Genomic DNA, 278,704 nt, shown 5'->3' on the forward strand with positions numbered 1-278,704 from the left:
TAGGTCAATGTAGTGTCTGACTCTTGAGCTGGTGAGTCAAATCTGCTGCCGTGCTCGCCATTTGCTTCTGTGGTGGATGACCTCCAGTCAGCCGGGCAGTGATTGTGTCGCATCAGGGAGAGCATGTAAAGTCAGTTTGAGTGGGGTGGATTGAATCCGCTTACGCCCCGATGCGTTACGCAATAAAATTAATTAATTATGCCGCCAATGAGAAATTACTGGTCAGTCGATGAAGCCTACAGATGAAAGCTTACAGAACGTGGGTTAGGCCTCTGAAGCCAGCCTCTATTCGAAACTTCTTTGGTATTATTTCCTGGAATGCCATTATTGTGTGATGATTTAATAATAATTAAATAATTTAAATTGAGTAAGTAAAAGTAATTTTCGATAGTAGTTAGTTGACAGTTTAGGCTTGGAAATGCTTATAATTTGTCAGTTGCTATCACCATTCCAGCTATCATATTTGACATGAACCAGTTGTATGGTTGTCTTTACCGCAAATGCAAATTTTACAACGATGACCATATTCGGGTTGCCCAAACGTATTGAAGCAAACACCATGCAACATTGTTTAAAAAACTAAAACAAAAAAAAAAAACACCATATTACTTCCTCAGTGGCACATGCATATTACCATTGGCTAGTGTGACCTTATCACATCTTCGCAATGTGATACGGAGCGAGCGAAGCGAGCGTAGTTTTTCCTTAGATTAACGGAAATTTCTGAGTATGAGCGGCCGGCCGGCCGGCCGGCCGTATACGGACGCTTTTGCGAGGCTTATATCTCAGCAACCACTTGACCGATTTACATGCGGTAATTTTTGTAGGGTAGCTTCTTTCCTTCTACCAAGTATTGGACTATTCCCGTCGTCCCGATGCATGTGGGTGACCCCTTATGCACGTGCCACGTGCAAAACGAAGAGGTGTCAGTTTCCTACTTGTTGCAATATCTCGGTAACTACTTGGCCGACTGCGCTAAAATTTGGCATGTAGGTAGGCACCCACTAGCCACTGCATATCCATGTGCCAGAGTTGGGCTACTGCTGCACGTGCGCACGTGCAGGGGTCGTTTCCAGATCTCGAGAACGGCTCGACCGATTGCGCTCAAATTTGGTACACAGTTGGGGACCGGTTAGTAGGGTGCCGTGCAAAAGTCAGTCGGGAGCCATTTTGCACGTGCGCACGTGCAGGGTGCCGCTTCCAGATCTCGAGAACGGCTGGGCCGATTGTGCTCAAATTTGGCACATCGCTAGAGACCGGTTAGTAGGGTGCCGTGCACAAGTCAGTTGGAGGTACCCCCTCGCAAGTTCGCACGTGCAAGGCCCGTCCTCTCGCTCGCTCCGTTAGTCGCCCCAAAAGGCGTTATACTGGTATACGTGTCGGACGTGAGCACATATTTGTGCGCGCGTGCCTCCACTAACCTCCACCTCCACTAACATGAATCACATTTGGCTCGGTGATCTGCTTTTGTCACGTCGCAGAAATGCTATCGTCATGTGAACCTTTACTAATGTTCTTGTGTGGTGTTCACTAAGGTCAAGGAAACCTTTTTTCGTCAATCTGTTTGACTTTATACGCATTTGCAGGTTTGTATGCCTTTATTTTGAGACAGTAAAATCAGCGCAGTGCGTAGTGCTCATTGGGCATATCTGTGTCTTTATTCCTCAATCGGCACAAATGAACGCATTTTCCTTGCAAGAACATGGGGACGCCAAACGAGTCAAGATATAACCTTTCTTCAGGCTATAATAGTAATAATGATGAAATGAATGGAATGGTTCGAGTTTCTGCTTCTGCTGTTTTCTTTCTGGTATAAATATTCCATGTAGCTTTGTAGGTTTCAGAACTTAGTTACAGAAAACCCAGCAAATCACGTCGGTTACATAACGGCCCCCAACGGTCACTGCACCCGAATACCCATCAAAAGAAAAATGATCGTGTACCAAATATATTACAGTATATCCTCTACCCTTTCAGCTTTCACGTGCAAGCAGCATGGTAGCTTTCACTTATGCGATAACTGGAACTTGACTACGACGCTAGCCTATAGGCCAACATGCTCTTATGCAGTTACGTATGCCTAGGTAAGTACTTGCCTTTCAAAGCGTGCATGATGTCCTCTTAATGGCTGCGAAAACATCATTTACGTCGGTATGATGCGTGACGTGTTTTTCCATGCCATACAGACTGGACTGAACACAACTAAAATATGGGGCACCGCAAAATCCGCGAGCTAATAGCTTATGTCACATGCCTCACCGGGATCCATACCGGCAAGGCATGCCTCTACAGACTATATGTAATAACTTTTTTAAACCAACTATATTGCCCCACAGTCACTGCCGGATGCAGGCAGATGGTAGATGCAGCCACCGTAGCACCTTCTTTAGGTTGCTTACTAGTTACTAGGGTGTCTTCACTGGTTCAGATGGCTTTGACGTCAATACACAGTGTAATGTAATAAATCTGAACGCTTTCATCTGCCATTTTCTGCTATGATGGAATTTAGTTCAAATACTTTTATTCATTAAAATAACTGTTATAGCAGAATGTTTCGCCCGAGTCCTCGACTATATACACCCTGTCCAAAATATGCATGAATTCAGTTATAACCTCTGGTAAGAATGCAATAACGGGTCTTGTTTCAGCGGAAGGTGAACTCAGATGGGGGAACACGGTGCTGGATAATCTAATAAACGGCTGCCTGCTGAAAGGAATTTCTTAGATGCGCTCAACATATGATCCAATTAAATTTCCCAGGACCGTCGTGTCCAGAAGTCCAACTATTTGTAAATATCGTGCATACTTTAGGCTTGCATATAGTTCACGCTCCCTATGGCATTAGCTTTTGCTCATTGTTCAATAGCATGAATAACCCAGACTATTCCCCAAATGCGCTCATCAGTCTTTTTTTTAGGTAGATACGCAAAAGCCATTTTACGACAGCCATCTTTTTAAATTGACTTAATTATCTAATTTAGTTGACCTTGTGTATTTCATCAAATGTTAGGTACTGGTGTGGCTCAGCATTGTACCTATTGCCGGGACTCTGGGGCATTAACTCAAAAAAAAAAAAAATGAAAGCATGTCGTTGTAACAGATGTGTGAGCTACCGTTTGAACAGTTTGGGATTTTGCCCGGTTTCCGCAGTTTGTCGCTAATGAATACGGATGGTGTGATGTCTGGGGCCCACTTGGCAGCCGGGGGGTCCCCATCAGTAACGCTCCGCTGACTTGTGGGTGGTTCGCGGAGATCGACTTCTTCGCAGCACCGGAAGAGTTCTCCAACTGACCAGGTCACTGCTGAGTGCTGGTCACACCCACGGTCACTGTTTACCAGCGTCACTGTCACCAGTGATTGTGATATGTCACTTGATTGTCACTGAGAGACATTAGTGAAAGAGTTCAGCGGTCACTGGAATTAAGAATATACGCTGTTGTGCTGACCGGCCCCAACGCGCCGGGTCGGCCGCCGCCGCGCCAGCCGGCTCGGCAGTTCGCGGCGAAACGACGACGACGGCGCCGGCGTCGCACGATTCGATTGACGTGCATTGTGTGACGAATAATCAAGAAATAGACATTCATCAAAGAACTCTTTTGGTCCTCCGATTCATGAAACGATTGGATTAGATACGCAGACTCCGAGGGGATGACCACGAATCACACGAACATTTTGGTCCTCCGGGTGACGAGTTGGAATAAGTGCAACCGCTATATGTGACGTAATGCAATGAGCTATAGGCATCGGTGATTGTTGAAATTCACTTAGTCAATAGTGACGACTAGCAGTCACTGGCCATTGTTGAGGATTTGGTCTCCGGTGCACGAACTCAGCATTGCTGTATCGATGATCAGTCGGCTCGCAGTCGTAGCGGGGGCCAGCTCTGGGCTAGTGCTCGCTTGGGACAGGAAGACAGACCTTTATGTTGACCTACAAATGCATGTCACACTGGACTGCTTAGTGGATGTCAAATTGTTCAATTCCAGCTGATTTGATGGCGCTGACGGCTCAACTTAACTCATTCAGCCGCAACTGCTCTATTCTTGGAAGTCCAAAGAGCACTATTAAGCTCAGTCCATCATCTGAAATGCAAATTAATAGGAGGACGGATTCTTGGAACGTTTCCTGAAACTGTTCCATTGTGCAAAGCGGCTTTAATGGTTTGCGCGGCTACGAATTCCTGAAAACAGTTTCTCAACAGCGCGGCGATAGAGCTAATGCATAGAACTATGCCGATTCCCCTTCCATGTGTTTGACGGCTGAAATACTGTTTCTTACAGTGGATGAATGCTGTGTATTTAGCCCACCAGACTTCGAAATGTGCTTAATGTTCTCCGACTCACGGCGTTCGATAGAACATAGACTTTTGGGGTAGTTCTGAGCTTTGAAGTTCTGTAACTGAATCTCGATAACCCAGATTTGTGAGTCTGAACTGATCAGTATGCATGACCCAGCCTTTCGATTCTCCCGGAGTGTTCCCGAACGTCTGGAACTCGCTCGTGATGCACCCGATTATAGACTCGATGACTTCCGGCGCATCGGAACAGCCGGAAACACATACGTTAGTATCTGATCTCTCATTCTCATCATTATCTAGCGTGCGAGAAAAGATTGTTTGATACGCAGAGCCGGTGCGGTACAGTAAACCGAGAAACAGTGTGTTGTGTTTGTTCCTATCAAAATGGAATCTTTTACGTGCCTTGCATGCTTGAAAAAAAACAACATGGTTAAATCAGTCGACGGCCCATATCCAGTTACGATATGCTACTATGCGTCCGATGTGAATTATTGTTTGTGTAACTCAGATAAGCTTGTTCTGCGCTTGATTTTACACTTGGTGAGTTTTGTTACGCCTCGGATTATGAAATACATGCTATTCGGACCAGTTGCGGGTGATTTAACTGTGAATTCAACACTGATGCACTTAATAAAACAAATAAATTAGACTATAGAAGGAAAGATAACGGTTCAAGTGCACTCAGCTTCAAAGGTCTCTGCTGTAATCGCCTTTGGCAATCAAATTGGTGATCAATGGGTTGATGCGCTTGCGCCATCCGCCACGATTCTTGCCTGGCATCCGCTCGTGACACTGCTGACTGCCTTTCTTATCATCTCTCTATTCCGTACCGACCGTGCTTCACTGACGGTCGCTGACGGGGTTCGATGAGCGCAGTGGGGCGAACAATGTGCTGCAAAGTTCTTGAACCGGAAGAAGAAACTTTTGCTGATTGCCTCGACGCTGCAACAGGTGTTAGCCATTGCATGCAGTTTTATCAGAGTTGAGATAGAGGGTTGCATGTTTTCGGGACTATCGTTGACTTGGATAGGTGTCGAGAAGTTGTGGCCCAATAGAGCAGTCAGTTAACATTTAAAGCTGACTGGTTAGATTCTTTTCGCCAGCACATTTCGCCTTTTTGCACCTGACCTGTATATTCTGGTTGGTTTAAAAGAGAACCTTAGGCTGGAAGAATTACAAACGAAATGACATTTTGTTCTTGTTTCACTTAGCCTGTGGTCGAAGGTTTCCTGAGCTGACAAAGTAACTCGCAGCACACTCGTGCGCAATAGATGCTACTCGTTATTTTTCGCAAATGGTGTTGATATCTTAGTTACAGCTGTGCTCAGATTAGGTGCGCAGCTGATCTCTTTTGACTTTTTCAACTGATGAACATTTGTTTCTCTAAAACTCAAAACATGTATGTCTCCCCTCTCCTAGGTGTAATTGAATTACATAATTGCTTATTCGCTGCCTTTTCACAATTTTAATCATGCCTTTCTGGCCTCTTGCAGCAAATATAACTTGATATTCAAAACAGAATACCCAGAATCACTTTCATGAGTCGGATTTTCGTTTTTGCGGGCCTCTGCGCCGTAAACAGAACGTCAATCACACACACACACACACACACACACACAAAACGTTTATTAAGGAACAAAAGATACACGAAAAATAAAGCATGATCAATGAAACATATGGCACAATGTAGCAACATAAAAGTGATAGCAGAGTGGTGCAAAAGCGCAATCGCTTAACTCGAGGCACCACTCTAGAACAAAAATAAAACATGTGAACCAACCGCCGCCGCCGCTGACCAGTCGCTCATGAGCGGTAAATTTTGGTGTTCCATCAGCCGCTCAGCTCTCGGGATTGCAAATTTTGAAAACCTTGAATGAATTTATTTGTTACTACGAAAATATATTTGTTTTTGTCAAAAACTTTTGAAAGGCGTAAGCCATTTCTCGACTGCCCTCGCCACTCAAGCGATCTCCGTGGATAAGAATGTTCAATTTTTGGTCGGGTGAGTAATTTGCAAAATTTTCTCCCAGTATACGAGAAGCGTTATCAAATAGTGTTTTCCTTTGGGCATCATAATTTCGACAGAATATTACGTAGTGGCGGACATCTTCCTTGAAGTGGCCGCAAGAACATTCAGGCGAATCTGCTTTGTTGATTTGAAAACGATGAGAATTTAGACAAAACATTTCAGTTCTTAGTCGGGTATGTAGAATATTTCCAGTTTTTGAGCCAATTTTGTAGTAGTCTGGGGGTTTGGGCATCCCTAGTCGCTGGTTAATTTCTTTTTTGAAGGATGTATGGGGCAAGGATCTTAATGATTCTGGGAGGTGGTTCCATAGTTTGGCAGTTGATAGGAAAGGTAAACAGAACCATGAGCCCATTGTACTCCATTGCTCCATACATCCCCCGAGAAATTTTAGATCAAATTTACAAAACATACACGAGACCACATTTTGACTTTTACGACACAGTTTATGACGGACATATTACGCTCCAGGACACACAGAGACTTGAAGTTTTACAAAACAGAGCGGCTCGGCTTGTGACTGGCACTTTATTTAGAACACCAACTGACAAATTGTTAAAAGACCTAGGATGGAACAAGTTAAAAACAAGAAGAGAGATGCACAAAATAACACTATATCATACAATCAATAGCCACATGCAAAAAACTCCCAACTACATCAAATCAATCATACCGGACACCCGCTCACAAAGAACAGGAAGGACCCTGCGAAATCACAGGAACCATACACTCCAACCACATCGCACCACATCCTATCAGTCATCGTTTTTCCTATCAACTGCCAAACTATGGAACCACCTCCCAGAATCATTAAGATCCTTGCCCCATACGCCAAAATATCTCTCCTTTCGCGACAATTGTGTGACAGTGTTTATGCATTTGCCGCCTTTTATCGATGACACAATATGGAGGTAGCCAGTGGGATTTTCTCGCTGGGTCCAGAGATGTATGGTCCGGACGGAGAGTCGGCGTATTATGTGCGCCATCGACCCAGCGGAGCAGCCGGAAGACGGGCAGGAAGACCGCCAGCTGCTAGGTGTCGGCTCCAAACAACAGACTGCGTCGTCAACAGGGCGGGAGAAAAGGCCCGGATAACCAGCGCGCCGGCCTCGCAGACGCTCCATTACGCGGGTTGGCCGGCGCAGTGGAGGTTATGGGAGAGATTCAATGCATTTTAGCGGTGATAATTGACTTGCATACATTTTCTGATGTGTTTCCATAAATGCAACCGTTGATCGTGATAATTTAGGTGTAGTTTCTTTTTCCAGCCTAAACGTATTTTATGACCCTTTATATATCATTTGGTTATTTAGACAGTATTTTTCTTTCTGTATAGAAATGTTCCACTAACGGTCTGGAGATAACAATTAATCCCAACTGATCCCTTATTTATCTGGTTTTAATGTCGCGTCCTCCGGTAATACCAGGCCGTTTTATCATCCGGCCAGTGAAAGATTACGGCGCAATGTCACATTGTTCCGTCGTTCTCGCAGCGGCGGCCAATAGCGCGGCGCCTGCGGGCCACATTTCAGCGGCCGTCGAATACGGCGGCCGCCTCCGTGGCCCGCGGTGATCGGCGCGTCGGTCCCGACGACAGACGAGCGCCGGCCGCGCCGAGGGCAGGTCGACTCCCGGCGGCGGCGGCGGCGGCGGAGCTATGTTAGTGTCGACCCACCACCAGGGGCACCACGCCACCAACGGCACCATGACCGGAGAGGAGGCGCTCGGCCTGGCCATCGTGCTGGGCAGCAGCTTCAGTATCGTGGGCGTCGTGTTCAGCTTCATCACCTACAGGTGGGTCAGGCCGCCGCGCCGGTCTGTCGCTGGTTCTGGGGGCATGGTGTTGTGGCTGGGTGATGTGAGTTGGTCTATGTGTCTGTCCATGGACCTCGGGCTGAGAGGGCTAGATTCAGTCTGGTTTGAAGGCTTTAGGTATGATGACTGACAGATCTATTGAGACTGGCCTTTTGTTCGGTGTTACAAATGTGAATGCTTCGATTTGACTGCTTTTCATAATCGACTTGGTGCAGTTGTTTTCAGCTCGACACCACTATCTCTGCTTCTCGTGTCATTTTTAATGTTGTCAGATTCTGAATATTTCAATTTAGAACTGAGTTTCCAGCTCTGGAAAGCCAAGTTTATCATAGCTTGGTGAGCACTGCAGCTGGCTCAAGTTCTTAAAAATAATTGCTTAACTTCTGCTAACAGAACCGCGATAGTGCCACGTTCGCAATAAGAAATTCATGGGATTTTCTAAGCGAGATCCCCGCGAGCTGGTTGAGCAGTTCCCATGGGGAGGTGCGAGCCTAAAAGTTGAGACTCTGACTTGAGCGACTGGTGCAACTTTGGCACCAGCTGTCGCCACTCAGCCAAACCGCCTGTGATCAGATGGCAGCCGTCACTACTTGTGCAGTAACACTGAACGAGCGGGCCTGCCGGGGGAATTATGTAGAGAGGCCGAGAAAGTTAAGCTGATTCCACAGCAGTCCGTTACTTCTGGGGTCGTGCCTTCGCATCCGGGAGGGTGGGTATGTTACAGACTATAGTGACTATAGTGTATACTATAGTGTATAACATGTCTTGGTATTGGTGTATATAATTCTTAGCCGGAATTTTTAGGGACCATCGATTGCTGACATTGCATTGACCCTCTCTATTTACCTCTCGTTGTCTCCTCTTTGCTTGAGACCGGGCACCCACCGGCGTCTGAATGTGAAGACTGAGACGTGGGTGAAGTGTGAATCGTCTCGCTAATATTAACCATTTTGTGAGCCTTCCTTCGGGGTAAAACTCCCATGAAATTGAGGTGATTAATGAACTGGGGATGGTCTGGGCTTAGCTCATCATCGCGTTCCTTACAAATGTCACAAGCCGGTCCGTTTTCATTTTTCAAGCCATTCGCCGCAACACGTCACTTGCGACTGTGGCGGTTCTCTACTGGAAGGGTAGACTGACCCGCAGCGCAGCGGTGTATTGCGGCACAGCCTATACGTTCCTTGCGCAGCAATCAGCATACACTCTGAAGGCGTGCCACGCACAGCTCAAGCTACTGTCGGAAGTCGCTGAAACTTTTTGCCGCGGCCTAAACACAAATAAAAGATGACGCGTTTCTATATCATCTGACAATCATCTTTAACCCTAGAACGCCTAGGGGGGTTGTATCAACCCCCCCCCCCTGAGGTTTTTCGAAGTGCACGCTAAACGGCTTGTCGTAGCGGGCTGAAATTTTCAATAGCCTCTGGGGCAACCTTTGCGCATCTTTTGCCGAAAAAAATTGATCGGGTCATGTCAGGTCACGGAGTTATGACGTCATAAGAGGTACAGCCTCCGGCCGACAGTTACCAAACGTGTGCGCCGAATCCCTAGGTTTTCTGCCGGTGATACCCACATTGTTTGATGGATCATGATGAAACTTCCCATGCATGCTGGGGCAAGCATTGGCTATCGTGTGGTGCAAGAAAATTGACCGGGTCAGGTCAGGTCACGGAGCTATGACGTCACAAGAGGAACAGCGTCCGGTACTATTTTTGAAAAGCGCCCGAACCACTATTTTGCTAATTCTTGTCACCTCAATGGGAATATGCAGCAATATTAGCTTCTATAGGGAGCAAATGGACCTCCCAAATCCAAAAATACAATCAGATTTCAAAAATTTAAATTTTGATTTTTCGAATTTCTGCCGCCGACTGTGACCTTGCCGACTTCCGGCGCTTCCAACGCGCCATTTTTAGAGCTAGGGAAACGAAATACATACCAAACGATAGAGAATTGATCAAGGAACACGATAGTGAAGGTTTCAAGTCGATATCTCCCACCGTTTTGCCGCAATCGCCGCGGAAAGTTGAAAAAGTTTGATTTTTTCGGAAAATTTGACCTTTGACCGGTCATAAGTAGGTCAAATGTTGACCTAGGACCAAAAAAATATACCACCAATCGCGAGATCTCGTTGAGAGCAATCCGTTGGTTTTTCCGCTAAGCTCTACGACCTTCCGTTTCGAAACGCCAGGGGGGGGGGGTCGTAACAACCCCCCCCCCCCTGGTCGTTCGTGTTATGAGAAATGGCCTGGTCGTGCGAGGGTTAAAGTGGCTCTCGAAAGCCGAAATTCAAACGAGGCTGTGACTTTAGGTTATTGAAGAGGTGAAGATGCAAGCATGTATTCCAAAGGGAGTATTGCATATGATCGTCATATATCCTCAGTCATTATGAAAGTAGGCACATAAAGGTAAATCGTTGTCTGCGTGCTCATTACCTATATAATCACTCTTCCTAGATTTTTGACAACTTCATCAAAGCGGATGTAAATGAGGCATGCACATATCAGATTATTCAATCACTCGCTGTCCACTGTACCCGCCCATGTTCCAATTAGTCTCTCATTTCTAACCCACTGGACTGACTTCTTATAGCATCCATGCTACAGCAACGCTTTTCATTCATCTCCGATAAGGACGGCGGTACCGGTGCCGGCCAAATTGGAGACCTCTCCGGGGTGATGCTTTTGTCGGTGGCTCCGAGTGCTCGCCCATGCCGCCGGTCGTTCCTGACAGACCGTGCCGGCAGCGAACTACCTCGGAGCTCCGCAGTTGCCCACTTTGGCTCGACTCGCAGCACTAACGAACCGGCCGCCATTGACCAAGTACAAAAGTTGTTCGGTGGTCGGCAGCTGTCGCCCGTCGTCACGTCGTCGTCACGTTATCAGCAGAGCGGCGCCTCTGGAGTGGTCGCCGGTCGCTGATCAATGGGCCAGCGCTGCATTAAACATGTCCGAGAGTTGAGGCACTGCCACTGAGGCCGAGGGGCCGCGCCGCCGCGCCGCCTGTCTATCCGTCATGGGTTGACGCCTTTGGAGGTCGCAGGCCCGCCACTCCGTATAGAGACGCGACGGGTCGGAGCGGGGTAAAGTGCAGGTGGCTATTCCATGGTGGCAGGGAGATTGGTAAATGGAAGCCGTGATCAGCAACTCAAAGGTAAGCCAGGTAAAAGCAGGAATGTGGTGATATTAGAGGGGATCCAACCAACAGTAGCATCGGCAAATCGTTCATGTCGAGAGATTAACACCCACGGGTAGACACAGATAGAAAGACTAGAATTGATTTGAACATATACCTAAACGCAGTCTTACACCTGTGCCGCATTGCGAATCAATTTGAGTAATGAGCGCAACCTTCGATTAGGTATGTAAGCTAACCCCTCATTCAATAGCACAGCTGCGAACGACGAATAGCATCAATTAACTTATCTTACGTGCTGTCATACGAACTTTGCTCACCGGACCGATCCGATTTAGGCCGTCTTGACATGTAAATGAGACACGATTCCCAGTCAGCGAGAGTGTCCCTGACCTTTGGCGAAATGCCAGTGGCCAAAGTGCGGGCGGGCACCGGAGCGCCCAGCCAGGTATTGGGAAGGTCGTCATATATCCCGGGCTACGAAATTTCCGGCAAACTGCGGCCATTCGCTAAAGAAATTGGCGCGGTCTGTTGCAAATCATGCCATACTGTTCGCTTGAACTTTATATCTGCCGTAAAACTTCGGTATTGGGATCGGTATTGAGCTGCAGGTCCTCAGAGTTTTGTTGGCACCGGTATCATCAATATTGATTGATGGATAATACCGGCCGCTGAATAGCCTCACACCGCCAAATATTATTGTTAGTGGATGTGGTCTAATTAACGTGTTGGTTTTGGTGGCAGTAAAACATATAAAATGTTATTAGACACTAGAACAGTTGTGATACTTCACTGGCAAAAAATAACTGTCTCTTTGGTACAATATGTTCACCCTGGTGCTGTTTTTATTCAAATTATTACTCATGGAAACACGAAATCCAAAGATGAACAACAGGTATTACTCGGCATAAAGCTACTGTAGATATTACGTAATGTTTGTGCGTATCCTTTTCTAAAAATAATTGCTCACTCCATCATTCATAGTGTATTTGGTATCTAGCGCAAATTATAGCGTAAAGGGCTATTGCCTACGATTTTACCGCATTTCAGAGGTGAATAAAACTCAAAAGCTGTCACCTACGCGATGTCTAGCTGTCACCAATTTTTTACAAGTAATCTTGAAATAGAAGGTACTTTTTTGGCGTTTTGTCATCACCTTTTAGGCCTAAAAAAATGAAAATGAGACTAGAATGGGAAAAACTGACCTTTCAAATTTTGGACTCTGGGGCCTTTCAAACTTCAGACCTTTCAGATTTTGGACAACGCATCACCACATTTCAGTGACACAACACACCAAAAATAAATCACTACCACCCAACTTACCTTATAGGTCTGATCGACGTCCTAGCTCATCCTGGCTTCCTGATCCAGTTCGATCAGAATTCAGAACTCACGAAAGGATTGCCAGTTGTCACTGATTCACTTGCCTTTGCTTCAGTAGTCAGAGCCAATTATCAAAGCTCCTACCAACACCAAGTTTCTGGGACCGATGGTCATGGACCTCACCCCAGTTGTGGCCCAGATGTGACTTCCCCCGTCCCAGTCGCCCGGTCCTTCCCTACTCCGGCGGCGGCCAAGGCCGCGCCGGCCGCCCCGGTCCCCGCCACCGTTCAACCGGCGACGAGCGGGGACGAGCTGTCGCGCTGTCGCCGTTTTTCCTGCGTTGTCTATGGCGCTTCACAACGCACCGGCTGTCACACCGCCGGGATTTTTCAGCCCCAGCTGTCTACAAAGAGACGACGCTGTTAAATTTTTGTGCCGTGGTCCATAGTGGCCGTCTATGGGAAAACAGCTCTGATTTTAGCGGAAACGGACTAGTAATCTATTTTAAATGCATCAACTGAGATGCTCGAATCTGTCTCGTTATGCCTATTGGCTGTCACCTACGCACGCAGGCGAGTAGCATGGTTTTTTCACCTCTGCCGCATTTATTTATACAAATGACATCCACCTGGCTTGCCATCACGGAAAAATCACCATTAACTGCGCCAATCCCTGTGTCATCGCTGCAGCCTTGCCCTGACACACAGCTTTTGCTGCTTTGAGGGGGTTGGTATGATGACTTCATTAATCATTCACCGCTCCACGCGCCGGGCGGGCGTGCCTCCGTCCCGTGGGGTTGAGACCCTCACCGCCTCCGCCGCGGCTGTCAGCGGCTCGTACCGCAGTCACCTGTGGTAGTGAGGCCCGGTTCAGACGACCCTCCCTCCGCCTCTACCCCAGACTGTGGCACACTCCGCCGGTGCTGAGGTTGCGGTCAGGTCACGTGATAACGGATAACCACCGCCATATGTCATGTGATTTGATTGTAGTTTACGTGACATAAGGTGTCATTTAATCAATTATCTCAGTTTATGTTCGTTTTTTTCGGACTTTGGAGAGCAAGTCTTGCTTGTGATTTATTTTACGTTTCACATGCGTGTCTTGCAGATGAAGAGTACCAGTAAATCACAGTATCTATTGGCATGCCGATACCCACTTATGCATCATGGCCTATCACGGCTACCTATGTATCAGATTTCGAGCTGAAGTCGCCAATTTTATCTATTTGTATCCTAACACACCGGAAAACTGTTATTTCCTTGAGCCATAATTGACCATCGATGATTCCGAAAACCTCTTCCCAGAAGTTATGGGAACAATTTAACTGCTGCTGCTGGATCTGGTGCCATCGTTTATTGGTAATTGGCTTTAACAGCGGCCACCAGCCAGCCAGATGTGCAGGCGTTTGAGATTTCTACCGCAATAGATAAATATTTTCGTCATATTGCTGTGTGGAGCGGTAGTTCGACTTTTACAGCCCAGTCGGTGGTCAGATTCAATTTCCAGAAGTAGTGGAAATATTGGCTATCGGCGGCTTTACATATTTGTGATCGGCGTGGCGGACTGGACGGAGCTGCAAACCAAATTTCATTCCATCATGTTGTTGGCTTATCATAGTTAAGCTTCAAACCAGTTTGGTATATCGATAGTATTATCCGGTAGCAAAACAACACCCATTTTTATACGTTTGTTACACAGATACATTTACCTAACAGCAGACTTTGTTTAAGTTGCTCAAATCAAATAGTAAGCTAATGCATTTTTGGTAGCGTGATAACGACCTGACATGAAGGCATTAATGTTTCACCGGGATATTCCACTAATGGGGCAATAACAGTCTCAATCTGTAAAATGGCCAGCACGATCCAGCTATTAACTATACGAGTACATACGTACAGCAGAAAGCCGTCCGTTTACATTCAGTTAAGATTGCAGCTGAATCACCGTTTTACACAACACACAATGGCTGAAGTCATGTTCGGCGTTAAGACTTGCTCTTTCCCTCTCTTCAACGTCACATACTTCTTGTCATCATTAACTCTGTATGACACTTTTAATGCATTTCGTACCAATTATCCATAGCAAATTGCTATGGTTTTGACACTTCTTCGTGCTAATGTTCGGCCGGCAATATTGATTCCTGTCTCCATTCTCTCTCTCTCTCTCTCTCTCTCTCTCTCTCTCTCTCTCTCTCTCTCTCTCTCTCTCTCTCTCTCTCTCTCTCTCTCTCTCTCTCTCTCTCTCTCTCTCTCTCTCTCTCTCTCTCTCTCTCTCTCTCTCTCTCTCTCTCTCTCTCTCTCTCTCTCTCTCTCTCTCTCTCTCTCTCTCTCTCTCTCTCTCTCTCTCTCTCTCTCTCTCTCTCTCTCTCTCTCTCTCTCTCTCTCTCTCTCTCTCTCTCTCTCTCTCTCTCTCTCTCTCTCTCTCTCTCTCTCTCTCTCTCTCTCTCCATGCTGTTGCCTGTTCCTCATCCCACATCTGATGTGATAACACCGTCAAATATTAAAATGCATCAGCATGCGAGAACCATTTATCTTGCCCAACGTATGCGGTGTCTAAGATTGATCGTTGAGCAACAATGTTCTTGTGAGACAGTAAACGGTGCTTTGAAGAAAAAGAAGATCGGTCTGACGTGCATCACAGTGCCAGAGGCGAGGCGACACGTCGAGACGTTATACACTTATCGAACCGGTCCGTAAAATAGGTGATAGCTTTGTGTACGAGTGTTTGTGTGACAACCTCATTAGGGCCTACATAATACAGACTATTGAGTTTTCATTATTCCACTTTGGAATGATAATTAGGACTAATTCAACATCAATGTGCTAACACTCGTGCTAACTTATGTTTGGCTTTGAATGGGTGCGCGAAGTTTGCTCAGGCTGTGTTAATCAGCGTGATACAATGGAACAACGAGCAAACCTAATTTGTCAAACTTCCGAAATGAGCAAGTCATTATTCGAAGGCAGTCTCTCGGCAACTATTCGAGCATCGCAGAAATTCAGCTGTCCGGATTGCATCCACCTTGTTTGTAACGTTGCAGTCGTCAATCAGAATACACGACGGATTTTGTCCAGCTGGGTCCAATATCGCATAAAAGTAAACACGTTTCAGAACTTCGAGTGAAAGCCATCGTCCAATTTCACAAAACTACAGCAATTTCTTTTCTTTTGCTAGTGTTTTACCGGTCCTTATTGACATAAACATACACTGCGATCGAAATCACATACTTTTTCATTTACCAAATGTATGTCTTTTGATATCTCAGTCTGTTAACCAACGGAAAACTTTTGCTTCGACTGGGAATCGATCATGCAGCAGCGTTTGTAACTAACTGGAAAACTTGACCCACACGGGTATTTTCTGATCAGCATGATGCGCTCACGACCGTCGTGGAATGTGGATTATTGTGGAGTATTCATGACTATGGGAGAGAAGACCAAGCTTGCGGTATAGTTACTACCACTGGACCCCCGGCTCTCTCAGCCATCTTGTCTTCTCGTCTTCTTCCAACTTTCTCCTTCGTCCCAAACGACTGCTACTCATCACCACGGCTCTCCAAATCCCACCTCAGTCCTCCAACACTCCACGCCCATCCACCTCAGCGTACTATGACTGACACCTGCACCACGGGGGACCGACCGAGCCGGTGTGCGACAGAAAACTCCACTCACACCTCCCTGTCCTCGAAAATCGGCCGGTTCCCAGCGCCGTCCAGTGCTGATCGTTCCAATGGTCGGCAGTTGAGCCTGACGAGACGGCGACCGCCAGCGGTCAGCGCGCCACTAAAGAGACCATCTAAATCCCGCTCGCGTGCTCCCTCCCATTCAGAGAGAAGGGCTCCGCGCCCAGGATTCTCTTGTCTGGCTAACGTATGTGCTTAGGCACGATTCATCTTGATGCGGTTCAAAGGACTGGCGTTGGGCAAACGCCCTCCCGCATTTCTTTAGTAATTAGATATAAACGGGTTCCCTGGCTTAATAAAAATAACAGATTTGACATTCTTTTGCTTACGTAACTAAGCTTGGGGTAAGATCAGGCGATAATGGGCAGAATGTATAGACATTTCTTGCTTCTTCTTCCTGCGTTAATCGAGTTGGTTTGTAGGTATTATTTTTTACGAAAGCGCTTTGTATGGTGCGTTGTTAGCACGCGGCGATAGCCGACGAAAGGTGTCAACCTCGAGCCCTCGGAACGGTGCATACGTATGTGGCGGCGTCACCATTGACCGCAGCCCCTCGCCGCCCCCGCCCCGCCCCGCCCGTCCGTGGAGGTCGCCGGTACCGGTGGGTATCGACGAATGCCGTGACGGGCCCGTCCCCAGCCACAGCGCCGCGGCCGCCACTGGCTGGGGACGGTGCTCGCCGGGCAGCAAGTAACGAGCTCGTCGAGCCGCGTCGAACAGCGAGAGGCGCCGCCAATCGTCTGGGCCGACGCGGTCCAACGAGCTAATGAGTGCCGGAGCGCCGCGCCGCGAGCCGCACCTGAACGATGTCGGCCTTTCAGAGAGGGCCCCTCCACCACCGGCCTCCGCTGTAAGCACCACTGGGCGGGCTGTTAATTAAAACGCAGCATTACACGGGCTGATGAGCGGCCTTCTTCCTCAGCGAGCACTGGGAAGACACGTGACACCCCACAGCAGTGCCTCTGTCCCGAATGTGATCTGCGGGAACGCTATAGTAGCCTTCCATTCCTTTTTTTACAATGCATGTTGTTCAAGCTTCCGATTCTTACGAAGGAAGTGACTAATCACTGCGTAACTTGTAACCTGCAAGTCTAGCTGTATGAAAAGAATCGCATAGGCACTAACGTGCGAAGAACATGTCGCAATCAATCCACGTCCCGTTTTCGTGCTTCCTCTCTGGTGTCACATAGCACACGCGACCTTTATGACCCTCCATTGTGGTACCGAAGTGCGCGAGCATGCGACCCTACTGCCGCCTTCATAGTGAGGACAGGACTTTTTATCCTGTCAGAGTGCAGGGTATAAATGTAAAAATATGAAATTGATGGTGCTGTTTGCACGATTATTGGGGAGGCGTCGCCCATTTGTCGCGGGCTGTTTACGGAGGATCGATGTTCTATATCGTCGCCGCCGCTGTCTGCACTCGACTGAAGCAGGGGCTCAACTCAATAGAACACCGACGCCAGGTTGTGAAAGGGACTGGAGCGCAAGCTGGCGGCATTGTCTAGCGGACTGTGCGATTGGACAAGTCCTTGGCGGATGCTTACAAGTGTCTTCTCGCGTATTAGCGGCTGCCAGGATGATGATGGTTGGACATGGATAACGCCCTAAATGGTAAACAAAAACATTTTTGGTCTAAAATTTATATTTTTTCCTATATCAAGCGGCATCAATTCGTCATTTACTCAAAAGCGGTGTCCTTTTCAGAGAACCTTTTCCACTTTTGTTTAAAAGTTATGAACTTCTCTTTTTGTTTCAATGTCATGAACTTGCAGCAAAGCCATGATATTAGGTCGTTGTAAATATCAAGCTATATCATGGCGATGTTAGATGTACCCGTATTGAAGCTTATACGTTCTTGTGTATGCGCCGCCCCGTAATCGATTCTGAAATTATGGATGCGAATGCTGATGACAGAACTGGAGCTTGTCTGGCAGATGAAATGCATGTTATCCAATTACTTTTTCCATTTCCGCCGATATAATCGCCACTGATCTAAGGGCTTGGATCTTCATTGGCTCCAGTTCACCAATATGAAAACGTTTACGTGATATGACGCACCTCAGACTGCAGATCTGTGTGCGGCTGACGGGCCGCGTCCAGAGCGGCGCTGCTGCTGACTGAACACAGGAACCTGTCCGACCGTGGGATGGAGCTGCCATCGGCACACACGGGCCTGTCTCGGCCGAGTCCGGCTGACAGTGGCAGTCGCTGCACCGGTTCGGTGCAGGGCCGGGGTCCGTTGAGGTCCGTAAAACACCGGGTCATACCAGGGCAGTTATATCTAATTATGTAGGTTCAGCCGCAGCGGGCAGGGGATTATGGGCCTCCCGATGTTCAGTGGGTCTGATACAGCCCCTGTTGAGGTTAGTAGCTGAGCGGACAGCCATCGTTCGATCTCATCCCAAGATTCAGCAAGGGCCTGAACAGGGCTCGACTGTCTTCTGGATAAGGACAGGAACAGAAGTTCAGTGGATTCAGGACAGTCCGCAGTCAGATCTAGGGAAAAGAGAGCAGTCACAACATGAGATAATGTTGACGGTGAGATAGCTCCAAAAATGGAACATCCAGGAGGTCAGCTTACGAAGTCGCTCCCTGCCAAGCTTGTAACTACAAGCAAGTAACCACTACTAGCTGCTAACTAGCAGTATTTCAGTATCAACAATAGTAAACACTAGCAACATCTCATAATCCTTAGCTAGTAGGCGCATAGCAGTAACTCAGTCTCCGGAGGCTGATCCGCGCAGTAGTTCGGTCTCCCGGAACTCGCCCCTCCAGCTCCGCAGTCCCGCGGCTGATCCTAGGCCGTAGCTCAGCAGCTCTCGAGCGACGCCCTCAGTGTTTGCTGTGCCGCCGCCGGCCGCGATCCTTTGTTATTATTGCCGGCAGCGGGCGCGGCGCGGAGCCGCACCCGTGCCGTGTGCCGGTGGATTGGCCAGAAAGCCACATGATCAGTCAGCAGGCAGTGGCGCGGCGCGCGCCGCTGGGTGCCGGGTGCTCGCGCACGCCGCTGATGTATTATTGAGCAGTGGTGATTGCCGGTGGTGCCGGGGGAGGGTCGACCAGTGTCGCCAGGTTGGACACAGTAATGTGGACGGGCCCGCAGTCACATCGAGGACCGCCGACGGAGTCACGCCGCCACTGCGTGCTGCACCGCCCCAGGGCGCTGTCAGTGGCAGTGTCAGTGACACACGGTCTCACAAGGGTCTCACAAGAATTTAGGAGCAGGCATAAAGCAGCGGCAACACATTAACATCTTAATTCGTATATAATGCAAGACCAGGCCTAACAGGAAGCACTAATAATTCAAATAAACAATTATCATTATTATCTGCCTGAACTGCCTGAAAATGGAAATTGAAAAAAGTTTCAGGTCAGAGTACAAATAAATTACATTTACTTGTTTCTCATATTTAACGAAATTTATTTCGCAGTGTTTCCTCAAGTCTGGTGCCTTTGGCTGCTCATGTGGTTCCACTTTATTCTATCATTAGTGTCGACTATTCGTCTGGCGCTAGATGCCGACCGATCACTCCAACCCCGACCCCTCGAATCACCAGAGTGGACTGACCGCTATTGGCTACGACATATGCTGCCGCCGAGAAGCTCCAATGAATATTCTGCCGTCTCTCCGCCGCGGATACAGCCAATCTCGCTCGGTCTCCGATGACTTTCCTGTGCTCTCTCATGACTCGGGCAATTCTGTGGTCCCTATGGCGCAGCAACCGCGGTGGTCCCAGTGGTCTCGGTGGTCCCCAGTGGTCCCCAGTGGTCCCGGCGCTCTTCCACGGTCCTCGAAGCTGCATGACGTTCAATCTAGGACCAACCAAGGGAGAGCGAGCCACTAGTAGGGCGAGACCGACGAAAAATCGACGGGAAATGAGGGGGCACGGGACCGATGCCGGAGCAAGTACTTTTCCTTGGCAGCTGGGATGGCAGACCCACCAGACCGACTGGCACACCATACGGCATGACAAGAAAAAATGGCACCGATGTAGTACTGCTGGGAAGCTGTTCTTGTTTCATGGCTACGAAAATCGGTGTTACGTATTATTTGCGTCGCTTTTGTCAAACCTTTTAGAAAAGCCCAATTCATGGGCGACAGATGGATATTTTTTCTATATCCATTGCAGTTTCTGAAGGCTAGGGGAAGTTGGGGGAACGCCGAATACTTTTTTCTGACGCCCGTAGCACGCAAGGTAGACAACATAAGCTATTCTTGTTGGCGTCATTCGAGAGGCCAGTCTTTTGCCTTTCAAACATACCAGGCGCATTTGATGAATTCGCATACCGTTAAGCGCACAAACTAAAAATATCAAAGAAGTGATTTTTTCGGCGTTGCCCCGGACTGCGGGGAAAGCCGAAAATGGGAGAAATGATCTACGGGGAATGCCGACATTGATGTTTTGCCACTTTATCTCAAACTTTATCCAGAATTTATCAAAGCTGACACGCGTTTTAAGAGCTTGAGGACGTTTGGTGCACACTGGAAGTTATAATTGTGTGATATAGTAAGAAAATGCCAGGTTAATAATTCCTTATAGGTAACAGGCCGTTGTGTCGGTTGAAAGTGTAATTTGTGTGACTAAAAATTCGCGTTGCTATTCTACAGCAGTAAAGTCCACGTAGCGTGCTTTAGCGTGCGTAATTGCACGTTTTCGGCATCACCCCAGCCAGCCATACTTTCATTTGCAAGCCCATAACTTTTCAACGTGCCGTATAAATTTCAAATAGGCAGCACACTTATGCAAAGACATGCTGAAGATTACTTGCCCGAATTGGCCAGACAAACGGTAGCATAATGAGTAAGAAATGCAGCTTCAAAGGCGCATGTAGTACAAGGAACGCGTACCTTGAAAACGCTCTTGGCGCCCTCACAGCCGAAGTATTCCGAATGACGACTCGTAACAAACATGCGATAATTGTAGTCACTTAAGCTTCAGAGCATCACTGACAGGTGGCATCCATGTCTTACGGTTTTCGAAATATCTCGAATTTCGGCTTTGCCCCAACTCCGGCATTGCCCCAACTTCCCCTATATCATAGTTCGAGCTTAACCTCTTGATGGGAGGAGAGTAGTTGCACAGGTTTCTTTTAACTTCACTCGTCAATCATATTGCCGTGAAGCTGCCAGCTTCAAAATGACCAAAGTCCATGTCATCAATCTCAACGGGAGTCTAGAGTTTCAAACTTCTATAATCACTTCTGACCTCAGTGAGTTAGGCTCCATGGTCGGCCAGCCATTAACAGTAGAGTCACGCCCGCTGAAATCTCTGCCCCAGGCACACTTCTCGATCCATCACCATCAGTGTAAAGTGCGAGCCCATGGCTGCGGGGCGGCCGATATTGCAACGGTATACGCCTCCCCCCACCCCCCGCTGCCGTCCGAGAGGCGGCTGACTGCTCTCTGATGCTGCTCTCTTTCCATGGGCGTTGCTCTCCTTTCCTCTCCTATTTTCTTTCTGTCTTACTTTCTCTTTTTGTCGTCCTCCCTTTCTCTTTCCCTTGATCTCTTGGTCTCTCTCTCTCTCTCTCACTCTCTCTCTCTCTCTGTCTCTCTCTCCCTCTCCCTCTCTCTCTGACTCTCTCTCCTCATTGTGATGCGAGCCGACATCATTGCTGATCTGTGAAATGCCTAATCTCCACGACCTGCGACGGTGCCAAACCGTTCTTCGTCGAGTGGCAGGGGATGGTGTCAAATGTCAGTGATAAAAGGTTCGTGAGGACTGCTGGCGTAGGCATGCCTACCTACTGATGAGACCAGACATATTATGTAGTAATGTAACTGTGTCTTTTGTTTTACCCAGTTTCTCTTATATTAGCGCTGTTGCCATGTAGGCCTAGCATCTGGAAGCTAGAAAAAAATGTGCAATATGCATGTACTTACATTACACATTGCACAATGCACAATGCACATGCAGTGGGTTGCTACCATCAGTTTCAGTGTTTGCTGCGTTATGATATCCTTGCTCTGTTCAGCGTGGCTTGTGCGATCCCCCTGCTGAGCCCGGTCGCCCCGGCCCCGTCTGTTTCAATCTGCTCCTATCAACTGTCGGACGACGGGTCACGTGATTGCCCGAGGCCCCGGGCTGCCGGCCGGCTGAGTGACATGCCGATCGGGCGTACGAGTTGGGGTGCAATAGCTCAGGGGGCAATGCAATAGCTCAATTCGTCGCCAGGCGTAGGGCTGTTTATATTTAACACTCATTCGCGGACTAAATTTTCCATCCAACTGGGCGCAACATATGCACCTATGGCATTTAAAAAAAAGTTTCGATGCATGCTTTGATGAACGTCTTGATTCGACACTATCATACTATCACACAGCTTTGTAGCATTAAGCTCGATGTGATTCTCTAGATTTCAACTAACGAGAGCAGTCGTGTTCTAAGCCTCTCACAGATATGTCGCATCCATCTTCGAAAGTGGCTATCCGAAAGTCACTCTGACGTCACTCGAGCACAAAGACACGTCGCGATCCGAGGAATGTAACAAAAATATTCATGGGACAATGGTGTTGCGCGACCACAAAGTTCCGGTGGCGCCTTTTTATTAGCTGAAAATCTATTAGCAGGCATTAGTTGTTGCGAATGTAACATTGACTGTGGCTGTGCAATATGTGTAACATAACTTAACTTTGGTATATGTAACATTTACATTATTAGCATTTTGCAGTTTCTTACCTACGAGTAAATTATGTGATTCACTTGGCCTGTTGACGAGTGTCAAAAAGCTTCCACTAAAATAACTTCTTTCAAAACTCTATTTAAATTCAAATTAAAAATCGAGCAATATAAAACAATTTCAGTGTCTCTAAACATGGACATGACTAGGACGAGGAAGCTCTTATTTCTAACAATGCGAAACATTTTCAACGTTATTTGTTTGAAATCACTAGATTTATCTACCCTACGGCAGCCTGAAGCAAAACACAATGGTTCTAGTCAATTTCTCGTTTCTAAAAACAGCTTAACATTTCCTCAGCGATCAGCAGTTCAAATTTTGTCAATCAACGGATGTGAAACGATTTGTAAAACCACGCGTCCTAAAAGCCCATTTAGTGCTGCCATTAAGGTCGGTTTCTGAATCAGCCTTTCCTGCGCTCCTCCATCGTTCGCCGAAGAAAAGAGGTTCTCAATTTTCTCGTTCTCTCGTTCTCGTTCTCTCGTTCCTAGAAGCACTGACGGCCGTCTGTAGGAGAGCCCCAACACCTCAGAGAGAGAGCGGCCTAGCCGGTGAAGTGCCCTCTCAGCGCGCTTCTGCGGCCTGGCGCATCAGGAGCGCCGCGGGTAAACAGCGCCGTTTGGTGACCGCCGGCCCCGGAGAGGGATACGCGCCTGATTGCGATGGGTTTCTCCTGTCGGCAGCACCGCTTATACCGACATTGTTCGTGCCCGATTGAAAATATCTGTCAGCTGATGAGACTCATTTCGAGTTGGCAACAAGTTTGCAGAAAATACGATGCGTCGATGGAGGAAATTGTTTTCCACGCCCCGTTCCAGTGTTCGCCACGGGCCGGGCCAGCCCAACGGGCCACGGGCCGGGCTGGGCTACGGGCTGGGCCGGGCCCCCAAATATCATTAGTTAACGGGCTATGGATGGGCCGGGCCAAGAACTTTGTGCACTATGGGTTTTGCGACTAATGTCAATTTAAGAAAATTTGGAAACTGATGCAAACAAAACCCACTGGGAAAATACAAAAACTAAACCAAATTTAAGCAATGTGAAAGAAAACCTACTTGATATTGAATTTTGGGAATCTTGAGAATTATCCAATATCACATCATGTCACACATAGGAGGGTTTTCATAAAAATTCCGCAACCAAAAAGATCAGAGAATCTCTAGCATCATTAGTTTGTTAATAAAAGTTAAAATGTAGTCATCAGAACAACTTACTTAGCACTACAACTCCAAAAACTAAGAAGCCACTCAACAATGATGGGCTACAGGGCTACATTAAGTTAACACTTATATATGGCGATAGTGAGACAATTCCAACACAGTCTTTTTTCCTTCACCGACGGCTTTTTAACGAACAGAACCTTAAAAGGATACTCACAAAACACACTGTAAGTAACGAGGAACTCTACAGAGTATTTCGCGATGAAAGCTTCTTTAAATGTCCATAAATTTGTCAAAATAAATCACAACAAACCAGCCCCTTCTCAACAAAATGTGCAATCATGGCGGCGGCGCTATGTTTATGTGGCGGCATCTAGGTAGTATACACAACAGTATATCAAATAAATACGTTTTTTAAGTGAGTATCAAGGTGAAAACAAAATTAAACCAATGAAAAATAAAACCAAAATCACGAAGTCTGAAAACTCGAACGAAAAACAAAACAAAAACTTGATCATATATGTTTTATTATACAATTCGTCAGAATCGCTACCTGCCGCAGCTGCGACAATCAAGAAGTGTTCGCTCATTTTCGATTGATGATGATGATGCGTACAAGTCGCAAAAGTACCCAATGACATTTCAAGCTTACCATGTTTTCTGCTTACGCTGCTAGCGATATCCATATCTTGAAAAGAGCCTAACATAAAATAGCAAGGAAAGTAGCAGATAGTTGTCCACAGAGATTCGGTTGACACGTGGGCATGAATTGAAAATAGATTAAATCAGTTTTGCTGATAAATGGATGGATTTTCTCTTTTTTTGGAAGACAGTGCTAAAGTTAGTGTCACCTATTTTGTATGCTTTCTCAGGCTTTTGATATTGCAGCATCTATGGAGTGAATTTAACAGCAAGGTCAATCCCAGACAGATTCATCAATTCCCATAAGTCAAGCTTTTTTTCTGCTGGTAAGTGCTGGGAAGTATAGAGTATGTTGCAAATACTTCCTTCAAGTATGCATTAGAGTCACCAATTATTAATGATAATGTTCACACACATCAGCTTGCAAGATAACTTTACTCATAGAATGTAGTTAATATAATCATGTAAACTTTTTATAGGTGTGTAATCATGACCTAATTGACTGAGGTGCTTGCTGTTACTGTTAAAATTTGTGCCATAGGTGCTTGAAATGATTATATTCATTGAAAAGAAGGGAGTCATGATTGCCATGTTAATATTCATGCAATTTGAATTGTTCTCAAAATAGTGTAATCAATCATGCTTATTATAGCCATAGACTAAGACAATAACTAGATTGCTATTTTTGACGGGCCGGGCCGGGCTGGGCTTGGAATATTTGCCAAGAGCGGGCTACGGGCTGGGCCGGGCTCTGAACCCATGGGCCCGGGCCGGGCTGGGCTGGGGATTTTGGGGCCCGTGGCGAACACTGCCGTTGACCTGCCTGATGGCGGTTGCTGAGAGAGAACTTTGGCAACGACACTGTTTTTCTAGTAAATGTGGCATCAACAACAAACAGTCTCCAAAGTCCTGTCACTAAAGGAAGACCAAATTACCTCCGGGTTTCCAGTACTTCATTTCATTTGTCCCATTTCAACTGCATCTGTTAATAAACATCTGGCGTCAATTACGTAAATTCCCTCTCCCATTTCAGTTAATTGCCTCAGGGCGGCCGAAAATACCCGGCCCATTACCCTGAGAGCTCGGGCTGTGCCCTGAGGCGGTGCCGTGGACCGTCAGCCGGAGGCCGGCCGCTGCTCTGTCACTGCCAGACAGTCTCTGAAGGCACCGGTCCCTGTGAGCTGCTGGAGAGCCAGTCGGCAGACCGGCCAGTCCGGGGAGCCCGCCGCGCGCTCAGGGTTAATTGGCCAGGTCAGCAGAGGAGCAGAGGAGCTCACTGTCCATATAGAACGTGACCAAACGCTTGCACAGGCCAGTCTGGTCTCATGTGCCACCAACAGGGCCCAAACGATGCCAGGCCGGTCTAACCTGTCCCTTAGGTCGGCTGAGGTCAGCCGCAGGCTGCATTATTAAGTCGTCCCCCACTGGCGCTCCTCACTGGCCGCCACATAGCCACCGCGCTTTACACTTCATAAGTAGGTCGGACGGGCACGCAACGCCGCCCGGGGCCCTGATAAAGTCTGACAAACGATCCCCAGGCTGGGCCGAACGGCGGAGGCAGGCGCGATGAGACTGGCCCGAGGGTGGGCTCCGGGCAGGTCCGGCAGCGTGGGCGACGCTTTGGCGTGTAATCCGGATAAAACGAATCTAGGAGAGGTGACTTTGCGACGCAGTTAAGCGGCGGAGCGTCCAGCGAGGCATACATTAATTCGTCAGATGTGCGTAGATCAGACAGATCAGGCTACCACCTTGTAGGCGGTTTAATCAACCAAGAGGCTGCTCAGCCCAGAATGTCAGACCTAATTTCAGTTTTGCGAAATCTCAGACCATATCAAAACGGTTCACGCTAGTTTCAATCAAACGGTTTAGAGTACCTACATTAGCATCAAACATAGCACCGGCCACCGGAAACTTTTAACTCAACAGCAAAGACCTTTCACTTGCGAACTTTTCGCTCGGGACTTTTTACACGCAGAAGCCCACCATCAGCGGCAGCCGTCGATACCGTAGTTGACAACACACCGAGCGTCCCGCTCTGTACGGCGCCGCGACGGTCTATTGTCCGCTGTGCCGTCGCTGAGTCGGCAGCGGCCCTATGATGTATCGCATTATGATGTCGACCATGTCAGCGCTGTTCCTCGCTTCAGCTGCCGGTCGAACGGAGACGGAGACAGAGGCGGACGGGATCGGGCGGAAACGAACGGAGGACGGAGACGGAGACGGACGGGTGGAACCGAGACGGACACGGACGAAAACGGGTGCAGGAGACGGATACGGTCACAGGCGGAGACATACGAAAATGGAGGGGGTAAAGACTAAGAGATGGGATGAAGTGCAGAGGTCGGGAACGCCAACGGGAACTGACGGAGACGGAACCTTTAAAAGGCTCGGTTAGCCTAGCCAGATATCGTAGGTCAAACGAAAATATTACCTAAGCGCCGAACCGTTGCTTTGATAGGCGTCTAGCGATCTGCATAACTACTTTGGAATATTCTTGCAGCACAAACCTACTCTTGCTTGATGGATGAGTCAGATTGTTTTTGTTTCAAGCAGAAAAAGGATCTCCTAATCTCCGTATCCGCTTCATCTATTCGAGACCATACTCGGGATGGCGGTCATTTCCGGTCCGGTGCCACTCTCTGGACAGCGTCCAAATCCCGACGGTTTCCCCGCCTCTGACTGGTCTCTGCGTCACCCTTCAATCGTGCGCCGCGATCGTCTCCATATTTCAGCGTCCCTCCTGCTGCGTTCTCGCCGCACTGACAGCCGCGGCCGGCGGCAGTTTCGGCCAGTGGCCCCACAAATCGCCTGTCGGCCGGTCTCGGACGCAATTCACCCACCTCGGACCCAGTCCGACGACCTCGTCTCCTTCACCGCCCTCAAACGCGCGCTGACCGTCCGGCCCGGCGCCGATATACCAGCGCCAGCGGAGCGGAGGAGCCGGTCACTGCTGAGGGTGCCACGGGCAAACAGCGATCAAAGCATAGCGGCGGGCCAGCTCGGATGTCGGTCGTTTGCTGAGCGCCCTGTCACTAATGTGCTGGTGGATCGGGGAGGGATGGGAGACGCGTGTGCATTACCGAAATCAGCGATACCGCCTGTCGGTGGGACCGGCGGCGGCGGCGGTGGCGGCGGCGGCGGCGGCGGCGGCGGCCCAGGAATCGTTGGTGCGGCGGGTCGAGCGGGGAGGGAGGGGAGGTTTTCGTGACCGGTGATCGGTGCCGGCTGACATTTCCCTCACGACATGGCTCACGACACGACCCGGCGGCCCGGCGGTCCGTGTCTCGCGGTCTCCAGGGGTGGGTAGGTCGAGCAGTCCACCGTCGTCGCTCCGTTGTACGACGCGAGTGGGACGAACAACGTATCGCCGCTACTGGAGCCCGACAGACGGGCAATCAATGGCCAGTTGGGGCCGCCACGCCCTTTGGTGGACCCTGGGCGGACAGTGACTTTTCAGAACTAATTCAGCCTCGCTGGAATACGACTCCTGTGCGTGAGGTGGCCTCAAAGTCGCCATCGACGCGGTCATCAACAGGAATTAAGCTGTCCTAATGACCGAGTATTAGCGTCACGAATGGGTTATTTTCTTGGAGACCATGGTCATGCGGACTTAGCCCCCGTTCAGGTCACCATTGTTTGATCCAGCTCGACGCATATCACCATCCTTTGTCTATGTATTCTTTGAAGCAGCTGCGTGGACCGGTGAAAAGGTTCACAGGACTCTGGCCTGATCAGAACTTATTGGCGTAGATAACCGAAGAATTGACATATAAGCAAGATAAAGAACGAGAGAAATACAGACTAATGGTATTCTGCCATCCATGATCCATATTCAGTGGCGATGTCTATTAAAACATGACAGCGTAAGCTGTGCAGACGTGCAGACATCCTCTGCGAAATCCACGCAAGCCAATGTTAAAGCATCGTCAATCGGTATTTATTTTCCATTAGCTCAGTGACGTCAGTCATGACTCCCGGTTCTGCTTCCCGGATCCACACCAGCTTACAGCCATCTGAGCTACTATGTAACAATTTCTATCCTACCTAGTCAGCACAATTACAGTTCGCTCTCCCTTGACGAACATCGGCAGACGAAAACGTTCAACTGCGTCTCAGTCGAGTCTGTCCTTCAAAGACGGCCTGAAGGCATGTGCAAATATTGGCTCATGCCAAACATGCGCCACGTGGTTTGAATGACCTTGTGCGACGTTAGTGTCAGGTCACACATCCTAATAACTTCATAAATTCTTAACTAGGAGGAACAGCGATGTTCGTTACTAATGGAGCTAGGGCCGGGAAGGAGAACGACTGCATGCACTTAGCGACATTTACAATGGTATGAATTTGCCATAAATTGCTTTAAAAAACAAAAATGAGAATTAATTACGATTATGGTACCTATGCACCTAAAGTAAGATATTTAACTTGCTATGTTCATGAAAAAATACGTACCTTTCTTAAATCTGGGCTACATTTTGGAGTTTGGTGTTAAGATGTTCTGCCTATACAGTTAGGAAGACTACGCATGTATGTACATCCTGTAGCAGTTCACGCGTAGATTTCCCCAACTGAAATATAGTCCACTTTACATTGCTGAAATGAAAGAACCGTAGTGCAATCAAACTTGAGCAAAGATGCATTATTCTGATGCTTCGCAAAGCCATACCCAGCATCCGTGTTCCCGTGCAAAAGGTTAGAACTTTTTACTTCTATGGCAGCTAGTTCAAACTTCACAGATGCTGAGTCACTCCAATCACAAACATTCAGAAAACAAGTTGCTTCAATCTCACCCAGGCAAAGCTCCGTAAAATACTCGGTGGTGAAACGTTCGTTAGCTCCTATTCAGGAGCCTGATGAAAATGTCCGCCTGTATGTCTATTTCGGTGTTAATTCACGTTCTGTCGAGCGTACTGATGACCTAAAGTCAACCTGATTGGACGGCCGAGGGACCGGCAAAATGGAAGAAGTGGAACAAAATGATACCCATGCACAATCCTTGCATATCTTGTCCTTTCACCAACATATCCCATAAAGTATTTTGGTTTGCTTTCATAACAATAAAGAACAGTACCTACCTCCCTATGTGTTCAGAGAAGTGGAAAAGATATTGAGATAATTGCCTTTTAGGAAAAAGCACCCGCCACCAATTTTCAAATGAGCCATTGCCGCTCATAAAATCCACCAATCCGCCATGCGAGGTTTATTTTTTATTAAATTCTTAACTAACTAAAAAGCTATTATTTCTCACCTTCCCTCATTGGACATTCATCCAGGAGGGCGCACTCTGCCTGAGAGGAGCATTTTTTTTTTAATTTTTATTAGACGGGGCGCGGTGCGAGTGCCTCTCAGGACTATTTTAGGATCCATCCGTCTGTCGAGATCAGCCGAACGAGCGGGAGCGGATGGCACACTGGTGTCTTATCTAAAAATGGCACTTCTTTGTTTGCTGAGGATTCCTATGCCGTACATAATTACCAGAGCAATGTGAAAAGGATTCCTCATAAATTCACAATTAGTTATTTTAGCTCATCCTTAGATCGATGTGCTTAAAAAATGCATTAGATTAGGTTTCGTGTGCCTAGTTATTCAAGTATTTTAGCGCACATTAGCTACCAGTATAACGCCTTATGGGGCGACTAACGGAGCGAGCGAGAGGGTGGGCCTTGCACGTGCGAAATTTCGAGGGGGTACCTCCAACTGACTTGTGCACGGCACCCTACTAACCGGTCTCTAGCGATGTGCCAAATTTGAGCACAATCGGCCCAACCGTTCTCGAGATCTGGAAGCGGCACCCTGCACGTGCGCACGTGCAAAATGGGTCCCAACTGACTTGTGCACGGCACCCTACTAACTGGTCCCTAACCGTGTACCAAATTTGAGCGCCATCGGTCCAGCCGTTCTCGAGATCTGGAAACGACCCCTGCACGTGCGCACGTGCAGCAGCACCCCAACCTTAACACATGCAGATGAATTATCTGATGGAGACCTAACTGTGTACCGAGTTTCAATTCAATCGGCCCAACCGTTGTGCCGTTATTGAGGTTGCAATTTTGGGGGTTCTTAAAAAATGTCCAACTTTACCACGCGCCACGTGCGGTGGTTGGCAAGAACACATGGTGGCCATCACACCACATAAATTTTACGTCCAAGTGACATTCAGTAAAGAAGACCGCTTGTCAATCGGATGTCCCGTTCCTAAGATATTAGCTTTTGAAGAGCGTCCCCACGGCCGGCCGGCCGGCCGGCCGGCCGGCCGGCCGCTCATACTCAGAAATTTCCGTTAATCTAAGGAAAGACTCCGCTCGCTTCGCTCGCTCCGTAATAAGGTAAGCTACCTAAGCTCACTCAGAAGCTAGTAAGTTTCAAGTCATGTATAAATGAAACGTTTCATCGCGCATTATATGTATAACACACCTTTCATTACATTTATTCAAGCCTTATCACTGCCTCGTGAACGTCTGAGAAAAAAAGATATCGACCAATATCTGTGGCGACTGGCTGCCTGTTAGGCTGATGCCGATCCTCGGGGAGGCCATCCCATCGATGGCTGGACGACCGGCGGCGGCGGCGACCGAGCCGTTAGCCGTCGTACACTGTAAAAAAAGTTTACCAACTAGTTAGTTATCCGGCCACTTTTCACTAACCATAGGCGTGTAAGCAAAACACGCATTTCATGACTAAGTGTGTTTTCAATTACACGCAAAAGGTTGAATAGCGTGTTTTGAAACACACCTCCTAGTTTTCGAATATTTGCCAGGTTACTAAGATAAGCCGTGTAAGCGTGTTTATTGACTATCATCGGTGTGTTTTGTTAATAACTACAGACGTGTTAGGTAACACATGTGTTTGTCACACGGCCACTTTTCACTAGCTATATGCGTGTACGCAAAACACACATATTGCGTGTTAGCTAACTAAGCTGTGCGTGTTAATAAACTAAATGCATTTTTGAGAACAGGCGTGTAACTTAACTAATGTGCGTGTTAGTCACCTCTTTTCACAGCCGCCCCCCCCCAAAAAAACGAATCGAATTAAACTCATCAAACATGTTTATTCAAAACTGCATTCAAGCTCCTTTCAGCAAGCTTACAACTGCATACAGTAATATTTCTCTTATTGTACTAAAAATGAACCTAAAAAAGTAATCTTCTGTAGGAAACTGCCGAGCGGCAAAGGCGCTCCGTTCTAAAGTTACGTTCTAAGCTATATATAGCCTGCAGGAATCCGCACCAGCCATGACACCATACAGGCTCCAAATACCTATTACGAAAACATTGAGAATGCTTCATTTCTGTCGATATGGGCAAACTAAATTGCAACAAAAGGGCAAAAATTCCCTGACCGAACAATGGTGGCTCATGTGTCTACAAAAAAAAAATTGACAACATGGCTACAGTGACAGGAATTGCATAAAACAGCACCTCACTGCGTTCACTGGTTGAGTGCCCAACCAAAAATTAGGTACATTTGATTTCTTGTTCAAAGCTTAATGCGGTTTTAGTGTGCAACATGCTCATTGTTCAGTCCGTCATATGTACTTATAGACGTCAATTTACATTCAACAAATGAACAGTGTCTCCAACCTGAGACCCTCTAAAGCCTGGTTGGAGCTTCATTTGAAAAGAAAATGAGTGACATACATAAACCACACTAAAACGCCAGCAATATCTCCACTGATCTTTCCCATAATCACTCACCATACCAGTAAGGATGAAAGCCATGTCCAACAATCCATATCATTTCACTGTTTGACTTCTTATTATTCTTATTCGGGTTATGTATCACCACAGTATCACCACTTCTGCATCCCACAGCAGCTCCTTATACTGCACACGCAACACTTATACGCCACAGCTCAGCTCCTTCACAACGCACGCGTCCTCTCCCATCTCTGACTTGGCACAGACTGAACAATGGCGGGCGCAGAGGGGCGCACAAAATGGCGATTTTTTCAATTAACTAAGGTCTTTGTAATGCTACAACAAAAAGAGTAGTAAGAAAACTAAGATTGTGAGTAACAACATGCGTTTGATTTGTTAGTTAACACGTTACCCAGAAAAAAAGGCAAAGGAAGCATAAACAAACATGTTTGTCAAATAACACGGCATGGTTTGCACGGATAATATTTGTCGGCTTACAATGATGTTAGCTTTTCTGCTTCGATGAAATGGATGTGGTGTTAGGTTGCAAACATATGTGTTACCTGACCCATTTTTTGCAACAACGTGTGTTTTAATACTAGATTTTGCTTGAAGAATTAACTAACTGGTTTGTTAGCATTTTTTACAGTGTAACGGCCCGAGGCAATCACTGAGCTGAGCATAAGTACCGTAGCGAGGCGGCGGCATTCATCCCACGGATGATCGGGCGACTGTTAGCGCGATGGTGCTCCTCAGGCGAGTTATCGTCGGCACGACCGTCCCGCCGACCGATCCGATTGGCGACGGCGTCCTATTGACCAGGGGTCGGGTTTAATTAGCCAACTGAGAGCTGCCTCTCGCGGCATGTCGGGCCCTCCCCCCCCCCCTCCCCAGCAGGGTGAGGGGTGAGGAGATAACCGCCCCAGGAAATGAGAGGGACCCTCGGCGGGCAGAGGGCGGGGTCGGGAGGAAGAGGACCGGAACAAACATCAGAGCGACGGGAATCGGTGTGGCGCTCGCCGGAGATCAGAAAGGGTTTGATTTGGTTTGGTTTCCAGAGAAATATTTGAGGTCAGTCTGCGGAGTATATCAAATTTATTCACCAGTGTCACTCGCAATGGCTCGGAAGCAATTTACTGTTTTATTACCCTGAGCGGGGCAAGTGGATGATGTGATATGCCCTTATTTTGACTCTAATCCTTGGTTTCAAATTGACTTCATATATATCAATGTAACGGGTGAGAGACACAAGACAGGAATTAATTCTATCAACTATTTTCAGCATCCCTCGGCTCCCACTACGCCAGGTAGCTTGCACGAAGTGTATTAATACATGAGTGCGACTTTGTCTGACTTGTTTGTTCCCTCCTCCCAGGGTGATATGATACCTACATATTTGAACTTCCAATGGTCCCAGGTGGCGGTCTGCTTATGCTATACTGAGGCTAAGTGTATGCGTTGGTCCTTTTGACATTCCATAATTAATTACGCCTCCCAGTCTTGTAGAACAGGCGTAAGGCATGTAAGAAGCGAGCAATTTCGGCGAACTGATTCTCCCAAAGGGATGTCAGTGAACAATTACCATGTTGGCATTTTCAACGCCGTGGAGATAAAAGTCCCTGGCCTGCACTGAGATCAAATGAATGTTACGTTTTGCATTTAAAAGGAAGGTATTCTAGGAAATAATCTCATTTGAAAATGGAAATGCCTCATATTCCAGAGACGGCAAGCAGTAAGAGGTTCTCAATAAAGGTATATGCAAATAGCTTTGACGCAATTTGTACGTGGTTATTTGCATTCGTTATTTGCATTTGCATAGTCGCCTCGGCCTTTTCATCCAGAATAAACAAAGAACGCTGCTTTTTGGAATCTGGCGTGTTGTTCTCGCCTGCCGCACTATTTCTATATTCTCGTGGTAGCGGTTTTCACATTAAACAGTTGCCGAATGCATAAAAACGTCACTTTTTTTAATCAAACACCGTTAATTGTCTCAACTGAAATACAAACACCGTTAAGTGCCTTCGCATTTCACCGCTCCCTATGAACGAGGATTATGAACGCAGAATAAAAATTTTCCGTTGCTCTCAATAATTTTCAAACAGTAACAAGTTATTGTGGACCTTATTCCACAAGAGCTCGTTTGGGTTGGAGCCTTCGAATTGTATTACAAAACGTCGTCAGCGTGTCGTAATCGGGTTCGGGGTTATCCCGAGCTCGATTACGACACACTGACGAAGTCTTGTAACACAATTCGAAAGCTCCGACCCGGACTGTGAAGTTCACTTAAACTTGCTACTCTACAAACCCCACCTCATGTCCTTGCGAAATTCTCAAAGATGTACCGCTTTACTTTCTGAACCAAGAGCTTAGTCCGTAAAAAGATCTATAATCAGATATTGAATAAGCTCTTAATGAGGACAAGAAGAGACATTTTATATGTTCATACTCTATCGTGCAGACTTGAAACCTTTAAACCCCTTGACCGTACACTAGGGTCGTTGAGCATTGAAAGTATAGGCAAATTATTGAAGCATGATTTTGACTTGACTCTGTCACCTGACTTATGAAACCAAACGTCAGCCTGCAAGAATTAGGCATTAGAAGTCAGCCTAACTAATTAAACCTTGCATTGTTGCATTGCTGTAAAGTTGTCTTACACGGTTACATACAAATGTGCCAACTTAAATGTGGCCCGAAGTCATTTTGTCTCTTTCAGGTAGTCGAGCAATATGTGCGTGTGCAGTGCGCAATGCATGTCTTAAAAAAATATGTTGGAATAATTGCTCCATCAAATATTCCCCCTATACATGCGTGCCTTTCCAAAATGTTTCAATATGATGCATTTTGAAGTATGCAATGAGCTTTGTGTATGGACAGTGGTGTTGTTTACTTAATGAGATGTAGCTATAGAACTACCCAGATATCAAAATATTTGGACACATGCATCATGCATCAGCGGTTTCATAGAAAGATATGGTCAAATCTAGTATGTTTCATTTTGGCGCCACTGAAATAAAGTCCTCTAATCAGCGATGAGATATTCCACCATATTCAAAGGAAGAGACATAACTTATACACGGCCCATTGATCCAAACATAACCAAAGATACCGAACTGAAGGACATTAGACATACTAATAGAATAAAAGAAAAATGAAGTAAACCATGGACAAGTTGGCAAAAAGCAGAGCTTTCGAGGATCATAGTGCTTTATCAGAAGAATACAAAGCTGACTTAAGCGTGTTACGGCTCCTCTTTTTTCGCTGTATCTGCCGTCTGTGACCCGGCCTCAGTTAACCGGTCGCTGTAGTTTACCGAACTGGTAGCTATTGTGCCGGGTTCGGCTCCGTTGCCTCCGTCTCCTCGGTCGCCAGGTTGCCGCGCACACGCAGCTCCAGCTCGTTGTCGCTGTCGTTACGGTCCATGAGCAGCGGTCCTCCGTCGGCGGAGCCGGAGCGTCGCACCGGCACCAGCTCAGCTGTCGACCCCTCCACGCGCGGCTCGGACGAGGTGCGCTCCAGCTCGCCGAATCCGAGCGCTGAGCTCTCCAGACGGCGCAGCTCCTCCTCTGGCTCTCCCTCTGCCTCATGGTCGATGCAGTGCATGCTGTGGCCGTGTAGGTCGACGCTCAGCTCGGCAGTGCTGGTGCGCAGCGATAGCCGCGGATCCGAGTCACAGGTGATCAGCATCCGCGAGGCGGTGACACTGTGTGTGGGCCGCACGGGCTCGGCGGCCACGCTAGGCGTGCGCCGGTACACGGGCAGACTGGGCGACATGCGCGGCGAGTGCTCAGAGCCGGCCGGCAGCTCGGTCAGCTGGTCCAGCGCCTCGCCGGGCGCGTCTGTGGAGACGACCAGTGCTGGCGGCAGGTGTGATTGCTCCTTCGGCGGGCCGAGCAGCTCCTCGTCCTCGCCGTCCGAGGTCGGCGGCGACTCGATCTGCACGGCACCGAACGCCGAGTGGTCGCGCAGCACCGCCTCCACCTGGCTGCGCGTCTTGTCGCGGAACTCGGCCACCGTCTGCAGGTCCGGCTTCACCAGAGACAGGAAGCTGTTCCGCCCGTGCATCTGCGTCGGGTCCATGCAGGTCGGCAGCGTGGCCGGCATCGAGTGCCGCTTCCGGTCCACGCGCACCAGTTTGGCGGTAGGTGGTGCCGCCAGCGAGGCGCGCTGCTTGAAGAACATGCGCAGGTGCGACACCGGGGGTCGGTGGCCGTGGTCCTCGTGACCCGTCTGGCCGGCGCTGTGTCTCACCGAGTAGGCTGCCAGGCTGCCGTCCACCACGTTAACGTCAACATGCAGCTCTTGGCTGCCGAACACCGGCTTGAAGTCCTGAGATATTCTCTTATTGGCTTGTGTTCCCTCGTCGTCTACGCCATCATCCTGTTTGCCACCATCGTCACCATCGGGCTTGCTGAGGTTCTCTCGAGTGGCCTGTATAGCGTCCTTCATGATGGTCTCGGCCTGTTTCATGGTTGTACCGATAATGTCAGACACCAGTTTGGCCATGTCTCCCACGAAACTCTCCCGACGAGTGTCGTCCATCCGCGGGATGAGCTCCATCGCCGACTCGGGAATCTGCGACATGTATTTGCCATCTTTCTTCACATGATGGCGCATCTCACTCAGCTTTTCCATCATGGTCGTCTTCAGTCTATCCCTGGTGTCTGTGAGTGAAGGAGTGAGCGGCATGTGCTTCGCCAAGTCCTTCGGGCTGCTAATGCGCTCCTCTTTCATCTTCTCGTGCAGGAACTTCTCCGACTGTATGGTGATTTCGTCGACAAGCTGCTGGTTCTCGGTGACAATGCGGAGGTGCTCCTCGGACGGGATCGGCGTCGGCGGACGGTTCGCCACCGTCTTCAGCTCGCTGAACTGCAGGTTCGATTCCAGGGGCCGTGGACACACGATGTTGCGCTCGCTGAAGTGCACGTGATCCAGGGAGACCTCGGATGTACCGCTGCGACGCCTCTTGAGCTGCTCTGACATCTTCTTCTCGAGTTTGTCCAGCGACCCGATGGTGAGGAGTGTGAGGTCGGCGCTGCTGCCCTCCATCAGCTGCGAGTACACGCTCTCGGCCTGGCGGAGCGTGCTGTTGATCACCCTCTCCGCCACCTCCCGGGCCCGGTCGCCGTCCAGCTTGGCTGCCGACCAGCTGATGGTGTAGCGGTCGATGAGCGGCTGTGAGGACACCTTCATCAGGCTGTAGGAGCCCGTCTTGCTGGCCTCCTGACGCCGGTGGTGCTCGATGATTCGGGATGGGCTCATTTTCTTCACTAATTCTGAAGACTCTTTGAAGAAGAATTGCTCTGTAATTTTGCCGGCAACAAGGTCGTTAAGTAGCTTCTGCATTTGTCGATGCGGTGGATAGTCCTGATAAACCTTTTTTGCTTTGACTTGTAGAATTGTTGGTGTAAATGCGAGCATGTCCTTGATATCGTCCAGCGATCTTTCCCCGAGCGCTCTAAACAGCTTCTCCTGACGATACCAAAGCTCTGTGTAGACCTTGTCCGGGCCGTCAGGGAGCTGCTCCTTATTTTTCAGCATTTTCTCTTCCATTTGACGGAGGTGGCCCACCACTTTATCATAGTAGGCATCGTCCTTTTGCTTTCGTAAGATATCACGGGCTTCGCCGAGTTTCCGTATTCTTGATTCATCTTCTCGCATAATTTTCACCATGATACCATGCTTCCAATCGGATTGAATCTGATCAACACTTCTTTTCCTTGCATGATTTACCTCTTGCTTCATTTTGTTTTTCGTTTGCCACTGTTGTTTCATTTTTTGTTGCTGCTCCTCTACCAATGCCCTTCGACTCTCTTCTCGACGCTGCTCCTGTACTATCCTTCGTTTTCGTAACATTTCCTGCTCTCTCAATTTCTTGCGTATTTCTCTGGTCTTTTCTTCTTTAGATGGAGTAAACGTCAAGATTTTCCCGGTATTTATTCTGTCTTCTTTATGGGACGATTTTGGAGGGCGGTTGGGAAAACGCTGTCCCTGACTGCTCGTATACGAAGTTCCTGTAGATTCTTCCCATAGTTCTTGAACATGTCTGTTTGCAATGGCGCTGGGATTCTCCACCAGTTCATATCCATTACGCATTTTGTTATTTTGCGAATTATGGCGTAGCCAATTTCTGCTGGACGAGTGTGCAGCCTGATACATCTTCTATAGAAATGAAGGGCGTTATGCTTTGTGTTAGTCGTCACTGACACAATTTCATAAGTTCATTTTTAATTTTAAAATTGATCAACTACTAAATCATTTACAATACCAATTTGCATATTTAGGCCTCACATTCTTTCACAAAAAAGCACTCAAGACCAAAAGTAGAGCTGAGAGCAGCAAGTGGATGCCCCCTACTAGCAAGAGCAGCTGCTTGCGTTTGATTTTAGAATCTGTATCAAAATTCCTCGTGCCTTGTTTGCAGAAGCCGAAAGTTTTCATTTGCAGGCTTTTTTTTAAAGCCGCGAGTTGCTGGGGGTGGTAGGTAAGTTAAAGGCCCCCACTTCTTGCCGCGCTACAGCTAAAAAAACGGCGCGCCGCAGGCGCGCCAAATTCTAGATACTGTAGGGAGTTGATTGAATTAGTTTTGTGACGAATTTTTAAAAGAATCCGTCTGGAAATTTTTGAGATATCAGTATGTTAATGACATCATGATTTCTGAGTTTTCGATAAAAACTGGGCATGTGCTTAAAAAAATCATGGAAAATCACAAAACAGACGTAGAGACTCGCCTAAACGCCATCAGACTACAAATACAATGAACAATCAAAAAGCTATCTTCGATTTGATCATAGTTCCATATGGTCTAAAATCTTGAGCTGAATCTTGGTAGGTAATTTCTCGTTACAGCTACATGAACAGGAGGCACGCATTTCTTAAATCGATATTTTTCGACACAACACGTACTCGTATGATAAAATAAATGCTACCGTCGTGTTCTTGGCCCAAAACTACCCATCAGGCATGTGTTTTATGCTGTGAATATCAGTTTTGATTTTCGGTGATATCTAATCTACATATATGCTTACCTAATTGCCCTGACCTTGACCCTGATCTATGCTTGACTGAACCCTGCATTGATATAACATTCGTTTGGCACTTCTATAAAAGATTGTACTCGGTTTTGACCGAGTTCATTACTAGAGACGCCCAGTACGAGGTTCTAAACTTCATGCCACTGAAAGCCCAATCTCGGATGTTTGACCTGACCCTAACCCAACCTGTGACCTCAAAATTCAACTTTCAAATACTCATCTGAAATGTCTCGTCGCGTTCTTTCGTTTGCCGCGCCTGCCTGTTGGCTCACGAGTTATCGGCTGGGGGCGTTTAACGCCCCTTCCCCCCTAGCAAACGGCGGGTGGCGGAATACCCCAGCAATTGCTGGGTTTTAATGCGTGCATGCGGGCCTCGTTCACAACAGTTGTAGAATTGTTTTCACTACAGGTGTAAAAAAAGTTCGTCCCGAATAGATCGCGTAAGATCCACTTTGGGAAGATGATTAGGTGCAAGCGAATAGGTTAATGTGACTACAGCCTGGCTTAATTGACTTTACCCAAGGCCTAAGCTGGCCGCTGGAACTGAAATCTGAATGATGGCAATAGAATCTATTAGTACATAAATGATTACCTTTTATGGCTTCATAACAGCAAGGTTATCACCTTTACCTTGTCATACCTTACCGATAGCGGAAATTTTGAAAGGCTTTCCCAAGCTGTATCCTATTAGAAATACTTCATTACCGCTTAGAAAATAAGTGGCAATTATTCAGATTTTAAAAATAGATATTCGTGTTGCTGCTATCACGCTGGTCATCATTCCACAACAGATTCGAGATCCCTCGGCTACGTATCAGGACGGCGCGGTGCCGCCGCCCGTCCCGTCCGCTCCTCCGTCCGTCGGCCTCTCCAGCTCGGTCGGTATATCAAATCTCGGCCTGTCAGCGACGCCAGCCGCTCTATTGGCTTCGTTCGGCTCGGAGCAGGCTCCGGTGCCAGCCGGCTCGTCGTTACTGGCGACATCAGCGGCTCCAGTCGGCCATCTCATCTGGCCCAGAGCCGCCGACGCCGCCGGCTAAGGTGTCTCATATGTCGAAACGTCACTCGCATGCCAAACGGGCTCTCTCAGCTCTGTTCCTCCCTGAGCTGAGACGGCTGCTGGCGCGAGGCGTGAATTCCTGGAAAGGTCTTACCTCGCTGCTACAGGGACATAGCCAAATGAACTGTATAAAACTCAATATTTGTTCATTATTAAAATTACCTGCCTTTTAGCACCTAAATTAAATGCCACCAATAAGCGTGAATCATGATAAAAAACATGATTCTTATAAAAGGGTATGCTAATCAAATGCAAAAGCATCACGACTTACTAATAAAAACCATGAATATGTTCACTAAGCTTGTATGCATATTCAACTTCCACACACAAAAAAATATTAACACCGAGCTGGTTTATTTTACACCAAAGTATTTCATGAATATTGTACAGAGACTACAATTACGCCGAATGCACTATTTAACGTCAGTGGTATTTTCAAAAGAATGATCGTACACTTCCATAACACATCCCTTCTTTTTTATCAAAGTAGAAATGAAGGTGGTTAGTTTATCAAACACCGTTGAGGTACAAAAAGTATATCTAGACTATAAAAAGATGGGATCAGTTTATGTACACCGAAGAAGGTATTAAAACGACAGCAAAAGCGGTACATTTACACCTTGAGGCCTATAATTACCTTGTAAATACTTTTAAAAGACGCCCGTTACTTCTTAAAGGTGTAAAATATCCGTGGAGGTGTTCTCAAAGTAGCTTACGGGGGTTTTCTTTCGCGCATGCGCAAAAGGACGAATGCGCGTCCGCGTTCGCCGCCATTTTTTTCTCAGTCTGGTCGGCTGAGGCGTGGAGCGCATTGGCAGTGCTCAGACCATGCAGAATCAGTGGTGTTTATCGAATTGTGCGGTACATATTGTGGAAAAGAAGTGGAGAACAGAAGTGGAATGGTGGCTGCAGACTGCAGATACAGCAGTAACAGGATGACTGAGGCGGAAACGTGGAGGAGGCTAGACTGTTTCGAAGCGTCCGGTTGCGGGAGCTTTTCCTGCGTGCGCCTGTCGCGAAGGTAAGTTATAACCCTATACTCCGGACGGGCTCTGAAAGGTTCGGAATCGGGCGGGGGCCTTTTCGACCCCCTTCAGATCTCGAAAACCACTAATCGGAGTGACAAATGCTAAACGGCGTTTCGCGGCGGTGGCCGGCGGGTGGTCCACCGGCCGGCCGACCGGTGAACGGCCACCGCCTGAGGCCGCCCACTGGTCACGTGACCGGGCGGTCGGGCGGACGGGGTGCGCCGCGCGGCGGCGAGTAGAATGAGCGGGAGCGCGGAGTCGGAGGAACGTGGTCTGCGGCCGGCTCGCTGCGTTAGGGCCCTTGGTTTTCTGTTTAGGGACTGTCTATTTGCTTTCGCTAAATTTCATTCTCGTTATTGTACATATATCTTGGTCTAGGTTCTTGCTTTCTTTCCCGGTGAGCACACGCTACACTTGCATGACCTTAATAGGTCAACTTCAAAATTTGTCCTAAGAAGGTCACGCTGATCGCTGGATACCAATCAACGCGTCATAACCAGGCAAACAGTTTGGTACATTTACAAGTCTTTAGCACCATTCATATCGTGATTTATTAGCTAAAAACCATTGATGACGTCGCATGACCTCGGATAACCCTTCCCAGTACCCTTGTCAGTAAATGGCATCTGAGTCATTACAGATCAGATAATCTGTCATAATCCTGAAAGAATCGGATGGTTTTGACTCGTTTACTCAAAGCAGGACGCATTTCAATATTTTGACATGGACTTGTAATGTAAAGATCACGACTCTGACCTTACCTCAGGTCACAGATATGCAATTTCTTATATATACAAATTACACATACTGGTACTGTGATGATGACCCGAAAAGGGGAAATCGCTCCGTGAAAAACTCTAGCTCTGACGTGATTGCAAACGTTTCTGAGGTGGGGTAAAAAAAAAACGCTCTGGTGACCTGACCTGACCTGAAACGGCATTTTTTGCTGAAATTTGCGTAATGAATATTTAGGAAAAGTCACCAAGTATGAGCTGAATACCCACGCCCGGAATAGGCTTAATACCTGTCAAGACCGTGTTTTTATTTTAATTTTCGGAGGATATGAAAGTCTATCAAGTAGTAAATTGGTAGTAAATTCAAAATTGTATATAGTATTGGTATGGTATAGTATTTATTTATTTTAGTATTTATTTATATATATTATTTATATATTTATTAGTATTTATTTATATATTTTATAGTAGTATTGGTAGTAAATAGTATTGGTAGTAAATTGCGAATCAAGTATCGAATAACCGATCAAACTACCTAAATAGGCATTACATGAAGGATCGTTAAATGAGCGCGGGTCTTCTGGCTTGTTTCAGAGTCAGCCAAAGATGTGGGACAACTTCGTGGACTTATGGGCTGTTGTGATCACGGCCAACCAAACAGTGGCGAACTCCAACGAGACGGCGTCGAAGTGATTGATACAGGATAAAAATCCCATAAGGGACAATAATGCGGACGCACTTGTTAGAGTTGTGTTTTTTTTCTGTTGAAAAAGCAAACCTGAATTTTCTGAAAACTTTCAAAAGCTGTGCCGCACTTCTTAAAGGCCGTTGTCATGATAACAAGATCTTTGTTTACGGTAGCACCATGGTGATTTCCTGTTTCGCATAGGTTGACTGCACCAGTGCCGCAGTGCTATGCGTCATTGCTAAGACGCGTCATTGCTATGACGCAAAGATGTGCCGCAGTGCTATGAGTCATTATGCGTAGGTAGGAAATTACTGTGGGATTATAGCGAGCTGCTGCTGCCAAGTTTTTGGTGTACTCTTTGTTTAAGGCATTCGAATACACATGTTCTGGGCCACTTGTTCTATGTTTTGCTCCAACTCCTACAGTAGGTGACAAATTGTTTTGTGTTTATTAGCGGATGTCTTCTTTGGCGAAATAATCAAACCTTGAGGTTGTGCATCGTCATCGCGAGATGCGAAAGTGCTAACTTAGCCGTAAATGGTGATTTTCGGTTTCGTTATACTTGGTTTACGACATCAGTGTTTGAAACATGCGAATAAACATGTTTTGTATTCGTTGAGGCACTTTGTTTGGACATTTGCAGGAATCTACGAATGTTATGTACCCTGAAATATTAAGATTAGTGAACGGTATTATTATAATATGCACGTGTTTTAATACCTATAATGTGGTTTATAAAAGCAAAAACGTTGTATTAATAGAATCGTAGAACTATATTTTTAGTAGATTAAGAGTGTTTTCGTAGATATACCATGGGGGTAAAAAAACCTCCTTCAACTGCTCAGATATGTACTATTTGCTGAAAAGGTCTTCCAGGCTGTTTTTTAACCGCGTACATGGGGTAGCTTAAGGATATTAGCATACTTTTAAAAAGAGCTTCAGTGTAATTTAACACCGTTAACGTTATATCATGGTGTAGTAAAACACCCAACCCTCCTAACAGTGTTCGATTACCTTCTTCTTGGTGTTCATTTAGAAGCTAATGCGTGTAATTTAAGCGGGGAAGGGACTAGATTAACCTTCCTCAAGTGCTCAGATATGTACTGTGCAATTACACCGCTAACGGTGTCAATATTTCTTTGTGTGCAGCAGGTCTGTTAATTAATAATCTACACCAGTATTCCATTTTCCCGAGCACTAGCGGGCGCAGTCCCCTGCGGCACTGGTGTTCCGTAGCGCCAGGCGCGGCCGGCGGCGATTCATAACGAGGCTCATCGTCCTGTCATTGTGCTGGGCCGCCGCTGGCCTCCAACAATGATTGTCCGCAGCGTCGAGCGGACCCCAGAGAGCCAGCGCACGAGAGTGATGGCCGCCACGACACGATAGATGGACGCTGCAGCTTTTGTGGCGCAAAGACTACCGTAAAAACTGCGTCAGAGCCATCCTTCTTTGTCCTTCAATCTGAGAAAATAAAAATAACAGACCGCAGAGTGCTTGCCAGAAGCTAGAGGAAGATAAATTATCGGAAGTGAATTTCCTACCGCGCATGTAAATAACGGCATATTTACTTGCCAATAGATATCCCAGCAAACAATAAGATCGGATGTGCTCGTCTATTGTTTCTCACTCATGCAAACAGCCTTACTGGACTGTGAAAGCTGATAAGATGCAGCCGGGGGTCTGCAACTGTTCCTTTAGCATACGCTTTATCCTGCCATGAATATAATCTATCGACAGTCTACTGTAAAAAAGAATATGATTTTGGAGTTCTGAAAGCATTGTAGCCGTTTTCACGACGGCCATCTGGTACACATTTGGTGCACATTTGGTGCAGATTAGGTGCAGATTTGGTCAAATAAGGTTCAGTGTGTCTCTTAGTAGCTATCAGCTAGTGTTGCACTAATTGCTTATATGCCTGCTTTGTCATATTATCAGAGAGTATCATCGATTTAAGCACTGAAATGAATTCATAAAATAAACATATTTGCTGTAAAAGAGATTAGGTGCAGATTTGGTCAAATTAGGTGCACTCACCGGATAGCCCGTCGTGAAAACGGCTATTGTATTAATTTCTGGACAAGCCAGTGCGGTATTTCACTCTATGTTGGATGACATGGCAGTGTGACGCTTTTTCTCCTGATCTGTAACGACGCCTTGGGTCATGCATGTGCTACTAGTCAGTCGAAGTTCTGGATGCATTGTCGAGAGACGATGAGTGAACCGATCATTTATCGTATCCAAACTAACGGAAAACTTTTAGGTTATCTTTAAGGCTTGGATGGAAGAATAAAGCATAGTGTGAGAGAAGGAGGGAGGAAGGGGGAAAAGAGGGTGAGAAAGAGTGAGTAAGTGAGTGAGAGAGAGAGAGGGAGAGAGAAAAAGAGAGAGAGGGAGAGAGAGAAAGAGAGAGAGAGAGGGAGAGAGATAGAGAGAGAGAGAGGGGGAGAGAGAGAGAGAGAGAGAGAGAGAGAGAGAGAGAGAGAGAGAGAGAGAGAGAGAGAGAGAGAGAGAGAGAGAGAGAGAGAGAGAGAGAGAGAGAGAGAGAGAGAGATGAGCAATAGCTAGGCTTGTTTTATCGTTGTCCAGCTGCAGCGTAATAACTTTTCGAGGGCGGATGTTGGGCCTGCGACGCGCTGTTGCCCAACAGTTCATACCAATATCGGACTAGAGAGCGCTGGCACAAGTAGGACAGTGGAAGCTGCTGCCCACTGCCTAGAGACCCACCCGGACCTTGGCGCCACTACATTGCTCACTGACATAAATGACGGTAGACGTAATCAAACGAGCTTATGTCGCCGAATTATATTGAGTAGAAAAAAGATACATGTAACTAATCATCCCTAAGATAGGGTCGTCGTCAAAGAGCTGTGTGCCCTGACATTACCTAACCGTTACGTGACTTGTGTTTCTTCTGGGTAAGAGACCACTGTCTCACGGAACTGACATTTTGCCGTGTTGCACCATATTCTGCTGGCATCGTCATTGTTGTGTCATGTTCTTGTGTCATGGTCCCGCAGTGATGCTATCAGTGATCTGGAAGGAACTCACGTCCCGTTATTGTGTTCCAGGGATCGTCCGTATGTGTCATCACTTCTACGCTCGAGCGATATTGGAAACTTTTTTTATTGACGGCTGTCTATTTTTCATTTCAGTCTGTTCTCCGACATGAGGAACCTTTCCGGGATAAACTTGGTCAACTTCTTGGCGGGACTCTTCCTCGCCCAGCTTCTCTTTGTCATCGGAGCCGACGGAGTCAAGGTCAGATTATGGCGGGAAAGCTGAGGTCGGTCACACTTAGCACAAAACAGATGGATGCTAATGGGAATTCTTAAGGGCTGTGAAGCTTATAGGTTAAAAATATGGACAATGATGGGTGAGTAAGCGGTCAGAGACCAATGCCTAAAAACTCACCATGTGATAAAGCATATATGACAAGTTGTTTATTCCATCACAATAACTATCAGCGATCCACATAGCATATTGCATGCACGTTAATTGAAGCCTGGAAGGCTCACTAACCTCAGTTATGAGGAAAATACTGGTTTTATGGCTCATAAACAGATGGCTAAGCTTTCTGAGTACCTATTAGCTAGTAGAATGCGTCGCGCTATTGGAGTTCAAGTGTCTTAGACTGCGTGCTATTTTCTGCGTCAGAAGATATCGCTGTAATAATACTGTCGCCACGTCTCTAGAAGTCAATATCTCCCCCATTGTTGACCATAACTTGGGAACATTGTGGCTTCTATAGCCTTGTTTTTGCTCCGAAGCTCCCGACCGGTCCAACTTTGATCAGAATTATGGGGCAATTTGAAAAATAAAGGGAGTTCACCGATAGCTCGCAAATAAACAATTCCACGCCCCATCAGAAACACTGGAGAAAAGCAGGAAAGATATCGGAATTGAAGTTATGGTGTTGATTTTAGGTGATATGCTTTGCATACACTCTGCGTTTTAGGAGTTTCCAATGCATCATATGATTATTTACAATAATCAAATAATAGTGCGGTAAGCTTGCGTTGTGCTGATGCAATATACTGCGTCATGCTGACAATGCTGATTCCACTGAACTGCGCTGACGACCGATATACATACTGCGTTCCTTTTCTGACACGTTGACATTGTTGTGCTGTAACTCCGCGCTGACGCTGCTGTTCTGATGGTGTGAACATGACGTTCACGAACATGTTGTTCTGATGATGTGATCTGACACTGAACTGGCGCTGAGACGGCGCCGTGCTGAAATTTTGCTGGCGCTAAAATCTTTTTTTGTGCTGTAGGTAGGTCTTTTTAATCGCATTGCCCCTTTGAAGACCTGTCAATAAAGGTCAAAATACAGGGCTAAAATAGTTTCTTTACACCCAGAGTCAGTCCGCTAAACGATTTATTATCATAAAATAATCCTATGCTGACGGTAAATTGACGCAGAACCGAGCTGTGTTGTGCCGTATTTCTCCGTTGGCTGTGCTGTGTTGTGACGCCGCTTCGCTCCCCGCAGACCCCGGAGATGTGCCGCGCCCTCTCGCTCGGCCTGCAGTATTGCCACCTGGCTGTGTTCACCTGGATGGCCGTCATGCTGCTGGACATGTACCGCCACTGTCGCAGCAGCGTCAACCTCGCCGCCAACAACAACACCAACATCAAGACCGACTTCTTCTGGTGAGCACGTGATATTGCCAGGCCTTGATGTGCCTATTACAATTCCCTCATGGCCATTTGGTTACAACAGGAAATTTGAAATGTTGAAATATATATTGTAGTTAGTTAGGTAGGTACAAAATGCAATGCATGCCTATTCGTGACATTCAATATATGCCAAGTGAAAAACTTCTCTTCTCGCCATCCTTTCAAAACGGTCAAAAATGGACCTCATGACGTGGCCTGCCCTATCAGAGATACGTGGGCGTGCTTTTGTAATCGTTTACATTATGAACATTGTAAATTTGTAAGAGGCGCCAGTTTCTTTACGAGCTTACATTCAGCTGATCTATTCATGATAATTGAAAGCCTTCGTCAGGCGTGTAACGATAAGAATGAGCTCATTTAACGGCTGCTGGTTTTCCATTCACCTAATCCCGATGGTCGCCGCCTTGAGCCTCGAGCCGCCATAGCCCATAGCCTTGAGCCGTTACCGATATCGACGCATCGGTCACAGACAACTGAAATGACCAGCGGTCAGTACTATTGGTCAGTGGGTCACTGGTAAGTACACACAAAACAAGTATCGCTCATCAGTTGCTTGGCCTGCCGGGCGGGCCGGCGGGCAAGTATTACGCTTCACTCGCTAGATGGCAGCAGGTGTAGGCGCCTGAAGTTATACTGTTCCGCATGGCACCGCGCGGAGAACTACCGTATTCATCGGATTGCGGGCCGATGCAGAATGATCAGATGAATGTTTTGTAGGGATTGTTACTTCCTGATTGTTATTTTTAAACAGGAACATGGCTAGGTTGTGATCCACTATCGGTTGAGCTTATGTTTTTACCCAGTAACTTAGTTTTGTTTGCCAACGTCCTTTCGGTGAGAGCAGTAAAGCCGGAACACCTTCAATTAACCCGCGCCCTGCTGGGGGGGTTTGAACACCCCCCTTGTGGTTGTTCGCGAATATCTCAAAAACGGCGGCGCGGAGCGCCGCCGTTTTTGGTACACCTTATCGTACATCAATTCTACACATGTTGTGAAAATTTCAGACCAAGGTCATTCAAGGTCAGGTCACCAGGTCACTTGAAGTGACCTCACCTCATAAAAAGTTTCAATGTCTGTCATAGCTACACCGAGTGACCCATCGCTTTGAAACTTTCAGCGATTGCTAAGAGCAATAGCATGTACAAAATGTATATCTCAGAATTTTGATATCGATGACCTAAGGTCAGGTCAATTTTGCGACCTCCCCATTATAAGTCAATGGGAGAAAATTGAAATGCGCCTCTTTTGGACAAAAGACATTATAAACACTCCCAAACACCGAATTACAAGTGGTTTAGACACACTGAACATGAAAATGGTGTCCGTGACCCTTGTTTATGCCCTGAGGTCATCTTAGGTCACGAATGGTATCTAACAGTTTTTCGCAAATACCTTTTGATAGAGGCATGCTAGAGCGATGAAAACGCCTTAGATGTGTTCAGCTCGACGATACGGATCGACTGATATGCAACATGACCCTTTCCGGTCAGGTCATGACCTTGACCTGAGGTCAAATTTTCAAGTTGACCTTTCAAGGTCAACTTATAGTTCATTCGATGCGTCTTGACGAGAGGAACACCATGCCGGTAAAAATAAGCTCGTACAAGGCTTGGGTCAAAAGTTATTGCAGAAAACTGCTTTCGAAAAAAAATCGGCTAGGTATTTTTTGCAATTTTTGCCCCCTGCAGGCAAAACCGTTGACATTAGGTCAAATCTGAGAGAATTACTCAGAAAGGGTGTTATTAGGGCTATCGAATGCGCTTTCCCGCGGCGCTGTAGCTCTATTGGTTCTCGAGTTATGCATTGGCTTCTTGGAAATTTTCGACATTCGACCTGGAAATCGGCGAAATTTTGCCTTCAATGACCTCTGGTGACCTGACCTTTGACCTGACCAAAAAATTGACCGAAGTGATTTCGTCATTATTTTTGACGCTCTTTCGAACGCCGCCTTCCGCGTATCGCTACGTGGACCAGGAGCCGAGTTACAAGGGGGGGGGGTGTTCAAACATCCCCCTCCCCAGCAGGGGGTGGAAATCCAGGACCCCCAGCCGGGCGCGGGTTAATGGGGGGAGGGGGCACTGCCGATTTTTCGTCCCATTCTTTCCATGCAACGCCCATAGGGCGAATGTTAAAATGGCAAAATCGAATGGGGGGGGGCACGGTGCCCCCCGTTCCACCGCCCATGATCGGTTTGCATGATAATCAAATAGCAAAGATGTTTTCCTCTAACTTCTAATCTTCCCCTCGGCGCAGGTTCTCGCTGGCCGGCTGGGGCACTCCGCTGGTTCTGGTCGGTATCCAGCTGGCGCTGCTGTCCAGCGACATCCCGGCGGTTCCCAGCGACTCTCCCGCCGCAGCTGCGGACACCAGCGGCTGCTGGTGGGGCCAGCAGCCGGCGCTGGTCTACACCTACACAGCGCCCGTCTTCCTGCTGGTGCTGGCCAGCCTCGTCTGCCTCCTCAAGGCCGCCGTCGTCGTCCGCTACGCCGTCTCCATGCAGATCGACCGCAAGGTGAAGGAGAAGATGCGCCGCAAACGCTGCCTGCAGCTGCTGCTGCACGGCAAGCTGCTGCTGCTGCTTACCCTGGTGGCCGTCATGGGAACTGTGAGTGCCGCCGGCGACTCACAGGTGGCGCGCGGCGCGTACGGCCTGCTGCACTCCCTGCTGGGGCTGGTGGTGACGCTCTGCCTGACCTGTAACTGCAAGGTGCTGCGTCTCTACACCAAGACCTGGCGCCAGAGTCGGCACGTCATCTCGGATTACGGCGCGTCCGGCTCGGGACGATCCGCCAGCATGGAGGCGCTGGCACTGGATGCGCCCGAGGTGGTCTAAGGCCGCCTCTGGACACTCCGAAGGCGAAACATGGACTAAGAAACTCTGAATGTCCTTGGTGTGGCATAAGGACGCTATCGGTTGTTATCGGCTGTTAAGATGGTTTTGTTTTTGGGCCCCCAAGTCAACGTTTAGAGCGCATATCGGCGCCAGGAATATGTTTCTGGGCGTTCGTGGGGCTCTTGTAGTTGCGATTAGCATAGACGTTTCTGAGTCCTATGCGCCATCAGATGCATGGTCTGTGGGCGCAAATAAACTCTCAAATATCTTGTATAGACGCTGTTAGTGCTGCACTTGGCTAAAATGGTCTTATAGTGCTTCTAGGTGATCCCCAAAACTATCAAGGGCCTCCAGTGAGTCGCAAGTAGTCCGAGGAACTCTCTCGTACCATGGCATAGTGGTGACTTGAGTTGAGTAGCCCTACGTTGTACAGCGCCAGTAGCTGGTGAGAAAGAACTGTATCAGCTCTAACTCTGTGCTGAGTACTGAGTGAGCTGATTGACCCGGTGACCCAGACTGTTTGATGGTGTATGACTGCATAGTACCTGTCTTGTGCTGATCATTATAGGTATAGTGTGCGTGCTAAAGTAGCTTAGTATCATACCTGTAAATGCTCGTGTGAGATGTTCATTCTGAGTGATTAGGATGTTCAAACAGACAAGAAACATAAGTGCTGAGCATTGAAGTGTCAGTCGATAGCTTGAATCGTACCCAAATCTATCAAAATATATGATACGTCGAATGATGAACGTGAGCGTAACTAGTGTATCGTATTTTCTTGTTATCAAACATATCAAGGCACGAAATTTCGTCTGTGTAATGTGTTTATTTAACCTATGTAACAAAATGTAGAATAGTGTAGCATGGATAAATGATAACGGATGAATGATAGTGTTTTATTCGTCAACAGTCAGAAAGTAGGTACTTGTTATTTATTCTGGGCAGGAATATATACGTGCATGCTCAGACGCATTCTGAGGATGGATGGACATTTTAATCAATACTTGTATGCATACTGTATGTACCTACAATTTACATATAAAGTAGTGATTTAACAGAACCAATATCACAGCCAGCCAGACATTTGCTTAACAGTCCGTAAGGATTTCCTGTTTAAATTAAAATAACTGCAACTGAATTGAAAAGATAAGAGGAATTTCATCTATTAAATTCAACCATTTGCAATACCCACTCTTTCAGGCGCTAAATTTATTACAGAAGACCTCAGTTTGACACATGAGTAGATACTTACCTACCTTTCTGTAAGGATTTTACTTCAGTTAGCATACAAGTTGTCCTTTGGGCATTGAATGGAGCGGCGACGAATACCTAAATATTGCAGATGCTGATAATTTCATCTCTTGGTTTTATTCGTGGACGAATACATAACTAACATGAACTTGCATTATAGTTAAAATGTCATCCATGCGAGCGAGAATGTGTTGTACATACATAGGCATCTTACATGTTAAAACATCATGTACCGAGTACCGAAGTTTGTATTTACCCCCGATGAAATGTTCAGGTATATCATGAAACATTTGCGACTATGTACACATATAAATACTACTCGTGTGCGACATGCGTATTGCAGATATGGCTACATATGTGACACATGCGCATTGTACAGTGAATGTATTGATAATTCCCGAAAAGGCGGACGCTGATTAAGTTTCTATCAGGTATGCGTTATGTAGTGCGACCGATATCAATAATAGGCGATATACGGTGATAAACCGTTAGAAACTCCATTAAGACATACACATTTTTGACGGAAGCATTACTGTCCTCGTTGCGACCAATACAAAACACTTAGCATCAGCTCTTAGCGTTCGTGAGTCATTCCGTTACCGTTTAATTACGGATTACGATTGCGGTTCGTGCCCTCCGAACTCTCGGGACATGAGACCGGCTCATTATTCAATTGTAACTCCAGCGTGGATGTGGCTGTGAGGAACTGTGTTGTTTTATTATTTAATCCTGTTGTGATGTGCGCGCATAAGCAATTTACCCCGGCGTTCGAAAGATTTCGCAGTGGTTGATTTCTGAGCGTGACCCATTCCATCGATCGACTTCCCCGCGCAGTCTCTATCAATATATAAGAAGCGGTGTGACGACAAATACCTACCTACTGATGTTTGTCTCATATTATCCCAATGTAGTCCTGGATTGTGTGCAAATAAACTGTTTGACTGTACAGGCTGTAGTTGTGACATTTTAGCACCGTGCATACTGCAAAGTCATACAACGTTATATGATACATGAGCCGAGGTCATAGTTCAGTGACCTGACCTGATCTGAAAATGTGGTTACTGTCACAAGATTCGACTTAAATAAAAACTCAGCCGTCAGGTATCTATGTCGCCTTTCATCTCTCCCCTCAGATGGTAAGGAATAAGCTCAGTAGTCAGTAGGAAGTACTACACAGTACATACACACAGAGAAATATTGAGCGATGTCAAGGTCAATATACTCATAAATAATCCAAATAGCTTCAAAGTTCTGCTTCACTTAGTAAAATGTCTATGGCTGAAGCACTTGGTAGTTAGCAGTTACCTACTACTGCTAGTTGCTACTACCTACTAATGTGTCGTTTCACTCGTTTCCCATGTGTCTATTAGTATTACCTTCTCCATGCACCTCATTTGCCAATGGCTCCGAGCCTCCGACGCTGCAGGGTATGCGTCAGATCACTGATTGAGCTAGAATCATGAAACAAAACAATCACGAAACAAAGCTAGGTCTAGCAAACGTTGAGACCCTTGACCGTGGGTATAGGGGAGACCCGGGAGGTATGGGCCAGTTTTGTGAAAATGTAATTTTCTTCCAGTGGGCAGTCGCTAGATTGCAGTCGCCTACAGTTTGTATATCTCGGATTTTTTTACATCTGTGACCTAAGGTCAGGTCAGTGGCGTGACCTTTACATTATAAATCAATGGAGAAAAACGAAAATGCCTCTAGATCCGTGTGTACGCATAGGAACAGTCCAATTATATTACAGAATCACAATGATTTGGACCACCCGTGATGACCAAGGTGTCTTTTTTGCTGATAGCCTCTTGAAAGGTCATCCGATGTCATTTGAGGCTACAAACAGATTTTTGCCAATAACTCTCGATTGGAAAGAGATAGAACGCTGGGGTTGGCCTCATTGTGTTTGTCTTGCCGAGACGCATCGACTGATATGCAACATGACCTTTTCCGGTCAGGTCATGAACTTGAGCTGAGGTCAAATTTTGAAGTTGACCTTTCAAGGTCAAATTATAGTTCATTCGACGCGTCTCGGCGAGAGGAACACGATTCTGGTAATAGAAATGTCGTGGCTGTTTTTAGTCAAAAGTTATTGTCGAAAAACACTTTTCGTAAAAACAGCTATTTTGGAGTTTTTGCCTTATGGAGGCTAAACCGTTGACCTGAGGTCATTTTTGATGATGACCTTATCAAAAGAAGAGTTCAAAAGCTATCGATTGCTTTTCCAAGCGTTTTTCTAGCTATCATAGCTCCTGAGATAATGGCATGTTTTCTGAAAAATATAATGACAATTCGCAAATTTTGACCTTTGATGACCTCTGGTGACCCCAATACTGCTCTAAGATGAAAAATGACCGATATACTTTCAAACGTACGCATCGAGAGCTATCGACTGCTTTTTACCGTGTCTTTCTAGCCCTCTTAGGCTGGGGGGATCCATGTGATCGCAAGGCACATCGCAGTTGCGATCAAACGTAAGTTGAATCGGAACAGATATTGGAGGGATCCATCACATCGTAGGCTAAGTAGATACGCAAGTTGTATCGCAAATGATGAAGATACGAACTAACTTTACGAATCTTCTCGGTCGATCGGAAGGCCGATCGTAGCGAAGCTTTACCTCTTTCTCAAGAGAAAAAATATAAGAAATTTTCAAAATTTTCACAAAACCGAAATATATGTTAAACAAATATGGTTGATGAACACGTGTGCAAAATTTGAAGTCGATTTCTTCAAAAATGGCTGCGCTAGAGCGTTTTAAATTTACATGTTGAAAACGGTCACTTTCACGTCATTTTTGTAATTATTTTTTTTCAATTTTGAAATTTAAAAAGAATTTTGGGCAATTTTCCGCGTTAATTGCGAAAATCTGACCAAAACATGTATCGCACCATCAATGATCCGATACGCCATCAGAGGCCGCGCCGCGGACAGGTGGGCGCGGCGATACCTAGGCCGCGTGGGGGTTACACTGGTGTTCGGGAAGGGCTATGTCAACGCGAGGCAGGCCGCGGGGAGCCGGTTGCGGCGCCGGTCCGTATTTGTCGGCGCAGTGCAGCGGTGCGTTTATGGCGGAGGGAGGGGAAGCGGTGTAGTGTCGGCAAGGCCGCACACAGGAGAGGGCACACGGGCCTCCCCCCCATTCGAGTTGGGGCCCCTAATCTTTAGACCGCCGAAGACCATGTAAAATGAACTGAAATAATGATTGAAAAGACCGGGAGGGCCCATCTCGTTCCCCAGCAGGCCCATACGAGTCCATAAATGCCCAGTAGGGCAGCCAGGGGTATTGTGGTGAAATTTCAATGGCCCTCAAAAGACCTCAAAGGGCCCACAGATGGGGTCACCGGGTCCTCGGATGGTCTCGAAGGGCCCTCGGTTAGCTTCAAATGGCCCTCATCTGGTGTCAAAGGGCCCTCATATGGCCAAATGAAGGGCCACAAGATGGCCTCAAAGGGCCCTCAGATGGGTTCAAAGGGCTCTCAGCCAACGTTAAACCTACCTCAGAAGACCTTAAAGGGCGTCAAAGGGCCCTAAACCTGCGTCAGAGGGCCCTGAGCTCGCGTCAAACGACCCTCCGAAGGCCTTAAAGAGTCCTTAGCTTGTGTCAGAGGGCCCCCAGCTGGTGTCAGTGAGCCCTCCTCAGCTGGCGCCAAAAGTCCATCTGAAGGCCTCAAACGGTCGTCAGCTGGAGTACAACGGTCCTCAGATGCCGTCACGCGGCCCTCAAAAGCCTCAAGGAGCCCTTATAAGGTCTCAAAGGGCCCTCATTTGGCCTCAAAAGGCCCTCCGCTAGCGTTAACCGGACTTCAAAAGGCCTTAAAGGGCCCTTATCTGGTGTCAGAGGGCCCCCAGCTAGTGTCAGAGGGCCCTCAGTTGGCGCAAAATGGTCATCAGAAGGCCTCAAACGGTCCGTAACTGGAGTCCAACCGCAACGGTCCTCAGGTGGCGTCAAGCGGCCCTCAAAAAGCCTTAAAGGCCGCTTAGAAGGCAGCAAAGGGCCCTCAGAAGGTCTCAAAGGGCGTCAAAGGGCCCTGTGCTCGTGTCAAATATAAAAGCGCCCTTAGCTGGTGTCAGGAGGCCCCCAGTTGGTGTCAGCGTGCCCTCAGCTGGTGTCAGAGAGCCCTCAGTTGGCATCTACTGGCCATCAGAAGGCCCGAACGGTCCTCAGATGGCGTCCAACGGTCCTCAGCTGACGTTAAGAGGCCCTCAAAAAGGCCTCAAAGACCCCTCGGCTGCTGAAGAGGCCCTTAGCCTCAAAGGAAACTCAAGAGACGTTAAACGGCCCTAAAAAGGCTTGAAAGGGCCCTCTGCTGGTGGCAAAGGGCTCGCATATGACATCAATAACAGCTTTGTCAAAAACGGACCTGAGAGACCTTGCCGGTCCCTGGTTATCAGGGACTCCTATCTCTTGCAGTAACCTGAGTGGCCCACGTTTACTGAGGGGCCCCTGGTTATTGAAGGAGTCCCTGGTTACTGGAAGGACCCCTGGTTATCAGAGGGTTCCCTGGTCACCTGGTGGGTCCCTGATCAATTGAAACCTCCCGATCATCTGAGCACCCCCTGATTGCCTTGGTCTTGGCGTTGGCGTACAGTTTAAAGTCGTCGGCACACTGCGGCCTCCTCTTTCTCAACAAGTCCCTCTATTTCTTCTGCAGCGAGGGCGATTTCGTCAAAATACTCCTCCATCGCGAAGCCTCGTGCGCAGACGCAGTCTTCGGGGCGCTCGCTGCGCCAACTCTTGACGCCAACTGACGGGCTCCAAATGGAACAGATAGACTCCGAAACGAACGTGGGAATGCCGACACATGATCCCTCCAAATTTACAGAGGAGGAGATGTCCCTGACAGCCCATTTGCAATAGGGGTCACTTTTACACTATAGACGTATGGGGAATTCGACCTTATCGACATGGTACTACGAGGTCAGCTGATCTGCTTGGCATTTAAATCGTAGTAAAACTGGCATTTAAACGCTGCGAAACAACTTACGTACAACGTAGCTCCGATTTGCCGCTCTTTCTTTTTCATCCCTCCGATTTTCTTCCGATCAAGAGAAGTTTCGTACCGAGAGAAGTTTCGCAGCCACGTCCGATATAACTTACGATAGCACGGATCCCCCCAGCCTTAGTATTTGAGTTAGAGGTGGGTGGTAACATGTGCCGCCCCCCCCCCCCCCACTAGGGCGAAGTTGGCTGAGACCGCCACTGGGGCGCGGGAAATGCTAAGTTCACCGAGTTGTATACCTACCCTATATCCAGGTTTTTCGAGTTCGGGTGACATTTGTGTTGTTTTATCTCCATTAACACGCGCAGTGGAAGGGTTGCGAGTACTACGCCCAGTGGAAGGGGGGCGGATGTCGCCCCCCCCCTAAGATCTCAGCTCCCACTGGAGCTAGAAAGACGAAATTTGGAGGGTAGGTGGGGGCCATGGGGAACTATGTTGTGTGTGAATTTCATGACCCTAGGTCAATATCTTCAAGGTCAAATGAGGTCAAATGTGGTCAAATCGGCCATATTAGCGACTTTTTTGCGTTTACACGCCGATAACTCAAAAAGTTACCGGCCGATTTTTTAAAATCTTTCACTATACGAAAGAGCAAACATTTGTGAGTATGTATGGTGAATTTCTAGATAATCCAACAATAAATATGGCAGTTAGAAGCCTGCTAAGGGTATGATGTCGCCGGCTGAACCGGCATCGGCCGACGCGGGAAACGCGGCAATCACAATTTTGTGTTTACACACTCATAACTCAAGTTGTTACCGGCCGATTTTCAAAATTCGTTGACCATATGATTGCGTGTACGTTTCTCAGTCTTCTCACCGAATTTGACGCGAATCTAATATAATCAGCGGTAAGGAGCGCGATGTAAAGACGGAACCGTCCCGCCCCGGCACAGTCTACAATTCAGGCGGCGCGTAACGGCTAGCGCCGGCCGCCGCGCCGCCGCACACTGGTCGGAAACGCTCCAGCGAGAGGCCAGCGGCCTTTCCGCAAAAGTTTTTTGCTTGTTATTCCACAACTAGTGAAGCAAACTTCATAAAACTTTGCATACCTTCTCTGTCATATGTAAGCTATCATTTGGATGTCAAGCACTAAATATATGACGTGAATCTGTTAAGTTATGACGTCATAATTGAGTATAATACAGGATCTAGCACCACTTTAAGTCAACAAGGGAAATTGGGAGCTGCTATTCGGGCACCGGGAATGGTTTCATGCACTCCTTACAAGGTCCAGTGCTTAACTTTAGCATTGTTGACTTTGCGTGACGTCATTTATGACGTCACTAAGGTCATGTAAGTTTTTCGTCAATAACTCCTGATCAGATGGAGCTAGAGAGTCGGGAAAGCCACCATTGGACTCAGGAAGACCTGCCGAATCGAATGATATGCGATATGACCTCCTTCAACCATTTTCGTGACCTGAGGGGCTCCGATATGACCTTGACCCGAGGTAACACCTTAACCCTCGCTGGCACAGGGGCCTTTTGATGCAACCCCCCTAAGGTTTTTCGCGAATAACTCGCGTAAAAAGCGGCCGATCGCAACGAAACTTTCAGTACCCTCGCATTGATCAATTTTACACCTACCCTGAAAATTTCATGACCTTGACCCCAATGACCTTTGACCTGTGACAATGTTCAAACATGTGATTTGATGTTGCTCCCATACATTAGGATGGGTGTCAAGGTCACCTGAAGGTCAGGTAAGGTCATTGACCTTTGGTGACCTCGGGTGACCTCGGTTCACTTTTTCGAGTTTTATATGTTTCTGGGCTAGTTTTTGGAGCTGAATTCTAATTTAGCAACCATTTGAACATTTACGAAGTAGTTTTGGCGCCTTCGTAACATGTTACGAAGCTGTCAGAGGCGGTTGACACGTATTACGAATACCCGTCACAACCCCTACCGGTTGACCTGACCTGACCTGACCCGACCTGGTCTAAATGCTTAAAGACATCATCTCTGATCAAAACTAATACGATATTCGTGATCAGCACCCCGGAAAACCACATAGCAGCCACAATTTACGACTTTCTAACAGGTCCCGATTTTCCCGGTTTTCGGGTCATTGACCTGACCTGGAAGGTCACCCGATGACCTAGGACCTTAAAATTGGGTATCAACGGCTTCCTCTTGAGACGGGCAACACGCTCGTTTTTTCCGCGAGGCTCTAGCTCGATCAGGGGCCAAACGCGAGGGGGGTCGTACCACCCCCCCCCCTTGTGCCGTCGAAGGACGCAAAATGGCCTGTGAAGTATAGCATTCAACGCGCCTGAGCTAGACAAACACGATTATGCCAAAATCGCGGCAGTGCGACCATTTTTGGCAAAGTAATTAACCTAAAACCGAGCCCGTGCCTTGTGGCACTTACCTGACCTAAGAGGTCACTGGCTGACCTAAGACCTTAAAATCGGTAGTACCTAATTTTTGCGTCTTATAACGGCACACAAGCTTGTTTTTTCCGCGAGGCTCTAGCTCAATTAGAGGCGAAACGGCGAGGGAGTTGTACCAACCCTCCCCGGTCAATGTAGAAAACCAATCGGTCCGGCCAGGGTTAACACGCGCACTGCAGCGGGTCTAAGCCGAACACGAACTGCAGGGGGGGGGGTTGAAAACAACCCCCCCTGAGATCTCGAAAACGGCGCAACGTAGCGACAAGCGGTAAACGGCGTTGGATAGGTTGAGATGAGATCTACAAGAAATACTAAGATCATTTTTGGGTCAGGTCAAAAACGAGGTCACCAGAGGTCACCGAAGACAAAATGTTACGATTTTCACAACATGAGGAATTTCGCGGTAGTTTTTCTTGAATAACTTGTCTTGCACACAAGACAGAGGATCGATTCGAACGCCATCGTTCTTAGCTCGTCAAGGCGCATCGAACGATATATGATATGACCTCGAAAGGTCAAGTTGAAAAATTGACCTCAGGTCAAGGTCATGACCTGACCGAAATAGGTCATGTTGCATATCATTCGATCCGCATTGACGAGAAAAACACGGTAAACGTCGAACGGAGTCTCTATCTCTATTCAATCTCAAGTTATTGAAGAAAAACCGCTGGTGACCTCAGGTGACCTAAGATGACCTGGAGATCACCTTCCAAAGGTCATAAGTGATATGTTTCGGTGAAATCACCAACAGGGACCTGTAATACTATGATCCTGAGCGTATTGAAGTCATAGGATGGCATTCAGAGTAAGTTGAAATTTCTCCCATTGACTTATAATGGGCCGGTCGCAAAAATGACCTGACCTTAGGTCATCGATATAAAAATTCCGAGATATACAAGTTGTAGCTCGTGATGACTTTACTATTTCCTGTGGGTTTCAAGATCATATCTCAACAACTGTGGGCTTGGTGGGATTGCAAACTTCGAAATTTACGTTTCGAGGTAGGGTCACTTGACCTGACCTGGTGACCTGACCATAGGTCACCTGGGGTCAAAATTTTTACTCAAGGTGTGCAAAAGTTGGGAAAACAGGTATGCAAAATTTGGCGGCGCTACGCGCCGCCGTTTTCTCGCGATTTGCGAAAAACCACAGGGGGGGGGGTTGAAAACAACCCCCCCCTGCAGTGCGCGTGTTAAATACCGGAATTGTGATCTAATGTTAAAAGACGGCCCAAGGTAACCCGACGTCAGTGACAGGTGTCCTATATTTGCAGCGTCATATATTCACGAAGGTTTCAATTTCCACTTTCTTCAGCCGAGTGATGGTTGTCAATAGCAAGGCTCTCTAAATGCAAGCCGTAATCGCCACGCAAAATGTGGAAGGCTTTTGATGTCAATACATACATAAATGCATACATAAAACGCGCTTTTCACAAAATTCATAAACTCAAGCGCATCTGTTTTTAATGTCCAGTCAACTACGCATGGATGCGTGCAGGCCACACACTGACACAGGTCAGCGTAAGCCGGGCGCGGCGGCCGAGCCGAAACTGGGGCGGGGCGGGCGGTAGTCGGGTAGGAATAGCGGCTCCTGCAAATTTTGCGCAAATATGCGCAGTTAGCTTTTATGTTGCCCTGGTGTAAATTTAAATCCTACTTCATCTCACAAAAAATCAGAGTGGAACTAGATGGGACTACCTGTTGTTTCCTTACCTAAACTTTGCAGTTATATTCCAGAATCACTGTAGGAGAGCCTTCATAAAAAAGCTATAGTACATCTTAGTTAGGGAAAAAGTATACCAAAAATTTTGCACTGACCAGTCGGCAACTTCATAACGAACATTTTGATGCATAATATGTGGGATTTCAATTTGGTGTCTATCAGCAATAAGACTTTGAATATCCGGTTCAAGAAACCTCTTGCTCCACGTCAGTTTCCGAGTTCTGGGATACCCCATCTTCGGGGGCTGATTACAGCTATTTTTGGTCACCCGGATTAGTTTTTTTTGGCCTAAGTATAATAATTTGATCATTTTCAAATCGATCTATATAAAAAATAATCCGAAACTCCGGAATCGCCCGTGGCCTCTCGTGAGGGCGTTTCCGACCAGTGTGCGCCGCGCCGCCGCGGCGGCAGGATGTTTGAATTTACACCGCTATTACTAGAAAAGTTGTGAACCGATTTTCTTACTTCTTGCACGAGAAGATCCGCAATTCAATTCTAGACAGGTAGCCAAAATTTCACATTGATATTATGCTTGCGGCGCGAGTTATTGGCGAAAAACAAGAGGGGTGGGCGAAATCCGCCCCCCCTTCCACTGCGCGTGTTAAAGATGAATTTTGTGTTCGGTTGCAGTGAAAAAACACTTGGTCAGGTCATCTGAGGTCAAATGAGGTCAACTACGTTTCTGCTAATAAATTCGCACACAAAGAGGCTAGAGCTTCAAAAATGGTGCCATTTTGTTCCTTGTGATCAGCCGAATCGAACGATTTGAGAATTGAGATATGATGCAATTTGGTTAAATTCAACCTAATTAATTTAAGTTCATACTTAAGAATTAGGACAATTTTAAGTTCACATGCCTAAACTTGTAACAAAGTATACTTCTTTACCATTCGATGCGCACGGACGCGCTGAGTTCACTGGTGCCTTTGGGTTTGCTCTATCTTAATCAGATCAAAACTCATAAGCCAAAAACTTTTTACCTGTTTCGGCGAAGTTTTTACATTTGTACCCCCCAAACCAGGGCTGCGGGGTCGATGGATTTTAGGGTGACTCCGACTCCGACTCCGACTCCAACTCCGACTCCAACTCCGGACGGTTCTATTAAAAATCCATATCATGGTATTGAAGTTCATTATGGGGATGTTTTTATCTTGCCCGAAACGATCCTTTGTGCGTTCCAAGACTCTGCGTTGCAAACGGTATTAAAAATAGCACGCATAATTAAAAAGCAGGTTCTGGGGTAGGTATTCACCTTCTTCTACTTCTTCCGCTGAAAACGTTCGTCCAATACAGCAAAATTGCCTTTTTTCGACTGTTCGACAAAATCTAATGTCGAGCCAAGTACCTATCGTCAACCAAATATGATGCAGTACATCACGTCGACCCATGCAGAAATAACTCCGACTCCGACCCGGGCAGAACTGTCGACTCCAACCGACTCCAACAGCCAACTGGCAACTCCGACTCCGACTCCGTGCAGCCCTGCCCCAAGGCCATGGGCGGCGCCACCGGGGGGGACGGGGGGGACAGGTCCCCCGCTATCGAAAGTTAGGGGGGTACAGTACCCCCCTATCGGCGAGGCCCGTTCAATAGTTGATAATAATGCATTGTAGAGTTATCCGTCGCATTTAATGCATCGTTGGTTAATCAAGGCAGGTTCTGAATAAAGATTGCTGTTGGGATGTATCGCAGGGGGTCCTGGCCATCTGCAAAAGGTGTGGAGCTGTGATGCCTGTAGTTAGAAGGTGATCGGCAGGGCCTCGGGGATCGTGCCCCCCCCCCTTTTTGGGGCGCCAGGCAGGGTAATTACCTCCCCACCCCACTGCCAGACCCCATTGCCGACAAAACCAAGTTTACTGAAATTCCATAGATTTCCGTTACTATATGGATATTTTCCATTCCTAATTAGTCAAATTCAAGCATGGCAGTTCTACCACAGGAACCATTTGAAATCTATGCCATTTAACCCCAGCAAATCTATGCCATTTAACCCTACGTGATACGTGAAAGGTTCTACATGAAAATTGAGATACACCAGCTTATCAAATTGAAATTGTGCTCACTGTGGTGCGCTCGGTTTTACCTTGACTAGTCTTTGCATTCTGGAGTGAAACAGACCAGTCAAGAAACCTGTTCCATAAGGAGAGCCACTAATGCTAAAGAGATGAGGGATGAGGTTTCCAGAGACCTTCATTACCTCCCAAAGGGGGTGCCCCGCCATTTGCCAATCCCTGCTGTAGTTGTTACGATTGGAGGGTGAATATGAGAACGATGCAGGTCGTGCCAGCTCGATCATGACGAACACAATGGTGCCGACATCACAGCTCTACTGCCATTTTCGACGAAGTTAATCAACAAGGACTGGAATCCTACCCTGGGGCATGTCACCTGCAGAGGTCGCCGGACCTGAGACCCTTTCACTCAATTTTTTCCACGGTGCATGCGCTCGTTTTTCCCGTGAAGCTCTTGGTAAGTAAAATCCATCAGAAAGTGTGATTAAATAACGGCTGGTGACCTTCCATGACCTAGCATGACCTTTTGAGTGACCACCGATGACATGACCACTGACGGCTAGCCATTACCTGCACCCTGCCCGTTGCATATGGATCAGGTGGTGATGTCATGATTCTGAAATTATGTTGCAGTTTTTGCGCACTTGTCAGAGCAGAAGACATTCCCACTTTTCCTCCATGACTACATATATGATGGTGAAGCGATGAAGCTGACCAGACGCAAGGTCGAAAATTTGAAAGTACGAAACGTAAGAATAGTTGGCACTGCTACTCATACCTAAGCAATAGGTACGCAGCTTGTAGGAAACCAGCTTTGAGTTGGCAAGACTGCAAATTTTGATTTAGAGGCAAGGATGCTTGAAAAGGTGATCGATCTTAGGTGTCCTAGGATAAGTTTGGAAACGGGATGCACCATTCGATGTGTTTTGGGCTTTGCGAAGTTTCGTGGCGTTACGTGCCTCGTTTTTTTTTGCATACACGATCAGTATTCAGTATCTACTTTTAGGATTTTCGGTCAGGGAAGCCCCCGTCCCCGTCCCCCCCTATCGAAAACCCGTGGCGCCGCTCCTGCCCAAGGCCCAAACCCACGTAAATATTGACCAAGGGCGACCAAATTTGCTTTGGGGCGATATCTCCTATGGGCCCACCTACCCTGTAAATTTGGCATTTCTAAGTGCCAAGGAGCCAATCGCCAGGAAAGGGGGGGGCGTGTAGGTACCAACCAACCCCCCTGGCCGTATGAAAAATACCCCAGTCTGGCGAGGATTAATTTGCAATTTGGGGTCCCGGTTTCGAATGCCATCGCTGCTTATTATTTACTCATAAATTGTGCATTTGGGAGCGGCCTGGATTTTACTCAACATACCGTGGGCCGTGGCCGATTGACCAAAAAGCTTTGACAACAATTCCTTGACACGGCCATCGCAGGTGAAAATATTTCCTTTATTTCTCATATGGTAGCTAATAGCCAAACAACAGTAATTGGCGCAGCAAAGACAAGCATTACTGTTTGAGAATTCAATATGCTGCATTTGTTATAGGTGTTGCCTAGCAATTTGTTACTAATTCACTTTCAGCCGGCAATTTCCGAGAACATAGCTGAAAGATTTGAACAGAAAATTATTGAAGGGGCGTGGAGTGAGATTGGTATCAAGATACCTATAAGAAACAGGTAGATCCGATGTTTGAAAGTAAAGCCCCAGTCACAAATTTGACGCACCTGTGACATTTCCTGACACCCACGTGACTATTGTATTAACTTTTGTGTTTTGCGATGTTTTGACCTTATTTAAAGTACTGAAAGCTCAAAATGAATGATTAATGTTGTTTAAAGCAGCATGTTAATAATTATGTTTGTAAATTATCGATAAGCTGCTTATAGCAGGTCACGTGATTGCTACCAGATTATGTGCTCAGAAAGCATCTTTTCAACTTCGATTTTGAACAATTTTTACCTCCTTTGAGGCCAAATGATGGACGGTTTGAGGCACACGATGAAATGCTGAATCTATTGATGCCAAAATTTGTTCGTTTTTTGCATTTTTAGACTAGTATATCCTGGCTCAAACTTTGACCAGTTTGTGTGTAAACCCTATGGTGAAGGGAAAACTTCACGCCCAGCAGACGTCTTTACAGTGCTGCCAAATCGTGTTTGGTGGGGGTCGATTGGTATCTGCCTGGTGAGAGATACGGGTTTAGGCCTATTTTTGGTTATTTTAAGCCCAGAAAACTGAAGTATGAAGATTTTTATGAATTTTCATGAATACTTTCCTATGGAATGGCATGCTCAAGATTCAAATAATCTGGGTTTTAAATGCATTTTTCGATTCGGACATTCTTCGTTGGAGCTGGGAACATTACGGACGACGGTGAAAACAGGGCGCCTGGGGCGATTTGATCAAGGTTCGTGAAATTTACACGTGACGTTTGGGATGTAGAAGGCCCACGGAGGGGGAAGAGTTCCAAATATCACGTGACTAATATGCCCTACGGCGCCCTGTTTTCACCGGCGTCCAACATTACTATCGCCTATCGGCCCCGTTTACATAGCAATAGGGATTATTGCAAGCTTATAGTTCCGCCCGTTGTGTTGCAAAAGATGCCAATGGTGCTTGGAATTTACGAAATTATCCCTTTAAACATACAAAGATCACTGCATCGAAATTATTGCAAAATAAATGAGCTAGAAGCTAGAGCCTCCTCAAAAATCCTACGTAAACGCAACTATTGATTTACCTCATGGTTTATTTTAATTTTGAATTGTGAATATTGGCCCTACATGGTAGTTGCTGGATAAATTTTAGTTCTTCTCATTTAGATCTTTGAAAAATAAATACCTACAAATTTAGAATATTGGTACCTATTAGGATGAAATCTGTTAAGTGTCTTTCATGATACTTACATTATTAAAAATTATCATGATAACCTATTTTGCCAAATAAATGCCTTGTGATATTATAGATGGTACGCTGACCTGAAATTGCTTTTAAAAAGGCATATGTTTTATCACCTATCTTGTGTCATCCTGTTTCTGGGTTTGTGCTATGTTTTCATTCATGTTTATATTGATCTAAGTTATAGGTTGGTACAAGTTGTAGTTAAGAAGGTAAGGTTAGGTCAGGTTAAATTATGTTTTTTATCCTCACCGTACTTTACACATTTACCAATCTTACAGATTTCCGTAGTACCTAACCATTTAGATTTGCCTAAGACACATGATAAAAGGAAGTAGAATTGGTGAGATCATAGGATGGACAATGAGTTCAGGTTTTGTCATTCAATAGACATCAATAATAGGAAGTAAAGACAAATATTTGGTCAGGCAAATATTTATGGACAAATTCAGGTAAATAATTGTATATTGCCATAGATGACAAATACACTTTCTCCTAAATGGAGTAATTATTTTGGCACACTTGATGCTTATTAACTATGCTTGCTATTAAAGTTGTTTGATCATCAAATGCAAGAAATTTGAATGGAGGCATTTTTTTTTTAACAGTTAACACATTCAGCACTCCCTTACACCAAATTAATGTTTTACCTTCTCCCAACTGCAGAGTCATCAGAGTAGGCACTCAAACATGCCTGCCAATCTTGAGGAAAAGATCAACATTGTGAAGGCTGCCATTACCTCTCATCCTGACTTTCCAAAGAAAGGTGTTATCTTCAGGTAAGTTGTAATTCTTTTTAGCAATTTTTGTTACCTACTCTGAAACTAAAATTTTGTGTATGCCATATGGTTTACCTAGATAATTGCTTAGTAATGATGTTTTATGGCCAATGTCCTGAAACAGATAGAATATGTTATCGATGATCAGATTTGGATGTAATGTAAAATATAGATGTAGTTTTTGTCCATTTGTATGGCTGGCCCTGACCTCTCATTTGGACTTGCTTTTAGACATTTATTTTCAAACATTGCATTGTTTTTGCTTTGTTTAACATTCGCTAAGTTATGAATATGATAGGTAATGCATAACCCATTTGCCTGCCCCCATTCAGGGACATATTCGGCGCGCTGCTGCAGCCGGCGGCGTTCGCGGCGCTGCGGGACGTGCTAGTGGCGCACGCGCGCCAGCTGAGTCCGCGCCCGGACGCGGTGGTGGCTCTGGACGCGCGCGGGTTCCTGTTCGGGCCGTTGATAGCGCTGGAGCTCGGCGTACCCCTGGTACCCGTCCGCAAACGGGGCAAACTGCCGGGCGCCGTGCGCAGCGTCCAGTACCAGCTCGAGTACGGACAGGTACGGTACCGCGAGGGAGAGTGACTGAGAGGGGAGGGAGGGGAGGTGTGGAGAGAAAGCTTGAGATATATTGTCAGAACCACATGCTTCAATGGCACGTTCAACACCGAACGATGTGAACGCTGCTTTAGGACGGTTTTCTTTCTCTAGTACTTTGTGCGCGGAAAAGCAGGCAGGTGCATAACACTTATCTTTGTAACTTGTTCACTGATAGACACGTTGCAGGGTCCTCTCAGTTCGTAGTTGGACTCAGCGTCTTACAGGCTGTTAGCCTCGGCTTCTGCGTGTTGATGGCCGCCCGTTAATATTTGGTTTGCTAGACCCTAACGAGCTTTTACAGCTTTTGCTCACTAACAGGTGCGATGTTTGACTGACGTATCTTCTGTGTCTGGCTACAGGACACCTTTGAGATGCAGGGTGGGAGCATCAGCAAAGGCCAGAACGTGCTAATTGTTGACGACCTGCTGGCGACCGGAGGTAGGTGAAGTCATTTGGTGGTGACTCTGGCCTGTCGACCTGATCCGACCTGTAACCTCAGACCTGACCTGGCCTGACCTGACTTGAGCTGAGCTGAGCTGAGCTGGTCTGACCTGAGGTGTTGAATGAGTTTCAATGTACCCTCCTGATGACCTTTCCCTCAAGGCTGCTCCAATGGATATCATTCTGTCATTTTCTCGGTTGTAATTTTATCGAAATAATAGATCATTAGTGCTAGTTCTGAAGTTATGGGTGTCATTAGTCCCTCAATATCGGCCAATAATGTTCTAATTACGTCCAAACGAGGGCCGCTGCCGCTGGTCAGAGAGGCGCCGACGTGATTTAGTCCGCATTTTAATACGGTCCGGCCGTCTATAATGATCGAGTTTGTGCGGTAGCACGACCGTCGGCCAGCCAAGCGCGGGTGTCTGTGTCGGCAGTTATTTCATACGTCTCCCGCTGGGTGACGGTGGCTGTAAAGCGGCTCTTACTGTCCGCTAACCGGTCCACTATTTATGTTCTGGCGGCGCCAGCTTCACATGTTGGGGCCCGCGCGGGCGGGGGCGGCATCTGGGGGTGGAATGGGTTGCGGTAGCTAGGCATGAAATCATAGAACGGACTGAGGAGACAAAAGAGAGTTGTGGAATGCAACTGGGTATGAATAGGGAGAGTTATGGAATGATATGGGTTCGGTAATTAGGCATAAATGATAAAGATGTCCAATGATTATGAACTTTGATCTCAGAAGTCCATGGCCGATACGGTTTTGCACCCAATCGCCGCAATCAATATCACAGAGCAGACCAACATCCTACAGAGGAACATCCGATTATAGAATATTCAATATTCACTGGCACTGTACACATATGCGTGTGGAATGCAACGGAGTAGACACAAACTTATCGGATAAGAAGTGAGAAGGGTCAGGTAGTTGTCCGTTGTTCCTTTCTTTTCCCATTCCTGGTTCTTCAAAAGTTTAAAATATTTTGACTAATGAATGGCGACGATTTTTTTTTCTCAATAAGTCATTCCTGCTTGGTTGAATACAAATGACTATTGCTTTTTTACTGTTGCCAATGCATCGTAGCATACTTTGGAATCGTGATCCATGTCAAGTGAGGACCTGTATCAGGGTAAGTAGCGGTGCTAAGTGTCTTACCAAATGAAATTATGCTAATCAATTTCCTTTGTCTTACCTGTTGAATTCGCTATCACGTAGCGTTCAAATAAGCCGACATTCAGTTCTTGGCATGACATGCTCACTCACTACAGTATTTATCGTCACATAGTGCGGTTCTATTACCGACTCTGCGATTCCTCTGCACTATGTCGTGTCCGCTCTCCATCCGTTCTGATCACCTCCCTCCCTTCTCAGGCACCATGTCGGCAGCCTGCCAGCTGGTCTCCGAGGCCGGCGGCACGGTTCTCGGCTGCCTGGTCATCATTGAACTGGCCGAGCTAGGTGGACGGCAGAAGGTGCCGGCGCCCGTCACTGCACTGCTCGAGTTCTGATCCCAGGCTCTGAGAGACGGTGGCAGAGGTGTCCTAGGTTTTGCCAGAGCCCTATGGGCCTTGGTGGGTGGCTGACGAGGACTGACCGCAGGGATCGAGCCAGGGATATCCGAGATGGACCCCTGCGGGGTGCGATGGGGCGATATTTTGACGGGTGCGGTCTGGGAATGATGTGATTTGCTCATGTTTTGGGCTCGTAGAGACGACAGTGTCGCTGTTCGTAGCATTACGGCCAATGGTATAATGTCGGTAGCAACAGTGCCATACGTCAAGGGTTTTTAGGTGCACTGCCATGATCTACGAAGTGCTAACGCATTATTGCATTGTTTGTAATGACTGAAGGTGCTTTATGCACAGCGAGTGCAATACTGACATTTCCAATCGCTAGGGGCGAATTCTTCCACTGATCGATGCATTCCACACAAATGCCTTGAATTTTATACACCCGTTTGTTTGATGTACTTGTATACCTGTTCGTTTGATACGTTTGGTATTGTATTTTGAAGTGAGCCTGGGTACAATACATAGCATGAACGAGTATGCCAAGCCAGTTTTTGCTTGCGTAAGGACTAAGGAACATGTTTACTGATGAGCGTAGAAAACCATTCGCTCCCGGAGAATTTGTTGTAGCCGCAAGTCTTGTCCCTCGAAATACTCGGTTGACTCCTATGGGGTGATCGCTGTTTTGAGTCCGAACTATGAATTAAGGCTCGCTCTACTCTACCGTCTACGCGTAGAAATCGTGTCCTTACCACGGGGGAAGACTCGCTGGTGGCGGGTGATGGCCGACAGCGTCACGGCCCTGCGCTCAGTGCCGCTGCAGGTGGCGCCACCGCTGAACTTAGACCATGGATGAAAGAACCCTTAGACTGTGAACCGTCAGCCAGTCGGTCGGTGGTGTTCACTGCGGGGTCGAAACTCGATAGGCTAACAGTGTGTATGAAAAAATGCGGCTACTCTATCTTTTGATATGATAATTACATGACCTGTGTAATTGTGTATGCAATTCTCTTTCAACAGTAATGCACTCAACGCAGTTCGCCTCTCCTTTTCATCATATATCTTTGTGAGTGAGACTCAACACACTGCCAATACCATGTCGCTCTTGCAGCTGCGTAGCACATTTTCCCACATCACATAGATACCTTGTGCTATCCATCAGAACTGATGGATATCTCTGAGAGCTCTCTCAGACCACTTGTCACTGCCCCTGCCCCTGCACCGCCCCCGTATTCTCCGCGCCGGCTCCACAGGTCACTGTCTGGCGTCTACCTCCCGTCGTCGGCACGGCTCGCACAGGTGGTCGGCTCCCGCCGGGCACCGCTCTTAACCGGCCGGCGAACGACGAGAACACATTAAATAACATAAGAACACATAAACCGGCCGTTGATGGCCTCCGGATTACGTACGGACGCCGTCGGAGAGCGATTCTCATTTGAAAATTGTCCCGTAAATCAGGTCTGGGAGCGGCGCGGCGCCGCCCGGCCCCCTGTGCCGGCGCGGACACCGGTACCGGTCGTAATGGCTCACCGGTGACCGGCCGGTGGCCCACGCGGGCTCGGCTGCGACTCTGCGGGTGCAGAGGAGGACGAGGATCGCTGTGCGGCTACTGGTGGTTACTGAGAGCTCGGGGTGGTGTCTCCATGGGTTACGGCCAGGCCACTTTGACTGAGTACACTATGGTTCACCATGAGTACATCGAGGGTCACCCTGAGAGCATCATTGGAACGATAAGCCATTGTGAACCGACTCAGTCACTGAATAGGTCTTTGGTCATTGTGACTTAAATCTTTGTAATTTCAAAGACGTTACTTCCCACAGATATCTAGTTCAATGCGGTGTTTCCAAGATAGCCTTGGGAGTTGCCTCAGCTAAGCTCTCACCCTCGCTCGCTGATTCTTCAGCACGCTTTTACCGCCTCTGATTCAGGAGCGGAAATGAAAGTCGTGATTGCCTGTCTGTGAACGAGCTCTCTGCCACATGCAATGTCACCTGGCCCCTGTGGGGTGGTTCGGAGGGGGGGGGGGAAGGGGGTCTGGTGGCTGCCCCGACACCCTCCACACATGTCGGCTGCCGCGGGCCGTAAAGAATGATTATAGCGCATTGTGTCGCATTCCGTGACGCATTTCGATCACCGCTCCGGCGAAATGACCATACTAACGTGTTTCCCAGCGCTAGATACAAATTGCTAACGTTCTAAACCGAGTTCAATTTCAGTTTCATTGAACTTGTTTGTTTATCGCCTTGTCGTTACAATTCGACTGAAAGTAGGAAAACTGATAATGCCGCAATTCACGCGGTATGACAATTTTTTTAGTGACTCATTGCTATTTTCTGACTGGTTTGCAGATGAGGGTTCAATATGTTCCGCTCGTGATGGTGCCTAACTGCCTACGCCATAGTTACGCTCGGGTCACTTAGCACGAGGTCACCACATCAGCCGTGAAATAAAATCAAGGACCAATTGGCCTCACCTTGGGCCTCATCTGAAAAGGGGCAATTCCCTGCTTGTGAGGTGGTGTTTTTAACATAGGATTCTCTGTCGCACTCACCGAGACGTGGAAAATCAAGACCCCGCGAGGTTATCGTTTCAGTTATCGAGAAAAGTATCGAAGACGTAACAGTGATCATGACAATCTTGCTCATTACAGTTTTCTGAAACATCTAGCTCCCTTCATCTGAAAAAGGACAAGCTACAAACTGACAGCACCGCGAAACAAAGTATTGCTTTTAGGAAAGGGACATGTAAGGGCGATGGGAATGGAAATGTTAACCCGCGCCCTGTAGGGCTATCGGCGGACCCGTAGGGGGGTGGGGGTGGGGGTGGGGTGGGGCGTTTCGGCCCCTCCTAAGATCTCGGAAATTTACCTGCCGATTTTCAAAATTCAAACGGCGTTCGATAGCCCCACCGGGGAACTACCTTGTAATCTAATTTCATTGACCTCGGTCCAACCGATGACGTCACAGGTCAGGTAAAAGGTCGCATTTTCACCGTTTACAGACATTTCAAGAAATGGGTTGTGAAATTGAGTAAATTGGTATGTTATTAAAAAGCATCGATGAAGGATTGCTCGTCCAACACATATCTTGCTATCTGATGTCATTGATACCAGGTCAGGTCACAGAGGACAGGTCATAGTGGGTCACAATATGGAAGTATCGTGTAATACATGTTTTATGGTCCATTTTACATAACAAATGCGATTATGTGGGTCAGGCAGCCTTTGGGGACAGTTTAAGTGACCCATGTTCTGGTGAAGGTCAGGTCAAAGTCAGGTCAAATTAGGTCAAATTGCAAAGTTGACATTTTTGCATAAAATCGGTACCGATTGTCACGGAGAGTCTAATGGTGGTCTTTGTTTTGCACTACGTGGTCTAGAATTGCAAAAAATTGAGTTTGAAAATTTGACGTCAGCTCATCCACGTCTTTATAACTTTGATCTGAGATGAAATATGGTTTAACCTTTACGAGAGGACGTATAATGTCCAACGCCACTCGTGACATCAAGCAATTTAAGTAGTTCCTATTGCATTGCACTCAGGCCCAGGTTTTCTGCTATTGGTTACTCACAAAGTCGTACATCACTAAATATTTAACCCTGCTCGATATGTCAGGCCTGTCTCCGATGCGTCGACCATGATTAATGACCCTTTTTAATGGATCACAAGTGTTCGCACGAACGCTCTAATGCACTTGTGTTGATCTTGCCAGCCGTGAATTGGTTACCGGTAGTGCGGGTCCGCTGGAAATGATGTACCTACTCCATTGATGTGCCATGTGGTTGGCGTCTTAAAGATGACTTGAAAGGCCGGTAAATGGTATTTGCTTGGCGATGTTATAGCCTTTTTACAGACTTGTTAACAGATTATCTATGGATGTATTCACCCTGAAGTTTGAAAGTCGCTTACAACTAACAGGGCTAGTCTGACTGACTTTTGAAATGCTTAAGCCACGAAACGGACGAATAACGATTGCTGACTCTGCTAAAAGGGACCAGAAACATTGCTGTTTTGTAGCTGCTCTCCTAAACTGTGCTCATGCTGTTACAAAAGCAGGGGGCGCCACTGATGGCAGGGGGACGGATTGGCTGACTGAAAACCCCAAAAGTAGATTCTGAAAAACGAAAAACAAACCCAAACCGTAACGAATGGTGCATTCCGTTTCCAAAATTTAATCCTATGGACATTGGACACCCAAGATCAAGTCACTCGGTCAAGCATTAGACCTCCTTTGAAGTGGCCACTGGCCACCATTGGGACCTACTCGCCATCGCCTCAGCTTTCCTGTAAACAGAAAATTCTCAGCACAAACAATTTGGCTTATGTCATAATGACAGTAAAAGCAACTATTTCATAGATGATTGACAGGATTAAGTAACTACCTATGGAATACCTACAATTACTGACTAATCTTAGAATAAACAATAATGCGAAACAAATGCCTACATTGGTTATTAGAATTTAGAGCTCCACTTACAATGCATGACAAAATGAAGCCAGCCTGCAATATGTGACCATGCTTGATGCAAGTTAAATTTTGATATTAAAGATTAGAGCTTATTTATATTTGCCATTTTACCACTAGCTTGTTTAGGTACATTACGTAATTGTTGTAACCATTTTGTGTGCTACATGTAGGGGAGAGTGGGGTAAGATACCCCGGGTGGGAAAGACGCTCCACCCCCTCTAACGGCGAAGCAAAGAATCAAACCTGGAAATTAATGTCCTTAGCGTAAAGCGGAAACCTTCCTCGTGAACTGAGGCCTCTTGCACCAAACTACCTAGCCAGGTAGAATCGACAAAATACCTACCTAGTAAAACTACCTACGACGGTAACTTCTCTTGCACCATCCTACCTAGCTACCTAGGTAAACTTGACAGCTCGCGTTTTTAGGATTTGTTTTGATTGGCTGTTCGGCGACGAATTATTCGTGGGCGCAAACAAATAGTAAGCAAAGAAAACTAATAAATGGATATTGTTTTTATAAATATATATTTTGGTATTATGAAATCATTTTTCATTTATGTAAATACCGATGAAAGTTGCCTAGATATCAAATTATTTGAACAAATAGGCTTCGTTTCCATGGCAACGGGTGAGTCTTTAACGATGCTGTTTTGTTACGGAGGTTTATCGCCTTGATACGGAGAAGCACCTCAGTGTACCCATGGAGCATGTGGTCAATTATATTATTATTCACTCATAAAGGATTGATTTATCATTGTCTAAACATTATATAATGCCTAATTTACATAAAAGTACCCGTGGATTATCATGTATTGTGCCTATTATTACTAATTGAATCATTTTACCTAAGGTTTTGCTAGTTATTTTGGAAGCCCGCGTTTACCGTCAAACCGTCAAAAAAATCTCCGCGAGTACTTCTTTCCGGCTTTCGGTGCAAGAGGAAAACAGCCGGTCGGAGTTTAACAACTGGTAAGTTCCGATGCCGCTCGGTAAAATTTCTAGGTAGATTTTCACGGTAGCGTTTTTTGGTGGGTAGTTTGGTGCAAGAGAATTTAGGTAAAATCGGAATTTACCTAGGTAAGTAGTTTGGTGCAAGAGGCCTCTGCACAAAAATTTGCCAAGCTCAGTTGGGCAACGGTGGACTGGTGGTTGCTCGTTTTATATGTGCTGCTTTCAAAGAATATTAAGTGTCAAAACATTGTGAATATCAAAGAAAATATATAATTTTTAAGTTCCTTACTATTGTCGTGATACAATTATATGCGTGCATTTTGTCCCAACGAGTTGTTTCAAGGTGTAGTTTTAGTGCTAACAAATTGTACTGATTAAATGTTAATTCGGTACCTGGGGGGAAAATGCCCCCTGACCTGTAGCCTTTCTCATAAACATTTTTTTAATATTACTGGTGTATAGTAGAATAGTAATTTCAAGTTTACTAATCACTGTTGCCCTCTGTCTCATAAACAATAGTGAAAAGTAATTAGTAAAAGAGTAATATTTCGGAGCTCAGTAACGCTTGAAAACGAGTCATGGGACCTCCGTGTGGAAGATATCTTTTTAATTTTATTTTGATCGTCGAAATGCGGTAGACACCGTTGCAGTTCTGGCTATATATCTTGGTAGGTAGACCAATGATCGGCACGGGACCAGCATCCACGTATCGATAATTGAACGAGCTATCAAATAACATCGATTTATGCCATGAAGGCACCGGCGAATGTTTGATGAATCATGCGATTTGGAGATAGCTGGCGCAACTAGATATTGTTTTCGATGGTAGGGGGTCAGTTTTTAAGCAGGGCCCCACGGCACCCCCACTTTTAAAATATTTCAGTATTTCAGTATTCAGCAAACGCATTAGCCCTAGAACGCCTAGGGGGGGGGTTGTATCAACCCCCCCCCCTGAGGTTTTTTCGAAGTGCACGCTAAACGGCTTGTCGTAGCGGGCTGAAATTTTCAATACCCTCTGGGGCAACCTTTGCGCATCTTTTGCCGAAAAAAATTGATCGGGTCATGTCAGGTCACGGAGTTATGACGTCATAAGAGGTACAGCCTCCGGCCGGATTTTCACAAACTGAGTGCCAACGCCCGAGGTTTCCTGCCGGTGGTACGGACATCGGTTGATGGATCGTGATGAAACTTCCCATGCATGTTGGGGCAAGTATTGGCTATCATATGGTATAAGAAATTTGACCGGGTCAGGTCAGGTCACGGAGCTATGACGTCACAAGAGGAACAGCGTCCGGTGCTATTTTTGAAAGGCGCCCGAACCACTATTTTGCTAATTCTTGTCACCTCAATGGGAATATGCAGCAATATTAGCTTCTATAGGGAGCAAATGGACCTCCCAAATCCAAAAATACAATCAGATTTCAAAAATTTAAATTTTGATTTTTCGAATTTCTGCCGCCGACTGTGACCTTGCCGACTTCCGGCGCTCCCAACGCGCCATTTTTAGAGCTAGGGAAACGAAATACATACCAAACGATAGAGAATTAATCAAGGAACACGATAGTGAAGGTTTCAAGTCGATATCTCCCACCGTTTTGCCGCAATCGCCGCCGAAAGTTGAAAAAATCTATTTTTCCGAAAATTTGACCTTTGACCGGTCAAAAGTAGGTCAAATGTTGACCTAGGACCAAAAAATATACCACCAATCGCGAGATCTCGTTGAGAGCAATCCGTTGGTTTTTTCCGCTAAGCTCTACGACCTTCCGTTTCGAAACGCCAGGGGGGGGGGGGTCGTAACAACCCCCCCCCCGGTCGTTCGTGTTATGAGAAATGGCCTGGTCGTGCGAGGGTTAAGTTAAGGATCCCTGCAAGCATGTTGGTTTTGACTTTTGACCTAAATTGGCTCGAGCTCAATTTTTAAGGTCGAGATTTATTTTCCTGAGACCTTTCGTCTGGTCACTAACATTTCATTTTCGGTAGCTGCTTCATTTACAGAGCAATGCAAAGGAAAGAGAAACACCCCTGGACCTGGGCACTGGATTGGACTAGACTTTCCCTGGGTTGGATTTCCCTAGCTCGGCTAGCCTAGTCCGTACCACATCGTACGTGGCTTTAAAAAATGCAAAAATGCAAAACAATGCATTACATTTCAGATGCATGTATTTCGTTGTAGTTACATATTCACATGGTTATATCAAAGATTACAAACGCACAACCGCACAGACACTTATATCTACAACACATGGGCGAGAAAAGAGATCTCCCACGTGCCGCCAGTACGGCCCAATATGAGCTCGAACGGGCGCTCCCGCGCCGCGGTCAAAGTTGCTATTTGCTCGTCGGCCTTCTCCTTCATACTGTGCAGTGTGCACGGTTGGTTATTTGAGCACATAACTTCGATAGCCGGCAGATCCTACTCGTCGTAGCTGACCTGTCACCTACAACGCTGCTTGTAGGTGGGCATACGAGAACGTCGCACACAATAGCCCCAGTGGATGGCATCACTGAACATATATGTAATGCATGACTCGGTCCGACCAACCGGTACAGTCATTAGAAGATCCAGAAGCTATTTGATATGCTGGGGGAGGCATGCTCCCCAATAATGTGCTTCATTTTTGCTTTTTTCAAAAATTTCTCGGATTGTGATATATTATGCCTATTTGTGCTGCTTAAATCAAACTTCTTATAAAAGTTGTTGGTTTTCCTCTCAATGTGAGGAAAAATGCGTAAGTTCGTACCTTTGGGGCGCTGCAGAGGGGGACAAATACCTACTCCAACGTGCCCCTCGAACCATCAGTGGTCACGGCGGTGAGCGCTATTTTGCTTCAAGTTGCATCTAAGTGTTCAGCACCCACAAAGTATTCAGCACCGTATTTGTTTTGTACTCACAAGACCAATTATGTTTTTCTTCAGTTCAGGTTCAGGTTCAAGTATATAGGCTAATGTTGGACTTGCGTTTATTCTATGCCGACATCGAAAATGCTTCGGTTACTGGGTCTTCCTTTATTATGTTTCAGTTGATAGCCTGTTGTCCGTGTGTCTTGTCCTTTTTCAATTAATGTCTCTCCTTCAATGAAAATCCATCGCAGTTCACATTTTGAACGTTTCGAACATATCTCCACTTCACATTAGCTTGCCAGAAACACGCTTGACCTCGTTCAGTTTGCCAGGATGGAGAGCCAACTTTTCATATGATTTAACGTGAGGTTTCAGCAACAATAGATGTTTTTAAAGAAAAAATGAAGTTTGTTATTTGTCAATAAAAGGCTTATGCCGAAAACTCAGGACATGCATTAAGACATAAAGCACAATTAAAGCTAAAAGCAAAACTCGTAAGCTGTTTTACTGCAAGGTAGAGCAAGGGTGAAATTGGGTGAAATTGACAGCACGAAAGCAAACGTCATTCGACTTTTTTACTACTGCACGTGCTTTTATGAAACACAACCCAGGATCTTCCTACTGGTCACCAGTAAAACTGCGCTATAGTAACCTAGTAAATTTTCAATTCTAGGTAAAAGTAATTTTTGCTTTATGAAACAGAATTTTACTGGTCAACAGTAAAATCGTGCTTTTTACTATTACTTTTTACTAGACAAAGCTTTATGAGAAAGGCTATGGGGAAAGACGCCCCCCTAAATCCTTGGGCTGCCCTTCAAGGAACTCGTCGAATCATTTAGTACTTACTTGCGAAGAGAGACAAAAGCCGATTTGGGACTATTGAGAGTCCAATACGGTCAGGTGCTTGCCATATCGGTCTCTTGGCCTATACGCCGACTGGACGGCATCTGACTCTGAGAGTCCTCAATAAAACTTGCCTTTGGACCGAAGCTCTTAGCCGACTTTAGAACGAGATCATCCCAAAATCTTTGGCTTAAGTGCAAACTGTTATTGCATTTTTGACCGTGGTCAATTTGGTTACACCATTTATATATTAATACATACTTTACGGTGCGTTCATCGGAGATTAACCGTGCGTTAATTCGAAGGTATAATAGCCGTGCACCTCGCGCGTGCAGTGATGAATTTCTCGACTGAAGTTTTTTTCGGAAGGGTCATTGACTTTATTCTAAGAATTCCCATAAAAGGCCCCTTTATTCTCATGGACTAAGTTTGATTTTAATTTTAATTCGCACCGTTAAACATGTATTAATTAGTTTAACACATGGTTTCCGTGCATAAATGGTTTTAACGCACTCGTGGATGGAATGGAGCACTTGTGCGTTAATCCACTCGTTTCACTCGTGCACTCGTGCTCCAATCCATCCACGCCGTGCGTTAAAACCATTTACACACGGAAACCATGTGTTAATATATGTATATTGCCACACCCCTCCGGCTAATGTATTTGAATAGGCCAGGCATTCAGTAATATTTTAAACATCATCATCAATAATTTTATTAGGACTTGAAGGACGGTCTCGGACGCTGGTGGAATGCGGGGATGCAAAAGTTTCTATGAATTAAAAAAAAAAACTCCCCGGATCTCGATTCTTTATGCACTGATAGGTATACAGTTTAAAACAAATTTTCCTGATTAGTTGTCTAGTTTTATTTTTATCCCACAAATCGGCAAATTTACAACAATATCGGGCGCTGGGGAGGGGGGAGTAGGTACAGCCCTCTGCAAACTGCGTGGTAGGTATTCTTTTTTCGACAAAACCGAGAAAAACGCGAATACTATGCTAACGGTCACTCGGACATCGTAACAGCAAGACGCACGAGACTCCGCACCTTAGATTGGGCTTATTTTGGTATACATTTTCCATCTAGTTTGGCAACAACACACAAAATTTTATATCCGCCCCCAAAACGAACTTTTGCATTTTGCTGCTACACCAGGTGTATACTTCGTTCCGTGATAGACCCAATCGAAGGAGTGGAGCATGGCGCATCTATATGCAATGAGATCCGACCGACTGATAACTTAGCCTTTGAGTTATTATCGGTTTTGGTGAAAAAAGAATACCTACCACGCAGTCTGCAGAGGGCTGTACACTGTTCGGACGATTTCGTGCCCCCTCCGGGATCCGTCAGCGATCTTTCTGTTATTAGAACCGGGCTCTGGGTGGAAAATGATCTGCATTGTTGGAAGTATTGGTTGAGAGCTATATATCGTTTTTTCAGGTCTTTCCATCTATCTTTGTCCTCAAGGTTATCGGATGTGTTAACCCGCGCCCGGCTGGGGGTCCTGGATTTCCACGCCCTGCTGGGGGGGTGGTGTTTGAACACCCCCCTTCTAACTCGGCTCCTGGGCCACGTAGCGATACGCGGAAGGCGGCGTTCAAAAGAGCGTCAAAAATAATGAGGAAATTACTTCGGTCAATTTTTTGGTCAGGTCAAAGGTCAGGTCACCAGAGGTCATTGAAGGCAAAATTTCGCCGATTTCCAGGTCGAATGTCGACAATTTCCAAGAAGCCAACGCATAACTCGGGAAGCAATAGAGCTACAGCGCCGCGGAAAAGCGCATTCGATAGCCCAAATAACACCCTTTCTGAGTAATTCTCTCAGATTTGACCTAACGTCAACGGTTTTGCCTGCAGGGGGCAAAAACTGCAAAAATAGCCGATTTTTTGGAAACAGTTTTTCTGCAATAACTTTTGACCCAAGCCTTGTTCGAGCTTACTTTTACCGGCATCGTGTTCCTCTCGTCAAGACGCATCGAATGAACTATAACTTGACCTTGAAAGGTCAACTTGAAAGTTTGACCTCAGGTCAAGGTCATGACCTGACCGGAAAGGGTCATGCTGCATATCAGTCGATCCGTATCGTCGTTCTGAACACATCTAAGGCGTTTTCATCGCTCTAGCATGCCTCTATCAAAAGTTATTTGCGAAAAACTGTTAGATTCCATTCGTGACCTAAGATGACCTCAGGGCATAAACAGGGGTCACGGACACCATTTTCATGTTCAGTGTGTCTAAACCACTTGTAATTCAGTGTTTGGGAGTGTTTGTAATGTCTTTCGTCCAAAAGAGGCGCATTTCAATTTTCTCCCATTGACTTATAATGGGGAGGTCGCAAAATTGACCTGACCTTAGGTCATCGATATCAAAATTCTGAGATATACATTTTGTACATGCTATTGATCTTAGCAATCGCTGAAAGTTTCAAAGCGATCGGTCACTCGGTGTAGCTATGACAGACATTGAAACTTTTTGTGAGGTGAGGTCACTTCAAGTGATCTGGTGACCTGACCTTGAATGACCCTGGTCTGAAATTTTCACAACATGTGTAGAATTGATGTATGATAAGGTGTACCAAAAACGGCGGCGCTCCGCGCCGCCGTTTTTGAGATATTCGCGAAAAACCACAAGGGGGGTGTTCAAACACCCGGTTAATTAAATAACAAATTAACCCGGTAAAACACGGGTTAATTTGTGTACGCCTTCACCGTGGCGAATCTGTCAGTCAGTTGCGCCAGTCAGGTGAGCCAGTGGCTGAGACACTGGCCTGTGCGCGGATTTCAACCACAACTCCACACCCAGCTCTGCCCTTCTGAGACACAGCCGCCTAGCACCAATTGTATAGTTCGCTCCACTGACAGACGGGTATAGCACCCGTTATCCACTCGTCGGTTATATCCGCTTACGCCAGGGCTTCGGCCGTGCTGCGTGAAAATACCATTGGTTATGCAGCGGAGAAGCCCAAATAAACATGTCATTACCGATACCAAGATATGCCACAGATGTTTTGATGCGTCAGTGCTGGATATCATAGCTCTGTAATATTCAGGCGAAGCTGCTTCTCGGTGTAAGAGTTTTTTATATTACGTTTTTATATTATGTAGTTGATTATTAAAAGATTGAAAATAACCTGTTGCTCACATCTAAAATAATTCCAAAAACTAAACCAGTGTCAAATGTGATTGATTAGTTTTTTGACTTATTATAGATATGAGCAAGTCAAAGCAACAATATGCTTTCATACTTTTAATAATCTTATTAGCTTTTAATAATCTTATTAAATACTCAACACAACGCTCCAATAGCCTACTTTGAATTATGCAGTTGAAATAATTGAGCTTGAGCGTCCCAGTGGTTTTATGAGGGTAGTGCTTCCCACTGCTTTCAGACACAGTCAACAACCAAACCTCTTCATTCTAGTAAATTTTTAGTCAAACCAGTACCTACCTGTGCATATCAGCTGCAGGTGTATTATGCATGCCTCGTATATGCTTAACCTAAAGCAGCGCATATATCGTATTTCTGTCGGCTTCTTTTCAAGAAACGACGATTTGTCTATGGAGTCGTGGACACTGGACATCTTCATAAAAAGTGCTTTAGGAATAACTTTAGGGTTCTGTAAATATTGCATATTATTATAATGTAATTTTAATAGTAGTAACCGGCTTTTCTAGAAGGTATAGGTTTGTTTGGATATGCCTAAGGATAACCGGTGAGACAAACCGGAGCTATCGGAGACCGTGTAGGAGACAGGTTGGGCTATTTGTGCACCTCTGGATAGAGGCCAGCCGCGCCAAGTTCTGCAGGCGTCCTGCCAGCTCCGAGCCGTCAGTCCGAGGTTGGCAGCCGGCGACGAAGGTTTGCTGACCCCAAGTCCTTGGCAGCATGTCGGCCCTCAGCGGCACGCTGGCGACGCTTCTAACTTTAGCCGTGCTCATCGTGACGGCCGGCTGTGACGATGGCAAGTCCATCCCCGTGAATGGATACGCACATCAGTTGGTGCATAAGGAACTGCAGCCTACCGTCAGCACGCTGCAGTCAGGAACGGAACATCTGGAAAACAGGCTGGAGTCTAGGATGCAGGCTCTGGAGCGCAGAATTGAGTCACAGATGGAGTCCATCGAAGACAGGCTGACCCTGCTCAACTCCCGGATGGAGGAGCTGACCGGCCGACTGGACGGCCAGCAGACTCGGCTGGACGAGGTCATCACACAGCTGAACGGCCAAAAATCCCAGCAGGACAAGACAACAGTCACAGTGAACGACCATACAGAACGACTGAGTGCTATCGCCATCAACATGAAAAAACATGTAAGTGAAATGCGTAAATTGGCTACGAGGCTCGACAGCCAACAACCGCAACTGAGGGAGCTCAGCACCCAGCTGGACGAGCAAAACACGACTCAGCGTGCAGTTTCGGCCAGAATGGATAGCCTGACCTCCCAGGTTGACATTCTAAGATCCAAGCTGACCGGAGCTTCTTATAACACATTATCCCAACAAGAGCGTATTGATGACCTAGCTGCGAAGGTACAACATTTGACCCCTCCACGTGATTGCAGCGATTTGCCTGTCGAATCCCCATCTGGAGTTTATCTCCTTCGGCCCAGTGGTGACAGCCAACAAAAACCCGTCGAGGCGTACTGCGATATGGTCACTGCCGGAGGAAACTGGACGGTAATTCAGCGGAGGGACGACATCAAACCCCGCCAGGACTTCAACCTCGGATGGAAGGACTACAAGACAGGCTTTGGTAACGTAACCCAAGAATTCTGGTGGGGTCTGGAACACCTATTTCAGCTGACATCAAAGATCCGACAGTATGAGCTCCGCATTGACTTTGAGGCGTTTGACGGCAATCGATCATACGCTACATACCAGGGATTCGACGTCTCGTCTGAGCTGGACGGATACATACTGAGCATATCCAACTACACCGGAACTGCTGGGGACAGTCTATCGGATAGCGTCAATGGGAAGTTCTCTACCCGTGACCGTGACCAGGACGGCTGGTCTACCTTCCACTGTGCACAATACCATCAGGGGGCCTGGTGGTACGGCAACCGGTGCGGGTTGAGCAGCCTGAACGGACGGTACCGGGACGACGGTGATGGGGACCTCACTGGAATATGGTGGTACGAGTGGAGGAGAGATGAGTCACTGAAGAAGACCGAGATGAGAATCAGGCCCACCTATAACTGATCTACACACTCAGGACGTCATCACAATGGTATAGCCACCCCGGTGGCGCTGCCACGGCATTTACTCGAACACTAACACTGTAGTAAGAGATAGAGTGTGAGGCTCTTGCTTACTCGGGTGACGTCATACGAGGATGCAGCTCGGCGCTTTTCTGTTAAGGCAGACCTGTACAGAGAAAAATGAGCACAATACACCGGAGGGACGCGGGGTAGTGACGAGGAGGGAATATATTACGGTGATTAGGAGCACAGGTGCGCTGACTTATAACATTGTAGCTTGTATGTTTGATGGGGTGTGTATATCATGTATATTGTATAGTCAGGAATCCGCGATGTGATTTTGCATCCATTATATCATATATTCTAATAAGCTATATGCTATGCAAATATAACATGTAGAGTAAAATACAATGAAGAAAATAACACGCAACCGCAGTATTAGGGATGAAGAGTATCGATTTATTTTGAGCATTTTTTCGTCTCCATCGCTCTTATCTTCATTCTACCTTCCTTCCTCTCTGACCCTCACCTTCCTCCCTCTCCCTGCCTCTCACATCCCTCCCTATCGTCCTCCAGACGACCGCCAATCTCGCCATGTCTCTGCCGGACGGTGGTAAGCGTCTGTTCGGCAGCTGCCCGCGCCTCCGACAGCAGCTGCTGCAGCTGCAGCTGCTGCTCCTGCTGTCTGGCCAGCTGTAGCTGCCGCTCGTACAGCTGCACGCCGCACGACTCGCTGCGTTTGGTGCGGGGGTGCTGGTCCTTCCGCTGTTAGGGGGAAGGGGAGAGGAGTTGTTACGTGGGGACGTCAAATACCCCAGGGCAGGGCTCCAGCTCTTCCTGATAAACTTTGTCAAAAAATGGTCGCAGAACTGTGATGATGGCACCATCATGTTCGTCATGTTAGAGATGGCACCGTCTTCATCACCCTCATTCACTCTCCAATCATAACAACTGTAGGCTTCACAGCTCCATACAGCTTTCCCTTTAGCAGATGGCATTGACCCCCTGTGATACAACTCAGCAGCAATCTTTATTCAGAGGCTGCCTAGATTAACCCTCGCCCGTAGCTAGAGCTAGGGCTTCGCGGAAAAAACGAGCGTGTTGCTCATAACGAGAGGAAGCTGATGACGCCCAATTTTAAGGGCCTAGGTCATTGGTTGACCTTCCAGGTCAAGTCAATGACCCAAAAGTTGGGAAAATCGGGACCTGTTAGACCATCGTAATGTGTAGCTGCTATGGGTTTTTTTTTCGGGGTGCTGATCACGAATATCATGTTACTTTTGATCACAGATGATGTATTCATGCACTAGGCCAGATCGGGTCAGGTCAGGTCAGGTCAACCATTAGCAGTTTTGCCGGGTATTCGTAGTAGGTGTCAACTGCCTCTGACAGTTTCGTAATAGGTATGTTACGAAGGCACCAGAACTACTTTGTAAATGTCCATATGGTTGCTAAATTCGAATTAAGCTAAAAACTAGCCTAGAAACATGTAAAACTCGAAAAAGTGAACAGAGGTCATCAAAGGTCAGTGACCTGACCTAACCTTCAGGTTTCCTTGACACCCACCCTAATGCATGGAAGCGACATCATATCCCATGTTTGAACGCTTGAAACCGCGAGAAGACTGCAAACGTGCAGCTAATGCGAGCCGACATATGTCAAATCGCGATTCCGGCCAAACATGGTCTCGAAAAAAGTCGTAGGCCAAACGTCAATAAAGTCAGGGTCATGAACTTTTCAGGGTATGTGTAAAATTGATTACCGCGAGGGATGAAAGTTTCGTCGCGATCGTCCGCTTTTTATGTGAGTTATACGCGAAAAGCCAAGGGGGCAAGGATGCATTAAATGCGACGAATAGCTCTGCAAAGGACTGAACGGGCCTCGTCGATAGGGGGCACTGTACCCCACTAGCTTTCGATAGCGGGGGACTGGTCGCTCCGTCCCCCGCGGTGGCGCCACCCATGTATGTACATACATACGTACAGAGCCCCCTCTTATCTCCGAAACTACTGGGCTGATTGTCAAAATTCAAATGGTGGCTGATAGCCCTGGAAAAAGTGTCGGGCGAAACCTCATACCTAGAGGTCATCGATGACGTCACAGGACAGGTCAAAGTAAAAAGTATCAGCATGTTAGCTTGTTCACAATTAAGGCTCTGGCTGCCGGCTAACCCGTCCGATCAAGTTCATTTTTGGTTTGCGCTCTCGTTGATATGTGCCGAATTCCCCCGAGGTTAAGAAACTTGCATTTCGAATTTTTCAGGCCAAGGCCAGGTCATCCTAGGTCACGAAAGTTTTATATCATGTATAGGTCACGCGACGAATATTTTCTGGTCCATTTTAATCATAGATTTTGAAAACAGTATCGTCTGAGTTATTTCAGGCCATTCAGCTTAATTTAGCTGATGTCAGGTTCACTTTAATGAAAAACAAACAGTTCATGTCAAAATGAACAATATACAATTTAGGTCAGGTTACTTAATTCAGGTAAAAGAGGTCAAGTTTGGAAAATGAAATTTTTAAATATAAAATGTGTCTGTCAGATGCAGTTTGGGCCCAATAACACGATGATGCTACTTATATTACTGTACAATGCCAAGAACGTATTGAAAAATGGATTTGAAAAAAAACTAAAATTGTGAAATTTTGAACTTAATGTATATAACTCAGCCATTTTTAAAGATATTCGGCTAACACTTTCTATAGTAGCTCATTGATGGGTTTACTATCAGCTATGCTCCGTTTTTTTTTTTGAAAAGGCAAAAAAGAATTGAAAAAAATCAGAAAATATTTTGTGGTAATAATTTTTGCATATTTTTCGTAATTTTGAATATTTCGAAAATCCGAGATAGCAGTTTGATAGCCATGTGTATTCTCATTTCTCACTCAGTCCACTCGTGCAAAGAAAGTGGATCTAGCTTTGAGCTGAGCTTTTGAGAGTGATTACCGTAGTTCAATGTTTTGCGTCAAATTCGGCTGACATGACGTCAATCTGACGTCATTTCTGGCCGACCTATGGTAGCTATAATGTTGTAAGTTGAACACAAGGTGGCAAATCAAGGCTGCTAAAAGTACTGCAAGTTTCGTATTGATACGTCAAGAGGCTTAGAAGATATTGCAGAAAAACGGGAGGGGACTCTGTAGAGCCCCCCCCCCCCAGTCATGCACGGGTTAACAAACTAATTCAAATAACTAAAAAATCGAAAAATCAAATTTTGTAATGAAATGTTTTAATTCAATGAATTCAGAAAACAGAAACGACTGAATAGGTAGGTAATGTTTTAGTGTGCACTACTAAATCCTTTATCAGCCAGTTGGCCTTTACGGAGTGTTAGGTAGGGGAGAGCGGGGAGAGTTGTATCATGTCCAAGTTGTATCAGGGCGAATTGTGCCAAACTTATCCAATAGATGGCGCTCGTGACACGACCAGCCGACGAGGTTTTCCGGGCGCCATCTTTCCCTGTTCTGTCGTGTGGCTGGGTGGACGCGTCTCGAGGTGAGAGCCGATTTTATGTTTTTTTTTAATGTCGTTCTAAAAAAATAAGTTGCAAGAAAATGTGTGTTTTGGGCATTTAGATGTGCACGAATTTGAAAGATCCCCGTAGTGGTGGTGAGGGTAGGTTCTAAGGCTGCGTGAGTGAAAATGGATTTATCCAGCTGTCCGCTGTTTTTGAGCACGAGGATGTTTTTTCCAAGATGGCGGCGAAGTACATGTTGTATCAGAGCCGGGTGGGGTATGTTGTAACATGCAGCTGCCGGACATTGGTCACGTGACCACATTTTCCGTTTGACCTTGAGTTGGCACCAGATTTTGTCGACAGATGTGGCGCAGCTTATTTTACTGCAATATTTTAGATACTAAATATTTAGACGTGTGGTAGCAAATGATACCGTGCAAATAATATTGAATCATCAGTGACATAGTTACCATTGAAACTCGAATAGCATCAATAAAATAGAATTAAACTATTATTACTCTTCCATTGAGTTAATTGTGTTTGCAGGTATAGGTAGAAACTGAAGAGATGAGCCTGCAGCTTACAGTTGTTCTAATTTCTATAACTCTTAATGCATAAATCAAGGCTACTGAGGGCTGCAAATTTGTTTCACTTATCTCTAATAACTTATACCCTACCTTCATCAACCATTATCTGTAAGAATCTTGCATCAATATCCCCAGACTTATAAGTTTTTTTTTTTACATGCCTACGGCCGCGAGAGTGGGCGGGTACGACTCCCTCGCCCTAATTGAGCTAGCCTCGCGGGAAAAACAAGCATGTGTGCCGTTACAGGACCGGGGACGCAGTGATTGGTGCACGGTTTAAAAGTCTCAGGTCAACTGGTGGCCTCTGAGGGTCAGGTCAAGTGTCCCGAGGGCCAAAATAGGTTTCGGGTTTTGAGAACTTTGCCAAAAAACGGCGCGGAGTCGCGATTTTAGTACCATCATGTTTGTCATGCTCCGGTGCGTCAAATGGTACACTTTTGTTTGGGTGGGGTCAACATAAGGTGTTCACATCGGGTCAAAGTCAGGTCAGAGGCACTCAGGTCACGAAGTTGGTCGGAGGAGGTTATATCGTATATCATTCTATTCGATAGGCTTCCCGAGTCCATTGGCGACTTTTCCGACTTACCAGTTCAATTTTATCAGGAGTTGTTGACGAAAAAACTTGTGACTTATGACGTCACGCTAGGTTAAAGATGCAAAAGTGAAGCATTGGGCATTGCAAGAAGTGCATGACATTGCGATTCCATGTGCTTGAGCTAGGTTTAGAATTATATCATTCTCGTCGTCAAAATTACAGTTTCCATATTTTCCCCATTGACTTGTAATGGTGACGTCACGCGATCGGCCTGACCTCATGTGACCTCTAGGAGAAATACGAGATATACAAGTTTTGAGACTACTAGAGGATACTAGGTCCTGTAAGTATCATGTCGCTGTGACAGCTCCTCTGGCACCGAGGGCATTGCGAAGTTTCGGTATTTTGGGACTATTGCAGAGGTTCACGTGTGACGTCATAAGTCAGTGATCTGACCTGAGACGGAAATGCAATTGGTTTCCAAAGATGCGTATGGAAGCAAAGATAAGGTGTGCCAAATAGCAGCCCTCTAGCTGTAAGGTGTTTTGAGCTATCGCCAAAAGTCGTGAGTGGAGCGCTACTGACTCCTCCGGTCGGCCGCCGGGGGTTAGGAGGCGTGCAGCGTATCGGAAAACCACCTGGTACTTAGCGAATTTTGCGGATAAAAATACGTTTCTTATGCCGACTTATAGCCAAAAGACGACTGAATCTCAAACCAGTCGTATCCTTGCACTAAATGGCTTGGTTTAGACACGATAGGTCTGAAAAGAAAAGGCCCCATGTATTCTCTATGGGCGCCGCGAGGCCGTTGGCACCAGAGTTTCGGGAAGTGCCCTCGCCACAACCGCACGTGCAGATTTGGTCACGTGACCAAGCGCATTTGCCGCCACTGTATTTATATACACTGTGGTAACATGTATGTATGTATGTATGTATGTATGGGTATGTTGCTTTTGATCGCGAAAGCTAAGCCCTGGCTCGCGTTTGTAGGTAGCTAGTCAATACTCGTTCCATTTCGGCACAATGTGTTGGCTTCTTTGCTCTTAACGCCTAACGGGCCACTTTTGCGTCTAGTCTGTTGATGTTTCGTTCGTTTCGATGTTTCGTTCGGATTGACCTAAGTTTGGTCAAATAAAAGTGAAGCCTTTGAGCATATACATTGTATTAACCCCATTTAATGTTGTTGTTATGTTCAAAACCAGTAGCAAGCACCAGGGGCGGCGGATTCGGGGGGGGGGCAGGTGGGGGCAGCTGCCCCCCTGGCAAACTCGTGGGGGGGGGCAAAAGTATCTTTTTGCCCCCCCCCATAATTTGTAACAAAGCTTAGACAAGAAACCATATACCTGATTATTCTGTTCGATTATCTGAAGATGTAACCAGATGCCCATATACTTTAACATACGTTGCCTTTCTTAAATGGCAAGCGTTCACGTTCAATGGAAGTTTTCCTCTCTTCAACCTAGTTTTGGAGGCATTTTAAGCGTCAACGTGACGCAGCGCTAACCCAGGCCTTCAGTGACCGCTTACAGGGGCGACGGATACGGGGTGGCGGAGGAGGCATCGTTCCCTAAGAAACTTTTGGAGGAGGGGCAAACGTATATTCTTGCCCCTCCATAATTTGTGCTCTAAACATGAGGACAATTTCCATAACCTGATATTGCAGCTATGCGCTCCTTACCGTTTGTCCAGCGGTGCCTTTTGAATATGTGTAAATGCTTCCGCTTTATTCCATTTCCGCTTTATATATATATTTTTTTGTCTTTTCAGATTCGATTTATAGATGTGTGCAAGAGACGCAACTCATACCTTCAGTGGTCGTTTGCCTCTATTTTGTACTTACATAAAATGATAAATCGCAAGCGAGCGGAGACGGAAGGGGTAGCCATTCGCTTGCGGGTAATTAGGACTGATGAGCGCTCATAATAAGCCACTCCCCTGATCTTTTCGAGCGCAACATTTTCCAGCGCATAAAATGGTAAACGCCGAGGTCGTACACATTGACGACATTGACCAATGTACGGTATGGTATGACACCCAAAGGCCAGTCATCAGAGATCTGCTTTGGGTATTCGTTCGGAGGCTTGTGTGGGGCCAGTGTAAAAACTGGATGTTCACAGTTCAGTATCCGCTTTATTTCAGTTTTCACTATTAAAAAAGTAAAAATTAATGTTGGAAACTTTTGAAGGTTAGGGCACTGATCATTAGTGGGCCCCCCTCTGTCTAAAGCAGACATGGGCACGGATCCCAGACGACCAAACACGAAAATCAAGATGGCCACTAGATTAGTGGACTTTAAGCATGGAATTATGGTGGAAAACATGGCTAATAGATGCCTCTCAACAAACCAACTATTTTGCATTCCCTCAGAGTTCACAGTTTTGAGAAAATCCCTCAAGATCCATCTCGGATCCATGGCCACGAATCATGGACCCGAGATGGACCTTGAGGGATTTTCTCAGAACTGTTAACCCTGAAGGAATGCAAAATAGTTGGTTCATTGAGAGGCTTCTATGAGCCAGGTTTTCCACCATAATTTCATGCTTGAAGACCGTCAATCTAATGGCCATCTCGATTTCCGTGATTGGTTGTCTGGGATCCGTGCACATGTCTGGTCTAAAGGCTGACTATAGAATAAAGAGCATCAAACACGTTACACGAAAGCAAAATCTGAGGCATTTTGGAAAAATGAGTATGCCCCGCAGCGTCCGATAACTACCTACCACCTTCCAGTGGGTCAAGCCAACGGGGCCCAAGTCTATAATGGCACTTAACGATAGCACTAACCTTGTCTCACTTTTTGTTGAAGTCTGTTCCGAATGGTTTCGGCCACAGACTGGCTGCACTGAGGTCGTTTGGTATGTGCAACTGTAATTAAAGCCACCTGAGGCACCCTGACACCAGGCTGAAGCTGGGTTGGAAATGCTTCGTCTTTGCAGATATCACTGGCCGCTGATTCTCGAGTGCCTGAACCGGTAGATGTCGTGGCAAAATTTGGTGTGATAAGTTGGACCTTACCGCAGTCAGCGCACCCTAAAGCCCTAATAAAGAAACGCCCTACCCAGAGCTTCTGGAATCTCGTTCCAGTCCACCGTTCCTTCACCCCAGCCCACCGCTGCGCTCCCTCACCTCAGCCCTCCGTTCCCAGCTTGACGAGCGTTTGGGCCTTAGTTAAGCCTTGCTGTAGGCTAACTGTATAAACCCATCGAGACAGCCCGTCTCGGTGAGCTTAGTTGGCGAACTACTGCCTTGGGGAGGGTTTCTGGCGGATCGCTGTCCCAATAGGTTTAGATGCGACCGACTGTCTCTGAATGTTTGAGCGGTCTCCTCCCGCTGTGAGCTAGTCTCAGTTGATATCTGTCTCAGAAATACTTTTTAAAGGAAGGTTAAACGGAAATCGAACGTAAAATGAACAGAGGAAAGGGTAACGAGTTACCTCATTGAAGAATAGCGCTCGCCTACTTCAAAAGGTTTGGAACCGTTCTTCAACATCTAATATGCGATCGGGTTATGGCACAACTTTTCTCATTGGAGCTTTTTTCTAATACAGCAATACGAAAAGCGTTACATCGTCCACTGGCGGACCCAGGGAGCGGCCATTTAAAGCAAATATTTACTCTCCCTCCCCTGGCCCCTGCATCGTCCGAAATAGACAAAACGTGCCTTATGTTTCCTAATAATAACACTTTTATCAGGATTTTTGTTTTGCTTTATACTGTTCAGCAGTAGTTCCGTAAGGAATCGAAATCCGAGAAGTTTTTTGATTTTGGACACTTTTTTTGGGGGGGGGGGTATGTCCCCTACAGCGTCGAAACCGCCTTTCTGGATCCGCCTAGACATCATCTCGACTGGAATCTTGCCCCCCCCCCCCACGCCAAAATCGAATCCGCCGCCACTGGCAAGCACACTCCCTGAAACGTGAAATAGTGATACAAATTACCCCACCATGTGATACAACTCACCCAAGCCATGGGGCAAGTTGTATCAAAAACATTGTTCTATTCGGTAGACCGTAGAAGAAAAACTGGTAGAGGTAGCGGAAAAGTTACTTTGCACAAACAAGCAGAAGAATCAAGGAAGGAGATAGTATGGAAATAATGAGTTTATCACGGATAGTTACGAGGTTATGGGTCTCGGAGTAAAAACTGATACAACCCACCCCACTCTCCCCTATTTGTTTCACCTGTAGGTAAACAGTTCGCCTTAGCCCCCAGCGCCAGCGCGGCTGTGGTGTGTTTGTTGGTAGGTCCATCACGGACCGTTTTTGCACGCCTGTTGTGTCGGCGGCGGCGGCCGGGGCACGTTCCGAGGGGGCGCGTCGGCGGCTCCCTTTGTCGGCTCCTCAGATGATCGGGTCACTGCCTGAGGGCCGTATGACGTCATAAAGGTGACGGTCTGCGGGTGAGGAACTGTGACGTGGTGATACTGACTCCGCTTTCCACATACATAGTTTCATGAAGTTGCTGTTCAACCTCGACGACCTCAGTGGTCGTCGTTTCGGTGTCTCCTGCTCTTATTGCTCACAAATGAATGGGCTTTCTAACTACAGGCTAGTGATCAGTTTCGATCGCTTGTCTTCCGAATCTGTACTTTTTATTGAACACATCTTTTTTTTGCGAGTTTTGAATTTTTTGAGTTGCAGAGGCTGAATGCGCCGCCCGGCGGTCCCGGCGCTCCAGCTATCACGGCGAACTGTCCAGCAGTTTTCCTCTCCTCCCTCACCCATTCTCGACCTCTCGTCTCTTCCTCTCACGGCAGCGGCGGCGGCTGCTCGGTGCGGGCGGGGGCGGGGGCGGGGGCGGAGTCTGAGCGGCGGGGGCGGGGCCTGGCTGGCCGGCCGGGCGGTTCTATGCTACGGACCGCCACGACAGGAGGTCGCCTCAGAACAATGCCGCCGCCGCGCCGGAAGTGTGTCCCGGCGACGCGGCACGCGAGAACAGCGCTCGTAAAGAGGCGGTGGGTGGCACTGGTGGCGCGGTGCCACCGCTGGTATGCTGTGTGTCGCTAACGTCACCCCTTGCTACAGGGGACAGGCGAAGGGAGAACGCTGCAGTGGAGGAGATTGCTGGACGGGCAGTCAGACATTTCGTGATTCGAAAAAACGGCATCCGATGTTTGGAGGAAGCATTCCAGAAAGTTTTCGCGCTTTCCAGAAGATTGTTGTAATCAGGGCGTTGGAATGTTGGTAGATGGGGCATTCCACGATAGATCGTACCACTTTTTTCGAATTTGACACCCTCATCTCTCGGATTTTAACGATAATTGGTCTAAGGGGTAATCAGGGGCTCTGAATCCTCCTGTAACAATTTCAATCTTATCAGATGAGTGGTTTTTGAGTTATAGTGTATAACATGTTTTGGATCTTGCGTTGCAGCTCCAAGTTTGGCGGGCTCTAACTCTAAGACGGATAATCCAAATGCCAAATACTATACGGAATTAAACTTGCATTGAAACAAAGAATAATATGCATTTTTAAAATTTTGAAATATATACTATTTTTGATATATACCACCTCGAGTTTCCTTTAATTTGCATTTTTATGCCTTTAGGACCAAATTTTTTTGAATTTTTATTCACTTAAAAACATTTTTGGATCATTTTTAAGTAGTATGCAAAAAATTAGGAAGGTGTTCTTTCTATAAATGTACTTATTTTACGTCACCGTAATGGTCTCGAATTGTGATTTCGGAAAAGAGCCTACAAATGGTGTGGTAAAGCTGCCTAGTGACATCACTGGTTACTGAAAGTTCAGTTGAAATCATTTTCGCCTCACTTTTGCTTGACTTTTGCATTGTTGATCTTTCGTGACGTCATTCGTACGTCACTAGGGTCATAAGAGTTTTTCGTCAATAACTCTCGATCAAATTGAGCTAGAGAGACGGGAAAGCTACCATTGGACTCGGAAAGACCTTGCGAATCGAATGATGTGCAATATGATCTCATTCACTCAGCTTCGTGGCCTGACCCGACTGTTAACCATCTCTGTAGCGGCGCTGTTTGTCCAGCGCCGCGCTGGTTGGCTTTGCCGCGGACTCGAGCGGTCACGTGATGCCCGGGGGCTGGCTGCCGGCTGGGCCGCCCGGTCGGGGAGCGGAGCCAAATACACGGCAGTGTGCTGACCCGAGGTCAGCGACTTAAGCTGACTTCACCAGAACAAACAGTATACCATTCGACGCGCCGGAGCTAGGCAAACACAAAGATGCTAAAATCGCGGCTCTGCGACCATTTGTTGCGAAGTTATCTATCAAAAACCGGACCCGTAATTGTGGGTCACTTGAAATGACCTCAGGGGTCACCAATGAACCCGAGACCTTAAAATATGGTATCATTCGATGCATCTTGTAACGGCGCACATGTTCGTTTTTTCCGCAAGGTTCTAGCTCCATTAGAGGCGAAACGGCGAGCTGGGGTCGTACCGACCCCCGGAAACTCATTTTGTATACATTTAAATGAGGAACTTATAGAAAGAACACCCTTCTAATTTTTTGCATGTCGATTTTAAAGGACCTGAGGTTTATTTTGAAAAAATAAAAATGGCAACAATTTTGGTCCCAAGCAGGGCTGCGGAGTCGGAGTCGGAGTCGGAGTCGGAGTCGGTCGGAGTCGACAGTTGTGACCGGAGTCGGAGTCGAAGTCGGAGTCGATTTTAGAAACCCGAGCCGGAGTCGGAGTCGGAGTCACCGAAAATCTGTCGACTCCGCAGCCCTGCTAGGTCTGGGGAGTCGGAGTCGGGAGTTGGAGTCGGTCGGAGTCGACAATTCTGCCCGGAGTCGGAGTCGGAGTCGGAGCTGGTTTTTGAAAGCCGGAGTCGGAGTCGGAGTCGGAGTCGCCGAAAATCCATCGACTCCGCAGCCCTGGTCCCAAGGGCCATTATAGACAATTTGAAAAAAATACTACGACTTTTTTCAATATGTTAAGCTTTTCTTTCCAATTTTAAAAATACTGTATTAATCTTTGATTCATTGTTAGTTCAAAGCTGTTTACCGTTTGTTGCTTGCTTAGCTCGTTTTTGAGTTATAGCTCATCAAACTCACCCTTACAATCTGAAGTTTAGAAAATATTATGCAATGTAACTCAAAAAGTTTTGATCTGAGAAGTCTGATATTTTGACAGGTGTTTTTGGAGCCTATGATTACCCCTTGTACCAATTTTCATTCAAATCTGAGAGATGAGGGTGACGGGCCTGGTTCGATCTATCGTGGAATGCCCCAGATGCTATAATTTTGCAGTCATATGTTTATATTATTTTTGTACTATATTTTGTAGGTAGCTACTATATTTTTATAGTTTTATTTTGAGTTAATCGCTAGCATGAATGATAATGCATTTACGCGGATGGATTGGAACAATGAACGATAGAACGATGGACGATGAGAAAAAGAAAGATGGGATGTAGAAACAAAGATGTAGAAGGATGGAAACAACGTCCTTCAAGGCCGGTGGTTCAATGCATATCGATATCCATCTTGTGTCCAAGCCCTTCAGTCGTTCAAACAAAGCAAAGCAGTATAGTCGGCTACAGAATGATGTTCCACTTTTCACAGGCAATTATTTGCCTGGAGTGGTAGGCTGTGCCGCATCACACGGGCTGAGTTCACAAGTTATAGCTTTGTCCCAATGCTCACAATCGACACGCTTAATAGCGTGATAAACGACACAACTTAGCGCTCCGGTCAACTGATAGCTTCTGAGGAGTGGAGCATCATTCTGTAGTCGACTATGCATACTGATACTGGCATGCTTTTTCAAAATCTCTACTTCTCCGCTTTTCCGCCAGAAACCTCATCCGCTCCTCCGTGAGAAAACTCCTCTCCGTTCGAGGCCCCCTCTCCTCTCCGTTCGAGGCCCCCTCTCCTCCGTTCTAGATCTCCTTCGCTTCTCCACTGGAGGCCTCCTTCTCTCCCCCGAGACCTGTGCCCCTCCGTCTTAGCCGCCCCCTTCGCTCTCCGGGCCGACGAACGTGCCGTGTCCGTAAAGTCAATGACCATCGCCGCCTAATGTCACTGCCAGGAACTTGTTTGGCGGTAGGGCAAGGGGGCGAGTGACACCGGGTGACTCTTCGTGATAAAGACGGCCATAAACGGGCCGCCGCTGCAGCGGCGCCGGCCGTTCAGTCTGTGACTGATTAACTGAACTCTCACCAGCAGTACTTTCAGTTACACCATTACATCGTACAAAGAAACGACCGGAAACGAACAACCGCGTCAAGAAAAGAATGAAGTCCGCCTGACGGTGCTTGGTTGGGTACTTGCTGATTCGCAAGGATTCCTCTCGAGATGCGGCGTAAAGGCAGTTCCATAAACACGACGTATTCCTAATGGTAATGCTAGTTCTAATGTACCTTAATCCTGCAGAACGATCCTCTATTTGAGGTGTTGCCGCTAGTTTGGTGTGCCGTTTTATGGCTGAGGCGGCGGCGCGGCCCTGCACCGCCAGCATGGCGTCGGTGGGTGTTCGCGGAACCCGGCGCGTTGCGTGCGGCGCCGCGGCGATCAGCGGCGCGGCGCGGCGGACACGACGCGCCGCGAGCGTCGCCGCTCGCCACCGGCGCCGCTAACACTGCCATCGGGCGGCCATTTCGCGCCGCCGACGACTATTGCATGTCCGACATGGCCGGCCGACTTTTCCAGCATTATTATATCCCGGGAGCATTGTGTGCCACTCGGCTCGTAAACTGTTTATTTCAGACTTTGCAGGGCAACTGATAATTACATATTTGCTACGGTGAAACTCAGAATAATTGAATGTCATTCTGGTGAAATATATTCACGCTAAAATTGAGGCAATAAAGGGCATTATGCGGTCGTAAATTATATTTTTATTCGCCATTGGCCGGCGGGTGACGACGGCGTCCGCTGTGGGATGGGGAGAGGGGGGGGGGTGCTGGGACAGCTCTCCGTCTGCAGGCACCTTTTAATGACCCGAGGTTGGCGGCAGCGCGACGGCCGCGGCTAATGATCGCCCGGCCCCGGCCCCGGGCCGGCCCCAGTGGTACTGCCGCCCTTGGTCGTACGGCCCTCGGCAGCCCGGCTGTCAATCCGGCCGAAATGGCGACAAAACTGACTTATTGTTGTGATCTTTTGTCATACGTATTGGCGGCATAACTAGGAACAGCGGAAACAAAATGACCATTACCTAAGTCTTCGTCCTTAGGTAAAACTATGACAAATGATGCAAAACCATACACCTATGCTTTGTAAATGACTGATAAGATCGAGCTTTATCTATTACATTCAGGTATTACATTTAACAAACGTCTTTTTCATCTGAACCCATCCCAGCATCTTTTTAGTCTCGACATTAGAAACAAAACAGTCACTTCATTGCTTGATTTCAAAGGTTTTCAATGAGATCCGGATTCCGGAATCACAAAAAAAAAAAAATGTTAAGCGATGGCTGTGATTCCCTGCAACTCTCCGGCTATTGTTCTTCGCTTTGTCCATCTCGACAGGACCATGTTGTGTGTGAGGAAAAGCGGCTCATATACACGTAGGTAGGTGTTGGCTTCCCTGCACGACGGATGAAAGGCAGCTTTAACAACATTCCGTCTTGGGCTCTTCAGCGGCGGATAGCCATGAAGGAGCATCCTGTCAGTTGGCCAAGGTGTTCGTCACTCACCGGTATTTCCCAGTTGGTCATCAAAGTGTTAGTCACAGGTGAGCAATGGCCGGAGTGACCAGCTCATTGTACCGAGAAGGCATGAGGGGTCTACAAATTACAATCCGCATGGTTGTGGAGACTTCATGCAATTTCATGCTTGTTGTTGAAGACAAATGTTCAGAGTATAGCCACACGTTTCCGCAACATTGGTCAATGAAAATACAGTATCATTATTTACACAATGGTCAGATTTCGAAAGTACCTATTTCGCTACAATGACTAAAGCGCCTACTGCTGCCACGTCTTGTGGCTGTCTGTGAGAGATTCAATAACTGAAATGCTAAAATACTTATTCAAAAACTCTAGCGCTTACCCCTTGACTGCGAAAAAAATGGGGCGATATCTTGTGAACTTTCATGTTGTTTGTCCTTTACGAGGTAGGTATGTACAATAATGACATATGTTTCTTATCGAATGGTAGTTTATGAGAAAGTGGCTGTCGCAGGTTTGTGTTCATGCTGCTGTGTCTGCGATGTGACGGTCTTCCGGCATTTTCAGCATTGACAACAATAAACGTCCGGTAATCAGTCATTCGTGCGACAAATTCCCGCTCCAGCTTATTTACCGACCATTGCATTCAGGGAGGCGAGCTAGAATTACCATTCACTGTAACTCGAAGGGGCATCGTATAAATACGTTTTCATTCCGGTAACCATTCCGTTGCGATACAGAATGGCTACCGGAACCAGAAAGTCATGTTACAATACATACAGCGTCTTTAGTTTTGCCTCACGTTGATGGGATATGCTAAGCTATATTAGCCGTTCCTACGACGGTTACCTGGCGAATGCACCAAGCTTGACCAAATCTGCAACAATTTTTTACAACAAATATAGCCCGATGACGTCTGATGAACTGTAAAATCAGGTATGTAAGTAACTAGTGCAACCCTAGCAGATAACTACTTGGAAACACAATGAACCTAATTCGACCAACTCTGCACCAAATATGAGCCAAATTTGAACCAAATAGCCGCCTTAAGCCGCCATGAAAACGGTTTTAGTCCAACAGACACAGACAGATAGACAAACAGAAAATTATTCTAGACCATACCGGTCCCTAAAAATCCCTTACACCATAAAAACACGCAAAGACACATGCTACAAAACACACTACATATAGAGCACACACTATGTAGAACTGATAAGTTTCGTGCGGTCAAATTGGTGAAGAAGTGCTTTTTTTGTGGCAGAGAATGTTTTGTTTTGCACATGCGGGTTCAACACATGAGACGCACGCACAGGAGATCGAAAATGTAGGGAAAAAGTGCACGAGTATCGCCCTATAATCATTTTACATGTTCCCGTTTTTTTTTTACTGCTGTAATAAATCGCATGCTAATAACTCTTTCCAAATGAACCTGGAAATGCAAATTTTACGCCCTTTTCAGAAATCATATAATTTCAAATGGATTGATTTGATTCATTGATGGTGTGAGCATGGATGAGATAACACGTGTGACGATATTGGTTACAAATTCTGTTTTCACTTTTTTCGAAGAAAAATATCACAATCATATCAGGCTGTTACCTATATCAGCCTATGTTTTCATTAGAAGCACTTTTGACGAACCATAGACAATTAATTTTCGATACAACTATATAAACGTATAGACTATAGGTCGATGTTACATAAGCATCTATCTATGGAACAATTTGCTCATCGGTTGGTACATACTAGTGATGTCAATTACGGAAAATCGGAATACCGATACCAAACCAAATACCAACCAAAACCACGGGAAAATACCGAAACCAAACCAACTTGGGAAACTGAGGGAACTACCAACTTTTTACCGATTTCTTAGCCTCTTATACATTAGTGAGGGCTTATGATACCAACAAAATACCAAACACATTACGATTGAAATACCAAATACCAAGTTGGTATCGGTTTGGTATCGGTATACCAAAAAGTTGGTAACCGATTGACATCTCTAGTACATACGTACCCATTGCTCGGGACAAGAGGTAGGTACCTATATGTTATGCTTCGGTTTCTTCATCAAAATCGTGTAGATATAAGATATATCAAGGCAAAGCATATAACCCATCTTGTTTTCTTCGGTTTTGCATTACATTCAAACGCTTTTGAAATATTACTCAAAAATTGCTCGTGCGATTTTTCTTCATCCTGTTTTCGGGTATTGCCTGAAGTGCTATTGAATAAAAGCTCAAAGAAGAGTGGTCTGACACCGTTCGGTGTTAGCCTGCCGCTGCAGCGTGGGGTCGCTGGGTGCGGCGCCATTTTGTTTTTCACCGAGTGATAATTAGTGACAGCCGGTATCAGCGTATCGGGTCGAGCGTGGTGCGCATGCGCGCTCGGGCCGGCCCGGTCCGTGGGGGCCGGTGCGACCGGTGCCATTCGCCTTGTCCCTGGTCCGTCGCCCGCACCGGCAGAGCAGACTGCGCGCGGCAGGGCACCCCGAGTCCGCGTACGACGGAAGACTGACCAACGGCCACCGGCCACTGTCAGGGGCGATCAGTCAATCAGTCACCTTCAGTGACAGTCTGACAGGGGACGACAGTCACTGTCAGGGGCCGACAGTCGAAGACAGACAGGTTTCGGTGGCCAGTCTCGGGCCCGACAGAAGACAGGCGGTAGAACTGTGATCGCCGGATAAACTGAGAAGTGGACTTTTCGACAGATTTCAGGTGAGGGTTTGAGGAAGACGTGTCCTGTCCTTATATTCAGAAACCTTTAGTTGGCCGACTTTATTGTAAAAACATCAAAAAGCTCGCTTTGATGATAGTCAAAGACTTTATCCTTAAAAGTGGTGGCCAGCTTTGACATATAACTTATTTAAATGCTTATTGCTTGCGAATGATTGGCTTGAAAGTTCTGAACTGTTGTGTTAACAGTTAAAGCAACACCTTTTGGAATTACCCATTTCGCTATAAAAATGTTTCTTTTATTCTTTAGCCTATTAGTATTTTGAAACAACACATAATATGTAGTTTGAGCAGTAATTTTAAACGGCTGGAAACATGGGATAACCGAGAAATTTATGACATCTTTTTAGGGAATAAAAATTGAACGCTCACTAACACGCCACCCAATAATTGTACCTTGATCACAACGTAAGTGAATATGCTGTATGCTTTAGTGATTCGAAAGTCATTACTTTCTTTCATTATCAGCATTGTGACATATTATAGTGCATGTATGGCCTAAACTTTTGAATTCATTTTGAAAGGGGGAAAAACGCAAGAATTCTTGCGTTTTTCCCCCTTTTAAAATGAATTCAAAAGTTTAGGCCATACATGCACTATAATATGTCACACCTGTCTATTGATAATCCTCAACATTATCAGCATTGTTTCGTTAAATATGCTTCTTTCTCCCCCCCCCCTCCCGAAACATGGAATGGTTTGTTGCTAATTCAGGCCCTGTGTGCTGTCGTATATATGCTTCCAAAGTGCTGATTAAGGTCATTTTTTTGTGAATGTCTCATGCATAACACACAAGGAACGTTACGGATGCAGACGACCTTTGCTGTCGGTGAAACGCGCACCATGAGCAAGGAAGGGCATCGGTCTTTGAACAAGCCGGCGCGGCGGCTGGCGAGAGCTCAGCTCGAGCGGTTTCAGCGCTCGCTGTTCACTTCTGACGGAGAGGTGAATCGCTTGTGATAGAGTTATGCGTTCGTGTATCCGATAATAACTGAACATTGTCGAAATCAGGAACTCGAAGGCGCTAAGACATAAGTGGTGAGATATTTGCTGTTTTATTTTCAATCAATAACTAAGTAAAGACGGTGTCATTCAGGCATTAAATAAGCCGCCCCCCGTCACCGGCTAACTGGCTAGTGCTGAAGCAGTTCTATGACCGTCATCAAAGACAAAGTCGAACCAGGAAGAAAAGCATTCATAACACGAGGGCTGGTCCATTTATTCGTCAATGTTTGAGCATTGAACACTAGATGATTCTTTACAAATCAGGGTTTAATGTGGGAGTTGGGCGGCCTCCAGTCGAGTGGGAACGGGTGAGCTACCAGAAAATACGTCATCATAAAAATTTGGTGCCCCTCTATGGCGACTGGTATATATGGGAACTCGCACGTTTGAAACCAATGTAACCTCCAAATGCTATTTTATGGAGAGTGCTTTAAAGTTAAATGCTGTTAAATCCTGTGTTAAAACCCGCGCCGGGCCGGGGGTGTTTGAACATCCCCCTGCGGTTTTTCGCAGATATCTAAAAAACGGCGACGCGGAGCGCCGCCATTTTTAGCACACCTGTTTGTGTATTTGTTCCGCACATGTTGTGAAAATTTCAGATCCAGGTCGCCCTAGGTCAGGTCACCAGGTCACGCCAAGTGACCTCACCACAGAAAAAAATAAGAATGCTCGTCATAGCTACACCAATTGATCGATGGCCTTAAAACTTTCAGCGATTCATCAGAGCAACATTATCTATAAAATGTTTATCTCGGAATTTTGATATCGGTGACCTAAGGTCAGGTCAATTTTGCGGCCTCTCCATTCAATGGGAGAAAATTGAAAAGCGTCTGTTTTGCACGAACGCTGTTCTAGACACTCTCAAACATCGAGATGTAGGTAAGATTGACACACTGAACCGGAAAATGGCAACTGTGACCCCTCGTCATGTCCCCGAGGTCATCTCAGGTCACGAACAGAATCTAACAGTTTTTCGCTAATAACTTCTGATAGAGGCGTGCTAGAGCGCTGAAAACGCCTTAGATGTGTTCGGCTCGACGTTACGGATCGACTGATCCGTAACGTGAAAAGGTCATGCAACATGACCTTTCGGTCATGTTGCATGACCGAAAGGTCATGCAACATGACCTTTTCCGGTCAGGTCATGACCTTGACCTGAGATCAAATTTTCAAGTTGACCTTTCAAGGTCAAATTATAGTTCATTCGACGCGTCTCGACGAGAGGAACACGATGCTGGCAACAGTAATGTCATGGCTCTTTCGAGTCAAAAGTTATTGCCGAAAAAAAAAAACGTTTTTCGTAAAAACGGCTATTTTTGGAGTTTTTGCCCTCTGGAGGCCAAACCGTTGACCTGAGGTCAAAGGATAAACCGTTGACCTGAGGTCAAATCTGAGAATATTACTTAGAAAGGTCTGTAAAAGGGCTATCGAATGCGCTTTTCCGCAGCGCTGTAGCTCTATCGGTTCCCGAGATAGCCGTCGGCAGTTTCCAAAATGTTGAAATAGTCAACATTTTACCTTTAGTGACCTCTGGTCAAGGCCTCGTCTAACATGTTAACTGGGGGGCAAACCCCCGGAGTCATCGGCCTGTCCCCCCCCCCCCCCAGTCAGGGCAAAAAGTCACTACTGGGGCCGGGGTCGGCAATAGCCAAAAGGCAAACGAGTTTTTATTTCGAGGCGTCAGTGCACATAAAAACAAATGCGTAAACGAAGCAATGTGAGCACATTGATATACCCGATTACCTAGGGCTGTTATCAAGTGTTTATTTTGTTTACCTGAACCATTTTTTTTCGCTCACCAATACGTTACATTTCGTCTTTTCAGGCGCCCAACTCCGTGTCCCGGATATTCTTTTTTTTATAAATTTAGTCCGAACCTTTTGAATGGAAGAATTCACAAGGACAGAGCCCCCGCTAAGCAGAGCTTGTTGCGTTGGCCCTGCCCTCTACCCTCCGATCGCGCAATTCCTGATCTATGGCAGAATTTAGAGCCCAAAGTTTAACGTATGCACATAGCCGCGCACGGCCGGTCCCCTCACTGACTTCGACTGGCTACGGCCTGCCACCAACCGTAACCATACTCGCCAGGAGGCTCATAAACATCGAGCGACTCTGTCGCGCTTCGAACCCGGACTATTATAACCGGGACGCGTGCCCTCACCACGCGGAGTCCAACGCTCTACCGGCAAAAAATTATCCTTTACGTATCAATCTGTTGTTTCTGTCCACAGGGCGTCAATCTCTTGTTTTTGCCTATCGTCGTCCTCACTATATGCGGCGTCCAACTGCTGGCTGGACGGACACCGGTGTGCGGCTTGAGTGGCTCCTAATCGTAATGAAGCAGGCTCCCGTTCTGGGTGGTCGTACGTGGGCGCAGATTGGTGGTCTGTCTGTGGGGACGGGAACTAACAGCTGGATTATCTAAAGAAGTCGGCATGGAGTCCCGGAGGGCAAATACCAGCCACTTAGGGTCCCGATGGGCGTCGCCTCAAATTGCACTACTACACGGGAAAATCTTCATTTTTGTTTAGTTTATAGCCTCTGACGACCTTAAAGGTAGTGTGCCACCTTCCAATGACTTCCCATTTTATTTTTCCTAGGATAAGAAGCTTCTGTTTTTACCTAATATCGCAAAAAAATTAAAAATGGGCCTAAAATAGTGCTTTTTTTCGCCTAAAAGTTTATCGGTTTTTCGATATGTATAACAACTGTAGTGGGCTGACCTGCAAACAGGCGTCGGCAACAATCGCGAATGCGGCGCACATGTGACAATAAGCAAAGGTCATTATAGAGATTATAGAGTTACGACGTACGGGAATGAGTTACCTATCAGCTGTCTAATCGTAGACAACACGATGTCGAATTTAAACTGTAAGCCTGTATTGGTATTGTTTCTTTAATTTGGCTGTCGAACATTAATTTATGGTTTGAAATATTATTTTATGTAAAATAATTGATATAAAACAGCCGTCTCTAAAGTTATGACCCCATCTCACCACATGAAAGTGGCAGAAATGACAATGATCAGCTGACGCATTTTCTTGGCCGAAATCAGAGCGCGCGGCCCGACGCACCACCACCGCACCACAAAGTATGAGCAGAAGCCGCGCCCAAAGCCAGGGCCCCGGTAACGTGAGGAAGCCGAGTCAGGGCAGCGTGCGCTGACCCAAGCCGGGGCCGCGGCTTTGGGCGCGGTCTACCGCATCCCCGGGCTATCACATGACACCGGGAGGACGCGCGGCCCCGGCTTGGGTCAGCGCACGCTGCCCCGACTCGGCTACCTCACGTTGCTGGGGCCCTGGCTTTGGGCGCAGTCTACCGCACCACCTAACAGGCATGTTCGAAACCGCAGGAGATGATGATGAACGGGTTTATCGAAACTTGATTGGATGAGCCTATCGGTAATAGCGATTTCAGTGTGTGCATTTATTGTTCATAGTGGTGTGAAATGTGGTTGGGGTACGACCGACAACCCGTCGGGGCGAATTTCGCACTGGGGTACTCAAAATTTGAAGAATTTAAGACGTTTCCATGAGTTTTGAAGGTATGGATAAGTTCTAAAAATCCGGTTCTCCTTATCTGGGCCATTAACTCCATACGGTCCAGGAAAGCTGGCACACTACCTTTAAGGTTGTTTCGGAGATCCACGGCGATTACGGATAATCCACCTGAGAGGCCATCAGTCTCCAAGTCGATAAAGTTGATACACAGGCATTACACTGGTCTGAGGGAGCCCTACGTGGGAAAATACGGTCTCCACTCAGATTGACCCTTAAAGCCTGGTATGAATCATATAAAACCAGTGTGGGCTACCATAGAGGAAGACGTGGGTCCAAAAGCTGGCATTAGCCCTCAGAGCTCGGCATCGAGCGTTCAGAAGTGGGCGGGGCCCATCAGAAACCGATGTGGTTCGCAAAAAAATATATGCGTGTGGGCCCTCGACATAAGGCTCGGCATGTAAATTCCTTAGACAAGGCACTGCCACTCAAACAACCGCTCAACACCGAGAAGTGTGATTATTACTGTCTGATGGGGCAATGTGAGGAGGCTACAAACTAATATAAAAGCATGGGTCGGATTGCCTACTATTTTTCTTCTTAAATATTCATGGTGTCAGGGCTGTGATAAAAAAATAAGTGGTCTAAATCCGGCGAGAAAACAGGATTTGGGGGTACCCTAGGCTTGGCTCCATCAGTCTCTGCCCCCCCCCCCAGTGAAAATTCCTTAGACGAGGCCCTGCCTCTGGTGACCTGACCTTTGACCTGACCCAAAAAATGACTGAAGTGTTTTCGTCCTTATTTTGGACGTTCTTTTGATTGTCGCTTACCGCGTGTCGCTACGTGGCCCAGGAGCCGAGTTAGAAAGGGGGGGGGGGTGTTCAGACCCGCCGGCCCGGCGCGGAATCTCAGAGCACCGGCCCGGCGTGGGTTAAGAACACATGATTTGCTGTGTTAAAACAGCATAAGGAATCAACGTTTATTCTGGCTTTCTATGCACAAAATAAAAAGCGTCATTTTGACTTCGACACACTTTATTGCTACTGGCTCTTCATCTTCAGTCTTCGTGCCTTTTTATTTGTTCAAACTGTTTCAAACTTTCAATGATCGCCGTGCCCACTTTCCACTTTATTCGATACTCTGACTCCGTTCGTGTCAGGAATTGAGTCCTATGAAAAGATTCGGTCATTTCGGTGGTAACTTTACTGCGATGTTGAGGCATTCGCATCCGAGTACCAAAGCGCCAAACAAACAGCATTCTATGCCCATTGCCCATCTCAGAGTACATGTTTACACTCCCATTCATTGCAACACTGCAGCGTAACGAGACGAGTTAAAAACTCGATCAGACTCTCACGCTGTGTCGGCGGATTGATGCGCAAAATATATCAGCGATCATGAGACACTTGCAGGAGTCAGCGGCCCCATTTTGCGTCAAACTTAATGACAAATATCTAACATCTGTCCGAATAGAAATGCCATTTGCTGCAGTAACAGCAAAGTAGTTGGCATATGTTAAATGTTTGTCATGTTGAATGGTCTGCTTGTGTTGAATGGTCATCAATCGTTTAAAAGGTTTTTGTGCCGCTAGGCAGTTTTACAGCTGGACTTTGACGGATTTATAACGGTTGTCATGAACTGGAAAGAACAGTTTTTAGCAGCAGTAAAGAAGCTGTTTCATATAAAGTTTGACATTCTTCTTTGCTTCAGACTTTTTTCATCGTCGACAATCCTTTTCGGGGCCATGAGTCATTGCATATGTAAATCTATCGCCTGTAAAGACTATCTTTCTCAGTTGAAGAAAACTTCACAGATCTTTTACCTTATATAAGACCTTAAAGACGAACTAGACATTTTTTTTTTTGTATGAGAGGTAACTAGATATGAACCTAACATCCGAGCTCATTCATTCTGTAATTAAGGATTGTCGCTCTAGCCACGATGTTTGGTGGTGACTTGGGTGTAAACGTGCAGCAGTGTCATGGTTATCATTCCATCGGTTCATTACAAAGCGACTTCCCAAATGAACATCAGCGACCGGTGCCCAATCGGGCGGCCCCGCTGCGTTAATTTAGAATGTCCCAGCGCCGCTTTAGCGGTATTGGACCCACCATTATATAGCCGTCTCATAGCCAAACTGTACAGTAGCCTTGCCGCAATGGTGAATGTCCTGTGCAATTCCGTTCGTATTAGTACGACCGATACCTGCTTTATAGTCTAGCCGAGGTGGCTTTTGCGGTTGTTACAGGCTGTCGTGTTGTAATTGTGGCTTTAATAGTGCTGTGGTCGATATTGTTTCTCATTCATGTTCAAATAAGTGCGTGGCTTGTCCGCCTTGCGGTTATATCGTGTAATTGGTAAGGTAATATCACTTTATTATTGAGAAGATATTGTTTCCATTAATTCTTCCTTTGGTATGTGTTTTTATGAACAGTATTACACTGTTTGTATATACAGTGGATTCTGCTGTTCAAATTTCCATATTTCCATCTAAATGCCTACTCATCACGAAGGTCCCGTCATTGTTTGAAGAGCTAAACAGTTAACAAAACTGCATATAATTATAACCGAAGGTTTGTTGTCAATAGTTAAAACGCTATTCGTTAGAATTGTGACTTTCCATTGAAAACCAAATCTGAGTTCCCTGACAATATTACAAAAGCTGCTTGAGATCAGGCCTAGTCTTATGAATTTCTTGCTGGACGTGGAGGCTCATATATGTATGTATAGTTACGTAGCTTAGCTTTTATCATGTCTGCTACCACGCTATATAATGCGTGTTGAAAGTGTTTTGCTCAACAGGGTGCATTTTTACAGACACTAAATTTTCGCCATCCTAGCAGGAAGTGACGTTTAGAGATAGAGCTATTTTGTAATGTCAGTTTCTAATTCAAACAACATTTTTGTCGTTCCTTTTGAAATAAAACTGTCATTTAATGTTATTTAACGCGCATATGAATTGTCGACGGGCGTAAGAGCATTTTAAGTGGCAACTTTGTGCTTAACCACTGTTTGCGCCGAGGTCATTGGGTAACGTAGCTGCTCTAAATGCTGGTGGAGGGAGAGACTGGCGTTTATGGAAGGTCATTATTTGGGGGCAGCGAACTGGATTAAATCCGAGCAACGGCATTGTCGCTAGTCACGACACTGCTCATCGTTTGATATAATTTGCTTGTAAGTGCATGTCTATAGTAGGCACCGGAAGTTAAACTACCTCCAGGAAGCCAATGACTTCATATTTGTGTTGATCGCACCAACCCGAAATGTTGGCATCGAAGTTTGCATCGGTAACTGTCCAAATGTGCGCGCCATGAGCTAGCTGCCCTCGCTTTCCAATGAATTATCTAACAGATGCCCAAGACACAAATCGGCCAATTTCAATATTTACAAGTTTCTGTGGGGTACTTTGAAACCGCGCATAACTTTATGATTTACAAATGGATCGGCATTCATAATTAAAAGCGACAATTTGTCCCTCTTAGTGGGTCATTGTTTCATTGCTCAGAAATGGGTTTGGGCCATTGCCCTGCTATTAGCTTGGTCACAAGTCTCCACAATCAATACAAACACGTGTCGCCGGTCTACCTGCCACTACTGCACAGTAGGTACACACGTGGGTCAGCGCCTGCTCAAACGATTTTCTGGATGTGGGATCTTTGATCGCTACAGGATAAGTTAACGACAAACCAAGTACGCTTCAAATATTTTTTTTTGTAAATTTAGTCCGACCCTTTTGAAAGGAAGGATTCACAAGGACAGAGCCACCGCTAAGCGAAGCTTGTTGCTGTGACCCTGCCCTCTACCCGCCGATCGCGCAATTCCGGTTCTATGGCAGAATTTAGAGTCCAAAGAATATTAGCATGCGCACGTAGCCTAGATTGTTGCTAATGACAATGCATCTGGTTTGCTAGTGGCTTGTACGGCCCGTCGTTAGGCTGTATAGGTGGGGTCTGGAGTTTCGATCTTCAAGGATAGCATCTTCCGTTTAACGTCACCGTTTTTTCATTCCTCTCATCTGCACTGAATGAACAGTATATTGCTCAGACGGATTACAAATATGACCACTAATAGGTGTGCTGAACTACTGCCAAGATCGGTCGTTGTCGCTTTAACCCTCGCCGGACCTATTGGTTTTCTACATACGGTGATTTTTTCTACATACGGTGATGGTTTGATCGGTGATTTCGGCCGAGGGGGGGGGGTACGACCCCCCCTCGCCGTTTCGCCCCTGGTGGAGCTAGCGCGTCGCGGAAAAAAAACGAGCGTGTGCGCCGTTACGAGACGCAGAGATTGGTACCCGATTTTAAGGTCCTAGGTCAACCGGTGACCTCTGAGGTCAGGTCAAGTGCCCCAAGGTACGGTTCAGTTTTTGGTGAATAACTTCGCAAAAAACGGCCGCAGAGCGCCGATTTTGGCAGCATCGTGTTCGTCTCGCTCAGGCGCGTCGAATGATATACTTTTTGTCCGGGTCAGGTCAACTTGGGGTGTTGACCTCAGGTCAAGGTCAGGTCAGCACCCCCAGGTCACGAAGTTGGTCGAAAGGGGTCATGTCGCATATCATTCGATTCGGCAGGTCTTCCTGAGTCCATTGGTGGCTTTCCCGACTCGCTAGCTCAATTTGATCAAGAGTTATTGACGAAAAACTAATATGACCTTGATGACGTCATAAATGACGTCACGCAAGGTCAACATTGCAAAAGTGACGCATCTAACCTTGCAAGGAGTGCATCAAATCACGATTCTGTGTGCTTGAGATAGTTGGAGATCGTTCCCGGCGCCAGAATAGCAGTTTTCATTTTTCCCCATTGACTTATAATGGTGAGGTCACGAAAATGACCTGACCTCATATGACCTTCAGGAAAAATCCGAGATATACAAGTTGTGGGACTCATAATGGATACTAGATCCTGCAAGTTTCATTTCCCTGTGACATCTCCTCTGGCAGTGAGGGCGTTGCGAAGTTGCGACATCTGAAGACCGTGCAGAGGTTCACTTATGACGTCATAGGTCAGTGACCTGACCTGACCCAAAAATGCGGTTGGTGTCAAAAGATCCGGCTTGGATCAAAGGTCAGGTATGCCAAGTTTCAGCTCTCTATCGCCAGCGTGTTCGGAGCTATCGCGAAAAAACCCTATGGGGGGGGGGGCGGCACCCGCCCCCCCCTCGGCCGGCGAGGGTTAAATCTTATACAAAACACATGTCAGGAATTGCCCCCTTGCCTCGTAGTCCTTTCTTGAGATCTGGATATGTGCTTTGATGGCCTTTTCGATACCTGCAACTATAACTGGTAGGGACACACCGTCAGAAATTTTTCGATCTTGCTGGTAAGTGCCCGCTGCCGGTGAACATTGTTAAAGCAGACAGGTCGACAATGACCTTTTCTCGCTGGTGAGCTCACACATTACACAGTTCACACCAGCCAAGCCAAAAGGACTGGGCGGCAGACTGTCCCTGCATAGGCGGCGGAACGGGGAGGGCACTAGGGCACCGTGCCCCCCTTTTGATTTTGGCATTTTAACATTATCCCTACATGGGCGGTGCATGGAAAGAATGGGGCCATAAGTCGGCAGTTGCCCCCCCCCCCTTGATTGAAGGTGTCCCGCCGCTACTGTCAGTCCCTGTATGAAAAAAAACAGTCCAATTACATATAGATGGCGATGTTTTGATTAGCTGTATTCAGCTCATTGTCAGCCCACTCCGGGATCTGAATGTTGAGCTCATCGCAGACGGTGGGGTTGTGTTGATGGCTGCCGTATCCTCGCAGTTATTGTGGTTATCGGAGAGTGAGCCGCTTTCATCTGTGTGGCTGAGGCAGGAGTGTTGAAAGATATTCTGAATTGCATTTGTTTTCGCCGCATCACTAAATTTACTGTTTTCAATGGCATTGTTAAAATCAGTAATCTTCAATCGTACCTAACAAAAGATGTCTTATGATGTTACGAATTACTTTTTGTCGTGATAAATCTTTGATCTCCAAAATTATGATAGGCTCATTTACCATTTGTAGAGGCTAGAGTTAACACATGTGATACCCATGTGTGACCTGTGGTAAGCGGTGGCGGAGTTTCATTCCACGGGGCGGACGGGTCGTGTTTGGAACGGGCCGCACACATGCGGGGTCGTCTCTCACAGCCGATGACAGCCAATGGCCGGCGCTAATTAGCTGGGTTATCTACACTGCTGTGTGCTGGTTCTAATAACGGCGCTAACATCTAGTAATGTCAGTGGTAATAGCCCGGCATGGCGAACACAGTGCGGGAGCGGTCGATAGTGGTGATTCATTGTGGAACTGTATGCACACATCGAATGGCAACCGGAGCTACCGGCCGACTACTGACTGCGGACTGTTACCTTTATGATTGCATACACACGTGAACCCAGTGACAATGATTGGTTACAAGGTGATCCACCTAAAAAGCATCGTAAGCAAACTCAGACTCATATCGTTGCCGTAATCGAGGCTTATAATAGCTCAGCGAAATTACCAGCAACCCTCTTTTTGTGTGTCAAAGTTCATTCCAAGTTCAATGAGACACAGCGCATAATTACTTGGCGAACAGAATTCATTATCACTCGTTAAAGTTAATGGCACTCCTTAACAATTTGAGAGGCCCGTACCCAGCGCCAGGGGTGAGGAGACGCCCGCTTGTGACCTGTGTCAGGCGACCAGAGGCTGTGGCCGATCCGTGACCGTCAGGGGACGGCTCAGGGGACGGCGGGTCATAACCGCTGATTGGCATAACCAGTCGCCCCCGTCCCACACCCGCGGCCAGATATTAGTGTCAACACGCCACGGCCGTTTCTTGTTCTGCAGAAGCACTGTGTGACGCAGGCGGTGTTATTTCCGCGATGCTGATTGGCTATCGATTCAAACGACCTGCCGACTTGGCGGCGCCCATTCACAGCTCGGTGCTGGTAAAAGAACGGCGGGCTGGTGAATGTTGACACTGGTAGCCGCGATACTCAATAGATGCTTTGCTGACTCAACGCTTCAATGCTTAACCCGCGACCTGGTGGGGGGGGGCTATTTTTTGCCCCCCCCCCCTCCAGACTTTTCGATATATCTCCAGAACCGCTGCGCCGATCGTCACCAAACTTTCAGTACCCTCCCGGACATCAATTTTACACATGGTGACCAAAAATTTTTCCAAAGGCTATGATAGGTTGGCCGGAAATGACGTCAGAGTGACGTCATGTTCTGCCGTTTTCGACCCAAAAAAGGGTTTCGCGGGAAGAGCTGTCAGGCCTATAGCTTTGCAAATACAGAAAAATGATAAGGACATAAAAGCTGTAGAATTGACAGGGCTACAAAACTGTTATCTCGGATTTTTGAAATTTTTGGATTTTGACCCCCAAAAATCAAAAAATAAATTTTTTGGATATAATGATCGAAAAATCCAAAAAGTTTTTTGAATTTCGCAAAAACCGGAATATATGTGATAGTCCTTACCACCTTCCATCCACATACCAAATTTGAGATTGATACCTCTTTTTTTGGCGAAGTTATAGTGAAAAAACTGTTCAAAATTGATGACGTCAAATTTTCAAACTCAATTTTTAGCAATTCTAGACCCCGTAGCGCAAAACAAAGACCACCATTAGACTCCCCGTGACGAGCTGCATCGAATCAATACCCATATTATGCACAACTATCAACTTTAAATTTTGACCTTTTTTGGCCTGACCTTGACCTGACCTTGACCTGAACTTCACCAGAAAGTGACCTAAGCCGTACCTGATAGTCTTATAACCAACACCATTGAGTTGGAAATGAAAAATTGGCCATAAAACATGCATCACACAACCTTAGTAAAGTTGGGCTCATGTGACCTGACCTGTGACCCTTGGTGACCTGACCTGTGACGTGACCTGGTATTGTCAGTGACCTCTAATAGCAACATATCTACTAGACAACTGACGCCCTATCGCTGATTCTCGACAAAATGCGTTTTCCTCGGTGTTATAGCGCATTCCCTAGAAGACCCGTGAACGGTGAAACATTTCATCTTTGACCTGACCTGTGACAAACGCGACCCAGGTCGCGTTATAAACAGACCCCACCAGTGCGCGGGTTAACGCAAGATGTTTTTTGAATGACTAAATGGCGTACGTGCATATCTGAATGCATAGAGAAACCGAGCATATAGCAGCACACGCTGCTTATGCCAAACTAGACGTTTGCTTGAAAATAAAACATACAAAAAACATTAAAAACATTTAAGAAATCATCGGTTTGCTCTATGAGTGAACCAAGCCGTACAAGTGTAAATAAGTGTTTCTTTCCCACATGCTGACATGAAAGAAGTGAGATGCTTAATTCACTTTGCCTATCATGGAGCACTATTTATACCTACCCACCCTTAATGCCCAGTAGAATGTTCTGACTTCAGTTTCGTAACTGGCAGTTTATTACTTGAACATTCAGGATTGCCCAACAATTAGTGCTTAACCCTCGCCCGCACATGCTATTTTCCCATCCTAGAACGCACATGGGGGGGGGGGGGGTGGTTGCCACCCCCCGCGCCATTTCGTTCCTGTTGGAGATAGAGCTTAGCAGTAAAGACCAAAAAGATTCTTTGGGAAGAGACGAATCCAATGATACCCAGTTTTACCTTCTCAAGTCAGTCATTGACCTTCCAGGTCAGGTCAAACTAAAAAATATTGCTGTTTTGGGTCACCGTTGGATATCAAGTGCGCTGCTTATCAAATACCGATGACGATGCTGTTTTCTGGTGCCAAGCCAGCTAGAACCTCTTTGTCACACTACCCGACCAGAATTTTGCTGCTGAGGTCATTTCAGGTCAAGTTAGGTCAAGGTCAATTATATGTGTTTGTATGTTTGTGTGTGTCTGTGTGTATACTGATGTGTGCACCGATTGTTTTTGGGTCCATATTACATGAAATCATGATCTGAGAAGCTTTTACCAAAAATGCAGTCAAAAAACTTCACAAAAAGTAAATTCAGCTTGCCTAAAACGCAATTATCTTAGATGACCTAGGTTGACCTTGACCCTGACGTTGACCCCTGTACATCGTCGAACAACATGTTCCATGATAGGTGGGAGGTAAGACTGGCAAAAAAGGCCGAAATCAGGGTGTCAAAAGCTCACAAGGCCCATGGCAAGCGAAAGATGTTGAGAATTGGCCATTTGGGTCATGACATGACCTGAAAAACAAGGTCATATCTCCGAAACCAAAAATCACAGAAACTTGAAATTTTCAGTGGACATCAAGAAAGGATAGAGGAGCAGCTATACGAAAAATCAGCCTTCTAGCTCTAAAAATGTTGAGTGCAGAGCAGAAAGACTACCTGGGGGGGTGGCAACCACCCCCCCCCCCATGTGCGGGCGAGGGAAGAACGAACAACTAACGGATACGATTTGACTGCATCAGTTGATGAGTGAAGTTCCTTCTCGTCATTTGTTTCAACAGCTAGCTAATTCAACTATCCCGCCGGCCATCCTTTCAGCCTTTACTGCCGTCTCCTCATATGTCAGCCCACTTTCCGGGCACATGCTCCGCCACCTTTGTGTCTCGATGTCCCCGTCGGCTGTCATCGGGCCGTGTTTTATTTGGCCACTCTCCAGCCGCCGCACTGTCAGTGCCGGCCTCTGACTCCGACTCCGACTCTGACTCGGCGCCCTCCGGTGACCTCTGACCGTCCGAGTCACCTTATCACCCCCCGGCGGCGCCCTTATTGAATCCACAGCACTACAGGCACCAGTATTGAACTACTATTTGAATACAGATTCGGTGTCGGCCGGCGTCGGCGGCAGTTGGCCGCGCTGAAACGAGTCAAGTTGGCCGGTAAATCGGGCCGGCGCCGCGGCCCGATGGCTCTCCACGGCCGCCCAGGGAGCCGTTGGAAATCATCTGGCCGCGGGTCGCCGGGCGCGCGAATAACCAGCAGCCGTGTAACACGGCCCTGAGGACGGCTTGGTGCGGCGGCACAGAGCGGCACAGCACGTCAACTGGCCGCCCGGCGCCGTCTGCCGCCCCCGCCCCCGCCCCCGCCCCGAAAACACGCCGGCCCGCCGCTCTTTATGGACTCGGGCCGCGTGATAAAATGGCGACATAAACTGAATTGAAGATGAAGGAAGGGATTTAATCAGAATCGCGATGCCGCCGCCAGGTTATACGATGCTGCCGGCCGGTCGTGCCGGTCCGAGACGGCCGGCGTCGCTGCAGACGCGCCGACGACGACGATGGCACGAGCCTTTTACGAGATTAACATCTCAAAAAGCGCCGCTCGCCGGCTCGTGCCGACGGGCCAATGGGTCGGCATTGTCGACTGTAGTGGCGACAGAGCGCCGCAGGTCGCCGGAGCCGGCTCTGTGATGCTGTGTCGCCGAGCAGAGGTCGACCTGGAGACGGTGTGTGTCGTAAACGGGACTACGGCGCCGGATCAGCCGCGCCTGGCAAATAGGCGCCGCGAGCTGGTCGGCCGGCAAATGGCCCGCCCCATACGGTGACAGCTATCATCGCGGTACTGAGCCGGGGGCTCGGCGTCGCGTCGTCCCGGCGGTGCTGCCGAGCGTCCCTATACAGGCCGACTAACTGGCGGCGGTGACGGTAAACAGCCGGTGGGCCGCAGCCACCGCTAGAGGGTCGCCGTAGGGGAGGCGCTCGTGAACGTGGGTGATATTGATAATGGAGTGCGATGTTCATAGATGGTAACGATGCCGATGGAAATCATATTCGAGATCAACCCATGTCATAGCTATAGATAAGCGGCATGGATCATTGGATATGCTAATGCTGAATGTGAACCAGTCATATTATTGAGAGAAAAAAAAACTTTAAATGCCGAGTTGCTGAAATTCAGTTTACGGTTTTATGAGCGACTCTCCTCACCCGTCCCAATTACGAAATGAACGTGAATCAACGACCTGTTTCAGTCTTTCTTTACGGCAGCTCAAAGGTTTCGATTGTGTTATGCTTTGATAAAATGTTTCAGATATTTTCAGGATAACAAAATGTGACTATGGTAAAGCATTGAAATTGAACGTCTTTTCTAAGCTTACTAAGTTAACCGTCTATCACAAAATATTTACAGCAGGAGCGAATCACCCGTTTAATTTGTCCTAAGGGAACCATTCGGACCATCTTAATGGCCGGTCTGACTAAGTGTCTGTTGGCACCGGCGCCTCCCCCAGCCCTTCCTGGCTCCGTGGACATTTAGTTAGTTGCGTACACTGGCTGCCTACACTTGACTTGAAGGGCGAAGGCAGTTCCTGTAGGGAGTCTTCCGATCAATCGTCGTGTCAGATGACGGACAGATATTGATGCGAACAAATAAAAGGCCCAATCACAAAGACGAACGCACAGACATTGAATTTACATTACTGTAGGGCACTTATTGGCCGTTTGTTCATTAGCCTGCGCACACAAGAGCCCAATTAGGTACAGGTGCAGTTAAGTTATCCGTTACATTGTGCGTACGTTTTCACACTCGTCTAACGTCTTCGGCACAGGATGAGCGAGCAGCAGCCGAAGATCACCCGCTCGCCGCTGTGCAGTCGGTGTCGCAACCACGGCATCAAGATCAGCCTCAGGGGACACAAACGCTTCTGCGGCTACAAGGTAAGTCTGTGACCATCCGGTCAGCGCTTTGGTGTTAAACTCGGTCTTCGGTGCCTCGGCCGATCAGCGTAGAGCTCCACCGCAGGGTTCATCCCAGGCGGCTCCGTTCAGCACTACGTGGGACAGTGAATGAGGCTTTTAATCCGTTAACCGACGTTCTAGTCTAGACGTTCCATTGGGAGTTATTTTGTAGTTAGTACTTAGTAGGTATGTTAAAACAAACCTGACCCATTTTTGAGGAAGGCTACTGTATAGGCTTGTATAATGCCTGCAAGACAAAGTATTGCACCAGGTTGCATCATACGACAACAAATACAATGATGCGATTGCGACCTTTGGTATAACAAACCTACCAAGAACCGTAACACATGACTACATACGACCACCATCATTGCACGTCAGCGCTCCCGTTTTGCCGAATGCATTATACATTGTACGCAGTGCACTGGCTTGATGATACAGTATACCGCCGGTTTACGAGTGCATGATGACCTACGCGTCTGTGGCGCCAAATTTACTACAGCTGTAAATTATGCTACAGCATGGCTCACTGGTCTGGTCTCGTGCACACCGCTCAGGCTGCATTAAATGTAACAGTAGCTACAAACAGATCACAGCCGGACAGGCGGTGTCAGTGGGCGCCAGCGTGGACCCAGAGACACTGCTCATCAGCCGTTAATGCCGGGTCCGCGCCACAGGCAAACATTCGGTATAGTAGTCATTTTCAGCTCAGCAATATACCATTGTGAGAAGAAAAAAACATTCATTGTAGGGTTATAACGGAGTGTTACTTTGTACCTACTTTTCCATAACTCGATTAATGACTTCCTTGGATTTCATGATCCCCTAGGAATGCCTGTGTGACAAGTGCGCTCTGGTGAAGGCCCGCCAGCGCGTGATGGCTCGCCAGGTAGCGCTGAGGCGCGCACAAGAGCACGAGGAGGTCCGCGGACAGGCGACCGTGTTTCCGCCGGTGCTGCCCTCCGACGGTGACCGGGAAAGCTCAGCTTCGCCGGCCGGCCGTTCTACGTCCAGTGAGTGGCAAACTATATACAAACACGTTTTACGTCAGTTTTGAGCAATTAAGCAATATTTTTTAATATTTCTTAGCAATGGCCACAGCCCAGCCGGGTTGCTGTGGGCCCGCTCCATTTTCTGTTTCCGCCATTTCGCCACAGCTGTTGATATCTATAAGCTCGCGGTCGGTTTGTCATCTCCCTCCCTACCCCGCCCCCCGCCAGGTCCGACCCCGAGCGGCGCAGCCACCGGCGGCTCTCCCTCCGCTGCCCCCGCCCCCGCCCCTACCCCGGCCGCCGGACCCGGCGCACCGTTCGCCTCTGGTCACTGGCTGCACCAGCTGCTGCACATGCCGGAGGAGGCGCTACACATCCTGCACAGTGTCATCCGGGAGAGCGGCAGCCAGCAGGAGGCGGCCGTGCGACTCATCGCCAGAGGTGAGGGCGAGGGGCGACGGAGGTAGCTATCGGGACGGAGCATGCAACGCTACAGTGGCGTTGACGGGGCAGGGAGGGCTTTTCAATGGCACAGGGCCTAAAGGATATCTATGAAGTGATAGGTCATATCCTGCCTACCTATGTTTTGCTTCGGGGAAATGACATTGCGGTATGATGGTGCCATTGAGTTGTTTAGGTATCGTGCTGTTCTGCAGAATGTTCAGTGCGAATCTCACTCTTCGTTGTTTTGTTTTTGTCCTGCAGCCAGCGGAAAGGCGGCACCACCAATCGTCAGTGAGCTGCCCCCTCCCCCGCCGCCGCCGCCACCGGCCCCTCCGGCAGCGGCGGCGGCGCGGCCGTCGTCGCCCCTGGGGCCGCCGCCGCTGGCGCCCCTGCTGCCGCCCTGGTACGGCCCGCCCCTGGTACCGTACATCCCGCCGGCACTGCTGCCCACCTTCAGCCGGCTGCACCAGCTGTACCTGGCGCGTACCACCGCCCCGTGACCTGACCCGGGTCACTCGGTGACCTGAACCAGTGGTCACGACCCAGTGCAGATGTTTCATGACCTACACTGGTCAATGTAGATACCTACATAGCAACCTGACTCAAGCCACCGCTCCGTGGCCTGACCTGGGTCACTGTGACCTGGACTGAGTCAGTGCAGATGTCCGTGACGTGACCTGGAACAGTGCAGATGCCCTAGACCTGGACGGGGTCGGTGCACATGTTAGTGGCCTGACCCAAGTCAATGCAGATGAACTGTGACCTGACCTGGATCATGGGTCCGGGTCTGCCCCTGGGCTAGTTTAGGGGTGATAATTAGGTTTTCACTGTCATGCGGGCTGAGTTCCCGCTGCATTGAGGCGCGTCGCCGCCGTTATTGATTTTTAACGGGAGGGTAGACTATCCCGTAATGATCGACTGCTGTGCGGCGCAGCCTACGGTCTGTAAGGCCTGCGTGATATTGTGAATGGCGACGTGGTTCCCTGGGGCGTTCGTAATTATTCTCGACATACTTGCTCGATCCTCAGACATTGCTATTAACTGGCTTTGTATCAGAGGTTGTGTCATACGACTATTATAATGTATGTTATTAGAAACATGTCAAGTGATGTATTGAATGTCATTACCGGTTGAAGGTATTATGGTTTGTGGTCATCTCAGTATTGCGATCGAATCTCGCCGAACCCCTCACATTTTGTCAGGTTTCTTATCATGATAAAGTAGAGGCAATCTGTTATTGGATCGTCCATGTTTCAGCTACTTCTAACACATTTTGTTCATAGAAGGTGCCTGTGATTCTGTGATGTCTGTTTAGATCTGTGATGTTTGTGAAAAAGGTACGCATGCGATAGTGACAATATTCCCTTAACAGCACACGTATGGAACGAACATAGAAGAATGCAAGAGTCTATCGCTATCCAATACTCAGTTCTCATTTGTGCTGAAGATAGCAATGCTGAGTGTGCCGTTTAGCCAGTGACGACGTATATTTGGAGCATTAGGTGATGAGAAATGCAGAGTGCATCACGAATGCTTGGTGGGCCCGTCAGGGTGGCGGTTGTTAGTGGTATTTGATGTTCAACCGGTGTCGTGTACATAAAATACACATGTTATCTCCTTTTCAGACATAGTTGTCTTAAATAGTGTCCAACTTCGAACACGGTGAATGAAACTATAAAATATGCGAAGTTTATACACAAGTTTATAACCATACATGTATGTTATATAAACTTTATCAACACGGTTGACGCCGTACATGACACGGACATGAAGTGACAAACTCGAAAAAGCATAAAGAAAGCATGTTGAAAGATATATTTGTATTTGAATTGGACATCGTTTAGCCGTTGGATAGCCATGTTCTATCCACCATCCACAGCTTCTTACTCTTTGGCCGCTTCCCGGTCCTGCCCTCCCTGCACTTTCCATGCTTCCTGTACGCAGATGTGCTCATTCTTGTCCGAATTGTGTCGACTCCTCTCCGCGGCCCGGCCATCAGAGTGTCACAGTGCGCACCTCGGTGGCCCGGTTCCACTCCTGCACCTGGTCAGTGCCGTTTGTCCTCTCCACCGAGAGCACCTCGCGGTCCCGCGAGCTCCGCACTCCTGCCGGCCCGACGGCGGGTCAGTGTCAGTGTCGTCATTCAGTCCAATGTCACGGAGACATGGCTTCGAACACGAAGGGAGCTTCGAGAAAATATAGGCACGACTGAGGGGCTCGTACGTAAATGCCTCATCGAGGGTGTGAAAGAAGTTCAGCCGTGCAAAGGCAAACACGATTACGCTAGGTCAGCGGTCATTACGTCAGGCCAGAGGTCACCTGAACGTAATCGGCACGGCAGAGTTGTTTTGACGCTCAAGCGTAGTTTGAGCAAAAAGCAAGCAAACAAACTAACAAACAACAAACAAACAGACCAGCACACAGTCACACTGACTGGATGGACGGACTGGACGGACTGGACGTACAGATTGGTGCTCAGCCGCTCACCGATTCCAGTGGTGTTTAGGGTGCTGGCGGTAACCGTGGAGCCGATGCCGCGGCGCGCAGTGTCCACCGTCTGTGCCTGGCGCACGTCCTGCGCCGTCACGGAGATGAGCGGCAGCGCGCCGCCGGGCGCCACCCGGGAGCGCGTCGTCACGTCCTCCGTCACGGTCTCGATGTGGTCCGTGGTCTGATTCTGGCGGTCCGAACGGGTACTCTCTGCGGTGGGGTGATGGGTCCGTGTCACGGAACGGTGTACTAGTGGTTGTGGTTGGAGGTCAAAACGCTCAAAAAGGACGATAAGTTAAAATGCCCGGTGGGTTGCCTGAAGAGTGAATAGCACCGGAGACTGTAAAAAACGAGCTGTGAAATAACTATCGCAGACTCCAAAAGTATATGGCAGAGTGTGGCAAAGAATAGTGTGTTACTGGGACCGTGTTACATTACATATGCGTACTAAACCGACACGATTAAAATTTAGGTCAATGCCACACAACCATCGGGGCACCACATAAGATCACCAATCAATCGCATAGTTTCGCACTTCTGAACGCCACCAGGGCAGATATTTCACACTACACCGAGGTCCGGCGCACCACGCTGGGCCGACACTGACCTGTGAGATCGGAGGTGGTGTTGCACCTGGCGCAGGCGGTCACCGTGCGGGAGGCGCCGCCGGAGCGCTCGCCGTCCACCCTGGCCCGGTCCACCACCGAGCCGGACTTGATCTCCGTGGTGGAGAGCTCCACGCTCCCTGGAGGTGGGGCGGGGTGGCAGAGGTCGGTGAGAGGACTGGGGACGATGAGATCACTAGTGACAGCACTGGAGTTAAAGGAGTGAGCCATGGACAATGGTACTGGATACACGCTACATTGAAAGCTATATTAAAACTCCTTGGTTTACTAGGATGCAACGAGAACTAAGGCACCTTTCCGTACCCCGAGCCGTACCCCGAGCCGGTTTCCCATAAAAATATGGACGTCTGTACCATCACCGGTATCTCTTTAACTCGGTGGCCCGTATTTACTGATGCGCGGGTCGATGTCCGAACTGCCACCCTGAGGGGGAGCCAACAGTTCGGCGGCCCTTATCTCGGCTCTATAGAGGTCATGGACCGTACAAAGCTCCAAACGAGTCCCAGCGGTGACGGGAGAGACGCCGGTATGATGGCTCTGATATGGGGCACTCGTGCTACGCGCATTACACGCACCTCCCGCCATTGTTTCTAACGCAAACCACGCATCAATCGACTTTTTGAATGCTGTTCTGGCCGCTTGTAAATATGGTCGCTTTAATGTTGCGGTAAACAAAACATTTCGAAGTTATTACGCTGCGGAAGTGATGAAAAAAGTCGATTTTGATCGAAATTGGGCATATCGGTCCTCTATCTCTTCCTGAAATCCTTCAAAAAGAAAACAAAATAAATGAACCCAAGTCTGCTACTCCACTCAGCTACAAAAATTAAACGTCTGTATAACTCGCCCCATCATCACGTACCCAGCTCCCGGTCCTCGGTGGCGAAGGCGGTGTCTCGGATGTTGGAGTCGTTCCTGGCGCCGGTCCGCTCGGCCTGGGTCCTCAAAGCTGCCTCAGTGGAGGAACTGCGAGTCCGGTCACCAGCTGACAAACGTAAATAACACAGGGGTTCAGACACAGGGTTACTCACGGCTTCAACGGAGGTTTCACAGTATATGTAGTTAGGCAAAGCTGTCGTCATAGATCACACAGGGTTCAAAGGCGCAGCTGGTTACCAGCGGATTTACCCGAGATATTATACAACGAGATGTGTAGTATAATTAGGGCAGATTCGACGGAGAGCTTACATCAAAGTAACGACCAGAGCAAAACGAAAGACAAAGACCACAGTGGCAATGCTCGTCGATTATTCCGATAAACGATTATTCGCAGGTTGTGCTAAGGTTGGTATCATCATCCCATCCTCTCCCATCTGTACATCACGGTCCTCCTCCTCTCTCTCTCTCTCTCTCTCTCTCTCTCTCTCTCTCTCTCTCTCTCTCTCTCTCTCTCTCTCTCTCTCTCTCTTCTCTCTCTCTCTCTCTCTCTCTCTCTCTCTCTCTCTCTCTCTCTCTCTCTCTCTCTCTCTCTCTCTCTCTCTCTCTCTCTCTCTCGCTCCTCTCACCGGCCGTGCGCAGGTTGGTATTATCATCCGTCCTCTCCACGGTGGTCGTAAACACGCTCTCCTGGCCGATCTGGGAGATGTTCCTGTCACTGGCTGTGAGGGAGGCATTGCCGTCCTGGGGACTCCGCAGGCCAGGCAGCACTTCTGTGAAATACAGACGGGCAGAGGAATAGTCACTCACTCAGTCACCATTAAAGCGACTAGCTCAGTCAGATGCTCAGTAACGGTAGACGTAAGCGACGGTATTAAAAGTGAACCGTTGAATCTAACATTGTAAATCAAAAGACAACGCTATCGCAAGAGTATAGCTGTGCTGGCGAGTGGTGATGACTATTTTGGTGATTTGGTGATTATCCCGCCAACGACGTTTGGTGTGAATTGTATGCTGGTGTGTGGTCTGGTGTCTGACTTCCTGTGCCGGGGTCGGTCACTGGTCTGTATTCGGTATGCTAGTGTTATCTGACCTGTGCCGGGGTAGGTCACTGACCTATACCGGTATCAGGACCATACGTGGAAAATGGTAAGGAACTGTGGGTGTTCGGGTACCGCAAATCGGCCGCCCCAGCGCGGGTGACCTTGACATTCGCCGTCTGTTGCGGCCCCAAAGCCAACCCGGCGCACAGGGGCGGTAGATTTGCATTGCCACAACACCCACGGGCCACGACTCCCTACCTATGATCAGGACTCGGTCACTGACCTGCGCGCCGGTCGCCAGTGGAGGAGGCCAGTCGGCGCACCTCCAGAGAGTCCTCCCTCCGGCTGACGACCGTGTCTCGGTCCTGGTTGACGTCTCTATCCACCCGCCGAGTCCTCGTTCCGTCTGTTCGGAGGTCATGTCAAAGCTCAATGCACGCCACAGTCCTGGCAACCATAAGGCACAGGGCAGGGCACAGGACAGCGTGAAAAACTGAGATGCACGGAACATTGAGAAACAGACCCTTAGCTTTAAAAGGGTTTGAAGTTCTTGATCATTTGAAGTAACTCATTCTATTTAATTATCATTAATTCTTCTGTCACAACTCTAGTAAATACACTTCTTTCACTGGCAGAAGAACACAGCACCACTGAACATATTGAATAACAAGTCCACCGAAAAGTTGATCCTACAAAAAATCGCTTCGCTTCACACCGCTCACACCCTCTCGTCTTCGTCCCTCCCCGCTCACCCTGTTGTCCGTGTGTGAGGTTGGTGGTTAGCGCCCGCTGGTCCCGGTCACTGATCTGCTGACTCGCCGAACGGTTGGTGCGCGCAGCCTCTGTGATTGTGACGGCCGCCTCGATAGAAACCCCTCCGCGAGAGTTACCGTCTGCCGGGGGCGTCATCAGAAGCGTCATGGACGGGGGCGTCACAGAGAGGGGCGTCACAGACACGTCAATACCGTGGTGTTTCTACACAGAGACACGGGTTCGTCTGTTACCCGTCGCAAATGAGCAGTGCGAGTTATTTGAATAACGCTCACTTCTCAGCAGTGACACCGGACACGAGCGACTGAGGAATGCGCAGCAAAGCTGTAATTCAATATAGCAAACCTTTTTTTACAGTTTTGCTAGCAGTTGACATCTGTGACTTTCATACTCATCTCTCTATTAGCTCATTCTTCCCTCCCGATCTGCTCTGTCTCCTTTCCCCCACCCCTCTCTCCCTTCCCCTCGTCTCTTTCGGCGCGCGTGCCTCTCACCTGGCCCGATCTCGGAGGAGAGCCGCCGGTTCTCTCTGGCAACCTGCCTGCTCTGTCTGTCCCCCGAGACATCCGACAGCGTGCGGTTATCGACCGTTCTGATACCGGTCAGAGAGCTTTGGCCTGCACAAAGTCAGGTCAAGGTGACAGGTCAGGTCAGGTGGCGATTCAGGACAGGCCACGCTGAACTCTGAAGTCAGGTCAGGTCATTTTCAGGCTAAATCATGGAACTCCGTCAGGATACACCACTATTCGAAGTTGATTCACTTTCAATTAATGCAACTTAGTACTTAACCCAAATTTAAGTTCAGGGAGCGCCCTGGAGAAAAGTAATGAACTATCACCACAATATAACTTCAGACAAGCTGCCTCCGGAGGGCTCCAGCCCAGCGGTTTCTGAACGGTGCAGCTGTTCCCGCTTCTTCGGCATCCCCATAACGGCGGTGAGCCCTGCTGACCTCTGAGCGTTTGTAATGGGATGGATGGGTGAGGGACTGACCGATTTGCGTGTTGAGTCGCTCGGTGCGACGACCGCGGTCCACCTGACCGACCGCAAACTGAGAGCCCGTCAGACGGTTCCGCATGCTCTGGATGGAGATAGACAGCGCTGGAAACAGACACTGCAGTAGTGTCAACTGGACCACGGACCACGGAAACAATCACAACAACTGAGTCGCACGGATCATGGTGCTGAATGACACAGCGACATGCGTCAACTGTTCAAGACACAACAATGAAGTGGCCCAAATCCGTAACCAAGCGAGACAGTTTAACAAATTAGAAATTATAATAGGGCTTACTGAATAATCAGTTATCTTTTCCTTACTTTAAAGTTTAGTTCACCATGAATTTAAATGAGTCATAGTCATCTGTATACAAAGGTCTATGAAGTGTATTGCGAACAAAGTCGACCCCAGAGCCGTTTCCATTGTTATCGCCTTAGTGCAGTCCGCAGTCGCAGTGGGGCACTCACAGATAGTGTGGACGTTCATACATGTCCTGTCGGCTACGCATCCCTCGCACGTATTCAGCTGGGCACAGCGACTCTTGAAGCTGTCGCCCGCACAGCCCCACTTCCTGTAGCTGAAACAGGCGGCGCGCCGGTGAAACAGAAGTGCAGCTTAGCGAGGCACATTTGTGGCAATGGAGAGTAATATATGTCAGAAAGGGGATTGTCGAAAACTGAAGATTAGAGAAGACGGTGTACATGAACATTGTAGAAGTAACAGCAGTTAAAAAAGAGCTGAGACACATCCATTTATGCTATGTTCCGCTACTTTCCACTACTAGATATTTGCATATTATTCTCGACAAATACCATAAAAAATTATACGCACGAAAGGCAATGCCACAAAACAAGGTTCCATAAAAGAGGCTGAACTCATCCAAAACAGACTTCTGGCGTTTTCAGTGCCCAAGCTACGCAGAGTACAACGCCCTCACCCTCCATTATCAGTCACGTACGTGATTTGTACGGCGAAGCCGAGCTGCTTGGTTCGACAGCGCGTCTCACACTCTACCAGTGTGGTGACACCGACCAGGGGCTGGAGCAACTCTCCGGGGTCCAGGCGGCAGCAGAAGCCCTTCCCTGGCAGCGACACCGGGTACAGACGGTCAGAGGAACGGCTGGAGTTAGCCTGATTTTTGATACAACAGCGAGACTATGTGAAACCTACGGGTACAGCAGTCACAGTATTGATACGGGCACCGACTGTAGATTACTCGAAATTTAGCGACATACTACAATCCAGCAAACATTTCTTCACGCAGGTCCAACAAATAATGCAGAGGGTGAAACAGACTCGGCAGTCAGGAAACCGGTAGCGAGAGTAGGTATTCAAATGCATTAGCTCTCGCTTGCTGCAATCGATCACAGGGAGTGCGTGCGAGCAATTGATGCGAGCGAGATCTTGTGCATTTGTATAGGGCTTGCATGCGATTAGCTGACTACCGAAAGAGTCCGTTTCAGCCATAACAAGTAGCGCACAAACTATTCCGATGTCTGCAAAACTCACCGGCCTCGGAGGCGGTGCCGGAGCCGGCGGCGAACACGCTCATTGACGGCCGGGTGTTGGCGGCCGGCGCCGGCCGAGCGCTGGGGGTAGGCCCCCCACCTGCGGCCGCGAGCAGACGTAACATGCGGAGACCTGTACCCACCACACGGGAGTCGGATCACTGGCGACGGCCCGTGAGAGAGCGGGAGGGGGGGGGGGGCGCAAGGGGCAGAAACGAAACATGACGAAACACAAGAACGAAACAGACGTTCTTGTGAACGTCTGCGAGTGACACAGCACAATTTTGTGAAAATGAATGCATAACAACAAATCAGCGTAAGATATCATCAGCATGCAGTTTTAGCACACACAATGCTTACCGGACCCAGTCCTCAAAATGGCGTCGCCTGGCAAGTGAAATACGACTGATCAGTATGTGTTATGGTTAATTGGACTGGGATACCACCAAACTAGCGGTGAAGTGGGAGCAAAAAATTAATAATCACTTTGCGCATTTGTCGCTAAGATAGTTCGACACATAAGAATTGAGCGTGCAACAAGATAGCACTTTTGTAAGGTTACTTCTTAATCTTATGCATATGCCAACATGAATACAACAAAACAAATAGAGTATGACGAGCACACTGGAAAGGATGACACCGCCATTTTTACAGCTACAAACGCCATGACAGCTAAGCGTTGACTACGTAAAGACTGATCTATCAAAACCAACACCAATTGCTAGTCCCACAGCCTTATGCAGTTCAGATGGGACAGTTCATCTCACCTAAGCTGGAAAGGCTGCTGGAGCTGATGTCGACACTCCTGAACCTGTTGTCCTGCTTTTCCGTCGATGAAACGTTGAGCCGATTGCGCAGAGCCTCGGTAACATTGGTACGGATTGTTTCGCCGTCTGGGAGCGTAAGTGATGCGTCAAAACACTTGCGGCGTGAAGTGTCACTTGCCACCACTGGTCCTTTGTATTTTTTTTTTGTCAATACAAATGGTTTATGAATATTAGCTATCAGATATTACGCCACTTTTACATGCATCCAAAAGCAATGAGCGCATCCTACTATACATAAATTCCCTATTATATAATTAGTTCCGCACTTGGAATAGCTTCGGTCCCAGTTGGGCAGCGTCCTCTGTTTACATTTTTGCGTCAACTTGGTGATAAATGAAACTTGCTTTTGGCCAGGTCATGCTCTTTTCAAAACCTGAACTGACTATGACAAACATGTAAAGGGCAAAGGCATTTCTAGGTAAGCACATTTCATGCGTAGTTAAAGTAACATCTGCCTATGCAGGGGCATAGGCAATCCTTCGGCATACGCATCCTTCCTTCCACGCAGCCGCTTCCTCACACCCCTGACTCGTCCACTCCTGACTCCTGACTCTGTCGTCCCGGGTGACTCACCGCGGCCCTTTCTCAGCTCGCTGGAGTTCCTAGCACCGGTCGTGTCGGTCACGGAGCTGGAGTCAGTGCTGGTGCGACGCCTCACATCCTTCTCGACGATGAACGGCTTGGCTGCCGGGCGGCGGTAGGTCGGTAGGTCACCATATCGGACAAAGGATAGCGCTCAGTGTAAATTGTGGAGGAGGTTGAGAGGTCTGAGGTCACCGTATCGATCGGAGCACAGCAGAGACGTTATCATTGCGCGCCTTAATCCCCATATTCCGTAGAAACCATACCCTATAGAGAAGTCCTCTGCAGTTTCACCCGTCTGGGCTCGAAGAGAAGTGCTCACTGAAGAAGGCAAATTCCCCAAGAGACGCGCTTGTCTCGGACACCCTCTTAGTTGATAGACGCTCTCACCCGACCCACCCGAAAGTCCTCTCCCTGAAATGTGCGCTCATCCGAGAAATGACCGTGTCTCACCTGTGTCGAAGCGCAGGAAGCAGCTCTTGGAGTTGAGGCAGCTCGCGGTGCAGGCTGAGGAAGCTCTCTGCAGACAGGCCGGCTGAGAGATGGACGCACAGCCGAACGAGCCGGTGCCGCCGCTACCCGGGACCCCGAGCCTGCCGGAACACACGGCGTACCATGAGTCAATAAAGCGAGGCTTCCTAAACTAGTCAGCACACCCGGTACCGCAAAACGTAACGTCATGAAGGCGTATATCACCGACGCTGCTCTTCACTTTTTGGTACCGATATAAGTCAAAATGCTGTTTCAACATAGCGACGGTCGTCTGATGCTTCTTATTATATCGGAAAAGCAAACCCTTAATCGCTAACACTAATCGCTACACTTTCCCGAACACTGACTAGTGATAATCATATACGACGATTCCCTACCCCGTGTAGATGGTGAACGGCCAGCGCGTCCCCTCCTGCGAGCAGATCCTCTGGGCGCTGGAGAAGGTGGCGACGCCCGGACGGAGGAGGGTGCGCGGCACAGCACCGGCCAGCTCGCAGCACACACCGCCCGAGGGCAGCTCCGGCAGCGAGGGGACGCTGGCGGCACAGTCTGTAACCAGGCCGGCCGTCACTACTCAGTCATTTGCGGCGCTTCAACTTTACTCTGATACACGACAGTCAGTTTATCGTAATGTGATATAGGGCGGTGGCTCTTCACTCAGACGCATGTGTGTGTCTCAGTGAATGCCGTGCGCTGAACACACTGCATATGCACTCTATCCATGCGCCGGTTACGCTATGTATTATATAAGTTAACCCGAAACATGCTGTGGGAACAAAAGGTGGTTATGAAACGTCATCAACAGATTGACTCAACAAAATCACCCAAAAATACCAGTGATGACGCTTGCGTACGGGCGAAGCTCTTCAGTGGCAAAACCAAACATAGCTCAGGCATTTGGCTGTTAGGCAGCGAGAAACGTTCCACGCTGGACAATACAATAGATAGCATAACGTCGCAATAGCTGATAAATAACTTGGCGTTTAGTTTAGAGATGCTAATCTATGGAAACGCAATACACAAAGAAGTAGTGGAACATATGCACCTAGGACCTAGGACCATGATGGACCTAGGACCTAGGACCTGCGCCCTAGGTCGACAGCTTGGTCAAATATTGCGCGCAGTAGGGGGCCTGACAGGGCCAGCAGACTCAGACCCGGCAGAAACGCACTGCTGAAGGCAGAGTTGAGCATGAGGCCCAAAGCTCTGTGTCGAGTACTCAGCACCGTACCAGAGCTGCTGACTTACCATGGCCGCCCGGTGAGTCTCCCCCCGCCCCCCCCCCCCCCCACTGTCACTCCGCGCCCCCCACCGCCCTGACCTGACCTGCCGGCGGGCACGGCCGGCGTGTGACTGACCTGGCGTCAGGACGGCTGCCAGCAGCAGGACAGTCGCCGCAGCGTTCCCCCGCGGCGCCATGGTCTCCGGCGACTGGGCTGGCGGCGCCGCCGGCCGCTGCCGTCACCGCCCCCGCGCCGTGCTGACCTTTGGGCCGGCAGCAGCGTGGGACAGCCAGCAGCGGCGGAGGACGGGGACGGACGGCCGCGAGTAACACACAGGCCAGGCGGGCAAAGATACGAACGGGATCGTGCAAAGTCGATCCACTGCCTGGTTACGGCCGTGACAAACAGCCAGCTTAGCCAAGTCAACAACCCACCATGTAGCGTCATCTCCTTCACAACTGCAAAATCTGTTACAAAAGAAGATGTATTTCTCGACCACAGCTCGCTGGCGTTGTGCGGCTCCGGCTCGGCGTCCCGCTCGGTCAGCGCTGCCACCGGGGTGTTGCAGCGGCTACCGGAGGTGCGGCCCGCCTGTCAGCCAGCCGTCAGAGCCGGGGCCGCGGCCGACAGCGACTGACAGCACACGGGTCACGCGTCACAGGCCGGGAATCTCTGCAGCGCCAGCCGCCGCTGTCACACACCACAGCGAGCAGAGCGGACAGAACTAAAATGACAGTCCACAGCGGGACAGAGACAACGTCACTACTGGGTTAAACACAGCGCGGGCAGTTTACGCGTACAATCCGGGTCGCTACGAACTCACATCTAGACCGCTAACCACCTTGATATCAACACGGGGCCATTGAATTCAGCCGGCAGCTCAGCTTCATCCGCACCACGCGTCTAGATCAGTCCATATTTACAAACGGGTCCTCTGAGCCCTCTCCCGCACAACTGATGCCCTCTGTAGTACCACAGCCCAGTGCCTCCTACACAGAATGCAAGTCGTGCCTTCGTGCCTCCCCAGCTGACCGTCCCACCGCTATCGGCTCAGCTGAGCTCACGGCGCCGAGCTGTTCTTCAGCAGATGCTTATTTCGCTCCAGCATCTCCTTCTTCTTGTCGGCCATTCCCTTGGCGATGAACTTCTCCGTGTCCTCCAGAGTTTCGCCTTTCGGCGCAGAATCCTCGTTCGCATCCGAGTTTCCCCACTTTCCTGCCATCAGTTTTTCCACTTCCTCCGGCTTCATCTTAGCGGTGAGGTCTTCCTCGATTTTCTCTTTGGCCTCCTTGAGGCGGGCGAACATCTCGGCCGTGGCTGTCTCACCCTCTCGCAGCCGTCCCGGCGGACTGCGCCTCACAAAGTGAAACCGATCGTCACGACGGTGGTCACGGTGATGGTCGCGGAACCCGCCACGGAACCCACCGCGGAACCCGCCACGTCCGCCGCGGAAGTCGGGTCTGAACCCTCCGCGGCCCCTGCCGCGGAACATTCCGGGCACGTTGGCAAAGTTCGAGTACCGGCCGGGCACATAGTTGCCGGCCGTGCGGAACGTGGCGTCGTGGTAGCGATACGGCGAGCGCGACCGTGACCGACTGTACGAGCGGTGTCGGCTGCGGGAGCGGGAGTAGCGACGGCGACGGCTGCGGCTGCGCGAGCGACTGTAAGAGCGGCGACGGCGCCGGCTGCTGCGGCTACGGCTGCGGCTCCGCGACCGCGATCGCGAGCGACGCCCACGCGAACGAGATCGCGACCGAGACCGAGACCGAGATAGCGACCGAGACCGCGTGTAGGACCGAGACCGGGAGCGAGACTTGGAGTGGCGGCGTCCTCGGCCCGGCGATTCGCCCGGTCGGGAAGCAGCAGCAGCGCCGGGCGTCTTGGAGGTGCCGGCTGCCGCTGCAGCCGCAGCCACCGCCGCTCTCGCCGCCGCCTTCGCCACGTCCATTTTGGATATGGGCGTCTTCGTGCTAGGGGGCTGCAATGGGGAGTCTGAGGGTGGAAGCTCGGTGCCGGGCGGTAGGGGCTCCGGTGATGGGCCCTTCTTTTTGGCTCCCATCAGGTTGATCTTGAGGTCGGGTCTCTTGCCGACGGTGAATCCTTTCAGCTTGGCCTTTGCTTCGGTGGCGCGACCGGGTGCCTGGTACTCCTCAAAGATTGCCTTCATCTTGGAGACGCTGTCGTCTTGTTCGTCAAACTCCGTCTTGACGATACGCACGGAGCCGTCCTTTCGCTTCTTCACCTCTACATTCTCGTCACCCCTGAAACACGAAAACACACTCGTCAGATCTCCCTGAACCAACGGCTGCAAACAAAAAGCGTAAGAGGCGAAAAGAGATTTTTCAACCGAAACCGTGACATCAGTCATGATTCGCGATCGAACCCTGTCGCAAATTACCGTCGCTATTTGATCCCACTGGATCCCATCAAAGCCCGAACGATCCCACATCATTATGCCGCAGGCTGGTCAAATGACCCGTCGTGTCTCCCCCCTCCCCCTCGGTCTGTAAGCCACCCGATCCTGAGTAGCCCTGCTCACCAGCCGCCGCGCTTCCATTTGCCGTCCGTCTCTGATGAGGCGGCGTCCGCCTCCATCCTGACGACTCGCTCCGAAGAGTGTCGGTCCGCCGAGCCGTCCCTGCCCGACCTGCCGGCACGCAACAGACACGCTCAGACCGGTGCATACAACAGGCGGCGGCGGCATACTACTATACAGGGACACAGGAACTGTCATGGTCACATTAGGAGCAGACATACGGGCTGAAGGCAAAGTCACAAAAGGGCCGAGCACCAGATATTGAGGTCACATCCGCACCAGAGGCGTCTAGTTGAGATAGCAGTGTCTCAGCACCGGCCGCTCACCTGTGCGGCTCCGGCGAGTGGTCACTGCTGCTGGACGAACTGCGACTCCGGCCCTTCTTCTCCTTTCCCTTGTCTTTCTTCTTTTTCTTCTTCTTCTTCTCCTGCTTCTCCTTGAGCTTTTGCACCTGTTTACGTAGTAGCTCCAGCTCGGCCAGGTATTTTGAGTCGGGGGCCGGATTATCTTTATCTTCCGTCTTTCCATCTCTATCGTCTGTCGGCCTGGCGAAAGCGAGTTCCAAAACAGGGTAAATACAGAGGCCAGGTTACAAAACAAGACAGAAGCATCAGAAAAGACGCTGCAGCCTCTCCTATTTTATACAGCACCTTTTATATGGTACCGAAGGAACAAATAACAAACAGAAAAAGAGGGAAGAAGTCAAGGTCAGACAGAGACGCTTAGACAAACGCACAATTTACTTTTACAAGGAACTAACACAAAAACTAAAACAGACAGGCTCAAGGAACAGGCACAAGGAACAGACACGAAGAATCAGGCACAGACGAACTGACATAAAGAAAACAACAGACATTGTTGTGGTCAGCCAGGAGCGCATCACATGCTCTCACAGTCACTACCATGTCGTGCAAGGAAGCCGACTGGTAAATCCCTTCAGAATGCTGTAGGATGGGAGGTTCGGATTTGATCTACACTACACGGCCGTCCGCACAGGCGGCCGGCCGGCCGGCGGCGGTCTGAGCAGCCGGCTGGTCATTACTTGTGTGTCGGATGATCGAGCGGGCCGCTGGTAGCCTCCTCCGCTGCTGGCGAGCCGGCCTCGGCTTCCTCGTCCCTGGCGAGATGAGACAGCGCCGACTGTACAGCCCGCACCCGCGGCGGCGGACGAACCGAGCCGGCACACCGAACGGCACTGGGACAGCGCACAGACGGGACAGCGCCCACGCAGAACACAGAATGTCCAGACAACAGTCCACAAGAACTATTACTGAGACAGCTATCCAACGGGGTCTGGTACACCACACCGCGGATTGCAGGGGTCGAGAAAGCCGCACTAAAATGATAAAGAAGAGCAGACCAAAAATGCTGGCATCGAACAGAAGAACCACAGACGGGTACAATGGAACTATAGACAGCCATAAGCTAACATATGAAGTCCCGCACAGCTGCACCAGGAAATCACACATGAACCCACACCACAGGACAGAGCTAACAAACTCAAGGACAGTGACCGAGGAGCACAGACACAGGCGCTAAGGCCACCGTGACATCGCCATCACAAGGAAGGAGGCTGGCCATGGAAGGACCGCGCTCAGTGCTCACACAGTGTCTAGGATCCCACGCTGCCGAGACAGGCCACACTTAGCACCCTAAAAAAGTCGACTGTGGACAAAAGCGTGCCAACGAATCCACGCAAGCATCACACAGTATCCATGCAAGCCCAGTCTATGAAGCCAATAGCCGGTTGTTATCTTTGGCTACCTGTCCCAGTAAACCTTACCGGACTAGACTGAGCTGAACAGTGTGCACTTACTCTCTGGTGCGAATACCACGGTCGTAACGCCAACTGTGCGAACGCGATTCGCGCGCAACTCCCAAAAACCCCCACAACACGAGCACACCCAAGCATGCCCCTCCCTGCCACCGTGAACGAACATACCCAATCACACCCCTCCCTCCAAACCGGACAAGCACACTCGAGGAGCACCCCCTACCCTCTCGTCGTCCCCACCCGGGCGTGCAGAGGGTGCCGTGCCGGGCACGGGCCACTCACTGTGTCGGGTCCGAGGGGTCGTAGTCGTCTACGAGAGGCTTCACAGCGTCCTTGATGGCCTCCTTAGCGTCTCCGCCGTACAGGAACTCGTCCTCCTCCGCAGTGCCCGGCGGCAGTGGCTCGGCACTCTCCACCGGCTTGGGATTCTCCGGTGCTTTGGGCTTGACCTCCACTTTGGCCGCTTCGGGCACACTCTCCTTGCTGTCCCAGCGACTCTTTTTCTTCTTTTCTTTGTCTTTCTTCTTGCCGCTGCCCTCTTCCTTGTCCTTGTCTTTCTTCTTATGGCGGTCTTCGTCTTTAGATTTTTTGGGTGTCACCTCGTCTTTATCCTTGGTTGAGTCTGGAGCAAAAGAATCGTGAAATAATTAGGCATTGCGAACCCTTCCTCGCTACTACAGGAATCATTGGTCCAAGACGTCATCTTTGACCTACTCAGCTCGTGATTACGTTATCATGTAACCAAACAAACCCGTTACATCGGACATGACAGATCTGCACACTGAAGGCGCCCGCTCGAGCCAGTCTGAGGAATCTCGAGGAAGGTGAGATGAATGTCGCAAGGACCACGGGGATGGCTCGAGGATTTAAGTGGCGGATATCAGTAATGTCATGAATGCGAGCTCGGAATGTTGATTGGTGGTTCGGAATGTGGAATGTGGTATTAAAACTGACAACAGCCTTTTGCAGTAAGTGTAAGGGAAGCTGACCTGAGAGTAATAATTAAACATATGAAAATGTCTCGGTTGAGTGATCTCACAAATCTATGCATCGAGGAGCCCTGGTGTCCCGATTCACATCACAAGGCTTAACCCGCGCGGGGCTGGGGGGGTAAATTTTACCCCCCCTCGCGAATTTTTGCGATATCTCAAAAACGGCGGCGCGCAGCGCCGCCAAACTTTCAGTACCTTTTCTTACATCAATTTGACACGTTCCCTGAAAACTTGAGCGAAATCCGTCGGAAAATTTTTGAGAAATTGACGTTTTAGTGACGTCATGTTCGCCATTTTCGCCTCAAAAACGGCAAAAGTTCAAACGCCGCTAACATCTTCATTTTTAAAGGAATCAAGACGTAACAAAAAAGGTTATACGTAATTTTACTTTGTCTATCAAATGGCTATCTCGGTTTTTTTTTAAAAATTTTGGATTTTGGCCTAATTTTTTTTTCAAAAAACTAACTTTTTTGGGAAAATCATTATAAAATCCAAAATTTTGAGTCTATTGAAAAAACCGGAATATATGTCAGAGAAGTGGTCTATGTGCACCTACATACCAAATTTTAGAAGAATCGGTTCAAAAATGTGGGAGTTATTCAAAATTTTATGACGTCACGAGACACAAAATTTTTGAAAAATGACTTTTTTGGAAGTTCTAGACCTCGTACGGAAACAAAAATAGCACCATTCGATTCGCCGTGAAAAACTGCATCAGATAGACACCTTTTTAGGCCTTAACAACCAACTTCAAAATTTGACCTCACTTGACCTGACCTTGACCTGACCTCGACCTGAAATTCATCCAGAGGTGGTCCATATCACTTATTGAGTGTGCCTATTGAATTCTATGAGTAAAATGACCCATAAAACATGTGTCGCACATGCCCTTTTCTATATTTTGTTTTTTGGTGACCTGACCTGACCTGACCTGACCTTGACCTTGACCTCTGAATGATATTGTATGCAGCGAATATTGTCTTGGTAGCCTAAGAACACGTTTTGGGCGATCAGTCTCAGTCCATGACTCCATTCTTCGGTAACTACGGTGCAAGGCCGATACTGTAGAAACTTGCAATTTGTACCCTTGACCTGACCTTGACCTTGACCTCAAACTTTAAATTAAGTACATGTTTTTAGTAGTTCGTGATGAGAGCTTTCGATTGGCGTTTGAATTTTCCAAATCGGACCATTAGTTCGGGAGATAACAGGGGGGGGGGGTAAAATTTACCCCCCCCCCCCCCCAGCCCCGCGCGTTCGGCTGGAGACCCCAGCCCCGCGCGGGTTAAGGCTTTCTGAGGTAAGAAAAAAAATTAACTCCGGATTGTAGATTCATGAGTATAAGAACACAACTTTATTGTGCTCACCTTTTCGTTCTCTTTTGTGCTTTCTGTCTCCGTCCTTCTCTTCCTTCGCAGATCTGGAACTCTTTCCCTCTTTATCCTTTTCCTCCTTTGAAGATTTAGAGCTCTTCCCCTCCCTGGAGTCTTTCTTATCTTTAGAGCTTTTGCTTTCTTTATCCTTGCCCGATTTGGAGTCTTTGGAGTCCTTGGAGTCTTTGGCGGCCCTGGTGTCCTTGGAGTCGTCTCGGTCCCTGTCGCGGTCGGACCGGGACCGATTCCGCTCAGCACTGCGGCGTGACTCTCGGCCCGGCCCGTGCGACCTGCGGCAGTGGGCGGGCGACACCCGTCACATATGGATACAGACACACGACAGCGACACTGGCCTCACTCACAGCACTGCACACCCGCTCCGTGCCTAGCGGCTAACTATACAAACGTCCCCAACCCACCCCGTCCACTCCCTCCCATCATACCTGGCCATCCCCGTCCTCTCTATCTGTCCGTAATCTTCTCCCCCGTCCCTCTGCATTTACCTGTCTCTATCAGAGTCCCTCCCTCTCCCTGTCCCTTTCCCTTCCTCCCCGTTACCTCTCAACTACCTCTCTGTCCATCCCTCCCCGTCCCTCCATGACCCCTCACCAGTGTCCCTCTCAGAGTCCCTCCGTCCCTGTCCCTCCGTGACCCCTCACCTGTCCCTCTCAGTCCCTCCCTTCCATCCATCTCCCATCCCTCCGTGACCTCTGAACTAGGTACCTCTCTGTCCCTCCCTTCCTTCGTTCGTTCATTAGGGTTAACGGGCGCGTCGACTGCGGTGGTCATTTTGCGCCCATAACGCTGTACTGGTAAAGCGGATATGTCAACAGAGAACTGACGAACTGAAGAAGACTAGAACTACTTGAGATACGTTATACTAGTAAAACGAGTATATCACAGGAAAACTGATGGATTGAATGTAAGAAAAGATGCTGCCGGATAAAACCCAGGGTGAGTCATCACCCAACAGGTGGCGAATGGTGGTGCCTGGGGCAATGCGGCCGAGGCAGCGTGTCCGGTTTGGTTCGAGGTGCGGGCAACTTAAGAGAATGTGAGTGACTGTGAGCGGCACGTGTCCCTCCCTTCCCATCCCTCCGTGACCCCTCACCTGTCCCTCCCTTCCCGTCCCTCCGTGACCCCTCACCTGTCCCTCTCAGTCCCTCACTTCCCTCCATCTCCCATCCCTCCGTGACCCCTCACCTGTCCCTCTCAGAGTTTCTCCGTGACGCCTCACCTGTCCCTCTCAGAGTCCCTCCTCCAGCCGCGGTCCATGTACGCCTCCAGCGGGTCCCTCTGCTCCCTCTGCTCCCTCTGCTCCCTCTGCTCCCTCTGCTCCCTCTGCTCTCTCTGGTCGCGGAACTCCCGCGACTCTCTGACGTCCCACTGGTCTCTGAACTCGCGGTGTTCGCGGGGCCGGCTCTGCTCCGGCGGCGGCCGGTCCTTGCGCGGTGTGGGACCGCTATCCTTCCTGGTCGGAGCGAGGCCGGCGACATCCGGTCACAGGTGGGACACAGACAGATGGTTGGTCGGGATTGGGAATCACAAAGGTCGGCGAATGATAATAAAAGCGGAAACATGCTCTGGGAAGGCAAATTAGCTAGTCAGGGTGCCAAATGGAAAGCTTCCAGCGCAGAAGGCGCGTCATAAGATAATCATTTGATTAACCGCACCAAGTAAAAAAAAAAAAATCATTTAATACCTACACCGCAAGCTGGATAATATATACAGAAGACCGATTTAGACCGTTTAACAATCCCACAGCTACTCACTCGAGAGAGTCGAGGAAGCGTCGCACTTTTTCCTCGTAAGCGTGGTCCTCGTGCGTCTTCACTGGCGGCGGCGCATTGTAGAAGCCCGGTGCCATCATGGGAGGCGGGACGTGCGGCCCGGACGGCATCGGCGGGTACATCTCTGCCAGTGGACACACAGACTTGGAAGTCAGAAAACGTCTGGCAATATCAGTATGCATAGCATATCGATTATTTTTTAAATCTATTCCTTATTTCATCTTGTACTTTAGCAATAGGGAAAATTTTTATGAAGACTGTGTATGTTTCATGTATTTTTATTGTGCTGTGACTTTGGCCGTAAATGGCATGTCCCGTGGCTGATATGGTGAATAAATGAAATGAAATGAAATGAAATGAAGCTAGTAGGTATGCAGCGGACTGATACAGTCCAGCGAACATCGAAGTATATCAGGTAGCAAGTTTGACGCACGTAACCCCAATAACTAAATTACGCCGGGTGCATCGGGACCAGGTATCACTTGGCATGGGAATACGCACAGAGAGAACCGGCGGCTTTTTTGCCTCCGCAATCCACTCCATCACGCACACAAGCTTCAGTCTCCCGGTGAGGACGTGAGTTCGCGCCCCGCCAGTACCGTGAGTTCGCGCCCCGCCAGTACCGTGAGTTCGCGCCCCACCAGTACCGTGAGTTCGCGCCCCGCCAGTACCGTGAGTTCGCGCTCCGTCAGTACCGTGAGTTCACGGCCCACTCACGGTAGGGATTGGCGCCCAGCGGAGGCGGCGGTCCCCCCGTCGGCGGCGGGTTGTTGAAGGCGTGTACCAGCGGCTCGGATGGCCCGCCCGGAGCCAGCGGCAGCTGACCCTCCTGCATGCGGTGCATCTTCTTGCTGAGAGGCGACAGCGAGCCGCTCTGACGCTTACTCTTGCTGTGGCTGCGGGTGGGGAGTCGTCGAGTCAGACTCGGATACTCGATCAAATCCAATTAGAATCAATATACCAGGGTGAATGGATGACATAATGCCGGCAGGGTCGAGTGGCATAAACTCTTAGTCAGTCAGATAGAGTCAAACAAAACATTCCTGTGAACGAGATAAAACCAAACAGCCTGTTAAACGCCCCATTAACACTTATAGAAAAAGCAAATACACCTCACGGCACAATCAACTGAAATAACGTCAAAATTAGCGTTACTTCAACGTTGATGTTTGTGATCGGAACTGGTGTTAATATCACCAGTCACCAAGCCCTGTGATTGGCTGACACGTCCTAATGTCCATGCCGTATCCCACATTTACTACCGGCTACCTATGTCCGTCTGGCGTGTCCTATGTCCGTCTAGCGTATGCTATGTCCGTTTAGCGTATCCTTTGTCCGTTTAGCGTATCCTTTGTCCGTTTAGCGTATCCTATGTCCGCGCTGCGTGTCCTGTGCCCCACCTGCGTCGTCGTGAGCGCGATCGGCCGCCGGCAGAGTCGCGACTCCCACTGCGGCTGCGGCTTCGACTTCGGCTACGGCTGCTGTCGCTGCTGCCGCTGCTGCTGCTGCTGCTGCCCGACGAGCTGCGGCGGCGGCGCTTCTTCGACCTGAAACAGCGGACGAGTGAACAAAACACACCCGATCAGCATCATCAGCTCGTGCAGCCGCCCCACAGAGTATGACCGCACATGAAGTACAAAACGCACCAGGCAAGGCATCCCGAATGAATTGCTACACTACGGAAATTTATTGTCAAGTTTTCCTTGATTGCCTCACTTTTTCTTTTTCTTGGCCGACGAGCTCCCAGCTTCTTCATCCTCTCCAAGCAGAGCGAGCAGCTTCTTCTTGAGTTCGGATGTCTTCTCGCTGCGCTGCGGTATGGCCAGATCATCCAAACGCAGCAGGTCCTGTCGGCAGCAGAAGCTTTATTATAACACCTAAACTAAAAGGAAAATACAAGGCCAATGCTGAAGCGATTGATTCATCAAACTTGAGCGCGTTACCCGTAGATAGATGTACAGGGTGTCCAGAAAAAAAAACGGATACTATTATTTTTTGCTGTAATTTCGAAATTAAATACCTTACATTTTAAAATGGCACATGCTTGTATACGCAAAAATATGGCAAAACAGACAGCACGTGTCACATGGCATATTAACTCTTTGGTTAGTCACGGCAGCTCCTCAAAGCAGATATTCAATGAGAGCGGCCTTACGGCGGATCAGCTCCAGCACTAGCACGGTCTGCAGGTGACTGTTGGTCATGTTGACCATCTCGGAGGGCAGGCAGACAACTTTCCAACGACGAATTACAGTGCTCATGAGTTTTGCCAAATCTTGCTCTATAAGCACATGAAGTTGGAACGAAATCGGCACGTGCGTTAATGAATGCGACTTAATTTCCGTAGTATCTTTTTTTCTGGACACCCTGTTAGGGTAGCCGCGGATCCACCCAGACGGGGTGCGGCTGAAGGGTCAGGTACCGTGCTAATCTCCACGATCCCGGAGCACAGTGCCCTGGCCAGTCGGGACCAACGGGCCAGTCGGCGCACCAAACAGCGCCAGCCGGTCACCGGCGGCCTACTGTGTCTACCCTGCCCATCCCACCCTACCCCGCGCCACTCACATCCGCCTGAATGTGGCCCACTTTCATCGCCTTGAGAAAGCGGATGGAGCGCAGAGCCTCCTTGTTATCCGGCACGAACGACAGGCTCAGCTTGTACACCTCGAGCGCCTTGTCGTGGTCCTTTTCGTCCTCGTACCTGGCGGACAGGGTCTCAGTGGTAATGCATGCATAACACAAGGCCCCAGAACGCGATGGGGGATGAAAGAAAGGAGCGTATCTTTATACACGAGCTAAGGCATATGACATAATCCAGTGTTGTGTACAGCGAACACATTGAGTCACCCAGTGTGTAGTCACCATGTCATTTTGTGATTAGTTTGAGTGGCACACCTTCAAATACAAACAGCTGATTTCAGGTAAAGAAATCATTCAATGGGCAACACGGACTCATAACACGGACGTTATGAAAATTATTAATACTTACGCCTTTGCCTGGGCGACCAATGTCTCTCCCATGTACTTTTTGGCGTTCTGGTGGTTGGGGTCTTCACCCAATGCTTTTTCGAAGTCGAGAATGGCCTTCTCATAGTTACCTCTGTTGGCAAACCTGTAAGAAACGCACAACACTTCACACATATACATGCAGACGCAGAGGATTGTCGCTAATCCCCTGGCATAAACACAAGCACCATGGACCCCTTTGAAGGTCAACTGATTACAGCTCCAAAGCATTGCATCTCAAACCCGCGTTCAGAGTCTCGGACGACAAAGATTCTACGTCGTCCGGCCAATCTCGTTCAAGGTCAGCTGCGGTAATGGAACGGGGTTGGCCAGACGACGTAGAATCTTTGTCGTCCGAGAGACTCCGAATGCGGGGTAAGATGCAGTGCAAATATGCCATTCACCAAATCGTCTAGCGACATACACTGCCAGTTCGATAGCCCAGAAATAAGAACTACACATTTAATGTGGTGCAATCAAATACCCACACTAGAGCTCTGTTGCAGACGGGTTCGCACACAGTCACCATCAAAAACAGGCTAGCTCGATATGGCACCAACATAAGCTGAGAATATCATTATGACCCGACTCCCATCCCACTAAGTGCGCCGTTGACCGGAGCCTGTGACGCGTCTATCCCACTCACAGCGCTCCGCGGGCCACCAGGCCCTCCACATTGGTCGGGTCCACGTTCAGCGCCTGGTTCAGACACTGGAACGCCTCGCCGTACTCGCCCTTCTTGAACAGGCCGACGCCCTTGGCCACGGAGCGGTAGGCCCAGCGCGAGGCCTGCTCCTTCCGGAGGCCGGCGGCGCTCTCTTCCTGTGGAAAGCCGGCACTGCCCGCCGCCCGAGGGCCACAGCGGTGAGTCGCCAGTCCAGGACACCGTGGCAGCCCACAGGCCAATCCAGACGACACCCGGTGACGTGGCTGTACGCTCAGTGGCAAAAATATCATTACAGGACATAGTACTTTTTATCAAGCTATACTTTACCGAATTTCACTCATTCCAAACAAACTATGAAAAATACACTACAGCAGCTGATGTAACAAGAAAAGACACGATGTTGCCCAACTACAAATCAATTACCACTGATGTTCAATCGCATCGCCAACATGCTGCTTAAATATGTTCAGGGGCGCGACAACGATACAGCCTTATTACAGCAGCTCAGCCGCTGGACCGCTTAGCGCCGCTGCCAACACAGGTGAAACGGTCCATAAGTCTAACTCAGCCCCTACCTCAGGTGGAGCGCCAGCGAGTCTTTGGCCTCGAGCACATGCTGCCGCTCGGCCAGGAAGCGCATGGCGTTCGGGTTGTGGAAGCCGACGGCGGCTAGCAGGTGGTCCTCGTAGGACGTCTGCGGCTCCTGGGAGGCCAGCGACCTCCTGGGGATCAGACAGGGGGCACTATCAGCAGCTGACGGCAACCGGCCACGGCGGTCAGTCGTTCACTGGCCAGTTACCCACTGATCCGTGTTTGCTATCCAAATTCACTATCCAACCCAGTTATCCAACGACCGCAGTGATCCGTTTGCATTTGCGTTTGTTAGTCACACTAATACACACTTGGAAATAGCACATCCAATAGCATATCCACCCGCCTCCTGATCCTGCACCTCACTAGCAGACGGTTGCTTGCCCTCTGCCAGCTGTTCCCCTAAGCAGCCCGTCTGCGCCTGCTCGCCGGCGGCGCGTCCACCCTCCCGTCCCTACCTGCAGCGCACAGACAGCTCGTTGCCCGTCACGTGACCGAGCCGCACGTTGCCGATCAGGTGGGGCGGCAGCTGCGACTCGTCCAGCGTCATGACAATCATGTCGCCCTGCTGCACCTCCCTCACCAGACCCATGCACATCTCGTGCGGCTTCCACATGCGAGAGCCGGCCGGTATGCCGGGCACCACCGCCTGCGGCCCGGTCACAACGGTCACAAACACATAAACACATAAACACAAGATCATACGGGCACCGGTCATAGACTGGTCATAGACACACGGTAACACAGGCACACGGTAACATAGACACACGGTAACACAGACACACGGTAACACAGACACGCGGTCACAGTGACAATCGATCACAGACACATGACAACAGACACAAGGTAACGCAGACACACAGTAACACAGGCACACGGTAACAATGACGACCAGTCGGGGCCTACAGATACGTCACGGCGCCAGACAAAGGTCTCAGAGATCTGCGGTAAGCGCCGTTACAGCATCGGCCAGCGATGCTGACACGTAACGGATAGAGACGCGCTGGTCTTGAAACAAGAGAAACACAGGAAATGAGGAAAGAAATTGAAGAAAATCGAGATTGAGGTATGAAAGGAATAAAAGGGAGGAAAGAAAAAGGAGAAGTAAGGTAGAGAAAGATATGGAGGAATAGTAGAGATAGCAGAGAACGAGGAAAGGAGACGGATAAACACGGGCATAGCAAGTCGACCGATCAAGACCGATCCGCTTCCTGTTTGTAAGTCGTTCGATACTCACCCTGATGTGCTGAGAGTTTCTCGCCATGGGAATACAGCCGCGCGAGACGAGAGTGGCGCAATCGAGCACCAGCGCACCGGTGGGTTTCAGACCGACCACTGTGCAGAGTATGATCTGGCCGGGCCTAAGCACCTGGGGACGCACGCGCGCGGGTCAGACGCACAGACGGACACTCCACGGCCGCGCGTCGCCTGGGTTAGATTGGGCGTTACAGCACGTCTGTGCTTCGAAAGTAGTTTTTGTTCACGATGTGCCAGAGGGGGGGGGGGAATTATAGCACAGAAAGAGGACGAATATGTAAAATAACCGTTCAGGATTCCGTCAAAATCTGGCAAGAAGCACTCAAAATATGGCAAAAAACAGTACATCACATGGCTTAACATGTGCATGCATTAATTACTGCACTGTGCAGGCCGGCCGGGCGACGTACCTTGAGAATCTGTTCTCTCCATTCGGCGCGGTTAAGTCCCAGGAACTCCGGTAAGCATGGAACCCGACCGTACAGCTCTGAGAACGAGGCGGAGACGCTTAGGCGCACTCAGCCGCGAACGACGACCCAGGACAGCCCACAATACATGGTGCCGCCGTTCTGTTCCTTACCACAAGCCTCGACCTCCCCTCACCACACCATGTTACTCCCCTCCCCCTCCCAGCTCGTCCGCTACCCGTGAATTTCCTCAGTCAGCTAGACTTCCAGTGATTAACAACGATCAGAGGATGGCACTTATATCTGCATCAGCAGTACTACTCCGGTGATCACAAATTTGTCACAAATTTGTCTTCATTTTATCTCACAAGTATGAAAAATGCAGAGCATAAGAGCCTTGTCATGAAAAAAAAACAATGCTATCCCTATTGATTGAGCATCGACTTTAAACTATTACAAAACTATTCTCCACAACAAAATACCATGGCACTGGCACTGAAGGTCAATATTACAACATGGAAAGCAAAACTCCCTACAAACGGGATAAGTATTTAATGCCTAAACACAAACAGACCAAAAACCAAGACCGCACGCCTCTGACAAAAAGGTAGTTTTTCATAAAGGAGAGACTACAGGTACCTCTATCCCCCTGACCGCACACCTTCGTCCTCGTTGACAAAGTCGGAGGCCTGCGGTATCTCGTCCTGCGACAGAGGCCGGTACAGCAACTCCGCCTTGTCTGCCATAAAGTTGAGCAGCTTCACACGCTTGCCCCGGTCTTGTACGCTGAAACGAAGACGGTCATCAACTATATTCCAAATACAGCAGCATTCAATGGAAAGAAACCGAGTCACCGCCGCAGCCCAAGTGCACCAGGGCGGCACACGCGAGCTCGGCAAAACAGAAACAGATATCAGAGAGACAGTGAAACCGCTGGGAGAACAACATACTTCGGTGACGAGGCGGTCTTTCTGGTTCAACCTCCGGCCGCGCTCCGTGCCCTGGTGCCTGAAAATAGAGTCCACCCGCCCGTCTCTTCGTGGTACGGAGAGACCCAAGCCCTGAAAGTGTCTCCTCGATCCGTTCAGGCATATTCTGAGGCGTCGATTCCAATACGGTTCGAAATGATGGGTCGCATGCCGAGCTGGCGAGTTTTGTTTTCGTCTTCATCTTTTTTTTTAGACTTTCTCGAGCTTCCAACGTACGTGATCCCGGTTGGCGTCCTCATAAGGCACGCGATGCTTTGAGCTGGCAGTATGAACAACCAATCAAAATTGGAAAAGCGACAAGCACTAATGGATGGAAGAACTTAGTAACTAGTAGGTACACACATAGAATATCATTACTAAATCACTTATCACTATTTTCAACCTTCAATACAGGCGACGGTCAATCTCATTTGCGAAAAATCCATCATAACATCTTTCTTTGCATCTATACAAAGCTGACAAAAAATGCATGTGGTTGATATAGACATGCACTGCGGCACACATACCTGAGCTCTTTCGCTCTTTGCTGATAGACGTGGTAATCCACGTCGCGGATATTGATGCCGCCCAGAAGCTTGAGTTGTTTCTCTTCCATAACTTTGGATAGCTGCTGGCCGTGGAAGTTGATGGCCTTCACGATCATGCTTGGCGTGTCCATGGTGTTCATCTGTTTGGTACACAGAGTCAGTCACCTACCATCCAAAACATTCCAATTTCCAAGGCGGGAGGACATCACGATGGCAATGCTCACAAAGGTCAGATCACTCGAGGTATTCAAAGGCCAAAGTTTGCCTAGTTTTTCACTAATCGGCGCGTAATTCGGGAACTAATAGAGCGCCGCGGAAAAATGCATTGCGCAGCTCTTTTAACCCTCGCCCTGGCAGGGCATTTTTCATAACACGGACTGGCAGGGGGGGGGGGGGGTCGATGCGACCCCCCCTCGCGATTGGCTCCTATGGCACCTAGAAACACCAAATTTGGTAGGTAGGTGGGCCCCCTAGAGTTCTCGCCCCTGTGCAAATTTGGTTGCTCTAGGTCAATATTTAGGACGGTTTTGGGGGTATTAATGTAAAAATTTCGCTAAAAACAGGTCAAAGGTTTTTCGCTTATAACTTTTGATCTAAGTAAGATAGAGCAAAAAGAAAAGCACCAGTGAACTCAGTACGTCAAGGCGCGTCGAATGATATATTTTTTAGCTTGCTTAAGTGTACTGAAAGTTTTTCTTAATTTTTAAGTAAACTTTAATTAACTAATTAAGTTCAACATAACCAAATTGCATCATATCGCATATCATTCGATTCGGCTGATCACCAGGAACACAATGACACCATTTTTTTTTTAGCTCTAGCGTCATTATGTCCCAAGTTATTGGCAAAAACATCATTTGACCTCAGTTGACCTCATGACCTGACCCATGGATAAGTACACCAAACAAAGAAGCACAAAGTGAGCTGTTGTTAAGTACTGTGGTTTCAAAGCAAAAAAGTGATGGAACGAAGCGGATATCTCCAGTATTTTCCGAATTTAGTATTTTCCCATAGGCTTAACATTACGACGTAATGACCTCTAACTGACCTCAGGTCAGTGACCTCAAAAACCCGAACTATATGCTATACAACTCGGTGAACTTAGCACATCCTGAAAGAATGAAGGAAATCAGTCCAAAACTGTGAGTTGGACAGGTGTAAAAAGAAAATTGAAATTTGACCATGACCTTGTACCGGTTTTTGATTTTTCTGACCTGGTGACCTGACCCAAGGTCACCCGGACCTAAAATTTTCAGGTCATATATAAAAAGGTTGCCCCATAGGCTGTGCCAAATTTGCGCCGCCATTTTTACGCTATCTTCGAAAAACTTAGGGGGGGGGGTCGCATCGACCCCCCCCCCCCCCTGCCAGGGCGAGGGTTAACCCTCGCATGTGTGCGGCGTTTGCCAGCTTCTAACGTGTAGGGGGGGGGGGGGGGTTGGACCCCCTTGCCGTTTGGCCCCTGATCGAGCTAGAGCTTCGCGGAAAAAAACGAGCGTGTTGCCCGTCACGAGACGAAGCTGATGATGCCCAATTTTAAGGTCCTAGTTCATCGGTTGACCTTCCAGGTCAGGTCAATGACCCAAGAATCGGGAAAATCGGGACCTGTTAGAAAGTCGTAAAGTGTGGCTGCTATGGGTTTTTCGGGGTGCTGATCACGAACATCGTGTTAGTTTTGATCGCAGATGATGTCTTAAAGCATTTAGACCAGGTCGGGTCAGGTCAGGTCAGGTCAACCAGTAGGGGTCGTGGTATTCGTAGTAGGTGTCAACCGCCTCCGACAGCTTCGTAACATGTTACGAAGGCACCAAAACTACTTCGTAAATGTTCAAATGGTTTCTAAATTCGAATTCAGCTCCAAAAACTAGCCTAGAAACATTTTGAACTCGAAAAAGTGAACTGAGGTCACCAAAGGTCAATGACCTGACCTGACCTTCAGGTGACCTTGACATCCACCCTAAATGCATGGGAGCAACATCGAATCACATGTTTGAACGTTTGAAACCTCGAAAAGCTTGCAAACGCGCGGCTAATGCGAACCGACTTACGCCGAATCGCGATTCCGGCCAAACATCTCGAGAAATAGGTCACAGGTCAAAGGTCACTTGGGTCAGGGTCATGAAATTTTCAGAGTAGGTGTAAAATTGATCAACTCGAGGGTACTGAAAGTTTTGAAAGCTATCGTCGGACCCTGGCACCCGTAGGGTCCACCTCTAGGTAAGTTACCGGAAAGTTACCGGCCGATTTTCAAAATTTTAGCGGCGTTCGATAGCCCCACCGAGGAACTACCTTGTGACCCAAGTTCATTGTCCTTGGCCCAACCGATGACGTTACAGGTGAGGTCAAATATCGCATATTCGCCGTTAACAGGCATTCCAAGAAATGTGTTGCAACATCGAGTAAAGGCATGTTATTGAAAATCATCGAAGGAGAATAGGTTGTCAAACAAATATTTTGCTATTTGAGGTCACTGATACCAGGTCAGGTCACAGAGGTCGGGTCACTGAGGGTCACCATATGAAAATGTCGTGTGATCCATGTTTTATGGTCCATTTTACCAGACAAATGCTTTCATGTGGGTTAGACAGCCTTTGGGGCCAGTTAACCCGCGCCCTGCTGGGGGTCCTGGATTTCCACGCCCTGCTGGGGGGGGGGGGGGGTGTTTGAACACCCCCCTTGTAACTCGGCTCCTGGGCCACGTAGCGATACGCGGAAGGCGGCGTTCGAAAGAGCGTCAAAAATAATGACGAAAACACTTCGGTCAATTTTTTGGTCAGGTCAAAGGTCAGGTCACCAGAGGTCATTGAAGGCAAAATTTCGCCGATTTCCAGGTCGAATGTCGAAAATTTCCAAGAAGCCAACGCATAACTCGGGAACCAATAGAGCTACAGCGCCGCGGAAAAGCGCATTCGATAGCCCTATTAACGCCCTTTCTGAGTAATTCTCTCAGATTTGACCTAACGGCAACGGTTTTGCCTGCAGGGGGCAAAAACTGCAAAAATAGCCGATTTTTTCGAAAACAGTTTTTCTGCAATAACTTTTGACCCAAGCCTTGTACGAGCTTACTTTTACCGGCATCGTGTTCCTCTCGTCAAGACGCATCGAATGAATTATAAGTTGACCTTGAAAGGTCAACTTGAAAATTTGACCTCAGGTCAAGGTCATGACCTGACCGGAAATGGTCATGTTGCATATCAGTCGATCCGTATCGTCGAGCTGAACACATCTAAGGCGTTTTCATCGCTCTAGCATGCCTCTATCAAAAGTTATTTGCGAAAAACTGTTAGACACCATTCGTGACCTAAGATGACCTCAGGGCATAAACAAGGGTCAAGGACACCATTTTCAAGTTCAGTGTGTCTAAACCACTTGTAATTCGGTGTTTGGGAGTGTTTATAATGTCTTTCATCCAAAAGAGGCGCATTTCAATTTTCTCCCATTGACTTATAATGGGGAGGTCGCAAAATTGACCTGACCTTAGGTCATCGATATCAAAATTCTGAGATATACATTTTGTACATGCTATTGCTCTTAGCAATCGCTGAAAGTTTCAAAGCGATCGGTCACTCGGTGTAGCTATGACAGACATTGAAAGTTTTTATGAGGTGAGGTCACTTCAAGTGACCTGGTGACCTGACCTTGAATGACCTTGGTCTGAAATTTTCACAACATGTGTAGAATTGATGTATGATAAGGTGTACCAAAAACGGCGGCGCTCCGCGCCGCCGTTTTTGAGATATTCGCGAAAAACCACAAGGGGGGTGTTCAAACACCCCCCCCCCCAGCAGGGCGCGGGTTAAGGTTACGTTCTGGTGAAGGTCAAGTCAAGGTCAGGTCAAATCAGGTCAAATTTCAAAGTTAGTAGTTTGCATAAAATGGATATCGATTCGATGCAGCTCGTCACGGCGACTCTAATGGTTGTCTTTATTTTGTGCTACGTGGTCCATAATTACTAAAAATTGAGTTTAAAAATTTAATGTCATCAATTTTGAAGTTTTTTCCCTATCACTTGGCCAAAAAAGAGGTATCGATCTCAAATTTTGTATGCTGATGGAAGACGGCTATTATATAGATTCCTTTTTTCGAAATTCGAATAAATTTGGGATTTTTTGGCTATTATATAAAAATAACTTTTATCTTTGGGGGTCAAAATAAAAAAATAAAAAAATCCGAAATTGCAGTTCTATAGCCCAGGTAATTCTACACCGTTTAGGTCAAGAACAATTTTCTGCATCCTCAAAGCTGTAGGCCTCTTCTCGCGAAACCTTTCTTGGGGTCGAAAATGGCAAATATGACGTCATTCTGACGTCATTGGTGACCAAACTATCATAATCTTTGGAAAATTTTGTGGTCACAAATACAATGTGTAAAATTGATGCCCGGAAAGTTTCGATAGTTTGGTGGCGATACCTGCAATATTTTAGGAGATACCAACGAAAAAAGATAGGGAGGCGTTTCACCCCCGCCCTACGGGGCGCGGGTTAACAATTGCAGTGCACTGTGCAATATTATGTCATTCAATTCACTTCCAGCCCGTCCAGGACATATAAATATCGGAAATATCGCTCGACATAACACTAGCAACGGATAATAGACAATCATCTGTAACACTAAATCAGTGCACTGAAGTCCACTGATCCAATAGCGGCGGAACAACTTCACTGCCGACTTTTGGTCCCATTCTTTCCATGCAACGCCCATAGGGCCAATGTTAAAATACAAAAATCAAAGGGGGGCACGGTGTCCCGGTGCCCTCCTCGTTCCGCCGCCTATGCACTGATCATCAAACCGCACTGCACGCGAAACTTTTGTTTCTCGTCAGACGACTCGGCGAGCAAACTACGTTACTTCCTCCCACACGTGATCGCACACTACATTACATACAGGGAGTGAGCAGGCTCCTCGGGCCCCAAGAAGCCCGATCAAGTCTTCTTGAGACCCGCGAAACCCCTGGTTTCGCGGGTCTCAACTGGTTGCGACGCCAGTCACCTCACTCGGGTACGGTGCATTCCAGACACAACTTTTCAACCAGCCAAGTCCACACTCCGCACCTTAGTCCCAATCGTCCAAGGACTGCCCAAAATGACAAAAGTCAGTCTAGGTGGCCTCGGATGAACATTACGCGCCCATTTTTGACTTGTTTTATGATTTGGGTGTAGATTGTATGTAGATCGTGATGTTAGCTAAGGTTAAGGTTAGGTCTTGTTGTCTTACGACAAAATTTCTGGAATCGCCCACTTGTGCTAAACAATTTTCATCCATCCCTGCGCCAAAATTTCGGCACAGAGTTATGCTGGAAGCTTCAATGAAATTTCGGCGCAATGCGCCCGTTACCACGGACATGTCGACGGTAACATGGATTTTCCAGTCTGGATGAAAGGGAGTTAGCAAGTCATATGCTGATTCGAAACAAAAAAATCGGCACAACCTGATATTTGGTGGCCTTCAGAATTCACTGTGATGACTGATGACATGACATGACATGATGACATTAACAAAAAATGAGCTCGACAATGCCATGTTTAAAATATTGATTGAGGTCTGTCAATCGATTTTGCTGTGTCCTTTTACTTTTTATCTCTTGGCATTTGAGATAATCTGATGTGCTCATTTACGCCCTCACCGGAGGGCTGTTCACGGGTCCTGTGTGCGGTCGGACCGCACACAGCCTCCAAGCTCCGCCCACTGCGTCCCTACGCCAGCCTTCCGTCACCGCACACAGCAACAGCTGTGGCCACAGCCGACCGTCCACCGCACGCAGCAGTGACGTCAGAACCGCCTACCCATCCCCTACCCCCACGCCTACTGCACACACCTCACGGCTCACACACCGCACTCAGCAGTTTGCAGTGCCCGTGAACACCCCTCAGGACTCAGGGAGAAGCCGACTGAGCTTCTCCTGCACTTTTCCTCTTTCCACGAGAGCGCGTGGTAGGTCGGGTGTCCCGTTTGTCCTATATTTATTTTTGGTTTTCAGCATATTATACTCTTTTTTGTTGCATTATTCTGCCTGAATTATTGTTTTGTTATTCTGTTTTTGCACATACTTTTCTGTTTGACCCTCCTGTTCCTGCTTGTGCATGCTGGCATGGGCATGATCTAAACCCAATATGGCGTCTCAGCCTGACATGAATCGAGACGTATTTAAACCATCAAATACGCTTGAAAGAACCCCACCAGGGTCACCCAGTGTAGAGGAGAAGGATAAATCACAGGCCGATACTTCTAAAAACGGAGAACCAAATAGAGCTAAGGCTCAAACAGAGACAAGAACTGACAATGTGGGACAGGCGCTCAACGAAACTCAAGAACTCGACTCTGACGATGATGACCAGGATGTGGAAGGACAAGGTGGAAGTAGAGTAAAGCGGCTAGACTCTAATGTTTATAAACCATTTGGAAGTCGCTCATCGTCGGGTACGAGCCAGCCGTCTCACGACATCTGCCGGGGAGGACCAGGAAGAAGAAAAGGAAGCAAGAAGAAGTGTGGACTCAAGGTTGAAGACAATCAAGATGGAGTATGTTGTGATGGATGCAAGTTCTGGTTCCATCTGGATTGCCAGAAGGTGCAGTCGGAAACCTACAAAGCCCTCCAGGAGACAAAGGGAGTGTTCTGGTTATGTTCGGAGTGCCGTGCTATCCTCCCAGAGCTTGCAAGAAGGGCCATCACAATGGGAGAAGAGAAGGAGGAATCACAACCAAAGGCTGACAAGAAAGAAAATGTGCAGGAAGACAACCAGGCAATAATCTCTGCCATCAAGGCCCAAAAACAAGAAATCCTGGCAGCCATGAAGCAGCAAGAGAAAGTGATCATCACAAGCATCAAAGAAACACAACCAGCAAAAACATATGCTGAAGCTGCAAAGAAGATAGAAGATCAAGTTGGCAAACTGCAGTCTGCGATGAAGGGAACAGCGGAAATGTCTGAAGCAGTCAATGTTATCAAACAGAAAAGTGAAGAGCAGAGTGATAAACTCAAAGGGATGGAAGAAAGTGTGGTGAGGCAGATGGCCCAACAAAGTCAAGTCCTGGAGAGTAACACAACCAACATAGAGAAAGTCGTGAGATTGAAAGAGAAGGAGAATAGAGCACAAAACCTGATCTTCCACAACATAGACGAGTCAAAGTCTGCCAATGTTGAAGAAAGAAAAGACCATGATGAACAACAATTCAAGGAAATGATGAAAAAGCTTATGGGAGAAAACAGGAGCTTCAAGACAGAAAAAATCATCAGGCTCGGAAAGAAAGATGAGACGACAAAGAAGAACAGGCTGATGCTGGTGAGACTGTCCAGCAGGGAAGAGGCAGAAGAAATCTACAAGAACCGCATGAGGATGAGAGAGGTAAATATAGAAAACAAATACATATCCCTGGATAGAACGCCAGAAGAGAGGAAGAAGTTCCATGAGCTGAAAAAGGAACTCGAGGAAAAGGGGACTGCCACACACAGGATCTTTCGAGGAAGGGTCATCAGAAACCAATGAACTACCAAGAAAAAAGAAAAGGGGAAATCAGCTGATAAAGAGTAAAACTGTTACAGTCAACATGGTGAATGTGCAGGGCCTCACAAGAAATAAACTTCTTGAGCTTGAAGAACTTTTGAAAACAAACTGTGATATACTGTGTCTTACAGAAACACAACAAAAATTTGAAAAGTATGAAGTTTCTGTAGGTGTTACAATGATTGAGAGTATGAGAGAGATGAGGGATAAGAAGGGAGGGGGACTCCGGATAATGTTCCAAACTAAGCAAGGGACAAGTGTTGCAAAACAAAGAACGTGTAGCACAGACATTTTGCATGCAGTCATGGAATTAGGGTGTTTTAAGTTGCACATCATCCTTGTATATCTGTCTGTAAGGAAATCTGCTGAAGACTGTGAGAGGAATAAAAACATGAAAGCTGAAATTGATAACATAATTGAAACAATTATGGCAAAAGATGAGGCTCTATTGTTGCTCGGAGACATGAACGGACACATTGGACAGCTTGGCTATCAAAGAGAAGATGAAAATGGGAGAATTGTCTTAGACTGGACAAATAAATCATCACTGATACTGCTAAACCTAGAAGAATTTTGCCAAGGTACATATACATGGTCAAGGCAGGACCAAAATAGTGCAATCGATTATGTCCTCGCAAATAGGAGGTGCTATCAGCGTATTGAGAGCATGACAATTGATGAAGAGAGGGAGCTTTTTGACCTCTCAGATCACCATATGATCTCGGTCAGAATGGAAATACCCACAAGAAACCAAAGCTTTAATAAGGGAACGACAAGTGTCAGAGAATTCTGGAAGGTAGATGCTGGCTCATTGGAACTCTTCGGAGAAGAGATGCAGAGAAGGCTCCGAAATGAGAACATAACAAACATAGAGGAGCTCAATGGCCTGATGACAGAAGTGGCCAACAGCAAGTTAAAAGCAACATACCGCAAGAAAAGCCTGATAGGGCAACAGGTGAAAGAAAAGCCATGGGTCACAGATGAAATCAGGGAAGCTATCAAGAAACGCAGGGCCATAAACCGGGAAAAAACGAAACACCAAAGACAAAGATCAAGAGAAGCTGCTCAATGAACAGTATAAAATACAGAAAAAGAAGGTCCAGGAAATGGTGAAAGAGGCTGTGACAAAATCAGAAAAGAAGACAACTGAAGAAATCAGGAACAGTGCTAACAAGAGCAAGTCAATGTTTGAAAACATTGACAAACTAAGGAAGAAGGAGAGAAACCAAGAAGACATCCAACTGTATGACAATGAAGGCAAGAAACTGGAACCAGAAGTGGAAGAAGAGGAGTTGGTGAAATTCTGGAAAACTGTGTACCAGCAACACTCAAACGAGATCAGTAAAATATGGAACAGTGATGTGAAGAAGGAATATGAAGAAGGTATGAGGAGAACTGTGCACGAGGGACCCCACTTCCCGAGACACATGAGAGAGTTGATGGATATGGCTCTCCCTGTGAGACAGGAAATATCACAGATGAACCCCACACAGATTGAAGTAGAAGATGTGAAAAAAGCAGTATCCGGACTGAAGAACAAAACTGCACCAGGACCAGACTTGCTCAAACCGGAACTATACAAAGCACTCGTAATGACGAAGGAAGGCCTAGATACCCTAACAAGCTGTCTACAACAGCAACTGGATGCCGACTCGAAGCCAGATTCGTGGAAGACGTCGAAGACTAAAATGATCCCCAAGATCAAGAAACCCACTGCAAAAGACTTGCGTCCCATAGCGTTGACAAACATATCATACAAGCTGTTCATGAGTATTCTGAAGGATAAAATTGAGAGTCACTTAAAGTATAATGATGAAATGCTAGAGATACAAGCAGGTTTCACTAGTGGGGGGAAGGTTGAAGACAATTTATTCCTATTGCGTTACTGCGTTGAAGACAGCTTTCGCAGGAAAAAGCCATTGTTTGTGACAGCCATTGACTATTCGAAGGCCTTCGATTCGGTTAATAGAGCTGAAATGGTAGAAGCCCTGAAGTTCTACAAGATCGACTCCAAAATCATTGATGCTACGACGCAAATCTACCAGGGAGACTCAACGAAAATCAAGCTCAATGACAGGACTGAAGCAGTCATCGACGTCACATCAGGAATACGACAAGGATGCAATGGGTCAACGACAAGCTTCAAGATTGTAACATACCTTATCGCCAAAGCTCTGACAGATACGGGACTGGGCTTCAAAAATGATATTGTCCGAATCCCAGTGTTGTTCTTTGCTGACGACGGACTCGTCCTAACTGAGACTTTACAGGAGACAGAGCACCTAGTGACAACGCTGGCGGACATCAGTGGCAAGTTCGGTTTGAAGATAAACAAAGACAAGAGCGCGGTCATCATCTACAATTGTCAGGAGCAACCCAAGGTCATCGCAGACATCCCTGTGGTTCAACAGATCAAGTACCTGGGAGTTTGTGTCACAAACAAGAAAAGGCTCTTCAAGGAACACATCAACGTAATGCATCAGAAGTCCCAAAAGCTGGCCAACATGACCTACGGAATAACGCAAAAATGCTGCAACAAGCTGATGATTGGCAAGTGCTATTGGAAATGTCTGTCGCTCCCTTCGTTTCTTCATGGGGCGAGCATCCTGAGCCTTACGGACGCAGACATCAAGAAGCTCCAAGTATGTGAGAATGGAGTGTTCAGACAAATTCTGGGAGCACCGAGATACACGCCGATCTGTACGCTCAGAGGTGAGGTGGGAACCTCCCTGATGAAGACCAGGATCATGGAAGGGCACTTGCAGTTCCTGAGAGGCGCGATGCAAGGAAGCAACGACCTCATCAGAAGGATCGCCAGAGCAGAACTAGAAGTGCGGAAAAGTACATGGGCGAAGACAACGAAACGGTACCTGGAAGCTGTGGGATTAAATGCTGCAGAACTGGAGAGGATGAACAAGTCTACCTTGAAGAAACGCCTGAAAGAGTGGGATGACAAACAGTGGAAAGAAGAGCTCGAGGCCAAGTCCAGTATAATGGTATACCGATCTGCCAAAACAGCCATTAAAGAAGATCCGATCTACGATAACACAGCATCGTCAATCATACTCTTCCAGGCCAGATCCAACACGCTCCCGCTGGAGACTAGGAAGAGACACACTGGCGAAGAAACCACGTGTCTCCTGTGTGGAGATGGGGAGGAAGACCAGCACCACTTCCTGCTTGAGTGCACCAAACTCGCAGAAGAACGGCTCAAGATGACTTCACTCCAACGCCCACACCAAGAAGACCAACTAGAAGTCCTGAAGACATTCCTCTTCAATGAAAGCACGGAAGAGATGGAGAAGAACAAGGAGGGACTCTACAAGCTCTGGAGACTGAGGAAGAGGAAACTGGTGACCGTGACGGATGGTGAGCAGAGGACTGGAGCGGACAGAAGCTGACTTGTCTAATTCTGTCCAGGTTACATCCTAACCATATCCCAGAAACCTCCCACCACCCGACGCGCGTTTATAGGGCTACCGATGCAACCGGTGACAGCCCGACCACATCATCATCATCATCACTCATCTTGGTTGTATTACCTATGCATGGTTTTTAGCCATTTCGAGTCCTAAAAGATGTAATGGTGAATGTACATCATGACCAAGAAAGAGCTGCACTGCAGCATGCACAGAGTGCCTAGAAACTGACAGGATCTTGTCAAGATTGCAATGCCTTGCACTCAGGCATTCACTCATGAAAAATCAGTATCATCTGTGGTCACATAGGTAGGTACCTGGCAGATCAATGCCTTACACTCAGGCACTCAGCCATGATGATGAGCCCATGAGTGCCGGTAATGTAGCCTCTGTGTGCCGGTATACCGGTATGCCCATTTCCTATCTACTATAGTGAGCATCTTCTATGGTGAGCATCAGTCGGTAGAGCGTTGGATTCTGCATGAGTTCCCGATAATAACAGTCCAGTTTTGAAGCTTAACATTAAGTCAGTGAGGTGCAAAGTCAGTGAGGAGACCGGTCGTGCGTGCACAGCTATGTGCCGTGTGCACACATTCAACTTTTGATTCCAAATTCTGAGTAGAGCCAGAATTGCTCAATCTGAGGGTAGAGGGCAGAATCAATGCAACAAGCTTTGCCTGGCTGGGGCTTGGTCCTGGCGGATCAATTCATTCAAAAGGTTCGGACTAAATCTATATGGAAACAAATGAAAAATCAGTATCCTCTGCAGTCACATACCTTGCAGATAAGTTGATATGCTTTCACAGACTCGAAAAGTCTTCAAGTTTCCGAAAAACCATCAGTCTTGAATCAGAATCTGGTCCATTTCCCAAGTCATTTCCAGTCAGTGAGAACTGATATGGAGAGGTTGAGGTAGAGCGAGCCGCCGCAGGCCGACGACGCACGCCTACGCCTTGCCAACGCCAAGGCCCTGCCAACGCCACGCAGGAGCAAGGCGGCGGCGGCAACAGGATCTCTGAGACTACAAAGTTGAAATCTACGGTACACCGGCACTGTTAATAAAAAAAGCGATTTTTTTTTTTTTTTTTTTTTTTTTTTAGTGGCCCTAACTTACGTTACCGGCCTCGCGAGGAGGGCGGCGACCTAACTACGCCGCGCAAAACAAACCGGCCGTCCTAACTAAGACCGGTGGCCACTTTTACAGCAAGACAACATGGGAAAACCCATATCCATGTACTATGCCATGAATATGGGAAAAAACCCATGAATTTACGTTAAGACACATAAATGACAGTGAAACTTACCGGTAAATTGATGTTTGTGAAGGGAGGGAAGGAGGAAGTTTGTGAATGGTAAGGTTACGAGAGTTTGATGACAGGAATGGTTTGAAGAGTGGGGGATATGTCGCTGGGAGGGATGGGGTTTGTGAATGTTTAAGCGTCACGATGAAAGGAATGGTTTGGAGGATGGGGAATCTGTCGCTGCTGCAGTTGGCGGCCGACGGTTGTGATAAAGCGTAACAATTGATAAATATGAGGGCTGTTCACGGGCCCTGTGTGCGGTCGGACCCAAGGCTATAGAACGTCGGACCGCACACAGCCTCGAAGCTCCGCCCACTTCGTCCCTACGTCAGCCTTCCGTCACCGCACACAGCGATCGCTGTGGCCGGTCGGGACTGGCCACAGCGGACCGTCCACCGCACGCAGCCGTGACGTCAGAGCCGCCTACCCATCCCCTACCCCCACGCCTGCTGGACGCACCGCACACAGCGCACGCAGCAGTGTGCGGTGCCCGTGAACACCCCTATGTTCATTGCTTTATCAAAGTAAAACGTCCCTCCGCGTGCATCCTCCACGCTGCAAAACGCAGCCGATGGTGTTCAATATGAGAGGTTCGAAAACAGCCGCTAGGTGACAGCAGCAAATTGCTAGGCGATTGCGGAACTAGACGCTAGTTGCCTAGCAACTTGTTTTCAAAAGCTTAAAAGAACTCAAATTGAAATACCGATAGAAAAGACTTTTCAGCAGCCATCTTATCTTTGCTGTTTGTTGTTGTTGAGTTTGAGTTGATTCTGAAAGGTGGATTGGGATACTGGATAGGTAGGTCTTGAGAATCCCCTCGAGCCTGCTGCACTCGGCACTAACCCTATATACGTTGGCACTAACCAGACTGAGACTGAAGAACTGCACCATTGAAGCAAACAAGACTTATACCTTGACCTACAAATTTATTAATGCCAACATTAAAGGGACCCTCCCACCTTCAAAAAAGTTAATGAATTGGCATGAAAGTGATGTCCCTTGGTTCAGAAAGAGCGAAAACGAATATCTAACAAATTTCACCGAAAAATATTCACTGGTTTTCAAAATATTAGACTTTTACTTTTGTTTACTTTTTGGGAGCTCTCCTGTTACTAGCGACTTTATTTGGAAGCAATAATTTGGCAGCCCTAAAGTGCGGCAGACGTTGCGCGCAAAGCAGCGTATACCACCACGTGTTAACGATGGTTTTAGTCTAAGATTTAAAAATCGTTAGATCTCCGCTGACGTCACAAATTCTAAGGGGGCATTCCAATGCATTAGCCCCTTAGAATCCGAAAACTGCAAGTTTGAAATTCCATATGTTCGAATTAAAGCATTTTTCGATGTTGTGAGTGCCCAAACCGGTATTTGCAGGCCATGGCCACCAATTTGGCTATCTCAACTCAAAACTAATGTTAAGGTGGGAGGGTCCCTTTAATGCCAACATTTATTAATGCCACACTTGTGTTGTAAAGGCTGATTGATCAGTGGCTGACAAGAGTGGGCTGACAGTGGTCAGCCCACTCTTGTATTCTCATATCAATATTAGTTCATCAATTGAACATTATAGCATTGCTAAGTGCCTTCAGCATTTGATACAACTTTGACATTGCATTGGCATAACACACCAGTAGGTAAATCAGCACTGCACCGAAGGTCAATGATACCTCAGTGTGGTAAATTGACACCGGCTGACTGAGACTCCACCCTGCGTGGGTGGATGGGTGACAGGGTGAGGCACGGAGGTCACTGACGTCCCACTCTGTGTCGATCTGTGGCATGACCAGCCGCGCGTGTCGCCAGGTGGCAATGCTGGCGTGCGACAGCTCTCCGTGCGGGGAGTCGGGCCGACAGCTGCTGGCTCGCCTGGCCCCGCGGCCCGACCTTGGCTCCGTGCTGACCGAGCTGTGCCCCCACCACCCGGTGCCTGGGGACATTGTGGAGATCAGTGGACCGGGTAGGTGGGCTGGCCGCAGCCGCCCTGTACCTACATCAGCTAGTAACTGCCCGCTGCAATCAGTAGATCCGTAGGCGAACGTTTGATGAGCTTTGGAAATTTTAGTCGGCGATTTGCTGTTACAATTTATAGAGAATCGCCGTTTCACGCGATAGATTTGTCAGTAGATTACGGCTTCCAGTTCTGATCGACGCTTGTCGCTTTTCATGCCTCGGCGCCCGAATACGCTTTCCGCTGGTGTAGTTAGTCATTTCAGCACTGCAGCTGTGGAGGCGGCGTCAGCTAACCGCCCGTCCATGCGATCCCGTCAGGCGGCTCCGGTAAGACCCAGCTGCTGATGGAGTGCGTGGCCGCCGCGCTGAGCTGCGACAGCACCTCGGCCGTCGTGCTGCTGGACACGGACCGGCACGTGAGGATGCCCCGCTTGCTGCAGCTACTACAGCGCCACCTACCTTCAGCAGCAGCCGCTCGCAGCGCCGCCTCGCGGCTGGAGCTGCTGACGGCCACCAGCAGTCAGCAGGCGCGCGTGGCGCTCGAGGCGCTGCTCGCCAGGCTAGAGGAGCACGCTGGAGTCCTGCTGCTCGCTGTCGACTCGCTCTCGGCCTTCTACTGGAGTGACCGCCACGCGCTGGGCCGGGTGGGGGAGCGCGCCGACGCGTGGTACCGACAGCTGGGTCAGCAGCTGGTGCGACTGGCCGGCCGCGGGCGGCTGGTGGTGGTCGCCACGCGTCACTCGCTGTCGGCCGGCGCCACCGGCTGGCACCACATGGGCGCCGAGTGGTCGGCGGCCGTGACACGCTCCGTCTGCCTGCGGCCGCAACAGGGCGCCGTGGAGGCCACCCTGCGGATGGTCGCCCGCACGGAGGGCGCTGCGCCGCCACCGCCGAGCCTGTGGAAGCGCCGCTTTGTCATCACCGACGAGGGAGTGCGCTGGCTTGAGGTCCGAGCTGACAATGAGTGAATGAGATGGGTGGCAGCTCTTATTTGTGCTTTCATTTTATATGGGAAATATTTATTTTATAAATTTGCCTCGCAATTGTGTTTGAATAAAAAAATGCAATCGTTGATATAGTATAGCGTCGCAGTACCATTGCGATTGTGGGTAATCATTATCCTTACTGCAGATTATATTGGGAGGGTCCCCCCTATGCGCTAGACGATGTAGAAATGCACATACGGGCGGGTTTTAACCCGCGCCGAACTGGGGGGAGGGGGTCAGAATCTGCCCCCTCCTGTTTTTCGCCAATAACTTCTAAACGGGTTACGCCAGCAACGTCAAACTTTCAGTGCCTTATCATACATCAATTTGACACGTTCGCTGAAAATTTAAGCGAAATCTGTCGGAAGTTTTTGGGAAAATGACGTTTAAGTGACGTCATGTCACGCCATTTTCGCCTAAAAAACGGCAAAACTTCAAACGCCGCTAACATCTTCATTTTTAAAGGAATCAAGACGTGATTCTACTTTGTCTATCAAATGGCTATCTCTGTTTTTGGAAATTTTGGATTTTGGCTCAATTTTTTTCTTCAAAAAAAAAAAACTTTTTGGGAAAGTAATTATAAAATCCAAAATTTTGAGTGAATCGAAAAAAAACGGAATATATGTAAGAGAAGTGGTATATGTGCACATACATACCAATTTTTAGAAGAATCGGTTCAAAATTGTGGAAGTTATTCAAAATTTTATGACATCACGATACACATATTTTATGGTAGGGAACAGTCTACGTTAAGTATCGCGTTTGTTTCGATGGGCTTTTATGTACGTTCGGAGATGCCTCAAGAGATTGAGGCCTTCGCTAGTAATGTTGGACTCGTAATTTATGGATTTTCTCCTTCGTCTTGCCCCATCCACTACTGATACAGGAAAGGACCCGAGCTCGCTTGCTCCAGTTATCGACGGGGTGCGGGCTAGGCCGTCTCAAATTTATAAACATCGAACCCGTCAGAGGCGCCATGTCAACATCAGAGCTCAGCTTGGCCCTCGCCGCTGCCGCCGTGTCAGTTCGCCGCCAGTCTGCGCGGTGGTTGAAGCTCGCTCAGTGCCCGGTGTGTCCCCCTGAGCCACTGAGCGCCGGGCCGAGCCTGCCGCTGAGGCTCAGAGTCGTCCGTAGGTCGGTGTCTTCCCTGCCGTCCTCAGAGGGTCGCCGCAGCCATGTCGCCCCTGCTGCCAACAGTGTTGGCGACTCTCCTAACGGCGGCAGCACTGCCAGCGCAGTGTTCTGTCCAGCAGCCGCAGCAGCAACAACAGCAGCAGCAGCAGCAGCAGCAGCAGCAGCAGCAGCCGCAGCAGCAACAACAGGATCAGAGAGGACAGCAGGTCGCAGCGGGACTTCACATCACTCCGAATGAGCTGTGGCAGCTTGTTGACCGTGCCGTCACTGCTGCCATTCAGCCGCTGACCATCAAACTGGACAGCCGCATCGACACGCTGGACTCCAGACTGGATACACTGGATGCCAGACTGGACGTGCTGGACTCCAGAATGGACACGCTAGACTCTAGGCCGGACTCAAGACTGGACACGGTGGACTCCAGACTTGACACGCTGGACTCCAGGCTGGACGTGCTGGACTCCAGAATGGATGTTCTTGACTCCCGAGTGGACAGAGTCATCGAACGGGAGCGTAAACAAGACTCTGAAATCGCTACTGGCAGCACCCGACTCGACGAACTAGCCTCAAGGCTGGTAGACGCTGAAACAGGTCTGAGTGATCAGAAGCTCCAAGTGCAAGGACAGCAATCCCTAGCTCTCAACCAGGAACTGCTGCTGAACGTCACCTCATCGCAGCTGGGAACCGTGGAGTCCCGACTCGATGAGCAGACATCGCGACTCCAGGAACAGGACTTGTTAATAGCTCGGCATGGGTCAAGAATCGACTCACATGAGTCGCGACTCGACAGCCAAGCGTCTCAGGTCAACCTTCACGAATCTTCTATTGATGAACATGCATCTCGAATTGCCGAGCTGAATTCCAGTCTGGAGACACTTCAGAACATGACCGGCAGTCACGATGCGCGGATTGATGGGATCACCCTCCGTCTCGATGCAGTTCAGAATGCTTCTACCGATGATGACTCTGTAGCCCGCGACTGCAGTGACCTACCGGCCGGTTCCCAGAGCGGCATCTACCTGCTGCGGCCCGGTCTGGGGGCCACCGGAGAGGTGCCCGCCTACTGCGACCTGGAGACGGACGGCGGACGGTGGACCGTCATCCAGCGCCGGGCCGATATAGAGCCAAGGGAGGACTTTTACCGAGACTGGGCCGCCTACAAAGAGGGATTCGGAGAGCTGGATAAAGAATTCTGGTGGGGCCTCGAGAACATGTGGGCCATGACCTCACCAAGCGACCGGCAATACGAACTGAGAATAGACCTAGAAGATTTCGAAAGTGAGTGGAGACATGCAATTTACCAGAACTTCAGTATCTCCTCTGAATCGGACGGATACCGGCTCAATGCTGTCAACTACACCGGAAACGCCAACGACTCGCTCACTTATCACACAGGACAACGATTTAGTACAAAGGACAGAGACAACGACGATAATGTTGGTAACTGTGCCAAAGGATGGGAGGCCCCCTGGTGGCATAAGAATTGCTACAAATCCAGCTTGAATGGCAAATATCTTGCCGGCGAGCACACCAAGACATGGCACGGTGTGGTATGGAAACACTGGCGGGGTGGCAACTACTCTCTGAAAACGGTGACCATGAAGATTCGGCCCACGAGAAAAGCTCTGACTGGTTAGTGGTTAACTGGTTAGTGGTTAACCAGGCGGTACTCAGCCGTTGTAATGTTTCCCTTTACCCTTTCTGGGACCTGGGTGTGATGGATTTACACTCTGCACCTTTGTCAATTCCGTCGCTTTGCCCACCTAACATTTGTTTCTCGAATGATGTTGGTTTCTTATAGCGCTATAGGCGAGGTGTCTATATACATTCGGACACTATAGGTGAGGTGTCCAATAGACACCTCGCCTATAGCGCTATAAGAAACCAGCATAGCTATAGCCAAGTGTTTTGAACGATTATTAAAAACATGTTCGGGTTGATAGGCGTTACCGATAACCGAGCGTACCATATACAGGGTGGGCCAAAAAAAGTGTGTCACTTTTCAGCAGCTATTTCTCGAAAGTGGTAAGAGATACCAAAAAGAAACTTTCACAACTTAAAGAAAATCGTTTGACAAATTATACGATACCCATTTTATGAAAAAGTTTCAGTTGAGCTGATGTTGCCATCACCATTTCAAAAATGGGATATGTGCGTCTTTTATGTTTGCGCATGTGCTCGAAGTGGGCACCTCAATGCTCAAGGCACGTCTGAACACGCTCCAGGAAACTGGCGCCCACCCTCTCCGCGGTGCCTGTTGGCACAACACGCACGTACTGCTCGACGCTGAGACGCAGCTCCTCCAGGCTATCGGGCTTGACGTGGTAGACGCTGTCGCTGTCCTTGCAGGCTCCCCAAAACCAGTAGTCCAGCGGCTTGAGGTCAGGACTGTGAGGAGCCCACTGCTTTTCACTTCCCTTGGTGCTCACGCTACAAGCTTTGTTTATGCAAGATGTAGCGCCACCGCACACGGCCCGAGATACACTGCAGCTGCTCCAAGAGCTCTTCGGTTGCCGCGTGATCTCCAGGGAAGCGAAAAGCAGTAGCCCGGTAGCCTGGAGGAGCTGCGTGTCAGCGTCGATAATACGTGCGTGAAGTGACAGCAGCCACCGCGGAGAGGGTGAACGTCAGCTTCTGGAGCGCGTTTCCGGATGGCCTTCAGCTTAGCGGTGCACACTTCGAGCACATGCGCAAATAAAGAGACGCACAGATCCCGTTTTTTTGAAATGATGATAACAACGTCACTTCGATTGAAACTTTTCCATAAAATTGGTATCATATAATTTGTCAAGCGATTTTCTTTAAGTTGTGAAAGTTTCTTTTTCGTATCTTTTACCACTTTCGAGAAATTACTGCTGAAAAGTGACAGACTTTTTTGCCCACACTGTATGTAGGTACCTAGGGTTAGGTATTATCTTTGGAGCTTGCATGAGATTAAAATTCTTTTTGATTTCAAATATAATTATTCAATGATTATTGATAAATGAGGAATGTGTGCCTACTGGCTACTTGTGCATTGTGTGAAATGAGTGATAGGCTTTTTGCGGGTACAAATATAATCAAACTCTTCAGCCAAAACAACACTAACGCTATTCACTAGCATATCCTTACGAGATAGGCTATAAGCAATAGCATGACCCGATCAACGGTGTTTATTGACAATATTGCGAATATTGCCAGTATTGAGTGTCAGCATTCAGGTACTGACAGTAATGACGTGTAGGTACAGGGACACTAAGGAAGTGTGTGGGGGGGAGGGGAGGGGCGTTGCCGCGACTCCATTGCCGTTCGACCCAAAAGGATATTTGAGAAAATATGTTTAAGCGAAATGTGTTTGTAAACAGAACATCATAGCATTGTATAGCACTGATAGCTACCGCAAAAAACGGCCTCAGTAAGTCGCAGTGTTATGTTAACCCGCGCCCTGGTGTGGGGGGGGGGCTATTTTTGCCCCCCCCCCCCTCCAGACTTTTCGATATATCTTCAGAACCGCTGCGCTGATCACTTTCAGTCACCAAACTTTCAGTACCCTCCCGGGCATCAATTTTACACATTGTGACCAAATTTTTTCCAAAGGCTTTGATAGTTGTCCGGAAATGACGTCAGAGTGACGTCATGTTCTGCCGTTTTCGGCCAAAAAAAAAAGGTTTCGCGGGAAGAGCTGTCAGGCCTATAGCTTTGAAGATACAGAAAACGTTCAAACATAAGAGGTGTAGAATTATTAGGGCTACAAAACTGCTATGTCGAAATTTTGAATTTTGGAATTTTGACTCCCAAAAATCAAAAAATATATTTTTTTTAATATACCTAATTGCCGACAAATCCAAAAAGTTTTTTTTTCGATTTTCGAAAAAAACGAAATATATGTGATAGCCCCTACCGACTTCTATTCACATACCAGATTTTAGATCGATAACTTTTTTTGCCAAGTTATAGCAAAAAACTTCAAAATTGATGACGTCAAATTTTCAAACTCAATTTTTAGCAATTTTAGACCACGTGGCGCAAAACAAAGACCATCATTAGACTCGCCGTGACGAGCTTCATCGATTCGATTCCCATTTATGCAAAAATATCAACTTTAAAATTTGACCTTTTTTGACCTGACATTAACCTGACCTCCACCAGGAAGTGACCTAAACCGTTCCTGATGTTCTTATAACCAACACCATTGAGTTTGAAATAAAAAAATTGCCATAAAACATGCATCACACAGCCCTAGTGAAATTGGGTTAGGTAATGTGCTGAGTTGCTGACCCTTGGTGACCTGACCTGTGACCTGACCTGGTATTATCAGTGACCTCTAGTAGCAACATATGTACTAAGCAACTGACGCCCTATCGCTAATTTTCGATAAAATGCGTTTTACTCGATGTTATAGCGCATTCCCTAGAAGACCCGTGACCATTTTATCTTTGACCTGACCTGTGACGTCATCGGTGACCCCGAGGCCAATGAAATTGGAGTTCCTTTGGCAAATTTGATATGGCTTTCTAACGCCGTTTGAATTTTGCGGATCCGTCCAGTAGTTTCGGAGATACGAGGGGGGGGCAAAAAGTACCCCCCCCCCCACCAGAGGCCTGTTTCACTAACAAATAAAACTTGTATTTACAAAGAAAAAGCTTGAGTTTACAAGAAATAATTACCAACATTTGAGATTTGGATTTCACGAAACCTTTGAACATGAATTTTGAGTTTAAAATTTGCAAACTTTTTTACAAGAAAAAGTTTGCTAGAAAACATGGGAATCGCAAACTTTCTGTTTCACGAAGACCAGAAACTTGAAAGAAAACATCGTAATTACAAACCTGAAATTCCAGTGGTCCTAACGTTCGGAATTTTGATACTTTTTGTACGATAATGCAAAACAGTCATATATTTAGAACAACTATGCTTTGTTGAGTCGTTTCATGCTCAATTTTTACTTAGCACACACCCTAAGAAGCAAAATAATCGGTATTGAAATATGGTCATGTTTTGTCATTCGCGCGCCATAATTGCATTCACCAGTCTTCTGCTGTCAAATATTTTGCGTGTTATTTTCTTTCAATAATAGGACAATGTGAACACTCATTTATATCTATTTCCAACAGCATCATTATTTATAATTTAATTAGGCAGCTTTTGACATGAATGCTAGACAATATTTCATACAAAGAAGCAATATCTTTAACATGCTATAGTTCTTGATTAAAAAACAATTTTACTGTTTACAACTTTATTTGCAAACATTTTCTTATCGGAGGTGCCACTGGCGATGAAGCTTAGTGAAATCGATTTTTACGTAGTTGGTAAAAATACTTATGAATTGTAAACTACAAACACTTGTAAAATACAAGTTTTTAGTGAAACAGGCCTGATTAAAATCGTATTTCTTTTGTCAAAACACGTCGAATGAAAATTGCCCGTAAAGGTTCATTTAAAAATGTCACCTAGGCCCAGGGCCCGTATTCACGTCGACATCTTACGATCAGTTTTCATCGTACGATCGATTTGGTATTCATGTTGACCATCTTAACTTTTTATCGTACGATCAGTCTGGATATTTAGGATACTTCTAATTCACGTTGACAATCTTAAGATAATTTGATATTCATGTCAAAAGTCCTAGGATTTATCCTACGACCCAACTTAAGATGTCGTAGCAGTTCCGAAGATTTGATTTTTAGCAGCATATTCCGGGACGACATAGAAAATGGATCCTCCGTCAAATGATACAGCAAACGAAATAGATTCAAACAGTGAGCTATTCTTAACATTATAAAAGTACCACAGATTTAGTATGCTTCAAAGTTATTATGGATATTATTTTACCATTAGGTATTATGGAAACTATATTTTTATATTACAAATCATCATATGGAGAATAAATCGATAAAACATGCATTTTAAAGGGACCCTCCCACCTTCAAAAAAGTTAATGAATTGGCACGAAAGTGATGTCGCTCGGTTCAGAAAGAGCGAAAACGAATGTCTACCAAATTTCATCGAAAAATATTCACCGGTTTTCAAGATATTTGACTTTTACTTTTGTTTACTTTTTGGGATCTCCGCTGTTCCTAGCGACTTTATTTGAAAGTGCGGCATTTGTTGCGCGCAAAGCAGCATATACCACCGCGTGCTACCAAACGTTTTAGTAAAAGATTTAAAAATCGTTAGATCTCCGCTGACGTCACAAATTCTAAGGGGGCATACCAATGCACTAGCCCCTTAGAATCCGAAAACTGCAAGTTTGAAATTCCATATCTCCGAATTAAAGCATTTGTCGATGTTGTGAGTGCCCAAACCGGTATTTGCAGGCCATGGCCACCAATTTGGCTATCTCAACTCAAAACTAATGTTAAGGTGGGAGTGTCCCTTTAACCCTCGCCGGCACAGGGGGGAGGTTGATGCAACCCCCCTAAGGTTTTTCGCGGTTAACTCGCGTAAAAAGCGGCGGATCGCGACGAAACTTTCAGTACCCCCGCATTGATCAATTTTACACCTACCCTGAAAATTTCATGACCCTGACCCAAATGACCTTTGACCTGTGACTTCTTTTCCGAGACCATCTTTGGCCAGAACCGCGATTCGGCGTATGTCGGCTCGCATTAGCCGCGCGTTTGCAAGCTTTTCGTGGTTTCAAACGTTCAAACATGTGATTTGATGTTGCTCCCATGCATTAGGGTGGGTGTTAAGGTCACCTGAAGGTCAGGTCAGGTCATTGACCTTTGGTGACCTCGGTTCACTTGTTCGAGTTTTACATATCTCTAGGCTAGTTTTTGGAGCTGAATTCGAATTTAGCAGCCATGTGAACATATACGAAGTAGTTTTGGTGCCTTCGTAATATGTTACGGAGCTGTCAGAGGCGGATGACAGGTACTACTAATACCCGTCACGACCCCTACCGGTTGACCTGACCTGACCCGACCTGGTCTAAATGCTTAAAGACATCATCTGTGATCAAAACTAACAAGACATTCGTGATCAGCACCCTGAAAACCCTCATAGCAGCCACACTTTACGACGTTCTAACAGGTCCCGATTTTCCCGACTTTTGGGTCATTGACATGACCTGCAAGGTCAACCAATGACCTAGGACCTTAAAATTGGGTATCATCGGCTTCCTCTCGTCACGGGCAACACGCTCGTTTTTTCCGCGAAGCTCTAGCTCGATCAGGGGCGAAACGGCAAAGGGGGTGGTCCAACGACACCCCTCTTATACGTTCGCGGCTGGCAAAACTTAATACGGGCGAGGGTTAACATTAGTTTTGAGTTGAGATTGCCAAAATGGGGTCCCTGGCCTGCACTTACCGGTCTGGGCACTCACAACATCGAGAAAAGTTTTAACTCAGAGATATTTAATTTCAAAGTTGCAGCACTTTGGATTCAAGGGCGGATCCAGGGGGGCCATATGGCCCCCCTTTGGCTCTGAAAGGGGGCCAACATATCTTTTGGCCCCCCTTTCATCTGTGCTGTTTCTCACAGCCGGCTATTTTTCAGAATTATTTTCACCATTTTCACTCGGCACCCTCCTAAGCGATTCCTAAAGGTGTACCAAATTTAAGCGCAATCGGCCCAGCCGTTCTCGAGATCCGGAAGCGGCCTCTTGCGCGTTCGCACGTGCGAAGTGCGAACAGGGTCACAATTGACTTTTGCTCGACAACCTCCTGAGCGATTCCTAAAGGCGTACCAAATTTAAGCGCAATCGGCCTAGCCGTCCTCGAGATCCGGAAGCGGCCTGCTGCGCGCGCGCACGTGCAACCGGTTACCGGAGTCACAAATGACATTTGCTCGGCACCCTCTTAAGCGGTTCCTAAAGGTGTACCAAATTTGGGCGCAATCGGCCTCGCCGTTCTCTATATATGGAAGCGGCCTCCTGCACGTGCGCACGTGCAAAGGGGTCCCAAACGACTTTTGCCCGGCACGCTACTAAGCGGTCCCTACCGATGTGCCAATTTTGCACGTGCAGTAGTACCCCTAACGTGACACATAGAAATGCATTGCCCGATGAGTGCCTACCCACATGCTAAGTTTCAGCGCAATGGGCACGATAATTACATAGTTATTGTAATTGCTACAAACATGACATCTCCTTATTATGCACGTGGCACGTGCAGCCATGGTCACCCACATGCATCGAGAAAAGTCGTGTCCTTGGCAGAATGGATGAATATACCCTACAAACATATTTCCTAGTAAATCGATCCTGTGCTTACTCAGACATAATCCTCTCAAAAACGTAAATTCAGCAGAACGACTTTGGGTTCTGAGTTGACACCCTTGGCTTTGCAAGAGCCACATGACACGGCGATCACCCAGGTGCATCAAGAGTAGTCAATTACGAGGTAGGAGGGATGGGGCTACCAAACAAAAAAGACCGCGGTTCAGTCGGCCCAGCGGTGGCCGAGATAAAAGCTTCTCAAAAGCGTTATAGGCTGTACGCTTATAGGATTATAGGCTGTACGCTATATAAGCGTTGGACGCCATTTAATGGGGTTGGGAACTCGATTTTTTAAGAATGCATGAAAATGATCAAACTATTTTCACAGAATTTATGGTGCATACCATTGCCTCATAAAATCAATAAGCTGAGAGAAATGGGGGAAGAAAGATAGGAAACTTGTTTTGAAAAGTTCTTGAAAAAAGATGCTCTTGATGCTGTTACGTCACATGTCACCTTCTGCGGTTGACAAATAATGGCGCATCTGGCGCACCACAGATTACATGTTATAGCAATGGGTGAAAGATGTTGTTTGCTTCACTCTGCCATTCGCGCTGTTTTTAACTTTAAATTATGCTAAAACATTTACGGATGAAATGTTCAGTGTCAAAAATTGATGTGTCTGCCGTGTACTATATTCCCACTTAACATGAGCGCGTGATAAACATTTTATGTACCTCGAATTTTCAAATGATAAAGATGATGAATCGGAGGATGCTGAAAAGCAAAAGCTCATTCCAATATTTGGACTACTTTACGATTAAAATGTTTACATTCCTGTCATCTTATTGATCATTTATTTGTTCTTTTTTTATGAAAATAACTTTAGGCGTTGAGAACCGAGGTAATTTCTATCTACCGTGCCTTAACTTACCAGCAACAGCAATCTATCTACGCCCTACGGTGGCAAGGGAGACTGTGAAAGAAGCGTAAGATGGATTCTAAACAAATCTTTTGTGATATACTGAAGGGCAAAGTGCAGAGAAGAGCGTACAAGTCCTGTTTTGTGCCAGGCTGTTGCAGTAGCACTTATGAAACTCCGAAAACGATCTTCGTTCATGTCCCGAACAACATTACCCTGAGGAGATGATCGTCTGCAATAGCAGGAAGAGCTGATGCAAGTACTTTGAAATCCACTATCAAGTCGGTGCTATTGTTGTAATGATCACTGTGAGGTGAGATATTTTGTGCAAGGGCTGAGTGTAATGCCCAGGAAATGACCTCCATTCGCCCCCTGACCGGTCAGGGTTACAAAATTTGAGTGGATGGCGGTCCGTTTGGGGTTCAGATGTCAATTGTATTTTGTTACTATCAAACAATACATGTTATGCTGGCAGCGAATGTGTGTAACGTCGTTTTTCGAAACAGAAGTTAGAACTGTAACGGCAGAGTGCTTGCTGGTCTCATCGTAAGTATTGTAAGTGTTGTAAGCAAAAGCATTGTCAATATTGTAGGCATTGTGAGCATTGATGTATGGTAGATATCACCTCACATGATCTCGGCTCAGATAACCCTCTCCGGTGTCCCTGTCAGTAAATGGCACCTGAATCATTACAGATAAGATAATTTGTCATAATTCTTAAAGAATTGGGTGGTTTTGACTCGTTTACTCGAGGTGCAGGTCGCATTTCAATACTTTTCCATAGGCTTGCAATGTAAAGGTCACGACTCTGACCTAACCTCAGGTCACAGATCAAAAATTCTGAGATATACAAACGACACATACTGCAGGTACTGTTTTGAAGACTTGATGAAAGGAAATAACTTCGTGAAAAACTCAAGCTCTGACGTGTTTGCAAACTTTTCTGAGGTGGGGTCAACAAACCCGCTCTGGTTACCTGACCTGACCTGACCCGGCATTTTTTTTTTTTTTGCTGAGATGTGCGCAATGAGCATTTAGGAAAAGTCACCAAATATGAGCTGAATGTCTCGCGGCGTTTGGCAATTGTACAAGAAAATCCTGAAAGGTCTCCCCGTCCGAAATAGGGTTAACCCTCGCATGTGTAGGGGGGGTCGGATGGACCCCCCCCCCATGGTTTTTCGCGAATAACTCGCGTAAAAAGCGGCCGATCGCGACGAAACTTTCAGTACCCTCGCATTGATCAATTTGACACCTACCCTGAAAATTTCATGACCCTGACCCAAATGACCTTTGACCTGTGACCTCTTTTCCGAGACCATGTTTGGCCGGAATCGCGATTTCGCGTATGTCGGCTCGCACTAGCCGCGTGTTTGCAAGCTTTTCGTGGTTTCAAACGTTCAAACATGTGATTTGATGTTACTCCCGTGTGTGTCAAGGTCACCTGAAGGTCAGGTCAGGTCATTGACCTTTGGTGACCTCGGGTGACCTCGGGTCACTTTTTCGAGTTTTACATGTTTCTAGGCTAGTTTTTGGAGCTGAATTCGAATTTAGCAACCATTTGAACATTTACGAAGTAGTTTTGGTGACTTCGTAACATGTTACGAAGCTGTCAGAGGCGGTTGACACGTACTACGAATACCCGTCACGACGCCTACTGGTTGACCTGACCTGACCTGACCCGACCTGGTCTAAATGCTTCAAGACATCATCTGTGATCAAAACTTACACGATATTCGTGATCAGCACCCCGAAAAACCCTTAGCAGCCACACTTTACGACTTTCTAACAGGTCCGGATTTTCCCGACTTTGGGTCATTGACCTGACCTGGAAGGTCAACCAATGACCTAGGACCTTAAAATTGGGTATCATCGGCTTCCTCTCGTCACGGGCAACACGCTCGTTTTTTCCGCGAAGCTCTAGCTCGATCAGGGGCCAAACGGCAAGGGGGGGTCCAACCGACCCCCCCCCCCTACACATTAGAAGCTGGCAAACGCCGCACACATGCGAGGGTTAATGTGTAGGTATATGAAGAGTTGCAGATGCCAAACATACCCAGATCTAAGACTGCAGTCCCCAGCGCCGCTGCAACGTTTTTAAAACAAACATACATAGGACATACAAACATGTTTATTTGCATCTGTTTTGGATAATAGCAACTCATGGCGCCATCACCCGCGATAACTGTTAGGATTTGAGATATATTTTTATTTAGGCCATTAGTTTGGCTGTAATGTTTATTAATATTAGTTGGGCGGAGTTTGGTAGTTTTTTATTTAACTTGTGGTATGTTGTGCTGATTGCGGGTTGTTCAAACCTTTCAAATGTAAGGACCTTATTGAACTCAACCCTACCCCTACACTACCCTACATACGACTGGACGCTTTCCAAGCCCACAAGCATCACGACGCCGAGATGGAATGTAGCCGAGAAATCACCCTCGCCATCTGCTCTAGAGCTAATCGTGTGGGGCGGCGTGTGGGGCGCCGCTTAGCCTATGGGGGTGCACTTCTAGTGGATGGGGGACGGGGGTGCACCTGCACCCCTTTCATATGGAAAGTTACTTCCCTGATTACAGCTCCCCGTATTGCACCTAATCAGGGAACGGCCAGCAAACGAAGGAACTATTTCTGGATGACAGGCGAATAACCGCTCACGCAAGGAGCGGAGCTCCGCCCCGTCCAAAGTGGCCAACAAAGCAGAGACAGAGGCAGCATCACATCTTCCATCAAAGAAAGTTGGTTTCTGGCTTGGAAGATGAGCTCCATCTTTGCATCCGAGTCGGTGCTGTCAGGAATCAGCTGGTCTAATGGAGTGAGAGTAGTGAGACGACTAGCTATTGTATCAGAGCTGCCTGGTCTTCGTAGTATTTGCACCGATTCTTCTCGATCCGACTCTGAATTCTGTCCCTCTTGCGTATTACTTGAGGCATTGCTACGTAGCTAAGTCTTTGGCAGAGTTTCATTATCCATGCTTTGCAAACAGTGCCATAACAACACAGTTAATTAATCACCAAGCTTCTTTGCAAGTTCCAATACAGTTGAATCGCACGCGATTTGAGTGCAAAAATCAAGAAAAGTGCCAACTTGTTCCCGTAAAATATTTTGAAAATTGACCTAAAAAAATGAGTAATTTCCAGATAAAATAACAGTGAAATCAGTTTTCGCTTGCCAATAAAACTCACAGATATTGAAGCTCCATTATTAAAGGAACATTTTAGTATACCTATGCCATTCTTGATTAAACTTCTTAGCCACGCAATACCAGCGCAAAATAAAGAGACACTGAAAACACGACCAATCACTCCGATTTACCATAGGAAAATACATAGAAAATGTATGTCTCAACTGCGCCAAATATACAGACAGTTATATACCTACATGTGACGTCATGATTAGCCCGACCAATCAGAAGCAAGTTGTTTTCAGCCACAAATAATTAATTTCTGAACTAACTAGGCATTTTTTTAACAAAGTGATTTTAAATTAAATCATTTAAAATTCTGAGCTTTTTTATTTTACCAAAACATACAGAGCATGCAGATAGGTCCCAACCCTATTGCGTCCCAGAAAAGCTATTTCTGGCACCTAAAAGCTGACTCGCCCCAAAATTGGTCCTCAGCACCTATTTGGTGGATACCAGCACCAATCATGGAAAATGACCTTAATTAGCTGTTTCTGGCACCTATTCATCGGTACGCCTTATTCTTTTTTTCTGAATCTGGCACCTAAATGCTGAGCGTAGCACCAATCTAGTAGAAAAATGAACTACTGGCTGGTAGAATCATGTTCTGGTATAATGACCCCTGGAGTCTAGCCTAAAGGTTGCCAGTGCAGCTACACTCTAAGACAGCCTCGTAGTGATCTCAGCATTGTATATGACGTTTAAGTAAGCAAATAATATTAATTTGTTTGAAAAAAAACAATGTCATTTAAATATTTAAAAGCATTTATTTGTAATGCTTAAAGGGAAACATTTTTTGTGAGTACTTGTCTCGATTTTGACCATTAAAACGGGTATTGTATTTTTTGACGTCATCAAATAGCTCCAAAAAAGAAATGTAATGTTTTCATTCCGTTCAAGGCCGCTGAAGAAACGCGGGATCTTGCGTGAGACATTGTCCGTTGTTTGCCGCGCAGAGTTGTGCCGTGGTTGTGCCTTTTTCATCCGTTTCTTACGTATGGCATATGTGTGCATGAAGCTTTGATTTTGTTTTTGGTTATTGTGTGGCCGGTCAGTCAAACGCCCCTGTAGAAACCGGATGCTGCGTTTGATCGAGATGGAGTCAGACGATGATTGCAGAAAGCTAATAATATTGAAAAGAAGACAGGTTGTGTGGCATGTCTGTTCAGAGTTGACATTTTGCTTTACTCCAGTTTATGACCTGAGAGCCTGGCTGGAAGTGACTGATCCAAACTTGTCACGTTAAAATGGCTGAGGGTGCAATAATCTCTATAGTCTCTACATAGCGGGCTGGTATAGGAGCGTCTTGCTATGCTGCACCATAGCTGGGTAGTGATTCTCTTTTGGCTAGAAATGGCATTAATCATTATCTCCACTGGCGAAAATGGCACTTGACATCACCGAATGCAACGTTCATGTTGTTAGGATACATAAAATCAGGAAGATTCCGCGAATTAGGTAGGCAAACGTGGTATAAAATAGGTGCTGGATGTTTTGGTTTTGGTGCTGAATCAGCAAACAGCAAATACGGAGTTCAACTAGACGATCTGGCAACTTTAGGCTGTGTGGAAGCAATTAGGTGCCAGATTCAGATATTAGGGTCGAATAAGCATTTTGGGGCTGATCAGCAATTAGGTGCCAGAAACAGGGGCGGTCGCAGACTTGGCGTTTGGGGGGGGCCAACTTGGCAAAGGGGCCACTGCACTGACCCGGGGGGCCCGGTGCTAGCTTAAAGGGGCCCACGGGCGTAGTGCATGAGTGCAGAAATCCAGCCATGACCGGTGAAGCGGGGGGGGGGGGGGGGTAGGGAGCGGCACCCGAGCGGAGGCTCATTGCCAGCTTTGAGAGTGTACTATGTCGAAAAGGTAAGTTCATTTGGAAGCATTGGTAATGTCAATAATTCACGCAACTGTGAATTGACTACCGCAAGAAGTAAAACCGGCTAACTTAGCCATTTTGAAGATATCGTGCTAAAACTTTTGACAGTGGTTCATCGGTATGTGTTCAATCACATGTGTTCCGTTTCTTATTTTTCACTTGAGCACACATGTAAGTTTTGAAGACCATCACAGTAGCAAATGCATCGAAAGATGGATAGTAGTGTGCAAAATATCCTGAATTTGTCGTGCTGCATCGAAAGTAGTGTTATGAGAAAATGGGTTTTATTCCAGATTATTGTGGGTAGAGAATAATACATTGTCTGCACCCATGGGAGAATTATTGTTGGTGCAACTTCACCCACTGCACCCGTGGCTCCTACACTAATAGGCCCATGGATAACGCTTCGGCGATACCTATCGCATAGAGGCTGCAATGTGGCCCTTAGAGTACAGTGTCAGACCCCCAGAGGCCGGCGTTGGACCCAAGGGTCAGCGAAGGGCCTCAAAGGCCCCAGATGGGGCCCCAGAGGCTGATGTGGGCCCTCAGAGGCAAATGCGTGACACCCAAAGGTAAGTCTTGGGCCCCCATAGAACATAATACGGCCATCAGTGGCCGGTGTAGAGACCTCATAGGCCAGTTGGGGGCATATAGAGGCCAGTTTAGGGCCCTCAGAGACCAGTACGGGACCTGCAAAGGGCAGTTTGAGACCATCAGAGACCGACTTGGGCACTCAGATGCTAATGTGGGTCCTTACAGGCCAGCATGGGGCCCTCAGAGGTTAGCGTGGCCGCCGTGGGGCCCTTAAAGACCGACATGGGTCGGCGTTGGACCCCAGAGGCCAGTCTCAAAGGCCAAAGATGGGCCCTCAAAGGTGATGCGGGCCCTAAGAGGCCGGCATCGGGTGTTCAGAATCCAGTGTGGGGCCCTCAGAGGCTAATGTGCGCCCTTACAGCCCAGCATGGGGCCCTCAGAGGTCAGAATGGGGCCCGGAAAGACTGGCATGGGCCGGCGTTGGACCCCAGAGGTCAGCAGAGGGCCCTCAAAGGCCAAGATGGGCCCTCAGAGGCCGATGCGGGCCCTTAGAGGCCGGTATCAGGTCTTCAGAATTCAGTGCGGGGCCCATAGAGGCTAATGTATGTCCTTACAGGCCAGCATGGGGCCCTCAGAGGTCAGTGTGGGGCCCTAAAAGACCGGCATGGGCCGGCGTTGGACCCCAGATGCCAGCGGAGGGCCCTCAAAGGCCAAGATGGGCCCTCAGAGGCCGATGCGGGCCCTTGGAGGCTGGTATTGGGTCTTCAGAATCCAGTGCGGGGGGCCTCAGAGGCTAATGTGGGCCCTTATAGGCTAGCATGGGGCCCTAAGAGGTCAGTGTGGGGCCCTAAAAGACCGGCATAGGCCGGCGTTGGACCCCAGAGACCAGCGGAGGGCCCTCAAAGACCAAGAGGGGCCCTCAGAGGTCGATCCGGGCTCTTAGTGGCCGACATCGGGTCTTCAGAATCCAGTGCGGGGCCCTCAGAGGCAATTAAAGGCTAGTCTTGAGACAGAAATGAGGCCACCAGAGCCTGTGTGAGGCCCTCAGCCGCCGGTTGGGCCCCTGAGACCGGTTTAGGGGCCCTTAAAGGCCAGTGGAGGGCCCTCAGAGGTCAACGTGGGTCCTCAGCGGTCAATGTGGGCGCTTGACCGCCACTGAAGGGCCCTCAGAGGTGAGTGTAGGACCCTCAAAGACCGGTATGGGAGCTGTTAGTAGGACCTCGTGGGTTTCTCGAGCCTCGTGACAATCGAATACGGGCCAGGGCCCCAATACGCCCATGGGGGCCCTTCGGTTGTTTGGGGGGGGCCAAATGATATGATGGCCCCCCTGATTTGCCTTTGGGGGGGCCATGGCCCTGATGGCCCCCCCCCCCCTGCGACCGCCACTGGCCAGAAACAGCTTTTTAGGGACCAGAAACAAATATTCCCCATAAGCGTTGTAGGCTGTTCCGAGCTGTACCGCTCATATTGATATTTTCCCATTACATTGAAAACTCTTTTTCGCGCTCGCTCGCAAGAACAAAAAAATCATAAACAACAATTTCAATACCTAAATATACAATTCATAAGCATAGGTGACGTCTTACGACAGCTCAGTGAGTAGTCGTATCTTCCCAATACCTTCATCATTAAGATCTTACGATCATCTTAAGATTCGACGTAAGATGTCCCGACGTGAATCGCACTTACGATCGATCATACGACAAATGTCTACGAACAAAATTTTGATCGTAAGATAAATCTTAGGCTGGGGGGATCCATGTGATCGCAAGGCACCTCGCAGTTGCGATCAAACGTAAGTTGAATCGGAACAGATATTGGAGGGATCCATCACATCGTAGGCTAAGTAGATACGCAAGTTGTATCGCAAATGGTGAAGATACGATCTAACTTTACGAATCTTCTCGGTCGATCGGAAGGCCGATCGTAGTGAAGCTTTACCTCTTTCTCAAGAGAAAAATATAAGAAATTTTCAAAATTTTCACAAAACCGAAATATATGTTAAACAAATATGGTTGATGAACACGTGTGCAAAATTTGAAGTCGATTTCTTCAAAAATGGCTGCGCTAGAGCGTTTTAAATTTACACGTTGAAAAAGGTCACTTTCACGTCATTTTTGTAATCACTTTTTTCAATTTTGAAATTTAAAAAGTGTTTTGGGCAATTTTTCGCGTTAATTGCGAAAATCTGACCAAAACATGTATCGCACCATCAATGATCCGATACGCCATCAGAGGCCGCGCCGCGGACAGGTGGGCGCGGCGATACCTAGGCCGCGTGGGGGTTACACTGGTGTTCGGGAAGGGCTATGTCAACGCGAGGCAGGCCGCGGGGGAGCCGGTTGCGGCGCCGGTCCGTATTTGTCGGCGCCTAACAGTGCAGCGGTGCGTTTATGGCGGAGGGAGGGGAAGCGGTGTAGTGTCGGCAAGGCCGCACACAGGAGAGGGCACACGGGCCTCCCCCCATTCGAGTTGGGGCCCCTAATCTTTAGACCGCCGAAAACCATGTAAAATGAACTGAAATAATAATTGAAAAGACCGGGAGGGCCCATCTCGTTCCCCAGCAGGCCCATACGAGTCCATAAATGCCCAGTAGCGCAGCCAGGGGTATTGTGGTGAAATTTCAATGGCCCTCAAAAGACCTCAAAGGGCCCACAGATGGGGTCACCGGGTCCTCAGATGGTCTCGAAGGGCCCTCGGTTAGCGTCAAATGGCCCTCATCTGGTGTCAAAGGGCCCTCAGATGGCCAAATGAAGGGCCACAAGATGGCCTCAAAGGGCCCTCAGATGGGTTCAAAGGGCTCTCAGCCAACGTTAAACCTACCTCAGAAGACCTTAAAGGGCGTCAAAGGGCCCTAAACCTGCGTCAGAGGGCCCTGAGCTCGCGTCAAACGACCCTCCGAAGGCCTTAAAGAGTCCTTAGCTTGTGTCAGAGGGCCCCCAGCTGGTGTCAGTGAGCCCTCCTCAGCTGGCGCCAAAAGTCCATCTGAAGGCCTCAAACGGTCGTCAGCTGGAGTACAACGGTCCTCAGATGCCGTCACGCGGCCCTCAAAAGTCTCAAGGAGCCCTTATAAGGTCTCAAAGGGCCCTCATTTGGCCTCAAAAGGCCCTCCGCTAGCGTTAACCGGACTTCAGAAGGCCTTAAAGGGCCCTTATCTGGTGTCAGAGGGCCCCCACCTAGTGTCAGAGGGCCCTCAGTTGGCGTAAAATGGCCATCAGAAGGCCGCAAACGGTCCGTAACTGGAGTCCAACCGCAACGGTCCTCAGGTGGCGTCAAGCGGCCCTCAAAAAGCCTCAAAGGCCGCTTAGAAGGCAGCAAAGGGCCCTCATATGACCCCAAAGGGTCCTCTGCTGGCGTCAAACGGACCTCAGAAGGTCTCAAAGGGCGTCAAAGGGCCCTGAGCTTGTGTCAAATATAAAAGCGCCCTTAGCTGGTGTCAGGAGGCCCCCAGTTGGTGTCAGCGTGCCCTCAGCTGGTGTCAGAGAGCCCTCAGTTGGCATCTACTGGCCATCAGAAGGCACCAAACGGTCCTCAGATGGCGTCCAACGGTCCTCAGCTGACGTTAAGAGGCCCTCAAAAAGGCCTCAAAGACCCCTCGGCTGCTGAAGAGGCCCTTAGCCTCAAAGGAAACTCAAGAGACGTTAAACGGCCCTAAAAAGGCTTGAAAGGGCCCTCTGCTGGTGGCAAAGGGCTCGCATATGACGTCAATAACAGCTTTGTCAAAAACGGACCTGAGAGACCTTGCCGGTCCCTGGTTATAAGGGACTCCTGTCTCTTGCAGTAACCTGAGTGGCCCACGTTTACTGAGGGGCCCCTGGTTATTGAAGGAGTCCCTGGTTACTGGAAGGACCCCTGGTTATCAGAGGGTTCCCTGGTCACCTGGTGGGTCCCTGATCAACTGAAATCTCCCGATCATCTGAGCGCCCCCTGATTGCCTTGGTTTTGGCGTTGGCGTACAGTTTAAAGTCGTCGGCACACTGCGGCCTCCTCTTTCTCAACAAGTCCCTCTATTTCTTCTGCAGCGAGGGCGATTTCGTCAAAATACTCCTCCATCGCGAAGCCTCGTGCGCAGACGCAGTCTTCGGGGCGCTCGCTGCGCCAACTCTTGACGCCAACTGACGGGCTCCAAATGGAACAGATGGACTCAGAAACGAACATGGGAATGCCGACACATGATCCCTCCAAATTTACAGAGGAGATGTCCCTGACAGCCTATTTGCAATAAGGGTCACTTTTACACTATAGACGTATGGGGAATTCGACCTTATCGACATGGTACTACGAGGTCAGCTGATCTGCTTGGCATTTAAATCGTAGTAAAACTGGCATTTAAACGCTGCGAAACAACTTACGTACAACGTAGCTCCGATTTGCCGCTCTTTCTTTTTCATCCCTCCGATTTTCTTCCGATCAAGAGAAGTTTCGTACCGAGAGAAGTTTCGCAGCCACGTCCGATATAACTTACGATAGCACGGATCCCCCCAGCCTTAACTGTTTGCGATGCCAACGTGAATACCAAATTATCGTACGACAAAGAGCGATCGTAAGATAAATCTTACGAAAAATTCCGACGTGAATACGGGCCCTGGTCTGCGAAATGCCAAGACATTGGAAGAAAGATCCCGAATCGGTCCGCGACATAGGATGACTTGCATATTCGTGCACATTCGTGTACCAAAATTCGGCAGTGTAAAAAGGGCTTTAGGTGACGTCTTACGACAGCTCAGTGAGTAGTCGCATCTTCCCAATACCTTCATCATTAAGGTCTTACGATCATCTTAAGATTCGACTTAAGATGTCCCGACGTGAATTGCACTTACGATCGATCGTACGACAAATGTCTGCGACCAAAATTTTGATCGTAAGATAAATCTTAACTGTCTGCGATGCCAACGTGAATACCAAATTATCGTACGACAAAGAGCGATCGTAAGATAAATCTTACGAAAAATTCCGACGTGAATACGGGACCTGTTTCACTAAAAACTTGCGATTACAAGTGTTTGAACTTTACAATTCATAAGTATTTTTGCAAACTATGTAAAATCGGGTTTCACTCACTGAACTCTAATATATACTGGAAGGAGCATTGGTGACTTGTTTTTGTCTATCGATTTCCGCCATGTTGTGTATACCAGAAATATAAATTGCATGTACGGTAGGAGAGGTGCAGTTTAGTGAGAGGTACACTACTCAAAAGTGCTGCTGCTTCATGCTTGCAGTTTGATTGCAGTGATCAACTTTTCAAGACTTTGGTATACACAACATGGCAGAAATCGTTAGACATTCTGGCCCATATACGGCCAAGGCGAGTGCCTCCCCCAAGATACCTACAAGAAACAGGTAGATCCGATGTAGATGTAGATGTAGATGTAGATGTGGGGTGTTGCCTTTGCATCGGCACCCCTGTTGTTTGCAGAAAATTCACTCACAAAGCTTTTACTACGACTAAGCACGTGGTAACTAAGCACTAAGCAGAAACAAATGCGTGCGTGCCAGGGATGTGCATTTAGCGGTTTTTAGGCAAAAAATAAAATAAAATGCGAGCAAAAAAAAATGATGAACACCATTTCTTCAGCCTGCATTGCCTTGCTTAACCTTCAGTGTTCTTCTTCTCGATTTCCACATGTTGTAAAGAATGTCCTTTTTTTCTTCAATGTTTTCTGACTCAAACAGAAAAGTCCCCATAATTGTTTCTTGGTTTTCATGCATTGGCTTTTGTAACAAAATTGTTTTGCACCTTTCTTGTGATATTCCTTCATCTGGACAATCCAGCAAAAAATGTTTTAGATCTTCTTTTTCACATCCACAAATGACACACTCTGTGCTTTGTCCTGTATGTCTTTTTCTGTCATTCAAAGGAAGTGTAGCTGTTCTTGCTCTAAATAAAACCATGGATGCTGGTTTGTTGTCATACACCAAATCTTCTTTTATTTCTGTTTTCCATTCCTTGTACATTCCAAGACTTGTTCTTTCCTTAACTTCATCCTCCCACTTTTTGCTGTCCCATTTCTTTGCCCTTCTTTCAATATCCATTTTTGTTACAGCCGGTATCTCTGGATCAATGCCATATTCCTCTTTATACTGTAAGCTGGTTTTTGTCCATTTACTCTGTCCATGTCTTTTCATTTCTTCTACAACATTTTTTAAAAGCATATTTTCCCTCATTTGAATATTCTTCAGGTACAGAAGTCTTCCTTTCATTATCCTTGTCTTCATTTCTGATGCCCCTATTTCTCCTCTCAAGGAGCAATTTGGTGCATACATAGGCGCACCTAGTATGCTTCTGTAGACTTTATTTTCTATTCTTTGAAGTTGCTTTATCTCAGAATCTGTGAAACTGATTATGCTTGATCCATACAATATAGCAGGGATCGCTACACTTTTCCAAAATGTCTTTCCAATCAATAATCTTTGACAGCTTTGGTACATGATTGGCAAAGTCATATTGGCCATCTTGTTAGCCTTTTCAATAGTTTTTCTCTTCTGTTCTTTAAACATGTTTCTCTTGTCTTCAATCTCAATTCCTAAGTATTTTATACGATCTTGCACCTTTATTCCCAATATTCTGTCAGGTTTTTCCTTCATATTCCATATAATGACAGAGCTTTTTTCTTTATTTATCTCCAGTCCACAACTTCTGCTCACTTCAATTACCACGTTTAGGTTATTTTCAGCATCATGTAAAGTTTGTGCCATTACTAATCCATCATCTGCATAGAAAAGTACTTGTATGTTGAATAAATCATTTGAAAAACCTTTTCCTCTTTTCTCCAATTCTGTCGTTATGATGTATGTCACCAACTTAAAAAGTGTAGTTGATCCGGTACATCCTTGTCTTATGCCACTGGTAACATTGATAGTCTGCGTGACTGACTCATTCAGCTCCACCTTTGTACTGTCCCCATTGTAGATCTCTGTAATGGCATCAATCACTAATGGATCTATCTTGTACTTCTTCATATTTTCTACTAAAACATCTCTTCTAATCGAATCATAAGCTTGTTTTGTAAGTAAAGTAAAGCCGATGTTTGAAAGTAAAGCCCCAGACACAAATTTGACGCACCTGTGACATTTCCTGACACCCACGTGACTATTGTATTAACTTTTGTGTTTTGCGATGTTTTGACCTTATTTAAAGTACTGAAAGCTCAAAATGTATGATTAATGTTGCAGAGCTGGGCATTGCGCAACTTAAGTCCGCAACTCCGCAACTCCGCAACTTGCGGACTACCCTCTTGGTAGCGGAGTTACGGATCGGCTACCGAGCCCAAAAAAGTTGCGGAGTTGCGAGTTGCGGAAGCGAAAAATTCTAAAGCGCAACCGCTACCGGGGCCGCCACCGCTGGTGGGGGCGCCACTGTACTCTTTGCACTCCACTGCACACTGCACGTGTTTCCAGGCTAGTTGTTGAAGCTGATTTCGAATTTAATGACCGTTTGAACATTTACGAAGTAGTTTTAGTGCGTTAGTAACATGTTACGAGGCTTTCAGTGGTGGTTGACACTGGATAGGCGGTAGGACGCCTACTGGTTGACCTGACCTGACCTGACCCGACCAGGCCCAAATGCATGAAGACGTCATCTTTGATCAAAACCAACATGAAATTTGTTATCAGCGCCCCCCCCCCAAAAGCATAAAAGCTTCACTTTACGAAGTTCTAGCAGGTCCGATTTTCCCGACTTTTGGGTCATTGACCTGGCCTGGAAGGTCAACCAATGGCCTATGACCTTAAAATTGGGTATCATCGGCTTCCTCGATCGTCACGGGCAACACGCTCGTTTTTTCCCGCGAAGCTCTAGCTCGATCAGGGGCCGAACGGCAGGGGGGAGGGGGTCCAACCGACGTACACGTTAGACGCTGTAAAACACCGCACACAGCGAGGGTTAAGTCAAATTTTATGGTCGCCAGCACGGGGTTGGGGGCAGGGGAGGGGTGCTTGGACACCCCTCCGTAAGGTTTTCCGCAAATATATAAAAAAGGCGGCGGCAGGGCGGCTGTTTTCGACACTGCTATTAACACATCCTTTCCACACATTGTATGAACATGTCAGACCCAGGTCACCTCAGGTCAGGTCACCCGGTCAAGTCAAGGGACCCAATCTCCGAAAAAATTAAACACCGGCCCTAGCAATACAGGGCAATATAGAATTAGATACACCTATTGACCGATATCACTTTGAAACTGTCTGCATGTGACAAGGGTAACAAGATATAGGTACAAAGTGTATTGTCTCATATTTTTTTATATTTGTGGCTTAAGGTAAGGTCAACTGTGTGACCTCTCCATTATAAGTCAATGGGATAAAATACAACTCGTCCGGATTTGCGGCAAAATGATCCCAAACAACTAAAACATGCAAAGAGTAGCACTGGCAGGTCATTTACGTCGACTGGTGTCGCAATGACTTGCACATTGAGCATTATAGGTCACGTGACGTCATCAGAGGTCACCAACAGTCAGGTCACCAACAGAGGTCAACCAAAGGTACTACCTGTCAGACATAACACTGCACTTCAGGACTAAAACTGATAAAACATAAGAACCTAATAGAGGTTGGTAGCGGAGTTGCGGAGTTGCGGAGTTGCGAGTTGCGGTTTTACGATCTGCAAAATAGTTTCGGAGTTGCGATTGCGCTTTGGGTACCTAAGGTTGCGGAAGGTAGCGGTAGCGGTTTCCAAATTTCGGTAGCGATGCCCACCTCTGTTAACCCGCGCCCTGGTGTGGGTCTGAGCCACCTTCGCCCTGGTGGGGGGGGGGGGCCAAAATGACCCCCCCCCGTCTAACTCGAAAACGAAGAGGGCTAGGAAGACGCGGAAAAAAGCAAACGAAAGCCCATAACAAGTACGTTCGAAAGTATTTCGGTCATTTTTTCGCTAAGGTCAATATTGAGGTCGCTAGAGGTCATCATAGGTCAAATTTCAGTGTTTTCGGTGTTGCCGGACATATTCCGCTGTAGCTCGGAAACTAGAAGAGCTAGAGAGCCGCGGAAAAAAGCAATCGATAGCTCTTTTCAAGCTCTTTCGCCAAGGTTCGTCAGATTTGACCTCAGCTCAACGGTTTGGCCTACAGAGGTCATGCAAGGTCAACTTGGCAAATTTCTTTGAAAATGTTTTTAACTATAGCATGCATTCACGAGAAAATAGAGAAACGATTCATGCACCATCGTGCTTGGCTCGTCGAGACGCGTCGAATGATATATAGTTTGACCTCGAAAGGTCATTTTGAAAATTTGACCTCAGGTCAAGGTCATGACCTTACCGAAATAGGTCATGCTGCATATCATTCGATCCGCATTGACGAGACAAACACGATAAACGTCGAACGGAGTCTCTATCTCTATTCAATAACAAGTAAGTGCAGAAAAACCGCTGGTGACCTCTGGTGACCAGGGAGATGACCTAGCGTGACCTCAGCGAGGTCACAAGCAAATGGTTTCACATGGGCTGTGATTTGCTGACCCAAGACACTTCAATAACGAAATATAGGAACAATCACGCCCGATTTAGCTGAAAAACAACTACTTTTCGATTCTCCCATTGACTTATAATGGGGAGCAGCGATGACCTGACCTGACCTTAGGTCACATTTATAAAAAATCCGAGATAGCCATTTTGTAGAGCTGGGTGACATCTTCAAGTACTGTAAATTTTACATCGATCGGATAAAAGCTGTGCCTTTGAGAGAGCTTTGAACTTTTTTAGAGGTGGTGTCAGTTTTGGTGACCTTGTGACCTGACCTGACCTGACCCGAACCCCCCAAAAAAGGACATGATGTAAAAATGTTGAATAAACAGCTATACAAAGTTTCAGGGCGCTAACTCAAGTGGTTTCTGAGTTATCGCTGAAAAACCACAGGGGGGGGCCAAAATGCCCCCCCCCCCCCACCAGGGCGAAGGTTAAATGTTGTTTAAAGCAGAATATTAATAATTATGTTTGTAAATTATCGATAAGCTGCTTATAGCAGGTCACGTGATTGCTACCAGATTATGTGCTCAGAAAGCATCTTTTCAACTTCGATTTTGAACAATTTTTACCTCCTTTGAGGCCAAATGATGGACGGTTTGAGGCACGCGATGAAATGCTGAATCTATTGATGCCAAAATTTGTTCGTTTTTTGCATTTTTAGACTAGTATATCCTGGCTCAAACTTTGACCAGTTTGTGTGTAAACCCTATGGTGAAGGGAAAACTTCACGCCCAGCAGGCGTCCTTACAGTGCTGCCAAATCGTGTTTGGTGGGGGTCGGTGAGACGTGCATAAAGTTGCATTATATTCACATTCAGATTCGCGTGCACATTCGCGGACCCCTCAGATTTGGCTCAAAATTGCACAGCTTATAGATTTTGAGCTCCTGATTGCGAAAATCATGTTTTTATTTCACGCCGTCAAGGGGTTCTCAAAATATTCACATTTGTATTACTGCTAACATATTCTGGACCGTAACCCTTATTGGAAAAATCGGACCCCTCCAAATTTTTCAAAAACTCCTGGGTTGATGTAAACATAAGCGCTGATCCCAAAAAACTAATTTGTACTAACGCCGTCCCATAGTTTTCTCAGGATGAGCATCTAAAGTTCAAGGTCGTTCAAGGTCATGTACCTTTTCTCACCTTTTGGCGCTATTTGACACGTGACAGCTTTATATTTATGATGGACATTCGCACTACCTCCTACAAAAACAATATACTGAAATCCAAGGGGCGTTGCTGTACCAAAATGTAAAAAAAAGCGTCAAAACCTCTTTCATACAGCTAACAGTTAAATACAAGGGATATTCGAATTTGCCACACATAAAGCAAATTTGTCGGACATGGTCGGACCCCTCCGATATCGTTCAAATTCTCAGGAATGATGCTCCTTGACCTCCTGAACATGAAAATGGTACTCCCTTTGAACGCCGTCAAGAACTTTTCCAGATATACGCATCCATGCACATTCAAATTGCATAGGTGTTGCATATGGACGTTCGGCGGACCCCTCCGATTTCGTTCAAAATCTCAGGAATGATGCTCCTTGACCTCCTGAACATGAAAATGGTACTCCCTTTGAACGCCGTCAAGAACTTTTCCAGATATACGCATCCATGCACATTCAAATTGCATAGGTGTTGCATATGGACGTTCGGCGGACCCCTCCGATTTCGTTCAAAATCTCAGGAATGATGCTCCTTGACCTCCTGAACATGAAAATGGTACTCCCTTTGAACGCCGTCAAGAACTTTTCCAGATATACGCATCCATGCACATTCAAATTGCATAGGTGTTGCATATGGACGTTCGGCGGACCCCTCCGATTTCGTTCAAAATCTCAGGAATGATGCTCCTTGACCTCCTGAACATGAAAATGGCACTCCCTTTGAACGCCGTCAAGAACTTTTCCAGATATACGCATCCATGCACATTCAAATTGCATAAGTGTTGCATATGCACGTTCGGCGGACCCCTCCGATTCCGTTCAAAATCTCAGGAATGATGCTCCTTGACCTCCTGAACATGAAAATGGCACTCCCTTTGAACGCCGTCAAGAACTTTTCCAGATATACGCATCCATGCACATTCAAATTGCATAGGTGTTGCATATGCACGTTCGGCGGACCCCTCCGATTTCGTTCAAAATCTCAGGAATGATGCTCCTTGACCTTCTGAACATGAAAATAGTACTCCCTTTGAACGCCGTCAAGAACTTTTCCAGATATACGCATCCATGCACATTCAAATTGCATAGGTGATGCATATGCACGTTCGGCGGACCCCTCCGATTTCGTTCAAAATCTCAGGAATGATGCTCCTTGACCTCCTGAACATGAAAATAGTACTCCCTTTGAACGCCGTCAGGCACTTTTCCAGATATACGCATCCATGCACATTCAAATTGCATAGGTGATGCATATGCACGTTCGGCGGACCCCTCCGATTTCGTTCAAAATCTCAGGAATGATGCTGCTTGACCTCCTGAACATGAAAATAGTACTCCCTTTGAACGCCGTCAAGAACTTTTCCAGATATGCGCATCCATGCACATTCAAATTGCATAGGTGATGCATATGCACGTTCGGCGGACCCCTCTGATTTCGTTCAAAATCTCAGGAATGATGCTCCTTGATCTCCTGAACATGAAAATGGTACTCCCTTTGAACGCCGTCAATAACTTTTCCAGATATACGCATCCATGGACATTCAAATTGCATAGGTAATGCATATGCACGTTCGGCGGACCCCTCCGATTTTGTTCAAAATCTCAGGAATGATGCTGCTTGACCTCCTGAACATGAAAATGGTACTCCCTTTGAACGCCGTCAAGAACTTTTCCAGATATACGCATCCATGCACATTCAAATTGCATAGGTGTTGCATATGCACGTTCGGCGGACCCCTCCGGTTTCGTTCAAAATCTCAGGAATGATGCTCCTTGACCTCCTGAACATGAAAATGGCACTCCCTTTGAACGCCGTCAAGAACTTTTCCAGATATACGCATCCATGGACATTCAAATTGCATAGGTGTTGCATATGCACGTTCGGCGGACCCCCCCCCGATTTCGTTCAAAACCTCATGGATGATGCTCCTTGACCTCCTGAACATGAAAATAGTACTGCCTTTGAACGCCGTCAAGAACTTTTCCAGATATACGCATCCATGCACATTCAAATTGCATAGGTGATGCATATGCACGTTCGGCGGACCCCTCCGATTTCGTTCAAAATCTCAGTAATGATGCTCCTTGATCTCCTGAACATGAAAATGGTACTCCCTTTGAACGCCGTCAAGAACTTTTCCAGATATGCGCATCCATGCACATTCAAATTGCATAGGTGTTGCATATGCACGCTCGCGGACCCCTCCAATTTCGTTCAAAATCTCAGTAATGATGCTCCTTGACCTCCTGAACATGAAAATGGTACTCCCTTTGAACGCCGTCAAGAACTTTTCCAGATATACGCATCTATGCACATTCAAATTGCATAGGTGTTGCATATGCACGTTCGGTGGACCCCTCCGATTTCGTTCAAAATCTCAGGAATGATGCTCCTTGACCTCCTGAACATGAAAATGGTACTCCCTTTCAACGCCGTCAAGAACTTTTCCAGATATACGCATTCATGCACATTCAAATTGCAATTTGAATGTGCTTGGATGCGTATAGGTACCTAGAAAAGTTCTTGACGGCGTTCAAAGGGAGTACTATTTTCATGTTCAGGAGGTCAAGGAGCATCATTCCTGAGATTTTGAACGCAATCGGAGGGGTCCGCCGAACTTGCATAATTGCATATGCATCACCTATGCCATTTGAATGTGCATGGATGCGTATATCTGGAAAAGTTTTTGACGGCGTTCAAAGGGAGTACTATTTTCATGTTCAGGAGGTCAAGGAGCATCATTCCTGAGATTTTGAACGCAATCGGAGGGGTCCGCCGAACTTGCATAATTGCATATGCATCACCTATGCCATTTGAATGTGCATGGATGCGTATATCTGGAAAAGTTTTTGACGGCGTTCAAAGGGAGTACCATTTTCATGTTCAGGAGGTCAAGTAGCATCATTCCTGAGATTTTGAACGAAATCGGAGGGGTCCGCCGACCGTGCATATGCAACACCTATGCAATTTGAATGTGCATTGATGCGCATATCTGGAAAAGTTCTTGACGGCGTTCAAAGGGAGTACCATTTTCATGTTCAGGATATCAAGGAGCATCATTCCTGAGATTTTCAACGAAATCGGAGGGGTCCGCCGAACGTGCATATGCAACACCTATGCAATTTGAATGTGCATGGATGCGTATATCTGGAAAAGTTCTTGACGGCGTTCAAAGGGAGTGCCATTTTCATGTTCAGGAGGTCAAGGAGCATCATTCCTGAGATTTTGAACGAAATCGGAGGGGTCCGCCGAACCTGCATATGCAACACCTATGCAATTTGAATGTGCATGGATGCGTATATCTGGAAAAGTTCTTGACGGCGTTCAAAGGGAGTGCCATTTTTATGTTTAGGAGGTCAAGGAGCATCATTCCTGAGATTTTGAACGAAATCGGAGGGGTCCGCCGAACGTCCATATGCAACACCTATGCAATTTGAATGTGCATGGATGCGTATATCTGGAAATGTTCTTGACGGCGTTCAAAGGGAGTACCATTTTCATGTTCAGGAGGTCAAGGAGCATCATTCCTGAGATTTTGAACGAAATCGGAGGGTTCCGCCGAACGTGCATATGCAACACCTATCCAATTTGAATGTGCATGGATGCGTATATCTGGAAAAGTTCTTGACGGCGTTCAAAGGGAGTGCCATTTTTATGTTCAGAAGGTCAAGGAGCATCATTCCTGAGATTTTGAACGAAATCGGAGGGGTCCGCCGAAGGTGCATATGCAACACCTATGCAATTTGAATGTGCATGGATGCGTATATCTGGAAAAGTTCTTGACGGCGTTCAAAGGGAGTGCCATTTTCATGTTCAGGAAGTCAAGGAGCATCATTCCTGATATTTTGAACGGAATCGGAGGGGTCCGCCGAACGTGCATATGCAACACCAATGCAATTTGAATGTGCATGGATGCGTATATCTGGAAAAGTTCTTGACGGCGTTCAAAGGGAGTGCCATTTTCATGTTCAGGAGGTCAAGGAGCATCATTCCTGAGATTTTGAACGAAATCGGAGGGGTCCGCCGAACGTGCATATGCAACACCTATGCATTTTGAATGTGCATGGATGCGTATATCTGGAAAAGTGCCTGACGGCGTTCAAAGGGAGTACCATTGTCATGTTCAGGAGGTCAAGGAACATCATTCCTGAGATTTTGAACGAAGTCGGAGGGGTCCGCCGAACGTGTATAATGTATATGCAACACCTATGCAATTTGAATGTGCATTGATGCGCATATCTGGAAAAGTTCCTGACGGCGTTCAAAGGGAGTACCATTTTCATGTTCAGGAGATCAAGGAGCATCATTCCTGAGATTTTGAACGAAATCGGAGGGGTCCGCCGAACGTGCATATGCATCACCTATGCAATTTGAATGTGCATGGATGCGTATATCTGGAAAAGTTCTTGACGGCATTCAAAGGGAGTACTATTTTCATGTTCAGGAGGTCAAGGAGCATCATTCCTGAGATTTTGAACGAAATCGGAGGGGTCCGCCGAACGTGCATATGCAACACCTATGCAATTTGAATGTGCATGGATGCGTATATCTGGAAAAGTTCTTGACGGCGTTCAAAGGGAGTGCCATTTTCATGTTCAGGAGGTCAAGGAGTATCATTCCTGAAATTTTGAACGGAATCGGAGGGGTCCGCCGAACGTGCATATGCAACACTTTTGCAATTTGAATGTGCATGGATGCGTATATCTGGAAAAGTTCTTGACGGCGTTCAAAGGGAGTGCCATTTTCATGTTCAGGAGGTCAAGGAGCATCATTCCTGAGATTTTGAACGAAATCGGAGGGGTCCGCCGAACGTGCATATGCAACACCTAGGCAATTTGAATGTGCATGGATACGTATATCTGGAAAAGTTCTTGACGGCGTTCAAAGGGAGTACCATTTTCATGTTCAGGAGGTCAAGGAGCATCATTCCTGAGATTTTGAACGAAATCGGAGGGGTCCGCCGAACGTGCATATACTACACCAATGCAATTTGAATGTGTATGGATGCGTATATCTGGAAAAGTTCTTGACGGCGTTCAAAGGGAGCACCATTTTCATGTTCAGGAGGTCAAGGAGTATCATTCCTGAGATTTTGAACGAAATCGGAGGGGTCCGCCGAACGTGCATATGCAGCACCTAGGCAATTTGAATGTGCATGGATGCGTATATCTGGAAAAGTTCTTGACGGCGTTCAAAGGGAGCACCATTTTCATATTCAGGAGGTCAAGGAGTATCATTCCTGAGATTTTGAACGAAATCGGAGGGGTCCGCCGAACGTGCATATGCAACACCTAGGCAATTTGAATGTGCATGGATGCGTATATCTGGAAAAGTTCTTGACGGCGTTCAAAGGGAGCACCATTTTCATGTTCAGGAGGTCAAGGAGCATCATTCCTGAGATTTTGAACGAAATCGGAGTGGTCCGCCGAACGTGCATATGCAACACCTAGGCAATTTGAATGTGCATGGATGCGTATATCTGGAAAAGTTCTTGACGGCGTTCAAAGTGACTACCATTTTCATGTTCAGGAGGTCAAGGAGCATCATTCCTGAGATTTTGAACGAAATCGGAGGGGTCCGCCGAACGTGCATATGCAACACCTAGGCAATTTGAATGTGCATGGATGCGTATATCTGGAAAAGTTCTCGACGGCGTTCAAAGGGAGTACCATTTTCATGTTCAGGAGGTCAAGGAGCATCATTCCTGAGATTTTGAACGAAATCGGAGGGGTCCGCCGAACGTGCATATGCAACACCTAGGCAATTTGAATGTGCATGGATGCGTATATCTGGAAAAGTTCTCGACGGCGTTCAAAGGGAGTACCATTTCTATGTTCAGGAGGTCAAGGAGCATCATCCTTGAGATTTTGAACGATATCGGAGAGGTCCGACCAGGTCCGACAAATTTGCTTTATGTGTTGCAAATTCGAATATCCCTTGTATTTAACTGTTAGCTGTATGAAAGAGGTTTTGACGCTTTTTTTATATTTTGGTACAGCAACGCCCCTTGGATTTGAGTATATTGTTTTTGTAGGAGGTAGTGCGAATGTCCATCATAAATATAAAGCTGTCACGTGTCAAATAGCGCCAAAAAGTGAGAAAAGGCACTTGACCTTGAACGACCTTGAACTTTAGATGCTCATCCTGAGAAAACTATGGGACGGCGTTAAGTAAAAATTAGTTTTTGGGATCAGCGTTTATGTGTACCTCATCTCAGGAGTTTTTGAGAAATTTGGTGGGGTCCGATTTTTCCAATAAGGATTACGTTCCCAAATATGTTAGAGTAATACAAATGTGAATATTTTGAGAACCACTTGACGGCGTGAAATAAAAACATGATTTTCGCAATCAGGAGCTCAAAATCTATGGGCTGTGCAATTTTGAGCCAAATCTGAGGGGTCCGCGAATGTGCACGCGAATCTGAATGTGAATATAATGTAACTTTATGCACGTCGGCCTCCCCCTTGTTTCACTAAACTTCATCACCAGCGGCACCTCCGATAAAAAGAGTTGGTAAATAAACTTGTAAACAATAAAATTGTTTTTAATCAAGAACTTAACATGTTACAGATATTGCTTCTTTTTATCAAACTCAAACTATGTCTAGTTTTCATGTCAGAAATTACAGGAATAAATTAAAAATAATGATGCTGTTTCTGAGTGGTATAAATGATAGTTCACAATATCTTATTATTGAATGAAAATAACACGTAAAACATTTAACAGCAGAAGACTGTTGAATGCAATTATGGCGCGCGAATGACAAAACATGACGATATTTATTTATTGCTCGTAGCTGGTTCGTAGGGAGTGTGCTAAGTGAAAAAGAGCATATAATGACTCAGCATATCATATTTGTTTTAAATAATTGATTGCTTTGCATCATTGCACAAAAAGTATCAAAATTCCAAACGTCAGGACCACTGGAATTTCAGGTTTGTAATTACGATGTTTTCTTTCAAGTTTCTGGTCTTCGTGGAACAGAAAGTTTGCGATTCCCGTGTTTTCTAGCAAACTTTTTCTTGTAAAAAAGTTGGCAAATTTTAAACTCAAAATTCATGCCCGAAGGTTTCGTGAAATCCAAATTTCAAATGTTGGTAATTATTTCTTTTAAACTCAAGTTTTTTCTTTGTAATTACACACTTTATTTGTTAGTGAAACAGGCCACAGGTCGCGTTATCAACAGTGCGCGGGTTAATTAACAGTGTGTGAAGCGTTTAGATTGTGTAGCGCACAGCCAACGCCCAACAACACAACATGGGCAATAACGACATAAACATATTCGAGAGAAAAAAAAAAACATGAAGCTCATGTATTTGTAGACAAAGCATCGTAATCCTCATGGCCTTTTCCTTCAATGACCACTTTTATAACAACGAAGCAGCAGCTTATTTCGAGAAAGAGCATAGCGTCCAAAACTACGAGGTGGCCATGCTCTGTCGGCGCAGAGCATGCATGACTGGTCTGCCAGCGCAGCCCAGACTGTCTAGTTAGTTGATTTTGATGAAAGAATAGAATGTTCAGCTGACTCATGAATGCGACTCGAATAGGGGGAGAAAGAGAGGACTGAGGAGCGACCAGATGAGAACAGAACACAGCACATCTAGCACAGCTGAAGCCTGCAGTGTGTCTTATTCTGGGTGGGCGTGGTTAAACCCAGGTCATTGCTGCTTATGTGTTCATCTCAGTTGTGTGTTCAGTCACTCGCGAATGTACATCTCGATCCAGTCGTAGGCAGTCCATCTGCCGCTGCCCTCCTGCTCCACCTGGGCCACATAGCCGGCGCCGGCCGCGTCGTCGGACGGCAGCTTCACTCTCGTCACGGCGTTCCGCTCGTCCCGGAACGACACCTGGATCGTGCCGCCGATGGTCTCGACGGTGATAGTGTGGCTGCGCGGCACGTGACCCTGCTGTCCGTCAGTGGCCCACCTGCCGTCCACCGAGACGGCGAGCTGGTAGACGGGCCCGGCGCCGAGCCGGCTGATGGCCTCCGCCATGCCGAGGATGGAGTGGGCGCGCACGTCCGGCTCCAGGCGCCGGTTCAGCTCCAGGATGGTGGTGCTGTTCAGCCGCACGCCGGCGCGCACCGACAGCAGCTCGGTGAAGCCGGCCACGCCGTCCACCACGTCGCACTCGAGCGGCGTCTCGCGGCCGCCGAGCCAGCCGAACATGCGAACGTCGACGTCGCCGAACGGGTGTCGGCCGGCGCCGAGCCAGCGGGCTATGTCGCGGCAGGTGACTGAGGTGCGGTCGGTACAGACGCGGCCGCGGCACGCGTCCCCGGCCTCCGTGCAGTCCGAGTCGTGGCGACAGAACTGCTGGTGCGCCGACCGGCCCGGCATCACGTAGTAGCTCCAGCTTTCCTCGGGATCGACCAGCAGGGTGGCGTAGCTGGCCACGCTGCCGTACAGCTCGCACTCGCCGGTCAGCGGGTTGAAGCCGAGGCTGGCGCAGCGCGGCTGCAGGTGACAGAGAGCGCAGCAGGCGCAGCTGTTGGCCGTCGCCGCGGCCGTCAGACGCTCCGAGGCGGCCAGCCGTCCGCCGCTCCGCGCAGTCTCCATGCAGGAGTTGGCCGGATGGAGGACCAGCAGCAGCAGCAGCAGTGACACCGCCGACGGCCGGACCGCGGCCCCGCCGGCAGGCACCGGCTCCACGCCGCGGCCAGTGAGCTCCATCGGCGGCCGAGCGCTGCTTCCTCCGGCACCTTCCGCCGGCCGAGTGACGGTCCGACGGGACGCTGGCTCCGCCGCGCCAACGGCATCGATTCTCACTCACTGGTGGTGGCGGTGTGCGTCAGTGGTGTGGACGCAAATACATATTCTAAAACGAAGTCGATGTTTTCTAAAATGGCTTAGAAATAATTGGAGCAGTATTAAAAACCATATTAGACCCATTTGTATATGCACTATGCAGCCCTTGAATCGTCTTTTAACCCGCGCGGAGTAGGGGTCTCCAGCCGAACGCGCGGGGCTGGGGGGGGGGGTAAATTTTACCCCCCCCCCCTGTTATCTCCCGAACTAATGGTCCGATTTGGAAAATTCAAACGCCAATCGAAAGATCTCATCACGAACAACTAAAAACATGTACTTAATTTTAAGTTTGAGGTCAAGGTCAAGGTCAGGTCAAGGGTACAAATTGCAAGTTCCTACAGTATCGGCCTTGCACCGTAGTTGCCGAAGAATGGAGTCATGGACTGAGACTGATCGCCCAAAACGTGTTCTTAGGCTACCAAGACAATATTCGTTGCATACAATATCATTCAGAGGTCAAGGTCAAGGTCAGGTCAGGTCAGGTCAGGTCCCCAAAAACAAAATATAGAAAAGGGCATGTGCGACACATGTTTTATGGGTCATTTTACTCATAGAATTCAATAGGCACACTCAATAAGTGATATGGACCACCTCTGGATGAATTTCAGGTCGAGGTCAGGTCAAGGTCAGGTCAAGTGAGGTCAAATTTTGAAGTTGGTTGTTAAGGCCTAAAAAGGTGTCTATCTGATGCAGTTTTTCACGGCGAATCGAATAGTGCTATTTTTGTTTCCGTACGCGGTCTAGAACTTCCAAAAAAGTCATTTTTCAAAAATTTTGTGTGTCGTGACGTCACAAAATTTTGAATAACTCCCACATTTTTTAACCGATTCTTCTAAAACTTGGTATGTAGGTACACATAGACCACTTCTCTGACATATATTCCGGTTTTTTCGATACACTCAAAATTTTGGATTTTATAGCTATTTTCCCAAAAAAGTCAGTTTTTTGAAAAAATTTGGGCCAAAATCCAAAATTTTCAAAAAAACTGAGATAGCCATTTGATAGACAAAGTAGAATTACGTATATCCTTTTTTGTTACGTCTTGATTCCTTTAAAAATGAAGATGTTAGCGGCGTTTGAACTTTTGCCGTTTTTGAGGCGAAAATGGCGAACATGACGTCACTAAAACGTCAATTTCTCAAAAATTTTCCGACGGATTTCGCTCACATTTTCAGGGAACGTGTCAAATTGATGTAAGAAAAGGTACTGAAAGTTTGGCGGCGCTGCGCGCCGCCGTTTTTGAGATATTGCAAAAATTCGCGAGGGGGGGTAAAATTTACCCCCCCCCAGCCCCGCGCGGGTTAATTTCAAGTTCTCGTTTTGGAACCATCATAGTCCGCTGTACAGAGGTAGAGGTCTCGCGGGTTTTAGCGGCAGGTTAGGGCCTTGGCGGCAGGTTTTGCATATGAAATTTAGTATAATTCAGGCTATATCTTGGTCGTCTTAAAGGGACTATCCCACCTTTAACATGGGGTTTGAGTTGAGATAGCCAAGTTTGCGGCGAGGTTCAGAAACCACTATCTATCTAGGTTGCAACCCCCGCGGCCTCTTGGTGTTGAAGAAATTCGTTCCCTTCATTTGAAAATGGGCCTTGTACAAGGCCCTATCTTCAACATGGAGCGACCTTTAGTGTGACGTCACTTCGTTTAGTTATTCTGATTTAAATGGGTTTGTTCGTTGAAAAATCGCTTAAAACTGTCTGAACTTTGTTGTGGTGCCTACAGAGTAAAAAGAATCAGCTTTATGAGAGTAATGTGACCTGGGCAAGGAGGTAATTTTGGGCTATGACGTCACATATTTGAAAGTTTGTGTTTGGAATATGGGAAGCCTAAGATGTTAAATGAAAAATAAATGCCAGAACTGTGTTCCTGGTCATCCAATCTATAAAGCTGGGCACAATTTAACTGGTTTTAACAACATTTTAGAAGGTGGGATAGTCCCTTTAAGCTTTTGAGTGTTGAAGATGCGATAGACTTGTTCGGTCACAAGCTTGCCATGATCGTTTAAAATGGCTTCACCGTAGATCGATTAGTTTTTTTAGATATAACCGGAAAGGTAAAAGGGCAAAAGCTACCGCTTAATCTCGCGAGAGTCGTGCACAGCGTTTTGAGGTGTATGCAACCAAATACGAACTATCTTCTAATGAACATAAAATTTCTAACGCCCTGCGAACTAAGTACCTACTAAGTACGAGTAACGAATATCTCATAACTATTTGCGACAAAACCTACAGAACGTTCATGCTCGGTGCGATTTTTTTTACATTTTTTATGAATCAGGAAAGGCAAGTCCCATCTTAGCCCACGCCCCCCTGGGGTCCTGGATTTCCACGCTCTGCTTGGGGGGGTGTTGAACACCCCGTTTTCTAGCTCGGCCCTGGACCACGTAGCGACACGCTGTTGGCAGCATTCGAAATACGTAAAAAATGATGAAGAGATTACTTGGTCACTTCTTAGGTCAGGTCAAGGTCAGCTCAGCAGAGGTCGCCGAAGGTAAAATTTCGCTACTTTCCAGGTCAAACTGGGATAAATTTCGACAAACTGACGCATAGCTCAGGAACGTATAGAGCTACAGCGCCGCGGGAAAGCGCATTCGATAGCTCTTTTATCGATCTTTCTGAACAATTCACACATCGTGTTCGGCTTTCGTCATGACGAGACATTGAATGAATGACAAGTTGACCTCAAAAGGTCTGCTTGAAAATTTGACCTCATGTCAACGTCATGACCTGACCGGGAAAGGTCGTGTTGCATAGCAGTTGATATCAATATAGTATCGTCGAGCCGGACACATCTAAGGCGTTTTCATCGCTCTAGCGTGCTTCTATCAAAAGTTAATAGCGAAAAAACTGTTAGATATTATTCGTGACCTGAGAAGATTTCAGGGACATACCTAACGAGTGGTCATGCGTGCCATTTTCTGGTTTAGTGTGTCATGTTTACTTAAAGTTCGCTGTTTGAAAGTGATTAGAATGACGTTCGCCCAATATGGTCGCCTTTCAATTATCTCCCTTTGACTTATACCTATGGAGAGGTCGCAAAATTGACCTGACCTTAGATTATCGATATCGAAATTCCGAGATATATATTTTGTACACACTATTGCTCTTATCAATTGCTTAACCCGCGCCCTGGTGGGGGGGGGGCTATTTTTTGCCCCCCCCCCTCCAGACTTTTCGATATATCTCCAGAACCACTGCGCCGATCGTCACCAAACTTTCAGTACCCTCCCGGACATCAATTTTACACATTGTGACCAAAAATTTTTCCAAAGGCTATGATAGGTTGGCCGGAAATGACGTCAGAGTGACGTCATGTTCTGCCGTTTTCGACCCAAAAAAGGGTTTCGCGGGAAGAGCTGTCAGGCCTATAGCTTTGCAAATACAGAAAAATGATAAAGACATAAAAGCTGTAGATTGGACAGGGCTACAAAACTGCTATCTCGGATTTTTAAAATTTTTGGATTTTGACCCCCAAAAATTAAAAAATAGATTTTTTGGATATACTAATCGAAAAATCCAAAAAGTTTTTTGATTTTCGCAAAAACCGGAATATATGTGATAGTCCTTACCGCCTTCCATCCACATACCAAATTTGAGATTGATACCTCTTTTTTTGGCGAAGTTATAGCGAAAAAACTGTTCAAAATTGATGACGTCAAATTTTCAAACTCAATTTTTAGCAATTCTAGACCCCATAGCGCAAAACAAAGACCACCATTAGACTCCCCGTGACGAGCTGCATCGAATCAATACCCAATTTATGCAAAAATATCAACTTTAAAATTTGACCTTTTTTGGCCTGACCTTGACCTGACCTTGACCTGAACTTCACCAGAAAGTGACCTAAGCCGTACCTGATAGTCTTATAACCAACACCATTGAGTTGGAAATGAAAAATTGGCCATAAAACATGTATCACACAACCTTAGTAAAGTTGGGCTCATGTGACCTGACCTGTGACCCTTGGTGACCTGACCTGTGACCTGACCTGGTATTGCTAGTGACCTCTAATAGCAACATATCTACTAGGCAACTGACGCCCTACCGCTGATTCTCGACAAAATGCGTTTTCCTCGGTGTTATAGCGCATTCCCTAGAAGACCCGTGAACGGTGAAACATTTCATCTTTGACCTGACCTGTGACGTCATCGGTGACCCTGAGGTCAATGAAATTTGGTTTCCGTCGACAAATTTGACAGGCCTTTCGAACGCCGTTTGAATTTTGCGGATCCGTCCAGTAGTTTCGGAGATACGAGGGGGGGCAAAAAATAGCCCCCCCCCCACCAGGTCGCGTTATAAACAGACCCCACCAGGGCGCGGGTTAACCCGCGCACCGACGGGGGGGGGCGGATATCCGCCCCCCCTGAGGTTTTTCGCGGATAGCGGGAAAACCTACGCGCCGCGAAATTTGGTACGACTATTCTCTCATCAATTTTACACATGGTGTGCAAGTTTGAACCTCCTAACTTTGAAGGTCAGGTCACCAGGTCACTTTGAATGACCCAACCTCAAGTCACTTTTTTGCAACTTTGTCACCGTGCCAGAGCTACAGTAGATGTCGGAGGCCTTTGAAAGTCGCAGGATGTTATTAGGTCATTAGTAGCTACAATTTGTATATCTCGGAATTTTGATAGGTATCGGTGACCTAAGGTCAGGTCAATTTCGCGACCTCCCCATTATAAGTCAATGGGGGAAAAATCAACTCCCTGTTTTTACCACTAAAACGGGTCGGAATGGCCCAATATACCATACATGACTTCATATACGATCAACCTTCACTACCTTGAGGTCTGTTTTGCTGTTGGGCAGCTGTAAGGTCATGTGACGTCATCAAAGGTCACCAAAGGTTTTTTTGCCAATAACTCCGTACAGGAACAAGATACAGCCGCGCGGATGGTCTCATTGTGTTCAGCTCGTCAAGACGCATCGAATGATATACAGGGTGTCTCAAAAGTTCGTTTACACATTTCCCATGTCAATAAAGCATATAAGAACCTGCCAAAAATCTAAGGTTTTGGTGTCCGTGTGTACACTAGACAAATATGCATGCTTTGACAACTGATTCGGAAGGTTGGAAACCAAACCCTTTGCTGTATCTCCAAAAATATTTGCCCATACCGATTTTCGTCACTCCGTCAGCTGCCGGAGGCTGATAAAAGGTTACCAGTTTTCAAGCTCTTGTAGGGGAATCCCCTGCAGTTTCTGCGTCGGATTTAGGTTTGACGAGCTCCCCGGCAACATCCGCTTCTCCCTAAAAGCCGACAGCTTGCATCGACACCATCCGTGAGTATTTTGTAGGTCTTCTCTGGCGCTACCTCCTTCATGAATGACTGGCGCCGACTTCCCAAGCACCATTTTCCTTTTCAAAACAACCCCATTCCTGAACAAATGGGAAGTGCCAGGGACAAATTTTTCGCAGCATATCGTAGCAGAATGTGTCGGCCATCTGTTTCTTAGACATATTTTGCACATTTTGCAAATCCCGAACGCTCGTCATTCCCAATGCCAAGACCTTCGCTGGGTTCCGGAGTGTTTTCCTCAGGAGAGGTTCTGCTTTGTAAACGGCCAAAACCTGTCCATCGTGCGGTTTTGTCCGGATTTTGTGTGTAAAAGAAAGCTATTTGCTCCAGATCTGCCTCTTGAAACTTCGTTAGATAAAACTTTACATTAATTGACACTTTTGGAGGGTCATTTGTCCTCGGCATTGACGATTTTCGCATTATTTCCCCTCAAAATTTAGCGTTATAGATATTATAAACAATTTCAAATGATATTTTGTCTTTATTTTATGATGACCTGCAATTTTTGAAACTGGGTAACCTCTGTCTGTGAGCTTCTAGTCAGTTTTCAATAGTTAGGACTGCATTTTCAGCTGCTTTCCGGAGCACGAGTCTGCTGCGGTACAAGGGTCGTTCAAAGCGCTGTTAGTCTCGCATGGTTTTGTCCTTCAAAAATTTTAGCCACCGTTTTTATTAGATGACCATCATGTTGTACTCATCCTCGCCGACACTTTGCCATGTGTCATTTCCGACCTAACCATTCCCATTACTCGTGAAGCAGAGAGTTTCTCAGCCGACCCGAGTATGCGACCTCCATTTTCATGCCTGATCCATGGTCAGAGGTGAACCCTTTTTGTGAGCTCATGAAGGGTCGAATGCGCTTGAAAACAATGAAGCTGCTTGAGGAAGGTTGTTACCAATGCCCATGCAAAATTTCGACTGTTAATTTCTTGTTGATTCAGAATTATTGACAAAAAAGCATGGCTGGTACCTGTAAACGAACTTTTGAGACACCCTGTACATGATGACCTCGAGGTCACGTGACCTGAGGTCAACCTTTGACCTTGACCTTTCGAGGTCAACATATATATCATTCGATGCGGATTGACAAGAGGATCACGATGATGCCCTTAGTTTGTTCCTATCCTGACTAATTCGAAAGTTATTCGAGAAAAACTCTCTCCATATCCAGCGCCGCCATTTTGACTTTCGATCCCTGTGACGTCATCTTTGACCTGACCTGAAAATGACCTTAGTAAAAATTGTAGACCTTGTCCGTGCGTATCCGATGCCGTTTACCGCTTGTCGCCATCTTGCTTCATTCTCGAGATCTCAGGGGGGCGGTCATCCGCCCCCCCCCCCCGTCGGTGCGAAGTTGGCGCAGACCCCCGTCGGTGCGCGGGTTAAGTTTCAAAGTGATCGGTCACACTGTGTAGCTATAGCAGGCCTTGAAACGTTTTATGAGGTAAGGTCACTTGAGGTGGCCTGGCTGGTGACCTGACCAACCCGCGCCCCGTAGGGGGGGCTGAAACGCCCCCCCCCCTGTCCTTTTCCGTCGATATCTCCTAAACGGCTGCAGATATCGCCACCGAACTTTCAGGACCCCTCCGGGCATCAATTTTACATATTGTGACCAATTTTTTTCCAGATGCTATGATAGGTTGGCCACAATTGACGTCAGAATGACGTCATATTCTGCCATTTTCGACCGAAAAAAGATTTTCGCGAGAAGAGCTGTCAGGCCTACAGCTTTGAAGATTCAGAAAATGATCAAGACAAAAAAGGTGTAGAATTGACAGGGCTACAAAACTGCTATCTCGGATTTTTCAAATTTTTAAAAAATCAAAAAAGCAGTTTTTGGATAAATTATCAAAAAAAAAAATTAAAAAATGAGTTTCGAAAAAACCGGAATATATGTGATGGTACCTACCGTCTTCTATCTACATACTAAATTTCAGATCGATATCTCGTTTTTTGGCCAAGTTATAGCGGAAAAAAAACTGTTCAAAAATGATGGCGTCAAATTTTCAAACTCAATTTTTGGCAATGCTAGACCACGTAGAGCAAAACAAAGACCACCATTAGACTCCCCGTGACTAGCTACATCGAATCGATACCACCCATTTTATGCAAAAATATCAACTTTGAAAGTTGACCTTATTTGACCTGACGTTGACCTGACCTTCACCAAAACGTGACCTAAGCTGCCTGACCCACATAATCGCATTTGTCATGTAAAATGGACCATAAAACATGTGTCACACGACACTTTCATATTGTGACCCCCAGCGACCTGACCTGTGACCTGACCTGGTATCAGTGACCTCAGATAGCAAAGTATGTGTTTGACGAACAATCTACCATTGATGGTTTTCAATAACTAATCAATTTACTCGATTTCACAACACATTTCTTGAAATGCCTGTGAACGGTGGAAATCCGACCTTTGACCTGACCTGTGACGTCATCGGTTTGACCTAGGTCAATGAAATTTGGTCACAAGGTAGCTACCCGGTGGGGCTATCGAACGCCGTTTGAATTTTGAAAATCGGCCGGTAAAATTTCGAGATCTTAGGGGGGCCGAAACGCCCCCCCCCACCTACGGGTGGTAGGGTCCGCCGATAACCCTACGGGGCGCGGGTTAAGTGACCCTGGTGTGACATTTCCTGGAATGTGTAGACAAGGGCAAGGTGCATCATGAGGTGTGCAAAAAACGATGGCGCGGGGCTCCACCTTTTTTATAGATATTCGCGAAAAACCTGAGGGTGTGTTCAAACAACTCCCCCCCCCCCCCTAGCAGGGCTCGGGTTAAGTGGAAGATATGCTAGTTGGACGCTTCTGTGGGGCTCTCGTGGTCTTTGCCAGTTGAAAACTTTGGGTGAATATTTTCTTCTTTTTGTTTATTTCTATAATATACACTTATAAATAGGTACACTAAATTACAATTTACAACAATGTGAATTCAATACCTATATTTTTATGCATACGGGATTAGCTCTAAGCATTTACACGAATAGGTATAACCTACAAACTTTACTCAGGAGCCTGATCTTATACTGTCAGGTGAAAGCATGTATTATCAATATAAGTAGGTACCTACTTAGGTACAAACAGCCATTTCCATGTCCAGCACATAAACAATAAGCATGTCTGGCTCGTATTCAAGCCCTACGTTGATGCTTGCATGAATTGCATAGTGCTTCCTGCGCGGTGTAACGATCGTTGACACACGTGCAAACACGCATGTGCATGTGCCAATGAATGGGCATATTATCAGACAACATTCGAACAGCAATGCTCAACAATTAACGTAGCCATGCATTAGCCAAATTTGGGTGAAAAAATTAGCTGCAACTAAATCACATACATCATGATTAGCACAAGGACGCTTAACTAGCTACATCTTATGCAGTTAAAGAAACGTTTATTCTTCAGTTCCGTGCTAAGCAAAATAAGGTGATACCAGGACTCGAAACAACTGGAATGGTCACCTCGAGTGGTTAAGACAGCGGATCAGCATGATCTGCATGCATTTGCACACGTGTATCACCTTGGGTCTCCACTTCTCACACGCCTCAGGGAGGCCCAAGACAGACCTCGAACAGCCTAGACACATTCAGTTCAGTGGCTGAGACACCGGGCCGACTGGCACGGTTGGTGACTAGCGCGAGACACGGCGGCCATCGGACAGTGGATAGTAGTCCCCTGGAACGATGAACTGGCGGCGGCCGCTCAGGCATGTGGCGGCTTCTCCTGCATGACCATGGTGCTGACGGGTCCGCGGCGCCGCGAGCGGGACATCATGGCGACGGCGGCGACCAGCAGGAGGGCGCCGACGCCGGCCAGCACGGCCAGCCCGATGGTGGCGCCCCGGTAGGTGTCCCGTTGCTCCGAGAGACGCTCCATCTCGCGCTGGCAGCTCGACTCGGTCGAGGTGGCTGGCGGCGCCGGGCTGGTGCTCGGACCCGGCGCGGCGCTCGTGCTCGGCGCCGGCGTCGTCAGGCTGGCGTTGATGTGCTCCTGCACGGAGATGTCGAACGTCTGGCTGAAGTCGTGTTTGACGGTGGCGGTGGCGGCGATCTGCAGGTAGGCGCCGCCCTCGGAGACCTGCGGCCACCGCGTCAGGCCGGAGCCGACCGGCGTCGGGTCTCTGGGGTCACCGGACGGGCTCGGTCAGCTCTGTGGCGCCTGGTCCCTGACTATTAATTGGCATAATAGTGTGTCGGAAGTGCAGCAACCTAATAAAGCGCCGGTATTATTATCTGCTTTGGCATACTCCCTGTATGCTTAGGCTGTAACTATAAGCGTTTATTGGTGTACTTAAGAACGTTAAGCTACGTACAGCTCCATGGCGAAGTTGGTCCACATGTCTGTCATCATCTGGGAGACGTGTTTCTCCTCGTCGTTGAAGTCCGTCATCAGCGGAATGGGGAACAGGTACATCAGCTCGTCAGCGTGCGTCACGCCTGTAATGGACATAAACAGTCTCTCAACGTCGTCCGTTAGAGTGAACGAAGGCGTGAACAAGAGCACTACAATACTTTGTACTCGTACTCCGCTAGCATGCTACATCCATTTTTGTCGGTAAGTTCTTGTCCAGATCGCCTGTCAGATATCATTCTTGATCAAGTTCTTGTCAAGAGAACCTGCTTCACCAGATTCTGGTGCGATGGTGAAACGGACAACGGCTCACGCACTGATACGGATTGATCGCTTGGTAAGTACAGCAACCGCAACAGCAACCGCATTTGCTCATCGCTCATCTCAAGTTTGTTGTCAATTATCCGGCACCGCAATCTCACCTGGCTCGAACGGCAGTTTATCGTCTCCGATGAAGAGGAAGTTGGACATGGTGTGCCTCTTCTTGCCGCGGTAGTCGAACGAATACATCCAGGAGGGGGTGCCAGCGGATGACAGCATGTCGGCCATCTTTTTGGCACCGGCTTTAATGCCGAACACGCCAGTCAACTGGAAGTAGAGGAAGACATTCACAATGTTGAAGAGACGTGTTACCGTTCTGTTCGTCGTGTTCAGGCGAAAGATATGGTGAGTTTGCATCTATGTATTTCAACAAATACAAAGGCTTAAGTGGTTTTCTGAATTGTGATCTGGGTTGGGGGTAAGCTCTGCATGTACATAGTGGGACGGTCTTGCGTCCTCTAGGGACCGGTTAAGGTTATTGGCGCTGTGGTCTTACGTCCTCCAGGCCGGGATACATGGTGTCGACGTCCCAACTGTCCACGTAGTAGAAGTACTGGTTGGAGATGGACTCTGTGACGCCGTCCGTTGGGTCGCTGACGTCTGCAACAAACAGTTCCGTATCGGACATTCAGAGGCAGCGCAGCGCTTGCTGAAGTTAGCAACACTGGCGTGCAGAGTGACGTTAAAAAGCTTGATTCGCACCTTCCAACTAAACTAAAACATCACTAGAAATTATTGTCAGTGACGCTGTGTATGGTACCGCCGCCAGCAGATTGCGAATGCCAGCAGATTGCGAATCAATAGGACACACGGTCTTGACATGCAACGTATTTTGTATGCTATTGTGCCTGCTAACAACCGTTCTTAGATATATTATTATTAAACTATGATCAAGATAGGTTATTCATGTAGATCCATACGACACGTTTTACTTACGAAAGGCATAAAGCATCTTGCTGATGCACTCGTATTGCAAGAAGTCGGTGTCGTCAGTCAGATTGTTGACTTTCATGTAATCGTTGTACATGACTGAAAGAAAACGTCACGCTTATTAGGTACTGGAGGATTGCGCTTAGCAATAAAACGATTATTTCGAATCAATTGTTCTTGGCTATTGAAACAATGTAACCTCTGGCTAAGTCTTTCAACAATTTGCTTTTACCCGTGTTATGCTCATTCGTTTTAATATTCAGTATGAATTGTGCTTTTACTCAACTAGCTCAACTTGGTAATCAAGTCGCACGTATGGCACGTATTAGGTCTCCTTCATTTCCCACGCGCGTGTTTACTCACAGAGGCGGATCCAGCTCAGAGGTTTGGGGGGGGGGGGCAAACCATAAAAATTTATCGATTCTTTCCATGCATCGTCCATAGGCGTAATGTTAAAATCATGCCGTTTGGGGGGGGCAAATGCCCATTTTGCCCCCCCCCCCTGGATCCGCCACTGTTTACTCACGTCCGAATACGAACGAGCCCTCGTTCTTGTTGGCGCCGTGGATGGTGGGCACGCTGTTGAAGTTGCCCTCCCTGATGAGCGTGGTCGGGTCCTTGGGCAGGAAGCGGTACTGCTCGCTGACCGTCGCCGGCTGCACCACCGGGTTCAGGCCGTCGAAACCGTTCCTCGCCACGCTTCGTTCGTCGGCCTGTCAGCAGAACAGACGATCTATGTACAGAGAAGGACGGCGGCGGGGAGGGAGGTCACTCCGAGTATAAGCAGCTGGAGAATCACCTGTTGACGTCCTCCATGACCTCGAAAACGACAGTCAGGGGCGTCTGTAGGCGATGAGTGTTTTTTTTTCTGAACGATTTATGTCTAACTTCACTCAACATGTCAACACCTTCATAAATAAGCACGTTCAATAATTAAAAAAAAATGGTCTGCTTCGGTTCAAGGCGCACAAAGTTTATACCTTGTGCATGGAAGTAATAAGATCATGAGTTGTGAACTGCACGTTCATTGTAGACTACCCAGCGTCAATGCTAAGTAAGCTGCACTTTTGTTATGTCGCACATAAACAATTTACCATATCTCAATAGAAAAAGTTCGACAGTTTTGTCTGGCGCACTCACTATAACCGTGAAGTGGCCAAGTTTACGCAGTAAACTGACTGAATGTTGAAGGGCTTTTAAAGACTTGCAATTAACCTCCAAACATCAACACGTTACAAACGGACTACGGAATTAGTATCGATGGTTAGCCTAAGTAGCTCTGTTTTAACCCTATTAGTGGCAGGCTCCTGGCTACCCCATATTAGTGGCAGGGGGGGCTGTTTACGACCCCCCTTGATATCTCGAGATCTAACCGGCCGATTTTCAAAATTCAAACGGCATTCGATTTGGCTCAACGAGATCTACATTTCTAAAAAAAATAAAATTAAAAAATGTCAATAGGGGGGTAGAGGGGGGTAAAAACGGGCAAATTGCAGATACATTTTAGACTGTTTATCACGGCCAGGTTTCTGAACCAATCTTACCGCAACTTTTGCCGATCGATAGAGAATGAACCAGGAATTCACATGGATCCTAAAAATATGCATTTTCAAAAATCATAGGCGGATACAGATCATTGAGATTGGGGGTACACAAAAAGTATAGTAAATAAGGTTTTTGTTGGTACTGTTTCTAAAAAGGGTGGCAATGGTCTTGTTATGTTACAATTTTCTTATGAGAGAACGACTAAAATTGTATTGGTCATGCATAGGCGGTGTCAGGGCACCTATGTTGGGAGGTAAAAAATAACCCCCCTTTTTGGACGCCTGGATCCGCCTATTATAGCAAAAACGTGTCAAAAGAGGATGCACAATAACTTTGTATATGTTATCACATGATACCTTTCATTCACTGTTCGTAAAACTGGTGCAGCATCGTGATCTTCGCCCAAATGACTAGCTTCACGAATAGGACCCCCCAATTCCCAGTGCTCTGGAGCCGCCCCTGGTAAAGTTATGAACTTGAAATTTTCAGGGAATGTGCCCAATTTAGTTTTGGGAAAAGTCAGAAAATTTCAGCATCGTAGCTTCAGCGGTTTCGGAGATATTCCCGAAAAACCTGAGGGGTGGATAAAAACAACCCCCCCTGCCACTAATAGGGTTAAATGCACATGATTTACTATGCTGATGTCATATCTGGAATAGGTAAGTCCTCAATATGGATAGGTACGAGTCTTTAAAAGTCAGGCGCTTTAGGAAGGAAGGAGCCACTGACTATAGACATGTTTATTCGACTAGCACGCTCGACCTTTTAATGCAGTCCTTTAAGTGCATAAGACTCATTGTTGTGGTGCCAATGCTTTTGGCTACACCATTTGGTCGAGTCGATGACTGAGCTAAATCGCTGGCCTTTACGCGTCCGACAAAAGTTCAAGTGACTGGTAAGTGGTGACTGATGTCTAAAAAAAAATTATTTTTATCAATACCAGGTGCTAGATGAGCTTGACCAGTACCCACTATTTCCCACACGAGCTCACCGCGTACTGGTTGCCCAGTTCAACCATCTCCTCCGCGGAGAGGCTGCGCATGCAATCCAACATCTGACTGATGGGCTCCAGGGGGCAGCCGGCGCGCGTGGCTAGGTCACGGCCCGTGGCCAGCGGCTCCTCGTTGTAGGCCCAGTCGAGCACTGCCGACCCGGACTCGGCTATCGCCGCGCGGAACAGACCTGCCGCCGACCGGGGACGGGGCGAGGTCAGCGGTCGCAGCGTGTGACCTCAGACACGGAGGACAGCGCCAGGTAAAGCGATAGCTTTGCGATCGTAAATACAGCGATATCAGGGAAAATGGAACACACAACTTCGTATAGAGATTTGATAGAAAATACAACGCACTTTGATGCAACCACCCCACGCTCTGAAGCAGTGGCGGCGCCACGAATTTTCGCCAGTGGGGGCAAGCTTGAGGTGACCCGACTGTTGTCTAAGACGCCGATCTGCAAAATCCATGAGCACCTTGCCCCTAGATGTTGCCATTCAAAATTATTATGGTTTCAGGTTTCATGCATATGTATTGAGCTGAACCATTAACCCTCGCGGGCCCGCGCGGACGGCGGGGGGGGGGGCGTTTTTCGCCTCCCCTGGCGAATATTTGCGATACCTCACGAACGCTTAGGGATAGAAAGACGAAACTTGTACCTTGTCCTTATGCCCCATTAATTTTACATCTTTTGAAGCAAAAAATTTGGACCTAGCCTCCTCGATAACGTCTCAGGGCCGATTTCTCTAGGCAAACTTCGGCGCCACAGACGTGAACTTCAACCAGCTGCCAAAAATAGAGTTTTAGAGAGAAAGACAAATTACGAGCACGATTGTGTAGCATTTGACCCAGAAAAATATCTAAGTAACTTTAGTGACCTGAGGTCGGAAATCAGGTCAACGACCCCGAGCTGGGGCTTTATTTTTTTCGCAAATAACTTCAACAAAAATGATGGTCCTAGAGCTACGGCAGTGGTACCTTCGCATTCGTCTCGTCGAGTCGCGTCGAATGACATATATATTGTTTGGAAAAGGTCAAGTTTTATGTTGACCTCATGTGACCTCGAATGACCTTTGGTTGACTTTGACACATGAAAGGTCGTTTGTGATGATTTCGTAGCCGCTGATCACGATTCTGGCATCCATTTTGCTCTAAGCATTCGTTTAGAGCCTCAGGATGGCAAAACGTGTCTTAATTATTATGCCTGACTTGAATAAGTGAAAGAAAAAAAGTATAAGAAAAAGTGCGTCTTTTTCTTTGTGGTCAATTTTGAGCATGACAGTGACCTTGAATTTGAATGTTATGCACATCATGGGAATTCCGGACTCTCTTCTTTCGTTTAACATTTGCATTTTAGCCGGTTTTATGCACCATGCCGTCCTCTGGAACACGTACTTTGAGACCATTACAAAAGTGCCGGTTTTTGCCTTTGACCTTGACTTCTGACTTTGAAAATTAACCTGAGGTCAAAAAGTTTAGGTGCTTTAAGGATCTTCTCATAGATATCTTTCATTTGGTACCGTTTTTGTTTCCGTAGCTGCCTTATTTACGGAGTTAGACAGGTGGGGGAGGGGGGCTACCCCCGGGCTGCGGTGGTTGGGATTACCCCCGGGCCCGGCCGGGTTACGGTTGCGAACAAATGAAACTATAGAACTAGATTGCGAGACACAAACCTGTGAAAACGTTATGTTGTTCGTTGAGATGTAAAATGGTGTATTCCTCAAAATAATAGTCAGTACCTAGTTCTCTTTTTTCCCGTAGTACGTTTGTATATGTGCGATTCTCTCACACACGATTGATACCAGGGATACCAGAATAAGCTCCATTAGTGCGACCCACACACATTTCCAGATAAACCGGATATGCATATCTATCACATTTTGTCTATACCTCCCTAAGCTCAGCTCAGTCTAAGGGTTCCCAAAAGAGGGTGATCTCTTCTCTGGCCGACTTTTGACAAGCTGCCTCTCGACCTCCTCGAGGTCAAGCTCGAGGGCAGCCTTCGGGTGCAAATGAAAAAGAGTAGGAGAATGAGTGGGAGTAGGAGATATGCGACAGACGGTCCGAGAACGAACGTTCTGCTGATGCACTTGATACGGGGACCGACGAGTCCGACGACCTTCAAAATCACGCGTACTATTATGGTTGCACCGGTCTTCTGTTCCCCTTTCAACATCATCCAAATTTTGTGGGGGCAAAAACATAGTCTTGCCCCCATGGCCTCCTGCCAGTGGGGGCAGTCTGCCCCCACTGCCCCCACGGTGGCGCCGCCCTTGCTCTGAAGCGCGGTGTCAGCCACTCTCCCGTTCTGCTGATCTGCTCCGCGGCCCCTCCGAACACCCACCTTTGGCGAGCGGCGAGACGAGCAGCAGGGAGACGCTGGCGCCGCCGGCCGACTCGCCGAAGATGGTCACCTTGTCCGGGTCGCCGCCGAACGCGGCGATGTTGTCCTGCACCCACTGCAGAGCCAGCACCTGGTCCAGCAGCGCCACGTTGCCAGGCGCGTCGTCCGTCAGTGTCGTGAAGAACCCTGCACCAGACGGAAATCGCAACGAAAAATCAGCGGCGTTTGTGTCTGGGCTTAAGGCCTGGCTACACTATGCGTTTTCTGCGTGCGTTTTTTGCGAGTTTGCGTGATTTGCGGAATATCGTTCTAGAAAGAAACGACATTACGTTTTTGTTATATGTTTTTCATATAAAGTTTTAATTAATATACACGTTTTATCAACTTTTATACAGATATTAAAGAGGTCATATTTATAATAACTTTTTCTTGAACGATGATTCTGCAAAACACGCAAACACGCAAAAAACGCACGCAGAAAACGCATAGTGTAGCCAGGCCTTTACATCTGACAAAAGCACATTTCTTATGCACGCTTAGTAAAATGTTTAGGGTTGCAAACAGCAAAAACTATCAGTGTGCGAGTATTTGCCTACTTGCGAGGATGCATGCTTGTACTTCAATTGTACATTGCTGAAGGAACTGAACAACTCTTCTCTCCATCGGCATTGAAGGCTATAGGTATGCATTTTTATATGTGATGCTCTCATCGGTGTGTGGGCTGTATTTGGTCGCACAGAGCTGCAATGTCTCACTGTTCCATTTAGCAATGCATTTGGGCCAGAGAGCACGGTGGGTGTCCCCCACTGACCGAGCGCGCCGAGACGGTAGTGCGGCGTGACGAGCACGATGTCCCTGTCCTTCTGCAGCCGGCCCGGGTAGTAGATGTTGGATCCGCCCGCCACGAACGCGCCGCCGTATATGAACACCATCACGGCCATTTTCGGATTGTGCGTGGCGTTGGGCAGCTACAAACCAGCGCGGTGGTGACGATCATTGGTGACGCCTCCTCGGAAGCAAAATAAGGTACTACAAGTACACAGTATGTAGGGGAGAGTGGGGCAAAGCGGCCACCCTAACGTTTCTAACGGTGCCGACGCTTGATTTTTAAACTTGGAAAGATTCTTTCTATACCAATGTGATCCCTATTAAATTGTCTTTTATTCCAACTGCGTTTCATTTCCAAAGGCGTTCACATATGGGAGATATTGACAAAACTTTAAACCTATAGCATATTGGCCACTTTGCCCCATCCCTGAGGCAAAGCGGCCACTGGCGACTTCTCAAGTCCCGATATGAGAAACAGAATAGTTGCATCATGCACGACTAGGGTATTTGATGAATCTTCCCACCTATTGCTAAACAAAGAAAGAATTTTCTTGGAAAAACACTTAATTGCATAATTTGGTAACTCATGTAACCGAAAAGTGGCCAAGATGAATGCATGACGACACATTTGAATAAAAATAATGTTTTTATCCAGATGGAAACAACTTATGGCCAATTAGGGGCTGGCCACTTTGCCCCGGCCACTTTGCCCCGCGCATACCGTCCAAGACAAAAATATTCCAGCTCAGCTATTAGTGGGGTAAAAAGCATTAAAATTGGTAGAAGGCATGTACGATAACCACGCAATGCATGGACAAAAACGCTTATAAAAATTCCAAACGGTTATGGAATAAAATAACATTTAAAAATTGTAAGCATAGTTGGTAACCTGGCAAGAAATGCTTTTCCGTGTTTCACAGAACAATGACGATGGGCCTGAAACCCAGGTCTGGCTCATTCGAACGACCGCAAAGAGAAGTATAATTGGAAATCATAAATTGGAACTGACGCCAGCTGTGGAGGGCTAAAGCGATGGATGGCCGCTTTGCCCCGGGTGGCCGCTTTGCCCCACTCTCCCCTACACATGGCCGATGGTTTGTATTTAGCAGAGTTCCCAGCATTTCAAAGCACGCGTGACATACATATGATGTTAAACTGTATACTTAAAGTCTCTATAGACTTCGCCCTTGACATGTTCGCGATAATGAAGAAATAGAGGCCTATACCTTGGGCGTATAGACGTTGAGGTAGAGGCAGTCCTCGGTGCCCGGTCCCTGCAGGCCCGACTGGGGACAGTTGTACGACGGGTAGGTGGCGTTGATAGCCCCGTACGGCTTCCTCTTGACCGGAGGCTGAAACCAGCACGCCGTTCACCTTTAGTAGTGGAGCTCAGTAGGTACTGCAAGTGGGCTGCATAGGTGACACTTCACTGTGCTATATTATCGTTATTTGCAGTATGCTTGTAAATGTAATGTGAATATCGCGGATATATTTAGTATGTATATTACCACATTAGTACCTAATATTAATATTAATATTAATATCAATATTAATATTGACATTAATAATAATTATTACCTAACATTTTTATTACCACACAGGACACTCCTCTTTAGAGAAATTTGACGCACTCCTTTGCTATTTTGAACAATGTTCAGTGATCCACCATATCGGTAGGCATGACGGTTGGGTATCTCGTCTACCGAACTCGTGACCAACAATAGTTATCGGTCTTTCAGTAATCTGTCCAAAATCCAAATTTACCGCAAAGTGGCGTTATGCGCGAGACAAATAACAACCAGAGTGTCCTGATTATCCGCTTCACAATGCTATTCGTTATAAACCACTATATATTATTAACGTTAGAAACAATATACATATACCTATTATAAACGTTATAAACAATATGCCTATTATAAACGTTATAAACAGGTTATTTATTATCCTTTTTATAATCTCATTAACAATGCTCAAATCTCAATACAACATTTCAATATCTGAAATCGTTATAAACCGATTATTTTTAGCTTGATGATGGGACTTTCCGTGTTGGAATGCAAACAACTACCTGATATCGAGATTGGAGCAGACAGCTTCGGTATATTTGGTTTGATAACTTATCAGTGTACAATAAAATCACACGCTCACTGGCGTCAATCAATCCCATAGATCAGCCTGGGATCTTCGGATCATCCCCAGCAAATCTCAACATGACATTTGACTTCCAAGGTCGTGTCTATTTACACGACCGCTTGTATGTCTACGAACGATTACATTAGGGGAATGTGGGGGAATGGCGATCCCCTAAGCTGTTCATATCAGGAGAAACAAAAAACCTGTAGCACTTACTTTCCTGTCTAAAAACTGTCTTGAATCGCGCCACCGTTTTAGGCACACCTTATCATACATCAATTCTACACATGCTGTGGAAATTTGAGACGAAGGTCACTCAAGGTCAGGTCACCAGGTCACTTGAAGTGACCTCACCTCATAGAACGTTTCAATGTCTGCCATAGCTACACCGAGTGACCGATTGCTTTGACACTTTTAGCGATTGCTAAGAGCAATAGTAGGTATGTACAAAATGTATATCTCAGAATTTTGTTATCAATGACCTAAGGTCAGGTCAATTTTGCGACCTTCCCATTATTAGTCAATGGGAGAAAACTGAAATGCGCCTCTTTTAGACGAAAGCCATCATGAACACTCCCGAACACTGCATTACAAGTAACGTAGAACCACGGAACATGAAAATGGTGCCCGTGACCCTTGTTTTTCCCCCGAGGTCATCTCAGGTCACGAATGGTATATCTAACAGTTTTTCGCGAATAACTTTTGATAGAGGCATGCTAGAACGATGAAAACCCCTTAGATGTGTTCAGCTGGACGATACGGATCAACTGATATGCAGCATGACCATTTCCGGTCAGGTCATAACCTTGACCTGAGGTAAAATTTTCAAGTTGACCTTTTAAGGTCAACGTATAATTCATTCGATGCGTCTTGACGAGATGAACACGATGCCGGTAAAAGAAAGTTCGTGCAAGGCTTGAGTCAAAAGTTATTGCAGAAAAACTGTTTCCGAAAAAAATCGGCTATTTTGGCAGTTTTTGCCCCCTGAAGCCAAAAACGTTGACGTTAGGTCAAATATGAGCGAATTACTCAGAAAGGACGTAAAAAGAGCCATCGATTGCGCTTTTCCGCGGCGCTGTACCCCTATTGGTTCCCAGCTATGCGTTGCCTTCTTGGAAATTGTCGACATTCGACCTGAAAATCAGCGAAATTTAGTCTTCAATGACCTCTGGTGACCTGACATTTAACCTGAGCAAAAAAGTAACCGAAGTGAGTTCGTCATTATTTTTGACCCTCTTTCGAAGGCGCCGCCTTCTGCGTATCGCTACGAGGCCCAGGAGCCGAGTTAGAAGAGTGTGTGTGTGTGTGTGGGGGGGGGTGTTCATACTGTTCAAACACCCCTCAGCAGGGCGTGGAAATCCAGGACCCCCAACGGGGCGCGGATTAATCAGGTAGACAATGATCTATCTTTTGATCCGAGCTAGGCTTCAGCTGCAGGCCGCGATGAGGTGATTTTCTGTCGTCCTCTTGGGCCATGGCCCAAGCGGCAAACCAGGTTGACCTGGCTAAAGCCGGAAGTGAATTAGGTGCAGAAAAAGTGCCTAAATTGCGTTTAAAATAAAAATGCGTTAAAAACGTTTTAAATTGTCAGACGGACTGAATCTGATTTATATAAGATGGCCGTCCTGCTTCTCCGTTCATGCCTCGGTCAAGTGTAGTGCATTTTGACTTTTGTTGAAAATGGCCATAGGTGGGCACGATCCGTTCCTCCGTTCCTCCGTTCCGGAACGCCGTTACAATTTTTAGGAACGGAGGAACGGACTCGTTACATTTTAAAAAGGGTAACGGACCAAGTAACTTCCGTTACATTGGTTGTTCGTTCCTCCGTTACAAGTTAACAGTTTAGTCCGTTCCTTCGTTCCTCCGTTACTTTTCGTTGTCCGAGCGGGTTGATCTTTCAGCTAACCCACAGACATTAATGCAGCAGCGGAATAGTGGATTATTGAGCAGCCCTGACTTGAAGACGGGAGATGGCCTCAGTGTACAGTGTACTGGCCTTCCGCAATGAGCCGGCGTTGCAGTATATATGTGTTCGCAAAGTTCAACACGGGCGTCCCTTCAAGCGCCTCAGTAGAGCGCATGTTCTCAATGGGAAAAGATGTGCTACGTGCAAAAAGGGCTACCCTCTCAGAAAGTGGCAGCGGAACATCTTCAATTAAGGGAGGGGGGGGGGGGGCACTGCCGACTTTTTGTTCCATTCTTTCCATGCAACGCACATAGGGCTAATGTTAAAATGCCAAAATCAAAGGGGGCACGGTGCGCCGGTGCCCCCCCCCCCCCCGTTCCGCCGCCTATGCTCTCAGGTGCCAACCTGGAACGTCTAGTGTTCGTGAAGTGCAACCGGCATCTGGCCGGGGACAAGTGATGCGCATCAGTACCACCAGACGTTCCAAGGTTTAGTGTCCAATCAGTGCCCACTGTCTTGGTAGATTTGGTGGGCATTCCGCTTTCTCGGTAGGTTTAGTTTGTGTCAGAATGGTCTCAAAAATGTTTGAAATACCCAACATTTTAACGTTTTTTATTTTGCTGTAACGGAGTAACGGACTAAAAGAACTTCCGTTACATTATATACAGAGGAACGGAGGAACGAGTAACGGAAGTCACGTTTTGAGGGAACGGAGGAACGAGTAACGAAGTTACAATTTTGGGGAACGGTGCCCACCTATGAAAATGGCTAAGCATTGCATACAAGGCTGCAGGTCCTAGGTAGGTATTTGTGATAGGTAATACAATATAGCGGCAAAACGTGTTACCTTAACAATCGAGCGTGGCTCCGGGTGTTAGCAGTATAATGGAAGCGCCGCGTTTACAGCCTCGCTTGTATAAATAAGGGGCTACTGCGAAGGTAAGCATGACTTTATCTTTGGAATACTTTACGTACCATAAAACAAAATATAGTGAATAAAGAAGGCTGCAAGACTGTCATGTAGGTACCTACAGCAAAATTGTGCAAAATCACGGAAATGACACGCAAACCAAACATGTGATGAGCTGAGCCAAACATGTCATGCGATGGCTGGCACAACCCGTTGTTGTTTTTTTGTTGTTTTGTTGGGTTAGGCCCTTTCGGTCGACAAGACCATTGCAGAGCCGGAAGGATGATAGGAATTAGGGGGAGACATTGGTCTGGGCAGGCACCCTAGTGAGTCGCCGGGGCTGAGCCCGTCCAGAGGACAGGCCACCCAGCCCCAAGGCACTCACTGCACCCGGCTACGGGGTGCGCTCCCTCAGGAGCAGCGGTGCCGCTCCAAGGGAGCAGCCCGCATGAGATAAAGTTGCCTGTCCAGCCCGGAGGGGGGTTGCGGCTTGGAGGAGAAGGATTTCAGTATCCTGAGGATAGAAGCACGGATAGGTCCACACAACCCGTGCCTCTGCACCGGGGTAATGGCGCTGGCGATAGTCCGTGCAGTTCGTACCATGAAGCGCAGCGACCCGTTGGTCGGCTCGCCGAACGGGATGCCCTGGTAGGCGAGCGTGGTGCGCTGCGGGTTGATGGTGTACACCTGACCGGTGACCACGCCGTCGGCCAGCGTCACCGGCGGGCTGAGCGGCAGGCTGACGCCGCCTGGCGGCCACTGGTCGGCCGCCCGGAACCCCAGGAACGGGTCCTCATCGGCGGGCTCCTCAGCGGACTCCTCGGCGTCGCTCCAGTCCTCCTGTTCCTCCTGGAGGAGCTGCAGGCGGAGCGGCAGCGCGTCCCCCGCCGTGGCCGCTGAGGCCACCGCAGCCCCACTCACGGCCAGCAGAAGAAACAGGCGGCAGAGCATGGTGCGATCTGGAATCCAGACAGGGACCGTCGAATACACATCCGCAGTGCATGGTGTGCTGTAACCTTCCATAAAGGCAAGATTTAGACTTCTGGGGACATGACCTAATGTTGCCGCATCAAAAGGTTTTCTTCAGCGTACCGGCTGCAGGGGACAAATAAGAGCGGGTACGATCCTCAGCTCACTATTTCGTTCCTCATAGAGATAAAACGTCGTGGCAAAACGAGTGTCAGTGTACCTATGCGCCGTAACGAGGCAACAAAGTTATTGGTTCCAAATTTAGCCCTCGCCCGTGTAGGAAGGGGGGTCGAACGGACCCCCCCCCCATCGGTTTTTCACGAATAATTCGCGTAAAAAGCGGCCGATCGCGACGAAGCTTTCATTACTCTCGCATTAATCAATTTTACACCTACCCTTAAAATTTCATGACCCTGACCTAAATGACCTTTGACATGTGACCTACTTTTCGAGACCATGTTTGGACGGAATCGCGATTCGCGGTATGTCGGCTCGGATTAGGCGCGCGTGTGTAGTCTTTTTGTGGTTTCAAGCGTTCAAATATGTGATATGATGTTGGTCCGATGCATTAGGGTGGGTGTCAAGGTCACCTGAAGGTCAGGTCAGGTCATTGACCTTTGATGACCTTGGTTCACTTTTTCGAATTTTACATGTTCTAGGCTAGTTTTTAGAGCTGAATTGAAATTTAGCAACCACTTGAACATTTATCGAAGTATTTTTGGTGTGGCTTCGTAACATGTTACGAAGCTGTCAGAGGTAGTTGATACCTACTACGAATACCCGGCAGGACCCCTACTGGATGACCTGACCTGACCTGACCCGACCTGGCCTAAATGCATGAAGACATCATCTGTGATCAAAACTATTATGATATTCGTGATCAGCACCCCGAAAACCCCATAGCAGCCACTTTTTACGACGTTCTATCAAGTCCTGATTTTCCCGACTTTTGGGTCATTGACCTGACCTGGAAGGTCAACTCAACCAATCCAAAAGAGACACATTTCAATTTTTCTCCAATTGACATATAATGGAGAGGTCTTTCGCGAAATGCCTGAGGGGGGGGGGGGCGTAAAAACGCCCCCAGCACGGCGCGCTGGTTAAGATAGTATCGGTATCCGGCAAAATAAAAAGATTATATCTTCTTTTTTGGAAAATGCGCGACGTCAATCTGTTTGAGAAGCTGAGAAGTCTACCAGCGCCGCTCAGCCCGCCGGCCGGCCGCCGACCGGTGTGTTAGCGCGCCGTGCCGACCTACACCGGCCGATCCATGGCTCACCTGATCGGACGCCGGGTGTGCGTCTGTTTAGCCCCGCGGTCGGCGCCGGAATACCGTTCGGGGGCGTTCCGGGGGCTCGGCAGCCGCTCCCCCGCGATAGTGTCAGTCAGTTATCTCGCTGGGAGGAGGGCGACCGTGTATATGTCGGGTATTGGAGGCATTAGGGGCCCGCCACCGGCGATGGGAACGCGCGCCACTGACACTGACATGAGACGTCTGCTGTTTGGCCTTGAAAGGTCAGACGCACCTTTTATAGTGGGATATAATGTGATTTGCTGCCCGCATTGCTGGAGGTTATGGCTCAGATAGCTCCAATGCTTCGAGAGTCGCAAGAACTGACACTTGAATTAGTACCGGGTGCACGCATACTAAAATGACGCGCGGGAAATTGGTCGTGGTATAATAAACTGCCGAGCGATAGGAGGATATGGTCTGAGCGTGGGATGTATTTTATTTCATTAATTAATTCAGCAATCGAAATTGTAGGAATGAATATCTAAACCTTAGCCATTGAATGTACCCAGAAAAATGTATGATGTGCCTAGCGTCTTGATTATTGTACGAAGTATTTAATATGTAAGTACGTTCATCTTTTCTTAGCCGAGTTGGTGACCAATAACCCGTGGACCGCGATTCATGCTTTTGCCTTGTTTGTTGATTGGGACTTTAGGGCGCGCCGACTACTAAGATCATTTCGCGCCCAAGTGTCTTTACCTTTTTTACCAATATTTGAAGTACGTTTTAAAAAAGCTTAACTATGGCTTTCCTTTCAGTAGGGACCAGAGCCAACTTTTGGCACCAATCTGGCAGAATCTGCCCTCCCCTCCCGTTTTTCGCCAAGCCAATAACTTCTAAACGCGTTATGCTAGCGACGCCAAACTTTCAGTACCTTATCATACATCAATTAAACACGTTTCCTGAAAATTTGAGCGAAATCCGTCGAAAATGTTTTGAGAGAATTACTTTTAAGTGGAGTCATGTCTGCCATTTTCGCCTCAAAAACGGCAAAATTTCAAACACCGCTAACATCTTCATTTTTAAAGGAATCAAGACGTAACAAAAAGATTACACGTGATTCTGCTTTGTCTATCAAATGGCTATCGTGGTTTTTTGAAAATTTTGGATTTTGGCCCAAATTTTTCTTCTTAAAAACTGACTTTTTTGGGAAAATAATTATAAAATCCAAAATTTCTAGTTTATCGAAAAGGCCGTAATGTATGTCAGAGAAGTGGTCTATGTGCTCCAACATACCAATTTTGAGAAGAATCAGTTCAAAAATGTTGGAGTGATTCAAAATTTTATGATTTCAAGACACACAAAATTTTTGAAAATGAATTTTTCGAAGTTGTAGACCTCGTACGGAAGCAAAAATAGCACCATTCGATTCGCCGTGAAAAATGCATCAGATAGACACCTTTTTAGGTCTTAACAACCAACTTCAAAATTTGACCTCACTTGACCTGACGTTGACCTGACCTCGACTTGAAATTCATCCAGATGTGGTCTATATCACTTATTGAGTGTGCCTATTGAATTCTATGAATCAAATGACCCCATAAAACATGTGTTGCACATGCCCTTTTCTATATTTCATTTTTGGTGACCTGACCCTGACCTTGACCTTTGCATGATATTTTATGCAACGAATATTGTCTTGGTAACCTAAAAACACGTTTGGGCAATCAGTCTCAGTCCATTCTTCGGCAACTACGGTGCAAGGCCGATACTGTAGAAACTTGCATTTTGTACCCTTGACCTGACCTTGACCTGACCTCTGACCTACTTGAGCAAAATAAATTGGTTCTTAAGATCCGCCTTGTTGAGAGCTTTCGATTGCCGTTTTCCCCGTCTTTCTACGACTATCGGTTCGGAAGTTAGACGGGGGGGGGGGGGCAGAGTCTGCCCCCCCCCCAGCAGGGCGCGGATGGCTGAATAGCCCAGCGGGGCGCGGGTTACCCCGCCGGACCTATCGGTTTTCTACATACGGTCGAGGGGTTGTTACGACCCCCTCGCCGTTTCGCTCCTGATGGACCTAGAGCATTGCGGAAATAACGAGCGTATGACTGTGTGCCGTTACGAGCCGCAGCGATTAATGCCTGATTTGAAAGTCTCAGGTCAACCAGTGACCTCTGAGGTCAGGTCAAGTGGCCCAGGGCACGGGTTCGGTTTTTGGTAAATCGCTTGGTCAAAAATGGTCGCAAAGCCGCGATTTTGGCACCATCGTGTTTGTCTGGCCCAGGCGCGTCATGGTCTCCAACGGTACGAGCGGCGTGTGACGGGGTCTGGCGTTCTGTATTTAGAGAGTCGTTCTCAAAAGTTGCCTTCATTTTTTTCTGACAGCTGACCTCGTGGAAGGTTGTGTGCCTGTGGAGCGTTATTGTTGTTAGTTGTTCTCTTTGGGTCGGCTACCGTTAACCGTAGCGTAACGGCCGTGTGTGGAGCGTCGACGGCCGATCCCTTTGAAAGGTGTGAAGAGCGTGCGTCATCACGGTCATCGCTTCACCCTACCTCGGCCAGTGCGGCGGGGGGAGGGGTGCACCACCGTCCGTCGCATTGGACGGACAGGGTGTCGCTGTCACTGGCTGAAAGTGACTGTCCCAGTGTGGTAATTCTGCGTCCGTCAAACACATTCGTAGCAGTGGCTACGTGCATCTTGCGATCACCAGAAGCTGTTTCATTGCAGTGAACTGCCTGTTTGACGAAGTTTTGTGATCCATTGAGTCAGGCGACGGGAATCTGTGCCTACCGTTCGCCGTCACATTCGGCTAAGCCATCAACTATTACTGCAGCCACCCAAACTCAGGTATTTGTATTCCTCAAACCATGCGCCCGTATAGGGGGGGGGGGCAAACGGACCCCCCCGGTTTTTCGCGAATAATTCGCGTAAAAAGCGGCCGATCCCGACGAAACCTTCAGTACCCTCGCATTATCAATTTTACACCTACCCTGAAAATGTCATGACCCTGACTCAATTGACCTTTGACCTGTGATCTACTTTTCGAGACCATGTTTGGCCGGAATCGCGATTCGGCGTACATATGTCGGCTCGCATTAGCCGCGCGTTTGCAGTCTTTTCGTGGTTTCAAGTTTTCATACACGTGATATGATGTTGCTGCCATGCATTAGGATGGGTGTTAAGGTCACCTGAAGGTCAGCTCACGTCATTGACCTTTGATGACCTCGGTTCACTAATTCGGTTTTATAATGTTTCCAAGCTATTTTTTGGAGCTGAATTCGAATTTAGCAATCATTTGAACATTTATCAAGTAGTTTTGGTGGTGCTGTGTTTCCTGATATAATTTCAAAGCTCCAACCTTATAATGTGTTAATATACAAACTAACAAAAACATGTGGTTCATGTATCTGACCTAACAAGGCACTTGCAGGGTTTAAAACATTGGCTGTTTGGTGCATCTGTGTCAGCACGGAAGTTTCCACCGATCAAGTGCTGGTGACCCTATCTGCTCAATGCTTGTCCTGACGGCCGATGGCAATTGGCAAACATTTGCCCACTTCAACCGTCTACACAATATAGGCTTGCATTATTAACCCGTCAAAAGGCTTTGTGGTGTCTGCTCTTGCCGTGATTGCAGCTTTGATTGTCTTTCACACTCACAAGTCACAGAATTGCTTCTTAACAAGTTTACACTCACTTCTGATGAGCATGTACCTACATTATCGTCCTCTAGTGCCAGTGGGGATCAATGGCGTATTCACTCGAACAATTAAAGCCCGTTTATCGGAATGCTCATACTCGTAAGCTCTATTGCTGCCTGCGACCTACTCTCAGTTTTGCCAAACAAAAAAAAAGTAGGTACGTAGTGAGCCGATGGTTGATGGCAGTCAGGCTGTATTGATTCATGAAGCTGTTTACTTGGCGATGGCACCAGCAGCCTTGCATCTATAAATGGTTTAATGAGGTCTTTAGGTTTTAAGTCTGTACTCTGTAGTTGTTCATCTAAAATAATAAGTAGGTACAAAAGTCATTCTTACCGTTCAGATTGCAGGCGTCCTCCGGCCCAGCCTTGGCCTGCCGGGATGCGCTGGTGCGGCAGATGTGTGCCGCTGGTGCTGGTGCTGGTGCTGGTGGTGCCGTCCCTGGCTGCGGCTTCACGCAACACCACCGACTGCGGTACCAGGCGGCAGCTGGTGCAGCCCGATCGTCCGGTGGTGATTACTTCTCCCGGCTACCCGGCCGATCACGCACGCCGACAGGTCAGTCGTGGTGCAGTATTTGTATTTGTATTTGAATTGACAATTAAAACACTCCATATTAAAATGGCTATTCTGAGTGTCGCGTCTGAGTTAAAAGGAAAAACGGGTTAAAATGCACACAACTCACAGCACTCAGTAAACATCGAACCACTCACTCATCCCTAAATACCTACGTTAACACCACTCGGAAACGGAGCGCTGAAAACTTTCCATAGATAGGCTCCTAAAATCACGGGGCAGGCGATTATATAATTGGTTGGGCGATGCTGTAGAGCAGGCGCCGCCTCCCTGCTTCGGTTCTCATGCGTGGGAGAGCCAGATCAATGTCCCGCTGTGTCGAACGTGAGCGGCAGGGAAGAGTTGGCTAGGATTTTTATGGAAGGAAGAGTTGGCTAGGGCAGTGTTTTTAGAGACAGGCACGACATGCGCCGAGCGTTTTGAGTTTTCGCCAACTGATTAAGAGATGCTTCGTTGTGATTGTGAATCCCGTCGTGTTGGGATTATAACTTATAGCTTATATGTTATGGAGTTATCACGTCAGAACGGTTGTGATTAAAATTAAAACTGTTTCAAATGGTGTGAGTGCTCAGATCATGTGCACATTCGTCAGAGCTTACTTACTGATTCAGTCCTCAGTCAGGCTTCACATGCTCATTCCACGTTCAGTGTCCACGACGACAGTGGCGGATCCAGGGGGGGGGGGCAAAATGGGCATTTGCCCCCCCCCCCCCAAACGGCATACTTTTAACATTACGCCTATGGACGATGCATGGAAAGAATCGATAAATTGTTATGGTTTGCCCCCCCCCCCCAAAAAAAAAAAACTCTGAGCTGGATCCGCCTCTGCACGACGATACAATTAAATAGAGAATAGAAAGAGGAGACCGTTGTCCGTTACAGTTGTCTTCCACTAATAAAATGTCGATGCAGTTAGGCAGGCTAACCCGCCAGACAAGGGTGCTTTGCGGGTTGCCTACCCAGCCAGCTCTCGTCGGCGTCGCCAGTGACGTCACTACCTTTCTGACTAATCCAACAGCGTTGCTCGTGGCGGCTGCAGCCGTCCCGACCCAGTGACGTCATCCGGCTGGTGTGCACGGACGTGGACCTGGCCGGATTTCGGCTCGGTGTGCGTGTGGGGGATTATCTGCGCGTGCGCACCTCGGGCCGGAGCCGGCTGATCCAGTACAGAGACCTACTGCACTGCGCCGACGTGCCGCTCACAATACAGGTGATGGGGGGGGGGGGGGGCTCAAAATAAAGGGGACTGATGGGAGGTCATAATAATGGGGATAAGAGAGGGGGAACTTACAATTGAGTGAGGGAGGGGAGGGGGCTCAAGAGCGGGGGGAGGGGGCTCAAAATACCAGGTGAGGGAGGGTCAGGCAGCTCAGGATGCACGTGTATGATGGAAGTGATTAACACAATACAGCTGACGGCAGGCACAGTTGCCGTTCAGCTCATATTGCAGTCAAGGAGCTCCGATCGCTACATCCTTGCAGAATGCAGGTGTACCGTCATTAACCTTCCAGGCGGTGGGGGGGCATTTTTTGCCCCCCCCTTTAGTTTTTTCGTTATATCTCGAGAACCGCTGCGCCGATCGTCACCAAACTTTCAGTACCCTCCCGGGAGTAGCTAGCGCACATGGTGACCAAAAATTTTTCCAAAGGCTATAATAGGTTGGCCGCTAATGACGTCAGAGTGACGTCATTTCTGCCATTTTCGACCCAAAAAAAGGTTTCGCGGGAAGAGCTGTCAGGCCTACAGCTTTAGAGATACAGAAAAATATTTCTAACATAAAAGATGTGAAATTAAGAGGGCTACAAAACTTTTAATTCGATTTTTCGATTTTTTTTGGATTTTGACCCCCAAAAATGAAAAAATAGATTTTTTGAATATAAAAGCCAAAAAATCCAAAAAGTATTTTGAATTTCGAAAACACTGAAATATATGTGATAGTTCCTACCACCTTCTATCTACATACCAAATTTGAGATCGATACCTCTGTTTTTGGCCAAGTTATAGCGAAAAAACTTCAAAATTGATGACGTCAAATTTTCAAACTCAATTTTTAGCAATTCTAGACCTCGTATCGCAAAACAAAGACCACCATTAGACTCCCCGTGACGAGCTGCATCGAATCAATGCCCATTTTATGAAAAATATCAACTTTGAAATTTGACCTTTTTTGACCTGACGTTGACCTGACCTCCACCAAAAAGTGACCTAAACCGTACCTGATGGTCTTATAACCAACACCATTGAGTTGCAAATGAAAAACTGGCCATAAAACATGCGTCGCACAACCTTAGTAAAGTTGGGTTCATGTGGGGACCCTTGGTGACCTTTGGTGACCTGACCTGTGACCTGACCTGGTATGACCAGTGACCTCTAATAGCAACATATGTACTAGACAACTGACGCCTTATCGCTGATTTTCGACAAAATGCGTTTTACTCGGTGTTATAGCGCTTTCCCCAGAAGCCCCGTGAACGGTGAAACATTTTATCTTTGACCTGACCTGTGACGTCATCGGTGACCTCGAGGTCAATGAAATTTGGTTTCCTTCGACAAATTTAACAGGGCTATCGAACGCCGTTTGAATTTTCCGGATCCGTCCAGTAGTTTCGGAGATACGGGGGGGGGCAAAAAAATGCCCCCCCCCACCGAGCGGAAGGTGGCCGGGAGGCCCACCGCCTGCCGGGTTAATGCACATTGCACAAGAAGGTAACTGTACCGTGCATGGGTATTAGTGGCGTAAAGACCAGATTTAAAAATCCTTGCTATATCTTCGGATGCCGTTTATTAAACTTACTTTTATTCGTATAATTATTCGTATTCATCGGAAACGAAAACTTCTCTACGCTACAGCTATTAAATGTTAAATGTGAATATAAATGAATTTCAAGCTGTCATGTCATGTGAGTTGCTGCTGCATTGGTATCGTCTTTCAAGGGGTGGGCGTCATGGCCTTGGGCCTCATGGTATTACCCTGATTAGAGGAAGGGTAATTATTTGGCTCAGTTCTGTTATCCAGATATGTGTCGATCCTGTAGGAACCTACATATTTTGGATACCTGTTATCGTGCAAGGGGCGGTTTTGTTTGTGCTGGAATATGTCTTGTGTCCATATGTTGAGGTCACCCTGCAGATTCGTCCACTCGAGTACCTTCTGTTTATGTAAATTGAACCAGTTGTTTTGTGGAGAAGGATTCCCCGCCGTGCCTGCGATGTCCGCTCGCTGATTGTTGATGACAGTTAGTGGCTGACTCGATGTCTGGTGCTCGTTGGCAGCCCGGAATTCGGTCAGGCTGGACATGGTGTTGACAGTCGCTCCGTCCCAGTGTTTATGATAGGGGTTTTCCGGTGATATCGGTGCAGTGCTCATGTCACTCGCTGCGGAGGTCGGTCGGTCAGCGCGTACCTTCTGGTATGTCTCATGCTTCCATGGAGTAAACACCGAACTTGAACGTCAAAACAAGTGCATATCGAAAGCTATTTGCCCGGGCCGGCACACTAATGCGTTTCGATACTCTAACTCGTTAGCATTGTGTTTCGGTATCGTATATCGAAGGATCGATGGGCGGCTGGTTCTTATTTCTTATTTTTATATTTCGCCCACTGATTAGCTATACCTGCTCGAGAGCTGATGCCACTGAGCCACAAATCACAGGCTTACGTCTGGTAGTGGTACTTGCCATTTTACAACCCGATACGGTCACGTGCCCATGGTATCACCTCTAGCGTCCTCCTCCAAGGCCCCTCGCCGGTCTGCCGTCTGATTGGGAGACATGTGTCTCTGCAGTCACGTGTGACGTGTGCCGACACTCGTCCGAGGCGTCAACAACGCCTAAGACGTCTGCACCCGAGGCATTTGACTGACGTCTGTAAAGTGCCTGGTAAAACCGCGCTATCAATGCAAGTTCTAACCTTTCTGTACACGTGATTAGTGCATGCTGTGTACAAAATAATATATATTTATTTTACTGCATTGTATAAGTTAGGTATAGAATTTTTGCAACTTCGGTAGGCATATTTGATTAGTTAGTCGTATGTAGGTATGTACATGCATACACAACTATTTTTTATCGTCAAGCTTCCTGCCCGTCTACGGGACTAGGAAGTATGAGCCGTTTCACGGTCCGAAAATCGGGCTAGGAAATGGCGGCTGTTGTGTACTGTGTATTATGTGGTTGCCATATACGCTCGACTGCTGTATGATTTGTTACGGTTTTTAGTTGAATGAAGGTGCAGATTTACACAAAGGCTATGGAGCGACGCAATTTGAATTGAGTTGCGGCGGGACACCATTTTGCATAAAAGTTGCCTGGGGCCAGTCTGTGAAATCCGACAAATAAAACCTTACGTTGGTGCCGAGGTTTGCTGCAACAAAACGTCCATGTTATTTATGTGAAGCAGCTTAGATCGACCCTATTGCATGTTCTTCAGGACTCGTGAGGCTAATTCACTATGTAGTCACCAAGAGTAATGTGTGCCGAAAAGTGCAAGCTGCCCTGAATTCAAACCTTAGACGTTTAGGGTTTGAATGAAAATGCCCTTGTAATCAGGGCTGCGGAGTCGGAGTCGGAGTCGGTCGGAGTCGACAGTTGTGACCGGAGTCGGAGTCGGAGTCGGAGTCGATTTTAGAAACCCGAGCCGGAGTCGGAATCGGAGTCACCGAAAATCTGTCGACTCCGCAGCCCTGCTAGGTCTGCGGAGTCGGAGTCGTGAGTTGGAGTCGGTCGGAGTCGACAATTCTGCCCGGAGTCGGAGTCGGAGTCGGAGCTGGTTTTTGAAAGCCTGAGTCGGAGTCGGAGTCGCCGAAAATCCATCGACTCCGCAGCCCTGCTTGTAATAGTGCCGGATGACTGGGCCACAGATCCTCTTAGCATCGTCTCCAAAGATCAAACTAGGAAGTTGCATATTGAACACCTCCCGTAAAATTGTTCCTTCATATGGGCGTCGCCATCTGAGAACGTACATACCTAGGGTATACGTTCTCCAGCTGTGTGCTCTGCTCTGCCGCCAGGGATTTCGGCTGGTTGAGCGGCTAAGTGTGCTGTCCGCTGATAAAATGTGATCTGTCGGCAGGGTAAGCCGGGTGAGCCGGTGTATATTCGGTTCTCCTCCGATGGCCTGTTCCAGAGACGAGGCTTCAGCTGCCAGGCGTCTGTCTCGCAGCGCGGGGGCGGCGATCGCACCACCTGCTGTAGAGGTGGGAAACGCCGCTCCTTCAGATCCCTTATTAATCCGTCGTTTAGATACTTCCTCACTTCCTCTAACTTCACTGGTCTCACTAACTTTGGCACGTAAAGCACTTCGTTTATCAACACCAAGCCAGCGACTTCACCTGAATAAAAAATATAAACACGGACTTGACGTTAAATATACCTATTGAGCAGTCAAATTGCACATTAACCCGCGCCCCGTATACAGCCCTATAGGGCTATCGGCGGACCCTACCACCCGTAGAGGGGGAGGGGGCGTTTCGGCCCCCTAAGATCTCGGAAATTTACCGTCCGATTTTCAAAATTCAAACGGCGTTCGATAGCCCCACCGGAGAACTACCTTGTGACCAAATTTCATTGACCTAGGTCAAACCAATGACGTCACAGGTCAGGTCAAAGGTCGGATTTTCACCGTTCACAGGCATTTCAAGAAATGTGTTGTGAACTCGAGTAAATTGGTAAGTTATTGAAAACCATCGATGGTACATTGTTCGTCAAACACATACTTTGCTATCTGAGCATAGGCGGCGGAACGGGGGGGGGGGGGGCACCGGGGCACCGTGCCCCCCCTTGAATTCTGCAAGGGGGGCACCAATAGCAAGGTGCCCCCCCTTAAATTTGATGCATTAGTACAGGGGCGGATTCGGGAAAACTCCAAGGGGAGCACTGAAAAAAGTTTTTACCATCAATTTACTAAGTTACTAGCTTTGGCAAATTTTACCATCAGCCTACCATCATATTACTACCAGCCTACTATGGTGCTGAATACTATCCTGCCTTGACATGTTGATATTACCATGGTTACGTTTATCAGGGGTGGTTTTGTACCCCAGTTTACAAGGTGGTAACCACCTGAGGCTAGTAGATACCCTCGTAAGCTAATATTCCCTACCATAGTAAAATCAACCTTTCCACGGGCGGATCCAGCAGGTGAATTCGGCGATCAAGTCTCCTCCTTTCCATAGAGGTGTTTGCCAATTTTTGATATGTTGGAAGGAGCGTCATCCAAGGACTAGCTGAGACCCTGAGCAATTAATAGTTTTATGGACGAAAGGCCAGAAATTTCTTGCAACAGTTCCCTGGGTGTGCTTCTGCTGCTATGGTAAGGTATACCATGGCAACACCATGACAACACTACACCCTTACTAACAATCCACGTGCGTCTGACTCTGCTGCAGCGGCGCCGCCATGTCAGTTCCGGCCGCGCGCCGGCGTTGTGAAGGTGCTCCGTGGTTTTAAATATTTGAACGGTGATTGTGTGGGTGGTTAGCGTAGCTGACGGTGGAGGATACTCGGAAATAACAAGTAAGTCGTTGTATCTTCAGCATAATAATACTTATCTCACGAGTGCCATTTCCAGCAAAGATCGCAGCCTTTGTTTCGGTTCATGTTGTTGAATTTCCTTGAGACCCTGTTGGACCGGGTAGGGGGAGGGTGGTGGGGTGGGTATCATTGCGGGCATTTCCCAGCGTCGGAAATCAACGTGTTTTTTTATTTGTTAACCCACGCCTCACTGGGGTATGTGCTCTAACGCGCCCCACAGCACGTTACAGCACGTTACAGTGGGGGGGGGGGGGCTCCTAACTCCGAAACTACTGGGCCGATTGTCAAAATTCAAACGGCCCCTGGTAGCCCTGGAAATATTGTTGAGCGAAGCCTAATGTCATTGACCTCGAGGTCATCGATGACGTCACAGGTCAGGTCATTTTTTTTTGGGGGGGGGCATTTTTTGCATCCATCTTTAGTTTTTTTTTTCGATATATCTCCAGAACCGCTGCGCCGATCTTCACCAAACTTTCAGTACCCTTTTGCACATTGTGACCAAATTTTTTTCCAAAGGCTATGATAAGTTGGCCGCTACGTCGGAGTGACGTCATTTCTGCCATTGTCGACCAAAAAAAAAAGCTTCGCGGGAAGAGCTGTCAGGTCTATAAATTTGATTATGCATAAAAATGTTCAAGACATGAAATGTGTAGAATTACCAGGGCTACTATACTGTTCTCTCGATTTTGTTTTTGAAGTTGACCCCAAAAATAAAAAGAAATAGATATAATAGCCAAAAAATCCCAAAAGTTTTTCGATTTTCGAAACAAACGGAATATATGTAATAGCCACTATGGACTTCTATTCACATTCCAAGTATTAGATCGATAACTCCTTTTTGCCAAGTTATAACAAAAAAAACTGTTCAAAATTAATGACGTCAAATTTTCAAACTCGATTTTGGCAATTCTAGACCACAAAGCGCAAAACAAAGACCACCATTAGACTCGCCGTGACGAGTGGCATCGAATCAATACCAATTTTATGCGAAACTATCAACTTTGACCTGAAATTTGACCTTTTTGACCTGACATTGACCTGACCTCCACCAGAAAGTGACCAAAAAACCGTCCCTGATGGTCTTATAACCAACACCATTGAGGCGAATATGAAAAATTGGCCATAAAACATGCATTGCACAACCCTACTTAGTAAAGATAGGTTCATGTGCTGACCCTTGGTGATCGGACCTGGTATTATCAGTGACCTCCAATAGCAACATATGCTCGTATAATAGGCAACTCACGCCCTATCGCTGATTTTTGACAAAATGCCCTTTGCTCGATGTTGCAGCGCATTCCTTAAAAGACCCGTGAACGGTGAAACATTTTATCTTTGACTTGGCCTGTGATGTCATCGGTGACCCCGAGGTCAATGAAATTGAAGTTCCCTCGACAAATTTAACAAGGCTATCGAACGCCATTTAAATTTTAACGATCCGTCATAGTAGCTTCGGAGATTCGGGGGGGGGGGTCAAAAATCCCCCCCCCCTCCCACCGCGCGGAAGGTAGCCGGGAGGCCCACCGCTTGCCGGGTTAAAACTCAGATCTTGAGAGCGATTACCGTTGTTCAATGCTTTGCATCAAAATCGGCCGAACATGATGTCACTCTGGCGTTATTTCCGGCCGATCTATAGTAGCTACGAAAATTTTATTAGTGCACAAGGTGTCAAATAAATTGATGCAGCCGAAGGTCCTAAAAGCTTTGTTTTGATACGTCCAGCGGTTTTAAAGATATTGCGTAAACACGAGAGGGGCTATGAATAGCCCTCCCCACAGTAGGGTGGGGGTTAACCCTCGCCCGTATTGGTGTTTTTCCAGCCACGAACGTTTAAGGGGGGGTCCGTTGAACCCCCTCCTTGCCGTTTCGCCCCTGATTGAGCTAGAGCTTCGCGGAAAAAACGAGCGTGCTGCCCGTGACGAGAGAAAGCCGATGGTACCCAATTTTATCCTAGGTCGTCGGTCCTAGGTCATCGGTTGACCTTCCAGGTCAGGTCAATGACCCAAAAGTGGGGAAAACTGGGACCTGTTAGAACGTCGTAAAACGTGGCTGCTATTGGGTTTTTTAGGGAACTGATCACGAATATCATGTTAGCTATGATCATAGATGATGTCTTCATGCATTTAGGCCAGGTCGGGTCAGGTCAGGTCAGGTCAACCAGTAAGGGTTTTGCCGGGTATTCGTAGTAGGTGCACTAGGTGGCAACCGCCTCTGACAGCTTCGTAACATGTTACGAAGGCACCAAAACTACTTCGTAAATGTTCATATATGGTTGTTAAATTCGAAATCAGCTAAAAAAACTAGCCTAGAATGATGCTGATAAAACTCGAAAAAGTAAACCGAGGTCATCAAAGGTCAATGAACTGACCTGACCTTCTGGTGACCTTGACATCCACCCTAATGCATGGGAGCAGCATCATATCCCATGTTTGAACGCTTGAAACCACGAAAGGACTGCAAACGCGCGGCAAATGCGAGCCGACATACGCCGAATCGCGATTCCGGCCAAACATGGTCTCGAAAAGTAGGTCACAGGTCAAAGGTCATTAGTCAGGGCCATTACATTTTTTAGGGTAGGTGTAAAATTGATTATAACTCGAGGGTACTGAAAGCTTCGTTGCGGTCGGCCGCTTTTTACGCGAGGTATTCGCGAAAAACCGAGGGGGAGTCCGTTCGACCCCCCCCCCCTATACGGGGGAGGGTTAACAAGCCAAAACGTTGCTAATTTTTATTTTGATCTGACCTGTGACGTCAACGGTGATCTCGAGGTCAATAAAATTAGGTTTTGCTCGACAGTTTTTCCAGGGCTATCAGACGCCGTTTCAGTTTTGACAATCGGCCCAGTAGTTTCGGAGTTGGAGCGGGGGGGGGGGTTCTATAAATAGCCCCCGCCTCCCCCAGTGGAGTGCGTTACAGAACATACCCCAGTGGGGCGCTGGTTAAGAGTAGAATTTTTGAATTATTGCCAACACTCAACACTGCACCTCATGGCAATTAATTCATTATAGGGCATTTTACCTGAACCAGCCTCTGGCCTAATGTCCCAAATTTGCTAAATTCCTCACCCTACAAATCCCCTGTTCTATTAGATGCTGCCATTTTTTTAAAACAACTTATCTTAAATCCTTGTTTCATCAAACTGGGAGCTAGGTCACGGGACACTGCGAGTCAAGGTGGGAGGGGTAGGAGATAGAGTGTCACTGCAGCACACACAATCAATCTTTCCATTGGTTTATCTTATATCAATGCCTGCTCTTTTCCAGAGCTGGCTTTCGAAGTTCGAACCTTCGGTATATGGCTACCAATGCCCTTGGAGAAGGTGTTGCGTGATAAATCGCTGGAAGGGCGACATTCAACGATTGTGTGAAAAGAGACCGATTGCATTGTGATGATAAAGTGAACTGTAATAATTGTTGTTCATGCGCGTTGTTTGGTTATGTGCAGACGTAACTTTGTTTGTGGCCAAATGCTTTTTATGTGTGAAATATTTCATGTAGGTTACTAGGTAGATGCTTTGGAAAAGTGAAGAGCTGCTTTGTCGACTGCTAGGTAGATACTGTCATGCATGCTGTTGTGCATCAGTAAGTGGCTGTCGTAATGATAAACAAATTTGGCATGGATAGGCTAAAGCACAGCATATGAAGCATGCTGGTTGATGACTAGTAAGATCCTGTTAACCGACTGGTAATATCACAATAAATGTCACATAGTAAACTATTGTTTTACGATGGTTGGCCAGCAAAGCAAAGCTGGTATCCAGATGACAAAAGGATGGTTTTACCATGATAAGTCATTAGTAAGCATTACCAGGGAGTAGCTAACGATAGTAAAGTCCTAGTTTCGTGCTAGTATCACGTGGGTTTTTGGGCATGGTATGACGACATATAGTTACCGTGTTAATACCATGGTAATTTTTACTGGCATTGGTATTCACATGGTTTTACATTCATATTAGGCCTAGTATTTGGGTCGTAAGTTAGTTTACCATAGGTAAGAGGCTGTTCAAAATATGACCACCACTCGAAAACTAACTAGGGTGGTATTTTTCTTAGTAGGCGGTACCAGGATAATACTAGCGTTAGTAGAGCTTTGGTTTCTTATTAGTTATGCTTTAGTTTCAAGGTAGTATGATGAAAAAATATTACCGTACTAAGACCATGGTATTTTGATGAGCATTGGTAGTTGCATAGTATTCCTTTGATATTGGGCCTAGTATTTGGATCGTAAACTGGTTTACCATAAGTAAAAGGCTGTTCAAAATATGACCACCACCCAAAAACTAACTAGGGTGGTATTTTTTTCTTTCAGTGAGGGTCATGAATCGAAGTGGTGCCCCTACCTATACCCAAAATTAAAACCTCAACGGATTTCGGCCACTTAATTTTGGTGGTGCCCTATTTTCAGTTTTTTATTTTCTTTATTTTTGGTTAGTCATGTGATGACTGGTGCCCCTGCTAGGCCGCTGGTGCCCCTGGAAAGACTTTGGTACCTACCTACCCTGCCCCCTGACAAGCCTATAGTGGGCCCTGACATGACTTAGGTGCCCATGGGCCCTGACAGGCCCGTGGTGCCCCTGACAGGCCTGTGGTGTCCTTGCTAGACCTGTGGTGTCCCTGGGCCTTGGCAGGTCTGTGGTGCCCCTGGCGAGCCTGTGGTGCCCCTGTTAGAACGCAGGTGCCCTTGACAGGTTTGTGGTGCCCCTGACAATTCTAAAGTGCCAACGACAGGCTTGTGGTGCCCTTGACAGGCCCATGGTGCCCTTGCGAGGCCGGTGGTTTCCCTGCGAAGCCGATAGTGACCCTGGCAGGCCTCTGGTGCCCCTGGCAGGTCTGTGGTGCCCCTGGAAGACCTGTAGTGCTTTTGCTAGGCCGATGGTGCTCCTGACAGGCCTGTGGTGCCACTGACAGGCCCGTGGTGCCCCTGCTAGGCCTGTGGCGCCCCTGTCGGCTGTCAGGCCTGTGGTGCTCCTGGCAGGCATGTGGTGACCCCAGGCCCTAAGTCATGACCCATGTGACATCCCCCCTGGGATTCGCCACTGATTAGTACTGCGATGACTTCTTGGGAATTTGATACATGTAGGATAAATTTAATTTATCAAACGACAATAAGGAAGAGGCAAACACATAGGTACTTGAGGATCAGCTTAAAGTTAACCACACATACGGGGGTGAACTGCCATTTTCGTTTAGTAAAAAACAAAACAAAAAATAAAAAAATCATCGTGCCAGGGCTGTGACGAAAAATAAGTGGCCTAAATCCGATGAGAAAACAGGATTTGGGGGTACCCTAGGTTTGGCTCCTTGAGCTGGTGCCCCCCTTGTCTCAAATCGTTCCGCCGCCTATGTATCTGAGGTCACTGATACCAGGTCAGGTCACATAGGTCAGGTCACTGGGGGGTCACAATAGCCGTTTTCACGACGGGATATCCGGCGAATGCACTTGATTTGACCAAATCTGCACCTAATTTCTTTTACAGCAAATATCTTCATTTTATGAATTTATTTCAGTGTTTTAATCGATGATGCTCTCTGATAAAATGACAAAGCAGGCAAAGCAATTAGTGCAACCCTATAGCTGATAGCTGCTAAGAGACACACTGAACCTGATTTGACCAAATCTGCACCTAATCTGTACCAGATGTGCACCAAATGTGTACCAGATGGCCATCGTGAAAACGGCTAATATGAAAGTGTCGTGTGATACATGTTTTATGGTCCATTTTACATGACAAATGCGATTATGTGGGTCAGGCAGCCTTTAGGTCACGTTTTGGTGAAGGTCAGGTCAAGGTCAGGTCAAATTATGTCAAATTTCAAAAGTTGATATTTTTGCGTAAAAAGGGCATCGATTCGATGCAGCTCGTCACAGGGAGTCTAATGGTGGTCTTTGTTTTGCGCTACGTGGTCTAGCATTGCCAAAAATTGAGTTTGAAAATTTGATGTCATCATTTTTGAACAGCTTTTTGGCTATAACTTAGCCAAAAACGAGATATCGATCTGAAATTTGGTATGAAGATAGAAGACGGTTGTTACTATCACATATCCTCCGTTTTTTAACTCAAAAAACTTTTTGGATTTTTTGGCTTAGGTATATATAAAAAATGTTTTTTTGATTTGGGGGTCAAAACTCAAAAAATTCAAAATCCGAGATAGCAGTTTTGTAGCCCTGTCAATTCTACACCCTTTATGTCTTGACCATTTTTCTGTATCTTCAAAGCTGTAGGCCTGACAGCTCTTCTCGCGAAGGTCTTTTTTTGGTCGAAAATGGCAGAACATGACGTCATTCTGACGTCACTTGTGGCCAACCTATCATAGCCTCAGGAAAAATTTCGGTCAAAATGTGTAAAATTGATACCCGGAGGGGTCATGAAAGTTTGGTGGCGATATCTCCAGCCGTTAAGGAAATATCGACGGAAAAGGACAGGGGGGCCGTTTCGGCCCCCCCCCCCTACGGGGCGCGGGTTAAGGTTAGAATACGTAATACATACGAATGTCTGGTCTAACGTTTTAACTTCAGGAAAGGCGTATTGAAGAAACACCACAGGCGTCTTAGAAAGGCATATAATTTTTGCTACTTTGTATCTTTTTTTATTACTTTGGTTACACCTACGATATGTTTAAGGTTGTGCCATATGCCAAAGCAGTGAGCCACAGCAGTTCAGAATATCGTTCTGTTTTATAAGTCACAACTGAACTAACTCGCTTCATGGCCTACTTCAGAGTGCGGCATATCATTCATCTCGGAGTCGGCTAAGAACGTGACTCGGTGGACCACCGAGTCTCCCACCGTTCTGAGTTCACCAGCACCAGTCATCTCCGAGCTCTCGACAGCCCGAGCCAGTGCACCTGGCTCCGACCGCCCCACCGACCGACCTGCGGCCACGCCGTCCACACCGCCTGTCCACGCGGCCCACCTGTCCACCTGGTACCACGTGACCGACGCCCACCCCACCGGCCGCTCTCCATCGGACCCACTCGGTCCGTCCCAGGCCGGAGCTGAGCAGGGGACGGCTCAGAGCCGGTCCGTGCCGCTGCGGCAGCGGGGGAGGACCGGCCGGCAGCAGCGGTCGGCGCGACTGCCGGCGCGAGCGGCCGACCTCCGGGTGGTCGGAGGAGAGGAGGTGGCGCCCGGAGCCTACCCGTGGGCCGCCTTTCTGGTGCTCACCGTCCAGGGTGAGGCCGCCGCACGGGGCGGGGACGGAGCTCCGACGCGGGGCGGGGAGGGAGCGGGGTGAGGTGTGTGCGGGGTGAGGTCCGGCGAGAGGTCTAGGGTGGGAACTGTGGAGAGGGGAGGGGGACTGGGATATTATTCACAGAACGGCCCGACGGGTGACAAAGTCTTCGGTCGTTACTCGTTTTCACCATCTTTCGGGGTTTCACTAAGTTAACTTGTGAGTTGTAACTGTATTGCTAGTCAGACATTCTTGATGAATTCGAATATGATTGTGTTCTAATAAAAATGAACTCATCACTGACCTGACATACACCAGTCATGACAGAGCAACACACAGCACGCACCCTCTGTCTCAGTGTGAGTATAACTCTGCCCTGTTTCAGGCCAGGCCGGGTTCATCTGCGGGGCGACCGTCATCAGTCGCAGCTACCTGGTGACCGCCGCTCACTGCGTGTACCGCGCCGACGCCGCCACAGTTCTGCTCGGGTACACCTCACTCCGGGAACCCGGCCCGCACAGCGTCCAGGTCAGGTCCGCAGCGGCAAGGGGTCATCATTGGGAGGGCGGCTTGAGTTCAAGGCGAACCGAGCTTCAGTCGTGGCGACGACCTGCAGATGGTAGGTAATGGTGATGGCCTGAAATCCATCTCTGATCAAGTCATGATACTGACCTGAACTCAGCTCATCGACTGAAGAACGGGCAAGAGTCATGTAAGGATTGGGCTGAAAAAATAACCGCATTAAATTAAGCACTGCGCACTGATGACCTGTCTCCCAGCCCCACGACCACCCCGTGTCTCCAGTTTTTATTTTTCTTTGTCTAGGTGCCGGCGGCGGAGGCGGTGGTGCACCCCGGCTGGTCGGCGCGGTTTGTGACACACGACATCGCGCTGCTCCGACTGCAGCGGCCTATTGAGTACAGCGAGGCCGTCCGACCCATCTGCCTGCCCACCCGACAGCAGGTCAAACGATACACGTTCATTTGGGGATTATGGACATATCGAGATCATGCAGAATATACTTCTGTGTGGAAATATACCCGCTTTTTATTTATTTAAAAGTACAGCGCTCGTTTTCAGAGTGACTCTTTGTATTACTTATTTCAGAGTGACTCGTTTTCAGAGTGACTCTTTGTATTACTTAAGTATTACTGATCTTTTCCCTTATGTCGTTCAAGGAGTCTTGTTGTATTTTCCTGTCGTGTCCATAACCCACATTACTCTTGTAATATTCACGCTCGACTTCTCAGTCCACTGCACTGGACGACGATACAGCGGGGTGCGCTAACATCGCCGCCTGTCGGTCAGGTGGCCGAACTAAGCCTCTCCTTCCTTCCCCCAGGTGGCAGAGACGTTTGCCGGCGAGCTGGGCACAGTTCTGGGCTGGGGCGGGGGCGGCGCCACGGACGGCGACTCAAAGGGTCGTCTGAGGGCGGCTCAGGTACCCCTGATGGCCAACTGTCGCTGTCAGCTGGTCTGGCCTGTGGTGGTGACGCCGCTGAAAATGTGCGCCAGCGGCCGACTGGGCACCTCCTCCTGCGGGGTGAGTTGGGCGCGGCAGCTCCGAGGTTGGAAAATTGTGTAATGAGGCACATAGGACAGATTGAGGGATAGATGCTGATAGGACAGTCTTTGTCCAATCTTGCATTCGATTCATTGATTTCCCTAATAGATGATAGAGGGTGACGAGCCTGGCATCAGTGATTACAGTCCGATCCTCGTTCCATGCATTGCTTGGCGTTCCCTCATCTGCAGCACCGCTTATTTTCTCTCCTCTGACCAAGCCCCGGCCGTCTCTGACCTCACACCCTCCCGCAGGGCGACTCTGGCGGCGCGCTGCAGGTGACCTCGGGTCAAGGTCACGTCGTGCTGGTGGGCGTGGTCAGCTGGGGGTCAGCGTTCGGCTGTGACCGGGGCCGTCCGAGCGGCTACACACGCGTGACGCCCTACCTCGACTGGATCGAGGCGCAGTCCGGAGTCGCCATACAGCCGAACTGAGTTTCACGCAAGAGTCGACTCTCCAGGACTATAGAGAGCAGTCCGGAGTCGCCGTGCAGCCATACTGAGTTCAAGTTAACGCACCGCAAACTGACTCTACAGGACTACAGAGAGCAATCTGCATACAGTCGTACTCAGTTTCGCGCTTCGAGTCCTGGAACACAAGGCTGTCGGCCATCAGAGAATTATCTAGGGGCGTGGTTCGCGAGCGCAGGACCTGGGAAAACTGTAATGTCTACCAATTCCCGGTTCTGACCAGACTGTAGGGCCAGCGAAGGAGCAGCGAAGAAGCTGCATTGCCCCAATGTCAGTTACCTACTTGCGTGGCCTTTTGTGCGAATGTTATTGTGCAGTGCCTGCGCGAAGAAAGCATTTTTGTTTTTAAACACGCATAAAACTCACAGCACTTTATTTTAAATGTTCGTCACAAAAATATGCAATATGTTACAAACCAGGCTTATAAAAGCATAACTGCAACTAACTGGAGCGTTTCAAACGCATGATCACTAAGCCATAAGCAACGCATCTTTAGGGTGCAGGCTACACAGCAAAAATAAACGCAAACCAACAACAAACGTGGAAAAATAGAAGACCTTCAAAGCTCTCCTTCAGCACTGCGCTCTATCTGGCTTGGAACACAAACGCAGCACATTTTAGGGACCCTGTGATCGTGCCGGTTTTATGTTCTCTCCCCACAGGCTGTCCTCCCAGCAGGGAAGCACGCACAGGTACCCACGACCGGCCCGGCACCGAACCCAGTCAGTGCGGTCTGTATCAGTCTCAGTCCCAGTCCCAGTCAACCCATTACACTGCTTCCCCACACCCCGCCCCGACAGGTCCAGTCCCAGCTCACTGCAAGTAGCCAATCCAGTCATGGAGTCATCAGTCTCGCTCACTTTAAGACTCCAATTCAGTGGGGCCATCAGAGACCTGCGCGGTCCGCCAGCTCGGCCGTCCCGATCAGCCAGTTCGTTCGCCGTGCAGTACTAATGTCTGTACTCTACCTTCCCACGATTCATACGACCGACGTGCCCCTCACACGGCTACCGTAACGCGGCGACGGATCAGAAACGCGTCACAATGACATGATTCCGCGGTTCGGGAACTGACTGATGACGTCACAGTACCTCTCAGTGGTGTGACGTCACTCGGCGGCGGCGCGGGGGCTGACGGCCACCCAAACGTCCTCCCGTGGTGTGGTGACGTCACAGTACCTCTGCAGTATGACGTCACTGGGCGGCGGCGCGGGGGCTGACGGCCACCCACACGTCCTCCCGGGGTGTGGTGACCAGCGTGATGAGCTGCTCGTCACTCTGGTCCGGCAGCAGCTCCAGCTGGGTGGACGGCAGCAGCTGCCGCAGCACCTCCGTCGCCAGATCTTCATACGTGCTGCAACAGTTCAGGAGAAAACCTGTTACTGAGGAAATTGGTAAACAAACGCCAGAAGAAACTCCTTATAGTCACGACGCAATATTGTCTTATGGCGAATATGGTGCGAATACATTACAAACCGACACACTACACACATTGCCCCAACAGACGGTAAATAACTTTTGAAAATACCAATTTCCAATTTTAGTGTTTTCTGGACCAAAATTTTGCGAGGAATCCGATGGTGTGGTCCCCGAAATCTGAAAAATTTCCATTTTGGAGATAGTACCTATTTTTGGAAAAATAAATATTCGTCAGGCTTAATAGTCAAATAAATTGGAAATATAATGAGTTAATTTTTGTAACAACACTAGAATGTGTCGAACATGAATTAGAGATATATTTTAGCTGAGATGATACTATATCTGCGCATACATGTACATGAACTAGTACATTAACCCTCGCCGGCCGAGAAGGGGTGGTGCGGGTGCCGCCTAATAGGGCTTTTCGCGATAGCTTACAACTCGCTTAGGGTAGACAGCTGAAACTTGGCATGCCTAATCTTTTATTCAAGCTGGATCTTTTGACCTCAACTGCGTTTTCAGGTCAGGTCAGGTCACTGACCTATGACGTCATAAATGAGCCTCTGCGAGGTCCTCAGATGTTGCAACTTTGCAACGCCCTCAGTGCCAGAGGAACTTTCACAGGAAGATGAAACTTTCAGGACGTAGTATCCTTCAGAGGTCTCACAACTTGTATATCTCGGATTTAACCTAAATGTCACATGAGGTCAGGTCGGTCACGTGACCTCACCATTATAAGTCAATGGGGGAAATACGAAAACTGTTATTTTGGCGCCGGAAATGATCTAAAACTGTCCCAAGCACATGAAATCGTGGTTTCATGTACTCTTTGTAAGGTCCGATCATGAAGCCACGATTTCATGTGCTTGGGATAGTTTTAGATCATTACGGCGCCAAAATAACAGTTTTCGTATTTCCCCCATTGACTTATAATGGTGAGGTTACGTGACCGACCTGACCTCATGTGACATTTAGGTTAAATCCGAGATATACAAGTTGTGAGACCTCTGAAGGATACTACGTCCTGAAAGTTTCATCTTCGTTCCTCTGGCACTGAGGGCGTTGCAAAGTTGCAACATCTGAGGACCTCGCAGAGGCTCATTTATGACGTCATAGGTCAGTGACCTGACCTGACCTGAAAACGCAGTTGAGGTCAAAAGATCCATCTTGAATAAAAGATTAGGTATGCCAAGTTTCAGCTGTCTACCCTAAGCGAGTTTTAAGCTATCACGAAAAGCCCTATTAGGCGGCACCCGCCCCACCCCTTCTGGGCCGACGAGGGTTAATGTACTAGTTCATGTACATGTATGCGCAGATATAGTATCATCTCAGCTAAAATATATCTCTGATTCATGTTCGACACATTCTAGTGTTGTTACAAAAATTAACTCATTATATTTCCAATTTATTTGACTATTAACCCGCGCCCGGCTGGGGGTCCTGGATTTCCACGCCCTGCTGGGGGGGGGGGGGTGTTTGAACACCCCCCCCCCTTCTAACTCGGCTCCTGGGCCACGTAGCGATACGCGGAAAGCGGCGTTCGAAAGAGCGTCAAAAATAAAGAGGAAATCACTTCGGTCAATTTTTTGGTCAGGTCAAAGGTCAGGTCACCAGAGGTCATTGAAGGCAAAATTTCGCCGATTTCCAGGTCGAATGTCGACAATTTCCAAGAAGCCAACGCATAACTCGGGAACCAATAGAGCTACAGCGCCGCGGAAAAGCGCATTCGATAGCCCTATTAACGCCCTTTCTGAGTAATTTTCTCAGATTTGACCTAACGTCAACGGTTTTGCCTGCAGGGGGCAAAAACTGCAAAAATAGCCGATTTTTTCGGAAACAGTTTTTCTGCAATAACTTTTGACCCAAGCCTTGTACGAGCTTACTTTTACCAGCATCGTGTTCCTCTCGTCAAGACGCATCGAATGAACTATAACTTGACCTTGAAAGGTCAACTTGAAAATTTGACCTCAGGTCAAGGTCATGACCTGACCGGAAAGGGTCATGTTGCATATCAGTCGATCCGTATCGTCGAGCTGAACACATCTAAGGCGTTTTCATCGCTCTAGCATGCCTCTATCAAAAGTTATTTGCGAAAAACTGTTAGATACCATTCGTGACCTAAGATGACCTCAGGGCATAAACAGGGGTCACGGACACCATTTTCATGTGCAGTGTGTCTAAACCACTTGTAATTCAGTGTTTGGGAGTGTTTATAATGTCTTTCGTCCAAAAGAGGCGCATTTCAATTTTCTCCCATTGACTTATAATGGGGAGGTCGCAAAATTGACCTGACCTTAGGTCATCGATATAAAAATTCTGAGATATACATTTTGTACATGCTATTGCTCTTAGCAATCGCTGAAAGTTTCAAAGCGATCGGTCACTCGGTGTAGCTATGACAGACATTGAAACTTTTTATGAGGTGAGGTCACTTCAAGTGACCTGGTGACCTGACCTTGAATGACCTTGGTCTGAAATTTTTACAACATGTGTAGAATTGATGTATGATAAGGTGTACCAAAAACGGCGGCGCTCCGCGCCGCCGTTTTTGAGATATTCGCGAAAAACCACAAGGGGGGGTGTTCAAACACCCCCCCCCCCAGCAGGGCGCGGGTTAAGCCTGACGAATATTTATTTTTCAAAAAATAGGTGCTATCTCCAAAATGGAAATTTTTCAGATTTCGGGGACCACACCATCGGATTCCTCGCAAAATTTTGGTCCAGAAAACACTAAAATTGGAAATTGGTATTTTCAAAAGTTATTTACCGTCTGTTGGGGCAATGTGTACAGAGTACTTGCGTCTCACCTGATAACACAGTCGATGTCGTCATTTTTGGAGAGGAATGGCAGCGGGTTCATCTCGAGCGCCGGTGTGTCACCCTTAAACCGAGCGGGGTCAAACCTGCCGGAAGGTCACAGAAGGGTGGCAAATGGGGAAGGGCAGAGTGAGCATATGAAGATAAACTTACAACAACAAGGTCTAAGTAATATACCAATATACCCGATAGAGCCGCAGAGGTTACCGTACACAATGACGCAAGCTTGTGACTACCGGTCACGATGGCTACGTCTGCAAGTGTTATGCATTAAAGCGTGTGACACTCCATATTAATGACCAAATGTAAAATATAAAAAAATGAAACCATGTCGTCTGTGAGCGTAATTTGATCTAAGATACATAACCTCAGCGCGTATATTACCATTCCGCTAAATAAAACCATCGTCTTCCAAGCCACCCGACTGCCCCCCCCCCCCCCCCCGCCGACCCTTCCTCCTCCCTGCCGCATCGCTCACTTGTTGGGCTGTTTCCAGCCGTCTCCAGTGTGCGAGACACAGTAGGCGCTGATGATCGGGGTGTGCGCCGGGAGAGTGTGTCCCTCCACAGCCGCCGGAGTACCGTAGCAGCGAGCCGTCAGAGGCACCACAGAGCCGAGGCGCCACGACTCGCGGAGCACGCGGCCCACCAGGCTGAGAAAACGGGAGAACGGGAGGGGTCATACGTGGCAGTTCTGGGAAAAGCAGTGGAAATGCAAAACATTACGCGCAGCCAGACTATCCACACGACAATGCGTCCGTCATATGTGTGACCCGAGATACACGAAAGAGGAGCTTTCCAATGTGAAGGCAAGAAACACCTCGACATAATTTCAACAAAACCAGTAAACGACAACATTTTGGAAATGAATCTGATGATCCTATTCCTCGTAAATAAATTCCTGTCCTGCGGCCTGCCTGCACTAGGACAAAAATGCCAGCGCAGGTATTCCTCAACCCTCGCTCCCGCCCCCCGCAGCCTCAGCTCGGGAGTGCCGCGTCACTCATCACTCACCCGTCATCGGTTCTCTCTCCCGTCAGCTGAGCCACCACGTCATCCTGCACCGTCTGGTGGCGCGCCAGCTGCTGCAGCGTCCAGCACAGGCCGCTCGAGAGCGTCTCGCAGAAGAACAGGAACAGGGCCAGCAGGTCACTGACCGGAGCGTCCGAGTCACCGGCGGCGCCGCGGCCGGCCTGCGTGGACAGCGACACCCACTCCACGAGGGAGACCTGCCCGCGGGCCGGGGAGCCGTCACTGGGCGGGAGGGATAACCGCTACGGTAGATACAGTTCTCAGCGTTCTACTGACACATGAATCGGCACCTATAGTTCCTACACAGCTGCCAGTATTGTCACTAACTGCCCCGCTCACATAACAGCGGTTAGTACTAACTGTCCATACTTCACGACTTTTGTTTGTTTATTGAGGCTTTATCGCGTGCCAAATGCTAATGCCATTTTGCGCCCATCATACTTCACAACTCGAGCAGTCCAACTGCCATACCATTAATACCCTTGTCACTACAGAGCCCTGATCCGGCATCCCTTCCCGCACCCTCCGCTCTCACCGTCGATTTGTTCTCCTTGCGGTGTTTGCGCACGATGGCGCCGGCCACGTCGCGCAGAGCGGCCGCCGCCTCTCTCATGTGATCCTGTTGGCTCTCGTACAGCTGACGGCCGCACGCCTCGCTCGTCACCTCAGCCGTCACCTGATTGGCGCAGAGCACGGTGACGTCACCGATGGTCGGCGTTTAATTAGTGCAAATTGCGATGATGCAGAACAAGATGGCAATGGTGGGTTATTTACATCGTTGAGATATAGAAAATTTTAATAAGTAAGGGCAGAATATGCACAATCTTGGAGAGTTGGTGGCTGTTTTCTACACAACTCATACCTACAATAATCAACAGATAAGATGCCACAAGGCACAACCGTGACGTATATCGACATAAAACCTATATTCCCTTCCAATCCCCATCTGTCACATAATGTGCGAGCTCGTACGTACAATCTCATACTCCTGTGCGAAGTTGAGCATGCTCTGTTCGTCGTCCATATGGTGTCCGAAGCAGCAGCGGGCCATGACGTGCAGAGCCAGAGCCGTGGTGTACTGCTGGAGTGAGATGTGCTCTCCGGTCGACAGGGAGCGCAGCTTCTCCGATACCCGGCCGGCCGCCTGGTGTGGCGCAGGGGCGCGTCAGTGGAGCTCGACAAGGCCGCCTGGTTTGAGGATGACTGGCATAAAGGGACAGGCAGGATGACAGTGGCATAGAGAAAACTGATAAAAAGCTTTGTGGAGTCTCGTTGGTACACACTTGAATATTAGGGATTACGTGGCTCAATTGGTCACATTATTATCCATAAAACTCAAACTCTGATTCGAAACTCAATTGTTTTTCTGCAAAACTCAAATACTTATTCAAAATCGCACCAAACAAGTCCAATTTGCGTTCGTTTCACCACTCATCCTCATTCCTACATTAACCCCTCCCCTCCCTGGACACCCCCCCCCCTCCCCCCTGCCCTCACCTCCGCGGCGGCCTCTCGGTAGACGGCGCGGCACTCTTCGCTGAAACCCTGCTGGTAGAGCCGCCAGCGGCGGGCCGTCTCAGCGGCGTCTGCCCAGACGATACTCTCCCGGCCCAGCAGCGGCCGCAGGAACTCGAGGTACATGTCTGGCCGCTGGGCGGCGCCACTGTGCTGCTCCAGTAGCGCCGCCGAGCCAAAACTGATGACCAGCTGCGACCCGAGGTGGAACGAGACCAGCGGTCCGTACTGGGCATGCAGCTCGCGCAGGTACTCGCCCAGACCGCCGGCCAGCTCCAGGTCCGTCAGGTTACCATCGCTGGTGGAGGGACATAGTGTTACCATCGCTGGTGGAGGGACATCGAGTGTTACCACCGCTGCGTGCCGCGTGGAGGGACATCGAGTGTTACCATCGCTGGTGGAGGGATATCGATTGTTACCATCGCTGGTGGAGGGACATAGAGTGTTACCATCGCTGGTGGAGGGGCATAGTGTTACCATCGCTGGTGGAGGGACATTGAGTGTTACCATTCCTGGTGGGGGGACATCGAGTGTTACCACTTACCATCACTGGTGGAGGGACATAGAGTATTACCATCGCTGGTGGAGGGGCATAGTGTTACCATCGCTGGTGGAGGGAGATAGAGTGTTACCATCGCTGGTGGAGGGATATCGAGTGTTACCATCGCTGGTGGAAGGACATAGTGTAACCATCACTGGTGGAGGGATATCGAGTGTTACCATCGCTGGTGGAGGGATATCGAGTGTTACCATCGCTGGTGGAGGGACATAGAGTGTTACATGTAGAGTGTTCTTGGTGGAGGGAGGGACATAGAAGAGTGTTACCATCGCTGGTGGAGGGACATAGAGTGTTACCATCGCTGGTGGAAGGAACAGCTGGTGTTACCATCGCTGATAGGAAAGCAGATAAGTAATTAACATTGCTGGTGAGTGGTATAAGAACACTCAGACACTAAACAGGGGTTTAGACATTGCTAAAAAGAAGGAATGTGGTGTTTTTAACATCCAAAGAGAAAAACTACCATCTGAAAAGAGACAACTCCATGAAACATATGGGGTGTGAACATCATTGACAAAAAAGAAATGAAGCGTTTTGACTAAATCAAAAGAAACATGAACAGGGATGGGTGTAGGCCATAGACTACTTAGACATGGGAAAGCTGACAGGTTAACCATTAATAAGTCAGCAACTCCTTTGTCTCCACTCTGAGGTATCATGACTAGGAAGCTGTTCATTGGTCTCAAGAGTTGAAACTTGCCTGGAACTTGATGGAGGAGGCCCTGGCACTGTAGTATCCCGAGTGGCACTCTGGAAAAAATCAGCACTTTCTCAGAAAAAAACAAACAGTGGTACCATTTGAAAGCATGAGTCCTGGACTCCTGATACAGTACAATTGCTTATGAGGTAGGGTGCTTTATACTGATATTTTTTCACATAATAATCACTCGAACTGCACAACAAAAGTGCATTGCACTTTTATTCACTGCACAAGAGGTTCCAGTTTCAGAAGGGGTACCTTTAGTCTAAATTTGTTACCTTTAAACTTAACCCATGCTTAAGTACCTAAAAGGTCATGTGGTATGGATAATTTCTCTTCACCCTTGACTGAATAGTTTTGGACAACTACCTAAGAGTTCCTCAATCCTCACTGCCCACAAATTGGACTCTGTATTACAATTGTCATGATTGTGATGGCCATTAACAAGAATGCACTTACTGGGTAAATATATAAAATTACAAACAGAAGAAAAGTTATAAACACAACTGCAAAGATCACCAATGCAATCAGCATCTTTCCTTGCAAGTATCTGAAAAAACAGGCACAAATCAGCAGGCTATAAAGAATAAACATAACAGTCAGCCAGTAAGACATCAAATTAGGACAAGAGTAGCACTGCTGCTGAACACCACAACTGTTATAGGCAGAGTTGGAATTCCAAAAAACTCATCAACATTGCATTGCAATATTGATTATTGATATAATTGGCATGTAACAAAATTGCAGTGGAATCAGAAATCAGAATCACAGTGAATCAAGTTTTGACAGACTTAAGGACCGGCTTAAATAAAAATGCAACATTAAAATGCAAAATCTTAAAACCAAAATTGGTGGGTAGATAAGTACCTATCATGAGAGACATCAGACACCTTCAACAAATCAAATGTTCAAAAAGGTGTGGCATATGACACATGACATTTACCGACATGAAAGCCACGGGCAAAGCAAAATCATGAAATGCAAGCATTCACCACTATTAAACGGTATGATTAAATATTAATTTCATTCCTTAGGTACTGGTACTAAGAACTGCAACTATCAACTGTAGGGGCACAGGTGAAATAAATAAGCCTGAAAAGTGGGTACCAAAATAATATACCTGTTGTTGCTTGGGGATACTGCTGGTGTTTTGGGTTAGGGCGTGTAGCAGCAATTGTTGCTCTTGCGTCCAACAATAATATCCCTATAGAATCGACCAAGGCTTTGGGCCTGTTCCAGCGCCTCCAGAAACCTCCAGAAACCTCCAGAAAGCTCTAGAATCCTCCAGAGAGCGTTCCAGCGCCTCCAGAAAGCTCCAGAAAGCTCTCGCCAAAGCTCCAGAAACCTCCAGTAGCCTCCAGAGAGTTGGGAGGTCCAAATTTCTCTGGAGGCTCTGGTCTACAATTATGGCGCACATGTGACAATCACGAATGTAAACAAAGGACTTTTGACTGATTATTTTACAACTTGAATGAAAAGAAAATTACATTGCTATAATTTTGTTAATCTTTCGTAATAAAATTGAAAACAAATTTTGCGTTTCAAGAGAGATCAATCGTCATTCTTTTGGTAGGGGAAGCCGGGGGAAGCCCGGCATAGTAAGCTCTTTTTCATTTTTATTACATACCATACGTGCTGTATAAAATGTCGATATCCTGTTAGCTAGCTAAGTTCATTGGCCGTGTTTTCCCAAAAATTCGGTTTCGTAGAATAAGTATAAGGTTGAGAAAATCGAATTTTAAAAGTGTTGATTTTTCTGGGGTAAGCCCGGCATAGGGGTAACGCCGGCCACCTCCCCAGCGCTTTACAACGAGTTGATGAAACCATTATGTGTCTTCCAAATATTAACGGAAAATGAAATATTAAGGTACTGGTTAGCTCTGGACAGCTTAGAGTTTATGTAACTACTGGTATTTTAGCTAGCGTCTACCACATATACAGTACAGGTCGATGAAAGTCGTGATGCAAAATTGACAAAAAATGTGCATTTAAAAATTCCTTAAAATTTATTTTTCTTTTTACCTTAATGCATCATATTGCATATCATTCGACTCGGCTGATGAAGAAGAACACAACGACACCATTGTTGAAGCTCTAGCTTTATTGTCTGTCGCGTTATCTGCAAAAACGTAGTTTGACCCTAGTTGACCTTAAGTGACATGACTGGCTTTGTCTATGATAACATGTTTATTTTCGAAATTTATCTTTGATCTAGGTGTAAACCAAACCTGCTCAGTACCTATTATCTCATGGAAAACAGTGGTTTAGTGGCATTGCTCTCGGTTGGGGGTAAGCTTGGCCACTCGCCCGGGGTTACCCCAATGTGCTAATTTTTATTTTAGAACAGCGATATTCGAAAAAATGTCATACTTAGGCCAGCCTGCCTCGTCACCCCTCACTACAAACACTTAAACGGTCCTTGCATAACATTCGTATAAATATTAGTACTGTATGGTATAACATTAACAGTGAAACGTATCTCACTTTTTAGCTAAAAACCCTTAAAATATCATTTTTGCACTATAACTTTAACAATATGCAATTTTTGTTAGCCTAAACTTTTTTGCTGGCGTTACCTTAGCTGCCACGCTGAAAGGACAAACAGTTGAGCATTTTATTGTGAATAATTTAGCCGGAAACGGGGTGGCCGGGCTTCCCCCGCGCCCGGGCTTCCCCCGGCTTCCCCTATATGTGATGCCAATCTCCAGAAATCTCCAGATTGCGTTCCAGCGCCTCCAGTGAAACCTCTGGTAGAGCCTCCAGTCAAGAATTTTTACTGGAGGCGCTGGAACAGGCCCTTTATAAACCTGATATCAATATAACCCACATAGGTCGAGACACATCAATTAACAACACAGGATAATTGGTATATTATTGAGACAACACCCACCACAATAACAACGGATTCTATAGATGGGATAGATGGCCTTACAACGGATTATGTTTGGCTGAAATGCAAAAATGTAAAATATTTGAAGAATGTTGACGTCATCAATCTTTAGCTGTCTTCTTCAAGAAAAAGAAACTGCAAACAATTTAAAGCCATTTATTATTTAAATGTTTGTCCTAAGTCTATTCTAGAAGGCAAATTTTGTGAATGTTTTTTGGTGTTGAGCTCTCAAAAACATCAAAAAGCTTACGATTATCGTACAGGTGATTAGTCTTGTGACGTACAAGCTATTCCTCATCAGAAGCTTATCGTTGATGCTTGAATGGCGCCATTCAAAGCGCCATTTATCGTAGCAAATGTTCGGGGCCGGCGGCTGCTGGATTTTTCGAATCATAGTTGAATATTTTGTTGGGTTTTGATTTCATAAATCGTCCGTCATTTATCGATTGAATTACTGTTGGGAGAGCATATTGTTTTGGTGCATATTATTTTATTTATTCTTTCGGTGCATATTTTGGTGCCTTTGGTCGCTTTTTTATAGCCGCGCTAGTTCCAGTCCTAAGGGCTATTCACGCTAAAAGTTAAAGAACGCTATTCCATTTTACATCAGTCCCTAGATACCTACCTGACATCACTTATATTAATATTTCAATTTATTCCCATTTTTCTCATTCACCATTACAGTTCAGATCTAAGCCATGCTCTCAAGCATAGTCAAAACATTAAAAAGTTATGTATTTTCAACAACAGAGCAAATAGTTGCTGGGAAGAGAGGCAGGTAGGTGTTTTTTTTTTTTGTCAAGCTGATGCCTAACTTTCAGACTGTTGATATTTGTCATCATTATTTGGCTTAAAATCATATAATATCCTTTTGTCAATATTTGTTTTCCCTAGTGGGTGTGGGCTGGTGCATATTTGCCACCATAGGAAAGGTTAGTTAGCATCACTTTGTAAACTGTGTTGCCATGGTATTGTTTCACTAATGCTGTGACTGCTGCCAGCACATTTTGTGAGCTGATTTCATAGGCTGTAGTCAAACAGCTCAATATTGGAGTGTCCGAGTTAAAGTTTGGGTATCAGTAACCCTGGCGTCACCGGTAGAGTTTTTGTTCAAGGTTAAGGTTTCCTGTATTAGGCCGCCGGGCCAGGCCGAAGCATGCTGTGACGTCACTGGGTAGGAGAAGACCTACCACGCTATCAGTATCGGCTGAGACTCAGATAGACTCAGACCGACTCAGGCACATTCAAACTGACTCGACCGACTCAAACCGATTCAGATCGACTCAGACCGACTCAGAACAATTCAAACTGACTCAGACCGACTCACTGACTTAAATCTATTCTGATCGACTGGGACGGACTCAGAACGACTCAGGCAGACTCAAACCGACTCAGGCAGATTCAAGCTCACTCGACCGACTCAAACCGACTCAGGCAGATTCAAGCTCACTCGACCGACTCAAACCGATTCAGATCGACTCAGACCGACTCAACCGACTCAAATCGATTCCGATCGACTCAAATCGATTCCGATCGACTCAAATCGATTCCGATCGACTTAGGCTCAGAACGACTCAGAGAGACTCAGGCAGACTCAAACCGACTCAGGCAGACTCAGACCGATTCAGATCAACTCAGACTGACTCAGGCCGACTCAACCGACTCAAATCGATTCCGATTGACTCAGACAGACTCGGAACGACTCAAACACTCAGGCAGACTCGAACTGACTCGACCGACTCAAACCGATTCAGATCGACTCAGACTGACTCAGCTAGACTCAGAACGACTCAAACTGACTCAGACCGAATCAACCGACTCAAATCGATTCTGATCGACTCAGACAGACTCAGGCAGACTTAAACCGACTCAACCGACTCAAACCGATTTAGACCGACTCAGACTGAGACAGACCCATCGGTTTGACCTGAATCATCAGACCTGAATCGGTTTGAGTCGGTCGAGTCAGTTTAAGTGTTCCTGAGTCGGTTTGAGTCTGTCTGAGGCTGTCTGAGACGTTCTGAGTTTGTCTGAATCGGTCTGAGTCTGCCTGAGTCGGTTTGAGTCCGCCTGAGCCGGTTTGAGTCTGCATTAGTCTGTCTGAGTCGTTATGGGTCTGTCTGAGTCGATCGGAATCGATTTGAGTCGGTTGAGTTGGTCTGAGTCAGTTTGAGTTGTTCTGAGTCTATCTGAGTCGGTCTGAGTCTACTTGAGTCGGTTTGAGTCTGCCTGAGTCGGTTTGAGTCTGCCTGAGTCTGTCTGAGTCGTTCTGAGTCTGTCTGAGTCGATCGGAACGATTTGAGTCGGTTGAGTCGTTCTGGGTCAGTTTGAGTCGTTCTGAGTCTATCTGAGTCGGTCTGAGTCGATCTGAATCGGTCTGAGTCTGTCTGAGTCGATCGGAATCGATTTGAGTCGATCGATTTGAGTCGGTTGAGTCGGTCTGAGTTAGTTTGAGTCAGTCTGAGTCGATCTGAATCGGTTTGAGTCGGTCGAGTCGGTTTGAGTCTGCCTGAGTCGTTCTTTGTGTCATCTTCTCTGACCCAGTGGCGTCACAGCATGCTTCGGCCTGGCACGGCGGCCTAATACAGGAAACCTTAACCTTGAACGAAAACGCTACCGGTGCCGCCAGGGTTACCGATACCAAAGTTTGTTGATGTCCCTATGGAACTATAATCCATGGTAAATGTGTAGATAAAGTACAGTGAAGGTAAAAAAACAATCTAACCTGACCTAACCTAACCTACTGGATGACAACCTTGAACCTACCAACCTACAACCTACAATATACCAACCTACAACCTGGCAACCTGGAATTTAGCATGCATTGCATAGCCCATGTCAGTTTTGGCAGGCTGATATTTTTTATGTCAGCAGTTACATTTTTCAATTGGCTGGTCAAACTTGTAGGGGCTTAAAGGTCTTTAAACAGTCACTGCAGCTTCTTTCACATTTTTTCTTCTGTCTGACTTTTTCTGTTGGCTTTCCTGGCCTTTGATCCTTCAGTGCTCTCTCCTCATTGGCAACTGGAGATGTCTGTCCCAATCTTCCTGTCCACAGTTGTAGTTTCTAACTCCGATCTTTCGCTAGCTGCTTGATCTTTCCTTTGCTTGGTGCCCTGCTAAAAATGACTCACAGTTGGCATTTGTGTTTTAAAGGGACGACAGTGATGACTCTGAACCGGGCGAGTTGGCTAAGCGGCTGTGCACCATGACAGAGAGGAACATGTCAGCCAGACACCGTTCGGAAGCCACCCAACTGCATGGACCGTCAACTAGCAAGGACCATGTGAGTCTCACAGAGACGCTACTGGTTGATTTTGTTGAGTCTTGGTATAACTGGTTTGTTTTTATTGTTATAAAATATTGTTTGAAGCATTGTGCTTCGTTTTCCTGTCTATTAAAACTGTTAGTACTTTTGCTGTTCTTGCTGAGTTCTCCTTTCCCACCACCCGAGGATTATTGCTGTCCGTCTCATTTCCTCCTGACGTCCACAGGAGGTGGAGGTGGTGTCACAGCGCGCGGCACCGACGGCCGGCGAGCGGCGCATCTGCTCCCCGCGCCGGTCTGGCCGCCGGCTGACCGACCCGCCGACGCCGCCAGCAGACGGCAGGCAGGTCGGTGGATGGGACGAGAGGCGGGTCGGTAGCTGACGGGAGGGCAAACAGATCGATAGCGGATAGATGGGTTGGTAGTTCGGTTAGTGGAAGAGTGAGTTGAACATGGGCTGGTAAATGGGACGGGAGATGAGTTAGCAGACTTGCCAGTTGACTCAGGACAGTAGATGAGTTTGGAGATAGATCAGAGCTATCAGCTAACCGCTGATTAAGTATTTTCGGCACTGGGTCGTTAGCACAGTCATTTCGATGAGGAGGGGACCTGTGATTCTGAAGTTAGGTAATGAATATTTCCCAGGTGCCCATTCTAGTGGAGAGGACCAACCGCGTGATACCGATCACGGTGGAGCGGCGCCCGTCGGACGTAAAGGCTGGCGAGGCCGCGCCGACCCGGCCCTCGCCCGCTCAGAAGGGTGCCACGGCCGCGACCTCGAACGGCGACGACGATGTGGTCGTCATTGAACAGAAGGTGAAGAATGGATCGGCCAACAGCAGAGGTGAGTGGCGGCTACCAGCCACATGTTTTCAGACTGCGTAAGAACCTCATATTGGGTTTGAAGGCTGATTCTGCTTGCTCTAATTTCATCATATTCATTTTGTTGTTTCGAAATGGTTTGCGCAGTGTACGTAATTCAATTAATTGCTTACTGGATTTCTTTTTCTTCGTGTTTTTGGATTTGTAACGTTCCCTTAGTAGTGAAGTTTAATGTTTCGGAATAAACATCAAAATGTGTATATTTAAGACGGTTCTTTTGTACTCAGGATTGTGTTGCTCTTTTAAAAGTCTTTTGTTGCAGTAGTGGAAGAACATAACACAAAGCTGCACATGACAGATACTTACTTTCCTTTTGTGTGATTTCTAAATTAAATATTTCATTATGTTTTTTTTTCCCCTATACTGGATAGTCTTCCAATGTTATTCTTGAGTGTTCAAATCATGTTAGCTTTTTAAATATGTTTGTGTCCGGCCACGCGTACTTCCTGTCTTCATATTTTTAGCCAGAGGCATTGTTTTAGAGGCGGTGGCTTTTGTGTGGCTTATTCCTTCAGGGGCGACTTCGAGGAGCGACTTTGCGGGCGTGCGCAGCTTCCGTCAGATGCTGGAGACGGGCCGAGTGGCCGGCAGAAATTCGCCTCTGAGACGCCAGCAGCAGCAGAAGCAGGAGCAGCGCTCGCCGAAACAGCAGTAGGTGGCCTCTGCGTCTCCTAATTCCCCTCCCACACAATAATACACGCGCGCTACCCAGCCCAGAATGAATAGAAACCTTCAGTTTATGTCTCGGTGCGAAGGCCTTCAGAAAGGGAACAAGCCATTAGCCAAGAGCTGGTTGTCTTTACTCATGCTATGCTACTGACATAATTTTAAGCTCGGGCATGTTTCGAGTAGTGACTTTATTCGTGGATTCTATATCTACACCTTTTTAGGCTCAAGTTCGAATAAGTCAAGTTCAAATACGAATAATTCAAATTCATATTGGAAGATGCCAAATGCAAAATCGAATACCTCAAGCTCAAATTGAGATATGCCAACTTCAAATTGGAAGAAGTCAAACGCAATTTCGACTTACTCAATATCAAATTCGAATACGTCAAATTCAAATTAGAATAAGACAAATTCAATTTCATCGCAGCTACCCGATTGTAAATAAGTAGAATTCTTATGATGCTATTATCATTATCATTATCATTATCATTATTTTTATTATTATTATTATTATTATTATTATTATTATTATTATCATTATTATATTATGCTATTATTATGATTTGCTAATCGCCATCTACCTTCGATCGACTTTGGCTGTCGACTCCCATCTCGCCCCGTCTCGTTTCGATAAAAGACTGTGCGTCATCAACTACATATCTCCGTTTTTTATTACGCAGTTCGCAGCTCTGCCAGGGCGACGCGGTCTATGCTCGACACGAAACGGAAATCTGCCATTTGAAAACTTGTGCCCATAGTATGCAAAAATATCCCGCCATCATGAACTCATATTTACACAAAGCTGTCAGCCATGAGCGGCGATATCAGACTGGGCAGTGGCGGGGAGAGCGAGCCGTGCAGCGGCCAACTGGTTCACGTGTAACGGAACTGTCTGACAGCTCAAGATCGCTGACATCCGTGACGGTGTCCAAGCCGTCCTGCTTCGAGTCAATTGTCATTATATTATATGTATGCGTGCAATTACTTTTGCTCCAATTGTAAAGCTTAATTTTTTAATTTTAGACTGCATATGCTTTGCATTTACCCTGGACATATTTTACCGTAGTCCTTATAAGTATGATACGTACATACTTCTCAACATCTTATTTTTCACGCGCTCGTAAAAAGAAAGCAAACGCATTCGTCCATCATCAAAGTACCTGCATTGTGACTGAAAATGTCATGCATTCGGTGACGAAGAAATTATTTATAGTGATAAAGGATGACAGATAAACAAACACTACTAATACAAGACGAAATTGAAGTTGCCTTATTCTAATTTGAATTTAGCGTATTCGAATTTGATCTTGAGTAAGACGAAATTGCATTTGACTTATTCCAATTCGATGTTGGCATATCTCAATTTGAGCTTGAGGTATCCGATTTTGTATTTGGCATCTTCCAATATGAAGTTGACTTATTCGAATTTGAACTTGTTTTATTCGAACTTGAGCCTAAAAAGATGTAGATGATTCAGTTTTTGGTCAAGTGAGCAGTGTGCTAGTTGAATTGAGACCGTCTTTCATAATTAAAACCAAGTGGCATGGATTTGAGTTATTAAGACAAACTCCGTTTCTGACGTCTTTGTTCGGTTACAGGACTCTTTACGACAAGCTTATGGGCATCGCGCCCGCCAAGAGCATCAAACGGGGCATCTCAGCCACGCTCAACGTAAGTATTGTATACGTCCATGGCGTGTGTTCGCGAGCGTGGCCATCTTCTGCCTGTATAAAGGGGTTTCTGTGTTGCTCCGCTTTTTGTTTTGTTGTAAGTCTGATACCTGATTGCATCTGTAGCCTTGGATTGATTTTGGCTCGAGCCGCTTCTATAGCTTATCATTAGAGTATCGGTTTTATAACGCTTTTTTGTTTTCTGGAATGTTCTCAACCTCATCGTAGCATCGAAAATCGCAATCTTTCAATGATTCCTGATCGTCGTACGCCTAGCGTTTATTCGATGCGGTGAGAGATTATGGGCATGTACTATCCTCTCACAACATGCTATAAGTCCTGTCGTGTATTGTTACGTTCGTACAGTGTACGCATATCCCGCGCACTGCCCCGTTCTGAACTCTTTCTACCTCCGCTCACCGCCCCCGGTCGTTCTCTCGCCAGTGTTTTCGGCTGGACGAGAAGCGCCGCTACCAGCAGCTGCTGTCCGACTTTGCCGGCGCCGGCAGCGTGCACTCTCTGTCGCTGATTGGTGAGCCCTCGTTCCGGACCAGGTCACTGCTCGCCTCCACATCGTGAGTACCGCATTACGCGCTCTCGGGTGTGTGGGTTTTCTGGGAGACTTTCCGGTGAGGTTTTGTTCGTATTGTTTAGCTGTTTTGCTGACTAAATTATTGTATCTTTCGCGTAAGTCATAGGCTGACTGTTTTTCACGCAGTCGCAGCTGAAAAGACCAATGGAGTCACATGTCAATTCATTTCTTCAAACATCTGTGAGCCTCTTGGATTGTCTGACGTGGATTGTGGATGCAGTGTATCGATGTTCGTTAATCAGTCTAACTTACCCAACCCGCCCCCTCCAGGATGGGCCGCACTCCGGCGGCGCTGCGGCGCGACCGTCTGGGCCCGGCCTCCACCTCCGAGCTGGCGCGCCGCGTCTCTCTGGTGGACCTAGTGTCTACAGGCAGCGAGAGTAACAGTTCGGCCGCGGGCCGGCGTCCGCCCGCCGCGCTCCCCGCCGCCTCAGCTCCAGTAGTGGTGCTCAGTGGCAGCGAGGGCGACTCACAGCCCACCAGTGCAGGTGAGTTGGCCTTCAGGAGAACGAGGGAGAGGGAAGCAAGGTCAGCTGGGGAGAGTTTGGGATTGGGTGTTCGATATTTCCAGATGCGAGATATGTCACGGTGGTTGTATGTCCGATGTCACGCTGGGGCTGACCTAGGTGAGGTCTTTGTGGCGTGTCAGGCGTCAATCGTTCTGTGTCACCGACAGTCAGGTGGTGTCGGTGTGTCCGTACTCCTTTGACACGCCACTGTAACCCGAATGGGGTCACGTTAGTATGCCAGTTTTCGCTAACGGGAGCGGTGTCGATCTTCGACAGTGGTGTCGGACGATGACAGCGTCGTGGTGGAAAAGGTGGTCCCGGCGCCGGCGCGCAAGAAGACCCAGCTCGATGAGGACATCAGTCGGCACCTCAAACACTTTGCCGAAGTGTGAGTAGAGGACTTTGTGCAATGTTGGGGGCGCTTGCCAGTTGTGTTAGGCTGGTTACTATCATATTCGAATAGCTTCATCAACGCACCTCGGGCTCAGCTGATTTGGGACAGTTTGACATTTGAGACTTGTTAGAGTTCCCGTTATTGAAGCTTTAACAAAGATCTAAGTCCTTAATAATCTTCCAGTCCGTTTAGGTCCTTTCATTCTTCTCTACCCGTGTTGACAGAAGCCTCTCTGACCCGCCTTACCTCCCGCAGCCGGGAGAGTTACGCGGCCTCTGAGCGCGAGCGGCGCCGGCGACTGGCCGAGGAGGAGCAGCGGGGCGCCATCTCGCGGCTCAACCACGCCGAGTGGGAACGCCACCTGGCTCAGCGTCTGCGGCGTCAGATGCGCGTGACGCAGCGGCTGGCGCTCCCGGCAGAGGAGGAGGAGGAAGAGGAAGATGAGGAGGAGGATGCCCTGCCCGAGCTGACGGCAGAGATGGAGGTGGGTCGTGGGAGCGGGTTCTGAACACGGTGCAGATGATGCTATGGAAGGGATGTCCAATGCAAAGGAGTGGGAATGCGACCTACATACAAAGTGTTGTCCGTCGCTATTGTTTTCCAACATCCTAACCGGCGTTCCGTAAGCTAGAAAACATGCTGAATTCTGACTGGCTGGCAAAGGCAGTGCTTGTTTGATTGACCATGGCGCTTCTCGCCTCATTGAGTCGGATTACCTCTATCCCATCTGGTGTGACCGGCAGGGGGTGATCTCTGCGGCGCTGCGCCCGTCGCCGCCAAACGAGCTGATGGCCGAGGCGTTCAACCAGCGCGTCACCCGACACGACCTGCAGACGCTAAAGAGTCTCAACTGGTTGAACGACGAGGTGAGACATACGGACGGGCTCTCACCACCGGGAACCGACGCCCGATCAGCTGAATTGCGGACTTTGGATAGTCTTTATACTGATGCGGGGTTTTGAGTGGCGACTTTGGACTGTTTGATAAACCATATGTATTGATGAGGAGGTCTAAAATAAGAGAATGGGAAATCCGGCACTATTTTACATTATGAGGTCATACTAATCGATAGTGTGTCATCAGTTCATCTTCATCTTCATCTTCGTGTTATCGGGGCAAGAGGCACGATGTCTTGTAGGGCCCGTTCTCGCCGATTTCCATAACTTCACTTAGTACTCAGTCTGTTACAGGAGTGGAGTACCAGATCGACTCCCAGTGCGCATCCAGCCTGTTCTTAAAGACGTTGACTGAAGGCGAATGTACAATTTCTACTGGAAGCCCGTTCCAATCGTTAATACACCGTACAGAAAATGAATTCAGTCTGGCACGGCAGGACGTTGCACGAGGCTTCCGTAGTTTGAGTGTGTGACCCCGAATTCGCCTTTCAGGATTCGTTGCCAGAAGCTCTGAAGGATCAGTATCAACGTGGCCGTGCAGCATCTTGTATGCGTGAATCATATCCATGCGTCTACGCCGATAGTACAGTGACGGGAGCTTCAGTCTCTTCAGCCTTTCGGGATATGGAAGGTGGCGGATGCTCACCACTAACCGGGTGGCTCTTCTTTGAACCCTTTCATCAGTGTCATCAGTTGATAAGCAGACTATGATTACTCGTATATTTGCCTTTCACTTATCGTCCTTTGTACGTAGGTCATCAACTTCTACATGAACCTGGTGATGGATCGGAGCAAGACCAACGAGAAGCTGCCCAAGGTCTACTGCTTCAATACGTTCTTCTACGGCAAGATTGTCTCCCAGGGACACAGCTCCGTCAAAAGGTGGACAAGGAAGGTACGAACTTCTCGAGAGCGGCATGTTAATGATGGAGATTGATATGACTCAGTTGCGATGGTTGCGACTAAGATTCGTCTTTGACATTGACAATTCACATACCACCTACTGTAAGTCATTTCAGATGAGGGTTGCCGGTTGCGTCCTCTATCATGAAGGAATTCTCTCTTTGGTGCAGAGTATGCAGTGCACGCAATGTTTCACATATCCCATCTACAGCAACTGCCCTTGTTTATGCACTGTCGGTCTTCGGGCATGTCGTGCAGCAGCGAACCTCATTAACGGGACGGTATGATACTGAGAGACCCCTCACCAACAGGTGGACATTTTCGCGCACGACCTGCTGCTGATTCCTGTTCACCTGGGCATGCACTGGTGCCTGGCCTGCGTGGACCTGCGGCGCAAGGCGGTCCGCTACTTCGACAGCATGCTGGGCAACAACAACCGCGGCCTGGACGCCATCCTGCGCTACCTCCGCGACGAGCACGCCGACAAGAAGAAGCAGCCGCTCGACACGAGTGACTGGCAGGCCGTCAATGAAAAGGTGAGGCCTGGCCCTGGGAACGCTGCTGGTGTGGAGAGGATGGGAAAAACTACTAGTGGTGTGAAGGGGTGGCGTCATGGGTCAGCGATGGTTCTTGTGAAAAGTTTTGTGCTATCACAAAGGCGAAAGTACTTTTTGAAGTCCCGCTTGATGTTTTTTTATCGCTCCCCGACTTTCCAGATGACCGCCGCTCACCAGTTCCGCCCGCTGTGTCCGTTACAGGAGATCCCTCAGCAGATGAACGGCTCCGATTGCGGCGTGTTCGCGTGCAAGTTCGGCGAGTACCTGTCGCGAGACGCGCGGCTCTCCTTCACACAGGAGCACATGCCCTACTTCCGACGGCGCATGGTTTACGAGATCGTCAAGAAGAAGCTGCTCTAGCGGCCACTGACGCCGTGTGGGGTCGGGAGGGAGGGGAGAACACAGTGTTTCATGGGCTGGGGGTCGTTTCTCGTGTTGAATGGAGAAACGGCGTGAAGGACGGTAAACCGCCCGAGGCGCGATTATGTGCTTACCTCTGTGTGTCTTCGTACACGACACATGCAGTGTAGGGCCGGCCGTGATGTGCGTCGGACGTCGTCGACTGTCGTGCTGGTAGCTTATCGGTACCGGTCATCGCATCCCATCCCGTGGCCTAGGACCGACACGCCAACTATTAGCATGTTGTTGGGGCCTCCTCAGAGGTATCGTGAAATACGTCACTGGCGAATAAGACCTTCGCCTCCATCGTGAGACTCTCGAAGTACCTAAGTGGTGCGTGAGTGTAGGCTGCTGTTGTACCGAACGTTCGCTAGTATCTCTTCCATGTAGAAAACTGGTGATTGTTCGTTTTTTCTGACTTATTTGTATTATGGTCGTCCGTTCTTGCGTCATTGTTTCGTCATACACATAGGCCTGCGCTGTGCCGCCATTCCCATACATGCTTCAGGAAAGAGAAGAGAAAGAATTGTTTGCGCCTCGTGATCACAATATGGTTCAGTCAGTCAAAAGTTTGTATCCTTTTTGGATGGTATGTCTTATGTTGTGCTGAGCGTCGAGCATAGTATGCCTATGACCACATCCAGGCTATCCTACGAGTTGGAGTTGGTGGTTCACAAAGTGGTGACCTGTAACTGAAAATAAATGCAAGTTTTGGAAAACAGTGTACGAAGTACGGTTGTTCACGTCTTGCTGCATATCGTGAACTATATTTGATGAAGTTCTGATGCAACCGACCTGCAGTTCAAGGTATGACTAAGCGCTAAACTAAAAACATTGGTAAAATTAGGTTGTGGGCAGGCACGGGCGCACGCTTGATGACAACTTGGTTTATTACGTGTTCCGCTGTGATATTACGTCAGCATAAGGGACGTTCGTATAATTGCATGCAGATTGATATCAATCTCGTACATGCAGATTCCGGACAATTTCAAATCGGCTCAAAATGGGCATATAGACCAAACAGGATACGCTGATCACGAATCCGAAGTCTGTTCCGCGGCACATATGAAACTTTTCCCGGAATTTCCGAATTCCGAATCTGCATGCGGATTCCGGACAATTTCAAATCGGCTCAAAATGGGCATATGGACCAAACAGGATACGCTGATCACGAATCCGAAGTCCGTTCCGCGGCACATATGAAACTTTTCCCGGAATTTCCGAATTCCGAATCTGCATGCGGATTCCGGACAATTTCAAATCGGCTCAAAATGGGCATATAGACCAAACAGGATACGCTGATCACGAATCCGAAGTCCGTTCCGCGGCACATATGAAACTTTTCCCGGGATTTCCGAATTCCGAATCTGCATGCGGATTCCGGACAATTTCAAATCGGCTCAAAATGGGCATATAGACCAAACAGGATACGCTGATCACGAATCCGAAGTCCGTTCCGCGGCACATATGAAACTTTTCCCGGAATTTCCGAATTCCGAATCTGCATGCGGATTCCGGACAATTTCAAATCGGCTCAAAATGGGCATATAGACCAAACAGGATACGCTGATCACGAATCCGAAGTCCGTTCCGCGGCACATATGAATATGAATTCGGATATATTTTGAAATTAATGTGTCAGTGACACATTCGCGTTGCCTAACATTTTTTTTTTCAAAGCAGTTCCAGGGACGCAAATGGGACCTCCTCTCGCCAAACCTGTTTCATTTGTTCCCAATTTGTAGCAAAAACTGGAAGTTGTGGCCCAAATCGTCCAACAAGTTAACCCGCGCAGCACTGGAAAATCGCGTGTCGTGACGTCACAAAACCGTGCTTTTTTCGAAAATTTTCGTCAGATTTGGCTCAAATTTTTACACAATGTGTAGAATTGTTGTAAAAAGGTGCTGAAAGTTTCGTAACGATATCTTAGGCCGTTTTTTACTTATCGACAAAATCCGTGAGGGGGGGGGGTAATATTTACCCCCCAGCGCCGTGCAGGTTAACTATGTCTAAATCACCCCACCCGTGGGGTAATTCGGATATTTAACACATTTTTTAACCCATTTTGAGCCGATTTGAAATTGTCCGGAATCCGCATGCAGATTCGGAATTCGGAAATTCCGGGAAAAGTTTCATGTGTGCCGCGGAACGGACTTCGGATTCGTGATCAGCGTATCCTGTTTGGTCTATATGCCCATTTTGAGCCGATTTGAAATTGTCCGGAATCCGCATGCAGATTCGGAATTCGGAAATTCCGGGAAAAGTTTCATATGTGCCACGGAACGGACTTCGGATTCGTGATCAGCGTATCCTGTTTGGTCTATATGCCCATTTTGAGCCGATTTGAAATTGTCCGGAATCCGCATGCAGATTCGGAATTCGGAAATTCCGGGAAAAGTTTCATATGTGCCGCGGAACGGACTTCGGATTCGTGATCAGCGTATCCTGTTTGGTCTATATGCCCATTTTGAGCCGATTTGAAATTGTCCGGAATCCGCATGCAGATTCGGAATTCGGAAATTCCGGGAAAAGTTTCATATGTGCCGCGGAACGGACTTCGGATTCGTGATCAGCGTATCCTGTTTGGTCTATATGCCCATTTTGAGCCGATTTGAAATTGTCCGGAATCCGCATGCAGATTCGGAATTCGGAAATTCCGGGAAAAGTTTCATATGTGCCGCGGAACGGACTTCGGATTCGTGATCAGCGTATCCTGTTTGGTCTATATGCCCATTTTGAGCCGATTTGAAATTGTCCGGAATCCGCATGCAGATTCGGAATTCGGAAATTCCGGGAAAAGTTTCATATGTGCCGCGGAACGGACTTCGGATTCGTGATCAGCGTATCCTGTTTGGTCTATATGCCCATTTTGAGCCGATTTGAAATTGTCCGGAATCCGCATGCAGATTCGGAATTCGGAAATTCCGGGAAAAGTTTCATATGTGCCGCGGAACGGACTTCGGATTCGTGATCAGCGTATCCTGTTTGGTCTATATGCCCATTTTGAGCCGATTTGAAATTGTCCGGAATCCGCATGCAGATTCGGAATTCGGAAATTCCGGGAAAAGTTTCATATGTGCCGCGGAACGGACTTCGGATTCGTGATCAGCGTATCCTGTTTGGTCTATATGCCCATTTTGAGCCGATTTGAAATTGTCCGGAATCCGCATGCAGATTCGGAATTCGGAAATTCCGGGAAAAGTTTCATATGTGCCGCGGAACGGACTTCGGATTCGTGATCAGCGTATCCTGTTTGGTCTATATGCCCATTTTGAGCCGATTTGAAATTGTCCGGAATCCGCATGCAGATTCGGAATTCGGAAATTCCGGGAAAAGTTTCATATGTGCCGCGGAACGGACTTCGGATTCGTGATCAGCGTATCCTGTTTGGTCCATATGCCCATTTTGAGCCGATTTGAAATTGTCCGGAATCCGCATGCAGATTCGGAATTCGGAAATTCCGGGAAAAGTTTCATATGTGCCGCGGAACGGACTTCGGATTCGTGATCAGCGTATCCTGTTTGGTCCATATGCCCATTTTGAGCCGATTTGAAATTATTCGGAATCCGCATGCAGATTCGGAATTCGGAAATTCCGGGAAAAGTTTCATATGTGCCGCGGAACGGACTTCGGATTCGTGATCAGCGTATCCTGTTTGGTCTATATGCCCATTTTGAGCCGATTTGAAATTGTCCGGAATCCGCATGCAGATTCGGAATTCGGAAATTCCGGGAAAAGTTTCATATGTGCCGCGGAACGGACTTCGGATTCGTGATCAGCGTATCCTGTTTGGTCTATATGCCCATTTTGAGCCGATTTGAAATTGTCCGGAATCCGCATGCAGATTCGGAATTCGGAAATTCCGGGAAAAGTTTCATATGTGCCGCGGAACGGACTTCGGATTCGTGATCAGCGTATCCTGTTTGGTCTATATGCCCATTTTGAGCCGATTTGAAATTGTCCGGAATCCGCATGCAGATTCGGAATTCGGAAATTCCGGGAAAAGTTTCATATGTGCCGCGGAACGGACTTCGGATTCGTGATCAGCGTATCCTGTTTGGTCTATATGCCCATTTTGAGCCGATTTGAAATTGTCTGGAATCCGCATGCAGATTCGGAATTCGGAAATTCCGGGAAAAGTTTCATATGTGCCGCGGAACGGACTTCGGATTCGTGATCAGCGTATCCTGTTTGGTCTATATGCCCATTTTGAGCCGATTTGAAATTGTCCGGAATCCGCATGCAGATTCGGAATTCGGAAATTCCGGGAAAAGTTTCATATGTGCCGCGGAACGGACTTCGGATTCGTGATCAGCGTATCCTGTTTGGTCTATATGCCCATTTTGAGCCGATTTGAAATTGTCCGGAATCCGCATGCAGATTCGGAATTCGGAAATTCCGGGAAAAGTTTCATATGTGCCGCGGAACGGACTTCGGATTCGTGATTAGCGTATCCTGTTTGGTCTATATGCCCATTTTGAGCCGATTTGAAATTGTCCGGAATCCGCATGCAGATTCGGAATTCGGAAATTCCGGGAAAAGTTTCATATGTGCCGCGGAACGGACTTCGGATTCGTGATCAGCGTATCCTGTTTGGTCTATATGCCCATTTTGAGCCGATTTGAAATTGTCCGGAATCCGCATGCAGATTCGGAATTCGGAAATTCCGGGAAAAGTTTCATATGTGCCGCGGAACGGACTTCGGATTCGTGATCAGCGTATCCTGTTTGGTCTATATGCCCATTTTGAGCCGATTTGAAATTGTCCGGAATCCGCATGCAGATTCGGAATTCGGAAATTCCGGGAAAAGTTTCATATGTGCCGCGGAACGGACTTCGGATTCGTGATCAGCGTATCCTGTTTGGTCTATATGCCCATTTTGAGCCGATTTGAAATTGTCCGGAATCCGCATGCAGATTCGGAATTCGGAAATTCCGGGAAAAGTTTCATATGTGCCGCGGAACGGACTTCGGATTCGTGATCAGCGTATCCTGTTTGGTCCATATGCCCATTTTGAGCCGATTTGAAATTGTCCGGAATCCGCATGCAGATTCGGAATTCGGAAATTCCGGGAAAAGTTTCATATGTGCCGCGGAACGGACTTCGGATTCGTGATCAGCGTATCCTGTTTGGTCTATATGCCCATTTTGAGCCGATTTGAAATTGTCCGGAATCCGCATGCAGATTCGGAATTCGGAAATTCCGGGAAAAGTTTCATATGTGCCGCGGAACGGACTTCGGATTCGTGATCAGCGTATCCTGTTTGGTCTATATGCCCATTTTGAGCCGATTTGAAATTGTCCGGAATCCGCATGCAGATTCGGAATTCGGAAATTCCGGGAAAAGTTTCATATGTGCCGCGGAACGGACTTCGGATTCGTGATCAGCGTATCCTGTTTGGTCCATATGCCCATTTTGAGCCGATTTGAAATTGTCCGGAATCCGCATGCAGATTCGGAATTCGGAAATTCCGGGAAAAGTTTCATATGTGCCGCGGAACGGACTTCGGATTCGTGATCAGCGTATCCTGTTTGGTCTATATGCTCATTTTGAGCCGATTTGAAATTGTCCGGAATCCGCATGCAGATTCGGAATTCGGAAATTCCGGGAAAAGTTTCATATGTGCCGCGGAACGGACTTCGGATTCGTGATCAGCGTATCCTGTTTGGTCTATATGCCCATTTTGAGCCGATTTGAAATTGTCCGGAATCCGCATGCAGATTCGGAATTCGGAAATTCCGGGAAAAGTTTCATATGTGCCGCGGAACGGACTTCGGATTCGTGATCAGCGTATCCTGTTTGGTCTATATGCCCATTTTGAGCCGATTTGAAATTGTCCGGAATCCGCATGCAGATTCGGAATTCGGAAATTCCGGGAAAAGTTTCATATGTGCCGCGGAACGGACTTCGGATTCGTGATCAGCGTATCCTGTTTGGTCTATATGCCCATTTTGAGCCGATTTGAAATTGTCCGGAATCCGCATGCAGATTCGGAATTCGGAAATTCCGGGAAAAGTTTCATATGTGCCGCGGAACGGACTTCGGATTCGTGATCAGCGTATCCTGTTTGGTCCATATGCCCATTTTGAGCCGATTTGAAATTGTCCGGAATCCGCATGCAGATTCGGAATTCGGAAATTCCGGGAAAAGTTTCATATGTGCCGCGGAACGGACTTCGGATTCGTGATCAGCGTATCCTGTTTGGTCCATATGCCCATTTTGAGCCGATTTGAAATTGTCCGGAATCCGCATGCAGATTCGGAATTCGGAAATTCCGGGAAAAGTTTCATATGTGCCGCGGAACAGACTTCGGATTCGTGATCAGCGTATCCTGTTTGGTCTATATGCCCATTTTGAGCCGATTTGAAATTGTCCGGAATCCGCATGCAGATTCGGAATTCGGAAATTCCGGGAAAAGTTTCATATGTGCCGCGGAACAGACTTCGGATTCGTGATCAGCGTATCCTGTTTGGTCTATATGCCCATTTTGAGCCGATTTGAAATTGTCCGGAATCTGCATGTACGAGATTGATATCAATCTGCATGCAATTATACGAACGTCCAGTCCGCATAAGGGACTGGCGGTAACCGATGTCGACCGCCTTTGGCAAACGCTTTCCTATTGCACAACCAATCGTATCTTGTTACGGCAGATAAGTCGTATTTCTTTTATGGCTGCGTGAAACAGCATTTATTTCGAACTATTGCACCTCAAAGTAGTAGTGCCGCTACGATGAAAATGTCTGCACTTTAGGCATCTGAAGGACCTGTAAATTAACTTCAAGGTCACTGTAAACAAATCGTTCTTTCGCTGCGCAGCCAGGGAGACACCGGTTGGTCACGTGACTCGGAAACAAAAATCAGCTGATAGAGTGGCGGAATCGCCGTTATCAGACACGAATAATTCCGGACGATAGAGCGGCAGTATAGGAGTCTTCTTCACAACAGGCAAACATTGCCATGTTTATCATTCAATGATCAAGAAACGTTCATAAATTATATATTTCTTCGACGATTACCGCCGCAACCAACGCGCACATATCGTTACCAGCACATAAAGCTGTGCTTTGCGATATTATTTGTAAAGAAACGGCCAATACCTATGTACTAATTATGTGTAACAAAGCTCGAAAACGACAGCATTCTATCTTGCTTCAACCTTCTACTTACGCTTTTATAATTACGACAGCGACACCATACGGCCTATCGACGCTATGCAACTCCGTGGAGCGTCCGGCCGCACTCTGCAGAGTGTGCCGAGATCGGTGGCGGACCATCCGCGGCCGTCCACCTGCGCTGCCCCGTGCCCGACCGCTGGATGGGCGACGCCGACGCCTAGCTCGTCTGGATACCATCCACTCAACGGTTACACGGATGCAAAAAGACGACTGGGCGCCGGTGGCCGCCAGCTGCGCACACAACTAAGGTACTTGGCTACGCCCTCTCGGGGAGGGGAGGGAGGAGCAACGACCGTCAACAGTCTGAACTCTGATGAGCCAATGGAGTCTGTGATCCGCGCCAATCAGCGCTGTTCCGCGCGTAGACGGGAGCTCTATTTTCGCTGGTCCGTCAGTCACCAGCATCGTTCCGTGCTCTCGCTCATAGCTATTCGGCCGTGTTTTCGTGCAGACATGTGCACGGATCCCAGACAACCAATCACGGAAATCGAGATGGCCATTAGATTGATGGTCTTCAAGCATGAAATTATGGTGGAAAACATGGCTCATAGAAGCCTCTCAATGAACCAACTATTTTGCATTCCTTCAGGGTTAACAGTTCTGAGAAAATCCCTCAAGATCCATCTCGGATCCATGATTTGTGACCATGGATCCGAGATGGATCTTGAGGGATTTTCTCAGAACTGTGAACTCTGAGGGAATGCAAAATAGTTGGTTCGTTGAGAGACATCTATTAGCCATGTTTTCCACCATAATTCCACGCTTAAAGACCACTAATCTAGTGGTCATCTTGATTTTCGTGTTTGGTCGTCTGGGATCCGTGCCCATGTCTGTTTTCGTGTGTAGGTCAGCAAAAACAGTGAGAGAGATTCTCGGATCGCGCCAGTCGGTCGCAAGGGTATCTATTATCTATGTACTTTCCAGTATTGCAAACGTTATTGTTAGGAACCGAGGGTAATCAGCAGTCGACGCATTTGTTCTGTTATAATAAAATTGAAAATAAAGCGAGGCATATTCACTTAAATTCACATATCACCTTTGATTTTTTTGGCACGGACCTGCTACAGCACACAGCCGATCTCTATGTATCTATTCCAGAGCTGCAGTGTACACGGCAAAAATACACTTCTGTTCTGAAAACTTAATCCAAAAGTACACATATTTCACGACGAACTACCACTTTCATACCATTTTCTTGCTCACAAGTGCTCAGCAATAAGCGCGCGACTGATTGCAGCTAGTGCACTCACGATTACTAGTTCGCGCTCGCCAAACCTGTCATTTACATCCACCACCAATACCATCAACATCTGTCCAATTAAGTACCTATTACCATATCGAGCCAGAATGAGACCACGACATAATATCGTCCTATTACATAGCACAAATTCCGGGGTGGGGTGGGGGGGGGGGATCCGTAAAGATACCAAACTCCAATCACAGCCAACATCGTTTTGGGACGGGGAGTCGAAGCCGGGGCTCGTATCGACGTATCCTTCACATATCTGGGCGTCTCACTCCTTTCGACACTTAATCAACCCTGGCACACCATCCACCGGGCCAGGTCGGCTCCGACCATCTTGAGTTCCATACTGAGATCTGATAACTGACCGTCATTTGTTCCTATCAGTCAGCGCGCACTATGCCTTAGCACAGCAAGTGCACTATGCGGCCTTCTTTGGAACCGCCTCGGAGCAGGGCGCTGGTCCTGGGTGCCTGGCGCCTTTTGTTCGTGTACGGCTAGCAGCATTTTCGGGGTCCGATGGTTTCCGCAGTGGCGGCGCTGGTCACCGTGGAGCCGTCGGACGACACCGTCAGATGGAGCGCCCGCAACTGGTGACCTGTGACACAGCGAGTCGCGACACGTCAGGTCTCACGACGACCGTCCCGTTTCGGTCGCAACGGCCGTTATATAAACAGTCACGGCGGTCGTCACATACCAGGCACAGTGACCGTTACACACGAGCCAATGCGATCGTCAATTAGCAGTCACGGCGACGTCACAGGTTGGTACGGTCGTCAAATTTCCGCCACGGCGACGACAACTCATAGCTCATATCGTTTCCTGTCGCACACTTCGCCGTAATTGCAATACACTAGCCTGTTTATACGTTTATCACTCAAAAGTCGTAGCCCGAGTCTGAGACCCATCATACGTTACGATCTCTGCAACGGCACCTGCATTAGCAGGCATCCCGTCCCGGCAACACACAAAGTTCTCTCCACTCTCCAGCCACTCACCTAGGGACTTGGGGGGCGAAGTAATCTTGGGGGTGACATAGCCAGGACGTGTCGTCGAGCTGCCGTCGGCGGGCGTGCCACGAATGGCCGGCGGACCTCCGTCGGCTGGCGGGCCACCATCAGCCGGAGGGCCGTAGTCGGCCGACGGGCCGGTGTCGGTCGACGAGCCACCGTCGGCCGGCGGGCCGGTGTCGGCCGGCGGGCGGGCCACTGTTGGCCATTGAGCCGGCGTCCGTCGGTTGGCCTCCGTCCGCTGGCGGGCAGTTTGCATAACAACAAATAGTTGAATTAGTTACTCTAGTGTTCACTGTTCAAGTTCATAAAGTACAAGTCTCAGCACACCTAATTCTATTCATATACAATTAAACACCGTATATCCATTTCCTTATACATTGCTTTACAACTGTCTTAAGAATAATATTATTCTTAAACTGTTACTATGTGAAAATGCATTTTGTGTTCAGTTAGGCCTGTTTGAAACCATTCCAGAAATGCAGACCATTGCAGAGCTGGAAGGAAGATAGGGAATTAGCTGCTGTGCTCACTGCTCCAGTTGTGCTGCTGGAAACAAGCCTGATGGAGGATAATATGCTCAGAATTCAGAAACCACAAAGCCAGCCACAGGCACACAATGGCAAACTTTAATGGCAAGTTTTATTGGAACAAAAGATTGCAAACATCTTTTTTAAAGTTTAATAACATCAACATCTGTTATTAAAATCTATCACATATTTAACAAGCTACAGACTACCTGAGAAAGCACAGAACATGTCATTAACTCGGGTTTAAGATAATCAAGCGTATTGTGTAGGGATTGAAGGTCAGCTAAGGTCAGAATTCAGGTCTTGTCATCTTACATCAAAATTTCTTAACTCATCCAGTTGCGCTGAAATTTCTTTGTCCAGTTATGCTCCAAAATGTAAGCGCTTGGAGTTACTCCTCATCAAAATTGTTTCTTTTATGTAAAAAACTGAAGTTTCACCATTACTCTGGACACTGTGCTGAAATTTCAGCGCAATCCGCCTGTTACACCCGACATGTTGATGGTAACCTGGTTTATATGTTTGATATGTACCTACGGCATTATATTTGCTCAATTAATTTTTTCTCATCTGCACTGCTGAAAGTGTTTCACTGAAGACGTTGGTAACGATAAGGCAGACGTAGCACAAGCTTCTTCTTTCTTCTTCTTCGTGGATTAGGGCGCGTAGCCGTCAGGCTCAAGCGTCCTGGTCCAACATAGCACAAGCTGCCATGTGCAATAACAGGTTGTAGGTTAATACGCATTCCCGCCCAAATGGCAGCTCGTGCTATGTTCGCCCAACCGATACCAAGACGTCTTCCCTGTGAGACAAAACTTTTATAATCATTAATGAAGAATATACTTAATATGGTTCACAATTTACATAGCTTTGCTTGATATACATTTTTCATGGTCCTTTTCGTCTCAGACCTCACTGCTCTAGAAGCCAACTTGAGTCATTCCCAGCTATTAGAATATCACAGATAAGAAGCTAAAACACAAAATCACCCAACCGGTCACTGATAATCTCCCACGATGAAAAAACAGGTTTTAAAATTACCTAGGCATTAACTTTCGTTTCCCATCAACATAAAGTAGGTAATATCAACAAAAACCAAGTCAGAAAATATGTTGAAACTAAAAGGTGTTCTCTGAAAAAGTCTGTCAGCAAATGAAACGTCGCTTAGCCAATCGAATGCAACGTCGTGCGTCTGCTAGTATTTACAGTACGCAACTTGTGGTTGTAAATCATGGCCCGCATTGTTCAACACCAAATTCTGCAAGTTCCCGATTTATATTGGTTCTAAAAGTTATCTTATCAGATAGAGAATTTAATTTGCTTAAATATCGTGACTTCAATAGATGCCGACTCGGTCTTGTTTTTTAGTAATATTCTATTAAATGTTACCGTGAGACCTTTAGCAGGAAGGACGCTAATACATTCCAGACCAAAAAATGTAGCTTACAACATCAAAACTGCAATGAAACATGCATATCTGGAAAGAAAATTAAATTTTAATTTCGAAGAAGTCCTTTTGCACGCCAACTTTCGACAGCTTTACCAAATATTGTTGTTTTTGTTCAGGACTGTTCAGTTTCTAAAAAACTTGCTTTCATATTCGGAAGCCAATTGCCAAATTTCCCGATTTAGATGAGCTTTGATATTTTGATATGTTATAATGTGAGTATTTTTCATTATTTTAGTGGTTCATTTAGATGCCGACTCGGTCTTGTTTTCAAAAAATATTACATTTAGTGGGACAGGGTGACCAAGGACACCAATGGCGGTTATGTCTTCAACATCAACTAAATACAGTTTCAAATGTTTAAAAGGCAACAAAACACACATAATCTGAAAGATATTTCAATTTTGATATCTGTTGACCATGTTTTAAACCCCACATCACTGAAATTACTCAACAATTCAGGGTGGAGCATTGGCAGGTCCGGTAGGCTGAACAGCTCAGAACTATGATAATTTCGAAATTCAATGAAAGAGTGTCGGCCTTTGATATTACTTTTTGTCTTTCAATTTTAATTTTTGATTGTGAAAAATTAATTTTGTCCATGAACAATCTTTGCATTTTAAGATATATAATTTTTGAAATGGCGGAGATAGCCAACAATTTATTTTCGTTACTGCTTCACAGGTTCATACATGACGTGCTCTGTGATCATAAATCAAAAATATATATACAAATCATAAAACTCATGGAAATTTGTTGCTTAGTTCTCTTTTTTAGACTTAAAAGGTCAGCTGAAAATAGTGGTCAAAATACCTTAGTGTTGTAATTTCGAACCGGTTTTACCTAGTTCTCTATATACCGTGTGCGCAGCGTTCGTCGAGGCTGCACCGCTGCACGCTTTCGGACAGCTGTCGAGGCTTTTAGGAGAGGATTTGCGAGAAAGTAAGTCACAATTTCATGAAAATTGCTTTCTGACGTTTTTCTGAGTCACTCATCGTTCTTCCACATAATGTTTTTTTTTCGTTGTCTGTAAAATTCACTATTGCTATGCCAATGCGGTACCGGCGTGGCTCGCGCCGCCGGTTTGGTTGGGCAAACTGCAGGGAGGTAATCTAAAATAAGATAAATCAAATAAAAGATTATGATGTCAAGAAAATGGGTGGAACGATGACCATATAAGGAGTGATAATTAATATTAAGATTATATTTTCGACATGTCCACATTCAACCCCTCCATATCGGTTGAAGAAATGCTCATATCGGTGAGATTTTTTGCTGAGGTACAGACAAATTTCGGGACGCCGGTGAAAACAGGGCGCTGGAGGGCATATTAGTCACGTGACATTTGGAAGTTCTCCCCCTTCACGGGCCTTCTAAATGCTAAACGTCATGTGTAAATTTCACGAACCTTGATCAAATCGCCCCAGGCGCCCTGTTTTCACCGTCGTCCAAATTTCGATTCTACAGATTGCGAACAGACCAGCACATTTGAGATTAGACTTTGAGAGTTAGGACATGAATAGTCAAGGTCACTGAGGAATGGGCAAGTACGTTAACCTATTTTTACTCCTGTTTTATTGTACTTATTAAATGGTCAGAATATTTTTTGGCATATCTGAGATGAGAAATATTCAAGTATTCAATCCCACTACAAAAAGATGTGCCAAATACAACGCATTTATTGTAATTTGGCTACGGCGATTTACGGCCGCGATCTAGCGATGTCCATGGCGCCGTGTATCCTCTCCGTAATAATGTTCACGGAGTCCACCTCGAGAAGGAGGTCCCTCCAGACTCCAGTTCATCCAGCTGCAGTGGGTGCCGGCGCACTGCGTGCTGCCGCTGCATGAGAAAGCGGACGGCCTTGCCAAAGAGGCCAGTGCCTTACCAAAAGACACCCCACCAATCGACTCGACGTCACCACTGCGACCAGAGCGGCCGCCCGCTCTGCCTCTGCAAGGTGGAGGGAGGCCTGGCCGGACGGGTGGCACAAGGAGATCAGGGGCTCCCGCCTGCCGGGCCCGGTGGAGGGAGAAGACCGCCGGAGAAGATCCACCAGCTCCGAGCCGGCCACTGGTCATGCTCAGAGCAGTACCTCCACCGCATCGGCCGTCGCCCAACGCCTGAATGCGACCTGTGCAACTCCGTGGAGTGTCCGGCCGCGCTGTGCCGTGTGTGCCGAGAGGAGGCCGACACACCGCGGCACGTCCTGCTGCGATGTCCGGCGCTGGCGGGGCGCCGCCTGGCACGATAGGGTACTATTCACCCAACGGCGACCGAGTTACGGCTTTGGCCGCTGGCTACCGCGCCCAATTGAGCCGCCTGGCTACGCTCCTCTAGGGGCCGGGGGAACAACGACGAAGACGACGAGCCTGTATCTACAGAGTACAGACACACTGCAGACATGAACCTTACCACCTTTCAGGGATTATGCAACAACATTAACTGGGCTCATAAATGCATAATAATCTATGAAATCCAATAAATTGTTTATTAACCCGCGTACCGACGGGGGTCTGCGCCAACTTCGTACCGACGGGGGGGGGGCGGATGACCGCCCCCCCTGAGATCTCGAGAACGAAGCAAGATAGCGACAAGCGGTAAACGGCAAGGGATACGCACGGACAAGGTCTACAATTTTTACTAAGGTCATTTTCAGGTCAGGTCAAAGATGACGTCACAGGGGTCAAAAAAGTCAAAATGGCGGCGCCAGGGATGGAGAGTTTTTCTCGAATAACTTTCGAACTAGTCAATATAGGAACAAACTAAGGGCAGCATCGTGATCCTCTCGTCAATCTGCATCGAATGATATATATGTTGACGTCGAAAGGTCAAGGTCAAAGGTTGACCTCAGGTCACGTGACCTCGAGGTCATCATGTATATCATTCGATGCGCCTTGACGAGCTGAACACAATGAGACCATCCGCGCGGCTGTATCTTGTTCCTGTACGGAGTTATTGTCAAAAAACCGCTGGTGACCTTTGATGACGTCACATGACCTTACAGCTGCCCAACAGCAAAACAGACCTCAAGGTAGTGAAGGTTGATCGTATATGAGGTCATGTATGGTTTATGGGGCCATTCCGACCCTTTTTGTGGTAAAAACAGGGAGTTGATTTCTCCCCCATTGACTTATAATGGGGAGGTCGAGAAATTGACCTGACCTTAGGTCATCGATATCAAAATTCCGAGATATACAAATGGTAGCTACTAATGACCTTATAACATCCTGCGACTTTCAAAGGCCTCCGACATCTACTGTAGCTCTGGCACGGTGACAAAGTTGCAAAAAAGTGACTTGAGGTTGGGTCATTCAAAGTGACCTGGTGACCTGACCTTAAAAGATAGGAGGTTCAAACTTGCACACCATGTGTAAAATTGATGAGAGAATAGTCGTACCAAATTTTGCGGCGCTGCGCGCCGCGGTTTTCCCGCTATTCGCGATAAACTTCAGGGGGGGGCGGATATCCGCCCCCCCCCGTCGGTGCGCGTGTTAACCCTCGCCGGCACAGGCCATTTCGCGTCCTTCGACGGCACAAGGGGGGGGGGGGGGTTGGTACGACCCCCCTCGCGTTTGGCCCCTGATCGAGCTAGAGCTTCGCGGAAAAAACGAGCGTGTTGCCCGTCACGAGAGGAAGCCGATGATACCCAATTTTAAGGTCCTAGGTCATCGGGTGACCTTCCAGGTCAGGTCAATGACCCGAAAACCGGGAAAATCGGGACCTGTTAGAAAGTCGTAAAGTGTGGCTGCTATGTGGTTTTCCGGGGTGCTGATCACGAATATCGTGTTAGTTTTGATCAGAGATGATGTTTTTAAGCATTTAGTCCAGGTCGGGTCAGGTCAGGTCAGGTCAACCGGTAGGGGTTGTGACGGGTATTCGTAATACGTGTCAACCGCCTCTGACAGCTTCGTAACATGTTACGAAGGCACCAAAACTACTTCGTAAATGTTCAAATGGCTGCTAAATTCGAATTCAGCTCCAAAAACTAGCCTAGAAACATGTAAAACTCGAAAAAGTGAACCGAGGTCACCCGAGGTCACCAAAGGTCAATGACCTGACCTGACCTTCAGGTGACCTTGACACCCACCCTAATGTAGGGGAGCAGCATCAAATCACATGTTTGAACGTTTGAAACCACGAAAAGCTTGCAAACGCGCGGCTAATGCGAGCCGACATACGCCAAATCGCGATTTCGGCCAAACATGGTCACGGAAAAGAGGTCACAGGTCAAAGGTCATTGGGGTCAGGGTCATGAAATTTTCAGGGAACGTGTAAAATTGATCAATGCGAGGGTACTGAAAGTTTCGTCGCGATCGGCCGCTTTTTACGCGAGTTATTCGCGAAAAACCTTAGGGGGGGTTGCATCAACCCCCCCCCCCCCCCCTGTGCCGGCGAGGGTTAAGATCCCAGCAGGTAGATGTAACCGCATTTCTTTGGGGAGGTCTTGGCAGCATGACCAGGTACCCCAAGTGATGGAAACCAGAAGCCAAGTCCTGGATTGCCATTGATGTTTGATTGTTTTTATCTAGCAGCATCTGTAACTCTTAACCGCCATTAGTTTATGATCTGTGACTGATCTGTAATTAATAGGCATATGACCATTTTTAACCTGCTTGAAATGACAAATGAAAATATAATTAGGCTGTTTTATTACCTTTTTGACGATCATTTGCTGCCTACCAATGCGTAGCCTAGAAGCCAAGTGTCTCACTATTCTCCTCGTTACATTTACCTCAAACCTTTTACGCATTTCCTGACGTCTCCCCGCTCTTTGCAGCTCGTATTTCCTGTCGGCCATTCACGATGCTGGAACTGAAGACGGGTGCGGACGTGCGTCGCGCGTTCATCGACTACTTCCGCGAGAAGCAGCAGCACACCTACGTGCACTCGTCGTCAGTGATCCCGCACGATGACCCGACGCTGCTGTTCACCAACGCCGGCATGAACCAGGTGCGGGACGGGTGGTGGAATCTGTGTGTTTAGTGGTGGGACCGGCGAGTCAGACAAGGGCGGGTGGTGTGATCGCTTAGTCGCACTATAATACGCCATGGGGCTCGTGCTGGCTGGTTGGTCACGCGGCGATTATATGTCATGTAGGCTCTGCTCATGTGTGTACTTTAGTGCAGCTAGCTCTGTAATGTCCCTCTCGTGACCGTTCTCACCTACCTTCTTCAGAATCTCGGAGGGACGCTCTGTCAGTTCCTAATTGCAGCGATCTCTTAATTGACATGTTTCTTTATCTGCCACAGTACAAGCCCATCTTCCTTGGCACTGTGGAGCCCGGCTCGGAGCAAGGCCGACTGCGGCGCGCCGTCAACAGCCAAAAGTGTATCCGCGCCGGTGGCAAGCACAACGACCTGGATGACGTGGGCAAGGACGTGTACCATCACACCTTCTTCGAGATGCTGGGCAACTGGAGCTTCGGCGACTACTTCAAGGTGAGGAAGGGTTAACGCGATTGCCGAAGAATCCAAAGTGTTCATATTGTAGTATGGCATCATCTTGATGAATTAAATTTTATTTTAATGTAATAATGTACGCATGATTGCCTCCGTTTCTTTTGTCTGATGCTGCCGTGACTGACCCTCCCTCTCTCACGCCTAAATCCGTCTCTGTCGTACACAGAAGGAGGTCTGCACGTGGGCCTGGGACCTGCTCACAAACGTGTTCGGCCTGGATAAAGACCGTCTGTACGTCTCCTACTTCGAGGGAAAGGAGGACGCCGGTCTCGGGCCCGACCTGGAGACCAAAAACATCTGGCTGTCGCTCGGGTGAGTTTTGCGTCACTGGTGTGAGAATTCTTTTCTTGTCACCGGTATTTGTTTTCTGGTTCTCAGTGCACTGCTATCGATTTTGCTACATAAATACTCTCACCTTGATTGTTTTCTTTGCATCATTGTCTCTGTATTGTCCCGCTCGTGACCGTCCTCACCAACCTTCCTCAGAATCCCGGAGGGACGTATCCTGAAGGGCAACATGAAGGACAACTTCTGGGAGATGGGCGACACGGGCCCGTGCGGCCCCTGCACGGAGATCCACTACGACAGGATCGGAGGCCGAGACGCCGCCCACCTGGTCAACATGGACGACCCCAACGTGGTCGAAGTGTGGAACCTGGTCTTCATCCAGTTCAACAGGTGCGTAACAGGGTGCTGGTGAGCGGCGGCGAGATAATGAGTTGTCGGTGGAAGTGAACTACTGAGAGGGTTGTAGGTATTCTTCTTGAAGGGGGCTAATTGGGCTTAATCGACCTCGTTCGCA

At 47.6% G+C, this 278,704-nt stretch overlaps 13 protein-coding genes across 24 annotated transcripts; 7 read left to right on the top strand and 6 right to left on the bottom strand.

Moving 5' to 3' along the window:
• The first annotated feature begins 7,735 nt into the window (after positions 1-7,735).
• Positions 7,736-51,350, top strand: LOC122385314 (cadherin EGF LAG seven-pass G-type receptor 1-like). Its single transcript, XM_043373494.1, has 4 exons — positions 7,736-8,117; positions 46,101-46,206; positions 47,444-47,604; positions 49,885-51,350. Exons 1-4 carry the CDS (start codon positions 7,981-7,983, stop codon positions 50,462-50,464), a joined length of 984 nt encoding a protein of 327 aa, XP_043229429.1. The 5' UTR covers positions 7,736-7,980; the 3' UTR covers positions 50,465-51,350.
• LOC122385313 lies at positions 35,382-38,769 on the bottom strand. Its single transcript, XM_043373493.1, has 2 exons — positions 38,367-38,769; positions 35,382-38,329 (listed from the first exon to the last, which is right to left on the bottom strand). The coding sequence occupies exons 1-2, from the start codon at positions 38,433-38,435 to the stop codon at positions 35,729-35,731; spliced, it is 2,670 nt and encodes an 889-aa protein (XP_043229428.1). The 5' UTR covers positions 38,436-38,769; the 3' UTR covers positions 35,382-35,728.
• Positions 51,351-64,405: 13,055 nt separating the features above from the next.
• Positions 64,406-119,438, top strand: LOC122385318 (adenine phosphoribosyltransferase-like). 6 transcript variants are annotated; one of them, XM_043373504.1, is made up of 6 exons: positions 67,048-67,092; positions 67,491-67,569; positions 116,272-116,380; positions 117,231-117,414; positions 117,622-117,834; positions 118,099-119,438. In XM_043373504.1, the coding sequence occupies exons 3-6, from the start codon at positions 116,273-116,275 to the stop codon at positions 118,335-118,337; spliced, it is 744 nt and encodes a 247-aa protein (XP_043229439.1). In that variant the 5' UTR covers positions 67,048-67,092; positions 67,491-67,569; position 116,272; the 3' UTR covers positions 118,338-119,438. The 6 variants fall into 6 exon arrangements, with proteins under 6 accessions (XP_043229445.1, XP_043229441.1, XP_043229442.1 ...); XM_043373510.1 differs by lacking the exons at positions 117,231-117,414; positions 117,622-117,834; positions 118,099-119,438 and adding exons at positions 64,406-64,499; positions 66,405-66,522 and having other exon boundaries at positions 66,855-67,092; positions 116,272-116,353; XM_043373506.1 differs by lacking the exons at positions 116,272-116,380; positions 117,231-117,414; positions 117,622-117,834; positions 118,099-119,438 and adding exons at positions 64,406-64,499; positions 66,405-66,522; positions 68,945-69,627 and having other exon boundaries at positions 66,855-67,092.
• A 104-nt stretch (positions 119,439-119,542) lies between these two features.
• Positions 119,543-129,497, bottom strand: LOC122385316. Of its 2 annotated transcripts, none has more exons than XM_043373500.1 (18): positions 129,411-129,497; positions 128,430-128,601; positions 128,014-128,153; positions 127,552-127,662; positions 126,919-127,044; positions 126,512-126,538; positions 126,153-126,251; positions 125,602-125,725; positions 125,111-125,220; positions 124,637-124,744; positions 124,138-124,260; positions 123,625-123,765; positions 123,156-123,278; positions 122,459-122,602; positions 121,816-121,938; positions 120,935-121,072; positions 120,325-120,537; positions 119,543-119,942 (listed from the first exon to the last, which is right to left on the bottom strand). In XM_043373500.1, the coding sequence occupies exons 1-18, from the start codon at positions 129,469-129,471 to the stop codon at positions 119,833-119,835; spliced, it is 2,193 nt and encodes a 730-aa protein (XP_043229435.1). In that variant the 5' UTR covers positions 129,472-129,497; the 3' UTR covers positions 119,543-119,832. The 2 variants fall into 2 exon arrangements, with proteins under 2 accessions (XP_043229435.1, XP_043229434.1); XM_043373499.1 differs by having other exon boundaries at positions 126,153-126,284.
• Positions 129,498-129,741: 244 nt separating this feature from the next.
• On the bottom strand, positions 129,742-157,125 carry LOC122385315 (tetratricopeptide repeat protein 14 homolog). Of its 3 annotated transcripts, XM_043373498.1 has the most exons (22): positions 156,883-157,053; positions 145,164-145,324; positions 144,619-144,916; positions 144,330-144,454; positions 143,672-143,748; positions 143,242-143,373; positions 142,463-142,653; positions 141,989-142,135; positions 141,393-141,584; positions 140,730-140,852; positions 140,306-140,441; positions 139,457-139,587; positions 139,141-139,287; positions 138,458-138,636; positions 137,723-137,864; positions 137,188-137,421; positions 135,945-136,240; positions 133,868-134,207; positions 132,854-132,928; positions 132,138-132,356; positions 131,815-131,922; positions 129,742-131,536 (listed from the first exon to the last, which is right to left on the bottom strand). In XM_043373498.1, exons 4-22 carry the CDS (start codon positions 144,412-144,414, stop codon positions 130,336-130,338), a joined length of 4,155 nt encoding a protein of 1,384 aa, XP_043229433.1. In that variant the 5' UTR covers positions 144,415-144,454; positions 144,619-144,916; positions 145,164-145,324; positions 156,883-157,053; the 3' UTR covers positions 129,742-130,335. The 3 variants fall into 3 exon arrangements, with proteins under 3 accessions (XP_043229433.1, XP_043229431.1, XP_043229432.1); XM_043373496.1 differs by lacking the exon at positions 144,619-144,916 and having other exon boundaries at positions 156,883-157,125; XM_043373497.1 differs by lacking the exons at positions 132,854-132,928; positions 144,619-144,916 and having other exon boundaries at positions 156,883-157,058.
• A 996-nt stretch (positions 157,126-158,121) lies between these two features.
• LOC122385317 (DNA repair protein XRCC2-like) lies at positions 158,122-160,395 on the top strand. 3 transcript variants are annotated; one of them, XM_043373503.1, is made up of 3 exons: positions 158,122-158,183; positions 159,210-159,363; positions 159,675-160,395. In XM_043373503.1, exons 2-3 carry the CDS (start codon positions 159,216-159,218, stop codon positions 160,322-160,324), a joined length of 798 nt encoding a protein of 265 aa, XP_043229438.1. In that variant the 5' UTR covers positions 158,122-158,183; positions 159,210-159,215; the 3' UTR covers positions 160,325-160,395. The 3 variants fall into 3 exon arrangements, with proteins under 3 accessions (XP_043229438.1, XP_043229437.1, XP_043229436.1); XM_043373502.1 differs by having other exon boundaries at positions 158,125-158,204; XM_043373501.1 differs by lacking the exon at positions 158,122-158,183 and having other exon boundaries at positions 158,936-159,363.
• A 923-nt stretch (positions 160,396-161,318) lies between these two features.
• Positions 161,319-163,113, top strand: LOC122385327 (fibrinogen-like protein 1). The gene is made up of 2 exons (XM_043373526.1): positions 161,319-161,411; positions 161,758-163,113. The coding sequence occupies exons 1-2, from the start codon at positions 161,319-161,321 to the stop codon at positions 163,111-163,113; spliced, it is 1,449 nt and encodes a 482-aa protein (XP_043229461.1).
• A 40,626-nt stretch (positions 163,114-203,739) lies between these two features.
• Positions 203,740-219,487, bottom strand: LOC122385330 (carboxylesterase 1C-like). Its single transcript, XM_043373529.1, has 12 exons — positions 219,398-219,487; positions 217,750-218,108; positions 213,427-213,552; positions 212,184-212,340; positions 211,373-211,558; positions 209,028-209,218; positions 207,018-207,204; positions 206,498-206,590; positions 206,058-206,161; positions 205,663-205,828; positions 205,203-205,326; positions 203,740-205,010 (listed from the first exon to the last, which is right to left on the bottom strand). The coding sequence occupies exons 2-12, from the start codon at positions 218,098-218,100 to the stop codon at positions 204,593-204,595; spliced, it is 2,103 nt and encodes a 700-aa protein (XP_043229464.1). The 5' UTR covers positions 218,101-218,108; positions 219,398-219,487; the 3' UTR covers positions 203,740-204,592.
• A 3,937-nt stretch (positions 219,488-223,424) lies between these two features.
• LOC122385328 (transmembrane protease serine 9-like) lies at positions 223,425-239,329 on the top strand. Its single transcript, XM_043373527.1, has 8 exons — positions 223,425-223,612; positions 224,649-224,840; positions 228,701-228,824; positions 236,880-237,332; positions 237,717-237,859; positions 238,157-238,294; positions 238,674-238,910; positions 239,150-239,329. The coding sequence occupies exons 1-8, from the start codon at positions 223,436-223,438 to the stop codon at positions 239,327-239,329; spliced, it is 1,644 nt and encodes a 547-aa protein (XP_043229462.1). The 5' UTR covers positions 223,425-223,435.
• A 395-nt stretch (positions 239,330-239,724) lies between these two features.
• Positions 239,725-248,547, bottom strand: LOC122385323 (cytochrome P450 20A1-like). Its single transcript, XM_043373521.1, has 10 exons — positions 248,526-248,547; positions 247,865-247,955; positions 247,406-247,455; positions 246,129-246,444; positions 245,608-245,775; positions 245,167-245,307; positions 244,614-244,828; positions 244,079-244,252; positions 243,591-243,686; positions 239,725-240,718 (listed from the first exon to the last, which is right to left on the bottom strand). The coding sequence occupies exons 2-10, from the start codon at positions 247,937-247,939 to the stop codon at positions 240,559-240,561; spliced, it is 1,395 nt and encodes a 464-aa protein (XP_043229456.1). The 5' UTR covers positions 247,940-247,955; positions 248,526-248,547; the 3' UTR covers positions 239,725-240,558.
• Positions 248,548-250,686: 2,139 nt separating this feature from the next.
• LOC122385331 (sentrin-specific protease 1-like) lies at positions 250,687-261,762 on the top strand. 2 transcript variants are annotated; one of them, XM_043373530.1, is made up of 15 exons: positions 250,687-250,725; positions 250,980-251,073; positions 253,451-253,580; positions 253,789-253,908; positions 254,207-254,405; positions 254,959-255,094; positions 256,711-256,783; positions 257,227-257,357; positions 257,645-257,862; positions 258,160-258,271; positions 258,533-258,761; positions 259,021-259,143; positions 259,928-260,068; positions 260,388-260,612; positions 260,835-261,762. In XM_043373530.1, the coding sequence occupies exons 2-15, from the start codon at positions 250,994-250,996 to the stop codon at positions 260,991-260,993; spliced, it is 2,076 nt and encodes a 691-aa protein (XP_043229465.1). In that variant the 5' UTR covers positions 250,687-250,725; positions 250,980-250,993; the 3' UTR covers positions 260,994-261,762. The 2 variants fall into 2 exon arrangements, with proteins under 2 accessions (XP_043229465.1, XP_043229467.1); XM_043373532.1 differs by having other exon boundaries at positions 250,699-250,725; positions 251,046-251,073.
• Positions 261,763-269,099: 7,337 nt separating this feature from the next.
• LOC122385319 (acidic proline-rich protein PRP33-like) lies at positions 269,100-272,120 on the bottom strand. Its single transcript, XM_043373511.1, has 2 exons — positions 270,452-272,120; positions 269,100-270,051 (listed from the first exon to the last, which is right to left on the bottom strand). The coding sequence occupies exons 1-2, from the start codon at positions 270,720-270,722 to the stop codon at positions 269,951-269,953; spliced, it is 372 nt and encodes a 123-aa protein (XP_043229446.1). The 5' UTR covers positions 270,723-272,120; the 3' UTR covers positions 269,100-269,950.
• Positions 272,121-273,309: 1,189 nt separating this feature from the next.
• Positions 273,310-278,580, top strand: LOC122385329 (alanine--tRNA ligase, cytoplasmic-like; the record flags this gene model as incomplete). The annotated part of the gene is made up of 5 exons (XM_043373528.1): positions 273,310-273,382; positions 277,221-277,393; positions 277,693-277,881; positions 278,069-278,214; positions 278,389-278,580. Coding segments are annotated over exons 2-5 (674 nt in total), but the record flags the coding sequence as incomplete, so codon positions are not given.
• Positions 278,581-278,704: the final 124 nt, after the last annotated feature.

Source organism: Amphibalanus amphitrite, unplaced genomic scaffold (genome assembly GCF_019059575.1).
Source record: "Amphibalanus amphitrite isolate SeventyFive unplaced genomic scaffold, NRLGWU_Aamphi_draft 000214F_arrow, whole genome shotgun sequence".
In the NCBI taxonomy this organism is placed as follows: domain Eukaryota; kingdom Metazoa; phylum Arthropoda; class Thecostraca; order Balanomorpha; family Balanidae; genus Amphibalanus; species Amphibalanus amphitrite.

Excerpts from the sequence above, each read along its gene's own strand:
- LOC122385314 (XM_043373494.1), top strand. The coding sequence starts at position 7,981 with ATGTTAGTGTCGACCCACCACCAGGGGCACCACGCCACCAACGGCACC. Across the intron at positions 46,207-47,443 it reads TCGGAGCCGACGGAGTCAAG|ACCCCGGAGATGTGCCGCGC; the intron begins GTCAGATTATGG and ends CGCTCCCCGCAG. Across the intron at positions 47,605-49,884 it reads ATCAAGACCGACTTCTTCTG|GTTCTCGCTGGCCGGCTGGG; the intron begins GTGAGCACGTGA and ends CCCTCGGCGCAG.
- LOC122385313 (XM_043373493.1), bottom strand. The coding sequence starts at position 38,435 with ATGGGAAGAATCTACAGGAACTTCGTATACGAGCAGTCAGGGACAGCG. Across the intron at positions 38,330-38,366 it reads TTTCCCAACCGCCCTCCAAA|ATCTTGACGTTTACTCCATC; the intron begins ATCGTCCCATAA and ends AATACCGGGAAA.
- LOC122385318 (XM_043373504.1), top strand. The coding sequence starts at position 116,273 with ATGAGCGAGCAGCAGCCGAAGATCACCCGCTCGCCGCTGTGCAGTCGG. Across the intron at positions 117,415-117,621 it reads GGCCGGCCGTTCTACGTCCA|GTCCGACCCCGAGCGGCGCA; the intron begins GTGAGTGGCAAA and ends GCCCCCCGCCAG. Across the intron at positions 117,835-118,098 it reads CGTGCGACTCATCGCCAGAG|CCAGCGGAAAGGCGGCACCA; the intron begins GTGAGGGCGAGG and ends TTTGTCCTGCAG.
- LOC122385316 (XM_043373499.1), bottom strand. The coding sequence starts at position 129,471 with ATGGCGCCGCGGGGGAACGCTGCGGCGACTGTCCTGCTGCTGGCAGCC. Across the intron at positions 123,279-123,624 it reads CCTCACACACGGACAACAGG|ACGGAACGAGGACTCGGCGG; the intron begins GTGAGCGGGGAG and ends ACCTCCGAACAG. Across the intron at positions 119,943-120,324 it reads CCTAAACACCACTGGAATCG|GAGTGCGGAGCTCGCGGGAC; the intron begins GTGAGCGGCTGA and ends TCGGGCCGGCAG.
- LOC122385315 (XM_043373496.1), bottom strand. The coding sequence starts at position 145,324 with ATGAACACCATGGACACGCCAAGCATGATCGTGAAGGCCATCAACTTC. Across the intron at positions 140,853-141,392 it reads CTGGTGGCCCGCGGAGCGCT|GTTTGCCAACAGAGGTAACT; the intron begins GTGAGTGGGATA and ends CGTTTCTTACAG. Across the intron at positions 137,422-137,722 it reads CGCTTCCTCGACTCTCTCGA|GAAGGATAGCGGTCCCACAC; the intron begins GTGAGTAGCTGT and ends CGCTCCGACCAG.
- LOC122385317 (XM_043373501.1), top strand. The coding sequence starts at position 159,186 with ATGACCAGCCGCGCGTGTCGCCAGGTGGCAATGCTGGCGTGCGACAGC. Across the intron at positions 159,364-159,674 it reads TGTGGAGATCAGTGGACCGG|GCGGCTCCGGTAAGACCCAG; the intron begins GTAGGTGGGCTG and ends CGATCCCGTCAG.
- LOC122385327 (XM_043373526.1), top strand. The coding sequence starts at position 161,319 with ATGTCAACATCAGAGCTCAGCTTGGCCCTCGCCGCTGCCGCCGTGTCA. Across the intron at positions 161,412-161,757 it reads TGAAGCTCGCTCAGTGCCCG|CCGCTGACCATCAAACTGGA; the intron begins GTGTGTCCCCCT and ends GCTGCCATTCAG.
- LOC122385330 (XM_043373529.1), bottom strand. The coding sequence starts at position 218,100 with ATGCTCTGCCGCCTGTTTCTTCTGCTGGCCGTGAGTGGGGCTGCGGTG. Across the intron at positions 209,219-211,372 it reads CGTCTCGCCGCTCGCCAAAG|GTCTGTTCCGCGCGGCGATA; the intron begins GTGGGTGTTCGG and ends GGTCGGCGGCAG. Across the intron at positions 205,829-206,057 it reads TGTATCCCGGCCTGGAGGAC|TTGACTGGCGTGTTCGGCAT; the intron begins GTAAGACCACAG and ends CTCTACTTCCAG.
- LOC122385328 (XM_043373527.1), top strand. The coding sequence starts at position 223,436 with ATGCGCTGGTGCGGCAGATGTGTGCCGCTGGTGCTGGTGCTGGTGCTG. Across the intron at positions 224,841-228,700 it reads ACGTGCCGCTCACAATACAG|GGTAAGCCGGGTGAGCCGGT; the intron begins GTGATGGGGGGG and ends ATCTGTCGGCAG. Across the intron at positions 237,860-238,156 it reads CCGGCCCGCACAGCGTCCAG|GTGCCGGCGGCGGAGGCGGT; the intron begins GTCAGGTCCGCA and ends TTCTTTGTCTAG.
- LOC122385323 (XM_043373521.1), bottom strand. The coding sequence starts at position 247,939 with ATGCTGATTGCATTGGTGATCTTTGCAGTTGTGTTTATAACTTTTCTT. Across the intron at positions 245,308-245,607 it reads TCGCACAGGAGTATGAGATT|GTGACGGCTGAGGTGACGAG; the intron begins GTACGTACGAGC and ends TGCGCCAATCAG. Across the intron at positions 244,253-244,613 it reads GGAGAGAGAACCGATGACGG|CCTGGTGGGCCGCGTGCTCC; the intron begins GTGAGTGATGAG and ends CCGTTTTCTCAG.
- LOC122385331 (XM_043373530.1), top strand. The coding sequence starts at position 250,994 with ATGCTCTCAAGCATAGTCAAAACATTAAAAAGTTATGTATTTTCAACA. Across the intron at positions 251,074-253,450 it reads GTTGCTGGGAAGAGAGGCAG|GGACGACAGTGATGACTCTG; the intron begins GTAGGTGTTTTT and ends TGTGTTTTAAAG. Across the intron at positions 257,358-257,644 it reads TCACTGCTCGCCTCCACATC|GATGGGCCGCACTCCGGCGG; the intron begins GTGAGTACCGCA and ends CGCCCCCTCCAG.
- LOC122385319 (XM_043373511.1), bottom strand. The coding sequence starts at position 270,722 with ATGCAAACTGCCCGCCAGCGGACGGAGGCCAACCGACGGACGCCGGCT. Across the intron at positions 270,052-270,451 it reads TTCGCCCCCCAAGTCCCTAG|GTCACCAGTTGCGGGCGCTC; the intron begins GTGAGTGGCTGG and ends GCTGTGTCACAG.